General features: G+C 36.9%; 1 protein-coding gene and 1 pseudogene across 3 annotated transcripts; both read right to left on the reverse strand.

The window, feature by feature from the left end:
- Positions 1 to 7270: 7270 nt before the first annotated feature.
- Positions 7271 to 192692, reverse strand: CHN1 (chimerin 1). 3 transcript variants are annotated; one of them, XM_076005661.1, is made up of 13 exons: positions 192569 to 192692; positions 140313 to 140351; positions 132517 to 132572; positions 111895 to 111926; positions 108781 to 108894; positions 86493 to 86781; positions 55981 to 56058; positions 31075 to 31159; positions 20850 to 21023; positions 20065 to 20142; positions 16183 to 16320; positions 9817 to 9922; positions 7271 to 8157 (listed from the first exon to the last, which is right to left on the reverse strand). In XM_076005661.1, exons 1-13 carry the CDS (start codon positions 192585 to 192587, stop codon positions 7986 to 7988), a joined length of 1380 nt encoding a protein of 459 aa, XP_075861776.1. In that variant the 5' UTR covers positions 192588 to 192692; the 3' UTR covers positions 7271 to 7985. The 3 variants fall into 3 exon arrangements, with proteins under 3 accessions (XP_075861776.1, XP_075861775.1, XP_020143961.1); XM_076005660.1 differs by lacking the exon at positions 192569 to 192692 and adding an exon at positions 149343 to 149394; XM_020288372.2 differs by lacking the exons at positions 86493 to 86781; positions 108781 to 108894; positions 111895 to 111926; ... (1 more) ...; positions 140313 to 140351; positions 192569 to 192692 and adding an exon at positions 84420 to 84443.
- On the reverse strand, positions 97734 to 99681 carry LOC105865051 (alpha-synuclein pseudogene; annotated as a pseudogene).
- Positions 192693 to 225649: the final 32957 nt, after the last annotated feature.

A 225649-nucleotide genomic window follows, 5' to 3' on the forward strand; every position in this document is an offset into this window, starting at 1 on the left:
GAGTGGATGGGATTTAAAACAGTAACGTGCTGCTGATCAGAAAACCAGGCCCCTGGTAATCACAAGAACTGCAAGTCCTGCATTCAGTTAAAAACCCAACATTTAGTTAAAAACACAAATAATAATTAAATCCTTACGGCTTCATTCCCTTCAGCAGATACCATGACCCCTTTATAGAGTTTATGTGTCATCTTCCTCTTTTATCTTTCAGAACAAGTACTTGCCAACGGATCTTCTCAGTATGATTTTCAAATAGCATGTGGGAATCACTAGCCACGACAATGTAGCCTCCTGCTCAGCTTCTGAGATATTTTTTTCCTTGATATATAATAGTTATGGGGTATGTGTGATATTTTGCTACCTGTATACAATGTGTACTGATCAAATCAGGGCAGTCAGGATATCCATCATCTCAAACATTTCTCTTTGTGTTGGAAACATTACAATTCTTCTATTTTGAAACAGACAATATTGTTAACTATAATTCCCTACTGTACTATCAAATACTAGAACTTACTCCTTCTAACTGTATGTGTGTACCCCTAACCAACTTCTCTCCCGCCTCCCTTCCCCTTCCCAGCCTCTGGTAACTATGATTCTACTTCTGTGAGATCAACTTTCTTAGCTCCCACATGAATGAGAACATGTGATACTTGTCTTTCTATGCCTGGCTCATTTCACTTAGCATAACGACCTCCAGTTCTATCCATGTTGGAAATGGATGACAGGACTTCATTCTTTTTTATGGACGACTAGTGTTCCATTGTATGCATATACCACCGTTTCTTTATTCGTCCATCGATGGACACTCAGGTTGGTTCCCTATCTTGGCTACAGTGAATAATGCAGTAAACATGAGGGTGCAGGTACCTCCTCAACATCCTGATTTCTTTTGGATGCCATACCCAGTAGCAGAATGGCTGGATCATATGGTATTAATAGTTCTATTTTTAGTTTTTTGAGGAACGTTTCCATACTGTTTTCCATAATGGCTGTAATAACTTACATTCCCACCAACACTGTATGAGCATTCTCCTTTCTCCACATCCTCCCTCACCAGAATTTGTTATTTTTTGTCTTCTTGCCTACGGCCACATCACCCTGAGAGCCGATCTCATCTGAGGTCTGTCTTTCCTATCGCAGTGGCTGGAGCCCTGACATCCCTGTGGTCACTCTCCCCTGCTGACCCCAGGAAGCCTTGCAGGGCTTGCAGGCATAAAACAAGCCCTTGATTTTGACGTCTCAGGGGCCCCAGTCCGTGGCTGGCCAGCTTTCTCTTCCACGCTCCAGCTGTGCAGTTTTCACAATTGGCAAGCCTGTTTTCCCCTTCACAGCCTGAAGACTTTTCCCACAGCATCACGGAAGGTTGCAGGCACCCTGAGAACTAACTTAGTAGTTCGTGCTTTGGCTTGCCTTTGGGCCAGGTTTTCAATCCCAGGAGAACATACCAGGAAGAAAGGAACTGCCCATGTTGCTGATGGGTCACAGCTTTTTCCTTTCACACCTCTTTTCCTTACATTTGGGCCAGTAAACAGCAGGGCAGGGGAGAAACTTCCTAGCAGGCTGAGTTTTTCCTACATCATAGGCTAAGGCTAAGCTAGGCCAGTCCTCTCTTGGGCCTTCCCTGAGGCTCCTTGACACCCCACCATACAGTGATGCTGGGGTATTGAGCATTTATTCCTTGTGAGAAAGCGTTACTGCCCCCCAGAATGACTTTCCACCAAACTGTTTGCTTCTCTCCATCATAAAGTTGGAACCAGAGAAAGGAACAGCAGTTGATAGGGTGTGGGCAGGAAAAAAATCTTTGCCATAACCCCTGTTCAGTTCAGCAGACCTGGAATGGCACGGAATTTACAGAGGGAAAAACTCGGGCTTCCTCTGCAGGTGGGTAGCTGTGCAACCCAAGACGCCAGCAGCAGCCAGAGCCATAGATAGCACGGAGCAGGGGCGGAGGGAGGGAGGGAGAGACACCGAACCAGTGTCCCCAGGAGCCCAGACCTGAGGCCTGGCCTCAGCATTTTTAGGTAATGCCTATCTATTCTTTTCTTTTCTCCTTCCTCCCTCCCTCTTCTCCTCCCTCCCATCCTCCTCCTCTTCCAAGTGACACGCTGCCACTGCTTCCGCTGGCAGCACTGCTTTATCTTGCCGCAGCCAGCCGGAGCTGTAAAGATTCACGCCTGTCTTCACAGATGTTTCCTTTTAATCACTGTAATTAGTATTAATGGTGATTAATTCTTAATGAAGGCATACCGAGGAACTCACTTGCAAAATGCTTATTGGTAATCTGAATAACCTTGACTTTGTGAGGCCAGTTATCTATCCTCTTTGCTTGACCGCTGGTTTCACAGACAATGCATCGGGTCCTAGAATTCTCTGGTACTGGAATAATTTCCTTTCTCAGACCTGGGAGAAAACCGGGGGGGTGGGGGGGTTTTCCAGAGTGGAAACAGCTGGGAAATTTGCTGTCCTGACCGAGAAGACCATGAACATCTTAGATGGGGGATTTCCTCCGATCTCCCGGCATCACTGTCAGGGATCGGAAGGCCATCTGGTGGGCGTCCACTGGGCACTCGTCCTGGTGAGCCTGTGCTGGGCCATCTGTATCAGGAGGTCTGCGGGCTGCTCCAGTGGCTCAGGGGAACCCAGGGCAAGAGGGTGTCCCGCCCCCACCAACTCTGCCAAAGTGGGAGGATGCCTTGCTTGGGGGTGCCTCAGCCAAAGTTGGGGCTGGTGGATTCCAATAACCTCTCACTCATCGAGAATGTGGAAACTCCCCTGCACAGGGCGGCTGGCCCAGCAGAGGCTCTGGTGGTGGAACAGGGACACTCCCAGTGGGGGAAGCCCGGCTGTTTTCTCACTTACCATTAGCTGCAAGATGTCAGGGGCCTTCCTTACTCATGAATCATTAACCCATTGACCTAAATCAATGTTTTAAAAACTGATGTTAAAGGAAAAAATGCTCTTAGAGAAGTTAGTTTGTGGGAAAAACAAGGCTTCCTATGTACCCACAAATTGTCAGTTTGTTTAAACTCCTCAATTTTGGGGGGGGGAGGCAACAGAACTTTTCAGAAGCTTTATTATGCTAACATGATTATAATGTTCATAAAGGTGGAATTGGTAGATAGCATTTCTCAGGCTTATTTGATTATAGAGCTCTTTGCTCTTAGAATAACTGTTGAGCTCCCCCAAAACTACCAGACCACCTGCCGATAAAGCAAAACTAAGTTAACAGAACTCAAGGCCATGAGAAGAGGGAACCACAGAATCTAAGCAGTGGCTCAGATGGGGAAGTCGGAGGAAGACTTTGCAGGGTTTGGGGTGGGGGATCTGGGCTCAAGTGGGTTAGGATGTCTTTCAAGGCAGGGTATGCAGTAGTTTAAGACTAGTGAACATAGCAGGGTCTTGAAGGGAACTTTGATAGGTAAGCTATTGTTTGGTAAGCAAGCTATTTACCCAGGTAAGCAGTCTGCTGCCTCAGATAAATTGATCTGCAGAAAGTTTCTGAAGCAAAAGTGAAGGTGGTCTATAGTTTATTCTTTCTTGGGTAAGAGTTTCTTGGAGCCAAAAATTCATTTTGACACAGGTGGTCTCAGTTCTTAGGCCTTATAACTGTGTTAGGTTGATGGAGGTTATCATAGTTCTTAGAGCAATTCCCATTTGGTGGGTGCCAGTTTCATCAAATTCAGTTTGGGAAACACAGAATTATTCTAGAAGTTATTTAACACTTCTAACATGAACCTTGGGGTATCAAGATCCTTGAATTTAGTGCCTGTTGCATAAAAATGACTTTTCAGAAGTTTCTAGGGACCTTCCCTGGTCGTCTTAATGAAGGATTTATTAAGTAGATGTTCATCTGATTCATTCTCTGTGATTTGTGATTTTTATAAAATTTGATATAGTTCTATTTCATTTCTCTGGCTTAACAACTAATTTAGCTTAAGCTATGCAATTTAGGATAGCAAAATAGGATAAAATTTGAATAAGAAAAAAAAAGTATTGAAGACAGAGTCAGCCTTAGGTCAGAAATCGGGAGGTGACTTTTAAGGAACTGGGAACTTCTCTTCAGTCAACTGTATTGACTATGTTTTCTTGTTTTATGTATTCTTGATAGTCTAGCATTTGGGGCCTTGGCCATGGAGAGCCTGCCCCTTCCAGATCAGCAATTTCCTAGAGGAAACAAAGGATATCCCTTTGAGGGCACCTTTGATATATAACCAATCTGGAGCCCACACCCCCAACCATCCATCTCCTTTATCAAACTCTCACACACCAGCCAATATCCTTCCTGCCCTAAATCACCCAGTGCCAGGTACCTGACAACTGGAGGCCCACCCCTATATATAGCCCAGGACCTACTAAAACTGTTTATGGAATTGGTTAAAATGAGGTAAGCATGGCAGGCAGGCTGCAGTGGGACTGACAGCACCATCACCTAGCCTCAGCTCAAACAGGGAAATTCAGGACCACTGAGTCCAAGGCAGAGGATGTGGGAGCTCTTTCACGTGATGTCATCCCATTCCAGATAACACTCAGCCAAAGGGGCAGGCAGCTATGTAGTTGCACTTCTGATGCTTCCAAATAGACTCTCACGTGTGTGAAGTCTCTTTCTGTGTGAAGTCATTTTCATTTCTCCTTTCCTTATTGGTCAAATGAATGTTTAAGGCCAACTTCAAAGTATCAAATGGAATTGTAAGAGCATGACTTGGTGAGCTCACATTTTCCCAAAGAAAGGCAAATGCGTCCATGCTGTCCTGTGGTAGCTTTCTATTGACACGGAGTGCCAAGGCCCATGGCAGCATGATGCACAATGAGAAAAGGTACAACATTAAAGTTTAACTAGGCCAAATGGACCCAGTAAGTTCCTTGAACTGGAACTGACCTTGTTCCAAGTCCTAGCACACGGGACGTATGTGTGGAATAGGTTATACAGACACTCCAAGGGATGCAGGTTTGGCTTGCTTTTTTCTTTTTGGAGAGAATGCAAGCAACAATTAGATCTCTGAAAATTAGGCAGACAGATCTCTATCAATGCTACACTCTCTTAGCTGTCTCTACTCCACCTCTATGCATGCCAGTCCAGGGGCAGAGCCCCCCGAAGTGTTCGATAGTGATGTGTGGTGATGACGTATGTAAGGAACACTTCTATTTCAGCTCATAGGAGGAAGTGCCTTTTATCACTAACACACAAACGTGAATGCCATACAAGTTGTTATATGCAAGTCATGTTATAAAATCACTTAAAAGATTTTCACAAGAATTTAACTTTCCAGTGACTAAAACATAATTGGGAGAAGAGTTTTGGGTACCTGATTTTTCTAATTTGCACTTTTAAAAACTTTTTAAGTGGACTCACCAATAATACAGCTTTAGGGTGATAAAATCTAAAATATTTTGTTTAAAACGATGACTGCAACCCTGAAGCTAACTTATTCAGAGGCCTTCCATTGAGCTCATCAAGTAACTGGAAGCAATTTGATAAATATCCATTCTTCCAATTACAGGAATGTTTAAATCTCATTTCCTCTGGTCAGCTAGTGTAACTGGCATTTAAAAACTAACAAAAAAAAAAGTGAAGAAGGGAAAATCGTTGATTTCTCAATTTCCTTGAAACTATCTACAGAAAACTGAGCAGACACAGACACTGGCATTCAGGGCAGAGTGTGTGCAGCGCTGCCAGACCTGCGGGTGATCCCCGGCTGTGGCAGAAATAGAAACCTCTGCCTCAGCATAGAAGGTCACGACTTGAGAAATCTTCCACTGGTCATAGAAAGAGATGAATAAAGGATTCTGGTTAATTACTGAGCAAAAGCCTCTCTGAGCGACTGGGAATTGTTTCTTGATTTCAAGGAAGTGTCCCCCAACAGTCCAAGCGTGTTCCCAGATGAGGTGGCTGTTACTTGTATCTGCACATATCAAGGGTTGACCCTCACATCCATCTGTGTAACAACACGCCGAGCACACTTTCGACAGAGCTGGTAAACAGTCACCTTGTCTGAAGTCACGCTCAGAACTTTCTCTGGACATCTGCCTGATGTTTCCTGAGACCAGGCAGGGGGAGGGCTGGCGTCTCTGCAGGAGTCGCTTCTGCCCCCGACACAGCTGTAATTCTGGTAAGTGCCTACACTGAAGTCAAACCTAGCTGCTGCTTTCAGGAAACAAGGGTCAATACATTCTAATAAAGCATGTTCCTTTACAACTGAATTTCCCCTTTAAATCACTTTGTAGAAAATGGACTTCAGTCATGAATGTGGCAGTGCAGACGGTTTACTTAACCCAGGGATGTGTTGATTTGTTTGATCAGATTTCTCAGACAAATGTACTGTTATTTCATGGGTCAAAAGGACTGCTTTATGTTTAGTGCCTTTTAGTAGCCTCCATTAAGAAAGAAATTCCTATGTCATATAAAGCAAGTACCTGTATTTTATCAATCTATGTACCTGACGTTGCTTAGTGCGATGGCACTCGTGGTAGGAGGCCGTGTCTAAGAGGGCTGTGATGGAGTATCTCCTGAATAACCACTTTTCTCAACATATAGGTTAATAAAAGCATGTATCAACCTCCTACTGTAGCCTAAGGGCAAAGCATAGGAAAACTCCCTGTTTTTGTTAGTTCTTGTTTGTTATCTCTGAGATAATCTTAAAAGTTTGGAAATGTCTTTTATTATTATTTTACTTTTTAAAGCAGGATAGAACTTTAGTTCTAGAAGGGTGCTCATCTGACAGGCAAGGAGACAGGCTCTGGAGGGTCATTTGCTTGAAGCCACACGGCTGGCCGGTGACATCACCAGGCCCAGGACCTGGGCTCCTGCATCACCTGCAGAGCCCCCTTCTCCAGCTGCCAGGCTTGTTTCTGAGACCCATCTCGGGCAGCGCTGTCAGCTCAGTGCGCGTCAACACCGTACGTTTCTGACAAATCAAATGTTTAGAAAAAGCCACTCTTTTTAGTTGGCCTTTTTTCTTCTTCTGATAGCTCTAGAAAGAGCTCCTGTCCACCCACCCCATTAAAAAAAAAAGTTAAGAAAATATTCCAGATTTCTGCCACAGTAATATAAGAAGAAAAATAAATCTGATGAATGAGTGTTCTAATTCTAAGCAATGAAATACAATGAATGAGTGTTCTCATTCTAAATATTAAAATTATTGTTTTAGGAGCTTACCGCAAAACTTTAAATGATAAACAAGAGGTGAGAGGAAATACTCAGTATTAAATAAATGGCAAAACACATTTTTCCAAATATTCTCACTCATGAGAAAAAATAAGTTATCAATAATTTTGATTTCTAAAAGCCAAATTTAATAAATTAATGCATGCCAGATAAAAATACAAAATTACAACTGAAAACCAATAATTTAACAGAAAATGCTCTGTTGTACATTTTTATTGGTATGGATAACTTATTAAAGTAACAAATCTGAAAACACATTTTGCCTTTGCTGGAAAGAAAGTACTATGTTAGAGAAGAACTAAGAAACCAGAAATAAACCATTTGCAAAAAGTAGGCATATGATATAGTTTATGGTAATGCAACAGCCAGGGGTGCTGTTTTATCCATTCGTGTGTGCATGTTTGTACAAGCATCAGAAACCAATGACATAGACCCCAAAAGCAAAGTCACAACAGGCTTATTCTGTGAAACATGCTGGATTACAACCACAGACTACCCAGGACGTGGAGGCGGTGCAGGTGCAGGTTTGCTGTTTCTTTTGTATGGGGTTTCCTTGCCAAGTAGGGGGCTAATCATGCAATAGCTTGAATTTCTCTTAACATGATAAACACCCAGGATTACTAGAACTGGAAAGCGTGTGTTCACTGTTTTACAAGGACAGCTGAGCGGCGCTACAAAAACAACAGAAAGTTCCTTCATTTTAATCTGGTTATATGCCCAAACCTGTAATCAAGAAATAATTCAGCTATAGGAGCCAATTAAATTACTATAAAACATTCCTTCATCTGTAAAACATTTCTATTCCCCTCAAATTAAAAATTTAAAATAAAATGTCTTCATTTTTGATAAGCAGCTCCACCACCAGTCTCTGATATCGTATATCATTCAGTGCGGCCATGGCGTCTAGTTCCGGAGATCTCATGAGGGTTGGGCCAAAGACGATTCCAAGATTCTCCGCGTTCATAAGATTCTCCTTTTCATGGAGGGTCACTCTGAAAAAGGCAAGTAAAGGAATAAAGGATTTCACATAAGCCATGGGTTCCTCATTGTGCTTGAGCACTAAAACAAAAACAAAATTTATAATTAAAGTTTGTGTCCACTTACCAACTCTTCTGCTAGGTTATTTCTCCCTAATTTCAAAGTATTGACTTTCTTTAAAATAATGTTCATAAATGATTGATCGTTGAGGCTGAAGCCTGAGCTAGTGTGCTGGACCGCATGGATTCAGTTCTATTTGTGGATTCTCTTGCCTTACCCCAGAGCCTACAGATGGCAAACCTATGTTTGCAAATAGTGGCGATGGGACTGGGTCACCTTGACTGTTCCATCCCCCTCCCTCCACTTTGGCTGTCTTGATTCCCAGAGTCGTCGTGCAAGCTGAGCAGTTTACTGAGTGTCTGGGGGAGAATGGCAACAGTAATAGGAAATGGCTCAGGGGAGGCAACACCGTCAGGGAGTATATGTGTTTATATCCTATTTACTGCTATAGCGATAATACAGCGACTATAATTTGAAAGTTATTCCTTTGTTTTAGTGTGGAGCACTTAATTACATCCAAACGTGAAGCAAACTTGGTTTTTATAAGTGAAGCTGTAAACATACTAAACAAAGGCTTTAACTCATGGTGCTTTTAAAGAAGGAGAACAGACATCCATGAATGACTAAAATATCTTTTCTGGATAGCTCATGCCTTCAGTCGTACAAAATTTTTTGTTTCTGATTGGTTTTATATTTTGAAACCCTAAAAACCACTAAAACTTGGTCATATAATTTAAAAAACTTTGCTTCAACTGGTAGAGACTGAGGGTGACTGAGCAAGGACATAAACCTGCAGCTCTATCACTGGAAAACATGAAACCACAATTAGCTGACATATTTTATTTTCCATTCCTCCTTTTATCCCTTACTTTATACCAGTTTTCAGTGTTGGTGACGTTAATTCGATAATCTAAAATTCCGTCACCAAGTCTGAAGTGCTTGCTTTAGAGCAATAAGATAGAAAAGTGAGCTGCCATCCAAGGTGCTTCGCTCTTGCTTTATTACGCTAGTGTCTCTACAGCACAACCCTTTCCCTTTCCAAGAATTAGTGCACGTCCTTGGCAGAATATTGTATTTCTAGCACATTTGCAAACATACTGGAACTGCCAATACATTTGTGTAAGAATCAGAGCCAGGCGTGGTGGCTCATGCCTGTAATACTAGCACTTTAGGTGGCCAAGGTGGGCAGATCGCTTAAGCCCAGGAATTCGAGCCTGGGCAACACAGCGAGACTCCTGTCTCTACAAAAAATTAGTTGAGTGTGGTGGTGCGTGTCAGTAGTCCCAGCTACTCAGGAGGCTGAGGCAGGAGAATGGCTTGAGCACAGGCGTTTGAGGTTGCAGTGAGCTGTAATAATGCCACTGTACTGCAGCCCAGGCAACAGAGTGAGACTCTGTCTTTAAAAAAAAAAAAAAAAAAATTCAGGTCTGCATTCAATATTGTAGTGCAGAGTACTTTTAGCATTCTTTCTCAACTAGTGCCATTTCATATAAGGAAACTATATAGCTATACATTTATTTATTCAACAGATCATTTGTCCTTTCACCTTTCGTTCATTTTATTCTTAACATTCTGATGCAATGCAAGCGTAAGCCTCCCAGTCTGTCACTTGCCTCTTTAGATGGGCCATGAGGTACCGGAGAGTTTCGCAGTGAGCAGGCGGCAGGAGTTTCAGTGCTTCATGAAGGGTTTCCAATTGCTCATCAGGATCCATAATTTCTAAAATAGCAAGTCAAATACCGAGGAGAAAAACTTTAACAGAAAACTGGTACAAATGGTTCACTGAATTCTATTCTGTGGTAATCTTCTAAAATTGGTAGGAAATGCTTTCTCACAGATCCTTGCCCACAGCTTTGGAAAATATTTTTAAGGTTCAAGTTGCAGATTTCCAAAGGCTCTTAGTTTCAATGTGGCAACACTGTTTACTTGGACCTTTGAGAGGAGCATCCATTTTGTTCACTTGAGTATTTTGGGGCTGGCAACCTTGGGAACTGGACATTGGATACACAGGATGTAACTATACAAACACTCTGATATGCGTGTAGACACAGATGAAAGTTATACATTCAAATGAAGTCATCTTAGAACATAACAGGCATACTTAAGGGATGGTGCATTGTTCAAATATTTTGAAAACCCCCTTTCAGTGATGTATATATAAGATTCGTCACACCGTTGCCCCCTGTGGCCCCTGGCAAAACCTTATTGATATTCATATTTTGTAATTTTTAAACCAAGAAATTTATCATCCAACATTTACTTGCTTTATTCATCAAACTTAGTTTTAAATTACTTTGTGTTATACAAAAAAAATCAAATCTATTCTCAAAGCATGAACATTTTCTATGACTTAGGATATTCACAAGGATGCACTTCAGACTTTGAAGGCAATTCCAAATGTTTTGTGTGATGGCATGATCCCTGAAATAAATGGGACTCTTCTAAGGGTGTAAATGTTGAAGAGGACCATTTTCATTTGGATATTTTAGTTCTGCTGAGTTGGCTAAAAACACTAGCATATTCCTTTGAGGTCAGATTGTGTTCAATTCACTTATTTCTATAATCAAAAACGACTGACACCATAGCCCATTCCTGCTTCTACCCAGATGTCAAGCAGATGGGTGCCTTTAAAGGTTGGGTTTTAGGGTAACTGCAGTGGAACCCCATACTGCTGAGTCCTAGTCAGGATAGCAGCCTTGAAATGCTGGGAAGAGTACAGAATGTAACATTTAAGACATAAGACCCCAAATCCTAGTCTCTGTAACTTATGAAACAAACCAAATCAACAATAATGTATTGGAGTGAGGTGAAAATTGGCATAAGATGAGTGTGGAAAGGTTCTAGCATAGGTAGAGCAGCTTTGATACCTCTCTGAATGTGAACAATGTTTGAAGCTTTTTAATACAAAGAATCTTTGGCCGTTTTATATCTCTGCCCAGAGCTTCCTCACAGTTCTTGGTTTATTTCTCTGAGCGAAGGACATATTTGCTTTTTGCCATGATAAATAACATGTAGTCTTTGAACCTTGAGGCCTATACAGAATGCCAATTTATAACAGCAGTCTACCTTGGACACTGAAATTCAATCATTTAATTTCTAGAATTACAAGAAGAAAATTCCATTCACTATGGAAAAGTGCCAATTAGTTTTTACCATAAGACTAATTCATTCGAAACTACATGATTCTGGAAATTGAAAAAAGGTAGCTTAGTTTCCTTTTAACTTGTAATTAATCTTTGTAGGGTGAACCTTGAGACAGAGAGAAACTAAGGATAGTGTTGGGCCAGCAAACAAAATTCCCTGCTCGTGGGAGCCTGCTTTCTCCTGAGGGTGACTGATAATGGACAATGAATACGATAAGTTTGTGGGACATTAGAATGAGGTAGGTGCTATGGAAAAACAGGATAAGCAGCATTGGAAGTGTTGGGGGGGGTCATAGTTTTAAGTGGGTGGTCAGGACACACTTCAGTGAGAAAGATGGTCTTGAGTAAAGACTGAGGAGTGAAGAAATGAGCCACCTGGCAATGTGTGAGAAAGAAGGTTCTAGGTGGAGGACAGCATGAGATATCCCGAGTGGAGACCGTGCCTGTAACAGCTGAGAAAACGTGGGGAGCCAAACGTGGCTGCAGTAGAGCGAACGTGGAGGAGGGTATTGGGAAAGAGGAAAGGTTAACAGGTACTCTCTCACGTCAGGGGCTGCAGGCTCTCCTAAGGATTTAGCATTACTGAGGGAAATGGGAAGGTTATGAACAAAGAAGCATCATCATCTGACTTACAGTTTTCACAGTTACCTCTCCTCTAGCTTCCATGTGGAAAACAGACTATGGAAGGGCAAGAAAAAAGGCAGAAAGACCAATCCGGTAATTGTTACAAAAATCCAAGTGCAGAATGACAGGAGCTTGGACCAGGTGGCAGCAATGAAGGTGATAAGTTGTTGGATTCTGGGTATAGTTTGAAGGTAGAATTCATAGGATTCTTGAAGAGGATGTATGAGAAAGAGAAGAATCGAGAATGATCCAAGTTTGGGCTTAGACAAATGGGAGGACAGAACCTCCGTTAAATGAGACAAGAAAGACTATGGTGGAGGCAGCTGGTGAGGAAGATCAGGAGTTTTGGCTGAGCTGCCCACCACATATCCAAACGAGCGTGGGCGTGGACTAACTGGTATTCAGTCTGGAGAGAGACATCTTGGAACAAAGGACAAAATGCATTGCCTATATTGGTGTCCAATTGACAGAGATTTCTTCCCTGCAACTCATTTCTCCTTTACTTCTACTTACAGAAGCATTACCCATTACCAGTTTACCAGTTTGTTTTTTTTTTTATATAGAGAACAAAATTCTTTAGTCATAAGAAGTGTAATTTGAGGGAAAGAGACAAAATGGAATATATTTGACCATCATTATTGTCAAATACTCAAAATGCTTGCAATGTGGAAGAGGGTGGTGCTGGGACCACTGCCGATGGGAAGGAGTTAAGAACAGGCAGATAGATTCCTGTGGTATCCCAGCAGGGCTTCACTACACGGCATCTGTCCACCAGTGGACTGGCTGCCCATGGAAGCAGTGATCTTGCGGTTATTGGGTATTTCAAAACGTGTTACAGAAGGAAGTCTAGTTACAGGATCCCTTAGAATATTGCAAACTCTAAGATGCTTAATATAAAATTATAAGTTTATTACCTATTCAGAAAATATTACATCTATTACATAAGTGGGGAACTGTCACAGGCACTGTGGGAAAAGAAGAGTGAGAACTCCTGCCTTTAAAGGGGATTCCAGTCAGGAGGGAAGACAAGACATAGCTATAACCTCCTGGCATGAAGGAAAGAGGCTGTAAAGGGGTCCAGAGAAGAATGATGGCATTAGAAAGAGGTCTGGAAGGATCTGGAAAATGTGGACATTGTAGGAGCAGGAAATAAGCCCTCTGAACCTGCATCAAGAGCTCATTGAAAGCTCTTCTATAGGATGTCTTGTTAATTTTTATATAGAAACTCAAATACAAGAAGAATCAAACTTGGCTAAGCAAAAAGGGTGACTGAGTGACACAGTTGAGGAAAACTCACAAGTTCTCCTTCCCAGGCTTCTCTTCGGGAAATTTGAAATTGCTTTGGGACCAAGACCTCTGGGTTTTACTTGAGTTTATCTGACTCACTCAAGGTCATACACTGACTGGGTCACGTAGCTTTTCTAAGATCTTCAGGGAGCAGAGCTCCCAAATCCTCGGCCAGCGGAAGGTTCCCTACGCTCATTACCACCAGGAGCTCAGCTTCGGTGGTGCCGTCGTCATCGTGAAAAGCATCCATGGGTGCTGGTTACTGGGGAGACCCTGTGAGAAGCACCTGTCTTCCAGGCCTTTGCACTCTAGGGCAGCAGTGTGTTAACTGGTGGGAGAGAGGGAGTGAGGAAGGGGTGGGTTCCTAAGGGAGTTTCCAGGGGCGTAGGAGGACCTTTAAGCCTTTACATGGGATGACCTGGCTGCCTCCACTGTGAGTTCTTTTTCCTTTCCCAAGCCCCTCCCTTCCAGCTTTCAAGCTACAGGTTCTCCAAGGGAGGCTACAACAGCACAGCCCAAATAGCTTTTGCCAGAAGAAAGTTTTAATATGAACTCTGATTTTTCTGTTGGCAAAGGATGCTAATAAATGCCAGAGGCATTTTTAGAGACTGAGAGAAAAAAGTTTTAAGAATAACTGCATTAGGGTCTTCTGACCGTGTCCTTCATTTGGAAGGGATTTCTCCCCTTCTGCCTTCCCTTGTATAAGGCTGTCATTCCCTGTTCTGTTCCTGGTGAGCCAGGCAGAGTGCAGAGAGCAAGGACTCTTGACCTCAAGACAGATGTAGGTGTGAATGCCAGTGCCCGCCCCTCTAGTGAGTCCCGTGACCTTGGGCAATTTACTTATACTCATGGATGTAAGTGCTTAGCGTGATTCATGCCCCTCGTATATGCGCTGTAAATGTTACTTCCCTCACTTTAAGAGAATGGCTGCATCGACACATCGAAAGAATGAGACAGACTCTACTGCTAGAAGGACATGCACAAGGACGTGACATTCCACAAACATCACCGTCACAATGAACATTTATACTGTGTATGAGCACTATGCCAGTGTTTTTGGTGTCACAGAAATCACATATCCAAATAGCTGAAATTTTAAGGAGGAATTTCTACCTTGATTTAGGAAATTTTCTTTCAGATGTGGTTGAAAGAGTTCTCAGAGGGGTGAGAAGGGGACTTGCTGACAGGAAGGCTATTTCAGAAACAAACCCCATAACAATGACAAATGGTTTGGGAGAATAAAAAGGAGAGATTTTCTTCAGCAGCTAGGGTGCATGTGGGGAAAGGTGAGGTTAATTTGGAACCTTGGGGCCAAAGGCCTTGAAATCTAAAAGGAGGCTTGGATTTTGCCACCTAGATAAGGTGGGCTTGTGGGGTGCAGGACCTGGCTTCCAATCACTGCCTTGTCCTCTGCTAATCGTACGCCCTTGGGTTAGGCACAGAGACAAGTTTCAGTTTCACTTCTAAGCGACATGGGGAGAGGGACACCTATCCAGTCATCCCAGTGCTGTCCTGGGACCAGAGCAGGCAGTGGACGGAGCGGCCCTGCACGATGTCAGTGTGTGAGAAGAACCTTCTAGATTAGACAATCAGACTTATCTTCTGTCTCGTTAGGTAATGTCTGTCTCACGAAACAACTTGTAAGTTCCCTCGGGCAAATTTCATGGTCAGCACTGAGTCCATAGGAGACCTAGAATCTTTCATGCTCTCTAACATAAAACTCCAACAAAAAATCGTTGTAGTTCCCATGGCTGTTCTCTACATGGGAGCTTGAGTTGACCTGCAAGAAATTGGGGCTTGTGGAACCAACCACAAAAATTCTCAAAAGCTCCGAAGGGGAAACTAAATATTAGAACAAAGAAAGTTTGTACTTCATGAAATTTCCAAGTCAAAAAGCAAATTAGTGTTACTAAGGAAGTGATGTTATCATTTAAAGATCAAGACAACATATGGTTTTAAAGAGAGAAAAGCAAAATGACAGAAATAGCCTATCTTTTCTAAAAAAAAAAAAATAAAAAATAAAAAGTTGTAATGCCAACACTTAAAAATCTGTTAAGAATTCCCTTTTTTAAAAAATGAAGTGTGAATTACAGGTATGATTTTTGCAGCATGAATAAAATTTGCTTTCTCATTTTTCAACTAGAATTTAAAAAACAACTACTTGATCTAAAATAGTGTTCCTTAAAGTATGACCTACAGATCAGTGACATTTGCAAACTGTTAATGGTCTGCCTTAAATTACACAGGATAAGTATAGAAATTGAGAATAAGAATTTAGAAACTTTTATAGTAATCTGACAGTAATTTTTATGTTTGCTGAATCTAGTAACAAAAATAGTTTTTGCTTTTTAAATTTTATTTTTCTAAGTATTCATTTTAGTTTTATTTTATAAAAAGTGCTGGTCCAATATAGGTACTACAGTAATAGGGTATTGGGCAGGCGGGAGGGGGGAGGGGGTGGGTATATACATATATAATGAGTGAGATGTGCACCATCTGGGGGATGGTCATGCTGGAGACTCACACTTGAGGGGGGAGGGGGGTAATGGGCATTTACTGAAACGTTAAAATCTGTAACCCCATAATATGCCGAAATAAAAAAAAAAGTGCTGGTCCACATCTAAGGAACACTGGGATAAGCCTTATTTTGGGAAATGAGATTTAGCACAGTATAAAGAAGCTTCTGATGGAAGAAGTCAAAATTCTTGTGTGAGTATATTTTCCTTTTTTTTTTTTTTTTTTTTTGAGACAGAGTCTCACTTTGTTGCCCAGGCTAGAGTGATGTGTGAGTATATTAACCATGTAGACAGATGAAGGGAAAATATTTTTTAAAAAATGCATTCAAAACAGTCTGAAAATCGGGAAAAGTGATTACCACGAGGAGGCAGTTTGTCAGTTTACCGGAATACATGCGTTTGTACTTACTGGCAGACTCTATAAACTTAGGGTAGGCATCGTATGTAATGAGTGGAATTGGCAAATCCCTGAAGTACAGTTTAAGCGCACCAGTGATAATGTTGATATCTTCATACATGTTCACAGAAATATCTGCTTTCTCACCATCTTTTAAAGACAAAAGAAACAAAAGTAAATATCTGAATTCACAGCAGTGTTTTAATAAATGCCATTTTTGTATACAATCAGATCTTAAAGATTAGCAATGCTTCAGTTTTTAACATAAAATTCAATGTGCTACATGATACATATAAATGATCAATTTTCAGTGAAAGAGCAAAATTAATTTTATTTGAATTGGGAAAGGAGGCAAGGACTGAGATCAACAGAAACATGTTCAATTTCAGGCTACTTGAGAATTCCCAGGGGAATTTTTTTTCTTTTTTAAATAAACATAGTATGAAAAATAACAATAGAGGCACTCCCAACTTATAAAAGACCCCTGGCACAAAAGACCCCCTTTGTTTCACCCCAAGCTCCTACATATAACATTTGGTTCTTGTCTGACCCCTGAGAGGGTAGGAGAAGTAGTGAGAAGTGGAAAAAAAAAATAAATAAAACAAATCTTTAGAGTATTGAAATAACAAGAAGAAAAGACCTTATAAAATGGAGGAATATTCTAAAGGTTCTGGGCCCTAAGATTCTCAAGCAAAGCTGGCTTTCTTTCAGAATGGCCTCTTCTTCCAGCAACTTGGATGGAACTTGAAACCATTAACCTAAGTGAAGTTAACTCAGGAATGGAAAACCAAATACTGCACGTTCTCGCTTGTAAGTGTGAGCTAAGCTATCGCTATGCAGGGTCCTACAGACTGACATGATAGACATTGGAGACTCAGAAGGGGGAGGATTTGAGGGGGCTGAGGGATGAAATGTTACCTACTGAGTACAATGTACACTAAAATCCAGACTTCACCACTGTACAATTCATCCATATAATAAAAAACCATTTGTAACCCCTAAATCTATTGAAATAATAAAAAATGGCCTCTTCTCCATGCCCCTACATTTAGTACTTTGTTAAAATATAAAAATTTTCATTTACTAAAGATCTAGTGTCTACTCTGAGCGAGACCTTATGCTAGATTTATTCCACTTGGCATATGAGAGATTTCTATGGATTAAAAATCAGCCTCTTCACTACACAGCTATTAGAATGTCTAAAATCTAAAACACTGACAACATCAAATGCTGTCAAGGATGTGGAGCAACAGGAACTCTGTCTTACCGCTGGTGGGAATGCAAAATGGTGCAGTCATTTTGGAAGACGGGCAGTTTCTTACAAAGCTAAACATAGTCTTACTATATATATAATGCAGCAATGAACTCCTAGGTGTACTTACCCAAAACATCTGAAAATCATATCCACATAAAAACCTGCACACAAATGTTGATAGCCACTTTATAATTGCCAATTGGAAGCAACCAAGATATTCTTCAACAGGTGCATAAATTGTGGGACATCCATACAATGGAATATTATTCAGCAGTGCAAACAAATGAACTACTAAGTCATGAAAAGACATGGAGGAACTTTAAATGCATACTGCTAAACAAAAGAATTTGGTCTAAAAAGGTTTCATAATGTCCAATTCCAACTATGACATTCTGGAAAAGGCAAGACTACAATGACGGTAAAAAGATCAGTGGTTGCTAAGAGTTTAGGGAGAAGGTAGGGTTTATGAGGTAGAGCACAAAGGATTTTTTATTGTGTGATGATGGATACATGACATCACACATTTGTAAAAAACTCGTAACTGTAAAAAAGAGTGAACCCTAATGTAAACTAGGACTTAGTTAATAGTAATATATTAATGTTGGCCCATCAATTATAACAAATATCATCAAACTAATGCATGATGTTAATAATTAACAGGGGAAACTGTGGGCTGGGGAGGAGAGAAAGGCCATATGAGAGATCTCTGTACTTTCTGCTTAAATTATTTTGTAAATCTAAAACTACTCCAAAGTCCATTAAAAAATGTCTTTTAAAATGCAATTAAGTTGGCCTTTCAGACATTCACATTCAATTGTGAATGTGATCATCAGTGTCTGTCTTTCATACTTGGGCTAAAATCAGATACCACATTCTAAGCAGCACTATAACATATCGGCATAGTCTGTAGCATCTTTGTTCCCAGATAGTTTCTTTGCTTTCAGCTCTTGACTCTTCAATAGGCTGGGCCTCTCCTGTGGTAAGGCTCAATGGCTTTTATTTGACTTTGACATATAGATCTTTCACTGTACCTGTCACATAAATATTTGTGGCCCCACTATAAGACAAAATATAGACAAGCTATAATGGCATCTACTGACCTTAGAGTTAGTTTTCCATTCAGTGACTGTCTCCTCCTAAACTAGGGAAGATTTCTCCAAACCTGCCTTTTTACCTTGACACTTGAATTAAATGAGTTAATTCCAGCATTCTATGGATCCTGTCATCTTCTTTCTTGGATCTCATTATCTGAGAGTTAAGCCTCTCAGAAGTGATCACCCTTCATTAATTCAAATTTACTTTAATTATTTGATAGCCTATTCCTTTGAATACTTAGGATTGGAGCACCATTTATGTAAAGAACTGATTTAAATGATCTGAGCCACTGGTTTCTTTCACACTCTTGTTAAAATTCTTTGCATCATTCCTGCAGAGCCCGCAGATGACTGCTGGTGCACATCCCTTGGGAGGTCAAAGACTGGCCCCCAAAGGTGTGGCTATATTTTTAAAATCTTCCTGATTTTTAAAAATCTGCTATTGGTGTTTTCAGGTCACAAAAAGGCTGTCTCATATTTTTAATGAGAGGAAATGGTGTCATTTACTTTCTAGGGTCCAAGGGAACATTCAGTTTGTCGGCGTTGATTTAATTTTGAGAGTCATGGCCAAAGGCTGGTAACGACATGCTCAGTTGCTACCTTCCAGAGTAAAGTGATGCCTCTCCATTCACTCAGGCAGGGACTCAGGACTGGGTTCTTGATGTTTGCCCAGATCTAATGCACCACTACTCCAGCTCATCTTCTTTGCTCTGATCATATATACATGGGCTGGCCTAGATTTCCTCATAGCAGGTTGGTAATAACAGTGAACTTACTTTTGTCTTCTGCCTCTATTGCCTGTACAAGTTTGTGAATGGGAGAGGGTTGTGTGATGGAACTAGGACACATACTTGCAAAGGAAAGTGGTTCTTTAAAAGATCACTAATTCTTATTCTTCTTGTATTCAAGGCAACAGTTCTTCTTTGGTACTACCTCATTCCTTAAAATACTTAAAGCAAAGATAAATTGGAAAACCATGGAAACAAATCTTAATTTAAATGTTAGTTAAAAAAAAATTAAGCTCCACTGAGCTTTTCTTTTCTGGGCCCTTTTCCCACAGTGGGGCACGCCCCATGCAGAAGGTCCTCAGCTTCCCTCAGCCTCTGGCCCCAACACATGAGCCGGAACTTGGGTCTCAGCTCAGTCAAGGACGGTGAAGAGGATGCCCGGGAGGCACAGGTGACAGGCAGAGCTGGGTGGCTGGCCCAGGCCTGGGAAATCTGAGATCTGGAATAATTTAGATTCTGCACTCCAGTCTTTTCTCTATGGTTTTTGGTAAATTTAATTGCTTTATATGTATTTTAGTGAACATGGATCAGCCCTGGATACAGAAATATTGGTAATACAGTTAAATGTTATGCTTCTATCTCACTCTCAAATCTGATAGTTTAATACTTACAACTAATTAAAAAAAGGAAAATATAAGTATTTTTATTTGGTGTAATAAACAATGATTTAGAAAAATAATGCAAAAAATATCATGAGAAATTGTGCCTTTTTGGCAACAGTATTGTCCCAAGTTAATGAACATGCTGAAAAACATACCTCTGTCAAAAGCCATCTTGACATCTTCAATTAGGTCACTAAATCCTGACACTCGGTATAGTCCTTCAGAATTAAGACCTGTAAAAATAAAGCTAATTAGTTTCTTTGTAATTATGCCTTTTCTTTAAATTTAAAAACTTCTCATGCTTTAGGCTGGGGAGGTAATGTGTCAGAAAGAGTGATAAAATATACGTGTTTAAAAACCTTTTCACACTTCTAAAATAAAACCATTGCAGTCACAATTCTTCATCTCTGACCTATTGTCACCTTTATATTTATAATTTGGCTCATGACTTTGTCTAATTAGGTCAAATATGTTAAGTCTTAAGGGAAATAATTCATCACCCCAATTACACCATAAATTCTTTTACACATTACATAACAGAAGACTACGATAAACTATATTAATAGGCATGTGGCAGTTTTTCCCCAGTGGGAAAGAGTAATTAGGGTGCAGCTCTGTTTTTGGCCTTGGATAGTTTTAATAGAACATTTACACCTTTGCTTCTTGGACCTAAGAAAAATAATATAAAAACTGAAAAATGAAATTGTCTCTACCTATCAATTTTTACAGAGTGGAAACATCATCTATAAATATTTTTATGGCATATTTTCTATACCTGGTTAAATATCTCGAAATTAAGCTGTTTATGACACCCCTTGACTTCTGAAACCAATCCCCCCCCAGTTGCAGATGATAACCACACTGTGCAACGAGGCCCCCACAAAGGCACCGGGACCCGTGCTGTGTGAACGGGGACACCACGCCACCCGTAGCGCCTCACCTCTAGACTCGATCTCCCTGACGCACATGTCCACCACCATGGGCCGCTTGGTGGTGTGCGCCTTCACGAGTGTCGTGAGGTCACAGCTGTACACCTTCTTGACGTGCTTCAAGTCTGGCTTACAGTCATTTGGAACCATCTTGGAGCACTGCTTGTGAACATTCAAACCACAGTCTAAGAAAGGAAAAATTCATTATTTTCAGAGTTTTGAGTGTTCTGGAAGTGTTAATTTTTAGCAAAAGGCACTCTAGCTTGAATTAGGTTCTAACGTAGATTAGCCTCCAGCAGTTCCTTCAGGGTGGGAAAACAATGGTCCCATCTTTTCTCTTGGAAATTTTGGCTATAAGCCAGGAGACCAGAATTCTACCTCATGCTGCACCATTTACCTGCTCTGTGATCTCAGGAGAATTCATAAGGAAAAAAAAAATCAAAATTAATAAGGGTTTAACTAAATGTCTATAAAATGTAATGTTATGCCAAATAGCCAACTAAAAATTAACCCATTTCTTTAAAGTTATATTAAAATCATATTTAATGTGGGATATAACTATATTTTAATATATTTGATATGAAGTAGAATTGGACCTCCAAAAGTAGAACTATCCAGGGCCCTCTTAAAATTGGTGCTGCTCATATTTATATCTATTCATAATCCTTTCTATATATGATAACTAATATATAATTCATCTTGTAGCTGAAAATGGCTATAACTATTATTTATCGCTGCTGCTATCACCAGCTAACATTTATTGAAGGCTTACTAGTGCCAGTTCCAAGCACTTTACATTTATTATTTCATTTAAACTCACAAAGCTCTGTGAAATAGGTACTTTTTCATTTTATAACTGAGAGAACCAAGCCCATAGGTGTTAAGTAATTTACCCAAGGTCATGCACTTAGTACACAGCAGAGTAGAATTCAAGCCTATGAATGATTCTAGAGTCCACATTTTAAAAACAATGTTTACTGTTTTGTTATAAAGGACATTCCAAAGCATACAGATTAAGAAGTGTTGAGGTGAGGTGTGGAGGAATGAATGTGGAGCTTCCATGTGCTACCCTCCAGGAACCTCCACACGTTTAGCTATCTGGAGTCCACAACTGTAACACAGATACACATATTGCCTTTACTGAATTTATTCCTTTGCTTTGTAATTTTACTGGGTTATAACTTTTTAGGTGCCAGAACCCAAACATTTTCTAGTTAAATATTTTGAGACACTTATTCTTCAACAAGATTAGCATAACAAAATTTAAGAAGGAATAGAGATGAATTAGACCAAAGAGTGATTAAACCATAGCTGAATAATTCAACTAAAATAAATGTATGGCCAGACACAATGGCTCATGCCTGTAATCACTGTAGGTACTTTGGGAAGCTGAGATGGGAGGATGGCTTGAGGCCAGAAGTAGTTAGAGACCAGCTCAAGCAAGAGCGAGACCCCATCTCTACAAAAAAATGGAAAACTTAGCCAGGTGTGATATGTGCCTGTAGTCCCAGCTACTTGCAAGGCTGAGGCAGGAGGATCGTTTGAGCCCAGGAGTTTGAGGTTGCTGTGAGCTATCATGATGCCACTGCACTCTAGCCTGGGCGGCAGAGTGATACCCTGTCTCAAAAAATGTGTCATCTTCATGTTTTTAAAAACACAACCCATTAGTTTTTAAGTTCATGAAAATTTGATGTTGACCCTCGTGTAAATCCAGCCCAAGTGGGATATATATGGTTTACAGGCAGGTCTTAATGAAACCAATTTAAAAATCATACAATGCCGTCCAGTTCTGCTTGCTATTTCTGGCAGAAAGGGAAGCATAATATTCACCTCACAAAATTGTTATGAGAATTAATGAGCCAATGCATTCAGGTACTTTGCATATTGTAAAATGCTAGACAGATGCTAGTAAATCATCACTGTGACTTTTGTAAACATTATTAGCTGTGATCTAGTTATATACGGTAGTAACAATTAACAGTGACAAGGAGAATTAGCCAGTACGTATAAATGAAATTGTTCTTTCATTAAATGGGTAGACACTGCCAAGTTGAAGCAAAAACTTAAGGCCTGTGGTAACTCTAAGGAAGGAATTCAGATGTACTGAGCACATCCCAGGTGCAAAGACAGGCCAGGCAGGAGGGAAGCCGGGTCTTTGCATGTGTGAACGTGTGTGAGTGAACGCACTGGAGATGGCATCCAAACGTTATCGCCACTGAAGAACAGCAGCTTCTTAAAACACAGAAGGGCTTCCAGAGCAAAGAGCCCTCAGTCTCAACTATGTGAAGAAATGACTCAACACTATTATGTATATAGTTAAATAATGTCCAAATGACTTTATAACTAAATCCTATATTCCTCTTTTTCTCTATATTACATAACACGTAAGACTTCTGACTCAATCACAAGGCAAATCAACAGCAAAATGTCCACTTAAAAGATGTCCTATCCCCTGAACATTTTGGGTAACTTCTATAACTTAGAGTTTGGTCTAGAATCTATTAGTTGTGTGATTTTGAGTGAGTTGCTCAAATTTTCAGTGCCTCAGTTATGTAAAATGGGGACAGTCATAGTTGTTTCTTAGGCCTCATGGGGGGCTTGAATGTTAACATACATAAAGTGCTTACCACATGTAGTAAGTTGTGTTTACCGTGACTATGTTGTTGTTTAGAAGAATGAAACCACATTTTTGAGAGGCATTTTCTATGTAGTGCCCCAAGACTGTCATAATCAGTTAAGTCAGAAGCTAAGCTGAACTCAAGGCCAATTCCGTTTGCCAGATGTGAAGGCCAGGTCCTGAGAAGGACTCCACCAACTGGAATTACAGAAACTTCCACATCGACACTGTTCTTAATATATTTCATTTAAATAAAATTATCTCCAAGTAATACATCACTTCTGACTGCTTTCACTGTATTTGGGGAGATTTTAGCTATTATTATTTTCAGCCTCTCACTCTTTATCCTTTTCTGGGATTCCAAATGCTAAATCTTTTGTAATTGCCTCACAGGTCTCTGAGCTCTGTTCTTTTTTAAAAATCTGTTTTCTTTCTCTTGTTTGAATTGGATAATTTCTACTGTTCCAACTTGGAGTTCATCAATTTCTTCCTCATGTCATGTCTTAGTACTACTGAGCCCGTAATCCAGTGAGTTCATGTCAGCTATATTTTTCAGTTCTAAAACTTCCATTTGGTTCTTTTTTTATATCTTTATTTATTTTCTGATATTTCCTACTTTTTCATTTGTTTCAAGAGTGCTCATAATTGCTTCTTGGAGCATTTTTGATACCTGCTTTTCTTGTTTGATAATTCCAACACCTGTATCATCTTGATGCTGGTGTCCATCAATTGTCTTTTTTCACCTGAGTTGAGATTTTCTTGGTTCTTGGTATAATGGGTAATTTGAACTGATTCTTGAATATTCTGAGTGTTTATAAGACTATGGTTCCCATTGAAATCTTCAATTGTAGCAGGTAGTTTAAAATTAGAATGTTCTTTTGTAGACTGTGGTTCAAATGTCAGCCTAGTTTACAAAGCCTTTGTAATGCTCCTGCAGTGCTATTTTGCCTGCCACAACTGTATGTTACTCAAATGGTGGGACTCTACCCCACATTCTCTGTGACACTGGGTGGGCGAGAGATGGCCACCACCTAGGTATCGCAGGTGGGATGGAAGTCAGGGCTGTGCCCATAAACTTGCTGGGGGAGGAGTGCTGTTTTGCCTGTAACTGCAGGGTGGGCATGGAAACCAGAGCTCTGATCATGGCCTCAGCTGCATCATTAATGCAGGTCAGGGGTGAAGCCAGGGCTCTGCCCATAGACTTGGGCAGAGAGGTATTGCTCCTCTGAAAGTCATGGTCCTCTCACAGGCTCGACCAAGGTGGAGTACCACTTCCCTGCTGCAAGGCAGGGATGGAAGCTAGGGCTCCACTCACCCTCAGGAGAGGAGTGCACCTTGCTATTGCAGAGTGGTGGCAGAAAACAGGGCTGTACCTGGAGACTCCCCTGCTGCAATGTGGCTTTCTTCATGGGGTTTACATGGAGAATGGTAGGGGTGGCTGAAAGGTTTGTGTCCTGCTGTGCTTCCTGTTCCCAGCGCTTTGGCTAGGAAAAGGAGGCTTTTCTTGGGATTATTTTTTGGGTTTCTGACTGTTGGCATTTATGGATTGTAGGCTTCTGTAGTGCCCAGGATGGGATACAGTACCACCAGGGAGCTCACTGCTGGGTTGTTCCTCATGTCCTGAGGTCCCTAATTAGCCTTCCAACTATCAGAGCGTTCTAACAGTTGATGTATATGTTTTGTCCAGTGCCTTTTGGCATAATTATTGGAGAGAATAAAATGAAACATATTTATCCATGTTGTTCAGAACCGGAAGAATGCTTATATAATGTTTTAAAAATATAAAATTCAGCAAAGCTTCATACTTTAATAATAGTACTGGTGTACCTCATACTTCAAGTGTATACACACAGGTCACAGACTGAGTTGGATCTTGGTAAAAACCTATCCCAATATCTTCATTTCAACATGAAGACAATGAGGCTTGGAGAGGCTGAATGACTTGTTCAAGTTGCTCAGCCAGGAAGTGGCAGAACTGAAATTTAAACCTTGGATTGCTGATTCCTGGCCCATGCTCTTCCCACTGAGTCATATGTACCACTTTTCCCACGTACACCATACAGTACACCATGTGCTCCGAGTTATTTTTTCCAGCAGTGAAGATGCAGTTGCTATTTTGAACCTTTTATTTGAAAATGTATGTGATACCCATTATTAGCTGCATATACTTGAGTTTAAAAAACACTGCTATGTTTTATCCAAATGAGTCTCTCAAAGATGTCTATATATGATTGATCTGGCAGGACTTTTAAAAGGCAACGATAAAACTTGTTTTGTCATATTCTTTCCCAATGTATAAACTCCAAGTGAAAATTGAGTAGACAGAAAAAAATGAAAAATTTGATGTATCCACATAATATCTGAATGGCACTAATGGTCTGATATTAGTATAAACTTTTTTCCTGTAAACATTTGAAGTCATTTCCCATTTTAAATATCAGAGGGTTCCTAAGCTTATTTGTGATTCAGTGAAAACTGGATAAAGTGATGACTGAGCTCAGATTTAGGTATTTGAGGAAGAGGGAAATGTTTTCTAAACTGACAGTCTCTCTTAACTTATGGGAAAATATATTATGCTTAATTTTAGCAATAAATCTCAAAGGCCAAATTTTTGTCAAGATTGAATCTGAAGTCCTTTGGAAGACCAAAGGATAGGGCAAAGTCATTAAAATAAAGTATCTTTTTATACCCTTAGTTCACAGTGCAATATACCAGCCCTGAGCTTGCTATGAAAATTGATGCTTCAGGGACAAGCACTATATCAATATTTCAGTTTGCCATTAAGACTTTATTTGGTTTTCATACTTATTTATTAAAGTCATATAACTCCTACATAGTTCCATTTCTCCCAGGGAAGCTCTATGCTACAAATAATATTAAAAAAAAGTCCATAAAAGATTTCATTTGTTGCATCTCTTGGTTTGGTAGTTATTTTTATGTTACTATTAAACCACATTTCCCCTTTCCAATTTCTCAAGTTAATAAGCACAGAATAAACATATGAAAGGAGAAATAAAAATTTCAAGTCACATTTTATTCTGTACTTTCTTAATAAAATATTTCTATTACACTACTAACTTTAGGCTACTCTCAGATTTTCTGAGACTTAATTTTGCTAAAACACATGTATACTTTCTATCTACAGAACCTATAAACCTGTTTTTTGAAACAGATAGCTGATAGTAATTACATTCTATTGATAGGACTAAGGGATGACATAATTATACTAACGCGTTTTGAAAACAAAGATAACTATTCATTCCTCTCTGAGTGTTCATATTTTAAATAATTGCAAATAAAAGTTTTGTTTTTAAACATATCTCTTAGTTTTTTTCCCCCAGGGAAAGTGGAGTGATTTGTACTCTAATATGTATCAGAGGGAATTTCTTTCATAAGCAAAATTAAGAATACCTTGTACTTTAGAATACTGATGACAGTACTGCTTTCAATTAAAAGGGGTTCCATGAAACTTTAGAGCAAATCTTGCCAATTTCTCACTGGCTTACAAGGACAAACATAACTTTCTAGGTACAATCAATCAAAACAGCAATGAAAACAAAAGACATTGCTACCACTTCTTTTTTTCAACTTAAAAGTTGAGTGCTTATATACTTTAAGTAATAAATGCCTATATGTTATTAGTAGAAAAGAAACTGCTGCCATTTCCTTTTGGAGGCATCAGTGATAATGATAAACTGAATATACAAAGTCACTTTAATAAGCAACCAAGACTAAGCTGATATGTCTGATTTAAAACAATTATTATCCTTAATTTCTTAGAATATTCTGGTAAAGCTAAAATGAAAACAATTCAGGAATGCTGGTGGAATAATGCTCTTTTTCTTTAAGGAAGGATGTCTGACAACCTCAGTGATTATATAATAAATGATTAACCTACAAGCTTACATTTCATAAGGAAAGAAAAAACTCTTTGAAGATACTATATTAACTGAACAATGACCATCCTTTGAATGTTACTTTTAAAAACCACCTGTTTGGGTCATCAATATTTTAGCAAGAGGAGCACCACTCCCAAGCTGCAGTTGGCTATTCCCTTGCAGTGTGACTTTCCTCACTTCAGAGGAGGTTAGAGTCAGGGGACTTAGTGGATGAGACTAACCTCACGCCTGTCACCTCACCTTGGACTGCCTGGCTTTCAATGGCTCCTCTAAGGTGGTAACTAGCATTATTGTGATTGTCCCTACCACTCCCTCTGTTGTTCTTGTCAGCTGTGGTGTGCTTAGCAGCAAGCCTAGTGCTTTCTATCCTGAAGGGTTCCCTTGCCTGGCCTTAGCTGGATGCAGTCTGGCCCCTACAGCAACTTTGCCAGCCTGGTGGCTGTAACACCACCATATCACCTGATACTTTTACACAGTGTAAGAAAAAAAGCGGGTGGGGGAGGGACACAAAATTGCTGCATCTGGCAAACACTTAAAAATTCTTGACAAGCTCTCTTCTGCTTTGGAGGATTTTTGAAAATAGCCAGAACAAAGCAAGCTGTCCTTGGGACCAAAAACAGATAAATACATCTCTTTTCTGACAGACAGTACGCTGCCATTTTTCTTTGGAAATAGTGTCTTTAATGCTTAGTGGCTACTGTGTTAGTTTACAACTGCTGCTGTAACAAATTACCACAAACTTATCACTTAAAACAACATGCAGTTATTATATAGTTCTGGAGGTCCTAAGTCCAAAATCAGTTTCACTGGGTTGAAATCAAGGTACTAATTAGCAGGTCTGTGTTCCTTCTAGAGGCTGTAGGGGAAAGTCTGTTTCTTTGCCTTTTCCAGAGGCCTTTCTGAGGCCACCTGCATTCCTTGGCTCATGGCCCCCTCCTCCATCTTCAGGACCAGCAGGGCAGCATTCCTCTTCCCTCTGCTTCTGTCCTTACATCATCTTTCTCTGACTCTATCTCCTGCCTCCCTTCTGTAAGGGTCCAGTAATTGTGACTACACTGAGCCCACTCTGACTATCTAGGGTAATCTCCCTACTGTGGTTTGAAAGTGTTCCGTCCGAGTTCGGGTGTTGCCAATGTGACAGTATGAGGAGATGGGGCCTTTAAGAGATGATTAAGCTGTGAGGGCTCCTCCCTCATGAATGTGACTGGGTGCTCTTACAAAGCGGCTTGACAGAGAGAGTTGGTCCCTTTTTGCCCTTCAGCTACATGAGGACACAGTGTGCTTCCTCTCCAGAGGACGTGGCTTTTGAGGTGCCATCTCAGACGTAGAGACTGAACCCTCACCAGACAACGGACCTGCCAGCGCTCTGATCCTAGACTTTCTAGCCTCTAGAACTGTGAGATGTGAATTTCTGTTCTTTATTAGTTACCTAGTCTGTGGTATTTTGTTATAGCAGCACAAAACAGACCAAGAGCCCCCTCTCAATATCTGTAATTTAATCACATCTACAAAGTTCCTTGTGCCATGAAAGATAATAAATCCATAGGTTCCAGAGATTAAAAAGTGGACATCTTTGAGGAGCCATTATTCAGCCCACCACAGCTAGTGTGCACTTTCTCTTTAAATTCTTAGCATTCAAATTCAGTTAAAGTGCTCAAAGGCCCAATGAACCTCAGAGTCACTTTAGACCTAAGATTCCCATTGTCGATCCAAATGTAATTAGTTGTCATAGAAAACAGAACTAATTTGAATCCCAACCCTCCACATTTTAAAACTGGGTTGACTTATGCTTACAGTATACATTAGTATGGTTCAAGTCACACAGAGCATAATGCTTTTAAGGACATGATATAACACAAAATGAAAACTCTCCTTCAGGCTTTTCTTTCAATTCCTGACCTTTACTTACCACAAGAGGTGAAGGCTATTAATATGGGTGGCCATGGGGTGGGAGTGAATAATCTCCTTTCTCCTTTGTCCCATAAGACTACGATAATAAATGTTCTAAAACATTTCTTTCAAACATAATTCAGATTGTAGCATACTGCCAAAGATTATTCAAAGGTGTGTACTTGTTCTCTGTTTAACAGCTGACTCAGAATTCTTACAGAAGATGGCCTTTATTTACTCTTTCAAAACATAAATGATGCATATCATTATTCTGGTAAAAGAAAAACTTTTAAGTTAGTGACAGTCATAACATGTTTAAGAAACTGTTGCATTGTCAGCTGGTCAAGACTGTCTCATGAAGGCAAACCAATCTTATTGAGACCATCATTTTCTAAGCAGACAATTTGTGCTTTGGAAAGTGTATTCCATTTGCCTTTGAAAACCCCCAGTGTAGACTGTCTTACTCCCTCTACCTTATCAACACTTTCCATCTCATTTTGTTCCCCTCCAGTTCAAAGGCACAACCACCACAGGCTTAGTGATGGCTCCTCCCTCTGACTCCGGATAAGCATCAGCCATAACAATAAGGTTTTCCTCATTTACTCTGAGCCTGGGCTCTGAGCTGAGGCTCTCCTTGACCAACACTGCTGCAGGGTTCAAGGTCCACATTTGTGGAATTTTTATCCCACTTCCTGTGGCAGGAAGGTCCTTGAATGGTGATATATGCCTGGAACCTTATTACACCTAGTGATGGTATGGGTATCCTAACTGAAAGAAAAGTGACTTGGAACATTCCCATGTATTGCATATTGTATTTTGCTATTCAAAGAAAATGTAATTTAGAAATAAGAATCAGATCCCAGAAATTTCTGCACATAATGGACAACAAAAAACACTCCATTTAAAAATCATGCCACAAAAGAAATGAGAATGTTTATAGTGATAAATCTGACAGTTACTATAGTTACCATTTTGAAATACTTTCCCTTAGGATACTTTTTTAGTTTAAAGCTTTATGCTACAAGACATGTAAGAAGACACTTTTTAGCTTTACAATACAAATTAAATAGCAGAAAGAATCTTTCATGACCAAACACTACACAATTAGAATTTAGATAATTTTTAAGCCTATACCAGAATTTAGAGTAGTTTGAATGGTCAGTACTCAGTATAGTTGTTCTATACAAATGAATTTCTTATGATGTGACTTATTTGTTTCACAAAGTATCTCAATAAATCCCTGTTATTTCTTTATGTGTAAATCTTAAAGTTTTTAAATACCATGGTCATATTTTACAAAAAGGATTTGGTATATTCAAGATTTCAAAATTTCATACAAAATATTAGTGAACAAGTGGTTTTTCAGAATTTGGTAACAATCTTTGAAGATAAATTCACAGAGTTTTAAAGCTTCAATATGATTCCACAAAACTTTAGTAAGGACAATCCTGCTTAACAAGTTATCTTTAAAATTCAGTTTCCAAGGCAACAATCATAGGTCCCTGTACATTGCTTTTTTTAAAAAAATCATTTTTATAAATTTAGTTACTGAAACATCAAAGGCAAGTATTAAATATAACTGCCTTACTTTTATCTCCTTTTATCAGACTTTTTGAACAAGCTGACTTCTCTCTTTTCACTGGGCTCATGCCAGACCCCTAGTCTGCTGTCCCTCAAGTGCAAGAAGGTGAAGGGCAGATAAAATATCAGTTTCCAAAGCTCTGCCTGAGAATCCAGCCTACCGCACTAGCACGACAGCAAGCCTCCTTGTACCTTATTCCTTACAACTTGCTAACTGACTCACTTGAGAGATGAGGGGAGAGCGCTTACCTGCACACTTCACTCCCTGAGCAATGAGACCCCACATGAAGTTGGCACAGTACTCACACCAGTGTGGCCCTCTGAATGTATGGACCTGGAAAAAACAGAGGCAAAGTGAGGAGAGGGGAAACAATGGATGAAGAGACTGTTCCACATCAAAGTACTAACATATAAGCCATGGTTAGTACTGAAGATGTAGCAATATGGCTACCTTTATAAGAAACTTGGTTGAGTGGAACTGACAAACTGTCAACATTTTCTCAGAGCTTGATTTCTTCTTTGTCTTAGAAATGGTGACAAATCAAACCAATATTCTGCAACTTACTTTTGAAAACAATTTCTTCAGTGGAGTTTTCCAAAGGGTACCCCCAGGCATAAGCAGCCTTATTTATGTGTTATACAAATCCTGGCATTCCTATGTACTATGACATTTCTACAGTGCTACGACATGAAAAAGGATAAGAATCAACACAGAGTATGTGTTGGGTCCTGTAAAGAGTTTTTCAGATGAATCTACCTTCTGTGACCATGGGTCAGGCCACAGATGTTAAAGATGACGCTTATCAATTAGTCACAACAGATCATCAAAAGGACCAATTTCTGTGCAAAACATTTGATACTTACCATGTTAGCAAAGAGAATGACTATATTTTAGAAACTATAGAAGCTATGGTTATTCAGAAACCATGTTTGAATATAGTAACTATTCACTAATCATTCCAGCTCATAAAGGTTTTGCAATATTTGCTTCCTTTTTCCCTGAGAAAGGAATCTCCAAAGAAGAAAGGATTCAAATACAAAGATACCTGTAGACTTTTGCAGGTAAGAAAGAGAAGGCATTCTAACTTAACTCAGATGAAAAAATATTGGTAGAGCAGAGAAGCAATGAACTCAAACTCCCAATGTTAAAAAATAAAAGAGAAATCTTTAGTGTTAGTAATAATTTAAGATTTCTGAGCAACTACTGGCTGAAGATGTACTTAAGAACTTAAGAAATGAGTTAAAAAGAAGAGGGTACTAGGAAGTCACTGATCAGTATCAGATTTACTTGAAATAATTTCTTATACATGATTTCCTCCTCTGGAAACCATATAACAAGAGTAAAAATCACAAATTGTGACAATTTGGTTCCAACACAAATATGTTCCAAAACAGCAACTGCAAATAATGACATTCACAGCTAAGATTGTCATTTTGAGAACTGCTATATTAATGCATTGACTAGAAATCAAGTAAATGATTTTTAGGATATATATATAAAACTTCAAACTTATGCACAAATGTAAGACATACCATTATATATGTTCCATTTAGAAAAATTATGCCTATTACAATAAGCCATTGATTGTAAGTCCAAATTTCAGACATTAAAATACAAAATGTACATATTAGAACCAGTGAAATATAGTATATCAGAATTCAAAATACTACATTGGCTAAAATACCCATATAAAGCTGCAGTGGATAACCCAGGGTTCATTCAAAGTAGGTATGTGCTTGTGATGCTTGGTTGTTGCCAAGTGAGCCTGAGTACAAAATTTTATGTTGATTTTGAAAAGCAGGCCATAATCCCTGCTATGTCTTTTATGGGAAAGGGTCAAGAATGCAGACATAGCTGCTTGTGGGTTATTAAAGATGTTCAGAGCCTGTAAATTGAAAGCATTTCCTGAAGTTGCTGAAGCAGAGCCCAAGATCAACATTCAGATACTCTGTGATGTTCCTGTGCTTCTCAGAGTGAATAAAACCGGGTAAAGTATGCAATCTTGCTTTCCTCTGATGAGAATGAGTGAAACAGCACTGATTCATAAAGAGTTATATAACCATGAAATAGCAATTGTGAAGTTACTTTTAGAGAAAGGCTCTAGGACACAAACTAGCTTATAGGTTGCCAGATTTCAGGATAATCAGAACTACTTACTTGGTAAAGTGAATAAAAATGGAATGAAAGTATGAAGGAAGTTCAGAAATTTTGTACCTGTCAGTTATCTCATGATAAAGTGTCTGAAAATTACACTGGGAGAACAAAAACAGAGTAGATGGTGTTTTGTTTGTTATTAAACAAGAAGGCTTTTGGCAAACAGCACTGAGTACTGGGATGTTATAACAGAACCAATCCATCCCTTGCCTTCCTGAAAGCAGTAGTGAATGTGGTCTTTCAATATGCCGGGGGCATTTCTTCATGTTACGTATGCCAAAGAGAAGGGTTATAATTGTCCAAGCAGGCCTGATGTTCTCCAATTAAAGGATCACACATGTATCTCAGAAAGCAATCTTTAGGAAATTGTTATTTATATATTTCATTCTTGGACAGCTTTTTTTATAAAAACATCCCAAACCATTTGGGGCTGGTTTTTCTTTTTCTTTTTTTTAAAAATCATTGAGAAGGTAGCTTATATAGCTCTCCATGAAACTGTTCTAGAAATATAATGGTTTACTAAACTTCTATTTGTATAACAGGGTTTAACTGGACTCCCTTTTGAATCTTTATATCTAAAACCCATATTTCTTAAGTTTTCTTTGTTCTGTGACCTCTGACTCCATAACATTGAACTGTATTTGTAAAAAGTTGATTATTGTAGCCTTTTGGTCTTTTTTATTCCTCTAGATGTCATCAAAAACAAATGCTGATTTTATTTATTAGTTAATCATTTTTATTCATTCATAAGCACTTATTAAATGGTGATGTACACAAAGATAAAAAGGATACGGATCCCAGGGATTTCATGGTGGGTTTGTCCTATTAAACAGTGTGGAAATGCTCTAATCAAAGTGTTTGTAAAGCTGGGCTGAAGACACAGCCCACGAGGCAGCCTGGTGAGAGGATCTGGCTTGCTGGGCATGGTGGGTGTGCATGGGGAGCAGAGTGCATTAGGAAAAGCTGTTCCAAGAAAATCAAAGGCACAAGGCCCGAGAGAAACAATGTGGTGTTTAGAGAATTGCAGGGTAGTTCAGCCAGGGTTGGGGGTGGGAAGAGGTGGCCTGGCAGGAGACAAGAGAGGCAGACAGGGCCTTTTTCCATGCCTACAAAATTATACTCTGCCCAGTGAGCAATGCAGGGCCACTGCAGATTGTTAAGGAGAGTGACACAGTAAAGGGCGCAAGGCTGGAGGAAGACAGACACTTGAGCTTTATCAAAAAGTCTCATTTTACATGCAGTTTTACATTATCAGTGATGTTAACATCATATACTTTACCAACACAGAAAAAGATATCTTAAAAAAAAAACAGTTGTATAAATTATGCAACTTAGAATAGCTCTTCAGTTGTACTGCTTCATCTAGCAAGATGGAAACAGGTGCTGCTTCCTGCAGACAAAATTTCACAGGCACTGACATCTGCAGATGATTTTGTTTCCTAGATATGGTTGTATTTTAATTACCTGTTTTAAAAATGATTAAATCAGAATGTAATGGACATCTAAAATATAATTAAAAGGTCAAAAGTTGTAACTTGAAAAGTCCTTCTGCTTAGGAGGATGCTAAGAAATAACTAGGTGGGATATAGAGGAAAGGAGGCCTGGAGTGGTTCACAAGGAGTGTAGGGGAGTACTGGCAACGAAGCCCTAGATCGGCAGACCCCGACCTTTTTGGTACCAGGGCTCGATTTCTCGGAAGACAATTTTCCATGGATGGGGTGGGGTGGGGAGGGTGGTTTTGCAATGATTCAAGGGCACTACATTTAATGATAATTTGTATCTGCAGCCACTCCCCAGTGCTAGCATCCCTGCCTTAGCTCCGCTCCAGATCATCAGGCATCAGATTCTCAAAAGGAGTGTGCAACCTAGGTCCCTCTTGTGCACAGTTTACATCGGGGTTTGCACTCCTGTGAGAATCTAATGCCACCACTGATCTGACAGGAGGCGGAGCTTATGCTGGGATGTGAGTGATGGGGAGCGGCTGTAAATACAGATGAAGCTTTGCTCAGCTTGCCTGCTGCTTGCCTCCTGCTGTGCAGCCCAGTTCCTAACAGGTCATGGGCCAGTACTGGTCCATGGCCCAGGGGTTGGTGACTGCAGCCCTAGATCACAACAGATCTAGTAATACCTGGAATACCCTGTATATAGTAGACATCCCCTTAGAGATCTGCAATTGATGCCTTTAGGGATAGTGTTTTGGTAGGACAGAATTCTAAAGAGCAATCAACTTTAGCATATAACATTATTTGTGAAGTCAGGAATGGTCCCAAGAAGAGCAACCTTACTAAGTAGGCCACAGATTTTTTGTTTCTAGGCTACCTCCAAAACTTTTGGTCCATCTTGACAAATGAAAGTGACAGAATGCATGGCATGAATTAATGAACAAAGGACATAACCAAATAGTCTTTTTTTTTTTCATTTTTTTTTATTTTGGCATATTATGGGGGTACATATTTTAAGGTTTCAATAAATGCCCTTTCCCCCCTCCTCCCATAAGTCTGAGTTTACAGCATGACCATCCCCCAGATGGTGCATATCTCACTCATTATGTATGTATATACCCACCCACCAACTAGTCTTAAAGTCCTCTTTTCTTTTGTAACTGGAAAAAAGACAACTTTATTACCATGGCATTTGGGATTGCTTTTATCGTATGAGCAACTCCTTTCATGTTAATCACTCTGTTAAAGATGAAAGACTGGATCAATTAATGGACCCCAAATAGTCTTATCAATGAAGGCACTGGTCAGACCCAGGCTGAAAAGGGACAGATAGGGTGGGGGATGGTGGGCTAATGAAGGGCCCATGTGGCACAGGCCAACCACCCTGTGTCTCCTGGACACTGAACCTAGGTAAAAACTGAAGCCATTCTCAGTCGGGTCTGCTGTTATACGGACTAGAAGCCTGGCTAACATAAGGAAACAAATATGTTTGCTTCTCATGATGCTTATAGCATTCACATCTCCAGCTTGAATGTCAGTAATAGAAACAGTGGAAAAGAAATCCATGCTATGGGAAGATAAAAATGCACCATTATCTTCTTATCCCTTCCAAGCCAAAATGCTACCTTTAGAAATAAGCATGAATGCAGACAGCCAAGGAGCATGCCTGCAGAGCCTACTGCAAATGTATACCATTTTGGAGGTGATAAGAACATGAGGGGAAATGAAATTTTGCTTGGGAAGGTAGAAATGATATTTCAGCTGCAGCTTTTCATTTGGGAAGCTCTGATGAGTCAGTTCTCTAGCAGGTACTGGGCGATGAGGGGAGAGCACAGATGATCAAAATCAAAATCAAAATGAAAGGAGGGTAGGCAGGCAAGCAGCTGGGCAGGAAATGCTTTTTTTCCTTTTTTTCTTTTCTTTGGGGCAACTAGAATGTGCTCCTTTGAGTGGCCAATGTTTGTCTCACCAAGATGGTCTTAACCTTTTTGATTTTTATGATAATGAAATTTAGAATTTTAGCCTCTATTCTAGTACTTCAGTTAAAGTACTTTGATTTATACTATTAAGCCATGAAAATAACATATAACACTGATCATTACCAGTAAATAGATAAAATTGTGCATGGGTTCCCTGCTAAAAAAAGGTTGGGGAGGGGTACTTAAAACAAGAGTATGGTATCAAGGCAATAGCTGCCAGCCTTGCTGCTGTTAAGTCTAGTCAAAACTACCAGCTACTTTAGAACTCTTGAGGAAGAAGCTATCACCAATAGTGAGTTGGGGGACAGGCAAGCCACCAGCACTGACAGCATGCTGGCCATTCCTAGTCATCTTGTCCTAATGGAATATGTATGTACTGTGGTGACCATGGCAGAAAGGCAGAAGACACGCACCAGGCACTTGCTGAAACACAGCTTTGAGCAATGGCTGGAGCTGATAGGTGCCGGAAAAGGAGAGGGGCACGGCCCCCTGGCCAGCGCACACAGAGAAGGGAGCGAGGCACCGTGCAGCTGGGGAAGGGGCCCAGGGGCTGACAGCCTGTGCAACTAGCTGCTGCACAGATGACCACATGGGGAGAATCTGTAGGGCCTCTGTGAGGCACACACTTAACCACACAAGTAGCTAGCACACTCAGAAACATCACTTTGAACAGAAAGACAAATGACAGAAAATTGGTGACCTCATTTCAAGAGTGAGAAAAAAACTTCAAAATTGAGGAAAATACCATAAAAGCATACTAGACATACACTGGCCATACCACAAATAAATGATGCCCCTTTAAATATGAACAATAACTGCAGGAAAAAGCTGACATAATATGGTCAGACTATAACCATACTAGTTTTACTTTACTAGTTGGACAATTACTAGGGCAGGAGTGGAGAACTGGTGGCCTGAGGGCCACATGTGGTCTTCTAGGTCCTTAAGTGCAGCCTTTTGACTGAATCCAAATTTTACAAAACAAATTCTTTTATTACATTTTTGTTCATTTTATATATTTTTATTTATAAAATGAATGTATTTAAAACGCCAAAGAATAAAATAAGTTTCAATGAAATAATTCTCCCAGATTGACTGGCACAATGTGAACGTTAGTAAGCCATAAGGGCTAAGCTGACGGCTGCTATGTTCGTGATTTACGTCTAATTTCCCCTGACTGACTGGCACCACTACTGCAGGAGGCCAGTTGGCGGGAGTTTATGGGGGTTGAGTACACTAGTCTGTTATCAGCTTTTGACAGTGCTGCACTGTGTTTCTGTTTGAAGTGGAATTTGTGAATAGTTGTACAGCTCAACAGTATTTTTATATTCTGTCTGCTTAACAGTTCATCATGTTGAAGAAGACCAAGAGGATGCTGAAGGAAGGAAACAGACTGTGAATTGCAATATTATCCTGTTTCTGATAAAGATATGATTTGCTTGCTTTTGATATTGCAATATCAGTCAATATTAAAGACATTCAATGTTCATCAGCATTATAACACTGATAAGGACCACAAATATTTTAAATTAGAGAGCGAGGTACAAAAGATTGTATTGCCAAAATTAAAAGATGGAAAGCAAAAGCAAAGACAATTCTTTCAAGCAGCAATAAAACCTGGAAATAATGCCACTGAAGCAACTTACAAAGTAGCTTATCTACTTGGGGAAAAAAGGGAAGCCATTCAGTGATGTAGAAATTGTGAAAGAATGCATTGTCAAAGTTGTAGGATGCTTAGACCCCAATAATGGCTCAAAGTACAAACAACTGCCTCTTTCAAGGAGAACCATAACTGATGGGCAGCATAAATTAGCCTTCAACTTATCAGAACAACTTCATGCAATACTTCAAAAGGAAAATATATACTAATTGTTTTGGGTGAATCAATTGATACTACTGACTCAGCACAGGTTTTATACTACTCTTGGGCCATAACAAGATTTTCTTTGCTATGAAGAGTTACTTGCTTTGGGCACTCTTTCAAACAGAACATGGGGAATAAATATCTTCAACAACTTTCAAGATAAATGTCATGAAGTTGGACTGAATTTGGTAGATTTAGGGAGTATATGTACAGATGGTGCACCTTCCGTGACAGGAAAATATGAAGAGCTTATTGCACAGATAAAAAAAAGTTTTAACAGATCCAGATGCTCTCATTTTTTTTACATGGTATCTTGCATCAGCAAAATCTGTGATAAAGCTACTATTTTAAGTGAAACTATGCAACAAGTTATAAGTATTGTTAACTATATTCGAGCAAATGCAACACGGCACTGACAATTTTGTCACATGCTAAAGTTGAAAGATGAGATATTCAGTGTGGATTTGCCATATCATTCTGAGGTGCATTGGCTATCGCAGGACAGATGTTACCCAAAATTTTATCTCTGCAAGAACAGATAGTTAAATTTTATGAGGAACAGAATCAGCAATATGAGTTATGGAAAGAAGATTTCTATAGGAATGCAGCACTTCTGTGTGATATCATGTCAAATGAAAATGACTTGAATATTTGCAAGGTAAAACTAAGTCTATTTATGATACATGGTTAAAAAATTCATGCACTTCAAAAAAAGTTATCTTTTTTCAAAAATACTTCATTTTCCCCAGTTAGCAAAGGTCATTTATGAGCAGAATGATATATGCAAATCATTTGGAGATTATGTGTCTGCTAACTGGAGAATACAATGAAAAGTTCACTGTGAGAATCATGACAGCACACTCAAATTAGCATTTCAGCCTCACCTAGTTAGTATCACCACGGCACCTGAAGAACTACAGATGGAATTGACTGAGCTCTCAGTAGATGACATTTTAAAATCATTGTTTGATGCTAAGAAAGATCCAATTGAAATATGGAAAAATGCAGTAGAATACCAATGCTTTCGGCAACATGCCCCCAAAACTGCTTTCTTGCTTTTGAAGAAGTGTTTTGAAGAAAGCTTGAATTTTTGGACACATACCATATAGAGACTTAATTTTATCTTGCAAAGAAATATTCAAGTCATTTTGATTTTACTTGATATCACACAGAAATGCTGCATTCCTATAGAAATCTTGTTTCAAGAAGTACTTTTCAACTACTTATTGCTGCGAATCTACATTCTCCTATGTAACCCAAATCAAGATGCCATTAAGGTCAGAAATGACTGATACCCATCTAGAGGATCAACTGAAACGGTGGACTTCCATATGCTGCAACCAAATATTCAAACGCTTTCCAACAAAAAGCAGATATAACAAGGCCAGTTAGCTTTAAAATTAAGCAATAGCTTTCATTTTTGAAAAATATGTAGTAAGATTTTTACAAAATAATGTACATTTTTAGGTATATCTAATTGCAGTTTCTTGAATGCAGCCTTATTTGATTACAGCTAAATTACTGCAGCTTTCCAACATGAAAAGGTTCCCCACTATGGTACAGTTGATTGGCTCACCATATGCATTCCTCCTTTTTGTCTGCCAACTATTTTTCCAAGGGGAACTCACCTTTCTCTCATTCTCCTTCCAGTGGTTTGGATGAGATTGACCCCACGCCTATCCTCATGGGAAAGCCATGCATCCTGAAAGCTCAGGCCTATGAGACAATGAATCCTGGGAGTCATGCAGCAGCTCCCAGAAGAGATCCCTGTACTAGGGCAATATAATAATTTAGCTCTGTTCACATATGAAGAACATTGTAAAAATGGTTTTTATTAACTGGTGTACAAAATAATACTTTAAACGTGCAGAAAATATAATGAATTATCAGTTCTACTCATAAAAATACAGTCACCATAATTTATTATAGAGCCTTATTAATAAGAGTTTAAATTTCTTTGTGGCTTTCTTCATTATCTCTACCCCTTCCTGCCCAATCACTATGCCTGTGGGGGGGTGGTAAATATCTCTAAAATCACATCCTAGTTAATGCACAAATTGCATAGAACTTGCCTGGAATCATACACAACCATAGTAATGCTAGAACACAAACACAATTTCTGGTGTCAACATTCTGTTTTAAGCTGAAGGAGTGGCCTCTTACACAGAACCATCAACCTGAAACCCAGGAAGCAGGAAGTAGAAATATCAAAGTTCTCAAAGCAATCCTTTTATTGTTGATCATGCTATCAGGTATAGATTGAATAATAAATAACACAACAACAAATATAATCACTAACTCAAAAACATTTTTCATTTCAAAATATGGGCAAAGTATCAGCTTTTTTTTTTTTAAATTTCAGAAGTGATAAATGAAAAACCTTAGACAAATTAAATTTAACAGAGTTTAATTGAGGAAAGAATGATTGATGAATTGGGCAGCCCTGGAACCAGAATAGGTTCAGAGAGACTCCAGTGCTGCCACGTGGTTGAAGATTTATGAATAGAAAAAGGAAAATGACGCGCAGAAAACAGAAGTGAGGTACAGAAACAACAGGATTGGTTACAGCTCAGTATTTGCTTTACTTGAACAGTTTGAACAGTCGGTCACCTTTGATTGGCCAAAACTTGGCAATTGGCACAAGAGTAGTTATAGCACGTTTATGCATCCAGTTAGGTTACAGTTCACTATGTATAAAGAAACCTTTAGGCTGAACTTAAAATACGTAAGGAGGCAGCTTTGGGCTAAACTTAATTTAACAGAAGTAACTTTCTTTTAAATTTCTTTTCTGCTGATAGCTTTCCCTCTAAATTGAATCATGTTCAAGGTTTAAAAAATGTCAAATGCCATAACCTAAAACATTTGTATTTTTAAGTTAGCTTCATCACTTAGAAGAATAAGTTTGTATTCAGATATCAGTAGTAAAAACAAAACAACCCCCCCAAAACAAAAACCAAACCAGTGAATTAATATTTCAAAATATCTATCTCTGAAAGTTATATTGTGTAAGTGTAATATACTTAATTATTATAAATAAATGAATCAAATTGGCTGTGCAATAAAAAGCACAAGCCATAGCTGAGTGACAGAAAATTTCTAAACTCACATTATATATAGGTAAACTGACGGTGAGAAACTAAAAACCTCAGACCAATCCACATGATCTTGTGATCCACAATTCCTCAAAGCCATCTCTGCACTGATATAACATTTGCATACAACCAGGTTTCAACTTCTCTTTGGCTTGATTGTCAAAGTGTCATTTAAAGGAGTACTATTAACATACATTATAATATAAGTGGAAGTAGTCCTATAGTATGCCAGCAAAAAGGTTTAACTAAAATGCACAGGAAGTTATTAAATTATCTGGTTAAGATCTCCTTTAAAGCTCTAGTTAAAGAGATCCTGATATTCTCTATTTCTCCTATTTCACTGATTGCTGCTCTTATTTTTAATATTGCTTTCCTTCTAGTACTTGATCTAACTGGATCTTCTTTTGCTGGTTTCTTAAGGTAGAAGCTTAGATCATTAATTTAAGACTGTCCCACCTTTCTTCTTAAATACAAGTATTTAATGGTATAAATTTCCCTATAAACACTACGTTAGCCACATTTCATGAATTTTGATATATTTTTCTTTTCAGCCAGTTCAAAATATTTCCTAATATATCTTGTGATTTCTTAATTCATGAGTTATTTAGCAGTATGTTGGTTAATTTCTAAGTATGTGAGAAATTTTCCAGATATGTTACTGATTTCAAATTTAATTCTGTTGTGGTAAGAAGATATACTCTGTATGATGTCAGTCCTTTCACATTTATTGATAGTCATCCACAATTCAACAGGGACAATGCATCCTTAGGTGAACATTAGAGTATGCGTATACAAATCTAGAGGGTATAGCTTACTACACACCTAGGCTATGTGATATGGCCTATTGCTCCTGGGCTACAAACCTGTACAGTATGTTACTGTACTGAATACTGTATGCAGTTATAACATAGTGGTATTTGTGTATCTAAACATACAAAAGGCACAGTAAAAGTATAGTATTGTAATACTATGGGAGCACCATCATAAATGTGATCTCTTGTTGACTGAAATGTAGTGTATAGCTAAACTTGTTTGTTATGTAGTGTGTGGTTAAACTTGTTTTATGGCCCCAAATATTGTCTATTTTGGTGAATCTTCCATGTTCACTTGAAAAGTATGTATATTCTGCTATTGTTGAGTGGTGTACTCTATAAGTATCAGGTCAAACTGGTTGATACTATTCAAATCTTTATCCTTTCTATTTATTCTATCACTGAGAAAAAAGGGTTGAAACCTCCAACCATAATTGTAAATTTGTCTATTTCATTGAAACCTCCAACTATAATTGTAAATTTGTCTATTTCACTTTCAGTTCAGTTGTTGCTTTATAGATTTTGAACCTGTTATTAGGTGTATATAAATTTTAAATTGTTATGTCCTCTTGATGAATTTTAGCCTCTTCATTCCCAATAAGTATTCTTTGTTCTGAAAACTACTATGTTTAATATAAATATACTCTAATTTTATTTGATTTATTGTCTGCATGGTATATCTTTTTCTCGCTCTCTCTCCCCTTTATATTTAAGGTGGGTTTCTTGAGGATAGCATATCATTGGATCATGCTCTTTAATATGACAATCTCTGCCTTTTAATGAAATGTTTGGGCCATTTCCATTTAATGTAGCTATCAATATGATTAGGCTTAAATCTGCCATCTAGCTATGTATTCCATTTGCCCTTTATTCCTTTTTTGTCTTTTCTGGCATACTCTGGATTAAGTGCCTATTTTTTATGATTCCATTTTGTCTCTACTATTAGCTTGTTAACTATACATATTTTATCTTTTAGATTTTGCTCTAAGGTCTACAATATACATCTTTAAGTCTACCTTCAAATAATATTACCACTTCACATATAGCATAAGAATCCTATGATAGTATACTTCTACTCCCCCTATCCTGCACTCTATAGTTGTCATAAAATTTGCTTGTATGGACTTCATAATACAACATTTTTGCTTTAAACAGTCAATTATCTTTTAAATACACTGAAGTGAGGAAAAACATCTTTTACCCACACATTTACTATTTCTGGTGTTCCTTATTCTTTTGTGTAAGTCTAAATTTTCACCTGGTATCATTTTCCTTCTACCGAAAAACTTCCTTTAATACGCTTGTAGTACAGCTCTCCTGGTGATGAATTCACTCAGCTTTTGCTCATTTAAAAAACAAATCTTTATTTTGTCTTCATTCTAAAAGACGTATTTGCTGGAAATAGAGTTCTAGGCTGATGTATTTCTTTTTGTTCAGGACTTTGTGCCATTCCATTGTTTTGTATAGCTTCTGATGAGAATTTTGCTGCCATTTTCCATTCATCTTTATGTAATATGTAATTCCTACCAGCTACTATTTAAAAAAAAATTTGTAAGATATGTACAAGTAACAGTAAAAAAGGAAAATAATTTGTTTCTTCTAAGTTGACCTATTTGTCCTGCACTGAAATAATATTTAAAGATATTAATAAGGAAAATAGTAGCATAAACATTATTTCTTTTTTTTAAAACAATGTACACTATATTCCTGGTGTAAGCGTGCACATTTAAGGTCCTATAAAACCATAAAACTATAAACACATTATGAAGCTGAAATGTGAAAATAAAATTTAAGAGAAACAGAACATATGCTTAATTTCTATTAATAGATCTTAGAGACATCTTCCATACATCATGTGAGGGCTGAACAACCTCCCCTCTCAGGCTCAAGCACAGCACAGGTGTGTGCTCCTCGAATTATGACAAGGTTACATCCCAATAAACGCAGTGTAAGCCGAAAATATCACAGTTGAAAAGCGTTTTCTACTTAGGATACTTTGAATTTGCAATGGGTTTATCTGGATGTAGCCCAATCCTAATTGAGAAGTGCACTGAATACATATCGCTTTCATACCCTCACAAAGTCAAAAATTGTAAGCCAAACCATTGTAAGTCGGGAACCATCTGTACCACTGTAGGATGAAAACTGTTCTTATCCCTAAACTGATTTTCTCTCTCTCTGGATGCTTTTACAATTTTCTCTTTAACACTAGTTTTCAGCAGTTTGATTATGATGTGCCTTGATGTTGTTTTCTCTGTATTTTTTTTTTCCTGTTTAGTGTTCACTGACCTTTTAAAATTTGTGAGTTTTCATCAAATTTATAAAACTTTTGGTCATTACAGCTTGAAATAACTGTTCTGTCTCCTGATCTCCCTGCACTGTTCCTTCTGTGACTTGAATTACACTTAGGCTGCTGGATGTTGTCCCATTGGTCACTGATGCTGTGCTCATCTTTTCTTTCTCTGTCCTTCACTTTAAATATTTTCTGTTGGTGTATCTTCTGGTTTGCTAATCTTTTCTTCTGTGGTATCTGATACGCTGTTAATACAACGCAGTGTATTTTTCATTTCAGATATATTTTTCATCTCTAGAGATTCAATTTAGACTTATTTATTTAGGGCAGGGTCTTGCTCTGTTGCTCCAGCTGGAATGCAGTGGAGTCATCACAGCAACCGTAACCTCAAACTCTTGGGCTCAAGCAATCCCCCTGCCTCGGACTCCCAAAGTTATGGGATTATAGGCATAAGCCACGACGTCTGGACTCTATTTGGATTCTTTTAAATAGCTTTCATTTCTTTCCTCACTGCAGCATTTAGTCTACTGTTAATTTTGGTCACACTACTAAGATGATACCCTCTTGAGGACTCTTAGCCTATGCTCCATGTGTTATGGGGTCTTTCTACTACTGGTAGGCAGAACGATTTTCAGCTATTTTTCAGCCCGTTCCTTTCTGGCGATTTCCCCATAGTTTCCTCTCATGCATGTGCAGATAAATCCTCTGCAAAAGATTCAAGAAGACTCCTCTGTAGATCTCCAGAGTGTTTTCTGGGTGCAGCTCTGTCCTCTCAGGTATTCTGTCTCACACATTTGAGCTGTTTTGCCTCCCCAAACTCTAATCTCTTTGTCCTCAACTTAGGTAGACAATTAGACTTTCCTGGGATTCTCCCTCTATGTGCTGTGGACTGGAAATTGCCTCTAGGGAGTAAGCTAGAGCCATCTTAACTTGTTTAAGAATCATTTTGTTTGTGTTCCTTCTTTCAGTCATCATAGTCCTGTACTACCTATTGATCAATGTTTGACTGTTTTATATACTTTTTCTAGTTTGCTAGTTGTTTGAGATGGGAAGATAAATCTAGTTCTATCATGACTCAAAGTAGAATTCAGTTTATATTCTTGGTTCTACTGATTAGATCCTTCATGTGAGCTTGAACCAGGGACCTCACTAGTCTTCAGTTTCTACACATGTAAAATAGCATTAACTTAATCAGTAATTCTCAACATCCTTTATACAGATTGAACTGTTTCAGGATTCTTCTGCCATCCATGTCCTATAAGCACATCTCATCCAGCAAAGTGTTCCATTAACACTGTTGTATTCAGTAGATTGTATACTGGGATCTTGCAATTGGCTATTTCATTTGTCATTTCATGTTGCAGAAGGCATTCCTTGTTTTTTAGCCACATAGAATAAATTTCTTGTCTTTGGATAATAGCCCTCAATCCATGTGAATTGTATGGAGCCGGCCCCTCATTTTCAGCTCCAGGGGAGAGTACATGACCTGGATCTAAGCCAATCAGCACATTCCATTCTCCTGACCAGAGCTACTGGTGCAGAGATGGGCATATAGCCGGTAGATGATGCCAGATCTAGAACCTTTGTCCAGTCTCTTTGCAGCTGATTAGAATCTAGGGAGATACAGAGCTGGAGCCTTGGACAGCCATCTTCTCACCAGAGAAATCCTAAAAATGAAGACAGAGTTGGGAGACAGGGTTCTGGTGGCATGTTTAGCCCCTGGGTCAAACAATATCTTTAATGAATGCTGGACTTTTCCTACTATGTGACACAATTCCCTTTTTGCCTCAACCAGTGTGGGGTAGGCTTTCTGACACTTGCAATGAAAAGCCTCCCAACTGTTCCATCAAATGGTAAATATGTTCAGTTTCCAAATGTAGTTAAAAAAAAAAACACTGAAGCAATACAACTGTGGACTAATAAGCTGTCACAGCAACCATCAAAGTAAACTAGCATGCCTCTTGTCTTTATATGAATAAGGGTATGTGCATCAGGTAGAACCACAAGTAGAAATCAGGGCTGTGCCCTGTGTAAGAGGTGGAATTCCAAAGAAAGATAGTTCTAAAAAAGAGAAAGAGTGAATATGACATTTTAGGCCTGATTTGGGCAAATCCATTCACATGGACAGCCAAAGTGTCATCTCTAATACAACAGACTGGACGATATCACCTAATATGACAAGAAGCCTCTGACTCCCATGACCTAAAAATAGATAAATTCTTTTTTTTGTTTGTTTTGAGATGGGGTTTCATTCTGTTGCCCAGGCTGAGTGCAGTGGTGTGATCATAGCTTACTGCAGCTTTGAACCCATGGGCTCAAGCGATTCTCCCCATCTCAGCCGCCAGAGCAGCTGTGACTACAGGCAGGCAATACCACACCTGGCTAATTTTTTAATTTTTTGTAGAGAAGGGGTCACACTATATTACCCAGGCTGGTGTCAAACTCCTGGCCTCAAGAATTATTTTTATGTCTGCACAATACCTTATAAAACACACCAGTCCTAGTTTTGCTCCCCAAAGAACTAAAAATATAGAAAATACGCAGTTGATATTGTTCTTTAGAAGCATAGCACTGCTGGGCTATTAGCCTTTCTTTTCTTTTACAGCTTTCCTATTTTGCAACCAAGAGAGTCTTCAGATAATTTAAGAAGAGGAATTCGAAACCTGAAAAAAATATATTGGTATAGAGTTTATCAGAAAAATAATTTATAATGGTTGTTTTCCAGCTACCAGCAGTTCTTCTGTGGTAAAATCTTTAAAAAAGAAAAACTTGATTTTGCATGTATTCACATATTTTCATATTCTATTTCCTTTGGTGTACATGCATGTCTTTTTCTTCTCTGCCCTTTGTGCTCTTTGATGAAGGTGATGATATTTTTGTCATATACTCTTACATAACAAATGATGAATGCCGACTAGCAATGGTAATAGATTTACTGAGATGTAGGAAACTTGACAATACAGACAACAGCAGGTCAGGTGTTATGGAATGCATGTGTTCTTTAGGCACATGCTTTGACCATCTTACTAAAGTCATGGTAAGCCTCACTCCTAATAACACTCTGGTCTTCTAGGGAATGTTGACGTAGTCACAAAAAAGATGAAGTATGACAGTATAATTTGCCAAACAAGGTTTGAAAAATAGACATATGAAATAGTACATATGTATTTCCCCCATTAACTTACAAAATAAGCAAAATAGAACTAACACCCAATCCTTAGGAAAATCTGGAAAGGAAGAATGAATATATGAGAGAGACTACAAAAAGGCCATTAAAGTAAAAACACGTCCCAAATGTGGGAAAAACCAGCCCTTGAAGGGTAGATTATTAAGTGGACACAAAGTATTCAGAGAAGAATTCTAGAAGAGGTGATTTTTAAAAAATTGACTCATTTTTTTAATTGATAAAAATTATGTTTATGATGTACAACATGTTTCCAAATACACATTGTGGAATGGTCAAAATCGAGGTAATTTACATAAGTATTACCTCACATATTTATAATATTTTATGGTGAGAACACTTTAAATCTACTCCAACATTTTTAAGAATATGGCACATAGTTATTAACTATAGGAAGTGACTTTTTTTATTGTGTGTTCTTCCTATGGGTTTATATCCTTAACTTCTCATTGTGTTAGAAGTCACTTGCCAGGCTGGTTCTCTGCTTTGTGATAAATTTTAGAGACATTAAATTTTCTAAAATATCAAGTCAGCAGATGGACGCAGATGCTGGAAATATTCAATACTGCATTAGATGTAGCTGAGTGCCAGAGGGTCTCACATTAGGATATTGGGAACAAGAATCAGGATTGCTTCTGGTGTGAGAGAGCGGAGTTTCCTTTTAAGCTGTTTAAAAGTGGCAACCCTACATCTTGTTTTCAAAGGCAGTCCTGAGGTTCTGTCTTGTTTCCCTTTAAGTGTTTGCTTTGTTTTCCAATTCCATAAAATAAATAGGACAGCTAATAAGTTCCTCTCACAATCTCCTGGTAAGAAAGACAAACATGCAAAATTCTGCCCAATCTTTTTTTTTTTTGAGACAGAGTCTTGCTTTGTTGCCCAGGCTAGAGTGAGTGCCGTGGCGTCAGCCTAGCTCACAGCAACCTCAAACTCCTGGCTCAAGCAATCCTCCTGCCTCAGCCTCCCAAGTAGCTGGGACTACAGGCATTCGCCACCATGCCCGGCTAGTTTTTTGTATATATTAGTTGGCCAATTAATTTCTTTCTATTTATAGTAGAGACGGGGTCTCGCTCTTGCTCAGGCTGGTTTCGAACTCCTGACCTCGAGCAATCCGCCCGCCTCGGCCTCCCAGAGAGCTAGGATTACAGGCGTGAGCCACCGCGCCTGGCCTCTGCCCAATCTTTAAAGCAACAAAAGCAAAAATAAAACTGAAGCTTCTGCATAGAAAGCAGAATGAAAAGGCCACCTATAGAATGGGAAAAAGTATTTGTAAACCATACATGTGATAAGTGGTTAATATCCAACACATATAAGGAACTCCTACAACTCCACAGCAAAAACCCCAAATACCCTTATTAAAAAATGGGCAAAGGACTTGAATAAACATTTCTCCAAAAAAGTTATACAAATGGCCAACCAGTATATGAAACAAATGCTCAATATCACTAATCATCAGGGAAATGCAAATAAAAACATAACAGTATATCATCTCATACCTGTTAGAATGGCTACTATCAAAAAGATGTGGCAAGACTGGAACCCTAGTGAACTATTTGTGGGAGTGTAAAATGGTACAGCTGCTATGGAAAACAGCATGGAAGTTCCTAAAAAAATTAAAAATGAAACTACCGTATCATCCAGCAACCCCACTTCTGGGTATATATCCAAAAGAACTGAAATCAGCTCTTGAAGAGGTATCTGTACTCTCCTATGTTTATTGCAGCATTATTCATAATAGCCAAGATAGGGAAACAACCTAAATGTTCGTTGATGAATGAATAAAGTATGATATATACCTACAATAGAATATTTAGCCTTAAAAAGAAAAAAATTCTGCCATATATAAATCCAGAGGATATGATGTTAAGTGAAATAAGCCAGGCACACAAGGCCCAAATATTGCCTGATTCCATTTATAAAAGTTATCTAAAATAGTCAAACTCATAGAAACAGAGTGCTTGTCAGGGCCCCCGAGGGAGAACTGGGGAATAGCTGTTCAACTTGTGTAAGTTACATACTGTTGCACAGCATATCACCAGAACTTGTTCATTTTGTATCTTTAGTTAACAATACTGTGTTATACACTTAAAAATTTAAGAGGGTAGATCTCATGTTCAGTGTTCTTATCACAAAAAACTCTCTCTAAATGTTAAACTATTCTAATATTTCAAATTATACTTTGCTTACTCACTTCTGGCTATCAAGCTGTTTTAGGTAGAAATGTCATTTTAGATAGAAATGTCATTTTAGATAACCACTTAACATATATATATGCTATATAGAATCATGAGGAATATGGCATTATTATACATGACACATTAAAAGTATTTTAATTGCCACTGGTCATGCATAAAACCATTCTTACGTTTTCCTCATCCTTCTCATGTTGACATTTGCTTTCTTTTCAGTTAGTATGTCTATGTCCAGAGTCAAGGATCACATAATACATATAATTATATCCCCTCCATGTCTAACAGAGTGGTATGCACACAATAGTTGCTCAATAAATACTTGAGGGATGAGTAAAGAGGAAATGGAGTGCCCGTAAGCTAGAAAAGCCCTAAATAGTCTTGTTGTATTAATTTTTATTTTTTGTAGAGACAGGATCTTGCTCTTGCTGGTCTTGAACTCCTGAGCTCAAGCAATTTTCCCTCCTAGGCCTCTCAGAGAGCCAGGATTATAGGTGTGAGCCACCACACCTGGCCTAGTCTTGTTTTAGAGAAATAATGTGGTCAAGATGTTTCAACACTGTTAATGGAACAGTTTTTCTTTGAAAAGATTTAGTTAGTATGTTAATTAACTTATCACACATATGTTAAAAGAACCAATCTCTTCTGGGCCCACGTGAACACAGGAGGGACTTCTCAAGACCAAGAGGCTTGGAAAGGAGGCTGTTTCCAGGAGATGCCTTGCCCACTCAAAACATTTTTAAAATGAAATACTAGAAAACTTGAATGGAAGAAATTGAAAACCTATAGTTATATAGTTTTACAAATGGTAATTTGTATCAGGGAGGCAGTGTAACAGAAGTAAAATTTGAGAACTTTGGGAATAAAGACAGATTATGAAATATCTTGAGAATGGGTTATGATCTGTGATAATATAGCATGGGTTTCTCTTGAATTATAGCAATTTAAATTCTCTAGCCCCATAAAATGGCTATGAAGAAGTATATGCAACTATGTGCATAATGACAAGAACCTTGTGAAATGCTTCTTTAGGATTATTAATGGCAGGCAGTAACCTTTCCAATAACCTTAGTGACCTAGATTTGCATTTGAGGTGTACAGGTTCCCCGCCCAGCATCACAAGTCATAAGAAGGGTGAGGTTGAGAGGGCCACCATGCTGAGGGCAGTGCAGAACCCAGTGTGAGTGCCCAGTGAGTCTCTGTGGTCCTCCTTACCAACAGCCAGGGCGGAAGTAAGTAGAGTGCTGCTTGTCATATTTGGTTTCCACGGCATCTGGTAAGTACTATACCAGATAGCAACAGAAATACAATGTCTACCGGGACTTTACAGATGATCTTGTCCAATATCCTAGTTTCTCCTCATTCGCTTTCTCCATGTCTGACTGTCCTAGGCAGAGAAAACCCACACCATGCACTGATCTTTGCTATTTTTGTCAGTGGCCCATATTCAGAATTGGAAGAAGAATGTGTGTGGGTGTACATGAATATAAGAAAAAAATATATAATGCCATGTAATCTCTTGGACAAAAACACTATTCCTTTAAAATGTTTGTTGGACACTCCATGTTCATATCCATAGGAGAAACAATGAGGCATTCCAGGTTGCCATTTCCATTTTGTCATACTGCATTTACCTTCATTTATATTACTATTAATTCAAAATAATATTAAAATTCCTGAGCATTTAAAATGTGCACAAAGATTCTCTGGTCAAGTATCAGATAACATGATATCTTGGGCTTTATTTCATTTTAAAACTCAGATAAACCTGATTAAAAGAAAATATTGTTACAATACAGATCTTAAGGTCATCAGAAGAAACTATTTTTATGTTGCAATTTCCTGCTGTCATGAGAAGTGGTTTCAAACTAACAACAAAAGGTCCCCCATGTCATACTGTGTACGCATTTATTTGGTCATTCAACAAATGCTTCTTGAGCATCAGCTGGTTACAGGCATGATTTTGCTAGGCATGGGGCAAGAGATAGGAGGAAGGGAGGGAAGTTGTGAAGGTTGGTGGGGATAATACAAAAGAGGTGGTAGGCACTGTCTTTGAATATGACATTTCACTGCTGTTGATAAAACCTGTTTTAAAGAGTATTTTCATATATAATTTTAGTTTCTTTTTAAATCAACATTGAAAATTTATCTATATGGACTCTAATAAAATTTTAATAACAGAAAATTATAATTAATGCTTCTCAGTATAGTATAATTCAATCAGAATTTTAGATCCTGTAGTTCCATTAAAACTATATTTATTGGTTGATTTTGTGTTTATTTTCAAGTGTGAATCAAATAAAAGACCAGAGGAGGCCTGGATTTGCCAGTTTTCTTGGAAGGAAAGGGAAGACCACTTTCAGCAGGAGTGCCAGCTACTGCTACCCTTCAGTTCATCAAACAGCAGAAGGTCCAGGGTGTGGGCCGGCACTGCCAGGCTCACTGTTATCTTTTTCTTCGTGGGTCCTGAATCAGTAATTAAACAATATGAGGTTTATGTAATAGTGTTAATTACAGTATTGATTCACATTTTAGGATTCATTGCTTGCATATTATCTTAGCAACATTAAATCTCTTAATGTAACATGAAGAATGCAAGTAAACCACTCACCACTTTAAGACCATCTTAAAAAAAAACTAAACTCATATTTTAAAGTTACATATTCACTCTAATTCTTAATGTTGTTTTAATTACTTAATTTGCCTAAGTAGCCTCTTATTATGTGATATCTAATCTTTATTATATAGAGTTATCTGAATTAAGCAACAAACCAAATAAAACATTTAGTAGTATAATTTAGAAGGAGTAAAGGAAATATAGAGGATTTCACTGTATTCTATAGTGCATGAAAAATGCAACTGCTCTTATGTAACATCTAACTCTGCCTGGGAGCTAAGAAAGAGCTTTCTTCAGCCTCCACAATCATGCTGAGGTTCTCAATTGCATCATGACCTGTGCAACTGAGCTAGAAAACTGGGATTCAGATGAACACTTAAGTATAAATGAATTTCTTGGTATGGACTCAGAAAAAATACCCACTTAGGGGTAAATTACAATAAGAGAAATAATGGCTGCCATGTTCCAGGAACTCAAATTCAATTGTTCTGGTGTAGAAACAGAGGTTTAGAGAAATTAAGCAAGCTCCTGAGGGCAAAAGCTGGGTCTTATTTATCATTCCATTCAGAGAGCCTCAGAATGTAGGATGCAATCATTGCTGATGGGGTGCCTGTGTTTTAGTTTTAATGCTAGAAGTTTCTCTCTTTCTCTGTATGTATTGTATTAGGATGGGGTAGTTCTTAAGAAGTAGACCTAGGGAGCAATTAAAATTATTTTCACTCTAATTTATGTTGAAAACTTACAGGGTAATTGTTTTTAAAGGATATACTGTCTTTATGTCTAAAAATGATAACCTCCCTAAGAGATATAACTATCCTTCTTGTAATAGATTCCTTATCAAATCCTTGTAACAGGAAAAAAAGAGAGACCATGTTATATAACACAGCAAAATGGAAGCCTTCCTGTTTTATTCTACTACAAAAAAATAAAAAACTCAAAAAGCAAACACCTGTCTATAGTCAGGTCCACTTGATTTGTTCGGCTTTCACCTTGGTGAGTGCTTTCACCAAAGGTATGATGCACTTTTGGCTTCATCCTCTGAAATAAGATTTGACAGCTGTTCAACACACAGAGCAGTATTACATAACAAGGCAGTTCAAGAAGCAAAAAAGAAAACCATATTGAAATGAGGCTTTGGTGAGTAGGCTTGTGCTTAGACAGAATACACTTTTACCACCAATGAAATAGTCAATGGCAAGGACACAAGAATGATTATCATCATGGACATGCTCAGTGTTCCCCCACAACAAATCTCTGAATTGCACATATTGTACATACATACATGTACATACCACAAGCAGTGACCTTCTAAGTGAGTATCTGTGTGGGAGAGAATTGCTCTTGCCACAGAGTCTCAATTCTTTCTGGGATGTTCTCAGAAGTCAAGTATGACTTTCCTCTCTTCTCTTTTTTTAATAATGATACCCACTGGAAACATTTTTTAAATAACAAAGTTAATTTCAATTACTCTGGAAGGGTCAAATCTGAGACTTCTGACCTTATTAGCAACTCTAAAATATGTAATGCATCTCACTAACATGAGCCCCTTTCTTGAGCATAAATACCTTTTTCCAAGAGCAAGTCTAAGCTGGTTTTGATTTTTTAGTTCCAGAGAAGGAAGAAGCCGTGTACTTTTTATGGGCTTTTAAAAAGAGAAGTATCTTTAAAGCAGTTTAGATACCAAGGTAAGAATCACAATTGATCCACAGTCAGCACTTTCTGGTTGTACAGAATTTGTTCATTAAAGTCCTGAATTAAAATTGAGAAATAACTGGAAGATACAACAAAAAAGACTATGCTCGTTTATGCTAATTCTTCTATTTGCTTTTAATCAGTATTGATATAAAGCATGTACAATGAACTTAGCACTAAAATGGCATTCTTATTAGGTCAATCTGTTTCTCCTGAACAAATCAGAGGGTACATCTTTGGAGATATTATTTTAAAATCTCAGCCATTTCTTGCTTAGGAATCTAATGGCTATTTTTGTGATTTAACTTTATATATGCAAAAAGATTTGGGATCATTTAATTCTGTAAGACCAGTTGTATATCATGCATGAAGAAACTGAGGCCTAGTAACCTGCATGTATTGTTGAGGTGCATAAATGGAAGATGTGGTTAAAACTGGATGCACATATGATTTCTGTTTTGTACTGAATTGCCTTAATTTCATTTTAAATCAAAGATATTGGTTAAAAAGTAAGGTCCTTAATATGTTTAAAGAGAAAGGAGAAAATGCTAGTTTACCTTGAAATATTAGCAATCTTTATAAAGCCCATACATTTTAGAAGCATATTTTTACCAAGTAATTTCTCCTTTATCCCAAAATAATCTAAAGATCATAAAAAATCTTTTCCTCACTATGGAAAATGCACAGTATACTGGGAGCTTGGTGTTTAGCATTTGAGTAAAATAAATACTGCTGTCAAAAATCAGGATGAATTGCAAATTCGGGCAGACATTACCTAGTCCAGAGCCTGGTACCTTCTATGTACTGAATAAATGTTGAGTAAATTAATAAATAAATGGAAGATCAGGGTTTACAGCTTTATTACCTTTTGAAACCAAATTATTCCTTTTCTAACTTAAAACCTAATGATGTTTTGTCTAAACTAAAAATATCCATGTCTCAGAAACTGTATCATAAAGTTGCCTAACTATTGGGAAGTTATCATAGAAATACCAGTGCATCTGCCTATTAAATGTAACTGGTTCTCCTTATGATTGACCTCACATTGTCTGTTCTCTGAATTAGATTGCAAAAGACAGAACTTCCAGGCCTTATATCATGCTACAAATACAGGCAAGATCTACATACAGCTTGAATCAACATACATATCATCTTGATGAAAGAAGATTCAAGTACAGTTGATAAATCACATTAACACAATAATTAAAAACTACATACATGCATACATACATACATATCACACACACACACAAGGTGAAAGCAAATACTCAAAAAGTGAAGAGAAGCTGCTAGTGTCAGCAGTATCAACAGTCCCATGGTAGCCATCCTCCTTTCATCGTGGTCAATTCATTAACAGAGGAGAAAAGACAGAAACTATAGGAAATGCAGACCATCTGCTCAATCCAGATGCAACAGCACATGCCTCTTATATCCAAAGCTTTTTACCAGAAAAGAACAATGATAAGATCTAATCCTCTTATAAAATATCCAACAAAGGTATTTAGACATTTTTGTATCACAAATAAAAATAATGCCAAAATCATTATTAAATAAGACCTTTTAAATATGTAAGTCAAGACTTTTACCAGTGAGTACATATTGATTAAACAATATTGCAACAGCATTAGAGAAAATAGGGTTGGACTTGTATTAGCTTTATTCAGCTATTCCTTAAATAAAATCAGGCTTAAAACATCTCAATAAACATATTAAATAGCAAGAACATTTTAGTCAAGTCATCCTAGTTTTAAAAAGTCATCAGAAGATACTCCTTTTATGTTACATACTTCAAGAAATGTGCATTTCTTATAAGAAAAGGCTAAAAACAAATATTCTTACCTTGAAATTGTGAACCTTTTCATATTTTGGAATTTGCTCGTTTTCTTTCAGAGTTGCTCTTCTAACAAGTGATGTCAACTGCGAATAAGCAAAGAGTTTCAGAGGTTGCCAGATTGTCACAGACGACTTTGGAGAACCCAGTTTCATTCCCAGGGCTGCTATCAATAAATCTTGCTGACGGCCCTCTTGTTTTGATTTGTGAACTGCAGCCTTATTAGTTTTCCTCCCTGACCAAGACTCTTTGGATGGCATTTTGGATTCACAGGAAAAAAGAAACCTATATTGATCTATGTCTGTCGATGAAGCCTACTCAGCTAACACAGGAGCATTCTGCCAGGCAGCACAGAACCCTAACCTACAGAGAGCTGCAGAGAAACAGCACGGAGAGGTGGAGGAGGAGGATGAAGCACTTCATAAACAGAGGTCGGCTAACCAGGCAAATTCTTCTTTCTTCCTTTTTTTCTTAAAGGGATCTATATTTAAGCTTCCAAAAACTTGAGTCTGAACAGAAATAAAAAGAGTCGATGCTAACACACAAAACACTCAGCATCTCTCTTTATCCCTCTTTAAAAGCCATGCAATTTTGGCAAATGATACATTTCTAAAAGCTTTCTTCTCTATTCAATATACTAATGTCCATTCTGAATGAAAGATGCCTACATACTGCTGCAACCAGTTTCTAGCAACAGACACCCTGTGATCCCCTGGCAGGGAGGGTGGGGGAGGGGAGGGATTTGACAGGGAAGGCTGGATTAGACTGGCCACCGTAAGAAAGGAGATAACCAATGAAAATCAAGCAACAGTATTTAAGTACTGTATTCCTCAACTCACTGTCTCTCTGCTTCTCCCTCCTCTCATGTAAGATTTTCTTGCTGGCTCAAGGCAAAAAAAAAAAAAGAAAAAAAAAACAGTGGGAAGATAATGAGCAATGAATGAGTCATGTATTATTACAAAATTGAATTTTTTTAACCTATTAAAAGCAGAGGAAAATTAACATACAGCACTAGTTTTTAAAAAGAATAAACTGCTGCTGCCAGGTAAATTATGAAAGGCTGATCTGTATCCTTTGCACATTATGGACTGAGGTTAACCAAAACCCGATCTTATTAAAGATGAGCAAAAACTGATAAGTATTGTGATGAAAAGGAGTTTAATATCACACTATTTTCATGCAGAACAAGGAGCATGACTTTAACACTGCTAATACCCTGGAGTGGTCAGTTTTGTCCAGGTCCTATGAATATTTTTGTTGTGGGTCACACTTAAATAAATGAAACCATTATTTTGATTCTCTAGTCTTGATGTTTTTTATTCAGAGAGTTTAAGGTCAGGTCATAGTAGGAGCCAGTTGGGAATTAACTTCTCATTTACACGGGTCCCAGATACAATATTAATGTAACTGTGCTCCAGGACCCTTGGATGTACTGATATACAAAGACGGGTGCTGGATAAGAGACTCAAACGTGGCTCTATTTAGGGCAATAACTATATTTTTCAGCAAGGTACTATAAAAGGCTTAGGTTTCCCACTTTGGTTCCCTAACTATCTCCCTTCTGTTTCTTCATGCTATGGTAATTAAGTTTAATCCATTATGACTCTAATGTTACACTGTATTTAAAGACTCTAAAATTCTATATTTAGATGGTTTCAGTACATTTGCTGGTATCAACAATTTATCTCAGATTTCATAATCTATAGGGAATATTTGCCCAGTAAATAGTCTAGTTTAATTAGGGCACAAAGTGATCCTTACCTTATGCTAGATATCAGAAATAATGAGTGACTGATTTTCTAAACATTCCCAACTTATTTGAGTCTATAATCCCTTTTATTTAAAAAAAAAACATTTTAAATAAAGACCAAGTTAATAGATCTACAGAAGTTTCAACTTCACAAATTTATACCTTTAGATAATTAATATGAGACATAAAATGCTCCCATTCCAAGAGAAAACGCAATGGAAAAAAGCTTCCTTGCCTAACCTAAATTACTTTTTGGTTTAGACCTATTTTGTCATGTGATGACTAAAAAATATAAAGGCCAATCAACTCTTCAGACATGTATAGCCTAAAATAAAGTTTACCCAATTCTCAGTAGGCATTAGAAAAAAACAGAGACTCCAAAGGCAAGTTTAACAGTAAATTTTTTTCTCAACAATGTTTAATATCAAGTTACTAAATTAAACAATCATATGTGTAACCCAAGTAGCATTTTTTTTTCCTGAGTATTTTTGATCAAGGTCTTGTATTATATATAGATCAACCCAGTCCTTCAGCTGTAGTAACTAAAATTCAACCAAGCATAGAAATATTCACGGTAGTTATCCAGGAAATTCATGGACAGGCAACAGTAAACATTCTGCCATTGAGAGGTAAAGTCTACTGTAGAGTCTGTAGAATTGTATCATCTCTCCTAAGTAACTGTTCTACTTAAGAAACACTGGAGTAACCGCAATTTGGGAAGCTACCTTGGGCAGTAAGGAGACAGAAAACAAGTTAGTATGAAAAAGGCCTTAACTACTCTCAAATGGCTAAGGATTTGGTCACTATTATGCCTTCAACCTGATCACAACTGCAATTCTGCATTAATTTTGGTGAAGGGCTTGCAAGTCACAAAAACTGCTAACTCTAAAATTCAGAACCAATATCAATGTTCTAATGTTCCAGGCAAATGTATATCACTCATGCTTATAATTATCAGGCCATATCTCGTTATCAAATCTATTAATGATGACTACCACTTATTAGTTATTGAGTACTTATGCTCCATGGATGCAGGTAAGCATATTACATACAGAATCCCATTAAATCCACAAATAAAATTAGGATAATATATGCCTCAGAGGGCTTAAGGTTGAGAGAACCAAGGCCCATAAAAGTTAACTTCCCAAAACTGCAAAGCTCGTAAGTGGTGGGGTTGGGCTCTCCAACACAAAGCTATATCCATCCAGGTGAGAAAATAAGAAACTGAAATCTGAGAGTAGCTGTTTTCTTCTAATTCTATATAAGATGGTTTCTATAGTTATTATTTCCTTTCAATTTTGAAGAGAAGCAATAGACTGTAAGACAGGGTAGCAATGAGTAAAAATGGATGGTAAAAAAAAGTAATATAATAGTAACTAAGATCTTGGGATCTCAAGTTTAACATGCAGTACACTTAGTAGGAAATGCTGACCTCAAGGCTCAATTCAAACACCCCCTCCTTCCTGAAGCCTTTGATGATCTGCACCAATTAAATGTGATCTCACCCACCTCTTAAACTCAGAATTTTTCACTGGTTCATTAATTATGAGATATATCACATTCTACTTCGTATCAGTTACCTGTGTAGCTGTTTATATGGAATTAGGTTTTATAGTCCTTTGTACAAACCTTGAATCTAGCACACTAGCTTACACAAATAGACGTTCAATACATATTTGGTTAAAAATGAAAGCAAATGAAGGCAGCTATTTTTATTAAGGGGCAGTGTGGTATAATGAAATTTGAAATCAGAGAAACTGTTTGAATACTGACCTTGGGAGATTTGCCTGGTGCCTTGATTATGTTATCTACATAATATGGATACCACCACCTATTTTATAGGTTACTGGGAAGTTTAAAGAAGATGACACATAAAAGATGAAAAGACTACAGGCAGTAAATGCTCCATAAAGGACAGGATTATAAGGGTGCTGTTCCAAATGTTAGCTGTAGGGTATGCTGTGTAAGTATAAGAGGTAGGTCCCTGCCCTCAAGTAGTCTGTAATCTTCTTTTAGTCAATACCACATAAGCATGCCTGGGAACTCTTGCCCTTCCTTTTTTATTATGGCCTCTACCCAATTTCCCACATTCTGGGCCTAATCCTAATTTTTAAAAGGCATATAATGACATGTAAGTTAGCTGAGGAAGCAGGGTTAGGAGGGAAGTGGAAAGTGGCAAGGAAAGGAAATTTTCAGTATTTGTTAAGGAGCCAGGAACACAGCTTGATGCTTAACATGGGTGTCCTATATGTCGTTCATAACCATCCTGGGAGGTATGCTGCATGATGGTCACACTTTATATATCAAGCATCTGCGGCTCACAGAGTGACTTGCTCAAGGTCACACGGTCGGGAAGTGCAAAGTCTGAAATCAGAATCTCTATCTTCTGTCTCCAAAGCCTGACAGCTCTTTCTGCTACTTTATAAGAGTAGCAGATAAACACAAGGTGTTAGGGACAAAGTGCCTCTCATATTCTGGTTCTATAAAATGGCTTAATTGGGTAGGGCTCTAAACTGGCGGGGTATATATCCTGCAAGGTCAATGGAAACGCTAGCAGTATCCAACTTTTTATTTTGACTGGCAATCTATGGCTTATCATCAGACCTGACCCTGCCCATCCTCAACACTGATGCCACTTCTGTAGGTTCATCTGAATGAGGGTGACTGGCCTGGAAACAGGGAAGGGCAATGGGCAGATTCCCCAATCCTGTCTGTGCCTACCTTTATCCATACCATCCGAAATACAGAAGACTATAAAAATGGTAAGGGTGGGGCAGGGAGCTGTGAGGAATAAGGAACAGTAGATGAAATAGGTGACCTTGAAAAGGAACATGTTCACTGCTTTTCAAATAAAGAAATGTCCACTGGCCGGGTGCAGTGGCTCACGCCTGTAATCCTAGCACTCTGGGAGGCAGAGGCGGGAGGATCGCTCAAGGTCAGGAGTTCGAAACCAGCCTGAGCAAGAGTGAGACACTGTCTCTACTAAAATAGAAAGAAATTAATTGGCCGACTAAAAATATATAGAGAAGAAGTTAGCTGGGCATGGTGGCGCATGCCTGTAGTCCCAGCTACTCGGGAGGCTGAGGCAGAGAAGGACTGCTTGAGCCCAGGAGTTTGAGGTGGTTGTGAGCTAGGCTGATGCCACGGCACTTTAGCCTGGGCAACAGAGTGAGATTCTGTCTAAAAAAAAAGAAAGAAAGAAATGTTCACTGATACCACTACCCTGTTGTTTACCCAGTAATAATACTGGATTGGTGCTCAGCCAGCCTCTCATTTTCACCAAGTGCAGTAAAACAGGAAACTTGGGCTCTGGGGCCTGACAAAAGTGCTACCCTTAACCCTTTCATTTATTAGCTGTGCCATGTCCTTAGTCAAGTTACTATTTCAGTCTTTACGTGTAAAATGGATTAAAAATACTGCATAGAATTAACGATTAAATCAGATATTATGCAGCAAGCATTTTGCATTATTTCTGGCACAGAAAGTAATAAATGGAAGTTTCTCCTCCTTTCCTTATATTCAAGTACCTATATTTCCACAATCAGGGATAGTATAATATGTAACTATGACATGGATTAAAGGCCCAAGACCACTGTCCTATGCCATGTGAGCTTCAGATTAAATTATAACCCATCATTTAGACATATCGTAAGCATCATTGTTCTGCAATCGTTACCCTGTTCCCTGGCAATTTTATAGTTAAAAGAACTTCTATGCTCAAACTCTGAGTAATCCCATCAAATCCTGCTTACAGAAAAGGATTTATCAATTTATTCACACAAAGGTACAAATGACTGATAATACGTCCTTTTCTATAAGGATCTGGTTTTTAATATGGGACCAAGACTTAAGCCAAAGGAATAAATCTCCAACTACTGAACATCAGGACTTATTTATAGAAAGAGGGTTCCGAAGGAAACTGGAAGGACTTCATGTAACACACAAACAGCCATTTCTTCTATAACATTATGGTGATACTACAGATGCATACCATAATGCTCTAGTTAACTAAATAAACTAAATCAATATTTCATCCAAAAAAGCACCATCAAGGAATGTTCTAGCTGGCATGGCCTTGAGGCTTGGGGAGGTGCTAAATAACTGGATAAACTCTTGGATAATTAGGGTTTCTGGTTTAGTGAAATCCTATAATTTCTATAAAATGTTAAAATTGAGGTATAAACATCATAGATTTCCTGAAATATCCAATATCAAGTTATGAATTCAAGCAAATATTACTCTAGCTACACAGATTATTCCTACCTTCATCCCTTGATTTATAATTTGTAATCTATTCTCCATTAGAGTCAAGAGTAAAATATATGTGTCAGTTTCCATTAATTGACAACTGCATGGCATTATACTACTAAATGCTTTCCATGTATAATGTAGTTGGAGTTGTCAAAACAACAAATAAGGTAGATATTATAATTCTCATTTTATAGATGAAGAAACAGAAGCTCAGAGAAATTAAGTATCTTGCCTAAATGGTCACCTAACTAGTACATAGTGAAAATAGGACTTGAACCTACGTCTACCCAACTTCAAATTCTGTACTTTCCTTTAGACTATCCTGCCTCTCATATTATCTATTGCTAACATGCAATTGTGAAAGCTTATCATTTGAATAAATTTCTAGATCATTTACATTTTCACTCTCAGATCACTAGGCCTTTTAGTACTGCTATATTTGAATTTATAATTATCTACCAGATTCAACACTCAAGCAAAAATTTCAAATGCATTTAAAGTCAAACTTTAGAGACTTCTGTATCAGAACTCTATAAATTCCTTAAGTTATATTGGGATAAATAAATTTTTATGTTGCACAGAAAACTCTTAACATTTTGCCAAGGCTCTAAATTTTTTTGCTACTGACAACAATCACATTATAATGCCTAATTCAGTCTTCATTATATAGCTTTTTTAGTATTAACATAATATCCATCTAAACAGATAACAATAAGGCACATCATTGCATTCACTTCAGTGTATAATAAATTTAAATGACACTATACTAACACTGCCATGACCAAATGTTGTATACTCTAATATACTCCCTGACAGACTCATATGCAATATATTTAAACATAAGACATTTGAAAACACAATGCAAACAAAAAAATATAGCACTAGTATGCCTTTTTCTTTTAAGAAACAACAGAAATATGAGGAAATTCCCCAGGTGCCAGTTGTGAAGAAGCTTTTTCATTCTATATGAAGAACACCATGCCCAAGGAGGAGGGGGTGGAGGGGTACACAGCCTGGTTTCCAAGTCTGGTTCTTACTGATATCAGCCAAGTTACTCAACTTTCCTAAATCCCAGCTGGACTAAATCGACTCTATGGTCTTCTCAATATTTTTAATAGAAATTCAAAAGGAAGAAGGGATGTGCTGTGAGATTTGGGAATGTCTACGTGGGAAAGGCCTGCTGGCTATATTGAGGTACCTTCACCAAGTATCTCTGGCAAATTTGCAATGAGCTTTTGTCTGGTATCCAATCTTGTAGGCTCAGAAACTAACTCTGTCAGTACAAGGAGATTATATCTCAAGGGGAGACTAACATTTTAAAACCAAGCTCATGAAGCTGATAGGTAAATCAGAATGACAGCTGTCTAGTTTATAATAAGATATGAGATATAATTATCATAAAGTAGTGACCAACATGCTCTTTTTGGTAGCACACCTACACTGGAAAAATTAGCAGGTTGGTGAGAATGGAATCAGAGCACGGATTGGATAAACTGAGTATTTAATGAACAGAGTTAAGACATCTGTTGTATCCTCTACAACTAGGATCACCTTGTCAATGTCCTAGAATACTCAGTGACCATTTCATGGGGGCTGCTTCCCTTTAGGTCAGTACTTGGATGGGCATAAGCAACTTCTACCGCGTTGAGTCTCCTTTTTAGATATTTCTTTATGATTTTGCATATCTCTGCTCAGATAGCCTAGGTGGTGATCTTAATTCATAAAACTGTAGCCCTGATGGATTGATAATAATTGCTTTGGGAAGAAAAATAAGATAAAGATGTCCTTATTCTGAATTATGTAACCATATGTTAATATAAATGAAATTACGTAACAAGAATAAAATGTTCTAATCAAACACTGCAATATGTGGCGACTGGCAGTGATGGTTGTATGGTAATGATCATAACATTCCTCCTTGGCTCTTCCTAATGAAAAGCTGAAATTGGCCTCTGTGGGAATTTCATCTTAATCTCCCCATCCCTGCCCCCTGCTATGAACCTAAGGGGCTACATGAAGAAATGTGTCATTTTAATTTTTGATACCTTTTACCTGCAAGACTTAAAAAAAACCACTATTATTGTTCTGCAATTAATAGAGAAGGTAAAATTAGAGAAGCTCTAACACTTTATCAACAATTATGGACTTCAAATCCAGTGCAAAACTCTTGAATCATAAACGTTTTCACTTTTTCAAAAATCTTTTAGATGTAATATACTTATTGAAAATACAACGAAAAACCAGATTAAAAATATAAAAATTAAAAAAACAGATTCAGGTTGATATTATTAGGAGTGTTTACAGATTTTAAACTGTCACATGAGATTATTTCAAGTTACCACACCTCAGTGAACATTTTCTACTTATTTAACAGAGGCAATTCAGTATATGAGAATAAAAGCCAAGCTTTATATTTTCAGTTTTCTCATTCCTCCAGTGACTTCCATTGATTAGGCTAGAATGAAGCCCAAGTGGTTTGGCTATTTTAAAAACAACCTGTTACAGGCTTATTTAAACTTCCTATATATGGCACAAATACACTATAGTTTGATTAGAATATTCCAATTGCAATTAAGCCTCAATAAAGACAAATGTTGATTCATGGCATGAAGTAGAAGACTTGTGATGTTCAAACATACTTTTGAAAACCTGTTTTTCTTACTTGACAATGGCAATAGTGACCTGAAGGTAAAAGATTTAACTTTCATAAATAATTATCCTAGGAAGAAGAAGTATAAGCATGAGCATACTTCACAGATGTGTTAATTGAACACACTACTATACACAAACTTTTCTTTGTAATGACACTGCTACACTGCATGTTTTACAAGACAATGATGTTAAAAAAGGGAAAATAGCTTGCCTTTGGGCATTTTATGAAACCAACTTTTTATATCATGTCCACTGTATTTATTTTATGAAATTCTTGTTAGTTCAAAGGATCCTAATGAAATTAATAGAGAACTTTAACAACCTCTAACTTGGATGCTCTTCATATGAGAGATAACCATTAGATTCTTATTTTTATATAGGCTGTGTGCCATATGGAACTTGACATCTTAAGAGTGATCTGAGGCATCTGGACAAAGCCCGCAAAAGATCAGTATGTTAGAAAACACAGAAAGTCAGACTGCAACAACTGGCTCTTGGAGGATGAAGAAGAAAAGATTAAAGGATTATTTAGTATCTATCTTTTAGTGACATTTTAATGTATTGAGAGGAATCTACTTCACTGATTTCCTCCTCCACAAAGGAAAGGTTAAAGGGAGATAGTCTAACTAAGCAATTGAAGATCTATGAGGTAACTGGCTTAATAATCCTGTTCTAGTCCAATGTTACAATCATTTTAATTACTATAGTCTGCCAATCTGGTTAAAAAAAATCTAGGCCTGCTTTTACACTGCCCCCAAATCAGTAACACTTATACAGAGCTGTAGATTCTACAAAGTGTTTTTCATAGATATTTCATTATATCTTCAAATTCCTACTTCTCAGAAAGGAAATTCACTGATGTTAAGGTATTTGCTCAGGGCAGATAGTTGGTAAGCAAAGCAGCCATGATAGAACCCAGACCTCCTGACTTCACACCCTGTCCTCTCTCCACTCTGCTGAGCTTCCCTGAGACCTGAAGACATGATCACTCAACATGTCATGAGACTGACTCCTAACCTTAAGTAAGGCTCAGGTGTCACAAAGACCCAGAACCATCAGCAAGCAGAAATACTCAGTGACCACCCTGATTCAGTTCTAAGCCTGCAAGTGGTTTACAACTGTGGTCTGAGTGGTCCCCCAATCTTTCTGGCACCAGGGACTGGTTTCATGGAACACAATTTTTCCATGGGATGAGGGGGGGGGGATGGTTTTGGGATGATTCAAGTGCACTAGATTTATTGTGCACTTTACTTCTATTATTATTACATTGTAATATACAATGAAATAATTATACAACTCACTATAGCTTGGGGACCCCTGGTTTATACCATCCAAAGAAGTAAGATCAGCCTTGCTGATTAAATTCTAGTATTTAAAACATCTTTTCTATTATTTTGATGGTGGTAGGTAAAGTGGTATGCTGATCTTACATAGATACATGCAGTTCTTTGTAAGATATCTATCAGAGCTTCAAGGAAGAGTCATAGAGCAGCATGCCTGTTTTTGTTTTTGCAATGGCTTTTCCTGCTCCTTAAATAAAAACAAATCAACAAAACCACCCTCCAAACCAATGAATTGAGAGTAGTCTCTTGAGCAACTAATTAAGCTGTCTTTAGAAATAGGTAATTAGATTTCCATTAAATTCTACCAAACAGACATACATAATTTACAAGGTCAAAAGCCATTCCAATCTCATGGGTAAATAATTAAATAAGTCTTACATTTATAACAGGGATGCCAGATAGGCCAAGGCAGTAATTATATAATTAGGATGTATTTTATCTTTAAAAGAATATAATTAAAAAAAAGTAAGGATTTTTGGGTGCTGGACATGCGGCCTAAGAAAGTATAAATATTTTATATACCCTACAAATTTATTAAATGAAAATACTGAAATACTCAAAGTATAACAACACTAAGCTCTCAAAGTTTTCACTAAACATTTTATTGAGTATCTACTATGTGCTAAGCACTAAAGAAACTATGGTGATACCATAGAATAGGACCCTATGCTATTTTATAAGGACCAGATATTAAACAAATACATGTTTAATGAATAAATTATAATTAGAGTAACTTCTGGGTAGATAATATATTTTTCATCTTTCTTTAGTCCCATAATCACATTTCTAACAAAGGTCGGATTTATCCCTGAAATCTATGACTGTAACCTCCTTCCAAACTGCTCCCGCTTCTCATGGGGCCTCTGAGCCTCTAACAGGTAACTTCTCCACATCTGTCCATCTCAAATCTCATTCTCTCTCCTTCCTATATGGATGTGCCTTCAAAAGCCCTGCAAGGCCCAAACCACAGGGTAGTTTATATCTACCTCATTTATACAGCCCTTCTACCAGAAATAATGCAGACAGGGAGCTATAGTTTATAAACTCTCCTCCCTCAATCTGCCTAATCATACCTTCCATAAAGAGTTAAAACAATTAAAAAAAATTTTTAACTAAAGTTCAGTGTTATCTATAACTAAGTGATTAAATGTGTGGCTTTGAGTCAAAGCTATCTGTAAAAGAATCTCAGCTCCATTTGTTAGTTATGGGATTTTAGGTAAGTCTTAGTTTCTTTATTTGTAAAACTGGAATGATAGTAGCTATACCTCATGGAAGGTTGGAAGGATGAGATGAGATGAGATGAAGTAGGTAGAATGCACAGAATATATGTGTGTATTTTCAGTACCTAGCATGCAGAGAGCTCTCAAAGATTAGGTGGTGACGGTGATGTTGATATTGTTACCATCCTTAGCATCAGTATTATCACATAACACAATGCTTAGGACAAAGTAGGTGCTAAATAAATGTTGAAAGAATGAGCAGGCAAAGCTCACGACACATTCATAAACCTCACTGAATTCTTCTGACTCACAAATGAAGGCCTGATTCCAGTCTCTTGCCTTTATACTGTCAGAATAGATTTAATAAAAATAAAATGAATAAATTTTTTGTTTTATGGTTGGTTATTCAAAAAATAACAGCTGGTCAGAGGTGCTAAGAAGAAAGGCATTTTGAACATTGTTTGCTCTTTTTTTTTTTTAAGCAAAAATGCGTGTAAAATATAAACTAAAACATGCTAGGAAATTTGTGATAGCATAGGTATCTTAGCAACATAGCTTACTAAAGGAGATGCTGAAACGTTTGCTGTGCAAAGAGAACATGTGCTACCTGAAATAAGAAGGATGCCTGGGATTCATGAACTGTAGTTTTTGATTTGAAAGCTTGTTGAATCATTGTGGTTTAAATTAGTTTGCAGGACCAAAAAAAATGTAAAGGTTATGAAAATTTTTGGATGAATAAAAACCTTCTGCAATGACAAGTTCCAAGAAAATGTTAGAAGGAAAAAGGAGTTGGGGCAGTATCTACAATTAGTAGGCCTAGTTACAACTCTAATTATTTTTCCTTCTATGATTTCAAATACATAATTTGCTACAAAATTTCAAGATGAAGTTATTTTTCATTATTTTCAAATGCATATCTTAATAAGGAAGACATTAAAATAAGAAGTATCCTGTTTATAAAAAAATCTTGCCAAAATATCTCTTCTACAGCATCAGCCATATAAAGAAAGGTTTTTAAGTGTATGCTTTTGTTACATTTTTCAAGGTCAAAATAACAAACCATGTGATCAGTTGAATAATTTTTTTGTTTTCATTTTTTAGAATCTTTGAGATACTAAGAAGAGAATTTAATATTAATACATTATGTTATACCAATGATACTACTTTTAATGAACAGTAGTGTATCAAATTATTGTAGGTCATGTTCAGCCACCTGCTTTTTTTGTTTTAACTGTCTTCTCTTTTGTAAATTACATCAAATTTCACACCTCCATATTTGAAAACCTATCCAAAAGAGAAAGAGTTAGCCTCATGCAAAATAATATAAAAGGTGTCTCTGGATTCCCTTTAAGTATGGTTGTCTCAAGGAAAAGTATTGTTTGAGTTGCCAGCTGAGATAGCTCCTTTTCCCATGAAATACCAATTTTTTTTTTTTAACCTGAAAAATGAGTAAATTTTTACTTGGGTGTTTGGTATTTTTGAAAAAATTAAGTTCTTATGGTACTTCAAAGAAAACAACTGATAGTGATAAAATTTAAACTTTCAAGTGAAAAATCAGAATTTTGGAAAAGTTTTATCTGCCACCCTGAATTGACAGCTTCCCACTACTTAAATTACTTTTCTGATGAGATGAATGATGATATTAACAAATGTGAGTTTTTGATATCATATAAAGTGTGTCAGCACTTGTAGACCTACATAACTCAGTGAACAAATATTTTCCAAATGACCAATGCAGGATGTTACAGAATCATGCATAGCTGAAATATCCATTAAAAGTCCAAGATAGATCATGGATTTCAATGTAAAAATAAGAAATGATCACTGATAAGGTCTCAGATTCCATACCTCAAGTAACCTTTCAGAAATTACCACTTGTCTAGTTGTCTAGTTTTGGTATGGTAACAAAGAGGAATATCCACAATTTTTTGAAAAGGCTATTAAGACACTTATCTCTTTCTCAACTGCATATTTATGTGAGGCCATATTTCCTTCATATACTTCAACCAAAACAATACATCACCACAGACTGAATGCAGAAGCATTTATGAGAATCCAGTTTTTGTAATATTAAGCCATATATTAATGAGATTTGCAGAAATATAAAACAATGCTATTCGTCTAAGCTTGTTTTAAATATATTACTTTAATGATATTATATTGGCAGGGTATGGTGGCTCATGCCTACAATCCTAGCACTCTGGGAGGCAGAGGCAGGAGGATCACTTGAGATGGGGAGTTTGAGAACAGCCTGAGCAAGAGCGAGACCCTGTCTCTATGTGAAAAAATTAGTTGGGCCTGGTGACGTGAGCCTGTAGTCCCAACTAATTGGGAGGCTGAGGCAGGAGGATTGTTTGAGCCTAAGAATTTGAGTTGCTGTGAGGTAGGCTCATACCACACAGCACTTTCGTCTGGGTGACACAGTAAGACTCTCTCTCAAAAAAAATTATGTTAACATGTAATTTTTGTTGTTTCTTAAATGAATTAATATATTTTTGAAAATAGATGTCTGGGCTCCATGTTAATTATACTGAATAAAATTTCTGCAGCTATCTCTTATATAAGGTTTCATTGGTGAGAACATTGATCTGATTTAGTGTTCTAATCAAGAACTATGTAACACTGCATATTTCAGAACTTCCCCCCAAATTTAATTTATATTAAAGTTATGTTTTTCATTTTCTTCATTATCTTATTTCTCAAAAATACTATCTTTATTAACATCTTTCCTTCTTTCTTTTATAGTTATGAAATGTAAATCCTTCATTGTTATCAATTTCCCTGTTTCTGAGAGAGAATACAGAAAATGATAAACTGTCAAATTATGTGAAAGACCTGAGAAGGTTTTTGTTTGCTTTTGTTTTCTCTTTCTGTTCTGCTTCTAAATTATGATAACTCTCTACAATAAGTATTACATATAGTCTCTAGAGTATTGATTTGAAAAGCATTTCAACTGTCTTAAAAATCTTATTTATTTGGGAGGTGACTGTCAACTCAGAAGTCTTTTGTCTGTTTCAAAGAGCTAGGTAAGCTTCAACCTGACAACAAAATGTTAAAAAGTACTTTGAAGACTGAAATGATGAAAACTCGAAGCTGTCAACCTGAATTTAAGTTAACTGTTGAAAATGTAAAAGTGTGCTGAATTATCTTAAATATAAATGCAATATGCTTTATTATAAATCTTAGTTATCAACAGATTTTATTTAATATGCAGATAAATTATATTAATCTTTTATATGGCTCAATTATTAAAATTTTAAAGAAATTTACCCAGATCTCATTCTAAGTATGTTATTTAAAATTCAAATGTTGAATTAATGTCAGATTTGCACATTTATACGTAATCTACACTGTCACATGTGTATAGTATAAATTATTTACTTATTGTTGTTCCTATGAAAGGAACAAGACTATTTGTATGTGTATGTTTCTGAGATACTTAAAGAAATGAGGGCAGCCTTTGACATAAGCAACCATTAGAGAATTAAGCTATATTACAGGAAAGGATATTTTGTTTTACTTTTCTATGTTAAAAAAGTCAATCTCATGGATTTTCTTATTAAATAAATTGGAATCTTTTTATTCTTTTAACATTTGATAAGAGTTTATTTTAAAAATTGATCATAAGAGTTGTAATTCTTGAGTGACATGCTCAATGGGTCAAGGGCCCATCTGAACCATGCTTCAACTTCCTTTGGGTAGTTCTGGGGATCTTAACTTTTCCCTTTTTTGAGTAACCCAACTACTCAAAAGACAGTGATTCACTTAGTCTTTGTTCAGTCCAATTGTTCAGTCTCTACAAGGACACCAACAGGCATTTAGTAGATGGGTCTAGCTCTCCCCTACGATTTCATTCTCAAAAATAAAGGCTGCAGTGTTAAAACACACCCCTTGATAACTCACCATAAACCTATCATCCCCAAAGATATCCACATTGTTACAATACTTGTCCCTAAAAGATTACCATAAAGATTAAAAGAGATAATCTGATTAAATACTCAGCATAGTTTCTGATACACAATGACTCAATAAATGTTAGTTATTTCTATTATCATTCTTAGTTTTACAATCCTTAGATAGGTATACTATGGAGCTAGAAGAGAACTTCAATTTCCTGACGCCAGAGGAATCCTAGTTAGTAGCACAGCAAAATCTATACTTAAATCTGCATGTCTTTAGCCTATTCTATCTCTTAGAATAATAATTTCTCAGAAGTACAGAATCTTAAGTCTGAAAAACACCTTGCAGGTTACCAAAAAAACTTTAGGCAGGAAATCGTGACAGCTAGAAGGGACCTCGTGGTCATCTATGACGCTGGATCCTTCATTTTACTACTGAGGCCCAGAGAGGTTAAGGACATGGTTAATGCAGTATTATTAGTTAAAGTCACACACTAGGGTTCAAATCTCTTTTTCCAAAGGTATGCCCAATAAAATTGGTTGGATTGTGGGGGGGTGGGGAAGAGGTGAGAGAGGGGGAGAGAGAGAGAATGAATTACAGGATACTTAGGATATAATGTGATAATCAAAGCTCTTTTTGAAGTATTTCTGTTTGAGAAGTAAATGTGGATCTTTGTGGAAAACAGGTCTCAAAAAGTATGGAATTAAGAGAGGAGAGGAGAGGAACAGCAGAAAGAGAGCATCTGAACCAGATACTGTGGATCACTATAAGCTATGACCGAACACTAGCATACAGGACTACAGAAATGAGTCTTACCACCAGATCAAATGTTAAAGATTCATTATTATTTATCTTGTTTTAGAGAGAAAAAATAAATTTATATTAAAAGTTTAGAATATTTTTGTATAAAATTAAAAGTAAAATATTTAAAACATTTGTTTATAATCTAATATCATTATTTTAAAAAATAAAACATATGGGAAAAACCCATCTGCTTACAGTAACACAGCTTCCAAATAAAAGCGTTTTCATATTCATTTCTTAGGCAAAGGCATTTGAGGGGGGGCTTTATCTATAAGGAGACAGAGGAATTCACTATTCACATTGAAATATGTTGCAATCAGAATGTTATATCCATATGATAGCAAAATAGTTCTGGTTTAAATAACAGATTCAGCTAAGCCCTCCTGTGTATGCTACAGATGGAAATTATGAAAATTCTTTCCCCTCAAAATGCTTTATTAATTTAGAACTGGCAACTCCAAAGTGTAGACAAGTTTGACCATGATTACATATAAGGCTAACGTACAAACTTTCTGTATTCAACAAATTCAGAAAAATGTTTCATCTAATATAAAATTTTGTATATTTTAATGATACAGACTATTCCAAGAAAAACAATTGCATATGATTTAATTATCCCTAAAGTTAATTAATTTATAAAATTTAATTTTTTATTAGTTATCCTTACTTTTAAAGAAATGTTAATTTTTAAAAGCATTAAATATTCTGGATACAAATTTTTTTTTGTTTAAAGGGAAAAGGCCATTTTTACAATAAGCAAAATTCTGAATTTGCAAAGTCTATTAAAATGATTCTAGCCTAAGCCTAATCAGAACTAAGCAAAAGAAACATTTTTAATTTTTTAAAAAAAGATTACTTCAGATTTATTATTAAAAACACAGACAGCATGCCAGAAAAAGAGTACTGGTTATCATCACTAAAGAACAAAATGTCCTAACAAAAAGAGATTCTCCCTCTGTACACTAGTGTATCTTTTAAAATGAGAATAAACAGCAAGTTTCTTCTTTTACATGTTGGGTATGAAAGACAAAAATTAGCTTCATGAGCAGACTCATAGTTCTCTCGTTCATTACTGGGCACAGCAGCCCAATTTAGCTACTCAGTAAATATTTAAAGATTCAATACATTTTAAGAAATGAAGGGATTGGCTAAATGTGTAGACCCAATGGAATATTATAGAGATATTTAAAATTATAAAGCATAAATATATTCACATGAAAAGACTGTTCATAACCTAATAGTCAATAAAGCATATTACAAAGTAGTGTATATAGAAGAAACAGTCCCTACCCCCTGACTCTGGAAGGATAAACAGCAGAATATTGTTGGTTATATTATCTGTCAATGGTGTGATTTGGTATAATTTTAATAGTTTTTCATTTTTTATTTTTGTGAGCATGAACATGGATGACATATATAATAAAAATATAAAAATTTACAATAATCTATGTATAAAAAGACTAAAAGGAAATTCTTCAAAATGTTAACGTACAGTTGTCTTGGAATGCTGAGGCTATGGGTAATCCCCTTCCTTCTTTCTTTGTATCTTTCAAAGTTTTTATAAAGAACATGTATTCCTTTAACACTAGGAAAAAAATCTCAAATTCATTAATTAGATATAGCAACACAAGACTCGTTTTTTATTTTAAGCACAGTTTTAGGTAATATGATTGGACTTCCTAACAAATATCACTTACATATTGGTATAACATGATGAGTCAGGTGAAAACATTTCTATACTTTTAGAAATTTCTACTGCTTTGGCACTCTGGTACTCTCCTCTCCCCACCACTATTCCCAGTCCTCCCAGCCTTAAGAAGCACTACACTTCAAGACAGCGCTCAATAAACCATGCATGGTTCTAAAAGTAGATCACGAGAAGAGACTTTTGAGCCTCTGAGGCTTGCCTGCTTAGAGAGCAATTCAGATTACTGGAGGGCCTACTCTAGTCAAGGTATATGGAAATCAGTTACTAAAATTAATATGCAAATGATTTAATCTTTTTTAAAGAAATTAAAGTGAAGTCAAGGTTTTGACTATATTCCTCATTCACTTACATTCCAGTAGGTTTTTCTGAAGGCAACAGTAGAAAAGTTATAACCATCTCTCCAGGAATTTTACACAACCACTAATCCCCCACTGGAGGTGGTTACACAAGAGAACACCACTGTTCACCTGGGACTGGGTAGAGAACTCTAGTCTACAGGACTGTTGAGTGGGGTGCATCTATATGGTTTCAAGGATTATAGGGAGATAAATCTAAATGCTGAAGTGGTGCTCCACAGGGAATTCTGGAATCATACCACTGCTACAATTTTCCCATTTGAGTGAGACTGAGAGAGGGGAGCAGCAGAAATGGTAGTTTTTTTCTCTGTGGTACCTGGTACCATGTGGTACAATTCACTCAGAGAGTAGAAGATGCTCTACTTTCCTACCAGCTGTGGCCATGAGTAATACCTGCTGTGAGTCCTGTTCCAGGCCAGACAGGAACAGCAAAGGTATAGCCAGTGATTAAAGGAGAGCTGCTCCTTTCTGTCTGAGTGTGTTTGGCGAAGGTCCAAGATCCCAGCAGCGCAAAGGAGCTCTTCCTTCAGGTATCTAGGAATCCTCCCTCATTGTGTACTCAATTTTACTGAAGCATTTACTATGCATTAAAAGCTGAAGAGTCCCTGATGATAGGACTGAAACCTTCGACAAGTTATATTGTCTTGCAATCACTACTACACACCCATAATTCCTTTGTTGTTCGTATTTTCATAAGAAACATGACCTGAGAAATTTTACATTCAAAAATCAGAGATAAGGTAGGTAAAGATAATTAGATTATATACTTATAATAAATAAAAAGAAGACAGATGAAGGGAAAGAGTACTCCAAATGTGAAAAACTAAAACATTAAATGTCACCTGTCATACCAATTAAAAAAATTTTTGCCCTGACAGAAATCCAGTCAGTGGCAGCCCTGGGGACAGGGGTAGGAGTGGGATTTTCTATAAAGGGGTATAAGGGAACTTTCTGGGGTAGTAAAATGTTCTAAATTTTGATTGTAGTATTGGTTACATAGGTTTATACATTTGTCAAAACTCATGAAACTGTACATGGAACTGTGTGCATTTTACTGTATGTTAAATCACACCTGAATAAAGTTGACTTTGAAAAAATTCTTGGAAATGTAAAGATATGGCCTCATTTGTAGAGTTTCCACATTATAAAGAAAAAGAGAACTTTCTCAAAGGAGAGGGCACTACAGCTTTTTTCTTACTATGAATTTGGGAAGCAGCCCAAAGCCATTTTAAAGTTAATAAGCCAACTATATCCAGAACAAGGATCCCTTCCTGTTGAGTGGGTGAAAGGAAGAGAGGTGTAAATGTCTTAAGAAGGTGCTAAACAATCTGCAGCTAGTATAAAACCCTCTATTTCTGTAGGGAAAGTTTACAGTAAGGTGATCTTTTACCAAACATTGCTGGTAACTAAGTACAAGCAGCAACTTAGAAATTATCAAGGAAAATGTTTCAGTTGGATGAGATGTAAAACTTAAGAATGTAAATTAGGGCATCAGCAAACCTATATAGCATTTAGTGAATTTTCCCCGAATAGTTTTAGAAGCTAAGGAAATAGAGGACTAGGGCAGATTCATTTAATATAGTTACTGACAAACCACGGTGAAAATAATGCAGCACCACACTTAAAGGAGACATGTGAAAAAGGGCAAGATTAGTAGCCATTACAGATGTCTGTAATTTCTTGTTGAAATCTAATTATTGCAATATAATGCTGAGATCTGAGCATTCCTGACCAGTTGTAATAACTTGATGGAGGCTCCAAAAGACGGACTAATTTATGAGACCATATAAAAACAATTAAGTTCTCATAACTTAAGTAAAGGCTCAGGGACGTGGCTATGCTTTTCCAATCTCTGAGGGGTACAAACATTAGGGGAAAAGAGAAATGTTTCCAAATGAAAAAGGGAAATATGATGGAGCAAAAAGCACAAGATGAAAATTACAGATCCTAATCAATGAGCACGAAGAGGGAACAGAGCAAGATGATGGAATAGAAATCTCTAGCCTTCATCCCTCTGCACAAACACCAGATTCAACAACCATCCATGCAAACTAGCATCTTCCAAAGAACCAAAAATCAGGTGGGTGATCATACTACCTGGTTGTAATATTATATCAAGGGAAGAGGCACTGAAGAGGACAGAAAAGAGAATCTTGCATTGCCTATGCCATCCCTCCTCCCATCCCCCGGTAGTCACTGAGTGGAGAGAGAATCTGTATCCCCCCCCCCCCCAGGGGCAGGGGGAGAGTGAAGTGATTGTGGGACTTTGCACTGAAACTCAGGGGGCACTCTGGCATAGGGAAACATAGCACAGGGCAGAATTCTGCTGGTGCCTACAGAGGGTGCATTTAGACCAGCCTGGCCAGAGAGAAATCCTTTACCCCTAAATCCAAGTTCCAGCTAGCCCCACCACTGGCAGAAAAAGAGCAACCTGAGGCCTGGTCTAAATTTGTAAGACAGTCAGGCCATAAGGGCTGCAGTCCTTGGGCAATTCCTGTGGCTGTGCTGGCTTGGTGCCAGTGGACTTGGGGTACACATGCATGACCCAGTGATACCAGCAATAGTGGGCAAGCCAGTGCCTGTGTCACCCCATCCTCACATGTACAGGCAGTGTGGCTCAGGGAGTCTTCCTCCACTTGGGGAAAGGAAAGGGAAGAGTTCAGAGGACTTTGTTTTGCAACTTGGGTACCAGCTCAGCCACAGTAAAATAAAGTACCAAGCAGACTCCTAAAGCCCCTGACTCCAGACTTTATTTCCTGAGTCCAGGCATTTCTGGACCCACTCTAGGCCAGAAGGAAACACACTGCCCTAAAGGGAAGGACCCAGTCCTGGTAAGATTCACCACCTGCTGACTAAAGACCCCTTGGGCTTTGAATAACCATCAGAGGAAAGCCAGGTAACAGTCGCCACAGGCACTGGGTGAGACTGAGCTGGCCTCTGGTGTGACCTGGTGTTGGTGGCCACAAGGTGGTACCCACGTCACCCCTCCCCCAACTCCAGCAACTCAGAACAAAGAGTGAGGGAAGAGAGTGAGAAACTTTGCCTGATAATCCAGGGAATTCACCCATATCTTACCCCAGTCCATCAAGGCAGTACCACTAGGAGTCTGCAAAGAGCCATAGCATTACTGGGCTTCAGGCACCCCCCAGTGCTGATATGGCTGCAGTGATCACAACACCCAATTCCCTTTGAATACCTGAAAGCCTTCTGAAGAAGGACAAGTTCATATGAGCCCAGACCGCAAAGATCAAAATAAATACCTAACATTTCAATGCCCAGACATCAAGGAACACAAGCATCAAGAACACCCAGGAAAACATGACCTCATCAAAGGAACTAAATAAGGTACCAGTGACCAATCTGGAGTGATAGAGACATATGACCTTTCAGACAAAGAATTCAAAACAGCTGTCCTGAAGAAGCTCAATGAACTGCAAGACAACACAAAGGAGGAATTTAACAGATCGGAGAAACTTAACAGATTAAAATAAAAACAATAACAACAACAAATAAGCAGAAATTCCAGAGCTTAAGAATTTAACTGACAAACTGAGAAACGCATCAGAGTCTCTCACAAGCAGAACTGACCAAACAGAAGAGAGAATTAGTGAGCCTGAAGACAGGCTATTTGAAAATATACAGTCAGGAGAGAAAAAAGAAAAATGAAAGAAGTATGCCTATAAGATCTAAAAAACAGTCTCAAAAGGACAAATCTAAGAGTTATAGAGAAAGTAGAGAAAGAGATTGGGGTAGAAAGTTTATTCAAAGAAATAATAACAGAGAACTTTCTAAACCTAGAGAAAGATATCAATATTCCAGTACAATAAGGTCATAGAACACCAAGCAGATTAAACCCAAATAAGACTACCTCAAGGCATTTAATAATCAAGCTCCAAAAGGTCACACAGATAAAGAAAAGGTCCTAAGGGAAGCAAGAAAAAAGAAAAAACATAACATACAAAGGAGCTCTGATACATTTGGCAGTAGACTTCTTAGTGGAAACCTTATAGACCAGGAGAGAGTGGCATGACATATTGAAAGTGCTGAAAGAAAAAATCCTTAACCCTTAACCCCAGAATATTATATCCTGCAAAAATATCCTTCAAACATGAAGGAGAAATAAAGACTTTCTCAGAAAAACAAAAGCTTATGGATTTCATCAGCATTAGACCTGTCCCACAAGAAACGCTGAAAGGAGTTCTTCAATCAGAAAGGAAAGGACATTGATTAACAATAAGAAATCATCTGAAGGTATACAACTAACTGGTAACAGTAAGTACGCAAATACAGAATACTCTATTGCTGTAATAATAAATGGTGTATAAACCACTTGTATCTTAAGTAGAAAGACTAAAAGACAAACCTATCAAAAATAACTATTCATACGACAACATTTTGATAGATGGCATAAAAAAATATGGATGGAAACAACAAAAAGTTAAAAAGCGGGGGAGGGAAGATGGAGTTAAAGGATAGAATTTGTTAGATATCTCTTTGTAAGCAGAGTTGTCATGTGTTTTAAAAAATTGGTTATGAAATGTTTTTTGCAAGCCTCATGGTAATCTCAAATCAAAAACCTACAACAGATAAAACTAAAAAGCAATAAATTAAAACACAGTATCAAAGAAAATCACTTTTAACAAAGGAAGACAGGAAGGAAGAAAGAGAGGACCACAAAACCACCAGAAATCAAATAACAACATGGCAGTAGTAAGTCCTTACCTATCAATAATAACATCGATTGTGAATGGACTAAACTCTCCAATCAAAAGACACAGAGTGGCTGAATGGATGAAAAAACAAGACCAACCAACCATGTGTTGTCTGCAAGAGACACACTTCACCTATACAGACACACACAGACTGAAAATAAAGGGATGGAAAAAGACATTCCAACACTGGAACATCCAAATATATAAAGCAAATTATTAACAGAGCTAAAAAGAGGGATAGACCCCAATACAATATAGGTGGAGACCTCACTATTTCACTCTCAGCATTGGACAGATCATCCAGACAGAGAATCAAAGAGACACTGGACTTAACCTGCACTATTGACCAAATGGGCCCAACAGATATTTACAGAACGTTTCATCCAACAGCTGCAGAAGACACATTCTTCTCCTCACCTCATGGATCACTCTCAAGGTTAGACCATATGTTAGGCCACAAAACAAGTCTTAAAAAATTCAAAAAAACTGAAATCATATTTTCTTGGACCACAATGGAATGAAACTAGAAATCAGCAACAAAAGGAACACTTGGAAATATAATCACTGAGCATGAGATCTAAGGTAAGGATTTACTACAACTAGAGAGCTGATTCTGTTAGAATTGCCCGCAAAGTTAGTTTGAGAGCAACGTGATGTAGGCCAGATTAATTGTTTGATAGCCTCATCTTGCTTTATGCTCCCAAATGGTGTTACCCCCAAAGCTACCAGAGTGGATTCCTGTTTTGAAAGGTTAAATGGGTGGACATTTTGCCACCAATGATCATTTCCCCACCGAAATGCTGAAGACTCTGAAATAGTAATTGTAAAAGAATTTCTAATAGCTTCCTTCCCAACCCTCAAATCAGTAATTTAAGTGATTTTATTTGTTTAAATGGCCCAAATACAAGAAATCTTCCAAAACTGCAGCTGGCTTGAAAAATTACAATTTGGTCTTCTGTTGGCCTGGTTCTTTGGAGCTGAGGAACTGATGTTTATCTTCCATCTTCCTCTTTCCGTCTGGTTTTCCCTAACAGTTTTCAATTACTAATCCTTTCTGTGGGTGATAAGATGGATGAGATTCATGCAAATAATTTCCTGAGCTCCATTTGAGTTTTCTTTAATAATTACTGCATGGTATTCCCTGGTGGGGTCTAAACGGTCCCAATACACGAATGATAGCCGTGAGCTCAGGGAGACACCACTTGCCATCTTGGCTTCCTAGAACACATTTCTGAAGACGTGCATCTAGCCACCACCCTCACAAACTATTTCGTGACATAAAGACACATTTTTTTTACACCTAAGATGCTTTAACTGTGGGATGAAAAATGGCTCTCTCTAGCTCCCAAGAACATTTTAAGGATTCTGAGTTCTTAAAGGGAAAAATATATAGTAGCAAATCAAGTGGAATTATTATAATTTCCTTTTTCAGTCTCAGGACTGATTTCTATTAAGGCTTTGGATTTGGCTGAATTAATAAAATATACTCATTTATTTGTTGATTTATTTAGTCAGTTAACAATTGTTTATATAAAACTTACAATGCAGAATTGGAAGTGAAACAATACTGAGGGATTAAAGCCCGGACACTGGGTTGGAATGCTAGAATTTCATATGAATATCTAATCTATGATTCTGAAAAACCTATTTTCTTAGCTACAAAAGTGTTACCTGTGATCTGCAAACTCAAATCTAAGCGAGTCTAACTTAGTATTTGTTGAACTCCTGTGATACTACACAGATGATACAGGCAGCTTGCCTCCTGCTCTCAAGTTGGTAAGTGTTACTAAATAGGTAGAAATAATGAAACAGTAAAATGTAAGTTCTTTGAGGCATGGCTTAAATCTTGTACATTTTTTCTTCTTTCCAAAGCCTAGCCTGTTTCTTTGCAAACAGGAGGCATGCAATAAATGCTGAATTAAATGCAATTAATTTTTTTTTTTTTTTTGAGACAGAGTCTCGCTTTGTTGCCCGAACTAGAGTGAGTGCCATGGCATCAGCCTAGCTCACAGCAACCTCAAACTCCTGGGCGCAAGCAATCCTCCTGCCTCAGCCTCCCAAGTAGCTGGGACTAGAGGCATGCGCCACCATGTCCGGCTAATTTTTTTCTATATATATAAGTTGGCCAATTAATTGCTTTCTGTTTATAGTAGAGACGGGGTCTCGCTCTTGCTCAGGCTGGTTTTGAACTCCTGACCTCAAGCAATCCGCCCGCCTCGGCCTCCCAGAGTGCTAGGATTACAGGCGTGAGCCACCGTGCCTGGCCAAATGCAATTAATTTTGATAGGAGATGAGTGAGGTCAGGAGACTGAAGAAGAAATGGGGACAATATTCCTGCCTTGCTCTTGTTCAAATTCCAACATAACTTGTGAATATCAAGAAGGAATTGTTTATATAGATGACTCATGGAAGGACTGTTAAGAAAATGAAATGTGAAGATTAAGGGCAAAGGAAGGAGAGAGTTTGCCCAGCTAGGAGTCAAGAAAATAGGTAGACTTAGGGGAAATCTGAGTGATCTTAATGGGCTCAGCATGGATTATAGGTTCAATAAAAGTTCACTGATGGGCATAGCAGCAGAAGGCTTTATTTGTCTTATATTCAGGGAAAGTAGTTAAAATATTGGTCTACTCTAAAATGCAAATACAACAGGAAAATAGTAATTTTATCCTTAACAGTCATTAGAATATTACTGAGCAAAGACATATGCTTCCTGATTACAAATAAATAAATCACTGTATTATTAAAAGAGAAACTCTACTTTCTTGATGAAGCATGTAGGAGCCTTTTGATATTGTCTTATGAACTTAAAGGGCAATTCAAGCATTGAAAAGATGGATTTTGAAGAGAAACCTGAACATGCTGTCTCTAGCAAAACCTAGGGGAATAGTACTCAGACCCAAGAAGGGGTATCTAGTTGGTGACAGCTCTGATCCCAGAGAGCAATAATTCTTCCTTCTTTACCTTTAAGGCAGGCTGCATTATAAAATCTCATTAATACTCCTACCCACCGGTGCATGGCATCCATAATCCCCATTTTACAGACTTAGGAAGGTTAAGGGCTTGCTCATGATCACTCAGACTAATATATACTGACCATGTAGGCTTAAAAAAAAAAAAAGCCTTTACCTGATTTCTTAAGGAGGATGTTTACAGAGGATAAGCCCACTATGAGAAGTTCTGTGCAAAAATTGTAGTCTTCCTCATAAATTACTAAACTGGCTTTTTAATGCAAATCAGTGACCCTGGCAGATTTGGTAATTCTTTAAGGGCCTGTTCACCCCTAAAACAACTGCTCTTAACCTAGAGCAAGCAAACAGTGGAGACCTGGGTATGTAAAATTAACTAGAGGAGAGGAAGAAGAAAGTGGATATAAGAAGGGCTAAGAAGAACAAAAAGCTGAGAACAGCTTGAGCATGAACAAGGAATGACAAAAAAGGCTCAGAAGACTGGGAAGGCACGAAATCATGAAATCAACATGGTTTTCTGCAGACTGCTTCATGCCACTGGCTCCTCTGGTGTTGTTACTTTTATTCATAATTAGGTTTAAGTGTGGCCTTCCTGCTGATTTCTACATTGATATTATGTGGATACAGATAATGTGCTATGTGTTTTTTAAAGCAAAGTAAAAACATTTAGAAAAGTTGCTTTGAGGCCGGGCGTGGTGGCTCACGCCTGTAATCCTAGCACTTTGGGAGGCCGAGGCGGGTGGATTGCTCAAGGTCAGGAGTTCGAAACCAGCCTGAGTGAGACCCTGTCTCTACCAAAAATAGAAATAAATTAATTGACCAACTAAAAAAAAAAAAAAAAAAAAAGAAAAGTTGCTTTGTGAGAGACTAAGCCAATTAACAAACCAGACTGCCAGTGCCCCTTCTGCTCTTCTAGAAGACAAAGACACCTATCATTTCATGGAGGTATCCAAAGAATTCTAGTAGTTATGGCAGTTTTGGGCAGAGACCCAATTATATTTCAACTTCAAATTTCACAAGACTTTTCAATAAATATGCAGTCTGGTGATCCCAAAGAAGTCTTTAAAAATGGGATTTATATGTAAAAGAAATTCTTTTAAAATTAATTAATATGACAATGCATCAAGCATTGCATTCATTTTAAACTTATAGGGGAAGAAAAAATATATACACACACAGACTCACATAGGTTACTTAGTGTGCTGAAGTTCCCTAAAACCAAAAAGTTCATTTCGCACACCCTTGCCATCAGGGGCATCCTTGTATGAGAGACAAGTTTAGAGCTTAGATGATAACTAAATCCAGAAGTAAAGAAATTCTGCCTAGATTCAGAGTTCTGGCTTACAGTATAGCTTCTGACATGCAAATTACATATATATTTTTGATAGTTTATATTATTAACAGTTATATGAGACATTTCTAAAGCATGGTTTTAGAAGATTAAAATGACATTATTAAGTGTAAAATTATTATAAAAACTATTGCATTCGGCCATTGGTCAAGTATCTGTTCAAGTAAACATATTATAATGCACTAATTGAAATAAGGAACTATTCAAATACAGCTCCAAGATAAATAAAAAGAAGTAACTAATAAAAGTTGGGCTCTTGGCCAGTCTGGACTGCTAAATAAAGCCATTTTAGAAGAGAAGGAAATCTGGCTTCTCAACATGCTGCAATTTCATGATTAAATGTATCTCAATTTCAAAAAATTTTTTAAAGTTTCTAACTGATATCTTAAGCTGAGGAAGCAACTTACACAGTTAATGAGAAAAATAACATAGCTATCACTTAGGAAAAGTGTTTTTCCCCCACAAGAGGCCACCAGATTTCCTAGGGACAAGTAAGACTCTTCAGGATTCACTTGCTGTGGCAAAGACCTTCATGACCACATAACCATTCTGTCAGCCTTTCACAAAACTCAGATGCATAATATATACCTTAAGGAGTGGAAAAAACAATCAAAAACACCTGGAATTCTCATCTTGCAATTTTAAAACAAAGAAAGACCTTAAGAGATTATCTGGTTCAAAATTTCCCAGAGTGGGTTTCATTAAACATTATTTTTCAAAAACTGATCTTAATAATGGTGGGTTGATTCCAATAAGTTTGGGAGCACTTTTGGAGAGTCATAATCACATTAGGTCATTAACAACAGTAAGGCCTACAGAAAAGAAAAAGGATTTTGAAAAAACTTAATTTTCATCAAACCTATTTGAGCACAGAATCCTTTTTGCAGTATTTATCAAAATCCTGTGAAATTAATGTTTTGTAGAAAACCCCCTTATATTGTATGGAGAAACTCAAGTCCAGACAGGCTAGATGATTGTCCCAAGTTCATACAATTAGTTGATGGATAAGCTAAAAACAGATCTCATCTTTCAAGATCCCACTGGGGTGTTCTTTTTAGTAATGTGTTGTCTCTATCCTCTAACATCTACACTCCTAGAAGGATCAGACTATTAGAACTACATCTTGGAGACCATCTAGTGCAAAGCCTTCCTAAAACGGTGGGCAAATACAGTTTCAGAAAAGTGAAGCAGTTTGCCAAAAGTGACACATAAAATCCATTCTTGTAGTAAACTAGAATCTAGCTCTCAATTCCAACCCTAGTCTCTTTTCTACAATAGCATATTAATTTCTGCAAAGCCAACGCTTTTTGCCTCTGAGGTAAATGAGTCATGGACAAGATGGGTTTTAGCTATTAAGGACCCATTAAATATTTATTAAGCTATACTGTGTCAATAGGTATTTTAAATCAATGAAATATGATTGTCTTTACTTACAAATGTCATCCACTGTGACAGGGAATCAATGTTTCAAGCTGTTGAACAGGCCATCAACCCTGTCCTGTTGGATGACACCTGTAAATAAAATAAATCTATTTTTGAGTGAGGAGATTTTAAGCCAACTAGATTTAAGATGCATGCAGTTTAAAGCAAACAGTAACTTTTCAAATGATTCTTAATTATGTACTGCTAGAAAGATACTTTCCAGTGCCAACTATTTCACTTGAAGTAGCTACCGCTGGCCATCAGCACAGGAGAATCCAGGGTATTCAACACGTAATGTTGCTAGAATACACAGGGATCATGGCTCCTAGAGCTAAAAGGGTCCTCTAAGCATTATCTACCTCAGTTTCCTGCCTCTGCAAATATTATTTTCACTTTGTAGGAGGGACAGCCAAAACATTGTGAAGTTAAAATGACCAGGCTAATGTTAAATATCAATAGCTAAGTGTCTTTAGCTAAAGTTCCCTGGTGTTGAAAAGTACATATAGAACACATTAGCAAAGGTTATCATTAGGCTGACCAACTCTGAAAGACTCACATGTACACATTTTTAAATATTTCACAAATGTTGACTTAGAATATTCTAGCACATGTGCAAAGAATATATTGTCAGTGTTAGATACTTAAATACAAGCATTACTGAAAAATGCCATGGATGGAAAATCAACCAACAGTGAGAAAATGGGAACTAGACAATGAAAAGAATAATACTGAATACAGCATGCATTTGGGATTCTAAATTCTGGTTACTTCAAAACAAGATTTTTGGTTCCTAACAAATATGAGCATATGAAAAACCATTTTTTACAAATTTTCTACAGTCTATAATTTGAAATGTTGGTTTCTCTGTCGCCACAAAATGCCAATCTAAGTAAGATCTGCCAGAAACTAAAATTTGGGCTGGACAATGAACATTTTAAATTTCCACTCTGAACCTAAATACTCCCAGATAAGTGGAAGTATTTTAGGATGCTGCTTTGAGGTAATATGGCTGTTATATAATCATTACCACCAAACTCATATTATGAGTGCCTACTATGTGCCAAACATGGTTTGAGCACTTTACATATACTATCTCACTCAATCCTCACAACTTGAGTTAATTATTATAATTTTACAAGTAAGACAATGAAAACACAGAGAAATTAAGTAACTTACACACAAATCTATTTGATGACAGAACCCAACCTCAAAACCTTTATTTAATCTAGCAACTGAAGATTCTTGAAAATATAAAAAAGAATTTTAACACAGTTCCAATTAGAATATATAAAATTCCTCCAATTAAATCTCACACAAGATAAAATATCAGGAAAATCTTTTACTTTTTTCTTAGAAGAGGCTGGGGACAACTTTTCAGAAGTAAAATAAACTTAACGCCAAGGAATTAAAACTTTTGAAGTCAACCTGAAATATATTACAATTAAAATATGACAACTGAAAAACTTAAGTATAAAAGACAATCTGTCTTTCATAATTAAAGAAAAGTAAACCTTCCTAATTCAAATACTCAGCAGTCTATAAAGAGACAACTTCTCCTCTTACTTAAGACTGACTGATTCCCCAAATAGTATAATAGTTATTAATAGACTGAGTTTAATCATGCATATTAAAAATATATGTAAATATATATCATATATATAAAATCTTGCTAAAGAACTATTGATAAAGTGAATTATCTTAAAGGAAAACAAAAAGTAATTCAGATAATGTGACCCCCCTCAATTACTTATATAATAGTATTAATAATTATCTTTCTTTAACTATTAAGTTACAATTCTCACCAATACCCTGAACTTTTTCAGTAGGGGCCATTTTCCAACATATTTTAAAAACTATGAAACTGATAAAACAGAAAACAATCAAGAGTATAAAAATATACCTGGCATATTTTAACTGAACAAGAATTGGATATATGCAAAGCTCAGCAGCACAGAAATTAGACATTAAGAAAAATGCATATACTTTTCAAAGCACCGTGGAGAAATCAATCTCTTCCAGCAATAATGTCTTTCTTAAAAGAACCCCAAAGAGAAAAAGATAAAGTGTGGTTTCATGGTAGCTTACCCTTTTCTCTGATACCCCATCCTGGCCTGTAGGATCTCTCTCATCATGTGTCTCTTTCAGGACTGGCATATGTTTTTTGTATGCTGGCTCTCTGTTTAAGGTTGTGTATCCTATGTGCTCATAAATTGGGTTTATCGTCATCTTGGCAATGTATTCTGCTGCCTTGGTTTCAATATAGAGAGTAATCAAGCCATCAGTCACCAGATCGTGGATGGACTCAAAGCGTTTCTCCCCAACAAAGTGCTTTCCATCGTAGTAGAGCCTGAAGTTTCTGGTTTGACTTCCAAATCTGCCTCAATGAAATGGGAAAGATGTTTTTAAGAAAAGTAAGCAAGTGAATTCTTTCTGGAAAAAAAAAAAACAACTATTGCTTTGTTTGTGTGTGTCTGTTTGTTTAAATAAACTGTGGCTAATCTCTGTGAATCATCTGGAATATATAAAATTAAACTTTTGAACACAAAGAATGAACTTGCAACAACTAGGGATAAATAGCCAAAAGCATGCCAACCCTAGAAGGAAGAATTTGTTCTAATTTATCTTTTTAAGCCACTTCATTATGCCTGTAGCAAAAGGGAAAATAAACCTTACACCCCATTAAAACACAGTCGGTATTCAAGTGTCCACTCCATACTATGTGAAATTTCTATATTAACATTTTTTCAAGTCGATCAATAAAAGTATTCAATGTACTTTAGACCTCAGCGTTCATGCCTTTTAATAGGAAAGCTCCATTTAGGGCTCACCTGAATTATGATGCCAGCAATCATTTAAAGTCGAGTTGACCCCAGAATCTGAGCCATGTAGGGCAGGATGGCACAGAAACATACTTTTGCTGTTTCTGGCCACAGGCCAAGGACTTGTTCCCTTTGTACATAGTCATTCTTCTGTGTCTGCTGGTTAAGTCTGTGCAAGAAATGTTTGCAATATATAGGGCATACAAGTCATAAACATCAGACTATAGAAATTCTGTTTTCAATTTTAAGTCATGTTTTGATGACATGCTTTAACAACTGGAGAAGAGTGGTTTCATTTTATGATTATTTCAGTATTTTGCTTCCTACAGCAAATCTCAGAAAGGGATCCAAGTTAACATGATTACTATCAGTATCTTTGCAAGAAGATAGATATAGGCAAGAAAATGCACTGACTTTAATCAAAAGGCACCAAGATCTGCCATTGGCATAGTCTCCTAAAGGCAACCCTGAGTGAGCCTAATTAAAAACTAAACATATAAGGAAGGTTTATTTAATTTCATTGTTGAAAATACACAGCACAGAAATTAACTAAAATACTAAAATAATCATTGTTTAAGTAAAATGTTAATGGGACTACAAACTTGATATGCAACAACATTATTCTGGTATAGGTTATATGCCAAATGGATAGAAGTTATAAACATCTTAATGTGATCTTAAAAAAGGAAATAATTTTGTTTATCATGGCCTGAGGCATCTCTATTTCTGTGATTCAAATGAGACTTTAATAATTATTTAATCTAGAATCCAACATACTATCCATGTTGGCCCTTCTAACATATAATTTATCCATTTTTTTGTTCTTTAAAAGCAACCAATTTTGATTTACATCCAAGTGAATCATCCATATAACTGTACTCTCCATTTTCCTCTAATGTTAAAGACATATTTCTCCCAAGTCAATTTTCACTATAATGTAAGTCTAAAAATTAGGAGGGTAAAATTTCTACACCAAAGTTTAAATATAAAGATTTTTCAGTTTAATATACTGCTTTCATCATCTCCTTTTTTCTGATATAAATTATCTGCCATTTACAAATAATCATGGAAAGCTATTTCATAAGTTTTATAAGGCTATAAATAAACACACAAAGCATTGTTTACCACTAAGTCCCTTTATATTTCATTTGTATCAGAGGCATTTGAGTGAGGGCTCAGACCACTTTACTCCTGCTGGGGCTTTTACAGTAGGCATTTCCATAGTGGATAGGGCACTTAACGCCAATTCAAGCAATGGTGTCAGTTACTTGTCACTCAACTGTCCTCTGAAATCTGAGAAGAGACACAGAGCACAAAGGGAAGATGGCTGAACTGGCCTCACTTGGGCTGAGAATGGTTTGATTGAAAGAATGGAAGTTTAGAGTTAGATCTCCTAGCACTTCATAAGGGGCTATTCCTAATCAATTCAAAGAGAATTTCTGGGTACATGCAGGGAATCATGCAAAAAAAGATTGTTCATCTTTTTCTCTTTCTCAACTCAGCGACTTCAGGAGATCCTATTCGTGATTTCCAGTTCTTCCACAGCCTGTACTTCAGCTCCAGCCTTCCAGTCCAACCAAACTTTCAGTCTTAAGGGAGCTGATCAGATAACTATTAATAAAACAATTCATAATACGGTTTGATTAAAACTTAGCCTCAAAGGACAAGAAAATGATTTTCCATTTTGGAATTATGAATGATTTTTCAAAGAAAAATTATATTATTTTTGCTAAGGGAACTGCCAAGTTTTCCTTTGCTAATCTGAATTACTCTCTTTTAATTAGGAAGTTACATAAAGAATAGCATCACAGCACAGACCATCAGAGACTTAACCACTTTTCTGATCTGATCTGAAAGGCATGTTGTGTTACTACTTTGTGGGATCAGAACTGGAAAAAGAGGTCAGAAAATCTTTGAGAAAGGTGGGGGATGGATGTATCTATTCTACATAAGAAGAACCATAAAACAGAAGATACAAAATCTAAGGGCAAAGAAATAATTGTTTCTTATAAAAGTTTACTGCGGGCAGATTGTCATTTATTCACGGAATAGTTAACAAAACACCCAGGCACATTGTTAAGTGTTAGGTAGTTCATAATAAAGTTCCTGTCCCCTTGGCAACCCCAGTGGGAAATACATAAACATAAAAATAAAAATGTCAATATAAAGACATGAAATGCTACATTTTAAAAAGTTCACCTTCAGATTGATTTTTTAAATGACAATCAAAATGTATATAATCTTGCTCTTATACAGAAAAGTTATATTTCTGTAAAGTGATCCATGAAACCAAGAGAATCTAATATCTCCTTCACACTATAAAAACCAAGAAACTCACTGCCTAATAAAGAGCTCAGAGCATAACAGTTACGCTTACATAAGCGCTCAGAGGTACTGCTTATGTCTAAGTATAAAAGCACTCTTGCAGTCTTGAAATAGGGTTTGGCCAGGGGCAGGCAAGTGTGGGTCCTATGTGTTTAACAGAAAACCTAGGCTTTTGGCATCAGACAGATATAAAATGTAAATCCTCGATCTGCTACTTCCTAGTTGGGTGACTTTGGGAAAATCATTTGTCAGATTCTGCATATAAAAAATAGAAATAACATCACCCTACCCCATATGATCATGAGGATATTTATGTCAAAGCTAAATATACAGTAGGCTCAACAAATGGTAGTTCCTCTTCTCCTCTGTTAGCAGAGAATGACAGAATCAGTTACCAAACAATAAAGTAAAACAGAAAAGATATTCAATATATATGTACGGGAGATGGCTAAATAAACAACTGGCAACACTGCCTGTATAGGGCCATCTCTGCACTGATTTATCATATAGTCAACAAACGGTGAGGAAGAGCTCTTTGTGAATTTTTCTTCTGGATGTCCCTAAGTGAGATTATCTCTACTTGGTTAAACAGAGTGGAACTGTAACACAGTGCAAAGTGGGGAGGAGGAACAAGCGAGAAAGGTCTTTCCACTGTGCCCTGGAACTTAAGTTTCTGGGTTCAAAGGAGAAAGATCAGAAAATATACTCTTATTGAAAGCAGGGCATGTTAAATGGGTCTAGTGACACTACTGGACTCTAGATGGTAGAGTACTGATTTGTAAAAATGATTAAAGCTAAGCCATTCCCCCTCCACTTTATATAGGGAGGATTTTCTCCTCTTTTCCTATAGCTTCTGACCTTGCTTAATAGCTGTTCACTCCTTGGTGAACATGCTTGAAACTGTATAGGCCCAATTCTCACCTAGATAGAGTTCAACAAGATGAAAATTCATTTTCTCTGAAGTGGTAGTACAGTAAACAAATAGAAAAGAAAGACAGGGACAATATGCTTTTAAACTGCTACTTACTTTCTAGAAAGAATATCCTTCTCCAGTGATTTTGGTTTTGGGTTTTATATTTTAAAAAGCTGTTTAATGCTGTGCCCAGTTTCACTGAGATGAATTTTAAAATATGTAATTCTAACATCTAACTTTTAAAAAGTGAACAAGACCCATAATACCATCCTTTCTATTTTTCAGCAAATGAATCATACTGATAAAAAATTTTGTCTAGAAGAATAAAATGATGAAAATATATATAAAAAATCACCTTTGGAATTTTACTCTACTTTTTCTAAAACCAAGAATTAGTTCTGATTTGAGGCCAAAGTTATTTGGAAGTATCTTTTCAAAGGGAAGCTCCAAGCTAACAGATGTTTTCTGTTAACAAACAGAAAACAAAACATATACAACACACTTGTCTAAGCTAACAATAAACTGTTAGAAGTACTTCCAGCAATCAAAATACAAAACCAGTTTTATTTATTATAAATATATATTTGTGTGTTGTTTACCAGAGTCGAAGAAGCTAATCTAATGGTAACATCCAAATATTTCATAAATTCATCCAATCATAAACATACCCTTGGAAGAAAAGTTAAAACAGAAATAAGAATATGATGAAGCATTCAATTAAATACTAAAAGATAAATTTAGATGGAGTCTATGAACTAAAGAAGGCTAAGGAAGAGACAGCATAGTTATATACAACTTTAAGATGCTTTCTCCATCTAAAACTTTGTTAGACTACGACTTTTGTCTATCTTGCTATATAACTTGCGACTTTTGTCTATCTTGCTATATAACTTTGGGTGCTAAAATGGGGGAAAGTATTAAAATATGTTAACTCATGATGCTATTTCCTTGGCTAAATAAATCATTTTCAGTGAAGAAGCAATCCAATTTGCCTAATTAAACTACCAAAGATGGCACCAGGAAGCCATCTTTTGGAAGGTAGAACTGATATAGAAGGATTAGCTCAAAGTTTGTTTCAGAAGTTGTTAGATATTCAAAGTTTGTTTCAGAAATTTAGATATTTCTCCTATCCTCCCTATCCTGCCCCCAATGTTATCCCTTCCCCACTGTGGCAGAAGACTTAAGTTCTGTTCTCTGGATAGAATAAAATAGTGAGATTGTGAAGTGAAGACGACCAGGCAGAGGTATCATCCCGAAAACTAAGTGAAAGTTTCAAATACTAAAGATTGAGATCTCCATTTCTCTTCCCCACCAGGTTCTCAGAAGGCTTATACTTTTCCTGACAGGAGACTGGAAGATTCTTCTCTGGGAAATCTGATCAATCCAAGTGAAAAAACTTAAGAAAGGAGACCGTCATCCTATAATTGTCAGGTTCTTAGAACTACCAGTCAGCTTTTTAGTGTCACATACATTTAAATATGATCAGTCAGTCAAGAACTACCTGATATCTGAGGAAAATTTTTCTCATAAAACACAAAGACTATGATAAATAAATAGAATCAAAGTTGGAGGAAACAAAATCATGCATGGAGTTGAAAATCTTTTAAAATTATCAATATGGGCCGGGCGCTGTGGCTCACGCCTGTAATCCTAGCTCTTGGGAGGCCGAGGCGGGCGGATTGCTCAAGGTCAGGAGTTCAAAACCAGCCTGAGCAAGAGCGAGACCCCGTCTCTACTATAAATAGAAAGAAATCAATTGGCCAACTGATATATATATAAAAAAAATTAGCCGGGCATGGTGGCACATGCCTGTAGTCCCAGCTACCAGGGAGGCTGAGGCAGAAGGATTGCTCGAGCCCAGGAGTTTGAGGTTGCTGTGAGCTAGGCTGACGCCACGGCACTCACTCTAGCCTGGGCAACAAAGCGAGACTCTGTCTCAAAAAAAAAAAAAAAAAAAAAATTATCAATATGCTGAAAAAAACAAAAATAAGATGTTTACTGTTTCTATTTTTGAATAGAATTTAACCAAGAACCATTGGCTCTAAATCTAAAAGAAAATTTTAAGAAAGGCAAAAAAAAAAAAAAAAAAAATACACAAAAACCAACAAAACACAGCCGGGCGTTCTGGCAAGTGCCTGTAATCCCAGCTACCTGGGAGGCTGTGTGCTCACATGGCCTCTCCTCTCTCATGTTGTGGAGAGATCTCTCTGTCTTCTTGAACCCATTCAGGAAGAGAAGTCCACGTCTCTAGATACCATATTTCCACCTATGGACTGTTAGAAAGTTCTTTCTTATACTGGGCTGAAAGCCCTACTTTTAAAAAGTCAATTTATTAATGTATAATTTAAATAAACTGCATTCTTTTAAAGAGCATAATTCAATGCGTTTTGACAAATATCTATGTCCTCAGTCAAGATTCAGAACATTCCTAACACCTCCAAGCGTTTCCTGATGTTCTTTTGCAGTCTTGTCCCCTGGTCTACTGAACAACTTATCTGTTTCCTGTCACTATAATTTTCTATTTTATATAAATGGAATTTACTACATTCTTTTATGTTTGGATATCTAAGTTTTTCACGTATTTACTTTAAACTTATGAATATTGTTTTCATCAGATTTTATATTACACCAGGATTTCTGAGTGTGGAAAAGCAATAAACCATATTTGTATTTGCTACTTTGTTTCTGGGATTGTGTTTTGATTAATCTGTTGTCTCTGATGAAGATATAAGGCATTTGATATAATCAACCTATTAGATGGAAAAAAAATTAGCAACAATGGTTGCTACTTACTGACTTTTAATGGCTAATAAGCAAAAGGCTTAATATGTAATACATAATGTATCTTTATATGTTTATTTTAGTAATACTATTTAACATGTTTTGAGTGTTATATTGCAGGCACTATGTGTGCATTATCCCAAATAATCCCTCTAATAACTTTATGAGGTGTTATTATTACATCCTCATTTTATAGATAAGGAAAATGAGTTTTAGGGAGATTAAGTAACCTGTCCAAAGTCAACACAGAAAATGCAGGAACCAGAGTTTGAATCCAGGGCAGGCTAACTGCAAAGCCATATTCTGAATCATTGACCACCTATATTGATTTAAAACCACAGGGCCAAACAGATCATCAAAAGCTGCATAATAAGGCTATGTATCTTTTAGAGCAACACAGCAAAGAAATCATGAATATCTGCCCACTTCAGAGATCCTTACACAAGAGTGGTAAACAGAATGGAAAATGGCTTTCTGTAACTTTTTATTTATGTAAAGAACTGTATCACAGGTAAGTGTTCTGTGTCTAAAAATTTATTATCCAATGCAATTCTGTAGAATAAGCCTAGAATATACCAAGCACTGCACAAGGATGAAGGAAACCAAAATGAGTAAAACTCTGTTTTTGCCCTGGATGACCTCAGCTCATTTTTAAAGACATATACATATTTACTATAAGTGGTGCCTTGTACCTGGGTATATTTAAGGAACATGTACAGATCTTTTCAGAAAATAACTTAGTAACTACATGATCAAAAGCACTAGGCATAACCATATTCAATACCGACTCGAATATAACCTTGCAGATGAGGTACCATCCTAAATATCAAAACACCTGAGTCATCAGTAGATTTCTAAGGGAATCTAAAACCCTGGCAGCAAACAGCTATTGGAACTCTGCACAAAAATTCTGAAAGCCCTAGCAGGAGGGGTCGATCTGTAGCCTGGTGAATGACCTTAATTAAGAGCGTAAATAGAGCCAAAAGCTAACACAATTGTCTGAAACAAGAGCAGATGGGAAGCAGGGGGAGAAAGGACACTCACTCAGGAAGATGACAAGAACCATAGGGCAGCTATTTAAGCCTGAGGATAACATGAGGCATTCACAGGATTCCTGTTCCACTCAAGGAAGAAAGGACAACAAAGGGTGGGAAGGGGGGGAGGAGAAGACAAAACAAATCAAAGGAAACATTCAGTGTATTTAATAAGATAAGAGCAATGTATCTATATATGGGCCAAAATACCTTTATGAGGACTTCAGAAATCAGTTAAGAAGTTGCAGTACACTAGACAAGGGCAAAGCCCAGAAGAGGCCCATTGAAACGGCAAAAAGAGTCATTTCGCTTCATCCACAATAACCCCTTCCCAAAGGTAGTATAGCTCAGCTTTGCTTGCAGCTTGTGGGTAGAGAGAGATAGGGGAGTGGAAGGAACAAGAGTGAAACATGCATCCAACAACTCTGCTTTTTGGAGGGATTCTTGAGGGGCCAGTTTGTCTCTCACCTGATTTAGAGTGCTAACGGAACTGGCATTGTGAGGCTGGCTTGAGGCAGCAACAGGGGGACTGTGATGCCACAGACAGAGGCCAGCACAGTGTGGTACGAGCCCACCAAAGGTGCTCAGCTCATGGCTTCTTTCCTAATACTTTCTTTTTCCTACTTTTCTGCATTTTATTCAATAGTCCACATGTTAATAAAAACCAAGCGTTTATGGATAAACCTAAATTTAAATAAGTAAATACAATTAAGTAAAATTCAGAGTTTGAAAAAAAAGGAAGGTGAAACTTGACTTTATGTAGAAATAATTCAAACAGCAAACTTCCCATATACTTATTGACATAGAAAATATTAATGTTATACAGCTAACTGAAAAAAAGCAGGCCACACAATAGTGTACCTAGAAAGAAGTTATTTCTCTATAACTCAAGAAAATGCTAGAATTTTATACACAATTTTTTTTTTTTTTTTTTTTTTTGAGACAGAGTCTCACTCTGTTGCCCTGGGTAGAGTACAGTGGCATCATCATAGCTCACTGCATCCTCAAACTCTTGGGCTCAAGTGATCCTCCTGCCTTTAGCCTTCCGCTTTAGCCTAGTGCTTTTGATCATGTAGCTGGGACTATAGGCACACATCACTACACTTGGCTAATTTGTCTATTTTTAGTAGCTACGGAGTCTCACTCATGCTTAGGCTCATGAGCTTGAACTCCTGAGCTTAAGCCATCCTCCCGCCTAGGCCTCCTAGAGTGCTAGGATAACAGACATGAGCCACTGCACCCAGCCTTCATACACAATTTAACAGTGATTATCTCTGGGTAGTAGGATCAGGGGTGTTTCTTGCTTTTCTTTGTGCTTTCCTACATTTTAAATGTTTTCTGCATTGCATATATGTTATGGAAAAAAATACTAATCTCTTTAACAGTTACCTCCTCTTGTGCATTTACAATATAGTTCAATTTGCAGCACATTTTCAAGAACACATCTATTTTTTCAAATAAGGGATGCCTTAAGCTAAATTATCCACTCCCCATTGTGTCATATCAATTACTTTCAGGGTATCTCATATAAACTGGAATTATTATACCAATGTTTTCTTTTTTAAAGTTTACAGAACTGACAACATGTATTACGTTTTTAAGTAAATTGTGCTATCCCTTTTATCAGTATCAATTTTTAGATAATTCGGGACTACTAAATGATACTGTCATGTATGTTATCACCCATTCTTATATCTAAAAAATTTCCCATAAAGTGATTGATAATCTTAACTAAGAGAAGCAGAAAAACATTTTTGAAAAATTATTCTGTAGAACATTATTTTCCACTTATTCCAAATAGCACAACAAGAAGGTTTGCAGGAAATGAAATGAAACCATGGTAACCAACTAAACCTATCATGAGCTATCAGATCAAAAGAACACACAGTACATTACATGTCAACGCCTACTAGCAGCATAATCCTTCCCTAGTTCCTTTTGATCCTTCTTCTTAAACATGAAAAAAAAAGCTTTCAACCAATTTTCATATTTTAAAAGTATGAAGGCCCCTTTACCAATATCTTCTGTGATTCTCTGGCTTTACTCAGGAATGCTTTGGCCAAGTTCACTTTAAAAGTTGACCTAATATTCTGAGATTCAATTAGGAATTAATTAGGTTCTTTTTAATCCTTAGTAAAATTACATTTTTTACTTCAATGCATTTTATCATTTTCTAATACAGTAGCAATAGTTTCTTCATACTAAATCTTCAGAACTGTAAAGATTAAATAACATTCTCACAGGAATCCCCTGATTAATGGAATCTTATCAGCATTCTAAACACAAAGGCATAATAAATTAAATCCCAATTCCATTTACAGAATACAGAGGAGTCCTATTTTACCATCTGGTTGACCATTCTATCACCACTCATCAATTCCCATCATAAGCACTGAAGCCAAACTCACAGAATCTGGCTCAACATGTTCTTAAACTGCCAATCACCTAAAACTAAATAAACAAAGTAATACAGCTTTTGTCAGTCATAAGCTGTTTATCACACAACCATGTAATCAGGCAGACAATAGGGCAAACTCCTGCATAGACTAGAGATCATCTTTGCTGTTATGATTAGTGACCCCTTAGCAATTATCATTTAAAATAAAATATAATATACACATATGACATAAAAATAGGTGTATATTTTATGCATCACCACTTCTTGAAAGGATAAACAAATAATTGTGAATGGTGTTATCTCTAGGGAGTGGTACTAGAAGTATGTGGCAAGAAAGTACTATAATTTATCATCACAGGCACTTTTATTTGAAAATTTTTTTACCGTATCTGTGTTGCTTTCATAATCATAAAGATGTAATAAGTTACATGGAAGCAAATATGCTCTTATTTTTATAGAGAATTATTGCAGTTTTTCTTTAATAAGTTATCCAAACTTACTATAAAATAATTTTTGTAAGTACAAATTATCAATGAGTGATCTTATAATGGAATTTTGGTTTAAACTATTAAACTTTGAATACACTTGAGTCACTTTGAGTTTTCTCTTTTAGGGGTGGGGAGCAGAAATGTAACCCTTGAGAATTAGTTGGAATAAATTTCATCCTTATAGGCCTTAAACAAAGGTTTATCTGCTTCATAACAATGGTAATATGTTGATAACTTTAAAAATTTTAATTACTAAAAAGGCACTGACTTAAAAGCTAAGAGTTTATTCCTACATCACACCCCTTGTCTACTTATTTTTTTGTAATGAAACAACATTTTATTTTAATTTTCACCATTTATATACAAATAAAAGTTAATAAAACACATCACAAAGCAGTAAAACTTCATAGTTCATATTTATGGTACATAGTTTCATGCTCTTTTTAACTATTATATGTATTAACAAATTTCACAATATGTCATTATTGTTGGAAAGAAAGAATCATCAAAAGACACCTAAAAATCTTATAATATATGATAATAAATCACAACTTCTCAAAAACAGCAACCAAAAAAATAGTGAAGATTTAGAAATAAATGGTAGTCACTTAGGTGTTTTTAACTGGTTTTAACATTTTAGGTTTGAAGCCACAAGATCCACAGCACACAAGGACCTGCTACCAGGTATTTACTTCAGCGAGAGGGAAGCACTGGAGTGGTGGGCAGGGGCAGGTATGGATAGTTCAATCGCTGCTGATGGAAGACTTCAAAACACACTGTAAAAACTTTGAGCAAATGTCATGACTGGGCACACTGGAACTGACCACTTGTACAGGATGGAACATCTGCCAGTAGATCTCAAGAAACTGGGAGCAAAGGTATTTCTTAGGCTTCAGATTTATAGTCTTGATATCCTTTCTTGGAAGGCATTTCAAAAGCCTCACTGTCGGGATCCATGGGTGTATCTTCCAGAATACTTTCTTGGGGGGCACCTTCTTCACTCTTGCCAAATTGGTCCTTTTTGCAAGAGCCAGTGGCAGCTGCAGTGCTCCCTGCTCCCTCCACTGTCTTCTGGGCTACTGAGGTCACACAGGTCACCAACGCCCCTCTGACATTTGTCACTTGCTCTTTGGTCTTCTCAGGCACTGTAGTCATGCCATGCACCACTCCATCCTTGATTGTGAAGCCTACCTAGAGAACGCCCTCTTTTGTCTTTCCCGCTGCTTCTGCCACACCCTGTTTGGTTTTCTCAGCAGCGGCCACGACTCCCTTCTTGGCCTTTGAAAGTCCTTTCTTGAATATATCCATGGCTAATGAATTCCTTACACCATATCAGGTGTGGCTGAACCTCAGGCAAACAGCGGAGAGCCCAAGTGCATGTATTCCAATCCATCAGCCCACCCATGCCCGACCTCAGCTATCTCCCCTGAGCAGGCGCTGTGGGGTCACACCACAGGCAGTGCCCCTCTGTCTGCTTATTTTATTATTACTTTTTGATGTTGTTTTTAACAAGTTATACTTTTCAGTTTCTCTGCTTTTTGTCTTGAACAAGTTAAGCCTTGGTTTTCTCATCTGTAAAACGTATTATGTAACAGAATCTACCACATTGGTTTATTCTGTATATAAAACTGAGTTTTCCAACTTGTTGCCATGAACAGAGGTTACAGGTTAGGAGATATCAAACCTGTTTAACCCTTTTGGAGGCCAAGAAGGAGCTGACACAATGAAGTCCTTGGGCCAGTCACACTGGACTACAATCAGCTTTGTGCATTTACCTCAATGTACCACACACCACAATAGAAAATGGGTGCCACAATATGAAAAAAATTGGGAAATCTGAAAAATAATTCATATATTTACCATAATGCCTGGAAGAGTAAGTACTTGGTAAACATTAGCTATTATTATATTAATATTTATAAAACTGTCAAGCCCATTAATAAAATATTTGGATGGGCCAAATCATTTGCAGAGGATTCACATTATCAACACATTCTGGGGCTCTATCCGGTCACTAAAAAACAATCTTAAATTAACAGAATCTGGTATGCCTCCTTACTGTACCTTAAAGTAGACATACAAGTCAGATTCCAGTTCCCATTTGCAAGGCAGATGACCTGAGAGTCAGAGAGGAATACTCTTAAGGCAAAGTTCCTGTTGCTTAGCCCTAAAATGTACTTGAAACTCAACTTCCTCCTAAATGAAATGCTCAGTGGAATCTGCCATATGCCATTCCTTAAAAATTAAAAAAAATAAATAAATCTTGAAACCAGCTTTTTTGTCTTTCTCTACCATTGCTACATATGCCTACTTTTGAGAGAACTGAAATTTAAATAGACAGAATACTAGTGAATAAAAATCATTGCTGAGGATAAAAACTTGAAAAGTGAAGTACCATTCAAGAGTAAGGTACAAATGGAGACATAATGAGATACCACTTCACACCCACTAGGATATCTATATTCAAAAATAAATAACAAGTATTGACAAAGATATGGAGAAACTGGAACCTTCATACACTGTTGATGGGACTATAATGATATAACCAATTTGAAAAACAATTTGGCAGTTCCTCAAAAGGTTACTTTTGGCCAGGCAAGGTGGCTCATGCCTCCCAAAGTAATGGTAGCTCCTAGCACTTTGGGAGGCCGAGACAGGAGGGCTGCTTGAGGCTAGGAGAGTGAGATCAGCCTGGGCAACACAGTGAGACCCTGTCTCCACAAAAAATTAGCCAGGTATGGTGGCATGTGCCTGTAGCTACCTTGGAGGCTGAGTCGGGGGGATAACTTGACCTTGGTAGTTTGAGGTTGCAGTGAGCTATGATGATGTCACTGCACTCCAGCCTGGGCTATATAGTGAGACTCTGTCTGTCTGTCTGTCTGTCTATCTCTCTCTCTCTCACACACACACACACACACACACACACACACACACACACACACACACAAGGTTACTCTTGAGTTACAACAGGACCCAGCAATTTCACTCCTAGGTATATACCCAAGAGAAATAAAAACTATGTCTATACAAAAACTTGTACACAATATTATTCACAATAACATTATTTATAGTAGCCAAAAAGTGGAAAAAACCTAAATGTCCATCAATTGATAAACAAAATATGCTATATGCATACACTGGCATATTTTTCTAATATTATTCAATAATAAAAAGGAAAAGTACTGATATATGTTATAGCACACATTCTCAAAGTGTGCTCCACTGACAGATTCCACGAAAAGAGGGTCTCATGATCTAATGAGTTTAGGAAATACAGTATAGTCCTGTTAACAAAACTCACAGGCTCTGAGAAGTACTGCAGGATTAACCTTAAAAACATTATGCTAAGGGAAAGAAGTCACAAAAGCTCACATATTTCATTTATATCAAATGTTCAACGTATATATATATCTATAGAGACAAAAGCACATAAGCCCTGGTTACCTAGGGCTAGGAGAGCTGAGAAGAAATGGAAAGTGAGTGCAAATGGGTATAAAGTTTCTTTTCAGGGTGACAAAATGTTCTAAAATTGCTATATTGCATAACTTTGTAGATGTACTAAAAACCATTGAATTGTACACTTGAAGTGGATGAATTGGTAAGTTACTTATAACTCAAAAAACTATTAAAAAAATCGAGTAAGATATGAGAATATGCAAAAGCCATGCTAGCAAAAAGAGCTAGGAAAAAAAGGTCCAATTTTGTAATACATCGAAACAGTGCTTGGTTGTGGTAGGTAGATGTTTCATAACACTCTTTTTTGGTCCAGGAAGAAAAGAAAATCAGAAAACAGGAAGAAAAAGAATCAGTGAGGCAATTAGCCCTTAACATTTTTCTCTCTATCAATTTAACACTTTAGCAGACAGTCTTTTAGGTTCACTGATCAAAAACAGGGTATATTAAAAAAAGAGAAAAAAATGAGACGGACAGTATATGTTAATCCGAATTTGCCAAAAAGAAAAAAACCTGTTTTCTTCCTTCTTTCCCTCCCTCTACTCCCAGCATTTAATCTTAATTTGTTAATCAAAAATGAGAAGTAACTCAAAGGCTCTCAATACTCAGCCTACACCTATTAAGTTTTCTCTCCCTATAGATAGACCACATGGGAAGCCATTAATCAGAAGGTTGCTTGGTGAGCATGGATCCAGAGCAAGAGGAACTGAGTGAAGCAAATGTTCAATGGAACATTCTCAAAGTGTGCTCCACTGACAGATTCTATGAAAAGGGGGTCTCATGGTCAAGTGAGTTTCGGAAATGCAGTATAGTCCTGTTAACAATACTCACAGGCTCTGAGGAGTACCGTAAGAAAAAAATGCAATTGATTATGTTTACTGGCAGAGACCCACATAGCACCCCGTCGGTCTCCCTGCTAGAGACAGCAGTGCCAGTGTCAGCCAGGACCCCACTCCCTCACAGACCTGAATGAACACAGGCCTCTATGACTTCTTTTTCTATTGCCCCAGGGCTGGCCAATGCTGCTTCTGAGGAATTATTTAAATAAGCTGATACATTCTGTTTATAATCAACTCTTCAAAAATTTAGGAGGTATTGGTTTTCATTTTGATCCAAGGTTGTAGCTAATTCATTTCTTCTCAAAACAAAAACAGCCCTATTGAGTTTTTTCTGATTGTAAAATGATATACATGCATCATAAAAACAAGTCAGGCAACTCAAAAGATACAAAGAAGTAAAAATCCCCTTTAACTTCAGCACTTAGAGATAAACACTAAGCATTTTGGTGATCATTCTATTAGACACCTCTACTTACAAATATACCAATCAATAGATACAAAATTTTACAAAAGTAGCATGACGCTACAATACTGTTCTATATAATAAATTTTATTTTTCAGATTGACATAGGCTATACATGTTTCAGATTTATCAAATAAGAAATATAATATAATTTAAAAGAAAATATAATTTGTCCAAATGTTTTTTCAGTGTTTAAATTTTCATTTGTTCTCAATTATTTAATTTTTTTTCAAATAATTCTTATCTTGATGTTCAGCATAAAATCAACAGGAAAGAGCCAAGTATTTTGTAGGTATAAGACATTCTCTGGAATAAGTCCAAATCTGTCCTAGAATATCCTGATACAGGATTTGGGGATTATTAAGACTCCTGCACATGTCACTTTGTTGTTTTCCCAATTTAGAGAAGCTAAAATGAATCAGATTAACAGAAATGTCTCTAGAGCTGCCAAACTTGGAGCTAACATTTCTCTTCTCTGGTGTATATTGAGGTTTAGAAATAAATAAATAAATAAATGAGGTGGGGGGAGGGGAAGAGGATAGAAAAAACATTTCTCTTCAAAGTGAACCTTTAAAACCTGTAAGATATCTAGCAACCTTTTAAAAGATCAGTTCTCTATAGCCAAAGAAAAACTGCTTACTAAATTAACTATCTAAATAATTCTGGTAAAATTTAGTTCCCACCACCCTTTCCACTCATCATTCTTATTGCTCCAACAATGATCTTTCTAAATTGCAAATGTACCCACACTGCCTTCTATTAAAAGCCTTCAGAGACTACCATTTCCTATAGATGAAGTCTATATTATTAAACATAAGATACCAGGCTCTCCTGGCACACTTATTGCTAAAATTCCCTGCACCCCTCCATCCTCAGCAGTCTGCCATATACCAAATGCTACATGCTATTCTATATATTCCTGTCTTGACCATTTCTTCTTCCCAAAATGCTCATTTTTCCTCACAAACTACCCCTTCTACCCGGTAAACTTTCAGAGTACCTTTAAGTGCCAGCTTAAATGTCTTCTACCATGACCCATTTGAATAGTACTTGGCAGGATACAGAAGCTCAATAAATGCTGCTGTTTTTGACGATCCAGTTATCTGGGGAATTATTTTAATTATCCAATTTAACCATGAAGACTAAACCCCTGATTTCCACGAAAGGCCTTGACATGTATTAGTGACATACCAGGGATAAGTATTTCAAGGTATATATTAATCAAAAGTGCTATGGATTTCACTATGCTAAAATTAGTAAGATAATTGGGGTTTTAAAAAAATTTTTTTTTATTTCAGAGTATTATAGGGGTACAATCATTAAGGTTACATACATTGCCCTTGTCTCCCCTCCCCCCTCGAGGCAGAGCTTCAAGCGTGTCCATCCCCCAGACAGTGTGCATCACACTCACTATGTATGTAGGTAATTGGGTTTTCCATATAACCTTTAAAAAATATACTGAATTATCTTAAAGTCAATTTGGAAAATAATACTTCAAAACAAGTTTTTAAAACACTACAGGCCAAAGAGCATCATCAAAACAACTTACAAAACTTTGGAGCCTGGCCTCTCACAAAATTTTCTCTGGAACTTACATCTGATTTTCTTACTAAAGTATTTACTGAAGCTAAAATTAGATATACTACTTTAATAAGAGTTTGACCAAAATGAAAACATTTGAAAAATTACACCATAGGTTGACTCTTAATGCCTAAAAAGGAAACTATCTTAATAAGTACAGCCTATAACACTGTACTGGCTGTAGTTAACTGTCTAACTGGTATCTACTTTCCTTCCTTCCCTTCAACCTTCTTCCTTCATTTAAAACAAGAAAAGAAAACCAGATTTTGTTTGGTCATTCAGTATTCCTCCCAAAGCCTCATCTTCCAGAAGAAGCTGACCCATTTTCCAGCTCTAGGAGCAGATGCTAGTTAGACAAGATATCAGTACATGTACTTCCCTGTAGATGTCATTGGGCCAGGGGTGGGAAAGGGAGACTCATAGTAGCCTCATCAACCTGAAGGGAAGGATACATACTGCACAGGAGAGGAGAGCTTCCCTTATACTCTCCTGCTGGTCATAAACAAGAAAGCCTAAAGCTTTGATTTCCCAGGCAGCTTCCTTTTCATGAAAAAGAAAGCCAGCCTTAGACTAAGGTTGATGCTGCGAGTGCCCATGAACAGAAACAGAAAGATCTCAAATGCTTCGTAACATCACTGGGATACTGATCATCCACACTATTATTACATTTCTGAATTTCTCATTATGTGAGATATTTCCTTACACAATTTATGTTTAAGCCAGTAGAGTCTGCTTATTTTGAATGTTAGATAATACTTGCAGCTGATAGAGAATATGATTCTTAAAAGTGGGATGCTACTGATAACAGACTAACAAGTTCTCTTTTGAGACATACTGGGATTATTATTCCCATTTTACAATTATTATAGAAAACTAAAGCTTGAAAAGATTAAATATATAAAATATGGTTAGGCAACTAGAACTCAGGTTTGTCTGACTCTAAATCTATACTGAAACTCATTTCCAAAGTTCTAACAGTAAAAGTAGATAATTGTAATTACTTTGTGATAGATTTTTAAAAAATATTTAGGAGCTTAAGCCATTATGAAAAGGGGATATTTTATATCAAAGGGAATCAATGTTGACAGTGAGCCCAAGAATACATCAAAGTAATGCATATTTTCAGTCTTATGCCACAGTAAATGTGCAATATTGATATAAGGACATGTTTTTTATATTTCCAAGAAAACTCTTGGACAGAGTCCAAGCAAATATGCCCTACATTAAATGGATGACTTAGAAGAAACAATATTAAGATTCTAATGTTCAGCTATAATTCACCTATTTGCATATTTTAGTTAAGGCAGGAAAAGTAAATAGCCAATAGGATGAAAATGTCACTTACATATTTGTTGAACTGATAAAGGCTTTTTTGCATTCATAGAAATCTCATTTTTTAAGATAAAAACATGAAATGTTCAGATAAAAACAGTAAAACAAAAACTAGTCATGAATGGGCTTTAACTGCATTTATATCTAGAAATTATTTAGACTTTTATAGTGGTGATAATGAGAAAACAGATGCCCCATATTTAAAAGGTCATTTCATATGATCACTCATATTAGCCTTCCACTAGTTTTTTAACCTCCTTAATTCACTATTTCTAAGAAGCAAATGAAAATTACCTGACATTAGGAATTCAATGGGTGGATTTAACAGCAGATCAGAAGTAGCAGAACTCAGGACTAGGAAACTGGAAGTCAGGCCAATAGAAAATGTCCAAACCAAGCCTAATAATTTTTCTTTCAGTGAGAAAAATTATATAATGACTTATAAAATATATCTTTTAAATAATTAGTTCAAAAACTATAAAAACCATAAAGAAAATATGTTTTCAACTAAATTTCTTATTCTAGGTTATGTATAATTGATATCTGCCATGATATCTCATTAAACTATCACTAATCCAAATGTTGTCAAAATCAACATACAGAAAACCTCAAGGTTACTTTGAAACACTTCATGAGTCATAATCTAGTGCCCAGGCCAGCATCTTCTTTTTAACTACACTCTCTAAACATGCAAATGCCTATCGATAGGCTCCCTTTGTATAATACACTTTCTATGAGTAACAGTCATTTTTCCTGAATGAAGAAGAATGAAAATGAGCAAAAACAGAAAAGCCAGATAAGGCCTGGCCTATAAGGCTGAGGTGGGGTGTAGAAGAAGATGCAACTGAAGAGGGGAAAAAAGATCTCATCCACAGAATGCCTGCCATGCCATACGGTGAGAACCTCTTACTGCAGAAAACTGGTACTACGACAGCATACGTGGAATCTATACTCCCCTAAAGAGCACCTCACATCACACACAAACGTCCTCAGTGGAGAGTCACGCCCTGCAAGTGCAGGGGAGATGCCACTGACAGAGGAAGGTATGTTCTTTGAAACTCTGTTCCACCCAATAACCTTGCTGATCATCCCATCAGATTTTAAGATGGATCATTTATAATACAGTGGGAGATATATTAGAAGGGACAAGGCTAGACATTTGGAGACTCCTCAGGTGGTTGTTAAACTAGTGCAGGAAGTGGCTTAAGAGTTGAAAAGGAGGGGAAATTTTGAGAAGTACTTAAGAAATAAGATGGTTGATTTTTGGCTGTGTAGGATAAACAAAAAGAAAAAGCCCTCTTAACCATTATATAGTACAGGCACAGTACCTCGGGCTTTCCAGGGTCGAAGAAAAGGTATGAAATATAAAGAGAAAGGCATGGCTTCCAAACACACATAAAAAACCTACAAAACTAAAGTACAAAAGCAATTTATACTTTTTAAAAAATTTACACATTTTAACAGCAAAAAGTATATATTTGATAAGTGGTATAATGTAAGATGAGGGCCTCTAAATGAAGGGCCTGGGCCTGCATCTTAAAACAGACCTAAGGAAAAAAAAGAAAAATGATTTCTTGGTTTCTATCTTATGGAACTGACTGAATTAATAGTGTCACTAGATAATAAAAGAAATGTAGATATTATATTTGGAATGAAAAGTGATGAGTTCAATTTTGAATATACTGAGATTGAAGAGCCTATTGAGAAACAGAGTTCAAAGACTTATTCCTAATTTCATAGTTTTTGGTTAATGGTAAATGCATAATGAACATCAATGACTATGAACTAGACAAACTGGCTACCCCCTACACTGAAAACAAAACAAATTATTGTGAACTGGATTATCAGTTGAAACAGGAGTATCAGATAAGAGTAATACATATATCAATAAAACTTCTATTTCATATTCTGCCTAATGCTTCCGTCATACATCTAGTTTAAAACAAGAAAAGCATCAATCATATCTCTGTATATGAATTACTTGCGATTCATATTTACAAATTCCTCTCCCTACCTTCACTATAGCCCCTTATACTCACTGCCATTTCTTTCCCAAGCAATGATTTTATGGTTATTTTCAATAACAAAAAAAGGCCTTATGTTACCCAAGACTTATGAATTTAAAACACTCCCATCAAGATTTATTGGGTCAGAGTGGAAGGGAAGTGATTATAAACCTAAAGCCACAAGTAGAATGAGAGAGGGCAAGGTGGGAATGAAGAAGAGCTTGGAAGGTTTGGGCACTACTTTCCCCCAAACTAATCTTTGGCCCTCAAGTATTTGCCGGTATTAGCCAGTGAAAACTACATGACAGACATATTATGAGAGGTAATATGGTATAATGGATAGTATTAATACTTGAACTTTGCAATTAGGCATACCTGGGTTCAAACTAAAGTTTTATAATTTCTATGTGATCTTGGAGAAAGGTAGGGGAAACAGCAACAAAGAAGAAAGAAAGAGAGTATTGTGCAGATTCTTATTTCCTATTTTACCCCACCTCCTCCCTCCTCCTTTATCCTGGTCCTCTATCCTTTACGTCAAGGCTTATTTACCCCAGACAACCAAACTACCAAACATTTGGAAATGCAGTGGTACAGAATTACCGAATTATAAAATGTTAGGAGTAGAAAGATGCAGAAACCAACTTCAAGAAATTCTGTGATTTGCCCCAAATCAGTCTTCCAATTCAATCAATGGCAAATCGAATAGGTATGTGAATCGCTAGACCACATTCTCCCCTTCCTCATTTACTACAATTTAAACCTGGAAAACATTATAATTAAATTAAGTAATTAAAGGGGGATTTATACTTTATAATTTGCCACAAAAAACAAATTCCCATGAACATGAACTCCCATGAGAAGCTATTCTCCAGGTATGCAAATGATTCAGAATTCAGTATAAAATAAATTATATCATGGTTTTTATCAGAGAGATTAATATTAAATCTGTGGAAAGGAATAAAAGCAATCCCTGCTCACTCACACAGGCACAAGTGATTGGAGATGGAGTTAGACATGTTAGTCTTAAATATTAATGTCATCTTTCTATTCTCTATTTGTGGCTACCAAAAGAAATGTCATTTCTTTGACCTCTTTAAGAGTTGCTACTTTTAAGTCTTTACCAAAGAACAGATGAATGTATATAAATGAAGGGATGAACAAAGATAATAGATAACTACTGCAAGCCTTTGGAGAGCAGTAGTGTAGAGAGAATAAGAGTCTAGACTCTGAGCCAGACAGTCTGGATTCGAATACCAGCTGCACAACTTCTTAAAAGTATGACCTTCGCCAAGTTACTCAGCCTCCAGGCCCTCTGTTTCCTCATCTGTCCACTGGGGATGATAACAGTAAACAAATGTTGCAAGGATTAAATGAGGTTAGAGGCCTGGCATCAGGTAAACCCAATAGATAAGCTCCTATTGTTTTACTGTTCTTATTATTGGGCTCTTATTAAAAGGTTAACAGAAATATTTGTTTCTAGGCATTGTACTGTAAGCTAGGAACAGACAGAATAGGCAAAGTTCAGTTGATAGGGAAGAGCCAAGAGTTCCTAAGAAATGCTGCTTCAACCAAAAGCCAACCTAAGAGGAATGACATTGCCTTTAGCTTTATGGGTTACAAAGATCTTTCCCTAAGTCCTTTTCCTTATTCAAGAAATCTGATGAAAGCCGACGCAACAAGACAGACAGGGAGAGAAGGGGTAAGATGGAATGGAAGGAAGTAGCTACCACAAAAATGCTTTAAAAGTTTTTCAATTCTTAATTACTGAGTGCTACCATTCATGAGGAATTTTTAAAGGGTCTCCAAGCTATTAAAATGGTAATTAGGTCCCAAGAAAACAAGAACCAATTCAATTACATGCTGGATGCTTTTAAAATTTAAAGCCCTCTATTAAGAGGGTTTTAAATGAAGCACAGTTATAACTGCAGGCCCATGACCAACCTTAAAGCCAAAGTGTAGGTCCCAGGCTGGCGCTGGCTCTCCCGGATGAGGTAGCTCCCCTCAGCCACACTCAAGAGCTGGTCGGTGGCTTCTCTGGAGATCATGCCGTGAAACCTAAGAAACAACGTCAATTCAGAAACTGTGTGCTTTCCACATTTTTCAATAAAACAAAACCCCCACCTTCCCCTGTTGTTTTCTAGACAAAGTATTGCCATATAATGCAGCTGGAAGCACTGGGGTTTAACTATGCTTGTGTTTCTCTGGGCCTGGCTCCTGGCCAGCTTCTCTGTAGTGATAAGAACAGCACCTAAGTAGTGATCCAATCCAGTTAACAACCATGGTATCAAAATTCACATCCATCTAAGGGAAGATCAACCACCTCTCTCTAGAGGACAATTTCTTTCTTATGTAGCCATTTAACCATATGAACTTGCTAAAAAAAATATACAGAAATGTGTCCCATTTCCTTTCTCTCCATTAGTAACACTGCTCCAAAATTCTGGCTCTGAGTCTACATTGGCAATTTTCCAGGACCCTGGGTTGTCCTTAATTGGAATGATTGCACAATAATGTGCATAATCTGCATTACTGCATATTCAAGTCCAAAGCAAATAACTATAATACTTGCTTTCACTCTCTGCTAAGATCTTATCATTGATTAACATGGAAAAAAGGAGGAAGAATAAATATAAATAACACACTCTTTACACAGACACACTAGATTCATCTATAGCAATATGACAAACATTGATAAGGAAAAAATATCAGTGGTGACACATATTAAAAAAATAAAACTATCTTACATTTGTATGGTGATTTACAGTTTACAAAGAACTTACAAATATATTATATTTTCAGTAACTCAAAGATAATGAAGGCGTTCAGAACATGTCACCCCAAAATATGCTACTTTGGTGTACTGAAATTATTTTGAGCAGAAGGCACTTGAAAAATACCAAATGCAGGGAGAGGCTTTCTTTGAACTCCCCTTATCTACCTAAAGACAGATCTTCAAAAGGAATTCCACCATCACCAATCCCCTACCCATGACTTTCATCAACCAGGGAAACCATCAACCTCTCCTATCACAGGAGAGGAAATTAAAATTCTACATCACACCCAGATAAACTTTGCCACAAACTAGCATAACTCCCATCTATTCTTCTATGGGCCCAGTCATTTTTCCTAAAAATCATTTACTTTCCCCTTCCCTATTAAGATGAGCTACATAAGCTCTCAAATCTCACTTTTTTGGAGGTATTCACTTTATTTTTTCTGTGATACTCCTGTACACATAATAGTAAAAATTAATAAATTTGTATACCTAGTTTCCTGTTAATCTACCTGTTGCTAGTTTATTTCATAGACCCAGCTATCAAACAGGAAGAGAGTAGGAAATTTCCTCTCCTACAATAACAGCATTGACCTATTGCTCAAAAGAAACTTGGCATCTTTCACTGGTACAAAAGAAACAATAGTCTCTTAAATTTGGAATGATGTATTTAGAAGGTCCTGAAATAGCACCTTAATAATTTAGGAGCTTTACTAGAGACAAGTGGCAATTTTCTAGAGTTCTTCCTCATAGGAATGGTTCGGTCTCTCTCAATTTAAGTCTAAAAACAGACCATGGTAGGCATGTTCAATTCTTGATCATTTTAACAGCTAGGTTTATAATGGGCTCCTGAATTTCTCATCTCCATCAATTTCTCAATCTTTGAGAACTAGGTCCATAGGTTAACACTCTGAACCTGCTGGAAACAAAAAGATGGTAACCTATACCTTGCAGTAACATACACCATTAGATTAGCATATTGGTATATGTTTTTAGTTTACATGACATCAGTTAATAAAGTTAGTAAAATATAGTATCTATCTGTTAAAAAAAGGATTAATTCAAAAGAAAATCAAACTCAAGAAAGCAAATTGTAGAACAAAACATGACAATGATATTTAAAGAACTTTAAAACTATTCATATGAGTTGACCTAAAATTTCTACCCCTCACAAAACCTTATGTACTGAGATATTTCTTATGATGTTACTTCTAATAGTATAGTAAAAGCAACACAACTGCCAAAAACAGGAGACTATATAAATTACAGTACAACTGCAAAGAACACCAGTAGTTTTCCACTTCAGAATCGCCTTTCTCTCAACTCACAAGTAGGTACCTGTGATTCATCACAAGGGTCTTGAAAACTTATACAGAATTTCAAATAATTTAAAAGATTTGCTATGTACACTGCTGTTTATCTGACATGATCTCCAGTCATAAAACACAAATGATTTTATTTGGGAAATGATAGGATTATAGGTGATTTTTATTCTTTTCCCTGAAAAGCTACATTTTTGGTTTTTAGTAATCAGAAAATTAAAGACTTTAAAAATTGTTGCATTTTTCACAAAACAGAAAAAATGCTCATTATCAATATTAAATGGAAAATCAGGCTATAAAATTATATATATAAAATCTCAATTTTATAAAAAAACATTAGGAAAATAGATCTACAGAAGGTAATATTTCATTCTGTATGCTGAGGAAGTTAAAAAGATAAAAAAAATAATAATAAAAAAGGTAATACTTCACAATGTTAACACTAGTTGTTTCTAGGTAGCATGATTTGCAATTTTTTAATAAATAAAAGACCTACTACTTATAGAAAATCTAAAAAATAAAGGTATAAATATAGAATAAATCACCCATATCCTAACATATGTATGTGTGTGTGTGTGTATATCTATACACCTACTATGTATATGCACACACAAATACATACAATTTCCTCATACACTTCTAGGAGTATGTACTTACTTATATGGCTTGCCTCTTTAACATTACTGCACATACATTTTTGTATACGCAAAATACATGCTATTTTCTTCTTTGTACTTGTCATTATTTTTAAAAGAAAAACCACCCTGAGATTAGAATTTGTCATTATTTTCTATATTTTCCACCAATTAGAATAATTACATTTATAATTTAAAAAAGAAAATTCAACTCCACCAAACTTGAATACTTCCTCCATCTTGCTTTTATTTTTACTAAAAGCCATTTACCTGTCTCTTTTATATATGCCAATCTATAAAATGTTTTCTGAGAATCCATACTTACTCTCTTCCATAATACTTTGGTCTGTTTTCTACCTATTGGGAAAGGAGAAAAAAAGTTTATTTGTGAAAATGCAAATGTGCACAACATAACTCAACATTCTGTGTAAGTGATAAACTAAAGCATATATTTTTAAAACAGAATTTTAATAAGATTAGAGATCAGAGTATGGACTCCCAGTTCTCCCAGAAGATTTTTTTGTGCCACTTGGACTGGTCACTTCATCTCTCTAGACCTGTTTCTAATCTATAAAATGCTGGGTATATAAAATGTTGGACTAAACTACTGTTCATTCTACTCTAGAATTTAATGAACTGAAAAAAATATTCACATTCCTTTTTTGAAGAGTAAATTAAAACACCTAAAACCTTAATGCCACAATTGTGTCACAACAGACTGTGGCTTTCTCTCCCCTGCTACTGCTCTCCCTTCCTGTTCCTCCAGAGTCTCTGTTCTGCTGTTCTGTTAACATCTCCACATAATCTTGCCCTTCTGTTCTCCCATCAGCTTTTCCCTAACCAGTTTACCTTTCCCTGGCTTTTCATGGCAAGTGTGCTGGCACCAGCAAAGGAAGACTTAGCAGGGCAGATTGTGAGGCATTTTTACTGAGGTAGACAGAATATCCTTAGAGGGCATTTGCCCCATTCATTCAAGAATCGTTTCCTGAACAATAAATATGTCATAGCCATTTTTTCTATCTGCAGGGTACACATCACTGAATAAGATCAAAATTATCATAATTCATTTGGAACTTAACATTCTAACAAAGACATACAATGAAGAAGGAGAAGTTACAAAAGAAAACAGGATCCTGTGAACACGCTTGGGGCAAAAAAAAAAACCCTAAAGAAAACAAGAAAATAGGAAGTAGCAATAAGGGCTATAGTGAAAATAAGAATGGGTAACAAAAGGGAGAACTAGTGAGGTCTTTCAATTGCGTGGTCAGGATAGCCCTCTCTGCAAAGATGACATTTAAACTGGGTCCTGAATGACAAGATACCTGCTCTGACTGCAAAATCACAGGAATGCAAAGAGCTTTTCCCTAGGAGATAACTTGGTGATACCATGGACTATATTTATTGAGCTCTTACTATTTGCTATGTATTTAACTTACATTTAAAGATCATTTAATCCTCAAAATAAGATAGGAATTATTCCACTTGATCCTCATAAGATAGTATTATTCTCATTTTATTTATTTTTCTTGGCAAAGTTCACCTTTTCTCAGTATTTATAATTGACAAAAATTGTACATATGTACATATATTATGGTATATGGCATGACGCTTTGATATAAGTATATATTGTAGAATGGCTAAAACAAGCAAATTAATATGAGCATTATCTCACATATTTTTTTGTGGTCAAAACACTTAAAAATATACCCTCAGCAATTTTCACGTATACATTATTATTAACTATGGTCACCAGATTGTATAATATATCTCTTGAACTTATTCCTCCTAACTGAAATTTTTTATCCTTTAACCAATATCTCCCCACCTCCCACCCCACCCTGGTAACCACTATTCTACTTTCTGCTTCTATGAATTTAACTTTTTAGATTCAACCAGGTAGATCATGCAGCATTTGTCTTTCTGTGCCCGGCTTATTTCACTTAATATAATGTCCTCCTGGTCCATTCATGTTGCAAATGACAGGATTTCCTTCTTTTTAAAGGCTGTATTCAATTTGAAATATATAGTATTCTACTGTATACTGGAATGGAATATATAGTATTCCATCTCACACACACACACACACACACACACACACACACACACACACACACACACCATACTTTCTTAATCCATTCATTCACTGAAAAACACTTAGGTTGATTCCATATCTTGGCTATTGTGAATAATGCTGCAATGAACAGGGGAGTGTGCAGACATTTCTTCAACATTCAGATTTTACTTCCTTTGGACAAATATCCAGAAGTGGGATTGCTAGATGTGGTAGTAAAGAAACTGAGTATCAGAGAGGTTAGGTATGTTGTTCAGGGTTACTTATTCAAGTGGTAGCACTCAAGGCAAAACTGAGATTCTTACTCAGGAATTACAAAAAGGGACCAAGTCCTCTGTTTGACACTGACTCATCTGAATTAGGTTAAATAAAACAGTGCCCAAAGCAACTCAAAGGCTATCTTTTTCGTGATTACCTCCCTTAGTTCTTCACACAGCCTGGCTGCCAAGTCTGGTAATGTTTTTAGCAATGTTGAGATACTTATTCACAGCACGGAAAATGTTTGTGTTACAACAAAAAACATGTATCATCTATAGCATACCCAACCAGCTTACCAGATTCTAGCACAGTACACTGTCTTTAACTATTTTGGTACTAAGTTGTAGGCAACTGGTATATAAAATTTTTCTTATATAGTGGTGGTTTAATTGACTTCTTCCCTACTCCCCTCTCAATGGAAAAATCATTATAGTTTTCTCTCCACATGCAATTCACCTTAATATACCTATACTCCATATAAATTTGTGCTCTTTTGACTTTTCCTTTCAATTGATTATAACATCTGCGTGGTTCTCTCATATCTTATGAGCAAAATAAATTTTTAGTATGTATTCATTTTTGTATCTGCAGGACAGTCATGACTTTACCTTTTCATAAAAATTAAATTTAAACAATACTTTATCCCTCATGAATCTTCTGTTGTCTGCTGAGTTTGTATTCAGGTTATTTATTATCTTCCCCAGGTAAATTCCACCTGATTTTATCTCATCCATAATTTCACTGCTCATAAAACTCACTGTACTAAAAATACACCAGTTGGCCCCTACAGCTATAGATGATGGCTAGTCTATTTTTAGGACCAGGGCTTATACTACTGAGTGGGGTCATGCATCTGCTTCAGAATAAACCTCTCCTCTGCTTTTGAGATGAAAATTCAATGTTTAGATTTTAAAGAATTAATTTAAGTTTCTACAGTATTATATGATAAAATGTTATTGAGAAGAATCATTTAATGTTGGTTCAAATTAAAAATGTACAAATGCTCAGTATTTACTCTAGGAACACTTGCACATGGCACATGTACACGTGAAAAGATGTATAAGAATGTTCACTTAAGCACTGTTAAGTAGTTTTTAAAATGGAAATAAATATAAATAAATATACACAGATAGGGAAATAACTAAACTGCTTTATAGTATAAACAATATTCATGGTTTGAAGGAATGACCATAGGGACTAACATGGATAAATCATTCAGACAAACTATTTAACACAAACATAAATTATGGAATAGTATGGTGTGACACCATTTAGGAAAAAGCACATATACATACTATAATATATATTTATAACATAGAGAAAGATCTGGAAGCATATATACAAAATTCAAATAGTTACCTCTAAGAAAATGAGAGAAGTGATGACAAAGGCATAAAACGAACTTAAATCTTAACTATAATATCATAACTTTTAAGGAGGAATGTATCCATGCATTAATTAGTTAAAATCATGTTTTAAAAATGGAAATCAAGATTAATTTTTGTGTAATATTGGTGCTTCAGACACATGAGAATGGGGTCCTCCAACATTTTGAGAAGAAGAGATAATGGCCTTTCCTTCAAATCATGAGCTCTGTGCAGATGGTTGAAGGTAAAGCACTTTACTGGGCCTATAGCAGTGAGGTAAAAGGAAAGGAGAGTTTTTGAATACACTCTACTCACTGATGAAAATCCTGGACAAGCACAAAGATGTAGTGACAGAAGTGAGACTGGTGGCTGCAAATGGTATGGCAATCTATGACATTTTCTAATTCAAGGCAAATACTGGCTATTCAATAGTCAGCATTAAGTCCATAATTGTTTCCATTAATTGTGTAAGTAATCATCTTCACAAAGCAATTTGCTTGCATCTCATATTACTAATTATTTTGCTTTGCCCAAAATAATTCTGAATTAAAATAAATTAGGTAAACTTATGATTAATATAGTATTATTATATATAAGCAATATATCCAAAATAAAATTCACACACTAATTTCATCTTTCCTGTATTTTTACAATGGAAATGTCAAACATGACAAATTTGAACTTTAATTCTTTTTTTCTCTTGACTAGATAGAATATGCTACTGTCCAAAACATGCCATACTGGCATAAGGATTATTTTGAACTTTAGGCAATTAAAAAACATCAAACATAGAAGTTCTCTGCCTTCCCCTTTTTTGCCTAAAAGTAGAGCATAATTTCCTTTAAGAAAGGAAATTTACATTTGAAAAAGAAATTTCCATATGTAAAAGTATATTCCTCTCCCACATCAGGAAGAGGAGACTATAAGTTCACAGACAGCTCTCATCATCAGAGATGACTTGAGTCTGTATAACAAATCTTACTAAAATTATCCTTATTTACCATACATTTCCTTTTCTTAACTCACCACCCTTCCCAAGCCTAAAACTGCTATTCCTTTTCCTTTCCTTTCCTTTGTCTAGTCTCTTCTTCAACTTTATTATCCTTCACTAAAATGGTATATAAGGCCTTAGTCTGACTGCCTCCTTGGGGTTTTTACTTCTATTATGTGACTTCCCTCCTCCCCATGTGCATAGGAAATAAACCTTATGTCCTGTTAATCTGCCTTTGCTCAGTTTAATTCCAAGACTTCAGCTATTAAATCTAAGAAGGCAGAGAAGTTTTTTCTTCCCCTAAAATAGCATTTAGATGCTTTCTTCTATTATTACTTAAGCAGTGATTTGGAATAGTCTTCAAATTCAAGACAATATATTATTATTCAGATAATCAAATTAAAGAGCTATTCAGTAATATAAAAATGATCACCAATGATCCCAAATTAGTTTACCTGCAAATGTATCAAACTAGAATTTTAAATATTACATGCAAAAGTAAAGATAAATTTATGCTTACACAGACATTTATATGCTTGTTTCTAAGTTTTATAAATTCAGAGTAACACTCAAGGGCCTTTTTACAGACTAAAACTGGTTAAAGTCAATGTGACTAAGTAAGACATGTCTTAAAATGAATCCTTGTGTTGAATTATAGATTTGCTTTCTCCAATTTTCTGTATTTAGTAGTTAACATTTTTCCATGATACCATATCATGGGTAGGAAAAATCAAAAATGAGGAGAACAAAAAAGATGTCTAACTAAAAATAAAAGCGCTTATAAAATGTTTTATAACATGGATTGCATACATTCCACTAGAAAAACTTTAAGTTAATCTATTATTGAATATGACATAAAGTGCATAGTATAATATAGGAATTCAATAAATAACTGAATAGCAGATAAGTCATTTTTTACTAGGTTGGTGCAAAAGTAATTGCAGTTTTAGCATTGCTGAAACTTGCCATTTGATGTTGGAATACATTTTTAAATAAATGTGGCTATGTTATACATCATTTTAATGCACATTTCTCACTTTATTTTTTTTGCTAATGACTTACTACTTGCTGTTTATTTTATATTTATTTTAGACTATGGAAATGATGTAGGACAAAAAGCAAATTTGAGTGACTTTCTTATTTGAGTTCAAAATGGGACCTAAAGCAGCGGAGACAACTCACAACACATTTGGCCCACTAGCTGCAAACAAACGTACAGTGCAGTGGTGGTTCAAGAAGTTTTGCAAAGGAAAAGAAAGCCTTGAAGATGAGGAGGATGGTGGCCAGCCATCAGAAGTTGGCAACGACCAACTAAGAGCAATCATCGAAGCTGATCCTTCTTATAACTACATGAGAAGTTGCCAAAGAACTCAATGTTGACCGTTCTAGTAGAGTCATTTGGCATTTGAAGAAAATTGGAAGGGTGAAAAAGCTCAACAAGTGAGTGCCTCATGAGCTGACCAAGAATCAAAAAAAAAAAATCATCATTTTGAAGTACTTCTTGCATGCAACTACAAGAACCCATTTCTCAATCAGATTGTGACATACAACGCAAAGTGGATTTTATACAATAACTGGCAGCAACTTGTTCAGTGGTTGGGCCAAGAAGCTCCAAAAGCACTTCTCAAAGCTAAACTTGCACCAAAAAGAGGTCATGGTCACTGTTTGGTGGTCTGCTGCCGGTCTGATCCACCATAGCTTTCTGAATCCCAGCAAAACCATCACATCTGAGAAGGATGCTCAGCAAATCAATGAGATGCACCAAAAACCACAACGCCTGCAGCCAGCATTGGCCAACAGAAAGGGCCCAATTCTTCTCCACAACAATGCCCGACTGCATGTTGCACAATCAGTGGTTCAAAAGTTGAGCAAACTGGGCTACGAAGTTTTGCTTCATCTGTCATATTTACCTGACCTCTCGCCAACTGACTACCACTTCTTCAAGCATCTCAATAACTTTTTGCAGAGAAAACGCTTCCACAACCAGCAGGATGAAGAACATGCTTTCCAAGAGTTCGTGGAATCCCATAGCATGGATTTTTATACTACAGAAATAAACAAACTTATTTCTCGTTGGCAAAACTGTGTTGATTGTAATGGTTCCTATTTTGATTAACAAAGATGTGTTTGAGTCTAGTTATAATGATTTAAAATTCATGGTCCTAAACCACAATTACTTTTGCATCAACCTAATATTTAAAATATAAATGAAATTTATTAAATTAACTTTTACTGAACAGTTTTATAAAGAATGAACTATTTTATTCACACATAAAGTATTTTAATCAAATTCACCAAACCATATTCTTTCATTTTAAAGTCTGATTTCTTGTATCCGAAAATAAGAAGAGATTATTTAATATATAAGTATTTTGTTCTCCAGGAAATTTGGAAACAGGAAATTTGAAAACAGCAGAAATAAATAATAAAAGTATTATAAATGTGAATTCCTTTTTCTTCTTCCCTGCAATTTTATAGGTTCAGCCTTCTATTTCTTTTAGTAAAGACACTCTGTTTCAAGGCCATAGTTCAAAATAGTTATCTAAAACAAAAAACAAAAACCCTAACCGACCAAACAAAAAACACTATTCTACATTTAAAAAGCAAGTACTTCTGCAAGTATTGCCACCAGAACATTTATAAAATTTCCAAAATGTCTAAAGCTGCTCTTGCCTACAGTGGTAGTGACCTAGTCAGAAGCCACAGGAAATCATTATCTACTTTACTGGTTCACACTGTGAAAAATGATACACACAGACAAGTTAGCACTTTAAACCTAGTCTGGAAGTCTATATGATGCTTAAAAGTTGGCATGTTACATACATGAAACTGTAAGAAATAATATGATTACCTTGGCCAAATATCACCATTTTTTCAGGTAATAGTCTAGAGAATATATTTGTAAAGACTATATATAAAAAAAATAAATACTTTCAAGCATCACGCTCTTGTTCTGGATTGTTTTTCAAAATGGCTCAGTTGTCTGGAGAAGTGGAGGGAGGAAAAGAAGAAAAATACATATTTGATATCTGCTTCCTACAGTGGTAGATTCTGAATTAAAGGCTAGTGAGTTCATTCAATTCTAGCTTTAGATCTACTTTAATATCCTACACTAAAGTAAGGAAGAAGGAAGGAGGAGGGAGAAGAGGAGAAGCAGAAGCTGCTGCTAGTGCCTCATGACTTAGGAAAACAGTCACGTTAATTTTATATATAAACTACTAGCATATTTTAAATCAGAGTTAGAAACTGAATGGCAAATCTTACATGACTCTCATAAATTATTTATCAGTACATTATGGTAAATAAATTTATGTTTAAGTGAAAAAGTCAAAGTATGAGCTCTGTTATTAAAAGACAATTTACCAAAAATTAAATGAAATCATGACTCTCATACAGATAAATTATAAATAACATGTTAAAGATTTTATTCTAATCGTTAATCAATGAGGGGATCAGGCAGATGTTATAACCAATTCAAAAGAGAATCTGAAGAACAGACTACATTTATAAATCAGGAATCTTGAAATGAAAGTATAAATAGAGGCGAAACTAGTTTTTCCACAGATGATGTGCATGGGCAAGGGCTATAAGTGAACTTCTACAAGAGAGGACAAAATCTGCATGTCTATAGATGCATTACCAATTATCTATCAGTTATAGGGCTGTAAAATAGGTCAAAGACTAGAAGCAGACAACTTAGAAGGTGAGCCACATGCAGACCCTGCATAGTCTTCCACTGAAGCACACATTTTCACTGCATTTCTTAAATTATTTGTTTTTCTCATTACAGTTTACACCACAAGAAATATAATATGGAGAACAGCTACATTTCAACAAGCCAAAAAAGATAAACTTTCAAAAATTTAAAGAAAAAACGGAGTGCCAGCAAAATGGAGGCATACTTATCAAAGACCTACATAGAGCTGGGGGTGACTTATAGAGAAAACATGAGGAAAGTGAGAATCAGAAATAAGAAACTTACACAGATTGTTTAACTTTTAATCCTCTATCAATAGTAAGATAAACTTTCCTACTCAATTCTACAGCATTCTGGTTAATTACAAGTATTAGGACTGTAGCTTGCTTTCCATTGTCTTAGACATTCCCAAGAAAATCATTACTGTGGAGCATGACAAATAAGTTAGCTCTCTACCTACTGTCAAATTTTACTAATTCAAAAATAAAGAATATTTACAGTTTTTTAACACTGTATAAATACTACTTAATAATGTGCTGGAAACCAGTTAGTCAGCTTCTTGAGATTAGTTTTCTAGTTTTTGTTTGATTTTTAATCAGTAGATTGCATTGAAAAAGGATAATAGGTAAATTCTGTAAAACAAACTTCTTTGTATTTACTATTTTCCCAATTCAGATTCAAGTAACCTCTAGGAAGTAGTAGTTAAAGGGAAGAAACTATCACTCTGTTTCTTTAATAGTTAACTGGTAAAGGGGTTCTTTTTGGAATTGTAGTTGTGATCTCCAATTTTACAAATATGTCTCTACATCAAGGTACTGCAGATTTTGACTACAGTGCATACCTTACTACCCAATTGTTTGTAAATTACTGATGATTTTCCCCCTCTAATTTGGTCTTGAGGTCTCTCTATGGTGTGTGGCTATAAATTCTAGCCCTGCCCTGATGGGACTCCAGGGGAAGTGGTCATGGATGTTTATAGTGTTTTTTTCATGGGAAACTTTTTTATTCTGGTGAGCAACCTAATACCTAAGTGTCTAATACATGACCAGGAGTCCCTCTCACAGGAAGCTTGAGTATACTGGCAGACACCCTTGTAGTTCTTGTCTGATCTGTGTCCAGTTCATTCTCCTACAAAGATGGTCAGAGCCCTGACCCTGATTCCTTTCTGAGGAGAAGAGTTAGGCTTGGACATGTCTGTGAGTTGAGACACGGGAAGGCAGCACAACAAAACACATGAAGTAACATAAGCAGTGTAATACTTACAGATCCCAAAGAGAAGAGGGCAGCACACCTCAAAGTGCCAATGAGACGGGGGAACCTCCTGGGACAAGCACACTTGACCAGCAAGTAGGGGTCAAGGGAGAGAGAGGGAGGGACCTATTGGCCAAAGCCTTCATTAGGGTCCCAGGGAGTTACTCTAGCAGGTTTCCCCTGGGGAGTTCTAATTGGTGGGTTTATAGCAAGCAGGCATGAGCTCCAGGGAGCCATACTGAGAGGTGGTCACTATATTTGAGCAGTCCATGGGGCTCAGAGGTGAGTCGAGTAGGTTGTACCTAACTGTCCCATAGGAAGGTGGTCATCAAGAGGCAGCTGCACAAGGCAGAGAACTGGAAACTGTGTCAAGGGTGAGTAAGCTCTGTTTATAGTATAACAAAGTCTGACCTATATTCTAAATGGATATTGAGGCAACCTACAATTACAGGAATTTGCTACAACTGAATTTTAAAATAGGCCGTTTCAAAAATAAAATATGGTGAAAATAGGCTTTCAAGCGATAGGATGATTTTAAAATAAACAGTTGGTTTTAATAATTTGAACCATCACTCAACATTCATAAAACAATGTTTTCCATCTAAAAAGTACATTTTAAATCCTAAATAACAGATCATCACTACATGTAAGATATACGAGCATGGTAATCTTTACTTTTATGGAACCAAAAGTTGAGCTATAGGTTGTGGCAGCATATAGCAGCACTCAGCAGTAAAAGCACAATTTCAATCAGAGTGCTTTCCTCCCACTCCTATACCAAACACTAATGCTCCCACCTAGCTGAATGTGTCCTCTAAAACAGAGTAATTATAAAGCAAGCACTTTGTACCTTCCACTCATTCACTTAACAAGTCTTTATTAAGCACCGACTATGTGTCAAGCACTGTTCAAGGTAACTAGAAATACTGGTAAACAAAACAGACCAAGCTCCCTACTCTCATGGAACTTATATTCTAGGAGGGGAAAAAGCAATAAATAAATATAATAAGTAAACCATATAGTATATTACAAAATGAAAAATGTTATGAAGACAAGACAAAGTAGAACAGGAAAGCATTGGGAATGTTGGGGGTGGGGACAGATAAAGTAAGTTTGCTTGTTTGTGTATTTATTTTTAGAGACAAGGTCTCACTCTGTCACCCAGGCTGGAGTGCAGTGGTGTGATCATAGCTCACTGCAGCCTCAAATTCCTGGGCTCAAGCGATCCTCCTGCCTCCTGAGTAGCTGGAACTACAGGTATGCACCACCATACCCAGCTAATTTCTTAAAATTATTTTTTTGTAGAAAGAGGATCTCATTATGTTGTCCAGGCTGGTCTTTAACTCCTGGGATCAAGCAATCCTCCCGCCTTGGCTTCTCAAAGTACTAGGATTACAGGCATGAGCCACTGTGCCCCGCTCTATATAATTTTAAATAAGGTGGTCATGATGGGCATCAAGGAGGAGGGAAAGTTTGAAGGATATGAACGAATGAGCCATGTGTATATAAGAAAGAGGAACTTTCCAGGAAGAGGAGTCAGCGGGAGGCCTTGAGAAATGAGTATGAGCACACCCACCAAGGGACTGCTGCATGGCAGTGTAGAAAGATTTACTACGACAAATTGACTTAAATATATAATAACTAAACACAATAAAAGTATATTTCTTGCTTATATAACAGTATTGCACAGGTATTCAGGTTGTCAAGATAACTGGCCGGGCGCGGTGGCTCACGCTTGTAATCCTAGCTCTTGGGAGGCCAAGGCGGGCGGATTGCTCAAGGTCAGGAGTTCAAAACCAGCTCTGAGCAAGAGCGAGACCCCGTCTCTACTATAAATAGAAAGAAATTAATTGGCCAACTGATATATATATAAAAAATTAGCCGGGCATGGTGGCGCATGCCTGTAGTCCCAGCTACTCGGGAGGCTGAGGCAGAAGGATTGCTTGAGCCCAGGAGTTTGAGGTTGCTGTGAGCTAGGCTGACGCCATGGCACTCACTCTAGCCTGGACAACAAAGCGAGACTCTGTCTAAAAAAAAAAAAAAAAAAAAAAAAAAAAAAAAAAAAAGATAACTGTCCTACATCCAGACACCTTCCACCTTATAGCTCTACCACCTACTTGTGAAGATGTTGTTTTCATCTGAATCTAAACAGAAGGGGAAATAATATGGAGGAATTTTAAGTTGGTAGAAAGTTTTAATGGATTTAGCATTAAAGTTAACTGCTGTTCCACTGGAAAAATTGTCACATGGACATAAGTATCTAAAAGAAGCTGGGAAAATTTAGTATAGCCAGGTTTCCAAAGAAAGGAAGAATGGATTTTTGTAGGTATCTTGCAGTTTCCACATTTCAGCCCTGAATGGTGACAGTATGAAACGGTAAGACTCTGGATACATTATGAAGAGAGACACAATATGATTTCTTGATGGATAATTTGCCTTTGAAAAAAGTGAAAAATAATGTATAATTTTTGATCCGGGCAACTGGAAGTAAGGAAACACCATCATCTGAGATCTGGAAGGCTGTGGTAACAGCAGGTTTGGGGAGGAAGGTGAAGGTCGGTTCTGTTTTGGGAGTGCTATTTACATTTGAGATCTCCATTAGACATCTGATGGAGGATGCAGAGTAGGCATTTTTATATATAGTCTGGAATTTGAAAGAGAGGATGGACTGGAAATATAAGTTACATTAAAAGCTGAAGCTGGTGAAATCATAAGGGAGTAAGCATGGGCAGAGAGGAAATGGGGATTGAGGACTATGCCCTGGAGCAACCCAAAATCCAGAGATCAAGTTGAAGAGAAACCACAAAAGGAGACTGTGGAGGCAGGAGAAAAACTGAAAGAATGTAGTATCCTGGAAACAAAGTGAGAAAAGTGTACCATGGAAGAGAGAGTCATCACCTGTGTCAGATGCTGCTGCGGGATGAGCAAGAGAAAACCAACCACTAGATTTGTACGTGGAAGTCACTGGTGACCTTGCCAAAGTAGTTGTTCTGGAGTGGCAGTGGGTGAAAGTCTGGTTGGAGATAGCAGGCATAGACAACACTTTCTATAAAGAGGAGCAAAGGAATTGGGAAGGGTGGATAGAGAAAGCAGAGTCAAAAGAATTTTTCAAGATGGGAGAAATATGTTGGTGGGACTGTAAATCAGTACAACCTCTAAGCAAAACAGTCTGGAGATTTCTGAAAGAACTAAAAAGACCTACCATTCGATCCAGCAATCCCACTGCTGGGTATGTACCCAAAGAAAAAGAAGTCATTATATCAAAAAGACACCTACACCTGAATGTTTATCACAGCACAATTCACAAATGCAAAGCTATAGTATCAAGCTAAGTGCCATCAGTTAGGGAGTGGATAAAGAAAATGTGTGTGTGTGTGTGTGTGTGTAAGGGTCTAAGGCTCTTATAGGCCCTTTTCACTTATCATTAGGATTACTGCAATTGCCTTCTAAACCAGTTGTTGTTGTCATTGTTGTTTGTCTTTAAAGTGTCCATCCTTCTCTCTGGTCCATCTTCCACACTACAGCCACATGCTCTTTCTAAGCCTAATCGATAGTGTCTTTCTCCTGCTTAAAATACTTCTACTTCCATAGCTATCAGGATAAAGTCCAAACCCTAAGCTTAGGACTTTTCTGTTAGAATCTTTTTGTTACTGATGCCTACGTAGCACTCTGGTCTCATCTTTTACCACTCTCCCACAAGTACTCTGCCCTTGGCCACAGGAATTGCATACATATGTATCAAGGTAATTACTACCAACTCTGCTATAAAGGTTGATCTACTGCTCCACTTCCCACCTAGACTATAGGCTCCTTCAAGAGAGGGATTTTGCTTTATTTGACTTGAATCCTGAGCATGTCCCTCAGAGAATGCTGGCTGAATGCATAAACATATACATGTCACAGGAGGAACCAGAGCATCTATAAGAAAAATAGATATTAATGCACACATTTTTGTAAGCCATAAGAGCATTGTGTTGAAAAATAAATTACACAAAGATATGTCATTCATTCATGCACTCATTTCACTCTACAAACATTTAACTATGCATATCACACACCACTCAGCCTACCTATGTGCTGAGTATAATCTACATGGGGGAGCAGGTAAATAAATAAATGATTAACATCAATTTCCTACTTCTATAACTAGGTCTGAAAAAAAAATTTTTTAAACATGTGATGCCAAAATACACACTCAATATACATCTAACTACTATTGAGGTTAGAATTAGAATACAATGTAAAATGTGTAATTTTCTCTACATTTCTCATTACACTAACAGCACTGACTTGTGTTTCAGGGCATTTTTCCCAGCCTCAGTCTACCTTACCCATTTAGCTTAGAAAAAGACAACTTCATTATTACAATAACAAGAACCTATACTCAAAAACATTATGCAGCTCTCTTGCACACTTTAAAACTGTGTCACAGAGACTAGGGATTTAGTTTTATGCATTTAAAACTCACCACTATATCCCAACTCTTTGGATGGAAGAGCAAAAAAAAAATGTCTATTTGAGGCTCAAAGTTTAAGGATGGTAAAGTGCCAAATTTGTTTGATTTGTATCACATTGGTATCAGTCAACAAAAAATATGGAACTCATTTGATACCTCTATCTAAATTAGATAGAGGGAGAGATTTTATATTATATTTGTATTATAATTGTATTTTACAATGTATTTATATACATTGTAATATATGTATTATAAAATCACATATTTATATATACATGTCTATAATGACAGCTGTATGCACAAAAATATGTAGCATTACTTTATGGGTGATAATGGATTTCCAAGAATAATTCTGACTATATAAGACTTTCACTTTATGTGCTAACTTCAGAATTAATTCTCCCAGAAGATACAACTATATCACATAACAGTAGTATTAAGAATCACTTTCAAGCTTTTAAGTATTAGCTTAGTTTCTAAAGCATGCCTTAAATAATTAGTTGTGACCTGGACATGTTATCCCTACAAAAAGGATTCTTCATATCTGAATTTCAAAATCTGTCTTAGCAATAGCCTTTAATAAAAAATCTTTTATGTTTTAGCATTCATAAAAGCAATTGGTTCTTTTGGAATGTGTCGCTATATCTCTAAATAATACGATTATATTGTAGTTCTTGATTTTTTAACTTGTAGTCATTACATATACATTTTATCCCTGAAAAAAAAAAAAAGCAATTGGCCTGACTTTCTGGAATTAGAAAAAAGTATTAGTTACATTTTGATTTTCTGTCAAATTATTTCTTACTGTTACATATATTGTGTCAGAGTTCAACCCCTAATAATTTATGATTGTTTTAACAGCTGATAATTCAGGTTTTAAAATAAGGTGCTATACATCTTGGTCTCAAGAATGCCAACAGAAACCCAGCTAAGAGGAAGACATGGAGTTCATCACCAGAATTAAGGGTAGATCACAAGAGAAAGGTCACTTGCATGGCTAGTCACTAAATATATGTTCCCTTTGGGCCTGGCATAATTCCTCAGTCCCTGAATTTACAATCTGTGATATGATGCCATGATTAGAAGAAAAAGGAATGGAAATGTGGCCATGCAAACTAATAGGGTCAGTTCTCCCTTTCCTATGACCAGAAGGGAAATTTCTGTAGTAGGGAAAGACAAAATCATTGGATCCATTTTTAAAATTATAATTAGCACCAATAGATAATTAATAACTACTACTTAAAAGAACTATTAACTTATCAATTGTATTAATTTTTCTCTTTTTCTCTTTCCATTTTAGTGAAGAAAAAACATGCAGCCTCAATCCAATTCCTCAGTTAAATATTTGAGGTTGAGTTATTCTCTATCCTTAGTGTTCACCATTCCAATAAAGTTCAGTTCTTCCAAACCAAACACTTACCATTTAATCAAGACTAACACTGAACTCTGCCTGCAATAAGTATTTTTAGGTTAGCTCCATCCCACTCTACTTAATCCTTCACTTTCATTTCAAATGAATATCCAAGTTACTTAATTGTTATATAGAAATTTAACTTGATAGAATAAGCAAACCATTAGCACTGATGGCTTATAAATTCAATGCCTCTATTTATAAACCTCATCATTATAATAATATTGAATATGAACATCATTTCCATAAAAGAAGATCATTTATCCCTATTTAGTAATTGTCCTTTAATTATCACCTGGGAAAAACAGGAAGGCTTGAGTAACACAGAGATTGGTCAAATATAGAAACAAGTTATCACCACTAACTTCCAAAATAAAGATACATATTTATTTTATGCACTCATATTTAACCTTTATTAAACAGTCAAAAATAAATAGCTATAGAGTGTAAATTTCGAACATGAGAGAATAGCACAACGTACAAGAAGAACCAGACCACAGTAAATCTTTTGCATACTCAATAGCACTCCTTGTCACCAATTTGCCATTAGAACATGATTACTAATTTTTTGTGAACGAATATTTAACCAGAGTGAAAATGATGGATTGCTCAATTTAAGAAAGAATATATCAATTGTACAATTTGCTTTTCTGGTTTCCCAGTGCCTACAGGCCTGCATTTAACCAACAGAACAGAATATGAATGCTCTATTTCCTCAGGGGATGACAATTTCAGTCAATCGCATGGCAAAGGTAAATCAAAAGGAACTATTTTTAGAGACTCTGTCATCCACTTCTCCAGTACTGTATTCTGTGTTGTATCTTTGCATCAAGGTGGATTACCAAAAGGCTATATAACATTGGACTACATCAGATGAGCCCTTTAAAAATTAGCTTCACTGATTTGTTGTTCCTTAATGTTATGCCAAATGAATTCTTTTAAAAAGACTTTAATTCAGGAAAAAAAACCTGGATCATATTGGCCTTTCTCTTACTTAAGAGTTATACTTTATTATTGTGAAACACTTCACACAATTACACTGATTCTCAAGCAGCACTGCAATCAATTGGCATTTTGTTGTTTTTATTCACTTAACATTTTTCATTCCTTTTATTATGTCTTCATTTGTGTGGTCAAAAATTCTTTTGAGAAAGGCATGGCATAGCTATTTCTAAATAAATATAACTGTTTTACTAATAAATACTTTAGGATTTTCCACAGAACTACTGCCAATATATTTTACTTTGAGTTAAAAGTTTAAAAAGTTATATCTGGACAGAACATGGAAGAAAATGGAAAATTTTATTAAATAGCATTTAAAAAATTGCCCCCACATGTAAATTATTTAGCCATCCTTGATCATGGCATAGTAGCAATAACATGTAATCATCAAGTACTACATACTCATTCTATGCTTACACCATATGCAGACTGGACATCTACATATATCTAAACTGCAACCGGATATTCCAAAGATAATCTCATGAAATTCCCTAATTTTGTAAACTGGTTCTCTTTGTAATTAACTATATACTTTCAAAGCTACAGAGTTTTTTAAACCAAATGTCATAATGACAAAATCCATTTCAACATTAATTAATCAGTGGAGAAGCAATTCTTTTAAATAATATATCATCTAAGAAAGTTACTGTGATTCCATATTATCTATGAATAATATATAGTCCATACTCAAATTTCTCCAATTGTACCCAAAAATTATAGCTTTAAAATGTATATATAACTTCAGGACACAATCAAGGTACACAATGGATATGATTGCCATGTCTCTTTAGTCTTCTCTAATTTTGTATGGTCCCGCTACTGTTTTTGGTCTATTATGACAATGACATTATTTATAAAGCTAGGGCAGATGTCTTATAGAATGTACACATTCTGGATTTGTCTGACTCATATTCTATAATTAGATTTCAGTTAAATATTTTTGGCTGAAATACTATACAGGTGATATTGTACGTCCTACTGTATCACTTCAGGAGGCACATATCAGTTTGTCCCATTACAGGTAATAGTAAATTTGATCACTTGGTTAACTGCCAGATCTCTCCATTATAAAGGTATATTTTTATCTTTGCAATTAATAAATAATTGGTAGGGTGATACCGTGACACGATGAAAATATCCTGTTCACCTACAGCCTTTCATGCAATGGTTCTAACATTCAATAATGATCTTGCCTGAGTCAATTAGTGTAAATTAGTGATTTTATAATTTTATCATTCTTTCCACATTTTAACTGCCACTCTTCTGTAAGAACAACTTCACACTTCTCCCTTTTATCTTTTTATATTGGGGTGCATTTTTTGTTTTAAAGTATCATTATGCACTTACTAATTCTCTTTCATCCAATGTGTTATAATCTGTTACTATTATTATTTTGATGTTCAAATTGTCCTAAATTTTGCCTGTGGGAACACTTCGAGTGGGCTCCTGTGTCTTTTTGATGAGTTCCTATCAGTTCTTGAGCATTTCCTTGCTTTCCGACACAACAAGAAGTTCCAGGACCTCTCTACCCTACATTTTGAAATCAGGAATTTCTCTAAGGGACACTAGCTCCTTTTAGAGTATGAAACAGTGTTTGGAAAACAAAATCTAGGCACTGGGTATACTCATTCTTACTGGTGCACTATTGTTGGTAAGCCCATGAACTAAGATAGAAAAAAACATTTTTCAAAATCTATAAATTCACATTAACAACCCCAATTCAAAATTAATACCAAAGTATATTTCCTAATTTTGCCCCATTCTTTATTTGTATTTCCTAAGATTCCTGGTTCCCCCCAATCCAATATAATTCCTCATTTGCTCTATCCTACATTATAAACAAAATGATTTCAGGATTACTATACAAGTACTGCTACCAACTACAAATCTACTAAGTACAGTTAAAGATACTTTTCCATTTTTTTTGTCCCTAGAATACATCCTTCTAAGTCTGTATGGTCAGAATAACATGCTTAAAACCTACTTAAGCCAAAGCATACATGAAAAAAAGCTCAAGATCACTAATCATCAGGGAAATGCAAATCAAAATCACAATGAAGTATCATTTCACCCTAGTTAGAATGGCTATTATCAAAAGAGAAAAAATAACAAATGCTGGCAAGGATGCAGAGAAAAGGAAACTCTTATACACTGTTGGTGGGAATGCAAATTAGTACAGCCATTATGGAAAATAGTATCTAAAAATAGAACTACCATATGATCTAGCAATCCCACTACTGGGGATATATCAAAAGGAAATCAGTATGTTGAAGAGATTTCTGCACTCTCATATTTACTGCAGCATTATTGACAATAGCCAAGATATGGAATCAACCTAAGTGTCCATCAACAGATAAATGGAGAAAGAAAATGTAGGGTATATACACAATAGAATACCATTCGGCCATTAAAAAATAGTGAAATCCTGTCATTTGTGGCAATATGGATGAGTCTGGAAGACATTATGTTAAGTGAAATAAGCCAGGCACAAAAAGATGAATATTGCATGTTCTCATTCATATGTGGAAGCTAAAAAAAATTGATCTCATAGAATTAGACAGAAGAACAGTATTAACTAGAGGTTAGGAAGGGTAGTGGGGAGGTGAGCATAGAGAGAGGTTGGTTAACAGATACAAAATTATCCTAGATATAAGAAATAATTCCTAGTGTTCTATAACACTATGGGGTTATTACTAAAGTTAATAATAATTTATTGTGTATTTTCAAATAGCTAGAAGACAGGATTTTGAATGTTCCCAACACAAAGAAATTATAAATGTTTGAGCTGATGGATATGCTAATTACTCTGATTTGATCATTACACATTGTATCCATGTATCAAAATATCACTGTTCGGCCGGGCACGGTGGCTCACGCCTGTAATCCCAGCACTCTGGGAGGCTGAGGAGGGTGGATTGCTTGAGGTCAGGAGTTCGAAACCAGCCTGAGCAAGAGCGAGACCCCGTCTCTACTATAAATAGAAAGAAATTAATTGGCCAACTAATATATATAGAAAAAATGAGCCGGGCATGGTGGCACATGCCTGTAGTCCCAGCTACATGGGAGGCTGAGGCAGCAGGATTGCTTGAGCCCAGGAGTTTGAGGTTGCTGTGAGCTAGGCTGACACCATGGCACTCACTCTAGCCTGGGGAACAAAGCGTGACTCTCTCTCAAAAAAAAAAAAATATCACTGTTCTATACCCTATAAATACATATAATTATTATGTTCAATTTTTTTAAAGCTACTTAAGTTAATTTTTTGGTGATTATACTATGAATGTGTCAGGTTCATTTGTTTCTATTTCTATTCAATTTTAGGGTTAGCTTTTATATCGTTTTTTAATTTTGTTGTTTCAATATGTGAAAAATTTAAATAGTTCAAAAATCACAACTATACAAAAACATATTCTCAGAGAAGTCTCATTCCTATCCCTATCCCCTCCACAGTGCTCCTCACCCACTCCTTATGCTATCTTACTGGTCTCTGGTTTAATCCTTCCTACCTTTCTCTTTTGCAAAAATAAACTATTTAAAAACATTTTTTTCATTCTTATGAAAAAGGGATCTACTTACTACATGTATATACGTTTTGTATCTGGAAATTTTTCCATATCAGCTCATAGAAATCTTCCTTTTTCTTTTTAGTATTATATTCTACTCAATCAGTCTCCTGTAGATAGACATTTAGGTTTTTTCCAATATTCTGCTATTACTAAGTTATTCCATATTTGTACAGATAATTCATTAGGGTAAATCCCTAAGAATTTGAATTGCTAAGTCAAACGGTAGATGCAAGTATAGTTTTGTTAGATATTACAAAATTCTCATAGAGTTGTATTATTTTACATTCCCATCAGCAATGTATAAGAGTGCCTGTTTCCTTACAGGCTTGCCAACTAAGTATATTCCAAGCCTTTGAACATTTGCCAATCTGCAAAGTGATAATGGTCTCTGTATTTTTATTGGCATTTCCCCTATTATCAATAAATTTCAACATCTTTACATATATTGTCATATGTCATATCTTTTTTTTGGTGAATTATACATGTCTTTTGTTCATTTTTTAAAATCATGATTTAAATCTTTCTTCCAATGGAAAAAAAATTTCAATAACCCTACAATGATGCCTTCAAACTTTATTTAAAAAAATAAAGAAAACATAAAAAATGAAAACACAACATATGAACTAACCAAAAAGAAAAACATATGAATTAACCAAAAAACTATACTGTAATATTCTAAGCTGTGTTCTAAACACTCCATTTAAAAGTGGCAGTACGACAAGTGAAATAATGTTAAGAAAAATGCATTCAAGTGGCAATTTTACGATGCAAATTAGTGTAAATGGTTAATGCCACAAATAACCAAGCCTCTGAGGAAGGTCAAAATCTAGGAAACAGAAGATTGAGAGGCATTTTGCTCTAACAGTTTTACTGCACCCACCTCGCAAGTACAGGTAATCCTTCGAGGATGAGGGGCTTCTTGCTGCAGCTGATATACTGTGAGAGGTAGAAACAAAAGGTGTCAGTTTCCCTTATGTAGAACTTATAAATATATTAGGAATAATAAACTGGCTGCTGTTTATGTTCACAGTAAAACTGGTATAATCTTATTTGTTATTAAATTAAAATTTGTTATGAACAAAACAAAGATAGTAAACTAAATTTAGTGAAAGTCCACAAGCAAGCACAAACAGAAAAATCATAGTTCACACAAGTATATTTGTATCTTATAACAAGTCAGTGCTGGACATTTGGTCTTGTTCTCCATAATCTGGTCATTTATTTTCCCCGTATTGCTGATGTAAACCAATAATGCTTATATACATTTTATTTTTCAGACAGGGTTTTCCTCTGTTGTCCGGGTTAAAGTACACTGGCCTGATCACAGCTCACTGCAACTTCAAACTTGTAGGCTCAAGTGATCCTTTTGCCTCTAACTCCGAAGCAGCTGGTACTATAGGTGTATGCCATTATGCCCACCTAAGTTTTGCATTTTTAGTGCAGATAGAGTCTCGCTATGCTGCTCAGGTTGGTCTAGAACTCCTGGCTTCAAGCAATCCTTGCATCTCCGCCTTTGAAAGTGCTAGGATTACAAGTGTGAGCCACTGCACCCAGCCTATATATATTTTAAAGCACATTATTAGGTGTCAAGCTTGATACTAAAATCAGTATTTACAGGCTAGAAGTAACAGATACACTGTTTTTCTCCTCTATTTATATGGCATCTTTCTTCAAAGAGAATCTTTCCCTAAAATCAAAATTTCTGACCAAAGTTACCACCACTTATTCAACTAGGACAAATGCAACAAAAAAAGGAATTCAGATACTGAAATAACTTACCAAAAATGTGAATAACTTTTAAGGCATCTGAAAATCAATCAGTGAAAATGATACTGAAACCATGACCTCCTTCTAGTCTCACTTCAGGCTTTTTGATTTAAAATGAAAATAAATAAATAAATAAGTAAATAGGATTGTGGCTGTTAGAGAAACTGTGTTTAAGTATGTCTAAGTTTATCTCTTAAATAGTTTTTTTTTTATTTCTACATATATAATCACATATAATTGAATTTAAATTAGTACTGTAATTAACTTGGACATTTTGTCAACATAACATCCAGGCATCTGGGACTGTCCGATAATGAATGACTCAGATTTAAACTGGTTATCATTATACAGACTCTCCTTCTGACCATATTTATTCATATATATCATGGGAACATATACTATTAGACTACACATACACAAACATAATTTAGGCTGTATATATATGTTTATATACATATACTATACACACACATGCTAAGAAAACACACATCACTACTCTGCATTTCTATGCAAAGGGGCTATAGCATTGTGGTTAAGAATTTGACTTCTTGAACCAAATCATCTGGGGTTTGAATATTGGGGCTCTGTCATTAACACTACATTCTGTGCCTTATCATTTTTGTAAAACAGGGTAATAACAGTTTCTACTTCATAAAATACTATAAGGATTAAATAATTGACTATACACAAAAGACTTAAAACAGTCATTGGCACATAATGCACAATAAAGATTACCTATTATTATATGTAGGTGATTGATATTAATATATAAAAATTTTTTATAATAATATTTGATTATCAGAATGCACCTTGAGTTCGTCACTAAGATATAACATCTGGATAATGCTATAAATTTAAAAGCAACTGAGAAGATACAGCTTTAATGTTTAAAAACCAAAAAGCAAGGCACTTCCTCAGTAATGTTTGAAATTCTACTGATAAAAACATGTCCCTTTGCCTTTTTCTCCTGGTTGCAAAATTCCTAAGAGAGGTAATACATTAAAATAGTTTTAGGCTGGGCATGGTGGCCCATGCCTGTAATCCCAGCACTTTGGAAGGCTAAGGCAGGAGGATCACCTGTGCCTGGGAGTTCCAGATCAGCCTGGGCAACACAGTGAGACCTTATCTCTACAAAAAATAAAAACAATGAGCCAGGTATGGTGGTGTGTGCCTGTGGTCCTAACTATTTGGAAAGCCAAGGCAGGAAGATCACTTGAGCCCACCAGTTTGAGGTTACAATTTGCTATGATCATGCCACTGCACCTAGGCTGGAGCCTAGGTGACAGTACAAGACCTTGTCTCTGGAGGGGAAAAGGTAATTTTAGATACCCATATTTCATTGTAAGAGTTTATCAAAAATATTGCTGTGGACTGGGCATGGTGGCTCACACTTGTAATCTAGCACTCTGGGAGGCCAATGCAGGATGACTGCTTACGCTCAGGAGTTGAAAACCAGCCTGAGCAAGAGTGAGACCCTGTCTCTACCAAAAATAGAAAAATTAGCTGCGCTTCTTGGCACACGCCTGTAGTCCCAGCTACTGGGAATGCTGAGGCAGGAGGATCACTTGAGCCCAGGAATTTGAGGATGCAGTGAGCTATGATGATGCCACTGTGCTGTAACCTAGGCAAGAGTGAAAGACTCTGTCTCAAAAAAAAAAGTTCCTGTGAATATAGTTTTATAGGTTAAAGAGATGATGTGAAGGGAGTTAATTCTGAGACAGAGAAGGGAAGAGCACTGAAATCAAATTTGTCTGGCCCTGATAGTGAGTATACATGTGTATCACCCAAAGATATCTGTAAACTGCCATCTTCCTTAAAAGCAGCCAAAACATGATTTTAAGGAGGATTTTTCAGGCCTATTCCTCCAAAATGATAACTATAAGGTGAAAATTAAGTTCATATTTCTACTTTGATCAGTAATTCTCAAAAGATTAGTTGTTTTCCTTTGTCAAGAAATGTTCTGGAAAGCACTGTCACCTTGAAAACACAATTTGAGAAGTGAATGATAGTCAAGAACATCATTAAAAGTTAGTAGAGAAATGAGAATGTTGATTTTGATTCAAAGCACAAATACTGTAGTATCTGGTTATCATCAGTAAGTATTTACCTATTTAGTAAGCAACCATTAAGATAAGCCAGTATGAAAAAAGGGTGAAAATATCATCACATGAAAATTGATTCAGTTTCACTTTTTGTTTTCACTGGAGTTTCAGATGGTATAGTGTTTTTTCTTTAACACTAAATCACATTAAAGATATTTACTTTTCAATATTTTTCAGTCCTTCTAATAGCCTCAAAGGGTAGTTCTGTTTCATAAAGAGGAGATTTTAGGCAAATGCCTCCTGACTGATTACCAACGGTTAGTCTATCTTTAAGACTTATTTTGAATAAATAATACATAAACGGGAGGAGTCTCTGGATATTTTACAATCAATACAACAAATTTGGATTCACGGAACACCTATCAAAATGATAACTAATAAATTATACATAGTGACCAGATACAGTTGACTCACCCCTGTAATCCTAGCACTTTCGGAGGCCCAGGTGGGAGAATCACTTGAGGCCAGGAGTTTGAGATCAGCCTGGGCAACATAGTGAGATCCCATCTCTAAAAAAATTTTTTTTAAAAATTAGCCAGGCATGGTGGCACACAGCTATAGTCCTAGCTACTAAGGAGGCTGAAGTGAAATGATGGCTTGAGCCTGGGAGGTTGAGGTTACAGTGAGTTACATAAGCACCAGTGAACTCCAGCCTGGGCAACAAAGCAAGATCCCATCCCCCAAAAAATAATAAAAAAATTATACAAGGTCTGTCGGAAAAGTATCCAGCCATGTAATATGAAAAATAGAGACATTTATTGAAGATGATACAAGATACAAGAAACAGTGTACATACGACGATGACGCTTCAGTCCTCTTCCAAGCAGACTCCTTGGGACCTCACACAGTTTTCCCAGCATCTCTTAATCTAACCTATACACATTCAACATTCTCAGGTGTTCTCCTTACAGGCCTCCTTCCAGAACGTGGATCACTGCCAACAGATTCTCAACCATCTTTGAAGTGTCTGTGCCACACTTTTATTTGCGCTGCACTCATTGCATCATCCCCAAAAGCCTTCTGAATCATCCCAAATGCTCAAACTTAACACAAAATTTGACGTAGATTTGTTGCTCTATTCGCCCAATCATTTTGAATGCAACGGCCTCACAGTACACATGCTCACTCAACGGTGTCTAGCGCCCCACTGACTAGTACAGTGAAGTTGTTCATTGCTGGTGCACACACATTCCAGTCCACTCTCACTGGCTGCCAGGTCACACCCATGTTGCGCAAACCATTCTCGCTGTATTAACAATGGGTGGATACGCTTTCTGGACAGACCTCGTATACAGTAATAAGACCTAATTAGTTCAGGCCCTCCTCTCTCAGTTTGAAATTTTTGATAATCTGAATAGGAATTCAGCTGAATTTAAATGGCCATGATCATCAAATGATTCACCAAAAATTAATAGCTAAATTCAAGATGAGAGGCTATATGACTAAAGTACTTAACATATTTTCAATCACGTTAGGAAGTGTCAATGCTTTATATACTCATTAATGAAATTCTCAGTCCATAGAGATAATACACGATCAATCAAGTTCAGAAATCACAAATTGGTATCTTGAAGCCCAAACTGACTCACATGTATTTTGTTTGCTGTCTTTTAAATTTGACTGTGTTTTAATGTGTAAAAATTAAGATATTAAATTTTATCAAAAGCAAAAGAGAATTTCAGTTTCTCTTGAAAACTCAGAAGATCTGACAACACCAGACACAGAATCTTACATGACAATAATAAAAGGGGGCTAATTCTGAGCTCCTCTCTACAGACAGGTATTCACAATCTACTTTCTCACAGACCCTACCTGGCTTGCTTGCCTCATCTACTACATGTAAGGCTTCTTGTTTAATTCAAACAATACGTATCAAAATGCAATAAAACAGTGTTTGTCTAAAAAGAGTCCACCACATGAATTTTTTGCTAATTCTATTTCCCTACTAGTTTATATTTGTAAGGTGTCAGAATTATGTTTTTACAAGATCATTTTTACCAGAAGTGGAAAGCAAACCAGAGGCATGGGTAAAATAGATTTCTTACAGAATCAAAACTGTGAAAAGCTGTTCAGACCTCACCATGACATGTTTTTTGGACAGGAAAAAAAACCCCAACACGTAATAACTTTTGACATTAAATTGTCCCCTTTAAGTTTATATTAATAGATCTAACACAGATTAAAAATAAACAATTAGGACTTCTTGAATAGTTTCATTCTGCGTGTACCTCCTTACAAAAACTGACATTAACTGATTATTTTTAAAATCTCAATCCATTTTGATTTTATTACCATTTTGAAAATTTTTTAATAACTAAATTTACATTGTATCACAGAGAAGATGCTGAAGCATTATAATTTGTTAGTCTCAAAGACTTTCAGTAGAATTTACTGTCAATTACTAACTTTAAACCAGATATATATACATATTTTTAATATAATATATATATGTAGGTCTGGCCTAAGACTTAAAAATTCATAATGGCTCAAGTATTAATATTAAGGGTACTGGACAAAGCCTATACCTCAGTTATTTAAAATTCCAATCTTCATTGATAAAATAAAGGTATAGCAGGCTTGTTAGTCTTTAAAATTTTTCCTATGAAGAAAAGATTACTGCATGGATGAATTCCTCAAGGTACTATTAATAAATATCTTACTGGAGATTACTTACAGCTAGCTGTAAAAACTGCAAAATTGAGAGTGGCAAAGGCAAAACTGTACAAAAAGATTCAACTTAATCACAATTTTTTCTAAGTCAGAATTTTGACAAACACTTAACAGTCTATATGATCAGGCTGGGTGCAGTGGCTCACACTTGTAATCCTATCACTCTGGGAGTCTGAGGCGGGAGCATGGCTTGAGCTCAGGAGTTTAAGACCAGCCTGAGCAAGAGCGAGACCCTCTCTCTATTAAAAATAGAAAAAAAAAATTAGCTGGTTGTCATGGTGCATGCCTTTAGCCCTAGCTACTTGGGAGGCTGAGGTAGGAGGATTGCTTGAGCCCAGGAGTTTGAGGTAGCAGTGAGCTATGATGATGCCACTGCACTATACCTGGGGTGGCAAAGCAAGACTCTGTCTCAAAAAATACCCCAAATAAACAAAATCTATATGATCATAACAATTCATAATTAGAACACAATTTTTGTTTTCTCATTGGTAAAATTTCTACATATTCAAATATTAGAAGATCAATATCGTGATTTTAAGAAAATTTCATATGACCAAAACAGAAAAAGGACCTTTCCACTTGGCTTTAACAGTTTAATTATAAAATTTCCTTAAATCGCAAGTTTTTCCATTTGACAGTGAAAAGATATTCTAATAGTTTTATATTAGTTAGATATTCTAATAGTTCTAAACTATTCTAATAGTTTCCCTCATGTTTCTATAATACTATTAACATGATGGTACGGAGTGCAGACATTGAAATCATTAAGACAAACTATAAAATTCAGTAAAAGAAGTAAAACAAAACAAAAAAAGAAATACACCATGTTTTAAGACAAGGGGTAGCTTCTGGCAAGACATATGAAGATAACAAAAACTAACAATTGCATATACTACACTTACTAATCAATATTCTTCAGAGGGAAAAAAATTGCCACAAACCCATTAACAGTCTGAGGCTTCATAAACGTTCTTACATCAAAAATGTGCAGGGCACAAGTCAGACCAAAGGGAATAAAGATAAACTGAAAACCAGAAAATGCAGAGAAGAATGTAAAATAGGCTTCTAGCCAATGAGATTATGAGACAAAATCTTTAAGAGGTAAAGAACATTAGTAATTTTTACACACTCAGAACTATATTCCCGAGGCAGGAAAAAAGGGCACCAGTGGGGTGGGTGGTGGGAAGCATCTATGGCAATATTTTTAGAGACTCTTCATATTTTACTATTATATTAATAACTAGCCCAAACTAGCAACCTTAACATTAAAACAAAACTATCTGTTGTTCTGGGAACACAGAACCAAAGAGAATTTGAATTGCTGCTCCTTCTGTCAGCAAATTTCAACAACTTATGAACATTAAAATTTAGAATAATTCTCAACATTTAAAAGATGTTAATAATCTATATTTAAAGTACAGGTTTCTTAGGTTGTTTATTCAACTCTATAGACAACAAACAAAAACTTACAGTACTACTTCTATAATAGTGCATTCATATGTTTTTAAAAACTACTTCAATTATATTAACCCTCTTTCTACTCTTAAAAAAATCTGAAAAATTCCTTATTTGATGAAATAATATTCTCTAGGAAACAAGGAAGGGAAAATAAAGGACTAAACACTGAGACTTTGTCGGAGAAATATTCTAATGTAAAATTTAAGAGAAATACAGAAATCAAATATATCTCTTTTATATTGAGAAAATTATTTTAAAAGATTTAAAATTATTTTTTGTCTCTTTTTACTCATTCTATTAAGAGACCCTTCTGACTTATCATCATTTATATATTCCCCTTTTCACATAAGGAGTCAGGATCTGAGACTAATTAGATTACTTGAATTCTTAGTGTCTCCTCACATTAGTTTTAGCAGCCATTCTTAGCAAGTGGTCTCAAGTTCTACTACATGGAATTCATGCAGGCTCAGAGGGATGAGATGCACCCAGACATGCAAAACACATACTGTACAGTATCTAACCCCAATTACTTCTTCTATGCTACCCACAAACTTTGCTGTAAATTAATTTTTCAATGGTAAGTACAAAATGGAATGAATCTTTGTCTAATGATCTCAATATTTTTGGATTACTTATGAAGCACTATAATCCACACAATTAAATTTGTTTGTATACTTACAGTAAGATTTCCAAACAGGAGGTCTATATTCATCTGTATCTGAAAGAATAAATATCAAATTAATATTACTGAACATGCATATTTTAAATCAGATATTTTAATCATTGATTCATTTAATATATATTTGTTGAGACCTATTTGTGCTAGACATTCTGTTAGACACTAAAAGATATTCTAAATTTTTTTTCTTTTTTAGTTTTGGCCCTTACTTTCTTGGAGTAGAGTTTTACAAATATGTTCCAAGAAAGTTACTGTATTTATTCAACTGCTTATCACATAAGAACAAAGTTAATTTTACCACTGGCCCTTAATTCTTATAGTAACTTAGTTAACAACAGTCAATGAAGTCTTTGTTTCTTTGGGCTTCATGATTATTAATATTTCACTGAAAATCCCTAAAATCAATGGAATTTTTCCTTTTCAGTCAAATTGACCAGATAGCAATTTTAATTCCTGGAAATGCTGAGTATTTCTATATTTTCCCCCATTACATTTGGGGTATTCCAGCATAAATGGTTTTATTAACATGAAGAGAGAAGAGCAGCAAGGTACAAATCTTAGTTCTCATACATCCTGGACAATCAAAACCAGGAAATGAGAAGCACTTCAGCGGAAGAGAGCGAACTACAAAGAACATGAGGTGAACATCTGCTCTCCAAGTCCATTTCTCCTCACTTGGCTTGAGTACAGGTAGAGGAGAGAGAGGAAGGAGGCAATGTGAAGAGATGGAAACACAAACACATGAGGGAGATGGAGTAATGAGAGACAGGAGAAGGGGCCAGTGTGGTCTGGCTTCTCGTCAGCAAAGCCCAGTGAGGAATAATCTTCACAGACAAATGCTCTGCCTGCAAGACTATGTAGCCAAAACAGCAGACACATTTTTTTGGTGTAGAAAGGTGCGGCCAGACACATCACCTGGCTCTGCTAGCATCCAACATGAACCCCTTAGGCCATCTGATCCTAAAAATCTTGGTGCAAGAAAATCCCTGGAAAGTTTATTGAGAAGACTGAAGTAAAATGGTCACAGACTCAAAACATTTAGCCCCCAATTCCCAACCTTTAAATGCAATCTCACACTTCATTTACGATGTGTTATCATAAACCACACAAATACTTTGAGTCTGAGAGCTACAGCAAGACTATTAATAATGGGCATAAAGACATAAAAGGGAAATTTTAAGTCATGTGGAAATTGCTTGGCACCCAGAAGTGTTCAAATATGTTTGCTTAAAGAACAAATAAAAGATTACACAAATAAATGAATAATGAATGAAGTAAGGCAGCAAGTACAGTGGATTCTCATTATTCACAGTAGTTATACTCTATGAAGTCACCTCAAACACTGTATTTAGGAGCAAATACTGAACCATTGCTCCTAGGGTTAGGTTCCTGTGTGGTTCTGGTCATATTTTCATCAACCAATAAATACATAACCTTGTTTTATGTGTTTCTCTTTAAAGACATCTTATTTAGTATACACTGTTGATTAATATTGAACTCCTGACAACAGCACTATAATTCATGCCTGCATAAAGCTTATCTAACATATGTAAGTTTTCTCAAGATACATCACAGCCTTTCTGTGCTTACAAACAACGTCTAGACAGCACTTCAGTACTATGCTTGGGGGCCATTTTAAATGGCAAATTGCTAACCAAAAACACCTCACAAAAATGCAAAAAAATGTGGCACTAAATAGACCATGAAAAGGATACTTGTTTACAGTGTGAGAGCTGAAACAAGAAGGCAGAGCACTGCCTTGTTTGACCACAGCTGGGTACATGCAGGTCATACGACTCAAATTTTTTACTGCTCTGTGAATATTCGCAAATGACAGCAAAAGCGCCACAAGTATTTATTTTAGGGTTACAAATAAATGTAAGTGGGCAAATTTGCAAGTACAGAATCCATGAATAATGAAGTCTATAAATAATAAGCAATTATTTAGGCAAACTGCTTACTCAGGTGAACTTGCCTAGTGATGATAAAATGTCAAGATGAAACATGACCTTAATACAGTGATATATACATATTTCCTCTGCTGGGCGTGTATGTGTATGTGCATGTGTGTTTTAGGGGTTAATTATATTGAAGTTTGTCTTAATATGTAAATCATAATTAATTCAATTGTATTTTTTCAATACTAGAAAAATTTTGCCTATAAGCATTTAAGTCATTTTATGGTTTCACTGATGATATACGAATGCTGTTATATTGTCATTCAATCCCAAGGAGTATGACATGTAGTAAGTTTGGGTTTATAACAGAAGAGTGTAAATTTACTCTCTGAATGCTCATCAATATTCCACATGTCTCAGCCTCCTTTTCTGGCTTTGAAACATAAGCTGCAGTGACAGGGTGCCTCCTGATCTACCATGTGGTACAAGAAAAAGAGCAGGTACTCAACCAGACCAGGACCCTGGGCAGTAAAGAACTGAATCTTGTCTTAGAAGACGTCTGGCCTTTGCCCTCAACTACTAGTAGATACTCTTGGTCTGGGCTAGTCAAAGAGTAACAACGTGATTTAGAATGGGGCTTTGGATCATGTGATATCAGTTAATCAACAATACCTCTGTAATAAAGCCCCAGTAAAAGCTCTGAACACCAACGCTTGGGAGAGCTTCTCTGGTTGGAAATACCGCCATGTATATCGTCACACATAAATGCATGAAGAGTATAGGTCTTAACTCTAAAGAGAGAAGACAAAGGAACAAGGACAACGGAAGCTCTGTGTTCTGTATTTCCCCTGGACTCTGCCCTATGTACTTCTTCCCTTGGCTGATTTTAATCTGTATCCTTTCCCTGTAATAAACCACGACTGTGAAGATAATAGTGTTTAGTGAGTTCTGCTGAGTCCTCCTAGTAAATTATAGACCCTAACAGTGGTTTGGGGAACTCCCTCCCCCCAAAGTTGCAGTCGATGTGAGAAGTGAGGGCTTGGAGACTGTGTCCTCTCACTTTGCAGTTGGCCCTAACTGCTCACACATCCTGTGCAAAGCCTGCACCTGTGAGTGATGAGGGCCTCCTGAAGATCATTCATTTTGACTTTGGAGAAGGTGAGAAAGAGGCTAAGACTCAAAGTACTGACTTTGAGGAACTGGGTACCTAGTGCTAGACAGGGCTTTCTAAAGGGAACATCAACTTTGACTTGCTGTGTGACTTTAAGAAATTTACTACCTCTCTGAATCTTAATCTGTTTATCTGTAAAATGGAGTAACAATGGGAATAGTAATAGCAAAGGTTTGTTCTGAGAATTAAATTAGGCATCTATAAAGCACCTTGCACTTAGGAGGACTTTAGTAAGTACCCTCTCCTAACGTTACCAAAGTGAATTTGAAAATACAATATTAACCTATATATTTCAGCCAAGTATTCTCTTCTTCCTATTTTGTTCTTCCCTGTACACCTACTCTATTATAGAATATATTATTCAAGATGCTACACAGATCACAATCATGTGGCCAAATAAAATTAGTATTCAGCAAAAAAAAAAAACAGGAAATACTGGGATAACAGTTTGAGTTTCTTTTAATATTAAAGCAATTCTAATTAGTGGTATTTAAGAACAACATTTAAGAGCACTATTTGGGCTTTAAGTCTTTTCCTAGCAATCTACTTTTTGCTGGTAGGAGTGTAAACTGGCATAACCACTTTGGAGAGCAATTGGTGAAATGTGTCATAAGCCTATAAAAGTGTGTAAATAGGTATCTGTTGAGGCAGGGATTGAATGAGATGTTCTTCGAAGGACACTTAAAAATTATGACAGGCTTATGTTTAAAGGTAGAGATCTTAGATCGCCTTGGCATGGATCTCTCTGTTGAGAGGAGTGCTGCTTGAAAACTCCCTTAGTCAGGCAAAGGCTAGGTACCACTGTCCTCACGACTAGGGGGAGGGAGGACACTGGGAGGGAAAAGTTGAGGGCTTAGGAAAGAGTGCCTCAACTTCGTGATATGCAGAATTAGCTGCCAAAGTCAGAGAGACCAAGTTTCTATAGCTCTAATCCTCCTGGAAAGGAGGCAACATTACCCCAATCTTCAATTCCTGAGATTCAAAATTAAAAAGTTCTGTTACAGAAGACATTCATATCCCTAACCAAGTCTGACTAGCAAGAAGAGGCAGAGACACTCCCAAAATAAAATGGCCCTTGAAGAAGGATTAATTGAAACTGGTGATCTCAGGCCACACAGAAAGCTTCTGGGTTTATTAGGGAGGAGACATTCTGGCACAGCCTAAGGTGGATGCTGGAAGTTCTCTCTGACCTCAGTCACACTGAATCACTGAGTAAAAGAGAGTGAACTTTAAAAATAATAATAAAAAGAAGCGTAATAGTGACATTCAATTGGGGTAACTGCTGTGGTCAGGGCTATCGTCTTATCAGAAATGGCATCCTAGAAGCAGTTAGATAAGCAACCATCAGCAAACAGTACAGGGCTGGTCTTCAACACTGACAGAAAATGATGACCAAAGGAAGAGCAGCAGTGTACTATTAGTTCTCCTTCTGGCATCTGGAAGAGGATGGGTCTACTCAGGGACTGGGTAAACCTGCTGGGGTTCAAACCCGGAGGAGGAAACACCTAAAGAGGAAGATATTGCATTTCCTGCTAACTGGGGCACTGATTAATACAAAAAAATATGGGAGCATCTTTGGCCCTTGAATTTATGTAACAAGTCATGACAATTCCTTCTGCATACTTTTTGACCCATCAGTTCTATTTCTGGGAATTTACTGTAAAACCATTAATTAAAGATGTTTGAAAGATATTAATATAGAAGCATATCACTGCATTATTACTTTTAAGACTAAAAACAGGATTCAACCTAAATGCCCAACAACTGGAAACTGATATAATCAATTATGATATACAGCATGCAGTTTGAAGATACCTTGACCACAGGAAAAGGACTTTTAATCTGTCAGAGAGTTGGTTCTCTTTTAAATATTTTAAAACTTATAAACCAGTGGCTGTCAAACATTTTGGTTTCAGAAATCTGGATTCTAAAGAGCTTTCAATACTTACTGATATTAACCACATTAGAAATTAAAACAGCAATTTTAATAGTATTTTTGTTAACTCATTTAAAACTAATAAACCCATTACATCTTAACATTTTTATGAAAAATAACTTTTTCAGAATGAAAAAAATTGCTTTTACATTTGCAGATCTCTTTAATATCTAGCCTAATACGTGATACCTGCATTCTCAAATCTGCACCTGTTGTTATATCACATGCCATGTAGCTTCTGGAAGATTCAACTAGATTCTTGCAAGAGAATGAGCATGAAAAAAGTAAAATAATGTCTCAGTACTATTATGAAAAGTTTTCAACTTGTAGAAACTCTGGAAAAACTTGGAGACCCTCAGAGGATCTGACACTAGTAATCTCTAGATCTGCCTTTCTCATTCAGGTATTTAAACCACAGAGCACAGATAATGTTCTGAGTGACAATTTTCTCAGTTCTCCCGTTGGTTTGGTTTTATGCTAGATAACAAACTCTTTCTAGAAGCACAGGAGAGAGTTAACTTACTATATATACCAGTTGCCCATGGCCTTGGTGTATTCTCTCCCAGAACCAGAAGAAGAAAGGCTGCTTCAGATGATGATTTTTATTTAATTTATCTATATATTCTTAAAAATTATACAATGAATATATTACATTTGTCCTAAGAGAAAAAAACTATTAAAAAGAAAAAAGTGTATATTAACTATTTGTAAGATGAGGAAAACATGGAAACTCATTCAGGTAGAGAAGTGCCTCTTTAACAAATTATATAGGAGGTTCTAATTGTTTTAAGCGGGCTCCTGAATACACTCTCACAGAAACCCAGTAAAATTTAATTTAATTCTTAATTAAATTTATTGTGACTTTTGGTTAATTACTAGAATTGTGAGCTAAGAAAATCTTATCTAAACATATTTTTACATATTCTATCATGTTTATGAAAAATGATTCCAATTTTCCTTGCTTTTTAAACTCAAAGATACAGATTTTAAGCAAGATTTAGTGGTAAACTCATGGTTGCCATAATCTTTTGGGCTGCTTTGTCTCTATACTTTCAGGACATTCATTTTTCTTTAAATATTAAAAATTTTAATATATTTATCTGTACCTTTAGGCAATGATTTAAAAAAATCCTAGTAAAATCTATCTCAAATAATGTCTTTGATATATTAGAATTTACAACATTAGGGTTATTTAGGAGGTACTCAAAAGTATTCATTTACTAATGGACAGGATTAAATCTAGTTATAAATATAATTTTTTAGATTAATTTAAATATTATATAATTGAATAAATCTTTATGATCTCTCTAATTAGATCCTATTTACATCCAGCACATCTATAGAAGTTGCTAAAAATGATTAACCTTTGAAAATTAAAAAAATTATTATTTATAGTCTTGTGTATCATTATACATTTATGTCTTATGTATTCTTTGGTTTAGGACAATATTCCTCTGGTGAAGTTTAAACCTACTTAACTTTTTATTTTAAAAGTTAAATAGTTTGTTCTGGAACAGACTAGAATATTAACTTTAAGCTGTTTATTGTTTTAGGCTCAAACCAAAGGCTTTTATAATTTTTAAACAATATGATGGATTTTCTCAAAAGGACTATGTTGTATTTTAAATGAGACTTAGACTAAAGACTTATAAACACTCAAAAGCTGTGTGATTAATGTTTTAAAGCATATTCATTTCGGATTATCTTTGGTTTGAAAATTAACAATTTTGAACTGTATAAAAAGAATGACATTTGCTGACAAGAAAAAGTATATTTCTTCCTTCAAATGAAGAATCATCTTTCAACCAACTGGTGAGATTCCCTATACTGCTTTAATCCAAAAATGCAAGGCATTAATGATTAATCCCCACCTGTTGCTGTTCTGTTTCTGTACCAAATTTAGATACACCAAAATAACGATATGCTTATAACCATAAAACTCTTATTTTACTGTAAAGTGATCTTTTCAAAGAATAAGAGTAAACAATAAATACTAAACAAGTACTAACTACTATTATTGAAAGTCACAAAGAAAACAACCCACCTCCTTACTCTAAAAGAAGTGTTTCATGGAAAACAAAAATTCACAGAAAAAAATTAAAAGGCTTACAATAGCACACATAATAAACTCATGCAGAAACAAAAATGAGCTTTGCTAGGTTTCTAGGTAGCTCACATCCTGACTAAACTTCTTTCCTAGAAAATGCTTCAAAATGTGGAAAGAAGGCATTTCAACTAAGATAATTAAAATTCACCCTACAAAGTCATGGCCAAATCAGGTCAGTTAAATTCACCCTTAGAAGCAACAAAGTCATTTAAAACTGTTCAAAGTTGAAAACTGATGTGTCATGATTCAACTCTGACAGAAATAAACTATTTTTAAAAGCAAAGATAATTATTTTTAATTCTTCAGAGAATAGTGACCCAGAACTGTTAATACATGGGGAAAAAAACCTTCTGAATCTGCAACTATAGAGCTCACATGTAACTTCATCAAAGATCTCCAGAAACAAATATTCTACAAATGCAGTGTTCAACTCTTCACTGTGGACCCACAGACTGGGCAAATCAGGCCTCCTAAATGAAATGTGAAGCAAACTTGGAAACCTTTCCTTTTAAAACCTCAAGCTTGGCCTTTTATCAAAGGCCCTAGCAAAGTTTCCTCCAACCAGCTTGGCAGACACAGCCAACATTACACAAAGTCCTTCTGCTTACTCAATCTTCTCACTATACTCTTAGAAACAAGAAACTATACACAGGAAGTGGGTCATTCAACTCAATCCAAAGTTAAGGGGTATCACTTTCCAACCTACTACTTCTTGTAGACAAGTCATGTATCTGAAGTTTTCTTCTTAAAGGATTTGGTAATTTCTGATGTTTCTTCTAACATGTTGATACATTTACACACAGTCATCAGATAGACCTATACCCCACAGGTTTCTCAAAGGGAACTTCAAGATGAGATTTAGCTCCTGCCAAGCCTCTCAATAAAATCTCAACATTCCCACTGACTCCCATTTGGATTTTGTTAAGTATTAAAAAAAAAAAAATCACCTTTAAGAATATGATACATTTCCTGAAACCCTCTACCCTAGAAAATAGAATAGAATATTTATTTGGTCTATTTTCTCAACAATGCTCCTCATATTTTAAAGGAAATAGAATCTAATGGTACTTATTCTATTTTCTCAACAATGGTAATAAATTATATCCTACTTCTCTACATCGCACATGTCTAAAATTAAAATGCAATAAATTTTAATTTTTTATGAAGTCATTGTAATTCATCCTTAAAAGAATATACTATATGTTATGTATATTTTACTACAATAAAAAAATATATTTAGAGCCGGCACAGTGGCTCATGCCTGTAATCCTAGCACTCTGGGAGGCCAAGGTGGGAAGATCACTTGAGGACAGGAGTTCAAGATCAGCCTTAGCAAGACCCCATCTCTACCAAAACTAGAAAAAATTAGTTGGGCATGGTAGCATGTGCCTATAGTCCCAGCTACTCGGGAGGCTGAGGCAGGAGGATCACTGAAGCCCAGGAGTTTAAGGTTATAGTGAGCAATGATGACGCCACTGGACTCTAGCCAGGACAACAGATCGAGACTCTGTCTTAAGAAAATATACATATACGTGTTCATCAGATATATAATATCTGATGAACATTTTTGCATACCCAACAAGTTTAGACTTTTAACCATTCATAGCACTTGAAGTTAAAAATGTAACCATGGAATACTCTGCAAAATTTTAACTTTATTTTACAAATTCTGGCAAATAACCAACTAAAACTATACTTCCCATGGGGAGCTTCCTAGTCAGTTACTTAAAACTGTTATTCAGTTGTCTCAAATGCCTTCACCTCCTTCAGTAGATAGTTTATATCCTCCTTGATCTTTTCTTAAAGGAACAATTGCAAACAATGTTTTTCTCCTTGTTATTATTCATCATTTGGGGCGAATTATTCCTAATCCCATGTTTTTCTCATACTGCAACATAGTTTTGTAGTAATGACCCACCTGGATCCTTGCCCTTGGAAAAGGAATTGATCATCATATTCTCCGGCCTAGGAGTATGCAAAACAATGTGTTTATTAGAATGTTCATTATTCTTTGACATAGATTCATAGTTAAGATTTCCCAATGATGAGAGTCAATATGTCATTTTGCCAGCAAGCATTAAAACAGCAGCCTTTCAAAGTCTTCCTTACATCTGTGTTCAAGCTTTACTAAGAAGACAGTTGTTCAGAAAATATTAGTAAGATACACTAACCCTTAAATGAGAATCTATAGGGAAAAGAGAGATAAAGCTCCTATTAGTAATACTTTGATGTCACAAGTAACTGAGATGGGAAAAGATCACAACATTCCTCATCTTGTCATGATAATTTCCAAACGTGTTTCTTTTAAACTGGACTTCTCTGGGAAAACCACACAGTCACTAAGAAAAAAAAGTGGATTCTGAGGAACACAGAAAAGTTTGCTTTGGATTACATATTGCAGTGCCAAATATAGAATAAGGCAGTTCACAGCTGGAGGGAAGAAGGCAAAGGCAGATATGGAAATGATATTGTGTCAACCACAAATGAGCACAGTTGGATAATTCTAAGCACATGCTAACTGTCCCAAAGTATAATAAAATGCTCAGCATCTTTTAATTAACTATGCTTTGACTGTATACATGACAGTATAGGTTGCCAAGATGCAAAAACTCTTTGGAAATAAGAACTTGTGTTCCAAATTGATAGGTATTTTTCTTTTTGAGGGCACAACTAGGACATGAAAGATCTGGGGGCTGTGGTGTCTTTTGCCTACACTTAACATCCAATAAGGCTTGAAATGAACAAGTAATGGACTGATTGTCCTAAAACGTTCCTGCAGTGTAGGGACATGAGGCACAACTAACCGAAAGCGTAACAGCAACAAGGTCCACGTTTTCTCAATTATAAAATCCAAATGCTTTGAAAAGTGAAAGTATTTTATAACCATTTTGGCAGCAAATCCTGGTCTGACTTGAACCTGGCAGTATTTTAATAACTCCCTATAACTCATTTGGTGGCAAAAATCTCACCTGAACGATATGAGAATATTTAGTCTTCATTCATCCCTTTAAGTGTAACTATTCATCCACTTCATCGCAGAAATATTAATGTGTGATTACAGAGTAATGCTTCAGACCCTACTGGGGGTGTTTTAAAATATACTATATATATGAAATGTATTACCTTTATAAAATCTTAAAAATTCTGAATTCTATCACATATCTGGTACCAAGGGTTTTTTGGACAAGGGATTACACACCTGCTAATGTTACTAATATTTATGACTGATCATGTTAAAACATAAGTCAGAAGATGTCACTCTTCTGCTGGGTTCTCTCTAATGGCTTCCTGTGTCACTCAGAATAAAACCCAAACTCTTTATAGCTGCCTACAAAGATAGCTATTCAAAGAGGATCACAACTTGTTAGAAATGTAGAATCGCAGAACTCCCATCTATGAATCAGAATCTGCATTTTCACAAGGCCAGTAACGTGCATGCACGTTAATTTTTCAGAAGCTCTCACCTACAAGGCCCTAGGTGATATGGCCCCCTTACCTCACTGAGTTCACCTAGTTCTCTCCCCCTCGCCACTCTTCTCTAGCCTCTGGTTTCCTTGGCATTCATCAGACATATGAGACACACTTCCACCCAGCTGTTTCTGGAATGTTCTCCCAGGTATTTCTATGGCTTGCTCCCTCACCTGCTTCAGTTCTTTACTCCATGAGACCCTCCTTGCTACATTATATAAAAAGTTCAAAAGCCCTAACACTTCAAATTCTCCTTTTTTTCCTCCTAGTACTTATGACTATCTAAATTCTATACCTTTTACCAGTTGATGATGTTTTTTGGTTGTCTCTCTACAACAGAATGTCAACTTGATGAGAACAGGAATTCTTTTATCTGTTTTTAACACCGCTATATCCTTAGTGCCCAGAGCAGTAATTCTTGGTGTAGTCTATGGACACTTGTGGTTTCTGGGGGGTCCATGAAGTCAAAACTATTTTCATAATGACATTAAGAAATAACTTGCCTTTTTCACTGTATTGGCATTTGCACTGGTGGTGGAAAAACTACGGTGGGTGAAACTGCTGGCACCTCAGCATAAAACAAAGCAGTGGCAACAAACTATTTTAGTTGTCATTGTACTCTTCACCATCACACAGTCATAGTAAAAGAAAAAAGAAAAAAATTCAGTTTCAACTAGGAATGTCCTTGATGAAACAGTTTAAAAAGTATTAATTTTATAAAATCTTGATCCCTGAGTATACATCTTTTTAACATTCTGCTGAAAAATGGGAAGTATGCATAAGGCACACGTGTCGTATGTGGAGTATGACAGCTGTCTTGAAGAAAAGCACGTGTGAGAACATTCAAGTTGTGAGCTTAACCAGCAACAATTTTCAAACACATCATCTCACCTGAAAGAATGACAGACAAGCTATGATTAATGAGACTTGGGTATCTGATAGATATTTTCTCAAAAATCAACAGAGTGAGCTTGTTATTACTTCAATAAAAATAACAGTATTTATCGACAGTCATAAAATTCAAGCTTTCAAGTGAAAATTAGAATTTGGGGAAACTTGTATCCACTACCATGAGCTTGATAGTTTGTTAATATTTAAAGACTTTTCCAATGAGATCGATGATGACACTGAAGAATGTGATTTCTAAATATAGTGTTAACATTCAGAAGACTTACATAACTCAATGAACTAACATTTTTCAAATGACAAATGCCTAATACAGGCATGGGTAAAAGATCTAGTAAAATACAAAATAAACCAATGGATTTTAATGTAACAGAGTAGAAAATGTTCGTCAATATGGTTTCAGAGTCCACATTGCAATTGACCTTTAAGTAACTACCGCTTGTCAAGTTTTAGTGAAGTATCAAAGAATATCCATTAACTATTAATATTTGAAAAGATTATTAAATACTCCCTTCTTTTCCAATTGTATATCTGTATGAGGCCAGATTTTCTTCATGTATCCCAATCAAAATAATAATATTGCAAAAATGCAAACATTTTCAACAAAATCTTAGCTAACCGAATCCAGACACTTATCAAAAAAATAATCCACCACGACCAAGTGGGCTTCATCCCAGGGATGCAGGGTTGGTTCAACATACGTAAATCTATAAATGCAATTCACCACATAAACAGAAGCAAAAACAAAGACCACATGATTCTTTCAATAGATGCAGAAAAAGCTTTTGACAAAATTCAACACCCTTTCATGATACGAACACTTAAGAAAATAGGCATAGAAGAAACATACCTAAAAATGATACAAGCCATATATGACAGACCCATAGCCAACATCATACTGAATGGGGAAAAATTGAAATCATTCCCACTTAGAACTGGAACCAGACAAGGCTGCCCACTATCTCCACTTCTGTTCAACATAGTACTGGAAGTCTTGGCTACAGCAATCAGACAGGAAAATGGAATCAAAGGTATCCAAATAGGGGCAGAAGAGATCAAACTTTCACTGTTTGCTGATGATATGATATTGTATCTAGAAAACCCCAAGGATTCAACCAAGAAACTCCTGGAACTGATCAATGAATTTAGTAAAGTCTCAGGATACAAAATCAATACACAGAAATCAGAGGCATTCATATACGCCAACAACAATCTAATTGAGAACCAAATCACAGACTCAATTCCCTTCACAATAGCAACAAAGAAATTAAAGTACCTAGGAATATACTTAACCAAGGACGTAAAAGACCTCTACAGGGAGAACTATGAAACACTGAGGAAGGAAATAGCAAAGGATGTAAACAGATGGAAATCCATTCCATGCTCGTGGATCGGCAGACTCAACATCATCAAAATGTTTATACTACCCAAACTGATCTACAGATTCAATGCAATACCTATTAAAATCCCATCAGCATTCTTCACAGATATAGAAAAAATAATTTTACGCTTCATATGGAACCAAAGAAGACCCCGAATATCAAGAGCAATTCTAGGCAACAAAAACAAAATGGGAGGCATTAATATGCCAGATATCAAACTATACTACAAAGCTGTAGTAATTAAAACAATATGATATTGGCACAAAAATAGGAATATCGACCAGTGGAACAGATGTGAGAATCCTGATATAAAACCATCCTCATATAGCCATCTAATCTTTGACAAAGCAGACAAAAACATACGCTGGGGAAAAGAATCCCTCTTCAATAAACGGTGCTGAGAAAACTGGATAGCCACCTGTAGAAGGCTAAAACAGGACCCACACCTTTCACCTCTCACAAAAACCAACTCACGCTGGATAACAGACTTAAACCTAAGGTATGAAACTATTAGAACTCTAGAGGAAAAAGTTGGAAACACTCTCCTAGACATTGGCCTGGGCAAAGAGTTTATGAAGAAGTCCCCAAAGGCAATCACAGCAGCAACAAAAATAAATAAATGGGACATGATCAAACTACAAAGCTTCTGCACAGCCAAAGAAATAGTCATGAAAGTAAACAGACAACCTACAGAATGGGAGAAAATTTTTGCATCCTATGCATCCGATAAGGGACTGATAACTAGAATATACTTAGAACTCATGAAAATTAGGAAGAAAAAAATCAAATAACCCCATTAAAAAGTGGGCAAAGGACTTGAACAGAAACTTTTCTAAAGAAGACAGAAGAATGGCCAACAAACATATGAAGAAATGCTCAACATCTCTAATCATCAGGGAAATCCAAATCAAAACCACAATGAGATATCACTTAACCCCAGTGAGAATGGCCTTTATCAAAAAATCTCCAAACAATAAATGCTGGCGTGGTTGCGGAGAGAGAGGAACACTCCTACACTGCTGGTGGGACTGCAAACTAGTTCAACCTCTGTGGAAAGCAATATGGAGATACCTTAAAGCGATACAAGTGAATCTACCATTTGATCCAGCAATCCCATTGCTGGGCATCTACCCAAATGATCCAATGACACTCTACAAAAAAGACACCTGCACTCGAATGTTTATAGCAGCACAATTCATAATTGCAAGGCTGTGGAAACAGCCCAAGTGCCCATCAATCCAAGAATGGATTAATAAAATGTGGTATATGTATACCATGGAGTACTATTCAGCTCTAAGAAACAATGGTGATACAGCACATCTTATATTTTCCTGGTTAGAGCTGGAACCCATACTACTAAGTGAAGTATCCCAAGAATGGAAAAACAAGCACCAGATATATTCTCCAGCAAACTGGTATTAACTGAGTAGCACCTAAGTGGACACTTAGGTACTACAGTAATAGGGTATTGGGCAGGTGGGAGGGGGGAGGGGGGCGGGTATATACATACATAATGAGTGAGATGTTCACCATCTAGGGGATGGTCATGATGGAGACTCAGACTTTTAGGGGAGGAGGGGAAATGGGCATTTATTGAAACCTTAAAATCTGTACCCCCATAATATGCCGAAATAAAAAAAAATAATAATAATAATAATATTGCAAAAGATGACTGCAGATGAGAACCCAGATGTCTTCTAAGCCAAACATCAAAGAGTTTGTAAAAATGTGAAAGAATATACACTTCTTCTCACTACTTTTTTAAAAAGTTATATTTTTCATAAAATATGTCAACATGAAATGCATTTATTAATGTTATTTTAAAATTGATAATTTTTAAAACTTCTCAATTTTACCTTCAAATATAGTAAATGGCAATACATATAACCCATATAAACAAATCTTCCTTAGGGTTCTCAATAACATTTGAAAGTGTAAATGGGTCCTGAAATAAAAAAGTTTGAGAATCACTGGCCTATAAAAATAACTAATACATAGTGGTAAATTTTGTTGCACTGAACACTTACAATGTGCCAGGCTCTTGTTAAATGCTTTTATACTTTATTTCATTTATGTCTCAATACAACCTCATAAAGTAGGCATTATTACTATTACCATTTTATAGATAAGAAAACCAGTACTTGAAAGAGATCAAGGTACCTGTTTAAAGTCACAAACAGAATCAATACCTAACCCAGGATCATGGGACTCCAGATCTCATGCTCATAACCACTACTGATACTGACAATAAAGGAGTGCTAGGTTAGAAACAAGGCAAACAGTGCAAAGCAAGGTATCTAAAAATATATTGATATCTAAAAATATCAAGGCTATAAGCAGCAGCCAAAATACAAAGCCAAATGAGTTGAGGATTAAACAGAGACAATCTAAGCAAGTTCATGTGAGCAGAAGAAAGACCAAGACAACTTTTCACAGGCAGATACAGATGCTTGATGAAATACTTCAAGTGTAGTCCACAAGGGCTCCAAACCTAACACTTGTCTAAGGAAAGAGCAACACTAATTCCAGCTACTTGGGAGGCTCAGGCAGGAGGATCACTTGCGTGCAGGAGTTTGAGGTTACTATGAGCTAGGCTGATGCCATAGCATTCTATCCTGGCTGACAGAGCAAGATTGTCTCAAAAAAAAAAAAAAAAAGAAAAGAAAAAGAAAAAGAATGGGCATTAATAACTCTGAAACGTCTAGCTTCCCACCTTCCAAAGACAGCAGAAACAAGTCAGTATCCCTTATGGTCAGGTTCATTTATGATGATATTAAAGTCTTCTTGCTACTGTTGGTTTCCCTGTAGCTCATGCTTCAGTATAACCATCAACGGAATTTTCAGGATGTTCTCTGGCTCCTATGTCCAAAAAGAGTTGCTACTTCATTAAATCTATCAAATCCAAGAAGTACCTCCTCTCAAACCCACAGGAGTGTGATATTCTGAATCTTCATTATCCACACTCGCTTAGTGAGAAGTGCATTTACTGTCTACATCTCATGAAGTGGTCCTATATCGTCAGAACAGTAAACCCTTCCCTTCCTTTCAAATTTTCCTAAGCTAAAAATTCCTGCTAGAGGCCGGGCGCTGTGGCTCACGCCTGTAATCCTAGCTCTTGGGAGGCCGAGGCGGGCGGATTGCTCAAGGTCAGGAGTTCAAAACCAGCCTGAGCAAGAGCGAGACCTCGTCTCTACTATAAATAGAAAGAAATCAATTGGCCAACTGATATACATATAAAAAAAAATTAGCCGGGCATGGTGGCACATGCCTGTAGTCCCAGCTACCAGGGAGGCTGAGGCAGAAGGATCGCTCGAGCCCAGGAGTTTGAGGTTGCTGTGAGCTAGGCTGACGCCACGGCACTCACTCTAGCCTGGGCAACAAAGTGAGACTCTGTCTCAAAAAAAAAAAAAAAAAAAAAAAAAATTCCTGCTAGAATATGCAGATATACTTTCTGCAATCTTGAATTTTCCATTTCCGTTAATATTTGGCCTATGAATCACTTTTGTTGAGGATGATTAAATAATGAGTGATCCAGGATGGAAGAAAAAAAGAAGGTGAAGTGGGTGGCAGAGCAGTAGTCATAGTTTTAGCAATGCAGCATTCAGACAATGGAAGTTGGAGCAAAGAAATTAAAGTGAGATCTTGCAATTGTCCTCCTCATTCTATTAAGAGGGCAGGAGGGAGGCCATAAAGTCAGGTTATTAGAGTGTTCACCTATGTGTAAAGTATTCAGTGCTAAGGCTGGTGTTATTGTGTAAGGAATTAAGCTACATAACCCTATCACAGAGAAAGTGAAAAATTTTGACTTGGCTATGCATAGAGAAGATCAGAAATAGAAAAATATAAATTCTTAGTATGCATGTCTGCAACAATGAAAAAAATGAATTTACAGGCATATTCTCAAAATTTTAGATGAGGGAGCTCCTGCAAAGGTCCTAATATAATCACTGACATTCTTTCTGCAGTATTCTATCTTCATTTTATGGCAGTGAATATAAAAAGAAAATTATGAGGGCTTTCACAGCTTTACTAGTGACCCAGGATCACTCTAATACTTTTTTTTATCTTGAACTCTTCAGTTCTTCAAGCACAAATTCTTCTATGTGGGGTCATCAAAGTAAACATCATAAGGTTAGAAAGAGAATGCTACATAACGATGATTATGCTCACTGTATTTTCCACAGTTGAGCAGGCTACCGTCCAATCTTTGTGCCTCCTTCCTACCACAGCCCATGCTTCAACATATGGTATACAGAACTACAGTGACTCAACATTTTGCCAGATCATAAAACAGAAAACATGCATATAAGACACAGTTAAGTGTTTTAGATTCCACAGAGCACTGCAGTCTTCTTGCATGATATCAGTGGACCAACTCGGGCTGCTGGAAGCCCAGTCAAAACACATTTTTCTTAGGAAGGGCAGAAAAACCTGGAGCAGAAACTGACAAAACATATATTAAGGTCAGGGAAACTAACGACTGAAAGTTCTGGAATATTTCTCTATGAACAAGCAAAACAAGCAAAGACAAAGATGATGACGACGAAAAAGAATGAACAAATACAAGCAAAAGCAGAAGGCTATCTGAGCACTTCACATCTGGGATGGCTGGGAGGAAAAAGTGTTATGTGTTTTCTGTTAGGCCGATTGTGAGTTTCAGGACTGACTATGTCGACACGGCTCACTATGTTGCTAGCTTTGGCAGTGCAGACCAGTGGTTAAAAGTGTGGGCTCTAGGGAGCTGGAAACCTGCCTTTATTAGCACTTAGTAATTTTGAGTCTAACACTGGGCATATCAATTGGACAAACGAATACTAGCTGTTACTATTATCACCCAAAAATTGTCTTAACTTGATTCTTGCAGTACTGGACATGAAATAAAGTTCCAGGGAAACAAATATAGATGTCACTGGAAAGATTTTCATAAACAGTCTTCAGAACATTTGTGATACCACAACCTAAGCTATTACAGAGTAACATTCCTTTTTGTCATTCTGCAATGAGCATTTCCTAAGCTACTGAGCATTTTCAGAGTGATAAATGGCAAACAGAGTAAACAGCTTAACGAAAAGTGATTATCTGATGTAGAGCCAAAGTTGTCCAATTTCATTCTAGCCAACATTTATCTGACATAATTTTAACCCCCATGCACATGACAATGGTGTTTTTATAAAAATCAAGCATGGGACACAGTGAAGAAACAGGCACTGGTTAAAGCCATATGAAGAAATGTGTGAGTTAAAGTAGTACAAGGGGTCTCTTATATGAACATATTGAAACAGGATATCTAGTAGTCTCAAGATACTATAAAGGATTTTCCAAAATGTCCTTATTTAGAAGACAGCACTTCTTTTCCCATTTCTGCTTCAGGACTCAGAATACCACGTCAAACACAATTCACACATGAAATGACATAGTCCAAAATGTTTACTGAAATGAAAAGGTGGATAATCAGTTTATTTTTAAATATCTAAATAGGGTCTTCTTTCATTTAACTCCAGACTTGATGTAGCTTTCTAATAAGCAATAGTATTTGTTATGCAAAAAGCAGACTGAGTGATTTATGTTATGCAGCTGTGAACAGGCATTTTGTTTAAAATATTGTCTGCATGCTTTACTGCACTGACATTGTAGAATGCCCTCAGGATGCTGAATAGTAGGGACTGAAAAACAAAAGGTCATTGTCACTGAAATATAAAAAAAGAGGTATTTGACTCAAACCAGTATCAAGCACAGAGAAATGACACGAATGGAAAAAGATTTTCATGTACCTTTGTCAGTCTGTAAGAGAGAATTATCTTTAATAAGATTTTTTAAATTCCTATGACACAGCATAACAAAAATAAATTTTCGCAGTTCACAAGCAACAATTTCTCATAAATTTTTAAATATTTGGTATACTTTTAAAAGTCAGTACAAATATGGAAGTAGCAAATATTTTCCCAGCACCAATGAAATGCTCAAAAATAACGGTAAGAGTAATATAATTGTATTCATATCACTAACAAACACACAAACATGAGACTGGTTTCTTTTCATGCATATACAACATATATGAAATAAACAAATTCAGAGTTCTCAATACATGTGCCTGTAATTTTAAAGAAAATTGTCTTGATTTTCTATGTGAATAGACCATAAGAAATGATAAAAACACAGAGCATATTGACACAAGCTGAATTGCCCACTGGGGTTAACTGTTCTAGCAATCTTGCCTAATAGACAAGGAAAATAATGTATGCATCTTATTGCTAAATGTAGTATTTTCTGAAAGCATTAAGAAGTTCTGAGAAAACCCCTGGTGGCAAATGAATGCATATTATTTAACTTAACCATTTTATTCCTCTCTTGCTCAGTAGCAAAAAGCTAATACAGTCAGAAGTAGGCTAAACTAATAATTTAAAAATATACATTTATAGTATAAATGCAAGTGTTCCCTCTAAAAGGAATGTGTACTGTGGGGGAGGGGATGGTTCTTTTCATCTGTTTTAGAGCCAAATTTTCATTTTCGTGAATTTTTTTTAATTTTGAAAATACCCAAACCTACAAAAACACTGAAAAGATAGTACAGGAACATCAGTATATCTTTTATCTAAATTCACTAATTGTTAACATTTTGTCCCATTGTTACCTTCTCTTCCCTTCTCTCTGTTACCCCCGCCATATCAACCATTTCAAACTAAGTTGCAGGCATGCAACATTTTACCTTTAAATAGTGCAGCATGTATGTGCTAAAAATAAAATGAGAACATTCTCCTATATAACTACAAAAAACATTATTACACCCAAGAAATTAATTCTCTCTGTGCCACGAAAAACAGTCATCACCATTTACCATCCAGGTCCATGAACTCTTTATTTTTGTACAAATTTAAAGTCATTTTATAAATCATTTACAGATGTAAAAGGATAGTGAAAAACATAGAAATTTTAATAAAATTTTAAACATGAAAGCCCAAATTTTATTCCACAATTTTTCTTGAAGATATACACCCAAAATGGGCAGCATTCTTTGAATGCTCATCAATTGCCTGTTATGCATGAACCTGGGACATAATCCATTTTGTAAATACTGCTTCCAGGTTTCAAATACATCTAGCTTATAGAAAATAGAGTCTAGCTTATCATTACTTCTGATTCTTCTCACTTGGCGTTGTCAAAATACAATCAAAATTCCAGACTTCAAAAGCATCTTCATGTTTATCATTACTTCTTTTTTTCCCCTCATTTCTGTTTTTTCCTCTTCCACTTGCATCTTCAAAACAGAATACTTTCAAAAAATCAGGTTGCTTATAATTTTGTTGAAAAAAGGAAAACCTTCTTTCCTCTGTAATTGCAGAACGTTTTCATTTTTAGATTCATAAAAACCTATAAGAATGACCGGTCACTTTTGTACACATACCTGTCTTTGGCAACTGTCCACTAAATAACAGCATCAAATATTATTTTGGTGCACAAACATCATAAAAGATGAAAAAAAACCCAAGCAATTGTCCTAATAGTAAAACAGGATGGTCCAGATTCTTGCTGCAATAAAATCCTTCCTGCTGAATGACTAAGTGAATGAGTATCATATCTCTTTTTTGTCCTTAGACACTTATTGTTCACTGTCAATTCCTGAGTTTGATAAGATTCACCTTAGAGTGTCACTTGGCAAACTGCTTCTGTAAATTGTCAGAAAGGAAATATTTTATGCTTGGCAGAACCAACCATCTCTTTCAACTACTGAACTCAGCCTTTGTAGTGGAAAAACAACCACAGACAATATGTAAATGAGTGGGCATGGCTTTTCTCAATAAAACTTTGGCAAGCTTGTCAACCGTGGACCTAGCATATCATCGTCTGATAATTGATATTGAGATTTGTTTTTTTGTTTTTTTGTTTTTTTTTTGAGACAGAGTCTCGCTCTGTTGCCTGGGCTTGAGTGCCTGTGGTGTCAGCTCACAGCAACCTCAAACTCCTGAGCTCAAGCAATCCTCCTGCCTCAGCCTCTGGAGTAGATGGGACTACAGGCATGCGCCACCATGCCCGGCTAATTTTTTCTATATATTTTTAGTTGTCCAGCTAATTTCTTTTTTTTTTTTTAGTAGAGATGGGGTCTCAAGCTCTTGCTCAGCTGGTCTCAAACTCCTGACCTTGAGCGATCCTCCTGCCCTGGCCTCCCAGAGTGCTAGGATTACAGGTTTGAGCCACTGCACCCGGCCAAGATTTCTTTTATATGATCAATTTACCTGTCATCATTAGAGTCTAGAAGGCCATTAACATTACCTGTTCCTCTGATTTATCTACTAATTATGAAAAGTCTTCCTCTCTCAAAGTATTTCTCTATGCCATTTTGCACATAAAACATTCTGAATTTCCAACTGTGTTCAACAAGATGTATTCAATGAAAATTTAACAAACAACAAAAATAGGGTCTCCAGGCTTTTTATACCTTCTTGTGGATATTGCAATACTCTGGGCAACACAATAGGAAACAGAAAGAGGACACAATAGCGGTCATGTATTTCACAACTGCAGCATTCTTTTGTTTTCTTATTAGTTTATTTTCTTTTAGCATAATTGGGAGTAATTGCTAAGCAATGATCAAATAATTCCTAAGATGATGGAGTGGCAAAAATAAGATCACTAAAATCCTTTAATTTATAAAGGGACCCATGTGGTAACCACGAAATATGATGACTTTTGTTCAATTAAAAAATAATTGTTTCTTTGTTCTTTGGAAGACCTTTTAGAGAGAATAAAAGTGATGAAATGTCAAACCTTACAAATAGATCTGCTCAAAAAAGAAACTCTAAAATTAATATTGGTTAAAATGGACCCTGATAGTACACCAAGGTTTAAACATCATCAAATTATGTAAAAAATGTCCTTTTATTCTGTTTTCTGATCCAGGATCCAATCAAGGCTTATGCATTATTTTTGGTTGCCATGTCTTAGTGTTTTTTAACCTAGAACATTTTCTGCCCCTCTACATTTTGAAAACATCTTTCATGATGACAACGTTTTAAAAAAACCTAGACAAGTTGTCTTGTAGCACTGTGGTTTCCAACTCCTAGGCCTCGGAGTGGTACTGGTCAATGGCCTGTTAGGAACCAGGCCACGCCGTAGGAGGTGAATGGTGGCCCAGCGAAGCTTCATCTATATTTACAGCTGCTCCCCATAGCTGGCATCACTGCCTGAGCTCCATCTCCTGTCAGATCAGTGGTGGCATTATATTCTGCATTATGCTGAGTTGTATAACTATTTCATTATATATTACAATGTAATAATAACAGAAATAAAGTGCACAATAAATTAATGTGCTTGAATCATCTTGAAAACTACCCCTTCTCCCCACCATAGAAAAACTGTCTTCTATGAAACCAGTCCCTGGTGCCAAAAAGATTGGAGACTGCTTTTGTAGCATGTCTATATTCTGTCTTCCTATGATTATTTTCCTATAATTCAGATCAGGACTTGCGACATAATTTACAAATTCTTGTTCAAAAATTGCTAAGAACTTCAAGACAGCAGCAGCAGAACATTCATACATTAACTGCCATGTGAGTTGTATTTAACTCATGCTAGTTTTAAGCCCAGAGCCTCATGAAGCATATGTAACTCACATGTCTCTTTAACCTTGAGCCTCGTGAACTATTTTTCAAGTTGCATATAACCCATGCACAGAAAATAATAAAAAATAAACTTTTCATTCAATCAGAAAGGATTGTTTTATTTTTGAAGTTTTTATTCTATTTTTATAATAAAACACTATGGCCCTGAGGGAAAAAAATTTTTTTCCAGTGTGGAAGTAAATCTGTTAAACAAAGAACAATGTCCTTCTGAGTGTGGGGCTCTGAGTGACTGCATAGGCCACATGCTCTGGAAGCCAATCCTGATTCAGGTTAAACATTTCTGTAAGCTTACTACCCAGTGATGATTCATGCTTCCCACTGCATCACACTAAGAGACATATCCATTTTATAAATACTAATTCTAGGCTTCAAAGACATTTCTAATCAATTCTAGCTTATTATTGTTTCTGGTTCTTTTTGTACTTATAATTGTCAAAATGTGATAAAGATTCTAGATTTCAAATACATTTTTAATAAACTGTGATAGTATGAAATATAGTTAATGATACATGATCATTTTAAACTGTTTTTAGCATGCAATCCCTTAACATTCCAGATCAACCACACCAATAATAAAAATAAAATGCTTTCAAATACACAGGAAATCAAAATGACAGCCAAACCTTTAGTGACTGAAGAGAAAAAAATCTAGATCACTATCACATAAAATCTCATTCATTCATACCTCAAACATGTATTAATATTAATAATGAGGCCAGGCATGGTGGCTCACACCCGTAATCCCAAAACTTTGGGATGCCGAACTAAGAGGATCGCTTGAGGCCAGGAGTTAGAGAGACCAGTCTGAGCAACATAGTGAGACCCCGTCTGCACAAAAAATAGAAAAACCAGCCAGGCATGGTGTTGCACACTTATAGCCCCAGCTACGTAGGAGGCTGAAGCAGGAGGATCACTTGAGTTGAGCCCAGGAGTTTGAGGCTGCAGTAAGCTATGATGATACCACTGTACTCTAGCCCGGAAAACAGGGCAAGACTCTGTCTCAAGAAAAAAAAGAAAAAGAAAACCACACCAAAAAAACCAAAACAAAACAAACAAACAAAAAAAACCCATGTAATACATACCAACTAGAGATAAATTACATACAAATAAATGAGAATAGAGTTGCTAACAGATACCAGAAGGAGAGCCAATTTTAAGTCTAGGCCTTCCCATTTACTAAATTTTATGAATACCCAGCATATTTTACATGGGATCCAGTGGGATTACAATGAAAGAGAAAACACTTTGGCAATAAATTAAGTAATATAGGAAAATAAGAAGTATTATGCTTATCAACCATAATAACTTGTTCTTAAATTTTTTACACAAAATAATTATTTCATTTGATAAAATACTCATGAGAAATGGAATGTTTCCTGGATTACACACTGTTGATTTTAAAAGAAGGAATGATCAACTCATTAATATGACATATACCAGAATCTCAGTCCTCCATTCTCTTTTTCTCTATAGTCAACCTAGGAAACTTGCCTGTTAACAGGCTCTGGTTATGTGTAACCCAAGGGATACAAAGCAGTATTTAGGATATATATATATATATATATATATATATATATATATATACACACACACATATATATGTATATGATTAACATGGCACATCTTTTTAGAGCTATTGTATGCCAAGATTTAAAATTCTGAATTTTTGTGCTCACCATCTGACTCTTGCTTTTCTATGGGGGGGAGGGGAGATTGTGAAAGCCCTAAGAGTAGAAATGCTTCTGTATAAAAAGTAACTAGAACTCTTGGCATTTTTATGTTATTATGGTATTCTTTTTAAGTCTAAGTGAACAATAAGAGCTAATGCTTTGAGAAAAAGAGAGGTTAGTAACATTGACCTAACACAACCCCTGCTATCTCCAGTTCACCAAGAAGAGGGAAGAACTCAACAGCAAAATTTAGAAGAAAAAACAGTTTTCACTGTTATGAACCAGTGTTTGGTTTGTTAGCTTGCTTACTTAAAAACCAAAAAAGCTCCCCCCCAAAAAACCATCCCACAAACCCCCAAATATCAGTTCAATTTCTTGCTATTATTGTATTTGATCAAGTATTTGTTTATAAACACTATATTTAATTCTACTTCTCTGCATTGTGAGCTCCCCAGAACATAAAAATACCCAGAGTTCTATTTTTACATGTGAAATTTTATAGTCTTTATTTGCCTTTTTAAAATTATGGTCTTAAAAGTGTTTTCAAGTCAGAGCATGTATTACTGGTTAAAAACAAAAAGTTCGAAGAATTAAGCTTAAAATACAATTGGAAGTACAAATGATTAAAAAAAAGAAATTCAGGTGAGATATGCCTGATTTCCTAACATAGGATGCTACTATGTCTTCCCTCAACTACAACCAGTCAGTAATAAATAGCAGTAGTCATCTAAAAAGCAGATGTAATTTTTTAAATAGGTAGATTGTTGTGACTTTGCAAATAAACCTAAACCTTGACATTTGTATATGAAAAATACCTGAGTAGAAACTGCAATGAAACTATCACTCTTCCAGTGATTTGTAATCGTATCATTTTGAAGGAAAAACTCTAAAGATATTTTGCAACTAAACAGAAAATATGTCTTACTTAGAAACAATAAATCAAGAAAATCAAACTAATTTGCAAATTTTAAAATTGCTTAAAGCTTCCATAAAGGTCAGTTGCTTATTGCCTTAGATATAAAATTTGGCCAAATTTTGTGCTGTGGATATAGTCTAATTCACATCTGGCAAAAAGGAAACCAAATTAGAGAAAGGTGCCATCATCAAATGGTGTCTCTTAATGTACTCAAAAGATCTATCTAAGCAAATGATTGAGGGAGCTATCCTGGCTCTTTCACTTGAAGTTGGATAATTAGGTCTTTGTATATTTATTAAAAATAGCAGCTGTGCAGACATGTCATTTTACAAAGTGCTTGATCATAAACCAAGAGATGTGAGATCAACTTAAAAATCCATGGGCTTGGGCTAAAAAGAATACAGGTAAAACTTGGGAAAGTGGTCATTATGGAGCACCCCCCACTGAGCACCTCAGAAGCCACTGCATCATTCATAGGACCATTATCTTTAGTCCCTGAAAACATTCAACAAATATTTTTTGAGACAAAAACAAGTGGTAACTTCTAAATAAGTAACTTCCAGTTTCCCATACAAGAAAGTAAGCTGACTTCTCAGTGAATGATACACATATTGAAATTCCCACTAAGTAAAGCACGAAAACACTGTCCAAGCTATTCAACATCCCTCATGACTGCCTCACATACATCACAAAGCAATAAAATAAATTCTTCCTATTTGTGTTAACAGATTTATACAAGTCTAAATATTCTTTAATTCAGTGCAGTTTTCCATAATCCCACAGCTCAATTCATCAGCATTTTGTCCATTAACTTAGGAAAACAATAGTAAATACTTTTTCCTGATATAAAATAACATATCATAAGTGGACAAATTATGGGCCAAGGGCAGTAGCTCATGCCTGTAATCTTAGCACTCCAGAAGGCTGAGGTGGGAGGACAGCTTGAGATGAGGAGTTTGGGACCAGCCTAAGCAAGAGTGAGATCCTGTCTCTACAAAAATAGAAAAACAATTAGCTGGGTGTCGTGGTACACACCTGTAGTCCCAACTACAAGGGAGGCTAAGACAGGAGATTGCTTGAGCCCAGGAGTTTGAGGTGGCAGTGAGCTATGATGACACCACTGCACTCTACCCAGGACAACAGAGTGAGTACTCTGTCTCGAAGAAAAAAAAAAAAGGACAAATTATGGAGTAGAATATCAAATTCACATTAATTTTTAATATACAACATTTAGTTCACAGAAATTCTACACTTCCAGTTCTATCAGCTTGTGACCCAGAAATGTCCCCAGCAATACCTACCTAACCCATGCATTTTACTCTCTACTGCCTTTGCCACCAAGTATAAAAATAAACATAAGGTTAAGTTGTTGTAGGTCACTTTTCTGTAGACAAGAGCATATACCTTCATCTCTTATTGATATCTTTTGGCAGTTTAAGATATAAACAGTTTATATTTATATGCCAGGAAAATATAAACAGTTTATATGCCAGGAAATATGATGGGTTTTTTAAATTTAAAATTAAAAATACATTTTTAAAATATAGTTGTCCCTCACATGTACAGTCCCACCATCAATGAGATTCAGAAGCATTCTACTTGGTTAAATTGGATTCAAGTAAAGACATTAGCATTAAAAAACATTTCATGTCCACCACCAAAGAAAGGGAAAAAAGACGTTAAAGAAAAAAACACAGGCAATACTAATATACAGTGTTAAACATCAGGATAATGATAAACTTTGGGGAGGAAGAAGAGTATGATTGGGGGGAGTTTCAAGAGGGAGTATCTAGGATGCTGGTAATGTATCTCTTGACTTGAGTAGTTCTTCCATCAGTGTGTTCATATGGAAATAATTCATGGAGCTTATGATATCTGTATTTTACTTACTTTTTCACTTATTTGTATATTTTACTTAAATACACTTATACATTGTGTATTATAAGTATGTTACACTTTAAGTTTTTAAAATTAAATATGACTCCTTACTTACAGTTCCACCATTGTTAACTAGTATCAATAGTTCTACTAGACCAAGTGTAAGGAAATTGCAAGAATTATCTCAAATAGTGCTTACTATGTCCAAAGAAGACTCAGGGAAGGCCGGGCGCGGTGGCTCAAGCCTGTAATCCTAGCACTCTGGGAGGCCGAGGCGGGCGGATTGCTCAAGGTCAGGAGTTCGAAACCAGCCTTAGCAAGAGCGAGACCCCGTCTCTACTATAAATAGAAAGAAATTAATTGGGCAACTAATATATATAGAAAAAATTAGCCAGGCATGGTGGCACATGCCTGTAGTCCCAGCTACTTGGGAGGCTGAGGCAGAAGGATTGCTTGAGCCCAGGTGATTGAGGTTGCTGTGAGCTAGACTGATGCCACGGCACTCACTCTAGCCTGGGCAACAAAGTGAGACTCTGTCTCAAAAAAAAAAAAAAAAAAAAAAAGAAGACTCAGGGAAGTCCTACCCACAAATTTTAACATGATAATAGTTAGAGATCAGAAAAAGAAATGAGCACAATATATCTAAGTATAGGAACAAACTTCAGAACTCATACATTCAGAATAAACAAGTTAGCTAATCAGCAAGTCAAGTGAAAAGACAAAATCCTTTTCTTGATGATTGCATATGTATCTACATTTTCATAAGAGATGATGGGAAAGACTCAAAAAGAACAAAACTCTGTTTGAGCTATTTAATTTTCACTTGGTCTCAAATGTGTACTATAAATTTAAACACAGAAAAGATAGGAAATAAATCTATTAATTGAGGTGAGATTTCTTTTTTCTATCTTCCAAAGTTTCTTAGAATTCTGAGGGAAAAAACAACTAGAAATGGGACATTTAAAAGCTCAATCTTCATTTTATCAATGGAAAAACAATCAAGGCACTTTAAAAATAAAATCTTAAGATCCCCTCATTCAAAGATACCAGTGGATGAATCAGCCCTGTGTGCTGTGTGTACACTCCTTACCTCTGTTCCTATATATATTTGACCAATGTTTCCCAAGAAATTCCTTAGCTCAGAAATTAATTTATAGTTCAACTGTGGGATAGAAGAAAAAAGAAATTAATTTAGAAAGAAATTAATTCAAGTTATTGAACTTTAAATAGATTGTTTTATAGGCTTTTAAAAAGAAATCCTGTACACAACAGTATGATGTAAATGATGGTAACCTGAAACTGAACACTAAACCCTTGATATGGGAAAGGGCAAGCTAACAAAAGAATAGTTTCAATGTGCAGCCTACCACAGAACACATTCATTATGCAAGCTTAGCAGCCAGTACATACAAAATTGTTTTTAAAAAAACTTTTAGTGATTTTTTTCTTCATGTATAATAGATTCTTTCTTCAGAAACCTTCATAAGAATGGTGAAAAATGAGTACTTTCACAACTCTCTAAAGTATGTGGTTACAAGCTTAAATTTAGATTTTTGGAAGTCTGACTTAGTTTTCAAAAGAAAGTTCCTTTTACTTTTCTTATTCTGTGATACGCCTTTGATTCTATTGCTTGACCACTTTTATAATGACGCTGAGAAAAATTAGAATGCTACAGACCTAAACCTACTTTGCTCTAAACTTTACTATATATACTTTCCAGTCTTGGTCACCTATGAATATACAGCTCTTTGTAATGAAATTATTGACAAAATTTCACAGAACAAACAATATAAAACTTCCCTACCAACCTCAACTAATTTCAACATCACTCCCTTCCCTAACAACGTTAATGTAAACAGTAAACATGTAAAACAGTATTAATTAATTGTTATAGAGACAGGAGTGAAAAGGAAGCCTAATGTAATTCACATTGTGATTGGATTCCTGTGGTGCTTCATTACCATTCCACTTATTATAATAAACTTCATTCATAATTAGAAATTCCAAACTATATTCCATTCCACATACATCTTCTGGTTTTTAAATAGAAAATAACACAATTACTTTAGAACAATTACTAATGGCCAGTGTTCTTAAAAATGTCAATATCTTAAGGTGTCTAGAAACTAGGCATATAGACTGTATGTCTCATAAATCATAAATATTCTTTTAAAAGTAAGTGATTAACAGACTGAATGGAGGCAGCCCTTTGTATTCTACAGATCCCAGTGTGTTTTCAAAATAACCTTAAGATCTCTAACAAAGGATTTTGGCTCCTATACTCTATAAACATTGTTCAAAATGTTAAATTGAAGCTCATCAATTTTAACAAATCCAGACTCAAGCCTCTAGAAATCTAAATTTTAGCATTTTAAATACATAAATATTTAGATGTTCCATTTTGAATTTTGCTGAATTTCCCTTAAGCTAAGGAAAAACAGAGGAAACAGGTTGGCAAGTGCCATCTTGTGGACTCTCTAGAAAATGTTTTCACTCTATTCATCAGTAAAGTCCCAGAAGCAAACCATTGTAAATGTTCAATATTTCAATAATCAAAATGTTATTTTAATTTAAATCGAAACATTGATTTTCCAAAGTCCAAATATCAATGAATTGCATTTGTAGATTTGAAAGTAAGATCCTTTTAAAGCACTTGAAATATTTATAGCCAAACTATCACATTTGATCCTTACATTATCCTTAGAAGTTAGGCTAGAGAGATACATTATTCAATAAAGTTTGAGAATCTGATATACCAAAGAAGTTTATTTATTTATTTATTTTGAGACAGAGTCTCACTTTGTTGCTCAAACTAGAGTGAGGGCCATGGCGTCAGCCTAGCTCACAGCAATCTCAAACTCCTGGGCTCAAGCGATCCTGCTGCCTCAGCCTCCCGAGTAGCTGGGACTACAGGCATGTGCCACCATGCCCAGCTAATTTTTTCTATATATATTAGTTGGCCAATTAATTTCTTTCTATTTATAGCAGAGACAAGGTCTCACTCTTGCTCAGGCTGGTTTCGAACTCCTGACCTCGAGCAATCCGCCTGCCTCGGCCTCCCAGAGTGCTAGGATTACAGGTGTGAGGCTCCGCCCCCGCCCCCAAAGAAGTTTAAAAAGCATCTAGTCAGTGGAGAAGTCAAGATGTTTCTAAGTTTGTAATACAGTTAACAAGGCTATAGAACAGTACATCTTGGAAAATAATAGGCCTTTTGTTTTTCATAAAAATTAAACCAAAGAAATTATCAAGAAATCTAAAAAACAGTGCAGCTAATGAATAGAGACATAGATTCAATGTGTCCATAAGTGTGTATAGTGTATGTATATGTGTCTACTAAGCAAAAGTTTATGGACTAAGAGTTAAGGTACATAGTGCATAAAGATGAAAAAACAAAAGACTACTAGGAAAGAAAATACCACTAAGACACTATGTTCATATGGTTCTCTTCAGACATCAGAAATATAGGCCAAGTGCAGTGGCTTATGCCTGTAACCCCAGCACTTTGGGAGGCCAAGGCAGGAGGATTGTCTGAGGCCAGGAGTTCAAGACCAGCCTAGGCAACATAGCAAGACTACCTCTCTCTATAAAAATAAATAAAGAAAAATGAGCTGGGTGTGGTGTGTGTGCCTGTAGGCCTAGCTACTTGAGGATCGCTTGAGCCCAGGAGTTCGAAGTTGCAGTGAGATATGACTGCACCACTGCACTCTAGCCTGGGTGACAGAGTGAGATCCTGTCTCCAAATAATAAAAAGAAAGAAGACAGACCGTTGACCCTTGAAGAACATGCGTTTGTTTAGACTGCACAGGCCTACTTACATGGATTTTCTTCTGCCTCTGCCACCCCTGAGATAGCAAAACCAATCCCTCCTCTCCCTCCTCAATTGCCGCCTACTCAATGTGAAGATGAGGAAGATGAAGACCTTTATGATAATTCACTTAATGAAGAGTAAATACATTTTCTCTTTCTTATCATTTTCTTAGTAACATTTTTCTTTTTTCTAGCCTACTGTAAGACTACAGTATGTAATATACATAAAATATTATACAATATATACAAAATATTAATATGTGTGAATAGACTATTCATGTTATCAGTAAAGCTTCTGGTTAACATCAGGCTATTGAAAGTTAACTTTTGGGGGAGTCAAGTTATTACTATATGTGGGTGCTTGACTGTGGGGGTGGGTATATGTATCCCTAATCTCCATGTTGTTTAAGGGTCAACTATAGTATGGTTTTATTATTTCATATAATATTAAAGAAGGAATAAAATTCTAGATTTGTATTTATAGCACTGCTATATACATACTCATGTTATTGCCCTTGTTCATAACACCATTTTATAGAAGAGGTAAGTAAGGAGAAACTGCTTTTATTTCATTTTTTAGGTTGAAGAATCAGAGATAATTTTTAATGATTTTATGAAGACTAATTACTTACATGGTAGCAGTTTTATACAGATATGTTCTCTTCTTAGACCTGGTTATTGACAGTTTTTATTTACTTTATCCAGGATGAGGGAGAAGGAGAGGTGAGACTTAATTATCATGATGATGGTCTAAATTGAATGGGACCCAAAAAAGTCTCCAAAATTTTCACATGCTGAAGAGCACTAATATGCCAAGGACATAACAAAACATAATGAATGTGAGTAAAATTAGGCCATCAAAAGTGATACCAAATAAGAGCAGATGAAAGCCATGTTGGTAAATATGTAGTCCCCCCTTCAATAATGAGAATGTGTCCCTATTCACAAAATACGACTGAACACAGGAAAAAGCAAAAATATCATGTATTGTCAACAATCTTCTCCAGACCCTACCAATACTGCAATTATAGGAATCTTCAACTCATTGGCTTCCCTACCTCTCTCCTCTTTGGTCTAACACATAACCATCTTTAAGATAATCTTGTCCTCCCCAGCTCCCTCACCAAAGATTAGGACCAAGTTGGAAAGCCACCAACTACTAGTGGCCTAGAGTCACCTCACCACCAGTCCAAAGATGCATTTTCTTTAGCCCATACAGTCCTTTTTTAATGGCCAAAATTATCAACATTTAAAATCAGGAAATTCCTCAACATTCCTATTGTCTATGTTACCTGTCTGCACACTGTAAACAGCCAAGTAGTGGCTCTGGTTTACAGCTTTTTCATTCTAACTTTCCTAATTTTTTCTTCAGGGTTCTCTTTGCTGGTACTCTTTTTAGGGGGAGAGGGCAGGGGGACTCACATAGCATCTGAGATCATGTCTTACAATGTCATGGAGTGATAAGTGCTTGAGGTTTTTACCCAATCTTCTTCTTAAATGGCTTGATCCCAATTCTGCTACTTATGATGTAGGAATGCCTAAGTTTCAGGGTACTCATTTTTTCTGATCTCTGTTTTGAAGTGCAAAATTTTGAACATGCTTTCTGCTTTGCCTACTTGTGGGTGGAAGAACTAAGGAGGTATGTGTTATGGTTTGACATTTTCTTTGTGGAAGGGGGAAAAAAACTAAATACTTTGGGGAGAAATGGAGGAAAAACAATTATTTTGGTCAAGTCTAAGTTGGTTTGAAATTTGATAGTATTTTTAATTGTCTACAACTTCCCACATCTGTTTTAATAAAATGAGCACAGAGCATACCATTTTGCAAATTGCTAATGATTTATTCTTAGTGCTTTATAAGTAATTATTTACAATATAAGTAATATAATATATAATATTTAGTTGCCTTGCAACAATATGATAAATAATATTCTACAGCAGCTTTCTCAGGGGCTGTGAATCTCTTTATAAGGCAATGGAAAATAAAATACAAAGCCTATTAAACTTCATCATTGGCTTGAGCTCTTTAGAAAAGAGACAATATATAAAGTGATAATAAATATACCAGTTCTTGTAAGTTTTCAGTATTAACAATATATTATTTTTATAATTGGAAAAAAGTTTCAGATCACTGTAATTTATGGAAATATATTTGAAATACAAAACATGAGGGTTTTAAGTGGTAGACTTCATTCATCTCAGTTTATATTACCATTTCTAAGTCTGCATTAAAATCATTAAGTTAGAAAAAGTACTGCTTGATGACATTTATTATTAAAAGCTTCTGTATTTCTCAATAGCAGCAGATGAAATTAATCTACTATAAAGACTTGGTCTCTTAATCTAGGGATTGTTAGTTAAATGCAGTTTAATTGTATTACCACAAGCCTGTTTATATTTTAAAATGAAAATTAAAGTCAACCTTTAAAAATTGTACATTACCATCTAATTACAGCAGCTAAAAATATTAATACATAGTAAGCAACATATTAAAGTTGCATATTTATTTTAAATGTATCTTACTAACAAGAAAAACTACTTTGGGACAGATCTTTTACAAATTACCTAATATTAACACACTTACATACATTAATTTTCTTTCTTCTGCTGGTAATAGACAACAGATAAGTCCTGAAAACATTGAACATTTTCAACTGAGATTTTTATCAATTTGTAATTAACTAAAAATTATTTCAAAAAAATAGTTTTAAAATTTCCAAATGTCTGTTTTCCCTAAGGACAATTATTATACTTGAAAAACAAAAGAAGAAAAGTTTTGATTAGAAGAATGATGTAAAAAAGCATCTTGAGCTAAATGAGGTCTCAATCCAAAGAAAAAGTCCTGAGACCTGGTGTGTAATCACTGCTCCCTCCCTCCCATCTCTCTAGATGGGAGGGAGAGAGGGAGAAACAGAGAGAGGGAGGGAGGAAGAGAGAGGGAGAAAGAAATGCTTAAAGAGAGAGAGCAAGAGCTCCTCTGTCTGGAGAGACCTAGGAACAACAGCTGGGGAGACTGGCATGTAAGAAAGAATTGCGGCTCTCCAGACAGGTGCTGCTGAGCAATCTGTCTGGAAAATTCAGGACAACTGGCCTCTAAGTATTCTGCAAGTTTCCTTACTATATAGTGGCAATGTCTGTTTCCTTCTTTCTTTTTATTACTGTATTATTAATCCATCTTGTTCCTTTTCTTGTCCTTTTGAAATAATTTATCCTTTTAACCTCAATGAAGAATGAACTGACAGGCCCAGAGAATCATTTCTCATGCAACTTTAAAATCTCTGGTTAAACTTTAAACATTATGATGAAGAAAAAAAACATCAATAATGTTTTTATAATTCTCATCTTTATATATTCTATATACATATATAATGAGCAAACTTTATATTAACATCCAAATTTGAGATCCAAATCTGAGAATATTAACAAATGCCATCCAAAGAGGTAAAAGGCAATATCACCAAAAACTTACAGGAGCAGCACAGTTTCATAAAAAAAAAAAAAAAAAAAAAAATTTTTTTTTTTTTTAAGACAGAGTCTCGCTTTGTTGCCCAGGCTAGAGTGAGTGCTGTGGTGTCAGCCTAGCTCACAGCAACCTCAATCTCCTGGGCTCAAGCAATCCTGCTGCCTCAGCCTCCCGAGTAGCTGGAATTACAGGCATATGCCACCATGCCCCGCTAATTTTATATATATATATATATTAGTTGGCCAATTAATTTCTATTTATAGTAGAGACGGGGTCTTGATCTTGCTCAGGCTGGTTTCAAACTCCTGACCTTGAGCAATCCACCCTCCTCGGCCTCCCAGAATGCTAGGATTACAGGCGTGAGCCACCGCACCCGACCCATCAAAAATTTTTTTCACAAGTAAATATTATAGGCAATATGTGAAAAGTCCTATAAACTACAGACTTCCATCTTTTCTTAGGTGTGGCAGTTTAACATATTCCATCACATTCTGAAAAGCAATCATTAGTCTGAGCTTTCTGGTCCACTGCTTAGTGAACTCTACTCAGCAATTTTAAAAACACTCACCAGCCATGGTGGCAACTGCCTTTTTCCCCAGCTACTTGGAAGGCTGAGGCAGGAGGATTACTTGAGCCCAGGAGTTCAAATCCAGCCTAGTAACACAGCAAGACCTTCTCTTTAGAAAAAAAAAAATTTTTTAATACACTTATAAGCTAATTTTTTAGGTGGAGAACTAATCTGGAAATATCCTATGAACTTGGCTAACCCACTAAAGTCTTGAAAAGGAGATCTGAACAAAGGACTTCCTTTCATCATCTCCTTGCTAACAGCCTAGAAAAGTCTAAAAGGACAGAAAATAGCTATCAAACCAGAAACACCCGTCATTTTTCTTACCTTAGCAAGGTCACTCCAGCAGGAGGTTTCTGTTTCCAGTGGAATACTGGACATATGACATTAAAGGGGCAAGCATAATCCAAGCAACTTGGATTAATAAGCTCTGTGTCTACACGTAACTATCCCTTCTCCTCTGCTTTGAGAGTTAAAAGAAGGATGAAGAGATTTTTAAAGAATATAAAGCAGTATAAATCCAACCATAACTCTAGAAGGAACTTTTGAAAGAAGTCAAACTAGCAAAAGCAACCAATCCAACCTGCCTGATTTCTGTTGAGTTTTACTTCCATATGTACAGATGAGTGTTGATCAATTAGTTTCAATTTGACAGTGAGTACATGTGGTATTTGTTTTTCCATTCTTATGATACTCATAAGAATGGTCTCCAGTTCTATTCAGGTTGTTAAAAAAGGTATTAGAGTTCACCATTTTTTATGGCTGAGTAGTACTCCATGGTATACATATACCACATTTTATTAATCCACTCATGTACTAATGGGCACCTGGGTTGATTCAGCATCTTTACTATTGTGAATTGTGCTGGTATAAACATTCGAGTGCAAGTGTCTTTTTGATAAAATGTTTTTTTTTTCCTTTGGATCAATACCCAATAGTGGGATTGCTGGATCAAATGGTAGGTCTACTTTGAGTTCTTTGAGGTATCTCCATACTATTTTCCATAGAGGTTGTACTAGTCCCACCAATAGTGGTAAATGTTCCTTTCCCTCTGTATCCACGCCAGCCAGCTTCTGTTGTTTGGGGACTTTTTGATAAAAGCTATTGTCACTGGAGTTAGGTGATATCTCATTGTGGTTTTGATTTGCATTTCCCTGATGATTAGAGACTGAGCATTTTTTCACTTATTGGCCATTAGTCTTACCTTCTTTTGAAAAACTTCTGTTCAAGTCTTCTGCCCACTTTTTAATGGCATTGATTTTTTTCTTGCTGATTTGCTTGAGTTCTTTGTAGATTCTGATTGTTAACTCTTTATTGGATATATAGCATGCAAATATTTTCTCCCATTCTAGAGGTTGTCTATTCGCTCTATTAATTGTTTTCTTTGCTGTGCAAAAACTCTAATTTAATCGGGTCCCATTTATTTTTGTTGTTGCTGTGACTGCCTTTGGGGTCGTCTTCACAAATTCTTTGCCTAGGCCAATATCTAGAAGAGTTTTTCCGACATTTTCTTCTAGAATTCTTACAGTCTCATGCTTTAAGTCTGTTATCCACTTCAAATTAATTTTTATGAGTGGTTAGAGGTGTGGATACTGTTTCAGTCTTTTACACATGGCTACTCAATTTTCTCAGCACCGTTTATTGAATAGGATTCTTTTCTTCAGTGTATGTTTTTTGTCTGCTTTGTCAAAGATTAGATGGCAATATGCAGATGGTTTTCATTAGTCTGTGTTTCTGTTCTTGTAACAGTATCATGCTGTTAGGTTACAACAGCCTTGTAGTATAGCTTGAAGTATGATAAATTGATGCCTCCCAATTTGCTCTTTTTGCTTAAGTTTGCTTTGGCTATGCAGGGTCACTTCTGGTTCCATACAAAGCATATAATTGTTTTTTCTAGATCTGTGAAAAAGGACAGTATTTTAATGTGGACTGCATTGAATCTGTAAATCACTTTAGGTATCATAGGCATTTTAACAACATTGATTCTGTCGATCCATGAGCATGATATGTTTTCCATTTGTTTACATCCTCAGTGTTTCATAGTTCTCCCCATAGAGGTCTTTCACCTTCTTGGCTAAATATATTCCTAGGTATTTTATTTTCTTTGTTGCTTTCATGGAAAGTATTGAGTCTCTGAATTGATTCTCAGGTTTACTGTTGTTGGTGTATAGGAATGATACTGATTTGTGTACACTGATTTTATAGCCTGAGACTTTGCTGAATTTATTTATCAATTCCAGGAGTCTCTTGGCAGAATCTTTGGGTTTTCTAGATATAAGATCATATCGTCAGCAAAGAGTAATAGTTTGACCTCTTCTTTCCCCATTTGGATACCTTTGATTTCTATCTCTTGCCTGATTGCTCTAAGACTTCCAGCAATACATTGAATAGAAGTGGTGACAGTGAGCAACCTTCTCTAGTTCCAGCTCTAGCAGAAATGCTTTCAATCTTCCCCTGTTCGGTATGATGTTGGCTGGGGGTTTGTTGTATATGGTTTTTATAATTTTGAGGTATGTTCCATCTATGCCTATTTTGTTAAAGGAGTTCTTATCATAAAAGGGTGCTGAATTTTGTCAAATGCTGTTTCTGCATCTATTGAGAGGATCATATGGTCTATGTTTTTGCTTCTATTTATGTGGTGAATCACATTTACAGATTTGCATATCTTGAACCATCCTTGCATCTCTGGAATGAAGCCCACTTGGTTGTGGTGGGTTTTTGGTTTTGTTTTTTGATATACAGCTGAATTCAGTTTGCAAGGATTTTACTGAAAATTTTTGCATCTATATTCATATGGGATATTAGCCTGTAGTTTTCTTTTATGTTGTATCATTTCCTGGCTTTGGTGTGATATTGGCTTCATAAAATAAGCCACGGAAGATTCCTTCCTTCTTGATATTATGAAATAATTTCTACAGTATAGGTACCAGTTCTTCATAGGTCTGATAAAATTCGGCTGTGAAACCATCTGGTCCAGGACTTTTTTTTGTTGGGAGATTTTTTATTGCTACTTCAATTTCATTCCTTGATACTGGCCTGTACAAGAGTTCTATTTCTTCTGGATTGAGTCTAGGGAGGTTGTGTGTTTCCAAAAATTTGTCCATTTCCTCAGTATTTTCAAGTTACAGAGAAAGGAATAGGTATGAAAGCCATTGCAAAGACCAGTCTGCAAGAGTCAGCCGCTGATTGGGTATCAGAGGAAAAGGAAGAGCAGATGAAGAATGAACGTGAAAAATTTGAGACTGGAACATGTACAGCCTGAAGTGTCTATATGTAGGAAATCCAGGTAGAAATTTAGAGTGTGTGGAAGCACAGGGCTGGAGACAGACTCAGAAGTCATCCCCACAGTGCTCGTTGTTGAAGCCCACATACTTCCAAGGGAGAAAGGAAGGTCAGTTCTTGAAACATACTGATATTTAGAAGAACAGAGGAAATGAGGAATAGCGAAAGGGAGGAAAAGGAGTAGTAGCAGAACACAATGTCTCGAAAGACGAGAAAAAACAGTTTCAAGGAGAAAGGGGCAATCAAAGACATCAAATAGTTCAGAAAGATCAATATGAGAACTGAGAAAAAGCCACTGGATATTAGCTATTAATTGAGAAAGCACTTCCAGTTGATCAGAAGCAGAATATAAGGTAATGGTTGTGACAAGATGCTCTCCTTGACCAAACTCTAGTCAGTCTCTTCTCAGCCCTCTTGTCAATCAGGCCTTGATCTTGGCCCAGGCCCCTGACAGGTTTTAGGAAGAAGCCTGATAAGTCAGTTTAGAGAGAATCCCTCCACCTTGACATCTGATCACTCTTTGATAACTAATCAAATTCTTCATTCCCTACTCTTGATATCTGATCACTCAGGCCTACGCTCAATAAGAATCCTGTTAGGTTAGTTTAGCAAGAATTTCTCCCCTACCCTTGATGTCTACTATTAGTAACTTTCCATACATCAGCCCCACAACCTACTCTGTGGCTGTAAATTCCCACTTGTTCTTGTTGTCTTCAGAGTTGAACCCAATCTCTCTCTCCCCTACTGCAATAGTCCTTGACACCTCTCACAATCATCTTAAGTAAAATCTTTCTTGCTGTTTTAACAAACATCAGAATAATTTTTTCTTTTCTTCTTCTTCTTTTTTTTTTTTTTTTTTAAAGAGACTGGGTCTCACTCTGTCACCCAGGCTGGAGTATAGTGGTGCCATCATAGCTCACTACAACCTCCAACTCCTGGGTTCAAATAATCCCGCACCTCAGCCTCCGGAGTAGCTGGGACTATGGGCATGCGCCACCATGCCCAGCTAATTTTGTTTATTTTTTTGTGGAGATGAGGTCCCACTATGTTGCTCAGCCTGGCCTCAAACTCCTGACCTCAAGTGATCCTCCTGCCTTGGCCTCCCAAAGTGCTGGGATTACAGGAAGCATAATATTTTCATCAACAACTGCCAACCTCTCTTTTTTATGAGCAATGAGTAACATTCACAAACACCTCATAATTATGATAAAACACTGCTCTGTAACACTGTGGTTTGGAAGAGATGGAAGCAGCCTAGGGTTAAAGAATAAGTAGGCATGTAGAAAGTGGAGGTGGGGTGTACAGACTGCTCTTTCAACAAACTTTCAGTAATAGGAAGGACACTAAAAAAGTCATGACCAAAATTAAGGAAAGGCTTTATCACATGGAACAGCAAAGCACAGTTGTAATCAGAGGGAAATGATCCAGGGAGAGGAAGAAATTAATGACATAAGACAGAAAAAAACTAATTCCCACAATTACTGTTTTAAATCTTCTTGTACTGTAGTTTTTTATAAATCACCTCAAATTCTTACTAGAGGAATGGAAGGCATTAATAACAGGAATAAAAATTGTCTTTTCTCCATTTAAAAATATTAGTGTTCAAATTGTTTATATCTGCTCTTCCAATAACCATATGAAAACTAATGTGAATGTTCATGGAGCACACAAATTTATTATTATAAAAGATCATATTGTTTTTATTTTCAGAATTCTAAAAAGTAATATTAACCATTTTCATACTGAATTCCTATTCAATTTGATTATGCTCCCTACTGTGAGGGTAAAACATGAACAAACCAAGCTAATTTATGTGCAATTCCTCTGTACTACTGAAATGAAAATGAACAATAGCTTAATGAAGTGGAATTTGTTATCTAATTATGCCAAATAATTTAGAAACATCTGCTGGTGGTTAGTAATATTAGGTTATTAAGTATGAAATGTCCAATTTCTTTAAGTACTGAGTTTGCCAGTTGATATCTCTGACATTTTACTCTGCTACTTCCAGTTTTATTTTTATTGTGAAAGTACACCCTCAGTCTTTCAAATGCACTATTTCGCTTGTGATTACCTTTCAAAAAAATTTTAGAGCAATATTTGTGAAACCATGGATAAATACAAAATTCATGTTATTTTCAAATATGAGTTCCGTCGTGGGACCAATGCTGAGCAGATAGCTCAAAATATCAACAAAGTGTTTGGGAAGGATGTGGCTAATGAATACATAATACATGGATGGTTTGAGAAGTTCCATTCTGGTGGTTTTAATCTTGAAAATGAACCACATGGGCAACCTGAGACCAAGGTGGATAATAATGAGCTGAAAGCTGTAATGGAAGCAAATCCATCTCAACCTACACATGAATTAGCAGAAAGGTTTGACACTACTATTCCAACAATATTGGACCATTTGAAACAAATCAGCAAGGTAAAGAAGCTGGATAGATGGGTTCAGCATACATGAGCATAAATGAGTAGCAGAAGAGAAATCATCTCAAATCTTGCCTTTCTTTGCTGTCATGACATAAAGGCAAACCATTTCTACACCGTATTGTTATGAGTATGAAAAATGGATTCTTCTTGACAATCACAAGTGTTTGGCACAATGACTAGATAAAGATGAAGTGCCAAAATACATTCCAAAACCAAATATTCATCAAGAAAAGCTAATGGTGTTTGGTGGTCCAGTGCCAGTATTATCCACTACAGCTTCATGAAACCTGGTCAACTGATTACAATGGATGTCTACTGCAACCAGTTGGATGAAATGATGACGATGTTTGTGATTAAGCAACCGAGACTGGTCAATAGATATGGGCCAATTCTCTTGCAAGACAATGCTAGACCATAAGTCACACAAACACTGCTTAAACTATAGAGCCTGGACTTGGAAACTCTGTATCAACAACCGTATTCACCAGACCTTGCACCAACTGACTACCACTTCTTCCAGGCTTTGGACCACTTCTTGCAAGGAAAAATATTCAGTTCATAACAAGCTGTGGAAAACGCCTTTGCAATTTCATCGCCAGTCACTCTCTAGGCTTCTTCACTGCTGGCATAAACAAGCCACCATTACAATGCCAAAACTGTGTTTAGGCACATACTTTGTCTCTTTTTTTTTTTTTTTTTTTGAGACAGAGTCTCACTCTGTTGCCCCGGCTAGAGTGAGTGCTGTGGCGTCAGCATAGCTCACGGCAACCTCAAATTCCTGGGCACAAGCAATCCTTCTGCCTCAGCCTCCCGAATACCTGGTACCTAGTACCCGGCTAATTTTTTCTATATATATTAGTTGGCCAATTAATTTCTTTCTATTTATAGTAGAGAGGGGGTCTCGCTCTTGCTCAGGCTGGTTTCGAACTCCTGACCTCGAGCAATCCACCCGCCTCAGCCTCCCAGAGTACTGGGATTACAGGCATGAGCCACCGCGCCCGGCCTAGGCACATACTTTAACTGTACTGCTTCTTGTTTCGAGAAATAATAAACTAAACTTTTGATTCAAACTTGGACATTTCATATTTAATCACCTAATACTATAGTTAAAGCTCAAAGAATTTGGTCCCTGAGAGATTTCCATTTTATTCAAGCTTTTGTGAGCTTGCAGTTGGGGACTTCACATTATGGTATAGAACCATGAAGTAACAGAATGACACATTTACTGAATTTTTTTAAAATTCACAAAAAATGATGAAAAGAAAATAGAGGATGTGTATCATATGGATTTGGGCCTTACAACTAACTCCCAAATTTAACACTTCATAACATCCAACACTCATCGAGTAGCTGGTATGCAGCTGACACTGTTAAGTACACAAAGAAAAATCCATAGCTTTCCCATTAGGGACTTTGCCTAATGGGGTAGACAGAATAAAAAAAACTATTATATCACCACGTGGTAAGTGCTGGGGCAGAGGTGTGTAGTGCAGGGCACTGAGGGTGCAGAAAAGGGGTAACTCACAAAGGAAGGCTACAAAGAAGAGATCTATTCACGCTGAGTTGCAAGATATATACAAGCAGTGGAGGCAGAGACAGGCTAGGGAAATGATGGTGCCAAAGGCACACTGAGAAAAATTCCTTCTGGAAAATAGTTCAGTATGGTTGAAGCAAAGTCTCTAAGGGGGAGATGTGAGAGATGAAGGCAAAAGGTAATCTGGGGGCCTATCTTGACAGCCTTATATGCAAGCTAGGAAATTTGTACATAATGGTGATGGGGAAGAACCAGAAGAAGATTTTAAGTAGGGAAGTAAATTATTAAACTAATTTCTTTTTTTTTTCTTTAACAGACAGGGTTTTGCTCTGATGCCCAGGGTGGAGTGTGGTGGCATGATCATAGCTCACTATAACCTCAAACTCCTGTCCTCAAGCAATCCTCCTGCCTCAATGCCTAGCTAATTTTTTTATTTTTTGTAGAGACGAGGTCTTGCTATGTTGTCCAGGCTGGTCTCAAACTCCCAGCCTCAAGCAATCCTCCCACCTTGACCTCCCTAAACACTGGGGTTACAGGTATAAGCTTCTGTGCCCAGCCTAAATGAACTAATTTTTAAGAGGCAGGTTTAAGTTTCCAATTATGGACTCTCATATAAATAAGCAAGGATAATGTAAAATAATAAAAGATAAAAAAAGACAAAAGCAAATGTTTAAACTGATTCAAGGTTGTTCAAGACTACACATATAGAGTGAGAGTCCATTGTTACATGTTTATTCTTTGTTCCTTCATTGTTCACTCAACAAACTTGGATTGAGTGCCTGCTATGTGCCAGAAATTGAGTTTATAGACCTTGATATACTTTAAGTTCCATGAGGGCAAGGACTATATCTAACAACAGTAGTCCTCCTTTATCCACAGTTTTACTTTCCATGGTTTCAGTGGCATTCACATCCCACCCAGGATGTGAATCATCCCTTTGTCCAGCATACTCTTGCTGTAGATGCTACCCATCCAGGAGTCGTTTAGTAGCCATCTCAGTTGTCTCAGTTATCAGATCAACTGTCAGAGTATCACAGTGCTTATGTTCAAATAATCCTTATTTTACTTAATAATAGTCACAAAGTGCAAGAGTAGTAATGCTGGTATTGTTATAACTGCTCTATTTTATTATTAGTTATTATTGTTAATCTCTTACTGTGCCTAATTTGTAAATTAAATTTTATCATAAGTATGTGTACACAGGAGAGATGACTCTGTGTGTGTGTGTGTGTGTGTGTGTGTGTGTGTGTGTGTGTATAGATATAGATATAGGGTTCAGTACTATCCATGATTTCAGGCATCCCCTGAGGACAAAGGGGGCTACCCTATGGTCTGGATGACCTCCCAAAGGAGAAGCAAGCATTGCCTGTTGGCCAGTGTATTGTTCGCATTTTCAGAGTACCAACAGGAAGTATCACAGTGGCCAGCACTGTCACAGAAATCTGATCTTCTTTACATATAAAGATATAGAGAGTAGAATGTATAGTTAATCTGTGGCAGAGAAAGGATTAAATGCAGATCTCTTATCCCAAAATCCAAGCCCCTAAGAGGGGCTATTAATTCATTTCTCCAATAGTGCAAAAATAAATGAGATAACGTATGTAAGGTTCTTGTATGTGGTTGAAGATACAGACCTACCAGGCTCCATGAGCTTCCCATCTCACTCAGAGTAAAATCTCAAGTCCACACTATAGTTCACCGGGCCCTTGAGAGTCAGTGACCCCCATACTCTTCTATCCCCAGTTATCTCTCTGTCGTCCTTTCCTACCACTTTCCCCCTGCTTACTCCACTTCAGCCACACCAGCCCTCTGTTCCTCACAAATGCCCAGCACAGCCCTGCCTCAGAGCCTGCTCTATGAGGCAATTCCCCCATTTCACATGACTCATCCCCCACTTACTGCAAATCGCTGATTGAAACTCACCAACCTGGGAGGCCTTCCCTGACCACTCAGAGACAAAAGTGGCCCACATCCCTCACCCTGCTCTATTTTTCTTAATTACATTTGCTCCCTGGCACATTATGTATTTTTTATTGTCTGTCTCCCTCCATTGCAAATAAAAATTCCTTGAGGGCTGGAACTAATACAGGCCTGGCACAATATAGGCATTCAATAAATATTCACAGACCAGATGAGTAAACAAATCATAAAATAGGTAAATACATCACAATTCTTAGACTACTGCTTGGCAAAATGATGAAATAGCACTCTTCTCATTTCTGCTCCCTTCTGTCATTTAATAATGTCATCCATTCCTTTCTACAACGATGACTGTCCTTTGCTTTTTAAAATTTAGCTTATTCCACCGCCTCCTACAAGCCCTTCTTAGTAAAGCCTGGCCCTCTAAAACTTCTGCCCCTTTCTTTTCTCTTACTCTCACAATCAAAATGCCTGTCCTATGTCTTTACTACTTTAAGACCTTCTGTCCATAAACTACTTTAAGACCTGTCCATAAATTCTTTCATGCTAAATGAAGATATTTATCTATATTTAGCATATTATTCCTCATAGAAAACATGAGACAAAATCTTGCTTTAACTTTAATATAATGCTTGAGGTTTCCATATCCTTCAAACAGACATCTCTGCCACTCACCTGCTATCTGTCTTATCTAGCACAAGCGACTTCGAACCCTAAAATCGTACTTGCCAAATGAATTCCACAGCCACTAAGGAGCTAAAAAACAATGACAGAGTTCTATAGGAAAGGTACAAGATAGAAAGAACATACTGTAAGGGCTGAAGATAAGTGCTAATGGCAGAAATGAAGAAATCAGGAAAGATTAGCAGTTTAAAGAGTCTCAAACACCCATTCAGTTTTTGAGATGTCAAGTTTGTGGCTGGTCATAAAAATCTATTCAGGTAGAAATACATTTCTTTGACTACATCCTCCTTCTGCTTACTTTACACCACGACATATATACAGTCCAATATCATTCAAAGGTAAAAAGTCAGAATGGAAAGAGAAAGGAACAACTTTGGGTGCAGCTGGATAAAGAACAATGAGATGGCCCCCTTCCACACCAGGCACAGAGCAGCTGGCGACAGACCTGGCCTGACTCATCTTCCCTTCTCTTGCAAATCACTCAGCTGATGGCATTAACTCTTTCCAAGAAGTGCTTACTTTCCTAAATTTAAAACAACCATTCAAAATAGACGAGCATTTTTACCCATAAATTTTTTATTTTTTTTTTGTTCTTTGGGGAAGACAATACAAAAAAAAAAAAAAACTTTTTTAAAATGTGAAAAAGCTCTAAAAGGTTCTTAGATATAAAATCATTCTTTACTTGGAGAGGAGGAAAATAAAAAACAAAACAAAACAAAAAAATCATTCTTGGCTGGGCGCCATGGCTCATGCCTGTAATCCTAGCACTCCGGGAAGCCAAGAAGGGAGGATCTCTTGAGGCCAGAAGTTCAAGACCAGCAGAGCAACATAGCGAGACCTCATCTCTACAAAAAATAGAAAAATTTGCCAGGTGTGGTGGTGAGTACTTGTAGTCCCAGCTACCCAGAAGTCCAAAGCAGGAGGATCACTTGAGCCCAGGAGTTCGTTACAGTAAGCTATGATGACACCACTGTACTCTAGCCAGGATGACAGAGTGAGACCCTCTCTAAAATAAAAATAAAGATAAAAATAAAATAAAATCATTCTTTTCTTCTATTTAATATTTTTTAAGCTCAGGTGGTTTTTTACTAATTATACCTTTACTGAGATATAATTCACATACCATAAAATTCACTCTTTTAAAGTATACAGTGTAGTTGTTTTTAATATATTCACAAAGTATTCATTCTTTTAAAAATAAGGAACCAAATTAGGAATGTACATTTATAACTTTATTTTGTCAGACATGATTTTTTTATTCAATATGACTTTTCAATGTAAAATATGGTCATACTACATCCTGTTTTCTTAGTCTCATCCTTTCCTGTTTTTTAAGGATAGTAGGACTATATTAACCAATAAAAATCAAAGTTTATGAAAATCATTTTCTATGCAAAAATGAGTATGGCTGGTAATTTGGTTGGAAGGCCCGGCTCAAGGACTTGTCTTGAATTGGGTTTGCACAGAAAGTTCAGAGATTTCATCTAGTTTACATATTGCAGATAAGTAGTTTTCTAAAGGTGCTATTATTGATACTTTATGTAAGACTGAGAAAACATGAATTATCCATATCAAAGGCTATCATTATTATTATTAAAAGGACTTTGAGAAAGGTTACACCTTGCAGGCCCAGTAAGGTATTTTCCTTATGGCTAATCTCAGGATGATAGGAAGTTCCTAGGTTAAACCAATCTGACAAAAAAGGTATAATTTACACTAATGTCATTGCTTTAGAACTATTAGTATGACATATAAAGAATTACCAAACAGTATTTCTCTGCCTAATTCTGTTGTATTTGCTTTAAGTTAGCCTAAAACATATATTTTCAATGGGGGGGGGTCAAAACAACTTACGCTTTTTATGCATAAATCAGATATATACATGTCAGAAATATACAGTGTATCTCTGGTATTAAATTTTCATGGGGAGAACAATTAGGAATAAAACGTCTACAGGCTTAGGGGGTTGTTAAAAAAGGTTGAGAAAAAGTGATCTAAAAGAAACTAAAACGCTTTTCTTGACAAATGTCAAATTTTTATAATTACACAAATCACTATCGTTGATTTCAAAGACTAGGCTACTTATAGGATGGTTATCTGCAGAAACAGACGTGACTCAAAAGATCACATCACTATTCCTTTATGCTGTACACAGATGGTAACTCTAAGACTTATAATAACTAAAATTCTTTTATCTCTCTTACCTAGTACCAGCTGCCCACACATTAAAAGACACATTTTAAAGCTGAAATATTGATTATGGGTTTTTTTTTAAGAGATGGGGTTTCACTGTCTTGCCCAGGTTGCAATGTGGTGACTACTCATAGCACACTACAGCCTTGAACTCCTAGCCTTAAGAGACCTTCCCACCCCAGCCTCCCAAGTAGCTGGGACTACAGGTACTTGCTACTGTGCCCAGCTGAAATATTAAGTTGTTAATACCAGTAAGAGAAGGAATATGGATATTTAAATAAGGATATTGATTTTAATGACAGCTGAAAACATAAAACATTCTGAGAAAAGCAAGATGGGCTCTCACCATTGGGCCACCTTCCCATATTCTTTGGTCAAATAAATCATACTGAAAATGTTCAGCTGAATTGTTTTTTTTTAAATAAATTTTAATTTCAGGTCATATGGGAAATCAGAAAATTTCCTAGCATCATCACAAAGACTATGCCATCACCATTCAGCTGCTCCAAAGGATCTCTACAAAGATGCCCACAGTTGGTGTGTCAGGGCAGTGACAGAGGCTCAATGAAGACAATGAAAACATTTCCATGGCAGGATGATCTGAGGAAAGATGGTAAGAAATCAGTGAAATCCCAAGTGTTAGAAGTGAGCCATGGTAGATTGGTGATTAAATGGTAACAAGAGCAAATAGAAAAGAAAGGGGAAGAGAGGAGCAGCAATGCCAGAGCTAACTCTACCCACATACAGAAGAGCATTATTCAAGGTTCAGCCAGCCCAGCTGGATGGTAACTGAGTTCCCAATCTCATCGGTTGGTCTGGGCTATAAACCACAGCCCCATTAAGCTATAAATGACAGAAATTCCTGCCAAAGAAAGAGCTGGCAGAATGCTTATTCACCCAGCTCTGCCAACTAGGGCTCTATTGGTGTGGCCAATCAGGACATTCTGTCGGATACACCAGCTAAGAAGTTCTAAATTAGATGATCTGAGGCTTCCTTTTTATCCTAGTAATTACTAGAGAACACCCACTCTCTGGGGAAGTTCTAAGAAAGCCTATGTGGAATTAGGCAGTTAGGTGCCGTTAACGATAAGGAATTAGTGAATTAGGTGCATTCGCTACAGTTCTGGAAGACTGTGGAGCACCACTAGAATATAAGCTCTAAGGAGACAGGGACTATGACTCTTGCACATTGTGATATACGTTTACTGAATAAATGAGCAAGGTAAGTGAACAGAGTCTTAACTATATTTGAATAATTTCTGAGATGCGGGCATTTAAAAACTATTTATATCAAAGCTAATACTGATATGTAGGTTCATTTAAAAAGTGATGGAAAATGGTTACAAATCCTTAAACTTCCAAAGAGGGACATTTTCAACTCCCAAATGAGATTGTAAAATCATAAAAGATTGGGTTCTGGTTCTTTCATCCTAGAATAAAAAAATTGTGTTAAAACATCATTTTACTGCACAGCCAAAGAAATTGCTACGCGAGCAAACAGACAACCTACAGAAAGGGAGAAAATTTTCACAAGCTCCACATCTGATAAAGGGCTGATAACTAGAAACTATATAGAACTCAGGAAAATCAGCAAGAAAAAAATCAAACAACCCTATCAAAAAGTGGGCTAAGGACATGAACAGAAACTTTCCAAAAGAAGACAGAATAATGGCCAACAAATATGAAAAAATGCTCAACATCTCTAATCATCAGGGAAATGCAGATCAAAACCACAATGAGATATCACTTATCTCCAGTGAGAATGGCCTTTATCAAAAAGTCCCAAAACAATAAATGTTGGCATGGATGTGGAAAGATAGGAACACTCATACACTGCTGGTGGGACTGCAAACTAGCTCAACCTCTGTGGAAAGCAATATGGAGATACCGTAAAGCGATACAAGTGGATCTACCATTTGATCCAGCAATCCCATTACTGGGCATCTACCCAAAAGAACAAGACACTATATGAAAAAGACATCTGCACTCGAATGTTTATAGCAGCACAATTCACAATTATGAAGATGTGGAAACAACCCAAGTGCCCATCAATACATGAGTGGATTAATAAAATGTGGTATATGTATACCATGGAGTACTATTCAGCTCTAAAAAACAATGGTGATATAGCACTTCTTGTATTTTCCTGGATAGAGCTGGAACCTACTAAGTGAAGTATCCCAAGAATGGAAAAACAAGCACCACATATATTCACCAGCAAATTGGTATTAACTGACCAACACCTAAATGGACATATAGGAATAACATTTATCGGGCCTGGGGCAAGTGGGAGGGGGAGGATGGGATGGGTATACACATACATAATGAGTGCGATGCACACCATCTGGGGGATGGACACGCTTGAAGCTCTGACTGGGGGGGGGGGCCAAGGCGGGGGAAAGGCAGCACATGTAACCTAAACATTTGTACCCCCATAATATGCTGAAATAAAAAAAATCATTTTAAACAGCAAAGGTGATTAATAGTAAGGACAAGAGATAAGATGGTCTTCACTCTTCAGCTTAAGTTAACAAGTATTTGAGTTCCTATAATTTTAACACGGGAAAAAATTAAATGTATAAAATGTAAAATTATGTCATTTTAGAGACTCACTTTTTAAAAAACTAAGCTAACTTTCACTAACTGCCTATAAAAAGAACATTCTGTACACTTATAAAAAGCCCGAATGGATATGTAAAACACAAAGTAAGTAACTGGACTAGACTATTGTTGGACTAAGCTAACACAACCAGGATACATAAGATAGGGTCCTGGCAGTAGTTACTCCGGGGAGCCTTAGGGGGAACTCTTAGCTCTGACTTGATGACTGAAACATCACACAAATGTGATAAATCACATTTACCTAGTCCAGGTTCTTGTCTCTACCAACTCAGGGGAACTTTATTACCTCATTGCTCTTCTGTTCTAAGTTGGTCATTAAGAATAAACATAATGGAATATGAGGTACTTCTCTAAGACAACCTAGTTAAATGTTAGTAAAACCTAAAACAAAATCCATTTCTTTTAACCCTAGGGTAATTCTCTTAACATATACAAAAAGCTATTTTGAATTGGACAAGTTTGATCAAATCTTCTAGTATTTGTCTTTAATACAATGGTTCTCAAATTTGAGTATGCATAAGAATCACAGAGAGAGTCCCTTTAAAATCCCCTTCCCCCAGGTCTCTGGGCAAAGGAATCTACATTTTTAACAGACGTCTCAAATGACTGATGAGGGCTCTACAACCATACTTTTAAAAACAGCTGCCAGTTGTTATCACTACTTAAAAAAATAGCCTCTACATGCAAGCATACTTTGTTTTACAATACAAAATGCTCACATTGCAACAAACTGAATTTTATGAACTAAATTCTATTCTCCCACAAGTGGACTTTAAGATTTTTTAAACGCAATTCATTCTGAGGGGAGGGAGTGGTTTCTTACACTTTCTTCCATGGGTCGAATTCCATGCTGTTCCCTTCCTCATCTTTACCTCAGTAGTTATCAGATTTGTATTAATAATTAGGAATCCTTTTAAAAGACCATATTCTCCCCAATTTACCATTTTTACTCCTCAAGAATATCAGTATTCTAAAAGTAGTTGTCTTATAAATCTTAATTTGAAAAAAATGCAGAGTACTTTTTTAGAGGCCAAGTCTCAATCTGTCACCCAGGCTAGAGAGCAGTGGCATCATCACAGCTCACAGCAACCTCAAACCCCTGGGCTTATGCAATCCTCCTGCCTTAGACTCCCGGGTAGCTGGGACTATAGACACAGGCCACCACATCCGGCTAAATTTTCTATGTTTTGCAGAGATGGGGTCTTGCTCTCTTGCTCAGGCTGCTCTTGAACTCCTGGCCTCAAGCAATCCTCCCGCCTGGGCCTCCCAGAGTGCTAGGATTAGAGGAGTGAGCCACTACCTCACCCAGGCCAGAATATCTCTTTAGGAAGGAAAATGAATTTAGTCAGAAATAATTTTAAAGAGAAATCTACTTCTGGAAATCTTACTGCTATGTATTAAGATACAATACCTTCTTCAAAAGAAAATATCAACTATAGTAGAGCCTTCAAACATTCTTTAACTTTTGTATTAAAAAAAGTCCACATTTAAAGAAAATGCTTCTATAAATACTAAATAATGCAGATTAGGTACAAGGTATTGGAAAACAGCAAGATTGTTAGTATTTTTCAGAAAAAGAAACTTTTGAAAAGCACCTATGGAGAACCAACACTAAGTAAGGAATGTCATTTCTAGCACCGTATTTGAGCATAGTAAACATAGTCCCAGAGAGAAGCCTGGCAAACTGAGCTCTAGGCTCACTTTTGCCACAAAAGGGCCATGTGACCTTGGGTAATAACTTCTTAGCGTGTATGTTTAATTTATAAAATAAGATGGTTATATAAAAGTAACACTTTCATTCCAGCAGCTTAAGTCACTCTGAGGTGTTTACATCAAAAACATTCGAGGTATATGACACCTCTAATGTGCTTGATCAAATGACATAATTAAAAACTTAACTGGATACTTGATACTGTGAATAACTTACTAAATTGGTCCTTACAGCTATCAGTTACGTATCATGGTGCTTTGCTTCTTAGAAAAGCTGAACACTTTGAACACCTAAATTTTCACATATTGAGTTTGCTGGAAGTAAGGTACATACGTACCAGTCTGGTTTTGTAAAAGGAAACAATGTATCTTTTCAGTCCTTCTTCCCAACCCACTGTCATTGCAAACTCAGGGGGAAAAAACACCTTGAAGTCTCAACCACTGAAACAATAGTGTTGCAGAAAATAACATTTTCCCCTAATGAATACTCAAAAGATGTTCTCCTGAAATTACAATTATCTTCCAGTAATCAACTTTCTTCTGTCTCCTCCCATTCATTAGCACAAATATTTTCAATTTTAACCAATATTAACTTCATAAATCATTCTTGTTTCCAACGGAACAGAGAGAGTCCAAAAAAACCCCCCAACAATCCAACAGGAAGCAACACAGGCATTTGGCAATTCCAAGAAGGTTGGGGATGCACAGATATCTCGCTCAAAATAAATAAACTTTCCGGGACGTTTATTTACCGACTTGGTAAAGGTAGGTTTGGAAACAACCAGCTAACTTCGCTCCCAAGTTGGCATCTTAGAGAATCGTCCTGCGTTTGCAAAACACCCAGGACCTCAGAGCCTCCCAGCCCAGAATTGGCCAGGGGAGCACACGCCCATCGGCTCTGCCTGGAGAGGAAACAATGGGAGAGGCGCGAGGGAGCGAGCCTGGCGCCCCGGGCGCCCGGACTCCGCGGCCCGGCGGGCGCCCGCCACCGAGCGCCGCGCCCCCTCCCAGGCGCCCGGGCCCGCAGCCCCCCGCCCCCAGCCCCGGGCGCGGCCCACCTGCGGCGGCGCGGGGAGACGGCGCACTTACCGAACAGGGTCAGGGCCATTGTAACGGCGCTCGCCGCCGGCTCGCCGCCGCCCGCCAGTCCACGCGCTCCTCCCAGGCGGGCAGAGATCACCGCATCGGCCCGACGCGCTCACACCTCGCAGGGAGGCGGGCGCCCGAGGGGCGTGGCGGGGGCGCGGGCGCCCGGGGAGGCTGCAGGCTGGGAAGCAGGGGGCCGCTGCAAGAAAAAGTTATTCACGCGTTAGTGTCGGGCGCGCCCTGCCCAGGGGAGCCCCGCTAGCCCGCGGCGAGCCGGCACTTGTCGCTGCCACCCGGCTACCACGCGGGGCGTGCGCGCGGCGGCGGTACCTGCGAGGCAGGAGGCTTGGCTGCGGCGCAGTGGCAGGCGCAGACGCGGCGCCGCAGTGGCGGCGGCGGGGAGACCAGCAGCCTCGCGGAGCCCCCGGCGAGGAGCGCTCACTCCGCATCCCGCGGCCGCGCAGACGCCATCTTGCGATAGCGTCTCCCACGAGCTCGGCCGCCTCGCCTCCTCCCGCCTCTCCCTCGGGCGGCCGGGCCCAGTGCGTTCCCATGGCAACGGGCGCGCGCGGGGGCGCGCCCTCCCTCCCGGGCTGCGAGAGTCCCCCCCACGGAGTCGGCCGCCAGGAGCCGGGATGGGATGGGGCGGGGGCGGTGTGCGTTTTAGCTGAAATCCCAGGCTTTTTCTTGAATGGGATTTGAGGAGGCGCAGTGAGGAGAAAAACTGAGCTGTTGCTCGAAAGAGGAAGAGTCACGGAAGGATGCTGCGTGAATACGGCGCTCAGACAGGGTCATCTGGGGACCGGGTGCGTTTGAGGATATATTTCTCCTCCTGGCGCCCTCAGGGTTAACTGGGACGGGAGCTGGTGACCTGAAGCTGCAGGACTCGGGAAGGGAGCCTGGAGCAGAAACTGAATCTTGCTTTCTTTCCATTTGGACTTAGGAGCTACTAGGAGTAGTTCTGATCAGATTGTCATATATGAGTAAACAGGAGTCACTTAAGCATCTGGGATTACTTAAAATAATTTATTAAAAGGCCGGTGCTTAAACCTAATTTTCTTTTCTTTACATTATACCTCTTTAATACTCTCAGGAAAAATCAGAATTTCTTACTGATTGGCACTTCTTTGCCACAAAAGACTGTTCCCTTGAGCTTTTTGTATTTATCTCATAATCACTGGCAACACCCTTCTGTGATGTTCTCTCCTCACCTGTCTTTGCCTTAATTAATGAGAAACCATATAACGCCTTGAGATTATCAGCCAAATGATGTTCTTGAGAAACTCAATTACGATGTTTTTTGTTGTTTTCATTTAATGTATTCAAACAGTCATTATTCTCTACTTGCTATTTTGTTCCCTGTTTAAGAAATTTCTTCTTTTTGCTTGTTTCTCTGATTAGGTATTTGATACTATTTTGGCAGCTAATCATGAAATCTCTTTGGTTCTCATTTCTTTCCACATTCATCTTTCCTCTTTTAGTTCCTCAGGTTCCCCAGTGTCATTTTCCTCTTCTCTGATTTTCAACTAATTCTTTAAGAATATTACATAAATATTTTCCATTTATTTTAGAGATCAAATCATTATAAAAATGAGGATTGCTCCTGTACTTCAAATAGAACCACCGGTTAATTCATCATTATTTCACAGCTGACTCAAGCATCAGAAGAAAAAGAAAATCTGGCTGGAAGGAGGGGCCAAGCCTTTTGTTTCAAGTCTGTTAAGAAGAAAGAAATGTTAAAATAATTCAACATGAATGGGCAAATGTTTAAGATGGTATATGCTTGAAATTGTCTAATGTAAAATGGCTCTCCTTTAGCCACTCATATAAACATAAATCCTGAAATCCTCAAAATTTAAAATCTTTAATTAAAAAAGACTCTTGATTTTGAACAGCCCTTTTTGCTCATGAAAAATTACAGACACAACATCTCATGAAGATAAATGAGAAACTCAAGAAGGCTTTGTGGGACAGATTTTATAAGCATATAAAGATTGCTGCTCATCTGCTCTGCAGTCAGGTAAATAAAAAGCTAAAGACATACTGTCTCAACAGTGATTTGCAACATTTTGGGATACCTAATTTCCTTTTGAGGCTCTAAGGAAAATATTGTCCCTTTTCCTAGAAAAGTGTTTGCATACATACACTCACCAAAATTTTTTCACACAATTTCAAGGAGATTAGGAACTTTTCTGGGACCCTAAATTAGTCCCCAGTATCCTTTGTAATCTCAGAAAGTTTTTGCCTCTATAATTTAAAAGAAAAAATTTACCTAGAGCCATCAAATTTTGAACAGGAAGGGACCAAACTTTCTCAATTTACAGATAAGAAAATTGAGTGTCCAGTGGTTAAAAGATTTTCCCAAATGCGTGCACCTATTTAGTGGCAGAACTGGTAGGAAAAATCTTATTCTTCTGGTGTTCCCACCACCTCACCCACCCTCTATCCTCCACCAATTTAGAGGTTGCATGGTTTGAATTTAAAAAGAAAAATCTGTTTAGTATTAGAAGCAGAGTAGCAAAGAGAGCATTTTGTGCTCAGCCATTTTGCAGGTTTGGGGCTTCTTAGAGTTTGAGAAGTTGTATTTTTGTCCCCAAAAGTCTTTATTAACATGATCTTCTACTCAGAACTATGTGTTCAATCAGTCTGAGAGGAAAAGTGCCTTTCTCTCCCCTGTGTTAAGCTATTAGAGTAGAGCATCGAGGTTTTGGTACTGCAGCTCAGCTTGTTGTTAGTTCTCTGTGCCTTGAGGGGTTGTCCTGGGGGCGATTCAGAGGGAAATTAACTGTCCAGGGCTCAGACTCACACACACCCCACCTCCACCCCCAGCCCCACTCCAGGCCAGGCTACAGCCAGGCTTTGGTTACTGCACCAGCTTTTCACTCACTTGTGGCCAAACACAGCTGAATCCTAGTGACAGACCCAGCTTAAACTTGAATAGGGATCCTCTTCCTCTCCCCTTCTTTTCTATACAAGTCCTTGGTACCCCCACACCCAACACATGCACACACACACACACACACCACACAGAGCTGGTTTTAGGGTACTATTTGGAACAATACAGCATGAATGTTGCCATGTTTCCCTTTAGAGCATCTGGCTTTCCACAAGCCCTTCCTTTCGATTGACTTCCAAAGGGTTTGATACTCTAACCAAATGCTCTCCATACTGGATCAAATTGCCTGTCCTGAAAATAGCATTGGTTTTTATAATAGTGCATTTCTTTAATGAGGAATAGATTGTGCTTCTTTTCTCACTTAGTGGAAAATAAAGCAATAGTCTTTCAGCTACAGATTCAATGTAAGGAAGGGTGTTAACTACTTGGAGGTGATTATTATGGGTGGTGACTTAGATTGTTTATAAAAAAAAGGAGGGGGGAAGAATGAATTGGCTTTTCAAAACATTTATGTTCTCATTCAAAGACTTAATTTTGTACTTAACACGCAAGCACTTAGAAGGGCTGGATTTGTTTGTTCATTACTTTCTAGTTCTTACCTTCCTCCTTTGTAAAATGAAAAGGATGGTACTACATTGTCTCTAATATACCTTTTGGGTTTATCTGCCATTCTGTGGTTTTAAATTCTTTAACTGAATTATGAATAAAATGGATGATGTTTTTATTTGAATCGTCAGTATATTTAATGTTCTGATATATCTAAAGTTCAGAAATATCTATTGTAATAAAGAAGTCATTTTATTAAGACAGTACTATCATTTCATCTTTAGTATGTTACAGTAATAATGTTATATTTATCATATAGAAAGCAACCATTTTCAGATTTAGCAGGATTAAAATTAGAAGTATGTAATGAATAATCCATTTCAAATCTACTAAAACAATTTCTCATTTTTATTTAAGTTTTGTTGACTAAACAGAATTTAGACAATCCTTTAAAATTGTTTTTCTGTGTTTTAAACTAATGACTTATCACAAGTGTTTTGGGTTTTCTTTTTGCTACCCATTTAGCTTCATTCCCATTGGCAAACATTGATTTGTTCTTCAGTTTTGAATGAAGCAGAAATTAATGAGGCAGTTTCTGCCACACAATAACAAGTTAAAATTATAGCACTTTATCATGTCAACACAGCTTTAAACACTAGGAATACCACTGCTATTAGCACAGTTCCCAAAATAGTATAGAAGTTTGCTATTGAAGAAAAAATTAAACAGCATATTTCTGCTAATGGGATAGAAACATTTTCTATTCCTCACTTATACTGATTAAGAAGGTTAAAATTATTTATTTAAATATTCACAATATATGACATTCTCTCTATCCTATATTTATGTTACCAGTTAAAGTACTTGTTTCCATTGTGTGAATTTATTTAAAGTGGATTTGGTCTGTTTTCAATGTTTTTAATAAACCTAATTTTCCTTAAACACTTAATCCAGATGAGTGTTTTTCTCCTTTTTATCTCAGACTTTCTGAATTAATACCTTACCTGATATTTGTATGGTATTTCATGATTTATAAATAGCACTTTCAAAGGACAAAGCCATGTACACACAAGTGACTAAGGCAGCATTTGTCTCCAACATGAGGATTCAGACTATAAAACCATATATGAAAAAAAAAGAATATTTATGTCATGAACTATAAATTGGCCTTTAAGCTTAAATAACTCAAACTAATGTTAAGGAGAATTAATTGTGTTCTATTGACCACCAGAGGGTGCCTAAATTATATTTATAGAAGTAATATTGGGCCTTAGAAATGAAGTAAAACTCAATTTGAAAAATACGTAAGAAACCTTCCTTAAATATTAGAAACTTTCTCGGTTCTCCTACACAGTTCTTGCTATAGTAGCAGAAGGTAATCCCACCAAATTTATGCTAAAAGGGAAGGTGGCTATTGTCTGGTTAGGCACAGATTAGGAATTGCATATTATAGAGTCCTTATTATATCACTTTCAAAGTGAAAGAAATTATGTTTGTAGACGCTGTGGGGAGGGAGGTGTGGGTGTGGGTGTGAACGGAAGGGAAATTGGAATTCAAAATTGGAATGAAAGGTTTTCCATCCTTGACCCAGGATAAATGGACTTCTTGTTAATTGCTCAGCACCAAGAGGAAATCTTAGTTCAATAGACAGCAGAACCACAGGTATTACTATGAACCCTAGATTAGAATCTTCAAAAAGCCACAAGTCCTATTTTTTAAATGTTGTGATAAAATTTATTTTTGACATAATGTCAAAATGGCCACTAGTTTGGAGTGGCCAATAAAGGTGTGGGGAGCGGTGGGATTTTTTTAAAAGTCTTTTTATTTATTTATTTTAATACATATTTTAAAAGAATACTTATTTCATGGTAAGTATTGTAATAGTATAGCAGCTCTTTAGAATTTTTTTTTATAGACTTAAAGTCAAATACATTTTCAAATACACATTAGATAAAAGTACAGTGATTATGGCTGCTCCTAAGTAAAAGTTTTTGTTCTGAACTACAATCATATTATAGTACTTTAAGCCAGCATTTCTATTCAAGTGTATTTTTCTGAGGTCACCAGGCATATCTAATGCACAGTGTGGCTAAATGTCTATTTAACTTGAGCATTTGGATTTCTGCCAGATTTAGTCTTCAAGAGGGTATAAGGGGATTTGGCTACAAATCAAATCTCCCTAACATGGCCATGGTTTTTCTGGTTAATGTGGGTGTCCACAATAAGGATGACTTATTCAAGTTGATTACATTGTGACTTATAAATCAGCAAAATAGCTATGAACTCTGGGTGAGATTTACACAATCTCTAATTAAATAACTGGGCTGAAAAAGAAAGAGTGAATTTCCATGATTAAAATCACAATCTAGGTTCAAAACTTGTCTACTGCTGTGATGGAGTTTTCATAAAGCTCCTTTGTATCTTGTAAAATAGGACCTATATCAGACATTTGGGACAATGCCCAAATTTGAATTCATCCATCCATCTATCATCCATTCAACAAATATTTGCTGAGTACCTATGATATAACAGGCATCATGCTAGATTCTGGCAAAGGAGCCAAAGATAATAAATCAAACATGTATTCACATCTAAAAAAAAAAATTTGCGGTCCCTGGGGGTAGATCAGATTTACAAACAGAACAGTGACAAGGGCCACAAGAAGGGTACAGATTACACATTGTGGGAGTTCAGAAAAGAGAAAGGTTATTTCCAGCTGATGAAATAGGTGAAGGCTTCATGATGGAGGAAGCTGTGCTTTGAGGTCTGAACAGGAATTAGGCAAACAGAAAGGAGGGGAGAGGTGGAGTTTAGGTAAGAGGGAAGAGCACAAGGAAAGTCAAAGAGGTGGGAGATCATGAGAGAAGTCTTACAGGCAGGACAATTTGGCAGCAGCAAAGGACTCAAGAGAGGGAGTAGTGGAGAAGAGTTGGACACCTAAGTTTGGGGAAAGATGTAGAAGGACCAGCTGTTGAATAGACATTTATTATGTTATCTGAAACCTGACTGCTTTCTACAAGTACTTGAGGCAACTAGGAACTTGGATGCATTATGTAAAACTCTGGCCTCACATTTTTTTTAATTGCCTTATTTTCCAGGAACAAAACTTTGAGTTACTGGAAAATTGTTGAGTACACCCACACAGGCACATACACATGCTATTGTAATAAGATAATAAGGGACAACATATCCTTAAAGTGAAGCTTGTCGTTGTCATCTGCTACTTTCTAGAATGCCACAGAACATCTTGAAAAAGCACTGGTCGAAAAGACCTGGATTCAAATCTTGGCTTCACTTCTCATTGCCTGTGTGATTTGGGGGAGGTTTAAGTCTCTCTTGGTTTCAGTTTCTTCTCTGTAAAATGGAGGTACCCATCGTATCAGTTAGTTTGCAAGCAACCTTTTGGTTGCAATTGCCAGAAAACTTAACTCAAGTTGGCTTAAATAAACAAAGAGAATTTATTTGCTCTGTAATGGTAAAGCCTAGAGTCAGGAGTAGTTTCAAGGAAGGCTGATCCAGCAGCACAAAGAATATCCCCAGGAATCTAGTTTCTCCATTTCTCCAGTCACTATCTTCATGTGCCACAGGGCCCCCCAACTCATGGCATCTCTAGACTCTCCCCTTAATGGTAGCAAAATGGCTTCAGAACTTCTGCGCATCCCACTGTCCCACCCCTCCCTCTAAGGAGAGAGTCTTACACAATTCCTGGAATCTCTCTCCCTCATTGGCCTGAATTGGGTTATATGCCCATCCCCCACTCATCACTGTTGCCAGATTGTGGGAGCGGTTCAAGCCAATCGTGGCTTACCCCTGAACCTGAGTGGATTAATATTCTCAAGCCTCCTCACGCCTGTAATGTGGGAGGCCAAGGCAGGTGGATAGTTTGAGCTTAGGAGTTTGAGACCAGCCTGGGCAAGAGCGAGACCCCGTCTCTACTAAAAAAAAAAAGAAAGAAATTAGCTGGACAACTAAATATATATATATATATATAATTAGTCAGGCACGGTGGCACATGCCTGTAGTCCCAGCTACTCAGGAGACTGAGGCAGAAGGATTGCTTGAGCCCAGGAGTTTGAGGTTGCTATGAGCTAGGCTGACGCCATGGCACTCTAGCCCAGGCAACAGAGTGAGACTCTGTCTCAAAAACAAACAAACAAGCAAGCAAAATATTCTCAAGCCTCATGGCTTGAGGTGAATTTTCCATAGAAAAACCAGGCTACACCTGGAGGAAGAGAGAAGGGACAACTAGCACATGTCTGCCTTTTGGGTCTTCCAGAGGATTCAATAAAGCACAGAGTGGACATTTCAACAATGTTTTTCTTTTCTTCATGTGGGTTAACTTCCTCAGTGTAAAGTAAAGCCAATTTTTCTCTGAAGATAGGGACCCAAGTCTTGTGCCAAGTTCTCTCTTTATGAAACAATCTCTTCTCAAATGTCAGAGCAATGCCCTCGTCTTTTAATCTCATCGGTATCTGCTTCCCAGACAATTCACAGCCCTGGTGCCATCATCAATACAACCTGTTGGAAACTAAAATTGTAATAAATTGCTTAATAGAGTATATTTGTCTACTATGCAATGCTAACAACTGGATTTTTTTTCATTAAATCGGCCATTTGTTTTGCCCTATTTTTCAATTTCAAAATAATTTAAATCTCTTTCAAATATATAATTGATTCAACATCAGGAAAATTATTAATATTTTGTATATATGTTTTAGGATTTCCAGTTGAGCTTCAAGTGGGATTCCAAATTTGGTTGTATGTGATGAACTGGTAAGCTTTACAGGAGCAACCTACCATAAATTGATATACAGGGATGGGCAAGTGTTAATTATGTTAATAATTGGCTAATAACCATAGTTTATGATAAGATAAATAGATTCCAGGACCCAAATGACCTAGGCCCTGCATAGAGATGCATTCTGAGCAAGAGTCCATCTGGCAAAAGTAATTAAAAAGAAATTGTAGCCTTTCCTTGCATTTCACAAAAGTTATAGGGTATCCAAGTTATACCACACATGAACTCTTCTTAAAATGTCCTTCCTCCTTTCTGCCATACCCCATAGTGACCTGGAGCAGAGTACTCACAAACCCCCCAAATTTTATCCCATACCTCAGCCTGTGTGGCTTTCCTGCCCTTCTCTTCCATTCCTATTTCTTATTTTATAGATTGGTCTCCTGGTTTCTGTTTATATTCCTCAACCTTCAACTGTTACCTAAACTCTACCCTATAAAGGGGATCCAGGAACTGGCACAGCAAGAATATTCCTCTCTGTTTTCCCGCCTCTCGGGTCTAGTCTCTCTCTGCCCACCATCTATTTCAATTCTACACCACAAAAAAGCTGAGCGTCTGGCTTTTTTTTAAATTAGAGGGTGAAATGGTAAGAAAGATGACCCAAACAATATTCTAATAAATTTTGTACCTTGCTTAAAATGAATGCTAGGAATTGTGTGAAATGCTTTGCATACAATCTTTCATTTGAACCTCACGGCAACCTCATACAGTGTATCTTGGAATCCAAGGACTTCCAACTCTACTGCACACCACCTTTTTATAGAAAAAGGTCTAGTCATAGATGGATTTTCATCATTGGCATATTCATATACATTGGGATAGTTTGCTCATTGAGTGTCCTTTATTGTAAAAGTTAGCCTAATACCATAAATAAATATTTTGTGATTAAAAAAATTAAGTTTAGAGTTGGTGCTTTGATTTGAATTTAGTTTAGACATTTAACATTTATATTCATTTGACAAAACATTTGTTTTGATGATAATGTACCAGAAGTTCAGACATACAAAAGGATGAAATATAAGTAATAAAGTAAACATATATATATATATATATATATATAAAAACATCTGTCATGAACTCAGTATTTTGCAAAGTACATTTTGACAGAAAATGTTTACATATGTTTTGGACAGACCAATTGAAAGAAACATTGTATAATTAGAACAGGGCTAAATTTAAAAATACTGAGGAAGGGTCAACCTGCAGCTCATGCCCTGAAACCTCTCTGGATGATGGTGGCTGGTGGGAGACAGCTAGCTAAGCATCAGAGTGAGGGAGAGGAAGAAAAGAAGGGAAGGAGGTCCTTAGAACCTGCCTGTCATTGGACCATCAGTGTCACCAGAACACCCAGACAGTGCTTGCCCAGGAATTACAAGATAATAGGTTCTTCAGGACATGAGTGACAGGATGAAATTTATTTTACAGAAAAGTAAGATTTTAAAATTCCACTCTAAGGTAGAATAAACAACCTCCTGTTGAGTGCTTATTGTACCCATGAATGACTTCATTAATACTCCTTTCATTCTGAGCCTGGGTGGGTCTGATTCCTAGGCTTCAAAAATGTTTTAAGTGTCTGATACCTCTTGAGCTGTGAGCTGTGAAGGGAAGCCAGCTGTCCTAGGGAATGTCTTCCTGTGTTTCCTGTGTTTCTTCTGAGGAACAATGCAAATCAGAGAAAGATAACCTCCAGAGACAGGGTGAAGTAAAGTGCTAGCCCCGACCAAAGCAAGAAAACATCCAGAATGAGAAAAAGCTTCTCACGTCCGGTCTTCACTGAGCATGGCCATGCCTCTGGCTTCTCCACCCCTTTTCTGTCCTCAGCATATTAGGTTAAGTTTGTCCCTTCACATTGAAGAGAAGTTTCCTTAGTTCAGAAAGCCTTTTTCCCCCGACCCCAACTATAATGGGAAACAATAGGCTTTCTGCCATTCAACATACATTTTTATCCCATTACTTAATGGAACAGTTAATTCATTTTTCCAGCTTATTATTTATTTATTTTTGTACAGAACAATCTCCTTTAGGAAAGCGCTGGTGTTTGCTTGTCCTGGGGTAATCCGGGTCAGACCCAGGCATCTCTTAGAGCGAGAGGATCAGCCTTGACAGCATCCACATTCTGCGTCCTGTCCACTCGCCCAGACCCTCAGCACCTTAAAACCCCACCCTTCTTTTCCCCCTCCCAAAGTTGTGAGTTAGAGTTTTATTTAATTGAAAATATTTAATATTCCTACTAGATCTGTAGGGCCTCCTTTTCCATTTCAAGCCTGTGTAGCCCATGGCAGGATAGGTGATATGTTAGTGCAGATGCTTAGTTAAAATTCTCTCTTTCTATATTTGCACTAAATGTATATAGTGTATATGTAAAATGATATTGTTCAGCTGAGATTTCAAAACAACCATTTAAACTGAAACTCTCCATGAAGCCACCCCACCCAGAAGTAACAAATCATCTTTTTTTTTAACTCCCAGAGAACTCTTCAAGTATGGATCTTAATGCATTTTACATTGTATACATTTTATAACTATTTGAGTACATATACAAATATATATATTCTATGAGGTACACACACATACACATTCCACCATTGTTCCTACTGGATCCTCAGCTCATTCAGAGTAGGGCTCTGCTGTGCTTTTCTCTATATTTCCCAGCACATGGGTACTCAGCAAACATCAGTTGAAGGGATGGATGAATGTTAATGTCAATAAGAAAGCTAATACAGTGACTTCAAATAGGCTGCTACTGTGCTGGACCTCCTCATGTGGAGCAGGCTAGGATATTGATAAAATTCTGGTCAATGGTTTGCATTGCCAGTTCTGCCCTACATTTTGACAAAAGGAAAATGGATGGTTTTGTTGAAAGTTTGTACTTACTGCATGGTTACATGATAGAGGATTAAGGGGCACCAGGATGTGAGAAGGTTAATTATAATAGATGAGTATTTGACTTTTCACTGTTTAGTTTGTTTGCAGTTCACTGGAATAAGCTTTGCAAAATCAAGCCAGAATGTTTTTTCATACCCAGAAAATCTTACTTAATATGAATAGTCTTTCTACAACCTATAACTCATGGCCATTTTTATGCAAAATATCAGAAACAGGTACCTACTTTTAAAAAAGCTATTAGCTATTACTAAAATATTTTTATTCTACATATAACAATTACAAGGATATATATATATATGTATATATATGCAAAATGAAAAAGAGGAAAGAGAAACCATTGTTAATTCCACTACCAAAAAGTAACCAGTGTTAATATTTTAGTTTATATTCTTTGAGATTTTTTTCTCTGACTTTATAGATGTGGCACATGCCAGCATGGATTTGCCCCTTTTTCTACCTCCTTGAACACTAGTGATTACGACAGCTGCCAACATGTTAGTATCACATAATCTCACCCTCTACTAGAGTTGCTTGGCAGGTCCATGGAGGGACAGTGACCTAGGCTGGACTACTCAGAGTTACCCTCTCCCTGATGATGAAGCTGAATAGTTAAGTTGGGTGATGCTGGAGCAGGTGGAATAAGAAACTTAGAAAATAGTCCAGAGTGAAGAGGCCATGGAGAGAAAGATGAGAGAGAGCCCCGACAGCATCCATGTGTCTGGTTCCAATTATTCTAAGGCCCGGAGAAACCTAAACTTTCTTCAGGTTGTGTAGGAGAGCAGATGCCGCAGTGTGCTGCCCAGATCCTCCCCTACAGGACCGAGGGACCTGTCCCCTCAGACGCCAGGAGTGTGTGTAACTGCTGGCTCATAGCTGAGTCATTTTCCAAGACTTGCCCTTGGACTAAGGGAGCTTCTTGGACCAATGTCACATACCCTTTCCAGGGGCAGCTTATAGCCAATGATTGATCCTATGTGAGAATAAATGTCTGGGTTCCTTGCCTCAGTAGGGAACAATGCCAGAGCTCTCCATGGCATTACCTGTGGCATGCCTGTAACTGTATCCCAGTTCAACTTTGCCCTTTGCCCAATCCTGCCTTCCTCCATCCCTTACAGGTATTGATTCAAAGGACACTGTTTGGTAAAGTTTCTGTGTGCAAATCTCTGTCTCCATCTGTTTCCTGAAAGACTGACTTAAGACAGTGGGTGTGGCAGAGCTGTCTAAATGTCCCACATAACGTATTCTTCCTTTGTAATATGGCTTCTAATGTATCACAATAAATCACTCCACTATTATTACTTAAACTAGCACAAATGGCTTCTTGTTATTTGCAACCAAAAGCACTCTAACTAATATGTTATTTGCTTATGATAAATTTCACAAGGTAAAATTGATGTTACACAAGAGCTATACATTTTTAAGACTTTAATCCCTATTGCCATATTATCCTTTGGAAGCACTGCACCAATTTGCGTTCTCATCAGTAGCATGTGAAAGCAACCATTTCCCAGACTCTGCCAGACACTGATATTATCCTGTTTTCACTCTGCCATTCAACAAATGTTCATTGAGTACCTGCTATGTGCCCATGAGTACCTGCTATATGCCTATGAGTACCTGCTATGAACAAATGTTCATTGAGTACCTGCTATGTGCCCATGAGTACCTGCTATATGCCTATGAGTACCTGCTATGAACAAATGTTCATTGAGTACCTGCTATGTGCCGGGCTATGTACCGTACTAAGGCCTGGGGATAAATGCCTGCCCTCCTGGAGTTTGCATTCTAGGTGTGAAGAGACAGACAATAAACAAAATAAGTAAGTTGTGTTGTATGTCAGAAGGTGGTAAATGCTATGGAGACACATGAAACGGGAGGGTGGCAGGATGGGGATGAGGAACATTCATTTTAAGTACAATGGTTAGGGAAAGCCTCTCTTAGAGGTGACTTGTCAGCAAAGAGTGGAAGGAGGTAAAGGAACAAGGCATGGGAATACCTGGGGGAAGAGCATTTCTGGCAGAGGAAGCATCAGGGGCCAAATTCTGGAGGTGGGATCATGCTTGGTGTGTACAGGCAACAGCAACCAGGCAGGATTGAAGAGGCAGGAGTGAGGGAGCGGGTGGGAGAGCAGGAGGAGGTAGGGTTGGCAAGGTACTGGGGTCTGCCACATGGTCCTAAGGACTGTGCCTTTCTATAGGAGAGATGGAGAGCCACTGGAGGGATTTGAGTAGAGGAGTAATGTGTTACCATGTATAATTTTAAAGGTACCCCTGGCTGTCGCATTAAGAAAAGACTACAGGTCAGGCACAGTGGCTCACACCTGTAATTCTAGCACTTTGGGAGGTTGAGGGGGGAGGATCACTTGAGGCCAGGAGTTTGAGACCAGCCTGAGCAAGTGTGGCACCCTGTCTCTACTAAAAATACAAAAATTAGCTGGGTGTGGTGGTGCATACCTAAGCCCCAGCTACTTAGGAGGCTGAAGCAGTAGGATCACTTGAACCCAGGAGTATGAGGTTACAGTGAGCTGTGATGATGCCACTGCACTCTACCCCAGGTCTCAAAAAAAAAAAAAGGAAAAGGCTACAGTCATATGTTGCTTAATGAAGGGGATATGTTCTGAGGAATGCATCCTTAGTGATTTTGTTGTATGAACATCACAGAGTATGCATATGCAAACCTAGATGGTATAGTCTACTACACACCTGGACTGTATGATGTAGCCTATTACTACTAGGATACAAACCTGTACAGCATGTGACTGTACTGAATGCGGTAGGCAATACTAACACAATGGTATTTGTGTATCTAAACATAGAAAAGATACAGTAAAAATATGGTATTATAATATTATAGGGCCACTGTAGTATATGGGGCCATCATTGAACAAAACATTGTTACACAATGCTTTATTGTTTATCTTGCATCTGAACATTTTATATATAAATTGGTTGTTTGCATTTCTTCTATTGGGAATGTCCTATTTAAGGCCTTTGCTGATTTTTCTATTAGAATATTAATACTTACCTTTACTTATGGATTTTCAATGATATTAAGAATATAGTTCTTTGTCATATATAGTCTCTGTCCCTGATTGTTCTTTTAGTTTAATGCTGTTTATTATTTTTTCAGACAAATACATTTTTAATTTTTATGATGAAAGATTTTTAAAAAAACTTTTCCTTTAGGGATTCTACTTCTAATATCATACTTAGAAAATATTTTGCTCAGATTACTGCTTCAGGCTAGGCTTTTTTCTTTGCAAGCAATAGAAGCTGGCTTAACTATAGAGAAATTCATTATAATACATGGGATTTAAGCTGGAACCCAGGCATAGGAGAGTTAGCCAGGCTGCATGAGATACTGGAACTAAGAACTGAAATGTCCAGAATCAAAGCATCTTCTTTCTCCACCTCTCTGAGCTGGCCTGCTCTCTCCTCTCTGCTTCTGTCTAAGCAAATGCTTCATTCTTCTCTCCTCTTCTCTGATAAATTGTTTATCCACCCATGGTTCTGATGTGGCCACCACAGTTCTGATACCACTGACAGATAGACTAGCATCTCTGCGCCCCAATTTTAATTTGTGGGAAAGAAAAGCTAATTCACACAGTTTGTCTAGTAAATTCTCTGGTCCAGGGTCAAGTGCCCATCCCTTCCCAGTGCCCCCATCCCCTGACAAATGTGGCCAGGGTATGTGGGAATCACAAGATAGCAGGGGCTCATCTTGAGGGTGTGTATATAGAGAAAGGGCTGTTCGCAAGTGAATAAGGGGTATGCATTGAGCATATCCCATAAAAGAATATAACCCACATTCCTTTATGCTTTATTCTAGTATTTTTATTGTTTTAATCTGAAATCAATTTCTGTGTGAAGTATGTGTTAGAACTCTCACCTTATTTTATTGCAAAAGGTTAGCCAGTTGTCCTAAAAATTTAGTACAAAAAAAAGGTTGAACTTGTGCCCAAATTGCTATTGAAATGAACCAGATATCTTATTTTTTAGATTGCTTAAAATACTTTGACAACTACTGTTTAAATAATGCTTCTCTTACTGTTGGAAATTCTTGTTTGTATGTTTTGTTGCTGTCCCTTACCAGTTAAAAAGCAAGTCGAAGAACCAAACAGATGAACACAATTACTCTATCTAAAGGTTCATTAATGCCAGGAGGATGGGAGCCACCATGGAGCGACCATGTTTAGGAAATCCTTACTTGAACTTGATGAAGAAACAGACGTTGGTCAAAGGGTATAAACTTTCAGTTATAAGGTGAATGAGCTCTGGGTATGTGAGGTGCAGCAAGGGTGGAGGCGGATGTGTAACTTAATCTGATCGTGGCAATCATTGTACAATGTATATGTATATCAAATCATCACGTTGCATACCTTGAATATATACAAACTTTGTCAATTAAATATTTTTAAAGCCACCCAGTAAGTTTTAAAAATAAAGATTTCCCATGCTTAAAAAGGAAAGAAAAGAAAAAAGAAATAAAAAGGCACCATCGGAAAAGTGACTAACACATCTTTCCCATTCTTTTTTTCCTATGAGAAAAGAGTGCCTCTAGATTGGATAAATCAGAGATTGTAGAAACAAATTTAAAAATCTGACAAGACTTTTGTTGGTATTTATTTTGAGGGAATGTGTCATTGCCCAACAAGATAATTTTTAAATTAATTAGTTATATCATAATTAAAAAAAAAAACTAGGCAAATAACTGTAGACTAAATGTCACAATTGAACTAGATGATTTCTAATGTTTTTATAAACATAAAAATTTTATTTACTGATTTACACTAGTTTCCTGTGTATAAATGTGTTGGGTTGTATGAAATCATTAACGAAATTCTGTTTACCCTGAAGGCATTTAAAATCCACCACAGGCAATACCTCCAAAGATCAACTTACCAAAGACTTATTGAGAAATTAGTGTACATTTAATAATTCCTTCATAGATAAGCAAACTATTTCTGCATGATGTAAACCATAGAGTGAGCACAATACAAGTGGGCACACCGCAATGTGATTTCCAAGAAAGTAATTGAAGGGGGAGGCCTTGCAAAAATAACAGGAAAATACCTAATCCTATAATTTCCCCAGCAACAGTTAAAGATCAATCCTATGAGTTCACTCACTCACAGGCACCCTGCAGGAGTTCTGTTTTGCACAAGTTCTGAAGAGCTGAATGAACGGAAAAGAGATGTAAATCTCTCTCTTTCAAAATTGCTTTTTGGGAATCTGCTTTTACAGAGTTCCTGAGTAAAGAGCAGAGGAACAAACTACAGCCTCAACCATATTTCAAGGACAGTCACATCTCCTGTGGTAGTCCCTTCTCCAAGAAAAGGCAGGGAACCAAGTCTTAGACTTTGACATCCTTGCAATTTTCTTATCTACCTGCTGCTGCTTTTGTTATCAACTGACAGCCATCACTGTTTTTTTTTCCTCTTTGTCCCCCTTAAAATCAGCCACTTGGCCTCACGACAGATCCCTCCTTCTCTTTCTTTGGGATGCCACATCATCTCTTCTTCCCCCTTCTCTCTCTTTCTCTCTTTCATTCTCTCTATCCTTCTGAGAGGATAAAATAAACTTTTTTTACTTTTATATATTTTAATCTCTGCATGAGAAATCTTTCTCCACCTGCACAGTGAGCACCTGCTAGCCTTTCCACCCTAACAGCAATTTCTTCAGACAAGGTGGTGACTGAAAGAGGAGGGGGGTTGTCATTTCCTTCTCAATTCTTTAATGTAGACTTTGTAGGGAACATTTTTAGCAGCTTTTTGGAGGTATAATTGACACATGATTAAATGTACATATTTAAAATGTACAATTTGATACATTTAGACATATGTATAAACCTATGAAACCATCACCACAGTCAAGATAATAAACGTATTCATCACCCCAAAAAGTTTTCTTGTGTTCATTTGTAATTTCTTCCTCCAGCTGCTCCTGAACTGCAGAAAACCACTGATCTCCTGTCACTACAGATTAGTTTTCATTTTTTAGAATTTCATATAAATGGAATCATACAGTATGTAATCTTTCTTGTCTGGCTTTTTTCATTCAGCATAATTATTTAGACATTTTTCCGTGTCATTGTATGCATCAGTAGTTCACACTCTTTCATTGCTAAGTAGTATCTTACTGTACCAATATACTAGTTTATCCAGTCACCTTCTGATGGGTATTTCAGTTGTTTCTAGTTTAGGGCCATCATGAACAAAGTGCTATGAACATTCATGTCCAAGTCTTAGTATGCACACTTGTTTCCATTTCTCTTGGGCAAATACCTAGTATAATAGAATGGTTGAGTCACATGATAAATACATGTCTAACTTTTTAAGAAACAACTAAACTGTTTTGCAAAATGGTTGTGCAATTTTACATTTCCACCAATGGTGTATGAGAGTTGCTGTTTCCTCCATAGGCTCGTCAGCCTTTGGTATATTCAGTTGTTTCCATTTTAGCTGTGCTAATAGATGTGCAGTGGGGTTTCATTAATATTGAGTGGAGGAACACAAGGAGAGAAAACAAATGATTAGTGTTGCTTCATTCTAGCAAAGATGACTGTGAGTTAGTCTTATGCTCCTTGGGTCCCCAAAGCTGCCCTAGTTTTGCTCCTAGTGAGCTTGGCTCTTCAGCTGATTTTATGAAAGGCAGGCTTTCTCTCATCTTTTACTGGTTACAAATCCCACCCATCTTGTTACCACATCTTTGTTTCTAGAGCTTATTACCTCTAACCCAAAACTTATTCCTCATATATTTTAGACATATGAGCCAATAAATTTCCCTTTTGGCTTCATCTAGTTTGAATCATCTTTCTGTCACTTGCAACTGAAATCACCCTATGTCCAACCTTCTCGTCTGTGCTGTGCTGTGTACCCAGTGCCAAGCGTAAGTAAGGCCTGGGAATCAGAAGGTGCTACATAAATAAACTATTATCCTCTGAAAAATAAAAGACATCTTTATCAAATCTATAGGTGACAGAAAGCTGGAAATGTTGCTTTGATTGGCATAGTGGTTAAATACACCTCTTCGGGGGCCAGACTGCCTGAGTCTGAATCCTAGTTCTGCCTCTGTCAACTGAGTGACCTCAGGCATGTTATTAGCTCCTTTGTGTCTCAGCTTCTTCACCCCTAAAATGTGGGTGGTAATAGGATCTGCCTCAGAAGGTTGTTATGAGGATTACATGAGTTAATTTACAAAAAGCACTTAAATAATGCCTGATACATGCAAGTGTTTTTCTGATTTTTGTTTTGTTTTTGTGCTAATAATTTTTTGGATGATAAAGTTGAAATCGAAATAGACCTTGACAGGCTATCAAGGAATGGTATGCTGAAACCTCAGTTACTCAATTGCTAGAAGAAATGTCTACCTTCCCTGAGAAACAGCTTTTTACTATTTAACCAGGCAAATTCAAAGTACTGTACTCTGGCTCAAATAATTGGACATAAGATGGTTTAACAGAAGTTCACGTAATAAAGACTCTGAGTTTGGGAGTTGGCATGGAGTTAGCTTGACCGCAAGTTCATTTTGAGCTGGTAGAGTGGCAAGGCTATCATAGAACTTGCAAAGGTCAGACTGCGTTGCTAGAAGTCATGCGTCTTAATTGAGGAAGATTACAATCCTTGCGTCCTCTGCCCGGCTCTCGCCAAGTGAAGAGCGCACATTCAGCACTTTGACAGGCTGGAGAGCCTCTGGGGGAGGGGGAGGAGAAAGTGAGAGACCTCGCAACTATGCAATTTGAAGAACAGTCTAGAGCCTTCAGTGCTTGTTCTGAATAACACGAGACACAAAGCACACAAAATAACAGTGTTCAAATACCTGAAGCGCTGTCTGTGGAGGAGGGACGGGCTTCATCTGACATGACGTGCTCCCCAAGTCCCGGGCGGAAGCCCTGAGTGCAGACTCGGGCTCAGCCAGAGGACGCGGCTCATTGCCAGCCACAGCTGGGCGGTGATGGAGAGGGCTGCCTCCCACAGCTGCCAGCCCTTAACCCCGAGACGAGAGGGGTGAACATCCACTCAGGGACACATTAACAAGGAATCCTAAATGGAGGGCAGACTGATCGTACAGGACTGCTCTGTTTCGTTTTATTCTAAAAATGCATGACTTTTTTTTTTTTTTTTTAGATTTTGTTTAGATTTAAAGAAGGATAACCAAACACTAGACCTATGAATTGCTATTTTTAAACAGTAGAAGCAGCTGCCGTTTGCCTTTTGCCCCGAAGGCCCCATGGGAATGAAAAGAGGCACCACCCTCTCCCAGGGCAGATTGTCCCTAACTGGTCCCGACTTCAGGACTGTGCCCACACAGTTACGGTTGAGTCTACCTTCACTATTGCTGACACCTGTGGCCACAATGGCAGAAAGACCCAGAAGCAGCACTGGTCCTGCACCTGTGTAAGATAAAGATTTGCTTGCAGTTTTTCATTTTGGTCACCTCCCCTCAGCCCTGGAGGCATAGAAGACAGAGTTGACATGCAAATCCATCCGCAAGTGCCAGAAAGAGTTGCCAGACTGTTTGCTCACAGAACAACCGCTGGCTAGACAAGCCCACACTAAGTAAACACAGAGGAATTAAAACGAATCAGGGGGATCAGAATTCTGGTAAATTTACTCTGCAGTGAAAGCAGTTTCTTTTTTCTTCTTCTTCTTTTTTTTTTTTTAAAAAAGAACTTTGTTCTCAAAAGCTGCCCCACCTTCTTGCTGCATTTTAAAAAAGAAAATACATACATACAGAAAGATAGTATATTAAAAGACTATTGTTTAAAAATCTATTTCATAAACATTGTAGATTCAAATAGCAGTGAAAACAGCCCATGAGCACACATTGATATATACATATATATGTGCTTACAGGAAAAATAATTTCATAATATAGAAAATCTTAATTAAATACAGCTTATTTAACCAAATAGAGGCAGCAAGAGGGGTCGGTCACACTGGGAAATTTTTGTTTTGCTTTTGTTTTTACTGTAAAAGCAGTATATGATCATTGTAGTAAAATATAAAAAAGTACGAAGCTTTTGAGTTTCACAGAATGAACATAAACATTTTAAAATGCACATTTTAGGTGGTTAATTTTATACTTATTAAATGTGTTACTTAAAAAAAATGTTTTAAATGCCCTAACAAAAGGGGCTGACTGGTTAATCTTCCTTCTGAGGATTGCAGAGCAATTTACCAATGCCCTTCTAGGACTGTGAAAAGGGTCTGATGAGCCTTCTAGTCTTTAAAAGCATATTGATCCTCTCAAGCTCTTTGGGTCCTCAGCACTGATTAACTCACTCCAAAGTAGTCTCAAAAAGGCAATGTACTGATCCACTCTATGCTTATAACTTTGTTGACCTCTTTTCTGGCAACAGAGACCTGGTCAAAAGATTCTGGGCCAGGCAACTGAAGGCCAGAATTTAAAAATCCTTGGTTAAGTATGTGGCCAAATGATTTTTATTGAAGTTTTTCTACTAATGGGCTTGTTTTCTTTGTATGATTATAAAAAATAGGCTGCTTAAATGATGCTTCCTGGCAATCTGAGCGCTGGGATTCTCTAAGTGTAGTCCCTGAACCAGCAGCACCAGTGTCACCTGGGACTGGCAATCTGTGTTTTAACAAGCCCTCTAGGTGATTCTGGTGCACGATGAAGTTTGAGAACCATTGCCCTTCCCTGAACATGGAAATCGGTTCTAATTGACTCATAGTCTCAAACCCCAATTACATGTACATATATCTGGATCAAGGTGGTGGTTATACAGGCACACACCGCCATAAAAATTCTCCAAGCTCTGTATTTGAGATCTCTGTCATTTACTGGATTTAATTAAACCTAATTTTGTTTTTTTGTTTGTCTTTTTTAAATTATAACCAAACTATGTTTCTGGAAAAATTGGCTGGGGCTCAGATTGTCCCTTTGAATTAAAGTGCTTAGACCTAGGTGCCTAGGCTACAGTATCACTGTTCTCTAACCAGCAACCTCTAATCTGCCAGGATGGGCCATGCCATGGTACTGACAGCTAAGGAGATCTGTGTGTAGCAACCCCAAAGGGATTTATTGATGGTTTTTAGCAGTGATTTAATCCCTAAGCAATAACTTCAACTTGTTTGACATCATCCTGGGTATATTTTGGAGTTGTGAGGCACCGCCACAGGAAGCCCCGAAGAGACACCAAAAAATGCAGGTAGGGAAAGTGCTGGTCCTTTAAGCTGGAGAAGGAAGCACGAGAAATCTAGGAAGCAGAAATAAACGTTAGCTGATGCGGCGGTATGTGTAAGTCTCGGGCAAGAGAGGAGCCATGGCCAAAGGCCGTGAGAGACACAGCAGCGAGCACAGAGCTGCCCAGGTCGTGGGAAAGAGGGAGGAAGGATGCAAGGGCCGCTGGGCCACAGCTCTCCCAGGCGTCTGCCCACTGTCTTGGCTGTAAGAGTGAGGCGAGGCGTCCGAGAGCTGCGGTGTCAGATGTGCACCCAGTCCCAGAACTGCAGAAAGTCTCTACCGAGTGCTGAGGTGTCTTAACAAATGAAAAAACATTCTCGGGGCTTCCAGGTTCCTATCCCGACCCACCAAGAACTGCCTTCTTTTTTTATTTTATTTCATTTTTCCTCCATACAAAAACTGTCTTCTTGATCAATCATTCCTTCTTCCACTTTTATTTGGGGAACCCACATTAGACTTTGCATCTGGGCCCAATTTTGGTCATTGCCACACTGCTGGCAAATGTGAGTCATACACAGTGAACAATCAATGAAAGAGAAGTTGAAGAAAAACTGCACCAGCAGGTGGACCCAGAGTCCAAATTATACCGGGCTCCTGTGCACAGCCGCCGGGCAGCACTTTCCCTCCAGTTCCTGGGTCCTCAGAGTTGCTTCTGCCTTCCCTGGGCCTCTTGAGTTATGTGAAATGTGATTTTTTTTCATTCACATACTCCGTACAAGGTGTTTTCTGGTCCTACCCTGCACAGTTGAAATGTAAACAGATTTGAAATCATTCCTATCTAGATCATTGAAGTTTCTCTTATTTTCCTAGGCCATTTCAGTCTGGGAAGCAGTCCTAGGCATTTTGGGTTCAGCTTCTGCTCAATTTTGTTTACTGTGGTGGATGCTTGTTCTTAAAAGATTCCTGCATGACAATTTCTCCTCAGTTCTTTGTCCCAATTCCTAGCTTTGTCTCTCAATTGTAGACTAGATCAGATTCTAACCCTGCCTTCCTCTGTCTTCAGTCTCTGTCCCAGATACACAAAGTAGGCATGGCAGCAGTATCAATCAAGTAGTAATAGTGCAGGAAGCTTGCCTTTGTTTTTAGTAATGCTCCCAATATAACTCATTAGAATAGAATAGCTTGTCTTTTAGTTTTAATTTAACTTTTTCTTGAGACAGGGTCTCACTCTGTCACCCAGGAGTGCAGTAGCCCAATCATAGCACACTGTAACCTCTACCTTCCGGGCTCAAGCTATCCTTCCACCTCAACTTCCAAGCGGCTGGGACTACAGGCACATCCTAGCACTCCAGTTAATTTTTTTTTTTTTTTTTTTTTGGTAGAGACAGGGTCTTACTATGTTGCCCGGGCTGGTTTTAAACTCCTAACCCCAAGTGACCTTCCCACCCTGGCCTCCCAAAGTGCTGAGATTACAGGCATGAGCCATTTCACTGGGCAAAGTGTCCTAAGTCACTAATTCAACAAAATAAAAAACTGTGATCACTTTTAAAATTTAACCTAGAATAGAAGGAAAGACTTAAAATGACTTTAAAAAAAAATAAGATTCTGTATTTTAGTACTCCGAGTAAAAAAAAGAGAGGATCTCTACCCATTGGGCAGATATTCAATTGGCTCTGGGGAGAAAGTCCTTTTGCAGAATAGGCCCACTTCACTCAACATCCCCTTCAAAGAAGGCAAGGGTCTGCTCGCACGCAGCCCCAGCCCCACTCCAAGCTTCAGCACGCCAAAGGCGTGATCAACATTTGCCATAAATGCATGAGGCATGTCCTGTGTAACACCGACTGCCCTAGCGAGGGTGGAGATGTCGCGAGAGACAGGTTAATTGGCAGGGTGGGAAGGACTCACGGAGGGAGCTTAGAACGCTGACATTTGCTTCCTCAGAAAAGACAAGAAGTTGGTTTAGAAAAAGTTATTCTGACTAGAGCGTCTGCCTGCCGCTTTTTTGGCAGTTCTTACACAAAGGAAACAAGTCTATAAAGAATAAATTAAGCTGCTTAATATGTAAGCTGAAACGATCCTAAGGTAGGGGAAATTCCCTTACTGACTTCCCATTGCGGGTTTATAGAATATGGTATGTAACAGAAATTTAGATCCTGTGACTCTTCCCCAACTCTACCCTATTACTCCCCAATCTCCATCAAACTCTGTTCATGCTGAGTAAAGCTTAAAAAAAAAAAAAAAAAAAAAAAAAAAAAGGAGCAAGGGATACTTTAAGCCAGCATTTGCTCAGCACTATTGGGCTGGGTGATTCTTTGCTTGGGGTGAAGGGGACTGTCCTGTGCATTGTACGATGTCTAGCAGCGTCTCTGACTTCTATCTAGTAGCTGCCAGTAGCAACGCCCCATGTGTGACTTTTGGCTTCTATATCGAACAGATATCCTTCTAAGATGTTTTATGCTCTTCACTAATATCATGAACCAAATATGGCTCATCATCACTGGACTGTTTCTTTATGGCCCGGAGTCGTTACTGGAAACATGAAGAGTTATACTGCACTATAATGCAGTGAACGACCTCTTGGTCTACTGAAGGGTGTAAAGTAGCTTATCTCAGTGGCTGAGTGGCCCTAGATTCCTCTCACCCTCCCTCCCTTTTTTTAATTTATAAAGTGCCTTCCTACCACTTAGAGGGTGTCTGATTAAATCAGTCACGTTATTCCCTTCTAATCATCATTCTGAATCTGGTATTGACCAGACTGCACTTGTGGTTCAAGTGCATTCCATTCTTCATGGCTGCACAGACACCTCCTCCCTTCCTGGTCTCCTGTCATATTCTGGATAGTTGAGGTTTCTATATAGCCAAGTTCAATAAAGTTAACTCTAAACTTGTACATAAAAATGATAATTATAATGATCCTGAATCATTAAGAAAAACTGAGTGGGTTTCATCCCGTAACCGAGCTATGAAAGGATTTTAAGCAGGAAAGTGATGTGATCGGATATCATTCTGGCAACAGCATAGCAGAGGCTCCAAGGCCAATGTGAAGTTTGATAAGTAGGGTCACTGTCATCTTACATTTGCATCTTCCCAGAATTATGTGCTGTGTAGTAGATAATATAATTTTAGAGTGTAAGAAAAGACGATGAATTTTATTCAGGGTTTATTTTCACTTTGAGGAGAAAATCAATAATGGTTGATTTACAGAGGACAATAAGGCTTCACTATAAGAGCAGTACCTGTCTGGGGCAGGGAGTGCATCTTTGTACTGCACAGGGGTACTGGACAGGAAATCTTCTCCCTATTAGCTACCTAGGCAGAGAGACAATTGCAGGGGATGTAAAAAAAAAAAAAAAAGAGGAGAAAACCATGTGTCTCCTGATGCACAAACTCTGCTGAAAAGTTGTTAGCAGAAGCTAACTATGAACCCATGACTCAGGCTCTGATTTACAAAGAGGGTCAGCTCTGCAGGAGTGATGTGCTCCCAACAGAAACAGCCAGCTAGGGAAGTTATTATATACTTCTACCAACTTCATTTCATTACAATAACTTCATTTCAATAGAATAACATAATTATGTTATAATAGAATTTCACATAATTTTTCTTAAAACAATGATTAAAACAAAGCAATTACTCAAAATATACAAAATTTAAATATATTTCCATCAAAATGTAAATTTAAGTAAACGCAAAAATCAAAAAATTAAAATTCTTTTTAAAAACATTTTTCCCATGCTAGTAAAATTTATCTATGAAAAGGTAAAATAAAGCTATTTTATTTTATAAAAAGGTAAATAAAGTTACATTTAAGAAATATCAAACTTATAAATCAAAATTATTTAAATAAACATAAATCATTTTACTATTTTGAAATTTTAATTAAATCTTATTAAATTTTTATAATTTTTATTGCAATTGTAGTGTTTTAATGTTCACCTCGTTGCTGATATAAAGGGAATTGGTATCCGTTCACACATACATTTAGAGCTGATACATACAAATTTAATAATATGAGTTGTTAGTATTGCAAAATATTTCTCAGGCATCGTGTGCATCTTTTGACAATCCTATAAATTGCAACAGGAAAAGAAGAAAATGAGCATTTGAGATTACTGGGAAATGATACTTTGTTGTGCAAGAATCTATTGCATTCATGTTGAGAGAAAAGATTTGACAAGTTAATTTGTCTTTTTTCTTACCTAAGCATTTCTACCACTCAAATATTCCCTGCACTACAAACTAGTGTTCATCTGACATTGGCAATGACACAGCCCACAAAACTTCACAGCTCTTTGATGCAGTCACTTTTTGTTTTGATGGCATATGAAAGGGATGTAGGGAAGTGTTTCCCTGGGGCCTGAATGGTGTGAGTTATAGAGCAGATGTTTAGGGTTATGGGTTGTGCTGTGCTAGTGATGAGCACCAGATCTCCAGTGACAAAAGGACCCTCTAAAGTGGCAGCTGCCCCTCTTGTCCAGCTCTGAGAAGACTAGAGAGACAGGGTTGGAGAAGCCAACTGCTCCTCAACTCTAAAGAATAAGTGACACCAAGAAAAGATTTGAATGCCAACGGCCAATCCAGACTGAACCCAGCAGCAAAGAATTGAGTCTTCTCACTTAAGTCTGATGGCTTCAAGCTGCCCCTGATTAGAGAGAGAAAGAGGCCTGGGAGTGAGCCACTAAGGCAGGAAACCAGACTTGATATGTTTGGAAAGATATGCCTAAGAACAAATGGTGGGTGTGCCTACTAGCTCATGAAACCGACTTGAAACAAATAAATCATAAGCCAATTGAGCTTTTGAGAAAGTTGTATTGCAGAAGAAAACATAAGCCTGCACTAAAAAGCCTGTAACAGATTGAAACAATCCCTGCTCCCCAAATTTGCAAAGGCAGGAAGTAGGCTGTGAAATGTTGAAGCTCCCAAGGAGGGCATAATCTCCAACAGCAACCACAGATGTGGCCAAGGAGGATAATGAACATGGAAGAACTGCCAGAAAGGTGACCCAGGGGCTACAAAGGAAGAGAAATTCCACCAATGAGTAGAATCAGGTCAAATCAAGGAAATTCTCCAACTGCCAAAAAAGAGGACCCTCGCAACACCAGTGCCATCAGGTTTCATAATTTCTACTAACCCATGGTTGCTGTGTGTCCTCCAACAGTCCTTTCTCTGAAGGGAAGTGTCTGTTGTAGTTATCCTGACATTGATATGCAGTGCTACAGGGGGGCCATTGGAGGTCCAAAGGAATCATGTCCATGTCCATCAGCTCATGTGTCAGCAGGTCACAAGGAGCCACATCCAGCTCTGTTAGAGGGGTCTGTGCTTCAGTCTTCCCTAGAAGCCCTGGATTTGAGTTGGCTGCAGTAACTTGATGGGACTTTGGTCTTCCTTGGGGACATAAGAGTATGTTCAGTGTGGGAAGAAGAATGTAGTCAATATTTGGTGGCCAGAGAGTTGTACTGCTGTGACCACGTCCTATCAAAGACTGCTCTCCTTCCATAGTGTAGAGATATTCCTGGAAGACATGCAGTCAGTCTCCATGTCAATGAGTGGAGTTTTACTGGGATCACTCTTGGTTGGCTCTAGCATTATAATGGGAGCCCAGCAGCAGCTGCTTACTTGCAGTATTTTTTTTTTTTTTGGAGACAGGGTGTTGCTCTGTTGCTAAGGATAGAGTGCAGTGGCATCATCATAGCTCACTGCAACCACCACACTGGCTAAAATTTTTTGTAGAGATGAGTGCTTGTTATTTTGCCTATGCTGGTCTTGAACTCCTGGGCTCAGGCAATCCTTCCGCTTTGGCCTCCGAAAGCGATGGGATTATAGGCATGAGCCACTGTGCCCAGTATTTATTGGCTATTTGGGTTTCCTTTCCTGTTTGTCTTTTTTTTGTTCTCTATTTTTTTATTGGAACATTTGCCTTTTCATATTAATTTATAGGAGCTCTTTAAAGAGGACATTATTTATCTCTCTTCAAAATTTCATTTTTAAGTGGTTACCCTAGGATTTACAGTATATATTTTTACTTAATCACAGTTTATTTTAAATGATACCATTTTACTTCACATACAGTGTAAGAACCTTAAAATATTATTGCAACCTCTTTTCATTTCTGGTGCTATTGTGGTCATATCTTTTATTTTTGCATATAATATAAACTTATATTGCTTTTATTTTTGTTTTAGACCATCAATGACCTTTTAGAATGATTAGACATTTAAGAAAAATGTCTTTATATTTACCTTCATTTTAACAACCATTTCTAGAAATTTTAATTTTTTTTCCATCAATCCAAGTTTGAGTCTGTTATCACATTCCTTCTTTCCGAAGAACTTCCTTCAATATTTCTTATAGTGCAGCTCTGCTGGTAACAAATTCTTTCAGTATCTAATTTTCTAATAAAGTCTTCATTTTCCTTTAGTTTTTAAATATATTTTCATTGGATATAGAAATTTGGACTGATCATTTTCCCCCACACTTCAAAGAAGTCACTCCATTGTCTTCTGGCTTGCTTAGTTTTGGACAAGATGCCTGCTGTATTTCTCATCATTTTTCTCTGTGTGTACTTTCTTTTCCTGGTTGTCTTCAAGATTTATATTTAATTTTCAACAGTTTATGTATGATGTGCCTAGATGTGACATTTTTGGATTTATCTCCGTGGATTTCTCTAATTTTCTTAGATTTGTGGTTGGTTGTTTACATACTTGAAAAATTCTTAGCCGTTTTCTCTTCAAATAATACTTTTGTCAAGTTCTGAATTTGATATTGTCACACAGCTCTTGGATGCTCTGTTGCATTTTTTTCTCATTCTTTTTTCACTTTGTTTCAGTTTGAGTCATTTCTGTGCACCCATCTTTAAGTTCGTTCATTCTTTCCTTGGTTGTGTTGAGTCTACTGATAAGCATGTTGAAGGCATTCTTCATTTATGTTATTGTGTTTTTTATTTTTAGTATTTCCAATTGGTTTGATCTTGCTCTTTTATCTTTCCGCTGAAATTCACCATCAGTTCCTGTATGTTAGCCAATTTTTCCACCAGAGCCTTTAACATGTTAAGCATAGTTATTTTAAATTCTCTGATAGTTTTGACATTTGGGTTATCTCTGAGTCTGGTTATGTTGATTGCTTTGTATTTTGACAATGGATTTTTTTTTTTTTTGCTGTGTATATTATAATTTTTATTGCAATTGTAAGACCCTAAGCAGAGAACCCAATTATGCCAGACTTTATGTGTAGGATAGGTGTATTGTAAAATATTTATTAATTTTCTATATATTATGATGTTTTGACTTTTTTTTTTTTTGGAGATAAGAGTCTTGCTCTATTATGCAGGCTAGCAGGTGCAGTGGTGTCATCATATGGCTCAGTGCAAATTCAAACTCCTGCGCTCAAGCAATCCTTCTGCCTCAGCCTCCAGAGTAACTGGGACTACACACGCCTGGATAATTTTTCTATTTTTAGTAGATATGGGGTCTCACTCTTGTTCAGGCTGGTCTTGGACTCCTGAACTCAAGTGATCCTCCCACCTCAACCTCCCAGAGTGCTAGGATTACAGGTGCGAACCACCACACCATGCCCATGTTTTGACATTTTAAGTAGAAGGCATAGGTTTTTCCCTGTTTCCTTCTCATTCCCTGGTGCCCTGGGGCAACATGGCTTGCTACCCCTTTCCAGAGGAGCTTAAGATCTTTTTGGTTTGTTTGTTTGGTTTTCCTGTAGGGGAGAAGGGTGTAGGTGGAGCTTTGAGCTTTCCCCTTCTCTGGGCCTGAACCATTGATGGTTTGAAGTCTCCCATCCTGTTCCATCTCCTTGTGAGGGCCTGGTGGAGGTCTGTGGAGAAGAGCTTGCGAGTGGCTACAAATCTCTTTAAGTCAGTGGTGGCTGCCAGGGGTTGCAGAGTCCCATATTTGGTCTCTATCAATTTGTTAAAAATTTTAGCTGAATTCTTTTTACCCATTTTTATGGCTACCCCACCTCCCTCCATGCCTGAGTTACTGTGACAACTTGTTGGCTTCCCTGGGTGCCCGCCTTCACACTGTTGCCCGTTGTTTAAATACAACTTTCTTCATGTCCCCTTTTTAAGTCAAGTTTACCGTGTTTTCTATCTGAATTAACTTGCAAGGCCCTCTATAATTCAGCCCTATTCTAGCCATGCAACTTCAGTTCTCAGTTCTGCTTCTTCCTGTCTCCTCCCTGTCCCATGCACATTATACATTTGTGTATCTAAACTTTTGCCCTTGTCTTTATACCCAAATCCCATTCATAATTTAGGGTGAAAGTCAAATCTAATATGGTTTGTCTTCTACTTTTCTGAACTTACAAAACCAGTTTCATAAATTGTTAGGCTATAAATACTTCCTGTTAGAGGTGTGACAACTATGTTGTTTTTCCAAATGAACCCTACTTGCAGGTAGGACCCTGGTCTTTATTTCTACTGTGGTCCCTATAGCGTCCAACACCTTAGCACAAAGTAGGTGCTCAATGGGTACTTACCAAATTCTTCTCTTCCATGACCTGTCATTTAGTGGAAGTACCTTCATGAGTAAAAGATATCTAAATTCATTTTTTTTAATGCATTAAGAATTCTAGTGACAGATTAGGGGAAATTGTTAAAAGGCTAAAAATTTTAAATTATAAATGATTTTAAATTATACATGCCTATGCAGTTCTAGATAGTTATAGCGGGCATACAAATATATTTTATGCAAGTTCTTAAATTATTGATCAATGTCATTTTCAAAAGTAGCTTACTACTTTTGAGGCACTTACAAAGCTTCCACAAATAGGACACTTAGTAATGAAAATGACAATGGAAGCATATCTTACTTTCAAAATGTTATCTAATGTTTCCTTGTCACAAATATACTCTAGTCCATAAAGAATTGCAGCTAGTTTTATTTGAAATGGACTTCAATCTCATAAAAAAGATCTGGAGAGTTTTGTTTGCAGGATGTTAATTTAGGCTACTGATACGGTTATTATCCAGCAGATTGCCTAATGGTGCTGGAAGTCTCAGAAACCACTGGCTAAGTTGAATAAATTAAGATGTAACATACGCGATATTTTCCTGAGAATTTAGCCATTGGGGAAGTCAATAATTATCTGAATGATTTTTAATGCCCAAATTAATTATGCTACGATAGTTAATATCACTTACCTCATTTTATTTGTATTGATGTTAATTAGACCCTAACACAATGAATTTTAACAAGTACACCTCCCCAAAACAGACTGAAGAACTAGCAGCATGTTTAAATTACAGACACAAAAAATTATTGATGGAAAAAAATAAATCAAATAGATTAATGGATAATGCAAAGGGTTTATTTTTGAAGATAATGGCATTGACAAATTTTCTTATTTCCTCATAAACATCACATAATGTATTTGTTTCCAATTATGAGAAACTCGTAATAGACAATGCTATCATCTTAAATTCTGCTATATAAACAGAATTAAAGAATTTTTGCCTAATTTTTGTGTCAGGCTATGAATAATAGCAACTCTTTAATTTACATGCTTTTAAAAAATTACTAAGCAAAAATAACTTTTAAAGGAGTTCTTTTCGGGGAACATTCTCCTCTTTTGTCTACTTTCACAGAAAGCAAAATCTACTGCAAAAGTTAGTGAATAAAGTAAACCAACCCTTATGTGGCATAACTGACATAGTTAAAAATGAAATTTAGAATCGGGAATACTTTCCCAAATAATTGAGGTAATGCATAGTAAAATCATTGCGGCTGTTTTGTTCAAACAATTCCATCTCCAGGAATGATGTCTTAAATGTAAAATCTAATGCCAAATAAAGAGGCATGAGAAGGTGTCATGACCATGACAAGAGTGGACTAATGATGCTGATGGAAATGAGGTCAACATTTTCTCTTCTTGGAAAGTCACTGAAAGAACTGTACATTTGAGGGGAAAAAAGACACAAGCCATGGCCCATTAATGAGTAACAGAACCCTTCTAGCTTGATTGCTGTGACATATTTGATAATTTATTTCAGTTAACTCTTGATTTCGTGCTTGGGACTACTACAATAAAACTACGCATGTTTTTTCTTTCATTGTAGGTTGCAATGTCACATGGCCTTTGGTATTTCAGAGTAAGTCCTTTAATTGTGGAAATATTTTCACAGCACTTTTTTATGGGAATATATGTAATTTGCAACTCACCATTTATTTAAATTGTAGGACTATTTATTTCTACAGATAAGCCTTTATTCCACATTTTGCAAGTTTTTTGTTCACACAAAAGGATGCTAAGCTCTCTAGGATCTTAACACCAGATTAACAACTTTATGAACACCTAAGTCTCCATATGTAGTTACTAATAGTCTGGAAAGACTTGCACTTTTTCTAAAAAAAAATCATATGGGAGAATTACAGAAAAAGCTTATTTGTATTTATTAGAAATTTAAAAAAATAGGTTTTTCCTTAGTACAACAGACACAAAATGGTATAACTTTAATTGCTGCGAAAGTATTCTGTGGTCAAGATAATCTAAAAATGTCAGATTTGAAAATTACTCCTTCTAAGTGTCATTATTTTAGAACTAATTGCTTTGATAACTCCCGTGTTCTTTACGTATTTTGTGTGTGTGTGTGTGTGTGTGTGTGTGCGCATGTGTCTATTAACCTAAGACGAAGTCCACGGAGTAAATGAGATTCTCCCGTAACTACATCCTCACAAAAAAATTGTCAGGCATCAAATCCTACACAGTTTCAGATGTTGAATTAGTGAAACTACATAAAACAGTAAGTACATACCAGACAAGAGATTATCTTTCCTGTCCTCTGAAATAAGACAAAGCAAACATGTGTTTGATCTTTTAATACATCACTCTTATGTTGAACCTTATTTGTTATAGAAATACATCAGCTTGTCTTCATGAAAACTTTTATCAAACATCACATGATCTACCTTAGGCACATTGGCAGAATGTGTTCATGAACACTAGCTATGCAACTCTTTGCATTTCCTCAGATTGGTTTAATCTGACAGGTATCACTAAAATGTCATCCATCACGTTCTCCAGTAAAACTGGTATAAGTCTGTTTCTTCACTTAGCACTTATCACTTCTAATATACAATTTACTTATTTACTGATTATTTCCTGACACCTCCCTCACCCTTTAGAATGTAAGCTCCACAAAGGCCGACAGTCTTGGTTTGAGCCATTGGGGTATTTCAAGTGTCTAGAGCAAAGTATGGCACCTAGTACCACTGAAAACATTCAGTGGTAAAACGTGGAAGATGAGGTCAGAGATAAATGGGATAGGGAAACAGATCGTTTGGGGCTTTGTTGACCATTCTAAGGACTTGAGCTCTTACTGAGTGACATGGAGGAGCCACCCCAGGATTCTGAGCAGAGGAGTGCTATAACCTGAATTATGTTTAAAAGTATCACTCAGGCTGCTGTAGTGAGGATGGGCTGTAGTGGGCAGGGGTGAAAGCAGAGACAATTATAAGTCAACTACTATATTGGGTGAGGAATGATGAGGACACAAATCAGGGTATAGGCAGTATAAGTGGTGAGATGTAGTTGCATTCTGGATTATTTTGAAGGTAAAGCAAACAGCATTTCCTGATGGGTTAGATGTGGGCTGTGAAGTGGTTCTAGCTTATACAACTGAAGAATTGCATTGTCATCAACTGACTTATGAAAGTTTGTGGGAGGAGTATGTTTGAGGATAGGGCAAGGGGAAGTAGTTCAGTGTCAGACATGTTATGTTTAAGATGTTTTGTTACATGATCACAAGAGATGCAAAAGCTAAAATTCAGGAAGTGTTCTTGGATGAGGACATTGATTAAAGGTTCATTGT

This window comes from Microcebus murinus, chromosome 8, assembly GCF_040939455.1.
Source record: "Microcebus murinus isolate Inina chromosome 8, M.murinus_Inina_mat1.0, whole genome shotgun sequence".
NCBI classification, from domain to species: Eukaryota; Metazoa; Chordata; class Mammalia; order Primates; family Cheirogaleidae; genus Microcebus; species Microcebus murinus.

What these genes read in the sequence shown, in the direction of transcription:
- CHN1 (XM_076005660.1), bottom strand. Translation starts at nt 149,379, where the DNA reads ATGATGATCAATTCCTTTTCCAAGGGCAAGGATCCAG. An exon ending in CCAAAGTATTATGGAAGAGA is followed by an intron (nt 108,895 to 111,894) that starts GTAAGTATGGAT and finishes GTTGTTTCTTAG; the next exon opens with GTTTCACGGCATGATCTCCA. An exon ending in AAAAGGTTCACAATTTCAAG is followed by an intron (nt 31,160 to 55,980) that starts GTAAGAATATTT and finishes TGTTTTTTCCAG; the next exon opens with GTCCATACATTCAGAGGGCC.